This window comes from Saimiri boliviensis, chromosome 14 (genome assembly GCF_048565385.1).
Source record: "Saimiri boliviensis isolate mSaiBol1 chromosome 14, mSaiBol1.pri, whole genome shotgun sequence".
Taxonomy (NCBI): Eukaryota; Metazoa; Chordata; class Mammalia; order Primates; family Cebidae; genus Saimiri; species Saimiri boliviensis.
The window spans coordinates 64,936,885-65,225,242 of NC_133462.1; the positions used below are offsets into that span (position 1 = coordinate 64,936,885).

At 38.8% G+C, this 288,358-nt stretch overlaps 2 protein-coding genes, 1 non-coding gene and 1 pseudogene across 11 annotated transcripts; 3 read left to right on the forward strand and 1 right to left on the reverse strand.

Moving 5' to 3' along the window:
- The first annotated feature begins 3,994 nt into the window (after nt 1-3,994).
- LOC101041119 (small ribosomal subunit protein eS17-like) lies at nt 3,995-7,660 on the forward strand (annotated as a pseudogene).
- A 7,562-nt stretch (nt 7,661-15,222) lies between these two features.
- Nucleotides 15,223-201,449, forward strand: RPS6KC1 (ribosomal protein S6 kinase C1). 8 transcript variants are annotated; one of them, XM_074385177.1, is made up of 16 exons: nt 28,256-28,673; nt 30,293-30,409; nt 33,679-33,753; nt 34,437-34,557; nt 54,832-54,947; nt 63,494-63,584; nt 75,564-75,923; nt 107,459-107,574; nt 116,474-116,566; nt 158,016-158,063; nt 159,611-159,743; nt 168,488-170,083; nt 170,355-170,444; nt 189,169-189,251; nt 190,314-190,409; nt 200,497-201,449. In XM_074385177.1, exons 7-16 carry the CDS (start codon nt 75,635-75,637, stop codon nt 200,605-200,607), a joined length of 2,655 nt encoding a protein of 884 aa, XP_074241278.1. In that variant the 5' UTR covers nt 28,256-28,673; nt 30,293-30,409; nt 33,679-33,753; nt 34,437-34,557; nt 54,832-54,947; nt 63,494-63,584; nt 75,564-75,634; the 3' UTR covers nt 200,608-201,449. The 8 variants fall into 8 exon arrangements, with proteins under 8 accessions (XP_074241276.1, XP_074241275.1, XP_010339254.1 ...); XM_003930359.4 differs by lacking the exons at nt 28,256-28,673; nt 30,293-30,409; nt 33,679-33,753 and adding exons at nt 15,237-15,584; nt 28,179-28,214; XM_074385176.1 differs by lacking the exon at nt 33,679-33,753.
- On the reverse strand, nt 42,277-44,336 carry LOC101052248 (uncharacterized). Of its 2 annotated transcripts, XM_010340950.3 has the most exons (2): nt 44,175-44,257; nt 42,277-44,040 (listed from the first exon to the last, which is right to left on the reverse strand). In XM_010340950.3, exons 1-2 carry the CDS (start codon nt 44,240-44,242, stop codon nt 43,560-43,562), a joined length of 549 nt encoding a protein of 182 aa, XP_010339252.2. In that variant the 5' UTR covers nt 44,243-44,257; the 3' UTR covers nt 42,277-43,559. The 2 variants fall into 2 exon arrangements, with proteins under 2 accessions (XP_010339252.2, XP_003930410.2); XM_003930361.4 differs by having other exon boundaries at nt 42,277-44,336.
- On the forward strand, nt 120,683-120,785 carry LOC120361608 (U6 spliceosomal RNA). The gene has a single exon (XR_005577777.1). It is a non-coding gene; the product is annotated as a U6 spliceosomal RNA (small nuclear RNA).
- Nucleotides 201,450-288,358: the final 86,909 nt, after the last annotated feature.

Here is a 288,358-nt window from a genome sequence, read left to right on the forward strand (position 1 = left end):
TGGCGTCCTCTCGTTCTTTGTGCTTTCACTGGGAGCTACAATCCCGAGCTGCTAGTGATCAGCCATCTTGGATCTCTCTCCCTAAAAAAATTTTTAAATTAATTATTTATTGTTAGAGACAGGGCTTCACTCAAGCCTGAAATGCAATGGTACGATCTTGGGTCACTGCAACCTCCACCTCCCGGGCTCAAGCGATTTTCTTGCCTCACCCTCCCAAGTAGCTGGGACTACAGGCACACATCCCCACAACAGGCTAATTGTGTTTTTTGGAGAGATGAGGCTTCACTATGTTGCCCAGGCTGGTCTCAAACTTCTGAGCTCAAGCCATCTGCCTGCCTTGGTCTCCCAAAGTGGTGGGATTTGTGAGTCACTGTGCCTGGCCATGGGAATCAAATTTCAGCATGAGTTTTGAAGGGGACAAAGTCAAACCATAGTGTCTCTTATAAAGCAGAATTTGGCAAAATATAGATTGCAAGGAAAAGCTAAAAAAATAAGGATGAAAAGCCCATTCAGAATGTCTCTCAACTCCCACACATGTTCTTGTACTTCACTCTCAGCCTCCAAATTCTGGAAAATGTTTCTGTATAACCTACCAACCCTCTCAATAAAAATATCCCAGGTTGTCATGGCGACATAATTTTTCCCCTGCAGAACCTTACAGTCTGGTATGATAGTTGCCTAATTTTTTATGGTTGTGGAATCTTTTCTTTCTTTTTGGTACTGTTTCTCACTTTTCCAGCTGAATATTATATCTGGGCTTGCTGAAGTGGTAGCAAATTATTTATTTAATTTGATTTAACAAATGGTCAGATTTAACTAATGGTCTTACAGTCATCAGTCAGTCAGTCTCTAATGCCGATAGAGTCCTCCATGAGTATATGTTCTGCAGTGGTCCTTGGTGAAAACATCAACGCACTCAGCCCTTGCTAGAATTTCTAATTTCTTTCTCTAACCTGTGTAGACTAAGAACTTCTGATGTCCAAACTTTTAAAACAGAAGAACAATAATAGGAATTTGGATGGTCAGGATATAAAATTTAAGTTAGCCCTTCTCTTTCCTCCATCCCTAAACCCTTTTTTTTTTTTTTTTCCTGAGACGGAATCTCACTCTGTCACCTAGGCTGGAGTGTAGTGGCACGGGTCTCGGCTCACTGCAACCTCCACTTCCCAGGTTCAGGCAATTTTCCTGCCTCAGCCTCCTGAAAAGTTGAGACTACAGGTGTGTGCCACCATGCCCAGCTAATTTTTGTATTTTTAGTAGAGACGGGATTTCACCATGTTAGCCAGGCTGGTCTCAAACTCCTGACGTTGAGTGTTCGGCCTGCCTCAGCCTCCCAAAATGTTAGGATTACAGGCATGAGCCACCGCTCCCGGCCAACCCTTTCTTATTTCTACCTCTCAGCCCTAGAATAGGGCTTTGCAGATTTGTGAGAACTTATGCTACAGAGACTCATGGATGTTATGTAATTGAGCTCATCTCTAGAAGATGATCTTGGTGCCTGGCCTGATTTGTTTTAGGGCTCCTAGAATTGTTTTTCTAGGAAGGTATTAAGGAGCAGGAGCCAACCTAAGGGGCTCCTTAGACCTAGGAAAGAATGAAGAGGCTGAGAAATGGAAAGTCAGAGGAGAAATGAGAAAGCTGCATGTAAGAAAGAGCAAAAGTGAAGTTGGGGCACTGTGGCTCACACCTGTAATCCCAGCACTTTGGGAGGCTGAGGCAGGCAGATCACCTGAGGTCAGGAGTTCAAGACCAGCCCAATCAACATGGAGAAACCCCATCTCTATTAAAAATACAACATTAGCCTGGCATGGTGGCACATGCCTGTAATCATAACTATTTGGGAGGCTGAGGCAGGAGATTTGCTTGAACCCAGGAGGTGGAGGTTGTGGCGAGCTGAGATTGTGCTATTGCACTCCAGCGTGGGCAACAAGAGCAAAACTTTGCCTCAAAAAAAAAAAAAAAAAAAAAAGAGAAAAGAAAAGAAAGAGCAAAAAGTGTTTTCTGTGATTGTCTGATACCCATTTGAGGAGATAAACCATGTGTATTGTTTGTTAAATAATGAATAAATAAATGGCTATTTGGTGATCACATATTCTGCCTTTGCTCATGCCAAAACTGACATTTATCTGGAAGTAGTATGTGTTCTTGAGGATGACTAACATCAGGAGTAAGGTATGTATCCTTTTGTTTCCTTTAATGAATGTTTCATTCATTGATATCTAAACCTTGAGTGTCTGGAATACAGGAGGTAAAAAAAAAAATAATTTAAGCTACTCTTTGAGTTATTGTAATATTAAAAAGAAATCTAATAGAAATCGAAGAAAAATTCATGGCAAGAAAGCAAAAGTTCACCAAAACCTCAAGTGTGTTTGTTTCTGATTGATAATGCATAAACTTAATGTGGTAAGATTTTTTATTCTGGTCAGAAGCTCAGATCTGTCAATGACTTCAATTGACAAAAAAGACCAAAAAAAAAAAAAGATGATATTATTATTGTTGTTATATTAATATTTATTATTTAATTTAGTTATACATTATTTGCCTTTTGTGATTTATGAATGTGGACACCCTCCATTCTAAAAAACAGAATTAGAACTCCCATTGGCCAATAACAGAAAAATGGATTTTGTAAGATGGAAACAAGGAAACAGAACAATAGAAAGAAAAAAAAACCTGGCTGGGCAGGGTGGCTCACGCCTGTAATCCCAGCAGTTTGGGAAGCCAAGGTGGGTGGATCATCTGAGGTCAAGAGTTCAAGACCAGCCTGACCAACATGATGAAATGCCATCTCTACTAAACATGCAAAAATTAGCCTGGCATGGTGGTACATACTTGTAATCCCAACTACTTGGGAGGCTGAGGCAGGCCAATCGCTTGAACCCAGGAGGCAGAGGTTGCAGTAAGCCGAGATCGCGTCATTGTACTCCAGCCTGGGAAACGAGCAAAACTCCGTCTTGGAACAAAAATAAAAACTAATTGCTTAACATCAGGTCACTTCTTTGTAAGGGATAAAGCAGCAGAGACTTCCTAATTATGATGACTCAGTTAGACTAGAATCTCGTTTTCAGAAAAGAAACTGGTGTTTGGGACCTATCTGCTTCCTTAAAGTATCAGTTAGTTTAGGTGGTATTTAGGATGAGTGACTTCGTTTTGATTTGGTTTGTTGGGGCCCATTGCAGGAGCTCAGTCCAAACAATGACCTTTCAGAATCTTGTTCAACAATTCTTTCCTTTTTGGTCAGGCTCTCTTGTAGGTGGGAGTAAGGCCAAAACTTAGGGTGTCAGTGCTGCTTTCAGTTACCATCACTCTGGGTTTCTAGTCTCAATACACCATTCATGGGTTACAATATCCTCATGATCATACATTTCTTTGTTCCAGCCCAAGAGAGATTATCTTGACATCTGATGGATGACTACATTCAAACATTTAAAACTTTTGAGAAAATACAGCTTACCAGAGAGTCGTCTATTATGACTACCAGAAGAGTAATCCAAAAGTTTGGAGTATGCTCTTGAGCCAGGGTCCCCATGAACCAAATCAACTAAAATTGATTAGATCACAGAGTGAGCCAGATGAGGAGTCTACTTGTTTTATTTTATTTATTTATTTATTTATTTTTGAGACGGAGTTTCGCTCTTGTTACCCAGGCTGGAGTGCAATGGCTCGATCTCGGCTCACCGCAACCTCCGCCTCCTGGATTCAAGCAATTCTCCTGCCTCAGCCTCCTGAGTAGCCGGGACTACAGGTATGTGCCACCACACCCAGCTAATTTTTGTATTTTTAGTAGAGATGGGTTTTACCATGTTGACCAAGATGGTCTCGATCTCTTGACCTTGTGATCCACCTGCCTTGGCCTCCCAAAGTGCCGGCATCATAGGCGTGAGCCACTGCACCCAGCCAAGGAGTCTACTTATTTTAACCAAGTAGCCTGTTTGTTAATTTTTGCAAATGAGACTTTACAGTGTCTGATATATGTATCCATGTGCAACTAGAAATGTCGGCAACTGCACTGACTCATTCTATTCGGTTAGCAGGTAATCTAGCATCCCATGATGGGGTTAAATTAAAACAGGGAATGGGAACAAGTGGATCTAGAAGTTTAACTCTATAAAAGGGACCACGAGTACAATTTGAAAAAACAGTGGCATTAGGGATATTGCTAAAGTTAGCCAGTGGGTGAGCTAAAGGACCTCTAAAGCCGTGTAAAGATTCAGGTTTGACATGATGGATCAAACACTTCAAGTTGCCTGCAGAAACTACCAAGTGTGAAATTCTAATTACAGCATTATCCTGCTGAGTGAAAGAAGTAGGCATAAGCAAAGAAAACTTGAGAGAGGGAAGAGTCTCATTAGGATGGGGAGTCTCGTTGTGATGTCTTGGGAAAAGCTGTCCAAAGCATAAAGTCATCAACTTCCCATCACCTTCTATAATTTTCATTTAACAATAAACTGTCTTGTATCAGCATTCACCATTTCATAATTTCTAGAAATATGTTTCCTCCATTTTCCATGTTAATTACAGATCCAACGATATTTAGCTTCTTTATACTGTATAAAAACAACAAAAACAAGATACCAACGTATGTTTTTAAATGAAGTTCAACAATTAATGTTTAAGTATTTTTACTTACTTAGAGATGACTTGGACATTTCATGAATATCTATCTCTCATGTAATATAGCTAAAATTTCAACTTATAAAAAAGAATTCTGAAACTGTAATGTTAATTTATAAATATTTATGCTACTTACATTCACCTAATTTACTCACTTTTATTTTATTTTTATTTATTTATTTAATTTTAAAATTTTATTTAATCACTTTTTTTTTTGAGACAGAGACTTGCTCTGTCACCCAAGCTAGAGTGCAGTGGCACAATCTTGGTTCACTGCAATTCTCCTGCCTCAGCCTCTCAACTAGTTGGACTACAGGCATGCGCCTCCATGCCCAGCTAATTTTTTTTTTTTGTATTTTTAGTAGAGATGGGGTTTCACAGTGTTAGCCAGGATGGTTTCAATCTCCTGACCTCGTGATCCGACCATCTTGGCCTCCCAAAGTGCTAGGATTACAAGCATGAGCCATTGTACTTGGCCAACTCATTCTTAGCAATTATGTTTGAATTGCTCATGCCAAACAAGGCTTGTCATCATCTCAAGTTACTTTTTATCAAGTCAGGCAAGTATCAAAAATATCATAGAAGCAAAGAAATGAAAAAGTTAAATATGATTTTTCCCTCTATTTTTACTTTCATTAATGACATTCATTAACCCAAATTATTTTCATTATGCATTCAGCTCCTAGGTTGGATTTATGGTTTTACAACCTTAACCATCTAGGATTTTTTTTTTTTTTGGTATTTTTAATAGAGATGGGGTTTCACCAGGCTGGCCGGGCTAGTCTTGAACTCCTGACCTTATGATCTGCCAGCCTCATCCTCCCAAAGTGCTGGAATTACAGGTATGAGCCACTGCACCTTGCTTTGGAGATAAACTCATTTGACTAGTAAGTCTATGTTTTAAAACTGCATGCTTTAGCCAGGTGTGGTGGCTCATACCTGTAATCCTAGCACTTCGGGAGGCTGAGGAGGGCAGATCACAAGGTCAGGAGTTCGAGACCTGCTTGACCAACATGGTGAAACCCCATCTCTACTAAAAATACAAAAATTAGCCAAGCCTGCTGTACGTGGTGGCTCATGCCTATAATCCCAGCACTTTGGGAGGCAGAGGTAGGTGAATCACCTGAGGTCAGGAGATCGAGACCATCCTGAGCAACATGGTGAAACTCCATCTCTTAAAAAAAAAATTTAGCCGGGTCTGGTGGCAGGCGCCTGAATCCCAGCTGCTCAGGAGACTGAGGCAGGAGAACCACTTGAACCCAGGAGGTGGGGGTTGCAGTTAACTGAGATCATACCACTGTACTCCAGCCTGGGCAACAGAGCAATACTTCATCTCAAAAAAAAAAAAAAAAAAAAAAAAAGAGCTTAGAGCATGTTGCCTATTAATGGAGGTCAATATCATAGATGCTGTGGAATAACTTTTAGGTCCAAGTATCTGCAAAGCTCCTCTGGGTAACAAAGCAACCATTTCTGCTAAATTTGGATTTGGTGTATTTTCCCTTTAATTTGGTCTTGAGGTTCTCTCTGGAGAGTGGCTATGAATTCTAGCCCTGTCCTGGTGGAAAGCCAAGAGATTTGGTCATGGATATTTACAGTATGCCTTTCACGGGATACTTCTTTATCCTGGAAGGCAGCCTAATACCTTAATGCCTGATCTGCAGTGTGTCCCACTGAAATGACACTTGTTTGTACTGCAGATGCCCTTGTGGCTCCATAATTGAACTGTGTCAGTTTATTCCTAGCATGAGAGCCACTTTCTAGGAGAGCCCTGACCAGAACAAGAGTTAGGTTCAGCTGCGTCAGTCAGGTGAGACACAAAGGAGGATTCAAAATGAACTCTGAAGCAACATAAAAATCATAAGAACTCACTACACGGTTTTACAAGAAAATACACAGATGAGCCTAGGAGAAAATTCAGAAGTCTGTTCAAAATAACTGGCTGAATGCCAGGAAGGTGTATTTTGAAGACCAATTTAGTTAGATCGGTGGTTTTCAATTTAGCTTCTATTTCTTTTTCTTTTCTTTTTTTGTGACTGAGTCTTGCTCTGTTGCCCAGGCTGAGTGCGGTGGCACAATCTCGGCTCATAGCAACCTCCACCTCCTGAGTTCAAGCCATTCTCCTGCCTCAGCCTCCCTAGTAGCTGGGATTACAGGCACATGCCACCACGCCTGGCTAGTTTTTGTATTTCTAGTAGAGATAGGGTTTCACCATATTGGCTAGGCTGGTCTTGAACTCCTGAGCTCAAGTGATCCACACACCTCAACCTCCAAAAGTGCTAGGATTACAGGCATGAGCCACTGTGCACAGCCAGCTTCTGTTTCTTAACTGGATCACTGAGATGAGGGCAGAGCCCATTAATGAAAAGGCAGGGCATTTTCTATGCTAGGGATCAGCATAATAGCTCCAAAAAAAGAAGCAAACTTGACTGACCGAGGACCTAACTTTATAAACACTTTATCTACCTTTCTTCTCACCTTTGAGGTGGGATAGCAGCTAAGCAAAACAGGTTGGTAGATTCTTCTGATCAATTAGTTGTGTTTTTCATTTGTGTTTTAAAGAGGAAAACTTTTTGAAATCTTTTTAGAAGCTTCTGTACATCAATCAAAATAGACATCCCTCTTCTTTTACCAAGGACCTGTCAAGATTGGCGGTGTTCACACGAAAACTGTGAAGAAAGCAATCTGGTCATCATAGAGAAGTACTACACATGCTTGGGCAATGACTGCCACGTGCACAAGCGTGTGTGTGAGGAGATCACCATTATTCCCAGCAAGAAGCTCTGTGACAAGACAGCGGGTTACGTCATGCGTCTGATGAAGCGGATTCAAGAGGCCTGGTAAGAGGTATCTCCATCAAGTTGCAGGAGGAGAAGAGAGAAAGGAAAGATAATTATGTTCCTGAGGTCTCAGCCCTGGGTCAGGAGATCATTGAAGAAGATCATGACACTTAGGAAATGCTGGCTTGGACTTTGGCGGTCCGTCCAACCTACAGGGCACTCAGCCTGCAGCTGGGATGAATTGTAAAATGCCACGTGGAGTTGTTTGAATCTTTCCGCAATGGTGTAAAATGGTCCATAAATCTGAGACAACAACAGCAACAAATGGACATCCCTCGGTGGGCCTAACTTGGGAGTTCTTATTTTTAAATACATTTCTTATATGAGCAGTGTCATTCATCTGAGAACATTACATATAACTGGCCAGTGTAATTCTAAATTAGTACGGTTTTGTCACTTTTGTAAGTATTTGCAGCTTCTGGGGCCTAATGGTTACATATGTAAAGGAAGATGAAGCCAATTCTTTAGAAATTAAGGATTCCCCACCCCACCCCCCTTTTTTTTGAGATAGAATTTCACTCTTAACTGCCCAGGCTGGAGTGCAATGGCACAATGTCAGCTCACTGCAACCTCTGCCTCCCAGGTTCAAGTGATTCTCTCTCCTGCCTCAGCCTCCCAAGCAGCTAGGATTATAGGCACCCACCACCACACCCAGATATTTTTTGTATTTTTGGTAGAGACAGGGTTTCTCCATGTTAGTCAGGCTGGTCTCGAACTCCTGACCTTAGATGATCCACCTGCCTTGGCCTCCCAAAGTGCTGGGATTACAGTTGTGAGCCACCACACCCAGTCCCAAGGATCCCACTTTTTACGTTGAATCATAGGTCTCTTAGAGCTAAGATAAAAGCTGAGGAAAGAAATAGCATGAGGTTGGATCATATAATGCTTTCACAGTGTTCCTTCACGCATAGATGTTTTCTTCAGGCTGGTAGGTAACCTGGCGTCAACTACCCCACTCCATGGCTAGCTAATTCTCTTATAGTAGTTTTATTTTTTGGTGACAAGTGCTCCACTCCAACAGCTCTTACGTACCTAATCCATGCCCACCAGCCAAGTTATGGTATTAGCCCTGAGATCCCCTTGATCAACTTAGTCAATAACATTCCCCTACCTAAATGCACAAGAAAAAGAATCAAGGGGGAGAGAAATCCTGAACCCCTGTGAATCTCTGAAAGCTGGAGTTCACTCCTCCTGCAGTAATAACCATTTCCTGCAATTGCTGTCAGTTACTTGCTGGTGACTGCCAGCCACCACAAACCCCTAAATGTTATATGCTCTTTCGCAACCCAAACAAACCTGAATTTCAAAACCCAGAAAGATTGAGGGGCTCAATGTAAAAAAGAACGGAGTCCAATCTGAGAGAAACAACTCCCAGATTCTGTGGAGAAGACAGGGGACCTTCAGCATTCCTCAAGGGGTCTTGGGAGTCACCAACAGTATTCTCTGGTCCCTTTGTCAGTCATTGGAACAGTCACAGGCAAAATTACAATACATTTAGTTACAGATCTAATTGGCTTTTGTCATTCACAAATTGGGGCAACCTTTATTATACAAAACAGACTTAGAACTTCCACTGAGGAATAGCAGAACAGTGGGTATTGGATGGTGAGAACGAGGAAACAGAAAACTTGGAAAAAAACCCTGATTGGTTAACATCAGTTTACTTTTATTGTAAGGGCTAAAGCAGAGGAGACTTCTTTATTATAGTAACTCAGGTAGACTGGACTCACTTGTTCTGAAAAAGCTAATCTGTTTTGAAATCTATCTGCTTCTTTAAAGTTTCGGTTTTGTTATGTGGCATTTAGCATGTGTGACTTCATTTTGGTTTGATCTGGTTTGTTAGGGCAAAGTGCAAGAGTTCAGTTCAAAGCAATGGCCTTCCATAATTTCATTTAACACATATTAACTTAATATTATTACATTTGTTATTTTATTCTGGTCAGGGTCTCAGATTAGTGGTTACATGTTAATGACTTTGGCAATAAGGAAAAATGAATAATGATAATATATTTTATTAATTTGACAGAAAATCATCTTTAGAGCCTTGAAGTTCATGCATTCAGCAAATATTAACACCTCTTATCTTCCAGCCATTGGAGGAACAGCTTCTGCATTTAAAGAGCTCACAGTTTAGTGCCAGGCTTTAATTAGCCAATGCAACATACCATTACCCTATAATTGGGGCTGTAGTAGAGATGTAGGCTAGAGATGTGGTGGCTGAGAGGAAGGAGCATCTAGTTGCTTTTGAAGGTGAGGATTAGGACTGTAAAAGAGGCCTTTCAGGAGATAGTAGTCCTTGAATGAGCTGCTTCCTGAAGGCTGGGTGTGGGTAGATGAAGCAAGTGACAGAGCAGGAACATCGGCATCTTGGATAAACACCACCATTTTAAGTTCTTCTTGATTAAAAACTGCCTAAATCCAGCCCCAGAACATCAGCCTAATGGCTAATGTTAGCATAACCAGAAACGTTCCAACCCTAAGATAAATCCTCTTCTGACCAGAAACATGCCAACCCCAAGATAAGCTCCCCGCTAACTAGAGACATTTCAGTCTTGCAATAAACTTTCCCTCACATAGAAATATTCTGAACCTGTGAGAAGCTCCCACTTCCTAAACCTTTAAATACCCTTAGTCTGTAAGAGAGAATGCTCCTGACCAAAAAAAAAAAAAAAATTGTCCACAAGCCCCTTTCAAGTTTATTCCCTATAATAAACCTGTCTTTGACTGTTGATCCACTTTTCATGTTTCTTTCTTCTTTCTTCAACTCTTTTAGTAGGGAAACAAAAAGAAACAGAAATGCTCTTCTAGGTGGTGTGAACAGCTGGAGGGGTGAAATTACGAGTTTGCTTGAAGCCCAGATAAATGATACTGACTGGTGAGCAAGGACCAGACATGATAGGTCTGAAAAGCTGTGACAGAGAGACATCATGGCAATAGGACCAATTGAAGATTTTTACAGAGGATTTACATAATTGGATGTGCTTTTAAAATGGATAATTTTAATGGAAATACGGAGGATAGATTGGAGGGAGCTAGGAAGACCAGGGTAGTTTTTATTTCCTATCTCAGGAACACAGTTTTAAAATGACTAATACTAACTGAGGTAAAACAAACACACAGGAAAGTGCATACATCTTAAATGTTCAGCTTGATAAATATTTTCATATGTATACACTTTTATAACTACAAATCAGACTATGAATTTTCCAGCATCTCAGATGATTCCCTCATGTTCTTCCCAGGCAATACTCATTTCACCCTCCACTTCCTACCCTCGGGATAGCTACTGTTCTGATTTCTTTACCATAGATTAGGTTTTTGTTTGGTTTGTTTTGTATAGAGACGGGGTCTCACTGTGTTGCTCAGGCTGGTCAGGAACCCCTGGGCACAAGTGATCTGCCTGCCTTAGCCTCCCAAAGTACAGGGATAGCAAGTGTGAAGCAACACACCCAGCCCATCATAGATTAATTTTAAGTTTTTGAATTTCATGTAAGTGGAATAATAGAATATGTTCTCTTATGTCTGGCTTCTTTTGTTCAAAATTCTAAGATTCATCCTTGATGCATATAACATCATTAACTGTTGAATAAAATTCCATTGTATGATTTTTTTTTTTTTTTTTGAGACAGAGTCTCACTCTGTTGCCTAGGCTGGAGTGCAATGGCGAGATCTGCGCTCACTGCAACCTCCGCCTCCTGGGTTCAAGCAATTCTCCTGCCTCATCCTCCCAAGTAGCTGGGAATACCGGTGCATGCCACTATGCCCCACTATTTTTTTTTTTTTTTGTATTTTTAGTAGAGATGGAGTTTCACTATGCTGGCCAAGCTGGTCTTGAATTCCTGACCTTGTGATCCATCTGCCTTGGGCTCCCAAAGTCATGGGGTTACAGGTGTGAGCCATCATGCCCAGGCATTGTATGATTTTATACCACATTTAAGTTACACATTTTACCACTGATAAACATTTAGGTTGTGTCAAATATTTGGACATTATGACTAATGGTGCTATGAACTTTCTCATGCATATGTTTTGATTTTTATTGATTTGTTTATTTTGAGTCAGGGTCTCACTCAGTCACTCAGACTGGAGTGCAGTGGTTCAATCTCGGGTCACCACAACTGGCCTCCCAGGCTCAAGCGAATCTTCTGCCTCAGCCTCTTGAGTAGCTGGGATTACAGGTGCGCGTCACTGCTGCCCGGCTAATTTTTGTATTTTTAGTTGAGATGGGATTTCACCATGTTGGCCAGGCTGGTCTCAAACTCCTGACCTCAAATTATCCGCCCACCTAGGCCTCCCAAAGTGCTGGAATTACAAGTGTGAACCACCACGCCCAGGCAATGTCTTTTTAAACGGATATACTCAGTCACTTTTCTTGACTACAGATCCAGAGAGAAAACTGCTAATATTATTAGTGTTTTTACCATTAGTCATTCTGCTACCACAGTCTGTTAGGTGGACGTTTGGGGGCCATTATGAATACACCCACTATAAATCAATATTCACATATAGGTCTTTACAGGGACCTTTTTTTTTTTTTTTGAGACGGAGTTTCGCTCTTGTTACCCAGGCTGGAGTGCAATGGCACGATCTCGGCTCACCGCAACCTCCGCCTCCTGGGTTCAGGCAATTCTCCTGCCTCAGCCTCCTGAGTAGCTGGGATTACAGGCACGCGCCACCATGCCCAGCTAATTTTTTGTATTTTTAGTAGAGACGGGGTTTCACCATGTTGACCAGGATGGTCTCGATCTCTCGACCTCATGATCCACCCGCCTCGGCCTCCCAAAGTGCTGGGATTACAGGCTTGAGCCACCGCGCCCGGCCAGGGACATATGTTTTTACTTCTCCTGGGAAAAGGTTGGCAGTTTCTTATCCAGTTAAATACACCATATATCAAGGAAAATCGTCTGGTAATAAGGAAAAATGAGATTGCTGGGATATATGATGTATTCAACTTTATAAGAAACTACCAAACTTTCCTAAAGTGGCTGTATCATTTTGAATTTCTACTGGCAATCAACACCGGGTATTTTAAGTTTAAAAAATTTTAGCCACTGTTGTAGCTGTAAGATGGCATCTCATTGTAGCTTTTTAAAAATTGAGATAAAATTAATATAATATATTACAAGAAAAAAACAAACCCATTCAAAAGTGGGTGAAGGATATGAACAGACACTTTACAAAAGAAGACATACATGAGGCCAACAAACATATGAAAAAATGCTCATCATCACTGGTCATCAGAGAAATACAAATCAAAAGCACATCGAGATACCATCTCATGCCAGTTAGAATGGCGATCATTAAAAAATCTGGAGACAACAGATGCTGGAGAGGATGTGGAGAAATAGGAACACTTTTACACTGTTGGTGGGAGCGTAAATTAGTTCAACCATTGTGAAAGACAGTGTAGCGATTCCTCAAGGACCTAGAAATAGAAATACCATTTGACCCAGCAATTCTATTACTGGGTATATACCCAAAGAATTATAAATTGTCCTATTATAAAGATACATGCATACATATGTTCATTGCAGCACTGTTTACAATAGCAAAGATCTGGAACCAACCCAAATTTCCATCATTGATAGACTGGATAAAGAAAATGTGGCACATATACACCATGGAATACTATGCAGCCATAAAAAACGATGAGTTTGTGTCCTTCATAGGAACATGGATGAATCTGGAAACCATCATTCCCAGCAAACTGACACATGAACAGAAAACCAAACACCACGTTATCACTCATAGGTGGGTGTTGAACAATTAGAACACGTGGACACAGGGAGGGGAGCATCACATACTGCGGTCAGTTGGGGGGACCTAGGGGAAGAACAGCTGGGTGGGGAGGGATAATGAGGGGAGAAATACCAGATATAGGTGATGGGGGGATGAAGGCAGCAAACCACCTTGCCACGTATGTACCTATGCAACAATCCTGTATGATCTGCACGTGTACAGGTGAAGGCAAGCTTTTTGAGTTGGTCTTCTGGGAGCCGTCAGACAAATACGACCAAATATTTCTTTCTTTATAGTAATAATTACTATTCTATAAAAATGAGGTCTCTTCTACTGGTTCTAAGAATGTTGGCTGTTATTTCCAAGGATATCCCTGAGCTGAGGAGCAGGGGATGGGCCTAGGGTAAGTTAAAATGCCAGAATGTTTGCTGTTCTTAGAGATTCAGCCTATTTTTCTTAAGTGTTACCAGGTTGCTCTAAACTTTTGGTTAGTTTCCAGAGTTCTGAAAGAGCTAATACTGAGAGTTTTTGTTAGTTTTTTCATAGTCAATATGGAGTAGTGAACTTTTGGAGTTTCTTACTCCACTATTTTCCTGTGTGGTTTTAGTAGATTATTTTTATTTTTTGGGCAGTGGTGTTTCTCAGCAATCTTCGCCTCTGGGGTTCAAGTGATTCTACTGCCTCAGCCTCCTGAGTGTCTGGGATTACCGGTGCCTGCCACCAGACCCTGCTAATTTTTGTATTTTTGGTATAGACGGGGTTTCACCAAGTTGGCCAGGCTGGTCTTGAACTTTTGACCTCAGTTGATCTGCTCACCTTTGCCTCCCAAAGTGCTGGGATGACAGGCATGAGCCATGGCGCCTGACCTTAGTAGTTATATTCTTAAAGACAAATATATAATATCTGTGTGCTTATTTACCTTCTGCATTTCGTTGTTAGTGAAATGAACATTAGTTCTTTTTCATTTTCCAAAAAATTGGGTTTGTGATACTTTTCTGAACAATTGAATTGTAGACTATCTTTGTAACTGCAATGCCAAATCAGCATCATGTCTGACACATAGTAGGTGATGAATTCAGTTTAATGAATGACAGATAGACAGACTGAGGTATATGTAGGTTGAAAAGAATGGGCCAGTGGTGAGAAAGAGATTAAACATACAGAAAGGAGATTTGGAATGTCATTGAAACAGTGTCTTAAGGTCTGCCAAAGAGGATGGGATTCAGCTCACGTGAGGAGTCAGTTGTAAAAATGAGGAAGTGATATGTGTACATTTCAGGTTGGCATGGAAATGTGAGAAGATGAAGGAATCGGTACTAAGGGCCATAGCTGCTTCTTCCTCTTCTTTCTTCCCTGCAAAGAAGGGTGCTGTTGCAGAATGTAGGGAGGCAAAAAGAAAAGGAACAGAGTCTTTAGGATAATGGCAAAGACTTGTAATGATTATTTTGGGGAATGAGAAAGAACCCTGATCACAACAAGATAAAGGAATTCCCAAGCGTGGCTAACGACTGGTTGAAATTGAAAACTGTAGTGAGTGGCCTGGAGCGATCGAGTGAGTTTTTTTTCTTCTTTCTTCCAGCCAGAGGCGGACTCCAGATTTTCGAATCTGAGGGGATTTAAAAAAGGTTGATATTGGCTTGGGAGCTTTTTGAGTTGGGGGCTTGCTGTACAGATGTGTTACAGAAAGGCGCACAATGAAAGGAAATTCATCTTAGAAAGAAGGGATCTGTCCCAGAGAGGGCGATGTTGCTGCGGGTATTTAAAACGATAGCCCGTGAATAGGTAAGCAAAGAAGGTGCTAAGCTAGGGTATCTCTCCATCCCTTTACCACTCCACGGAAGTTTGTACGACTGCGAGGCGGAGGCAGGGAGGACCAAGCTCTCACCGGCGTGGCGTGGCTATACCAGCTCTTACAAAATCTAGAAGGTGACGGAGCTAGCCTACAACGAGTCGTCTCTAGTGGAGAGGCCTGAGGTCTCCGCAGTGACGGGGGTGGCAGTGCGACCCCTTAATTTTCAACTACAGGCCAGTCTCAGGTGGCCCAAAGGCGCTGAATCTACGGTGAAGTCTGCCCCTCCGCTGGAAGCAGGAGACGGCCTGACCCGGAAGTTTTTTTGCCAACCCGGAAGCAGAGCTGAGCAGCGGAGGCGCCGCCGTGGAGCCGCCTTAGAGCCACCGCCCCCTCGCCGCTTTGCCGCTGCGTTGGGAAACCTGGACCGCGGCGGCGCCCGGTTGCCCTCATGATCCCGGGCGGGCGGCGGCGGCGGCGGCGGCAGAGGCGGCGGGAGGATGACCTCGTACAGGGAGCGGAGTGGCGACCTGGCTCGTTTCTACACTGTCACTGAGCCCCAGCGACACCCGAGGGGCTACACAGTATATAAGGTCACCGCCCGGGTGAGTGCCGGTGTCGGGCTGGGATAGGAGCTTGGATTGGGACCTGAGGGTTTGGGGTGGGGACCCTGGTGTGAGGGTACCTGACTGGCCCAGAGCCGAGGGTGGGACTGGGTGCTGCGCCTAGTGGCGGGACTTGCGTGTCGGAGGTAGGGATTTCTAGGTTAGTGGTTGAGTGTGGTATGCCCGGGCTTCACTGTAGCAGGTCGAGGTAGAGTCCTCTTTCTGGGGGTGGGGCAGTCAGTGGTCGATGGTTTTAAATTGATGACTCAGTTCCCATCCCGTTTGGACTTTACTGAGTTGGCAGTTTGCAGAAGTGGTTTCGCTTGCTCCAGGAGGATAATGCACATTTAGAAAATGTTAATTTATGTATTGTTTGGCTTATGTAATAGAAGTTATTTTTTCTCTTGACCTTTATTTAGTGTCAGATTTGCTTTGAGGAAGGCAGACTCTTGGGAAAGTGTTAGGCCATCAACCTAGGAGCTGTGGATCTGGGCTTTGTCAAACCCTTGAGTTTTTCGTGGTTTTCAGTAGGAGACGTGAGAAAAATCTGTGGGTGGCTTGTGGGAGCTACCGTGAGGGCATATTTTAAAGTTGAGAGGCTCCTTTGCATCAACTAACTGGTCCAACTTTTGGTACCACTTTATGTTTCATTGCTTTTGTCTTGAGTTTTAGAGAGTCTGCATCTTCAATTACATAAGTATGTATGTATGTGATGTATGTGTGCATGAATATGTGTGTAAAGTAGGCATTTCGCACATATCACCGGATTTAATTCTCATTTTAATGATGAGGAAACAGATTAAAGGAAGTTTAGTAACTTGCCCAACTTTACGTTGCAAGGCAGTATTAGATCTGCCTGGGATCTGAAACCAGTTTTGCCTAACTCCAGGTTATATTAAATCTGAAGAATTAACTTTATCATTATTAATTTTTAAAGAAGATAGGTACAGATTAAGTAAGAGTAGTTCAGTATACATTTGGAGAATGTAGTAGTCGTGTCAAGTAGGCCTTGAGAAGAATCTTAAAGGTTAAGTAGATTTAGATCAGGTTGGGGCATGGGAGTGGCACGTGGTGTATGGAAATGGTGCACAATTCAGATAAATGTGAGGAGGGATGGATGAACATGTCTGCTTAAAGATAATGAGAAGACCCAGCCTGCTATTGGCGAATGCTGTACTGAGAATAGAGGAAAGTTTGTTGCTCGCTGTTTGCACGTAAGGTTGTTATATGAGTGGAGTGTTCATTTCAGGTTGTGTAAGAAATTTTGTGAGATTAAGGGGCCCTTATTATACCACTCTTGAAACTTTTCTAGTCATTGGGCCCTTCAAAAATCTAGACTTAGTTTCCTAACATGTAGGGTATGGAATCAGAACGGTTTTCAGCATACATAATATTTCATTCACAGCATCCTACTTATCCCTTAATTTAACAAGATAACTGTCTTGAATTAATGTAGTTGCATGTCTATGCCCCTTAGTGGATTCAGAGCAGTTCTCTATCATGGGCATTTGTTTCTGCTTATGTTAACTAATAGATATAAGAACAGGCACACAGTGCCTGCAAACCATTGTTGAATGTTTTCCTCTTCATTGTACTCAGCACACCCAATAAATGTTTAGATCCAGATACTAAATAATCTGAGGGACATAAGCCTGAATAAAGCATGGATCTTCTTTTCAAGGATACTCATAGTAGAAGAGAGTTTACCATACTTAAACAAGTGTAATATAACACAAGAAGTTCCTCCAAATATTACAGAAAAGAGCTGTGGGAAGACAGATTGCTTCTGGACCAAGAAATCAGGGAATATGTTCCAATCAAGATAGGTGAAAGAGGAAGAATCCAGAAAAGGAGAGGGTATAAAAGGGTAGACAGTTGAAGGAGTAGAGTCCATAAAGACCTGGAGGTATGAATGTGTGTGGAACTTGAATAGGAAGCACTGAGTATAATTATTTGTACTGTTACTTTACAAAAGGAAAGGTTAACCAAATTCAGGTCTTTTTTTTTTTTTTTGAGACAGTCTTGCTGTGTCGCTAGGCTGGAGTGCAGTGGTATGATCTCAGCTCACTGCAACCTCTGCCTCCCAAGTTCAAGTGGTTCTCCTGCCTCAGCCTCCTGAGTAGCTGGGACTATGAGCGTGTACCACCATGCCCAGCTAATTTTTGTGTTTTTGATACAGACAGGGTTGGCCAGGATGGTCTCAATCTGTTGACTTTGTGATCTGCCCGCCTCAGCCTCCTGAAGTGCTGGGATTACAGGCATGAGCCACTGCGCCCGGCCAGATCTCCCACCTTCCCCAAGATGTAGTCTCGCTCTGTGGCCCAGGCTGGAGTGCAGTGGTGTGATATTGGCTCACTGCAACCTTGCCTCCCAGGTTCAAGCAATTCTCATGTCTCACCCTCTCAAATAGCTGGGATTACAGGTGCCTGCCACTACGCCTGGATAATTTATCTATTTTTAGTAGAGAGGAGGTTTTGCCATGTTGGCTAGTCTGATCTCGAGCTCCTGACCTCAGGAGATCCACCTGCCTTCACCTCCCAAAGTGCTGGGATTACAGGTGTGAGCCATCGCTCCTGGCCAAATTCAGATCTTAAATATCTGAAGCTGTGACTTATTTACTGAACTAAGTTTTGACAATATAAACTAGATGATAAAGTCACACATTGCCTAGAACTAACCAAATTTACATATATGCATGTTACATAGTGCTGTGGTTATTTGAACTTGAAAATTGCATACACTGCCTTTTTTCTCCCTGTAAATGTTTGTCTTCATTTATTGCTTATGTTACAGATGTTGTTTTTAAAATATAAGGTCTGAGTCAACATGGAGATGTACTTTTAAAATAACAGTGTTTAGTATTATAAAATATTTTTTGGAAGTTAAGGAGAAAAACACCTTTTCTCAGGATAATTAACCAGGTAAATAGTGTTCTCCTGAGAGAACTTTAGGAGATAAAAATTAGGAATGTCTTCTGTGTGTTTTCTGCTACTGACTTACTTCTAGCTTCAAGGAACAATTTTCTATATTTTTGATCCTTGCAGGGTTATTACTGTAGCAGTAGAGTTTTAATCATTGGAAGTACCAGTGTTAACTTTTGGATAGCAAAAGGGCTTTTTCATCTTCTGAAATCTCCTTTGTGTTTTTTTGCATTTCTCTGAAACCTGGTAAGCTTAGATGATTTTGAGGTCAGTTACAAGCATGTTAACAGATTCCATAGTTAAACTCTGTGTTGTTTCTTAATTTCTATCTAGAATAAGTACCTGTATTCAGACTTGGAAAATTCTTTCATACATTCTCTGTGATTCTTTAGTCGAAGGAGACACAAGTATAAAAGAACTGTCAGCGTGTTTTCAGTTGTGTCATCATGCTAAGTTTACAAAATTCTCATACTGTAATACAGATTTCTCAGCAACAGTAGGTGAATGGCAGTTCTTGCCCATATTCTTTCCATCAGTATATAAAGTATGTTTTTATTTTCAAAAGACAGTGCTGCCTTATAACTTATTTTGTTTATATTTAGTCATAATTTACATACAGTAAGATTCACCCATTTTAAGTGTCTAATTTGATGAGTTTTGACAAATGTATACGGTTGTGTAACTACACCATGTTCATCCCTGCACAAGTTCCCACATGCTCCTTTATAGTCAGTCACTCCTCCTCACCCCCTATCCCTGGGCAACCACTGCTTTGCTTTGTGTCATTATGCATTGGGTTGCATTTTGTAGAATTTTGTATACAAAGAATCATATAGTATGCACTTTTTTTTTGGTCTGGCTTCTTCCATTACGTATGATTATGTGAGATTTATCCATGTTTTCATGTGTTTCATTCCCTTTTATTGCTGACTCATATTCCATCGTATGATTATACTACATTTTATCTCTTTACCTGTTGATGGACATTTGGGTTGTTTCCAGTTTTGGGGTATTATGAATATAGCTATTATGAACACTCACATACAAATCTTTGTATGGACATATGGTTTTATTTCTTTTGATACCACACTGCTTTGTTTACTGTAGCTTTAATGTTCTTTCTCAAAATTATTTTAGCTATTCTAGATTGTTTGCATTTGCATATAAAATTTAGAATCAGCTTGTCTGGTTTCTACAAAAATGCCTGCCCAGATTTAGATTGGGATTATATTGAGAATGTAGATTAATTTCAGAAGAATTGATGTCTTAAAAATATTGTCTTCTGATCCATGAACATACATATCTCCCCATTTATTTAGCTCTTCAGTTTGAGCAGTGCTTTGTAATTCTCAGAGTATAGTCTTGCACGTATTTATTTTTATTTATTGATCTTTTTTAGAGATGAGGGTTTCACTGTATCATCCAGGCTGGAGTGCAGTGGCACAATCATAGCTTACTGCAGGTTGAACTCTTGGGCTCAAGTGTTACTTCCTCCTCAGCCTTTTGCCTAGCTGGGATTATAAGCACAAGCTACCCTATTGACTCTGCACATATTTAAAGTTGTTTGGGTTTATTTTCAAACTATGACAATGTATAAATCCTCATTTTTATACGTAGCTAATGTTTGTTGAGTAATAACAGCAAACACTTACATGGTGCTTACATATGAGTCAAGAACTTTATATTAAATTAACACATTTAGGCCGGGCACAGTGGTTTATGCCTGTGATCCCAGCAGTTTGGGAGGCCGAGGCAGGGGATTACAAGGTCAAGAGTTCGAGACCAACCTGGCCAATGTGGTGAAACCCCATCTCTACTAAAAATACCAAAATTATCCGGGTATGGTGGCAGGTGCCTGTAGTCCCAGCTACTCAGGATGCTGAGGCAGGAGAATTGCTTGAACCTGAGAGGTGGAGGTTGCAGTGAGCCGAGATCATGCCACTGTACTCTAGCCTGGGCGACAGAGCTAGACTCTGTCTCAAAAAAAAAAAAAAAAAAAAAAAAAGAAAACCAAAAACACATTTGTCACAGCAGCTCAGTGAGTAGGTACCATTATTATTTTCACATTTTCCATGAGGAAATTGAAGCACAGACATGTTTAATAACTTGTCCAGGGTGATATAGGCAGCAAGTGGTAGAGTCTACATTTGAACCCAGGTAGACTGGTCCCAATCACAGTGCTTTTAATCCCAGTGCTGTGCTGCTGGATACCTGTATTATAAAACACTTTTTGTTAGTTGCTGTGAGTGTACATATGGGGACACCTGTGTGTTCTCATAATGGCATTACTGTATTTTGGCAAAAGGGATGGATACATGAATAATAAGTGACTGTGATAATGTGAACAAAGGTGAGTAAGGGAATTAATGGAAAGTACTGAGCTTGACTTAAGTTTGAAAATCACCATTTCCAAAGCTTCAAATCAAAACACTATATTGTTTGGAGGGAACCTGTCCTCAATTCCTGACCATATTCTTGATTAGCCTGCTTGTGCCTATGAAAGGAATTATTTGTAGTTTCCAAATTAGGCTAGAACATTACATTCTTTCGTATCTCTCATTTAGTTGCTATTTCGTCTGTCTGGAATACTGTTTTTTGTCTTGGCAATCCCTACTCGTCTCAAGTGTCAGCTATGCCCTGTGTTCTCCAGGAAGGTTTTTTTTTTTTTTTTTTTTAAAGACATTGCTTTCTATGTGTCTTGTATCTACTCCATTAAAGCCTTTATTATAATGTACTTGTCAGACTCTTCTTCTGATGGCAGACTGTATTATTTTTTGAGAGAGTCTCATTCTGTTGCCCAGGATGGAGTGTTGTGGCATGATCATGGGTCACTGCAGCCTTGACTTTGCAGGCTCAAGCAATCCTCCCACCTCAGCCTCCTAGTAGCTGGAACTGCAGGCACATGCCACCCTGCCTGCCTAATTTTTGTGTTTTTTTAAGATACGGGGTTTCATTATGTTGCCCAGGCTGATCTTGAACTCCTGAGCTCAAGTGATCCACTGGCCTCGGCCTCCCAAAGTGTAGGGATTACAGGCGTGAGCCACTGTAGGGATTACAGGCGTGAGCCACTGTACCTGGCCAGACTGTCTTTAACTGTATTCTTGGCCTTATTCTTAGCACAGAGCCTGGAAAATAGTAGGCTAGAAGGAGGCAGCACTTTGCTTCTCAAGTGTTGATTTTAAATTAACACACAATGAAATTGACTTATTCTGTTGTATAATTCTTTGAATCTTAGCGTGAGTATAAATTTATTTATCTACCACGATAATCAAGAAAAAAGTTTCATCATCCCCAAAACTCCTCCATGCTATCTCTTTTTCACACCCTTCCTCCCACCCCTTATACTCTGGCAAGCAATAATCTATCTCCACTATTATGCTGTTGTCTTTTGGAGAGTGTCATATAGATAGAATCATATAGTATTTAGCCTTTTGAAACTGATGTTTGCTTAATTTTTTTCTTTGAGTTGTTTTCTTGTTCTTAAGTTTTGAGAGTTCTTTATGTTCTGGGTATCATTTTTTTTTGGGGGTCAGATATGACATTTCCAAATATTTTCTCTGATGTAGAGCATATCTTTTCATTCTGCTAAGTATCTTTTTTTTTTTTTTCTTTGAGACAAGGTCTCCCTCTGTTGTCCAGGCTAGAGTGCAGTGGCACCATCGTAGCTCACTGTAGCCTTAACCTCTTAAGCTCAAGCAATCCTCTCACCTCTCAGTCTCCTGAGAGGCTGGGACTACATGCGTGTGCCACCATGCCTGGCTAATTTTTGTATTTTTAAAATAGAGACCCAATTTCCTCATGTTGCCCAGGCTGGTCCCAAAGTCCTGGTCTCAAGCAATCTGCCTGAATTGACCTTCCAAAGTGCTGGGATTACGGACGTGAACCATTACACCTGGTCCTTTTTTTTTCAGAGTTGGGTCCTTGCTATGTTGCCAAGGCTGGAATGCAGTGGTTATTCATAGGTGTGATCATAGTGTGCTACAGCTTTGATCTCCTATGCTCAGGCGATACCCGCCTCAGCCTTCCAAGTAGCTGGGACTACAGCTATGGCACTGCACCCAAACAGTGTCTTTTGCAAAGCAAAATTTGTAATTTTGGTGAAGCCCAGTTGATCATTTCTTTCTTTTATGAACCGTACTTTTAATGTCATACCTAAAAACTCTGCCCAACCTCAGGTTACAGATATTTTTCCTGATGTTTTCTTCTAGATATCTTACTGTTTCGCATTTTATATTTTGCTCTATGATCCATTTTGAGGGTTTTTTTGTGTGTGTAAGATGTAAGGTTTGAGTAAACGTTCTGTGTTTGCCTTTGGATGTCCAATTGCAACAAAACACCATTTGTTCGAGAGACTAACCTTTCTTCATTTAATTGCTTTTACTCCTTCACCAAAAATCAATTGACCATATATGTGTGGATCTGTTTCTGGATTCTCTTATTTTGTTCCGTACCATACTATCTTGATTATTGTAGTGTTATACTAAATCTTAGAATTAGGCAATATTATTCCTCCAATTTTATTCTTTTTCAAAAATATTTTGACTCCTCTAGTTCCTTTGCTTTTTCATATATATTTTATAATAAGTTTATCTATAGCTACAAAAAACCTGTTGATATTTTGATTGGGAGTGCATTAAATCTGTAGATCATTTTGGGGAAAAATGGACATCTTTACTATGTTGAATCTTCAAATCTATGAACACAATATGTCTTGCCATTTATTTGTGTTCTTTGATCTCTTCCATCAGCATTTTGTAGTTTTGAGCAAATAGATTCTTTGTATGTTTTGTTAGATTTATTCCTCACTGTTTCATATTTTCATAGCTATTGTCAATAGTGTTTTAAAAAATTTTGGTTTTCAGCTTTTCTTTGCTGATATGTAGAAATTAGATTCATTTTTGTGTTGCCCTTATTACGTCACCTTTCAAACTGTCTTATTAGTCTAAGACTTTTTAGAAGAATACTTGTTTTTTTTCTTGCATAGGCAATCCATGTTGTCTGCCAAAAGGCATAGTTTTATTTATTCTTTCCAATCTGTATGACTTTTATTTCTTTTTCTTGCTTTATTGCTTGGCTAGGACTTGTAGTCTACAGTCTTGATTAGGAGTGTTGAGAGTAGGCTTCCTTGCCTTGTTCCTGATATTAGGAGGAAAATGTTCAGTCTTTTATCCTCTAGTATAATTTTAATGGTAGAGTTTTCGTATATAAGAGGCTGCATGTTTTATTTATTTTTATTTATTTTCTTGAGACAGAGTCTCGCTCTGTCACCCAGGCTGGAGTGCAGTGGTACAATCCCAGCTCACTGCAACTTCCGTCTCCTGGGTTCAAGCGATTCTCCCGTCTCAGCTTCCTGAGTAGCTGGGACCACAGGTGTGTGCCACTACGCCCAGTGAATTTTTTTGTATTTTTAGTGGAGATGGAGTTTTGCCATGTTGGCCAGGCTGGTCTTGAACTGGCCTCAGGTGATCTGTGCTCTTCAGCCTACCAAAGTGGTGGGATTACAGGTGTGAGCCACTGCGCCCGGCCTGCATGTTTTAATTTTTAGTTTTGTTAGCTTTTTTGTTTGAAAGTAATGTATAGTCACACACATTTCAAGCAATCATTTAAGTCAATTTAAAGGAAAAAAGAGAACCTACTAAATTTTAAATACTTAACCTGTTAGATTTTTACAAATGTCTGGTATTAAAGCAGTGGGAGTTGTTAGATTTCAGTTGTTAAATCAGTAGCTCCTTGAAGATTTCTTGAATAAATACTTAGTATTAGCTTAATCTGGAGACATTTTCAACAAACAAAATAATCGTAGAGATAGGGAGGGCAATTGGTTTGTTGCAAAATATATTTATGCTTGAAATTTTTGAAAAATGGCTCTCAAGGTGTTCTGTGTTTTCTAGACTCTAGTTTATTCTACTGTTCCTTTGTTTTTGACTTGTAATATTGTTTAGTAGAAAACCAATATGCCAAAAAATTCAGTAAATTTATTATGAAAACACTGAAAATCTTACATCACTAAACCATGACTGGTTGACTGCTTTCACTTTGCTGTGAACAGTGAGGATTCAGTACCATGGGAAGGATCTAGGATGAAATGTTTACCAATCTGTTGCTTAGCACACTACTGTTATCCGAGTTACGGAAATATGTTAGAGAAATACACCCTCCTCCACTCTGCACTCCCCTCCCACCCCACCATTGTGCACCGCTGGACTGTGAGCTCCAGGAAGAAAGGGAGTTTATTTTGCTTACCATTGTAATCCAGCACATAGAAGTATGTAGACCACTAAGAGGATGGCTGATAAATAGTAATCAAATCGGTTATTTCTGATAAGATAGTTTTAATATTGTGGATATTGTTAGGGGATGGCTAATGTATTTTTGTTTATGAAGTACACATGTATTTGATTTCCATGAGTACATGTGATACTTCTAATATGTACATTAAGAAATAAGTTCTTCTAGGCTGGGCACAGTGGCTCTTGCCTGTAATCCCAGCACTTTGGGAGCCTGAGACAGGCAGATCATGAGGTCAGGAGTTCAAGACCAGCCAGAGCAACATGGTAAAACCCTGTCTCTATTAAAAATACAAAAATTAGCTGGGCGTGGTGGCGCATGCTTATAAACCCAGCTACTCAGGAGGCTGAGGAAGGAGAATCACTGGAGCCCAGGAGGCGGGGGTTGCAGTGAGCTGAGATCATGCCACTGCATTCCAGCCTGGGTGACAGAAAAAAGAAATAAGTTCTTCTTTCTTAAAAAGAACATTTGCAGGCCGGACGCGGTGGCTTATGCCTGTAATCCCAGCACTTTGGGAGGCCGAGGTGGGTGGATCACGAGGTCAAGAGATCAAGACCATCCTGGTCAACATGGTGAAACCCCGTCTCTACTAAAATAGAAAAAATCAGCTGGGCATGGTGGCGCGTGCCTGTAATCCCAGCTGCTCAGGAGGCTGAGGCAGGAAGGAGAATTGACTGAACCTAGGAGGCGGAGGTTGCGGTGAGTGGAGATCGAGCCATTGCACTCCAGCCTGGGTAACAAGAGGGAAACTCAGTCTCAAAAAAAAAAAAAAAAAAAAGACCTTGTTGTGAGTGATCATGTGTTATTTTTGGTGGGTGGATTATTAGTGGATTGGTTATCTATTACTATTCTTCTCAATACATTTCATAAAAATGTAAGAAATAAAATCAGTCATTAAACTTCGTGAAATATTATACTTTTGGAAAGGTGTGTGTGAGGGGACATCTGATACTTGAAAGTAATAGCTAAAATCAAATATTTGAATAATGTATGGTTGTTAGTTACCTGTTACAGCCTCTTTGATACTAAATCTGTGTTGTCTGATTTGGTGGTCATTAACCACTGTAGCTATTTTGATTTAAATTTAAATTAAGGCCTGCAGTGGCTCACACTTATAATCCTAGCACTGTGGGAGGCTGAGGCAGGAGGATTGCTTGAGCCCAGGAGTTTGAGACCAGCCTGAGCAACATAGGGAGACCCTATCTCTACCAAAAAAAAAAAAAAAAAATATATATATATATATATATATATATATATATATATATATGTATGTAACTATATATATGCTGACTGTGGTATTGTGTGCCTGTTGTAGAGACCCAAATATATATAAAATATATAAATGTATATTGAAATATATATATAACTATATATATATGCCAACTGTGGTGTTGTGTGCCTGTAGTCCCAGCTACACAAGAGGCCAAGGTGGGCGGATCAGTTGAGCCCAGGAGTTTGAGGCTGCAGTGAGCTGTGGTCCATGTCATGGCACTCCAGCCTGGGTAACAGAGTAAGACCCTGTCTTGAAAAAAATTTTTTTTTAAATTAATTTAAATGAAGTGAAATTAATGTAGTTTCCCAAAGTAGCCATATTTCAGTGGTTTAATAGCCACACACATGTGGCTAGCGGTGACTGTGTTGAACATTGCACGTAGAGAGCATTTTTTCCGTCATCACAGAAAGTTCTATTGCTTAGCAGTGTTGTATAAATTAATGAAAATTGCTACAGGATTTCACCAAGTTTATGTATTGTGAAAGTTGGAGTATAGAGTGCAAGATATTTGTTCTCTGAAATTCTTAGGTGGGAGCTTTTACAATGGTTAACCTGTCTGGTAGGGGAAGAGGAAGCTTTTAAATTATAGCATTCTTGCTATGTTATTTTTTTTTCACAACAGCCAGGCAAGGCAGTTAGTATTATCTCCATTTTATAGATGAGATCAAACCTGTAAATTGAACTGTGGCTTGAACCAAAATTTGTCAGACTTTAAAATCCTCTATTTTTTATTCTGTTTTCAGACTTTAGGAGTGGTGCTGAATGGATTATAATTCCTAGTGTGTTTGATTTATCTTTTTTTTTTTTTTAAAGTGAAAGCAAGTTTATTAAGAAAGTAAAGGAATAAAGAATGGCTATTCCATAGACAGAACAGCCTGATTTTTCTTTTTGTTTGTTTGTGCAAAATACAGCGTTGTAGCTTCAAATCTGTTAATTTGACATTTACGTGGGTGGTACTGTATTATATAATCTAATGTGAGACTTTCCTAGTTTATGGTGTGTTTGATGGTTTAAGCACCTACCCTTTTCAAAGGTTTTGTGAAAAAAATATTTTTACCTGGTGTTAGACTTTTTGGCCTTTGTAATCAGAGAAGCCTGAAAGAATCTCCATTTTCCTCTTTCCTTAGCGAGTATTGCTAGAAGGCTTATTTGTCCCTGAATGTTTGTATATAATTTATATTACTTTTGTTTTCTTCATTATTATGCAGCCAGTGATTACTTCTCATGCTTCTCACATGGTGTGTCTGAGCATTGTGGCTGCTTTTTTTAATTGACATTTTTATTGGGCTAATTGTAGATTCATATACAGTGGTAAGAAATAATGTAGAGAGATCGCTTGTACACGTTGCCCAAGCACAGCTGCTTTTTATGCTTCTAATTTATAGGTAGGCTTGCTGGGAAGGGGAGATGTAGACAAGCTTGTTACAATTATGTTAAGAGTAAGGGCTGGAAGCTTTTTCTTATGAATGTAATGAATATATGAACATTAGCATGTGGACTTTTAGCTGCTTTTTTGCTTAATTTTTAGTATCATTAAATGAAAATTTTTAGCCAAATTAAATTTAACAGAGTTTAATTGAGCGAAGAATGATTCACGAATTGGTCAGCCTCTTCAGCCAGTGTAGGTCCAGAGAGACTTCAGCACAGGCATGTGGTAGAAGATTTATGGACAGAAAAAGGAAAGTGATATACAGAAAAGGAACTGTTCAAACAGCTGTATTAGTTCCAGCTGAGCATTTGCCTTAGTTGAACATCATTTAAACAGTTGGCCCCTTTTGGTCAAAACTTGGCGACTGGCACCAGAGTAGGGTACAGTCTGTTTATACATCTATTTATACATCTGTTTCTCTGTCTATTATGTACAGAGAAATTCTTAGGCCAAACTTAAAATATGTAGCCTAAAGGAGGTAACTTTAGGTTAAATTTGATGTAACAGTATCTGTTTCAGGTAGTGAAGTTATTATATAACTGAGTTTTGGATAAATGATATAGTGTTTATTTTCTTTTAAGCAAATTGAATTTTTCATACAAATACTAATGAAAGTGAATTATACAAATAGGAAATCTTAAATTTGATAATGATTAGAGATTTCTATGTATGTTTTGTTTTAGGTTGTTTCACGAAGAAATCCAGAGGATGTCCAGGAGGTAATATCCATATGAAGATTTTATTTTATGTATTTGATAAAAATTTAATTAAATACTTTTTTGAGGAAATCGCCTGAATCATTTGTACATCAATTTTTTTTTTTTGAGATGGAGTTTCACTCTTGTAGCTCATGTTGGAGTACAATGGCTTGATCTCAGCTTACTGCAACCTCTGCCTCCTGAGTTCAAGTGATTCTCCTGGTCAGCCTCCCGAGTAGCAGGGATTACAGGCATCCACCACCACACCCAGCTAATTTTTGTATTTTTATTAGACACGGGGTTTCACCATGTTGGCTAGGCTGGTCTCGAACTCCTGACCTCAAGTGATCCACCTGTCTTGGCCTCCCAAAGTGCTGGGATTATAGGCGTGAGCCACTGTGCAAGTCTTTATATGTTTGCGTGAAGATTGTCTTCGGTTCACAAAAGAGTAGCTGAAGTGTCGTATTCGAGACCTGCTATGTAAGTGTTAATTTTAGTAGGTGTCAAGTTATAGAAATAAGAATTTAATGAATTATAGTGTGGTTTACTAAATGATAATTGATCTGGTAACCAGTGTTTATAAGATTTCAACATCAGTTAAGGTCCCCCTGTTTACCCATTTCAAGATCACAGTGTCTATGTAATAAAAAGTATTTGGTAACTAGTATTTATTTTAAAGATTCTAACAATACATAATGGGTCTTCACCTACTTTCACTTTTATATTGAATTGACATGTTGACATCTTGGAAAACTGTTTGAGATACAGATGTTTCTTTTTTAACTTTTTAAGTTAGTAGGTTCTTTTGCAGATTCTTCTGTGCATTTTTTCCTTCTTTCTAAAATGATACCAGCCTGTTATGTTTTGCTTAAAATTGCAAAATTCTCTATTTGTATTTACTTTGTGCTTATTGTATATCTTTAGGAATCCTTACTGAGGAGCTTGCTGCCTTTAATGTTTCTTGATTTACTTTCATTTTAGTCCTTGCTCATTTTCACTAAGACTAGAAAGACATATATTGGGATTGTTTTTTCCTCCCTTACCAATGTGTGTTTAAAACAGATACTTTAAGTTTACAGTTCTGATTCTGCTGCAACAGTGTTTGTTTCCCACCGCCCCACACAATTAAATATGAATGTTTTTGGGTGGTAGGTTCTTCTATTTAGCCGCAGGCCCCACCACTCTACAGAACGTACCTGGCTTGATTCACACATTTAAGCTGACTGTTTGGTACTGCTTGGTTTGAGTGTATCGTCCCAGGTTTAGATAGTATTTAAATTTTATACATTATCATTTCTGGCTATGTCTGATCTCATAGTTGTTTTTGTCCTATGATTTAAAAAAGATATATTTTATATAAAGATTAGCCAGGCGTGGTGGCAGGCATCTGTAATCCCAGCTACTTAGGAGGCTGAGGCAGGAGAATTGCTTGAACCTGGGAGGTGGAGGTTGCAGTGAGCCTGGATTGCACCATGACACTCTAGCCTGGGAGACAGAGTGAGACTCTGTCTCAAAAAAAAACAAAAACAAAACAAAAACAAAAACATACATTTTAAAAAGATTTAATACTATTTTCCTGACGGGTTTTAAGACAATCTCTCCCCCCATCAGTAGTCAGGAAGAATATCTAATATTGTTATTTTGAAAGATATATCTTTATATATATATAATATATTAAATATATATAATATATTATATATAATATATAAATATAATATATATAATATATATAATATATATAATATATAATATATATAAATATGTAAATATATATATAAAGATATGTTATATCTTTCAAAATAACAATATATATATAACATTACTTTCACTGGTGTGGGGGGTGTGTGTGTGTGTGTGTGTGTGTATATATATATATATGTATGTATATATATATACCATACATTTATATATATCCCAGTGAAAGTAATTTGCACCATGATTAAAGTACTTTTCTATATTTACTTGTGTCAATTGATGAGTATGAACTATTATTTAGATTTCTAGTTTACGACTCTTAAAATTGAAATGGGTATATTTCCTTTGAATGCATTGTCTGATTGCTGTGCTGTAGTTTGTAGCCTGATGTTCCCATTTTCCAGGAAGAATCCTGAACCAACCTATCCATGAACATACTCTCTGCCATTTTCTTAATCCTTTTTTCCGGAAAACTCTTTTATAATAACAACTGTTGGTGAACCATTCATCAGAAAACTCTTGTAAGTGTCTTTTAGTTAGACAATTGCATGGTCCTTTGTTAGAAGTGGTATAAATTTTTAAAAAGTATTCTATTTAGTTGGTTTCTTAAAATATAAAATAACCTTGAAATTATCACAGTACTTTTTTAAGTTTTCCATTTAGTTTATGTAAACATTGGAATTCTAATTTGGGAGAGGAATTTACCACTTAGAGTTTGTTTTTCACTTCTTTTCACTTTCTTTCTCCATTAATTTATTCATTTGTTACTGCTTTAGACTATAGTAAGGCTTCACAAGGGCTCTTTAAAACTAGATGTACTGATAGTTCAACCAAATGTAGGGCTAGTAATATGCTAGCCTTATACACAATGGGAGAAATTTTGTTGTTTTTCTTTTATATATACTTTAGCACATGCCACCAGGTATCAGTGTTTTCTTCCTAAGAATGTGGAAAAAAAAATCTGTGGCCTCTTATTCAGTAGATCATGTAGAACATGAGTAGACTGCAGATAAGTGAAGAAAGAGATGGTTTTGCTTTCCCTCACCCTTTTTTAAACAAATTAACCTATACCTGTTTCTCTCTACAGGTAGGATATTTCACTGGTGAAATTTGGGAAGGGAAGAGAACTGAAATAGGACTTTCTATGTATTATATCAGAAATCTCTGTTAAATCCTTTCTTTAAAAGATAATTTTATTTATTATTATTTTTATTTATTTTTCGAGATGGAGTCTCGCTCTATCACCCAGGCTGGATTGCCATGGTGCTATCTCGGCTCACTGCAACCTCTGCCTCCCGGGCTCAAGCAATTCTTTTGCCTCATCCTCCCGAATAGCTGGGATTATAGGCACAAACCACCATGCCCAGCTAATTTTTGTATTTTTAATAGAGACAGGGTTTTACCATCTTGGCCAGGATGGTATTGAACTCCTGACTTCAGGTGATCTGCCCAGCTTGGCCTCCCAAAGTGCTGTGATTACAGTCATGGAAAAAATAGTTTTAGAAAATGGGTACATACGTACTCAGAAATATATCAAGGGAAAGGAAAAGAGAACAGGGAAAACAAAATCCATAAGCAAATAGTATGGTAGTGATGATGGTTGTAAGAAGAGATAATCCAGCAAATTGTAAATATTAATGTTATATGAGAGTGAAAAGACAAAGTTAATTCAATTGGTGATTCTGTAAAATACAGGAATCTAAAAAGTTTTCAGTGTTATTAAGTGTAATTATCTAAAAGGAAACATTTATGTAAAAAATATTTGAGGGAATGTTTTTAATGAAAATAAAACTTTTATTGAATTTGTATTTTTTATATGGTTGTCATTGAATTATATTTCCTTGATACATTTTCTTCAGAGTGACTTTAATAAATAAGAAATGTATGCAAATTTGGTTCAGTAAAGAAATAGGTGTTTTAGGCCAATTTTTTCCTAAATGGGAAAGTATCTAACATTAATTAGAGGAAATAATTTCTGTAGGTGTCTTTGAGGACTTTGTGTAGTCCAGATATGAACCTCAGTACTTATTGTTGTAGTGGAAATATATCTTTGTTCACTTTGGTATTTTGAAGATTTCTGGAAACCTCAAAACTTAGAAGGAGTAAGAAGAAAAGGAGGCAGTGGATGTGACATTCTGCAATGAGGGTATTTTGGTTCTACAGCCCTAGGGTTGAGAAGAAGGAATATGAGAATGAATAAATTAGGGCATGGTGAAGAAACACAGATTCTCACCTTGAGGGTTCTAATTCTTGCTTTGACAGACTGTCTGCTGGTTTATATACCATGGTATTTTAATAATTATTATAATTAAATTGTTAAATTTTGCTCCTTTTCTCTTACATTATTTAAAAATGACCTTAACTAGAATAAAAACTTTATTTGTAAATCTAAGTATTTCCATGAACTACAGTCTTTTGAATAACTTTCACATCCAAGTCATAATGGCCTTAACCTTATGTAAGGTCCAGTTTATAATGACATTTACCTTTTATAAGGTACTCTTTTCATAAGCCCATCACCCATTTCTCCCTTAATTCCTTGGCAATGTAATATGATTGTAATTTGATATATTTTTAAAATATAAAAATAACAATTTTTTGTTCACATCATTCTGTTGTTAGAATCCTTACATCTCATTACACATGCTGAGAAACCTTTTTCCTGAATGATTACTGCCTATCTGCTACTGATCTCTTAATCTACAGGTTAATAGATCCTGCTTAGTTCTTGCTCTTAAAGCTGTCTATCTCATTAAACAGCTCCAAGTAGCTCCCTCATGAGCTCCTAAATAAATATGTTGAAAACCAAAAATCTGTAGCAAAACTTGCTACACAGCTGTTTCTTCTTCATTGTTACTCAGTTTATTTATCATTTTAGGCAAATACTGAGTATGTACTTTTGTTTAAAAATTGCCTAAATTAATTATTTTGTCTTCATTTAGTTATATATACTTGGCAATTCACTCTCCTTTTAAAAATGTCATTCTCAATTCCCTCCACTTTTATTTTATTTTTGTGGGTCTACTGACCACTTCCCTTCAGGATTCTCTAAGGTAGTACTTTTTGTGAAGCCTTCTCAGATATACAAGGCTGATTTAGATACTGCTTCTATAGCACTCTTGGGCTGCCCCTTTGAACATTTTTCAAGCTGTCTCATGATGTTGTTGTCTTATAATGTGTTGGCTTATTCTTTCTAATTAGAATGTGAACTCTTTGAAGGCAGGGCCTGTTTTTCCCTTCTCTTCATACTTTGTGACAGTATGATGCTTAGTGCAAAGTAGGTCCATAAAAATATTTGTTTCGGTGACTCTTTTTGTTGTTGAGTCAATAAATACAAGGGAAGCGTCACGAGGAAGCAGATTTTTAAAAATTAATTCATGTTATAGTCTGTCTCGCCTCCTAAGATTATAACTGTTAACAATAAATTTATTAATTAAGGTAGAATTTTAGACAGTATGAAAAAGTTTGCTGAAGAATTTTATACATGCAGAGAGTAGGTTTTTTGGCAAGAGTCTCTTAAATCACACCTGGTTAACTGCTTGACCTGGTATTTGCTCATTAGCGTTACACCCTGTTGTTTATGAAAAACTTTTAGAAAAGTTTGTTAGAACTGAGATGATTAAGCTTTTCCGAAGTCAAGACCCCAGTATCTGAAGTAATGGGATTTAAAACTCAGCTTTACCCTGCTTTGTGGAGATTGAGGGGCTGAATCTGATATCAAGGCCATGCTTCAAATCCTTTTTCTTTACAATCTTTACAAAGTGGTTTTTTGTTTTTTTTTTTTTTTTAGATTTGATCTGAGTAATGTTAAACAATAATTCAGACTAATGAAAGAAAACACACTTTTGCCTGTTGTCTCATCTAGGTGATTGTTATTTTGTTTTTTAAAATTATACTAATTTTAATGATGTTCTGGTCAGGATTCAGCTTGCCTACAGAAATCTTATTACTGGTATAAATTACGGTTTATGAAAAAAGATTTATGACGTGAAAGTCCATGTTAATTGCTTGCTGCACAGCTACTTTTTGTTCAGTCTTTATCCTTTTAGGCAAAGACTGAGAATGTACTTTTGTTTAAAAATTGCCTAAATTAATTATTTTGTCTTTATACATGTATTATTTTGAGAAAGAATATATGTTTTGACATCTAACTCATTTGCAGGCTGATTGTAATTGGTTTTCTAAGAGGTGAAGTGACATTTTACGTAGTGTAAATCTTCTGGATTGAGTATTTTTCCATTATGAATAAAACCATACTTGTTTAAAATGAAAATTTGAAACCAAAGCAGAATAGTTGGAAGGATTATTGCTTTATATGTAATATATTTTTACTTTATTTTTTGCTATGCTCCTGGGCAGCAGGAATCTGCTTTATATTTTTAAAGTAAATATTATTAGTTAATTTCAGTCAGTTAATCATATTGGTTAGGATATGCATTTGCCTTTGCATGACAATTTTGAACACTTTAATGAAAAGATTATTTGTTGTTCAGATATCTGAACCTAAATGGTTTATGAGATACATGTCTAATTTTATTCTTCTTTTAGATAATTGTATGGAAGAGATACAGTGATTTTAAGAAACTACACAAAGAACTATGGCAAATTCACAAAAACTTATTCCGACATTCAGAATTATTTCCTCCATTTGCTAAAGGAATAGTGTTTGGTAAGTGATTTTTTTGAAATTATAATTTTAAAAAGTGATCATTAATTTTGTGTATATACTGAACTTTAACATAACTACACTATGAAGTCAGAAGCCTCTTTACTTATCGAGTTAATTCATATTGTTCAGTAAGCACTGGAAATTGTCTCTTCTTGTTCTTGGTATGGTTTTGTATACCCAGAATATATTTAGTTTTTTCATCAATGAAACAAAACAACTTCAGTTCCAACCAACCAAATAAAAACCCTGTAGGAACATAAGAAAAGGTGATACTCAATTATTCTTATAGTTCTAAAATTCTTTTTTTTTTTTTAAATTAAGTCTCATTTTGTATATTTCCCCGATACTGTGCTTATAGCATGAATGGTGTGGTTTCCTAGTATTTGCTTCTTGCAACTTCTTTTTGATACCTTAGTATTTTTTTTTTTAACCTCATTAGTTTTCAAATACCTAAGTAACAGTTTTTTATATTAAATTTTCTGTGTCAGAATAATTGGTGTGGTTTCTGTCCCCTGTCTGGATTTTGCCCGGGAGTGTAGAATATTATTCATGTTTTTGTTTTTCTATAACTCTAACATAAGTGTTCTTATATGCACAGGACTTTATTTTTTTTGAAATGGAGTCTTGCTGTGTCATGTAGGCTAGAGTACAGTGGCACAATCTTGGCTCACTGCAACCTCCACCTCCTAGGTTCAAGTGATTCTCCTGCCTCAGCCTCCTGAGTAGTTGAGATTACAGGTGCCTGCTATGACCCCCAGCTAGTTTTTGTATATTTAGTAGAGATGAGGTTTCATCATGTTGGCCAGGCTGATATCGAACTCCTGACCTCAAGTGATCCACCTGCCTCGGCCTCCCAAAGTGCTGGGATTATAGGCATGAGCCACTGTGCCCAGCCAGAACATTTTTATCCTATTATTCTTTGCAACCAATTTCTGCATATGGAATTGCAGAGTCAATGTATATGCACATTTATTTTTCAAACTAGACAATTTTTTTCAGATTATGAAAGTAGTATATGCAAATAACTCAGATGCTACAGAAAAATACTTAAAAAGTAAATAGAAATTCAACGGTAATACCATCTCCTAGATAGTATAATATTTTGGCATATTATTCTAGACTCTTTATGAGTGTGTCTGTGGTGTATTTTTGTGCTTATGAATATGTGTATGCCTTTTTACCCATCTCTATATAGAAACCTTAAAAATGGAATCTTGCTATATATGGGTTTTGTAACCTGGTTTTATATAACCGTATATATATATTTTTTTTCTTTATTTTTTATATAGCAGCATATTAGGATTGTCTTTTCATGTCAATAAAAAGATCTACATTACTAATTTTAATATGTACATAATATTCCAGTTTTTATATGAACTGATTTAGTAACCAGTTTTTTACTGGTATATTACTTTTGGCCTCTGGCTGTTATAAATAACACCATAGTTAATATCATTATTCAGACATTGCTGAGAGGAGAATTAGTTAAGGGGTCTGCATATTTTTGTGACTTTTTAAATTTTTATTTTTTGCCTAAGAAGTCCCTGCTGTAATTTTTGTGACTCTTGATGCATGTTATCTCATGTTTTAAATAATTGTAACATTGTTGTCCTTTATACATTGGAATAACTTTTAAATTATTATTATTATTTTTTGAGACAGAGTATCGCTCTGTCACCCAGGCTGGAGTATAGTGGCATGATTTTACTCACTGTAGCCTTGACTCCCTGGGCTCAGGTGATTCTCCTACTTTGGCTTCCCAAGTAGCTGGGACTATAGGAGCACACTACCACGCCTGGCTAATTTTTCTATTTTTTGTAGAAATGGAGTTTCACCACATTTCCTAGGCTGGTTTTGAACTCCTGGGGTTAAGCAATCTGCCTACCTCAGCCTCCCAAAGTGCTGGGATTATGGGTGTGAGCCACTGTGCCTGGCAGAAAACTTTTAAAGTTTTACAGTTCTAAAATTCTTTTTTAAAGAGGCCTGGCAAAGTAAAATAAAAACAAAACACAAAACAAAGGTAGTATCGAAGAATGTACAATAAAAACAAGTTTCCTGCTCCTTCCCACCACCCAGTTTTGCTTCTAGATATAACTATGTTTTGTTTTTCGGGTATTTATTTCTGTATGTGTAATAAATTTATACCATTTTTTCTTTCGAGACAGAGTTTTCTGTTGTTGCCCAGGCTGGATTGCAATGGTGTGGTCTTGGCTCACTGCAGCCTCCACCTCCTGGGTTCAAGTGATTCTCCTGCCTCAGCCTCCCAAGTAGCTGGTATTACAGGCGCCCACCACCACACCCAGCTAATTTTTTGTATTTTTAGTAGATGTGGGGTTATGCCATGTTGAGCAGGCTGGTCTCAAACTCCTGACCTCAAGTGATCCACCCACTTTTTCCTCCCAAAGTGCAGGGATTACAGGCATTAGTAATGCCTGACCCATTATTTCTTGATTTCACAACTTTTACATACCTATTGACTCACTGCTCTGGTGAGTAAGGATTTAGCTTGTTTACCCTGTTTCTGTGTATTATTACATAATACTTTTAGTTCTTCTGTTGACTCTATTTCTTGTTCTGTAACTATGGACAATATCATTTGTTTTTGTAAAATGATTCTAAGAGCATTTTTTATCTTCCTCCTACCTCTTCAGCTCTTTTCACCACTTAACATTTGAAATCTGTACTTATATTTTAACATTTGTCAAAGGTGATAATATTTATGTTCTCTTCAGTAGTCATAATTAAGCTCCCATATATAATGTATAGAATAATTCTCAAAGCTGGAATTTAATAAGCATCACTTATAACATTATTATTTTTTGAGACAGAGTCTCACTCTGCCACCCAGGGTGGAGTGCAGTGGTGTGATCACACAGCCTCGATCACCTGGGCTCAAGCAATTCTCCCTCCTCAGCCCCCCTAGGAGCTGGGACTACAGGTGTGTGCCACCATGCCTGTCTAATTTTTATAATTTTTATAGTGACAGGTTTTCACCATATTGCCCAGGCTGGTCTTGAATTCCTGAGCTCGGGCAATCCTCTTGCCTCAGCTTTCTCAGTGCTGGGATTATAAGCATGAACCATTGCGTCTGGCCTTATAACATTATTATGACAGAGCAAATATCGTTCAGTATAAAGTTAGGTCGTGTACCACAATCACATTTTGTTCTGTGAGGTTCAATTGTTACAATTACTGTGCCAACATAAGAAAAATGTTTAAGTGAAGTCTCCGTTTTCCTTATACTACATTAGGGAATTGAAATCATGCTACGTTTTAGTTTGCTAAATATTTGGACCATACCTTTTGTAATAGCCAGCCTCCAAGATGGCCTCCTATGATTCTTGTCTCCTGGTATTCACACTTTTGTGTCTTCCCTTCTGTCTTAGTCTGTGTAGTGTTGCTACAAAGGAATACCTGGGGCTGGGTGACTTATAAAAAAAAGAGGTTTATTTTGTTTGTGGCTCTACAGGAGGTAAAAGATGCATGGGGCCACCATCTGCATCTAGGAAGGGCTTCAGATTGCTTCCACTCATGGCAGAAGGGGAATGGGAGGCTACTATATGGTGAGAGAACAAAGCAAGAGAGAGAGGAGGAGGTGCCGGGCTTCTTCCAACAACCAGTTCTCTCTAAGAGTGAGAACAAACAAGCCACTCATGGGACATCCGTTCCCATGATCCAAACACCTCACACCAGGCCTCACCTTGAGTACTGGGATCGAATTTCAACATCAGACTTGGTGGGGCCAAACAAACCATATCCAAACCATAATACCCTCCCAGATTGTACTAGAGTTGGTCTCTGTGACCAATAGCAAAAATGATGGTACGTGTCATTCCTGAGATTTTCTTATGAAAGACTGTGGCATCTCTCTTAAGGTGTCTCCGCCCCCCCCCCGCCCCCCGCCTTTCTCTTTCTCTCATAACTTACTCTGAGAGATATCAGCTTTTCCTATGATAAGAACATTCTGGTAACCTATGGAGAGGCCCACATGGTAAGGAACAGGGGCATCCAGCCAAAACCTAGTAAGCACGAAACTTGCCACAGCCATGTGAATAAACTTAGGAGCAGATTCTGCAGTCCCAGCTGAACTTTGAGATGACTGCAGTGTTGACTGACAATTAACAGCAGTCTCATGAGAGGCCTGAACTAGAGCCACCCAGCCAAGCCACTTTTGAATTCCTGACCTTCAGAGACTGAGTGAGATAGTAAATGTTTGTTGTAGGCCACCATGTTTTGGGATAATTTGTTACACAGCAATAACTACTTAATAGACTTCATAACAAAAGTGAAAATATGGAGAGTAGTTTTGAAATGAGCTGTGAGCTTTGAGGAGAGTGTTGGTGAGTGCCTGAGTGCCTTTAAGATGTGATTAATTGGAGCCTTGTGGTATTTGGTAAGAAATATTTGGTGAGGATTTGCAAGGAAGTTAGGTAAGTGTTACTGGAAACTGGAGGGAAGATTTCTCTTATGTAGTTGCAGAAAGTTTAGCAACACTGTTACCTACAGTTATGTGGAAAGTTGATAATGTATCAAATGAACTGGGTAAGCTAGCTGAAGAGATTTCTACCCAGAGTGTTTATAGTATGGTGCTTCTTCCTGTTCATAGTAAAATGTGAAAGGAGAGAGAGAAACTAAAGGAAGGATTGTTAAACAAAAAGGACCTAGGTCTTGTTTTGAAAATGCTGTCTTTCTCGATAGCAGAGAGTACTAAAATTAAGAAATGACTTCTGATCAAATGTGGCCTGAAGATGAAGCTCAGTGTGAACTGAAATCTTTCCTAAGACCTCAGAAAGATTGAGTCAAACAAAAGCTCTCCAGAGATTAAGGTTGTGCCTTACCTATCCTCTCGAATAGTAGGGCTTTGTGGGAGTGTAAGCCTCGGCCAACTCAGCAGAAGCCAAAGCTGCAGAAGGGTTTAACTTGAGATTTGTGGCTATCACTTTTGTCTAATTGAGTAGACCCCAGTAAGAGTCACAGGTGACTCCCCCAAGAAAAGTTAAAAGTAATTATATACGCAGAAACATTATTAGCTTGGACTGACAAGCACAAAAACAGTACAAAGTGAAAACAGACTTTTGTCTCCCCCAAATTTTACTGGCAGGAAGGCTAAAAACAGCTATGAAGTCACAAACCTTGCGATTTTTCATCGAAAAGGAGGTATGACTCAGAGGGTGGAACCAGTAGCTCAGAGGGCAGAGCCAGAGCCTTGGAGAAATTTATTCCCAGCCTGTGGGCCTTAATCAGAAACTTCCAACATTTGCCTCCTGGATTTCAGAATTACCATGGACCCATTAACTTCTTTGGGTCTCCCATTTACCCCCACTTTTTTACAGGAATGTCTATAGCAGTTATCCCATGCCTATCCCACTATTGTATATTGAGTGGGTAGAGGGGAGGTAACTTGTCGATAGTTTCACAAGTTAGGAAGATTGTACTTAAGGAGCTACACTTAAGGAATGACACCTGAAAACCCCAGTCACACATGGATCTGACTTACATGATGAGGTTCTGGACCTTGAGTTGCTGCCATAATAGGATGAGACTTTTGGGGACTTTGGGAGGAGGGTGAGTAGATCTTCTATGTGGGTGAGGTGTGAATCTTTGAGGGCCAAAGAGTGGTCTGTGGTGGCCAGTTTCCAAGATGGCCCCCAGTGGTTCCTGTCTCCTGGTATTTATGTCCTTGTCAAATCCCCTCCCACATTGAACCAGGATTAGTCTGTATGACTAGTAACATATGCAGAAGGGATGGTATGTCACTTCCAGGATCAAGTTATAAAAGAGAATGTAGCTTCCATCTTGTGTGCTCATGCTCCCACCTCCCCTCCATGTGTCTTTACATGTTTTGGGTAAACTGGTTGCTGTATGGTGCAAACACTCAGGCAGCCTGTGGAGATGAGGGATGTTTCAAACTTACAGAAAATTGCAAGAAGAAGAATAGTGCAAGAACACCTGTATGCTTTTCAACCAGATTCACGTATTGTTAAGCTTTTATCCCGTTTCCTTGTCATTTGCTGGTGTCTGTCTTCTTTCTCCTTCCCTCTGTCTCTCTTTTCCCCTGTATCCTGCTCTCTCCCTCTGCCTCTCTCTCCCCCAGTGCACACATATAAAATATATGCACATAATTTTACATTATTTTAAGTTTTTAACTTTCCTTTCTTTGAGACAGGGTCTCACTTTGTTATCCAGGATGGAGTACAGTATCACAGTCATGGTTTACTGCAGCCTCGAACTCCAGGGCTCAAGTGATCCTCCCACTTCAGTCTCCCTAAGTGCTGGGATTATAGGTGTCAGCTACCACACTTGGCCATAATTTTTAAATGAGCTATTCCAAATTATATTCCAAATTTCGTGTCCCTTTACTCCTCAGCACTTCAGTTCTTCACTAAGAATAGGGATATTCTATTACATCAGTGGACTTCAGTTATCAATTTGAGTAAATTTAATATTGATACAATACTTTGATATAATCTACCATCTGTATTCCAATTTTGTCAGTTGACCTTTCAATGTCATTTTTCTTCTCTCTGGTATAGGATCCATTCTAGGTTTGGTATTTTATTTAGTCACTGTCTTAGTCTCCTTTGATCTGGAATTTAATATAGCTATTTTTTTTGTTTTTCATTATACTGGCATTTTTGAAGAATACCATCTCCCCTCTCTATGCAAGCCCCCTGACGTCTTTTTAAAGAGAACGATCCTCGTTTTAGGTTCCTTGATGTTTTGTCATGTTTAGTTCTAGGTTATGAATTCTTCCTGGCTGGATACTACATAGGTGTCCTCAGAGTATCTCATCTGAAGACATGGAATGTCTGTCTGCCCCTTTCTGCCCCTCATTAGTGATATGAATTTGTGTCACTTGGTCAAGGTATTATCTAGCTTTTTCACTGTGCTAGTTTCCTGTGGCTGCTATAACAGATTACCATATACTTGGTAGTGTAAAACAATAGAAATTTATTTTATCACAGTTATGAAGGCCAGAAGTCCGAAATCGGTATCACTGTGCTGAGATCAAGCTGTTGGCAGGGATATGCTCTTTTCAGAAGAGCGACACTGTTCCTTGGCTCTTTCAGCATTTGGTAGCTGTCCACGTTCCTTGGCTTGTGGCAGCATTACTTCAGTCTACAGGACCCTCAACTTCAAACCCCACTCTGCTCCATCGTCATATTTCCCTCTTTGTGAAATTTCCCTCTGACTCTCTCATTAGGACACTTGTGAGACATTTAGTGTCCATCCAGATAATCCAGGAGAATGTCCCCCTCTCAGGATCCTTCATCATATCTGCAAAGACTCTTTTTCGAAATCAGGCAACGTTTACAGGTTCCAGGGATTAGCTTTGGGGGACCATTTTTCAGAGTACTGCAAAATGTATATTCATTTTTCTTTCTTTCTCAAAGCTTGGGGAGACATTTGTGAGGTTATGAAAACATCTTGCTTTTCTACAAAATTGTCCCTTGGATTTAACATCCATTAATGATTCTTGCCTGACCCAGTGTGTATATATGATAGTTACAAAATAATGATTTTCAGTTCTTGTATCCCTCCACCTTTGCTATTACCCTTCCTTCTCTCTTTATCTGTGTCTCTGTGTTTATGCATTTATGTTTCTCTGTGTATCTATCTGTGCAGCTGGGTATCTGTATCTATATATTTATGTATTGTATCCATGAATCTGTCCATCTATCCCTAATTGATCTGGACTCATCAGAATTCATTAATGCATTTAATTATCTTTTTTTTTGAGAGTTGGAGGGACTGGTTCTTTATTTCAAAAAGACACTTGTCAATATTCAGTATCAAAACAGTTACACTATTGATTTCTCTTTCTCCCAATCGGCCCAAAGAGACCACATAAAAGGAGAGTACGTTTTAAGCCAATAAGCTGCAGGATGTATACCTAGCAGACCTCCTAGAAACCTTACCAGAAAATGGGGACCGGGTAGGGAAACTTTAAAAGATCAGCAAACTGCCAGCCCACGGACTGCAGAGGCTATCACAGCCAGATGGGGTGGCCAGGGTGCCACAAATCCAAAGAAGCAGTTTCAAAATAATACAAAATTTTAAAAGTTTTGTACATAAGCTATTCAAGATTTCTTCAGCACTGACTGATACAAAGCACAATGAGATGGCACTTTTAGAGACAGCAGCTTCAAACCCAGAGAAGGGTAATGAGATGAGTTTCATATGGCTAAATCAGTGGCAAAAACATAATCTTCTTTCTTTCTTTCAAGGAGGCAGGAAAGCAATTAAGTGGTCATCTCAACATAAAGGGGCACATGATCCATTCTGTAAGCAGTTGGGAGGGAGTAGAGATGGGACAAAAATTTGGTCTCAGATCTTACCATCTTAATTTGGTCACTTGTAATGAAAAAAATAGAAATAATGTTGTCCAAAGAGATCTTAAAAGCTGAAAACTTGAACAGCACATTTTTTGTTGTTGTTGTTGTTTGGCTAACTCCTCCTGGAATCACCTTTCTGGTTTAGCTGGTACTTTGTACAGAGCAATGAGGTTTCCCACAGTGGAGTCTTTCCCTGGGCTCTGTTTGGCTCTTAGTAAGGCAGGACTATACCTTTTCCTCTTCTCTATGGAGAGGCAATATGCATTAAGCTGAAAAGTCACCTTCCAAAAGTGAGAAAGGGATTAGCTTGCTGCTTCAGGGCGTGGAATTATTTGGAATGTTTTACAAATGGTTGCTACAAAACAACAAAAAAGGTAATTACAAAATGTGTTTATCACGACATGCTTTTAAAGACATTATGCATTGTGCTCACATTCCCTTAAATGTTGTTTCCAAAGGTGCTCAGCCTCTAGCCCAGCTGGAATCTCCAGGAAGAGACAGAGACAGTTTGGCGAATAAGACACAGGGGAGGACGGGGCAGTGAAAGGAGAAAGCAGCCTTCCAGCTAAAGATCAGCCCTCAGTTAAAAGTCAGCTTCGGGCAGGCTGGCCTCAGGCGGAGTCAGGATCAGAGGGAGAAGCAGCAGCAGGGTGGGACTGGGGCGTTCTACATCTCATTCAGGTCAAGCAGAGTCTGGTCCAGCATCCTTTGTGTACAGAGGTGCTCCTCTTTAGTGCATATCAGTTTATCTTCCAAGTCATCAATTGTCTTTTCCAGCTTGGCTACCGATCTCTCTGCAAACTCAGCACGGGTCTCTGCCTCCTTGAGTTTATCAGTAAGAATCTTGATCTCTTCCTCATATTTGTCTTCTTTTTGAGAGTACTTTTCTTCAGCAGCACTCAGACACTTCAGGTTCCGGTCCATCAGTCTGATCTGCTCATCCATCTCTCGGCAACGGGACTCTGCCAGCTCAGCTCGTTCCTCTGTGCGTTCCAAGTCTCCTTCAATGATCACCAACTTACGAGCCACCTCTTCATATTTCCTATCTGCCTCTTCTGCAATGTGCTTAGCTTCTTTGAGTTGGATTTCCTGGAGTTCCATCTTCTCTTCATCTTTTAAGGCCCGGTTTTCAATAACCCTCATACCTCTCTCGCTCTCATCAGCAGCTTTTTCAGCTTCTTCCAGCTTTTGCAGGGCAGTGGCCAGGCGCTCCTGAGCACGGTCCAGCTCCTCTTCAACCAGCTGGATCCTACGGTTCAAGGAGGCCACCTCAGCCTCGGCCTGTTCCCGGGCCCGCCTTTCTCCCTCAACTTCTCGCTGGAGGCGCTCAGCTCGCTCCTCTGCGTCATCTGCCTGCTGCTGCAGAACCTGGATCTTGCGCTTCACCGCCTCGATGGTGGTGATCCCAGCCATGGTGCCCACCCAGCTACTGCTCGCGCTCCGGCTCCTCGCATTTAATTATCTTAATGCACAAATTGTCCCAGCTTTGATCAGTAGGAGCCCTTTTAAGCTGGATTCTGTATCTTTGTAATTTCACTCCATCCTATTTTCTTTTTTTATTTTAGCACTTCTTATTTTAAGGCATAACAAAATGTTCAGTGCTCATCTTGAATTTATTCTGCTCCTGCCCTGAAATCTTCCATTTCCTGAAAGAGCCCTGGTTGCATTTTGTGGATAATCGTGTTGAAAACTGTGTCACTTACCAGTTTATGATATTTTAGCTCCAAATCTACCCTTCACTGCCTTTTCAGACCTCCTTTTCCAGCTGTCATGGATGAGCTTAGTCAGTAGAGCGTGTTGGAAGGACACTGTAGGAAGCAGTGTTTTCGTGGTGCTTCCGTTCCTGTTTGCTCTGCGTTGCCAGTGGCGTATGTGGGATGCCTAGTGGTACTTATCCCCTAGGAAATTTTGTTGTCAGTTATTGCCTGCGGCTCCTTGCCTTCCAGCCTGGATCTAGTCGCACCACAGCAGACTTTCCTGCTTGCCACTCTCGGCCTGTAGTTCCTTGCCCATGAAGCTTGACCCTCCTATTATTAGAACAGCTATGTCTAGGGCAACCAGTGGGTCACAGCCACATTGTCTCCAGTGAGATCTGAATTCCAGCCTTGGAGAGGAGGCACCTGCTTCAGGTATTTCCTTTGGTTCTCCTCCTCAACCTAGGCATTCCTAAGAGTTGTCTTTTATTTCCTCTTAGTAATTAATGCTTTGTAAATAGTTAATAATTCTTTATAAGACTCCCTATTCAAATCACTGTGTGGATTTCATTTTCTGTCTGGACCCTGGCTGCTATAGAAATCACTACCTGAATAGTAGGTATGCTCCTTGCAACTTGCTTCTAAACTTTTTTACCAGCCAGAGTTAGGAAATATAATACATTTATCTATATGCATAGGTGTAATGCACACATTTACACATAACTCTAATCATTTGCAAACCTGCATATATATATGTGCATACATATTATATAAACATATATATATTTTAGAATTGCTTATAATAGCTTTAGTGAATCAGAGTTTTATATGTTCAGTTATATGTTTCGTCCTTTGTACTTTCCTCCCACCCCCTGGTTTTAGGTTTCTGGTCTTGACTAGAAATGTCTCCTAATGTCTACATGTTTTTCAAGATGATTATTATAGTAATAGGTTAAAAAAAGTTTAAAAAATAATTATTGAGGAATTTATTTGAACAGGATGTCGGATGATGTTTTACTTGTTTTTACAGATGAAATGAACTTATAAGATCACTTGTTAGATAACCCACCTTTTTCTCAATGAAGTTGAACTATTATCTATGTTATGTACAGACTTCATATGAGTTTTCATTAATTAAAGATTTTCTCTTTTGTGGCATTTATTTGTCTATTTTTATATAAATACCTATTTTTATAACACATTGATTTTTGTGCAGTGGCTTTACAGAGTATGTTCTGATAGCCAGTACCAGCTGTATTTCTCATCAACATTGGGGAAATTGTTGCCTTTCAAGATCAGTCTGGGGTTCCTGGGGCTCTTACACTGATAATTATTTTATTTTATTTTATTTTATTTTACACTGATAATTCTTGGTTCTAAGAGGCTATGCCAGTTATCCCTTTATTGCTTCTTAGTTTGAAATCTCTTTCACCATTTCCTATTTGGTTAATGGGTAGGACTCTTTCAGTGTTTTTTTCTTTATGGTGAGTACACTGTTAAGCTTAGTAATGGAGGGCTCTTGTTGCAGGAGTGTAAGGGCTTGTCTCCCTCCTTCCAGTGTCCTGTGGATTTTGTTTTGTCTTGCTCTTTTTGCATTGCTGCCAGAGCCATTCTGCTTTGGCCATATAATCTCTTGTTAAGCTTGCAGGCTCAGCCAGTTTGGTGATCATCTAGGTAAGGACACCAAGGTGCCACAGGCCTCTTGGAGACTGGGCTTCTAACTCTCTGACTCCTTCTGTGTACCAGGAATTTGTCTGTGTATCTGCCCTTAGCTTTGGCCTGCTAGCACCCTGCAGAGTTATTTGCCATGTCCCATATTCCCTCTCCCTGCCAATACATTTTGGACTCTAGGCCTGGTTGCCCTTCTGGAGCATGGGCTCCTAATAACTCCCTCTCCTTCTGCATGCCTATCTGCTGTCTTTCCTGCTTTTACCCCAGAAACTTGTTTCCTATGGCCTTCCCGGTGCAGATACTACTAGGTATCCCACGCCTTGCTGGTGAGTTGGTTCCTCACACCGTGACTGTGTGCTCACCTGCCAGCCTTGGCATGCTTGAATTCTGGAGGAGTCTTTCCTGCTTTTCTAGCAACTGTGGTTCAACAGTGGCTCAGGGAACCTAGCAAACTTTTTTTCCATCCTGTGGCTGCAACTACACCTTCTCCACAGAGATCTGAATCCCAGCTTTGGGGAAGAGTTGCTCCTTCTAAGTTGTTCCTTCTTTGGATATTCTCCCTTATCCTAGGGCAGGCGTACCCAAACTACGGCCCGCGGGCTGCACTGAGGCCATTTATCCGGCCCCCCGCCGCACTTCAGGAAGGGGCACCTCTTTCATTGGTGGTCAGTGAGAGGAGCACAGTATGTGGTGGCCCTCCAACGGTCTGAGGGACAGTGAACTGGCCCCCTGTGTAAAAAGTTTGGGGACGCCTGTCCTAGGGTATTCTTCAGTGTTCTCCCTACCCTAGGATATTCTTCAGAGTTCTCTTTTTACCTTTATTGTTACTCCACTCTCATGGTTAATAATTATTATTTTTTGAGATGGAATCTTGCTCTGTTGCCCAGGCTGGAGTGCAGTAGTGTGATCTTGGCTTACTGTAACTTCCACCTTCAGGTTCAAGCGATTCTCCAACCTTAGCCTCCCGAGTAGCTGGGATTACAGGCTACCATGCCCGACTAATTTTCATATTTTTAGTAGAGATGGGATTTCACCGTGTTGCTCAGGCTGGTCTCAAACTGAGCTCAAAGTGATCCACCTGTCTCAGCCTCCCAAAGTGCTGTGCTGGTATTACAGGCATGAGCCACTGCACCTGGCCTCATGGCTAGTAATTTTTATATTAAACTTTTCCATGTTCAAATTACTGTGTGCTTTCTGTCTCTTGATTGAACCCTATATTGATACTCTGATTTAGGAAGAGTTCTGAATGATAGGAAGTGATTCTGAATGACCTATTTCCATTGACTTGTAGTCTACATGGAAGAAGGATTTTTCCAGGCTGATGACTGGACTGTAGTATTCACTGAACTTGACACTTGCTTTTTCAGAATGTTCTATGCTTTACACCTCCTTGAGATCTGGGGACAAGATGTAGAGAATCTCATGTAGTATAGCAACATCAGTGGCATTTGTGCCAGAATGAAGTGATCATCAAAAGCTTGTTGCTATGATTCTTTAATTTTAACAAATATTTAATAGTAACAATTTATGATTTTTAATATCTTGAGATATACATAATAGAAGTAACTTGGGCACATAATAAAAAGAAATACATTTGTATTTTCTTAGGTGAAAGCAATTCAGGTATGTGGGCAACAACAGGTCAATAGCAATAGAACGATTAGTTTCTGAAGGGGTCTTCAATCTGTTCTGTTCCCCTACCAAGCATTAGTGAGTTCATGAACTCTTACTGTTGTAGGCTGTTAGCATGTGACTGCCTGCTTTTGGCCTTGGATCTTTAGCCTGCTTTGGCCATGGTGCTTCACAGTCCTGTTGTTTTCTGTTCACAGTTATTATCCAAAATTAGTGGTTCCTCTGTTTTCTTGCTATCTTTCCTATTTAAAGATGTATGTGCTCTTTACCATTGCAGCTACTACCTCTTTTGACCACCATTTTGCTGTTCTTTTCTTTTGTTTGAGACGGAGTTTCATTTTTGTTGTCCATGCTGAAGTACAACGGCTCAATCTCGGCTCACTGCAACCTCTGCCTCCTGTTTTCAAGCGATCTCCTGCCTCAGCCTCCTGAGTAGCTGGGATTACAGGCATGTGCCACCATGCGTGGCTAATTTTTGTATTTTTAGTAGAGATGGGGTTTCACGATGTTGACCAGGCTGGTCTCAAACGCCTGACCTCAGGTGATCCACCCATCTTGGTCTCCCAAAGTGCTGGAATTCGCCCAGCCCCATTTTGCTAACATGCCAAAAATCTATTGCCAGTCATATTTTCTTTGACTAATTTTAGTCCAGCTATCAATTATGTAGAAATTTTATGGGCACATTTAATTCAAGAAACTTTCTAAAAACTGGCACTGAGGATATCATGATGGAAACAGCCCCTCTAAGAAACTTAAGAGTCTTATGGTTGAAGAAGTGAGCATTACGATCCAGAGTTCAGAAAGAGGACTGTTTTAGGATGTGGTATCCTCACTGTCAAGTTTTTAAGACTTGTGACACTGTACGTATGAAGATGAAGATAATTTTACAAAGTCGTCAATCTGAGGAGTTTTAAGAATCGTGCCTCTAAACCTATAACCAGTATTGTTTTCTTGTGTTCTGAAAGTAAGAACCCTCCCTTGCCCTTTAGTTATAATTTTCTCCCTTCTCTTTGATTCCTTGACAAGACCCTGAGCTGTGTGATCCAAAGACTGCTTTAGTCTTATGAATGTATCTTCAGCATGTGGGACTTAAAACTTCAGTCTTATGAATGTATCTTCAGCATGTGGGACTTAGAAACTTTTCTGTGTTTACCTATAATTTTTCTACTCTGTTCACAGGAAAATAAACATTGGTACTGTGAATGGAAATTCAAAGCTGCAGTAGGAGAAGCACCTGATTATGATTTCTCATGTTGTTACAGCCTTTCAAGTGAAAATTTGATTATTTTGAAGGATACACAAGTAGAGAATACTTCTAACGTTATCGTCTGCCATTAGGATGGCTACTGAATCTTGCTGCTACTTTTTTGAAAATGTTCAAATTAGGTTGTTTTTATTAAATATATTAGTTCTAGAAGTAATTTCATTAAAATTCGTCTGTGTTTTTTCATTTATGCTACCAGTACTTTTTTTTTCTTTATGGTGGACTTTATTTATGAAACATTTTATTATGAAAATTTTCAAGTATATAGACAAGTTGAAAGATGTGTACAAGTCACATTTTCCTATATTTTCTTTATCCTTTATCTCTCTGTAATCTGTCTTGTTTTTAGGCATTTCAGCATAAAGTGCAGATACCAGTATCCTTCACCCATAAATATTTTAGCATATTATCATTAATAAGAGTTCAGTATTTGTTTACAGCTTTTAGATAAGATTACATACAGTTAAATGGGCAAATCTTAAGTGTCCCATTGTATGTGTGACATATACTTATATAACCCAAACTCCTATCAAGATATAGAGCATTACTACCACCTAAAATTTATTCTTGCCCCTTCCCTGTCAATCCCTGCCCTCAAGCTCCCCAGAAGCAACTTTTCCTACTGTATGTTAGTTTTGTACACCCTGGATTTTCATATAAATGGAATCACACTGTACAAACTTTTTGTGTCTGGCTTCCCTCATGCAGCAGGTTTTTGGGATTCATCCATGCTATTGTGTTCATCAGGGGTTCATTCCTTTTTACTGCTGTTTAGTTTAAGTCTATCACAGTCTGTTTATCCACTGTCCTGTCAATGGGCACCTGGAATGTTTCCAGTTCAGCGTGACTGTAAGTAAATCTATTACTATAAACATCTTTATATGGACATATAGTTCTCTTGGGTAAATACCTAGGAATGTAATTTCTGGATGATAAGATAGGTATATGTTTACTTTCATAAGAAACTAAGAGACTCTTTCCAAAAGTGCTTGTATCATTTTATATTCCCATCGACAATGTATGAAATTTCTGGGTGCTTCGCAGTCTCACCAACATGAGGCATTATCAGTCTTTTTAATTTTAGCCTTTCTGGGGAGTGTATAATAGTATCTTACTGTGGTTTTGACTTTCAGTTCCTTGATGACTAATAGGCTGAACATTTTTTCATATGCTTATTAGACACTCATATATCGTTTTTTTTGAAGTATCTATTTCCATGTTTTACCTATTTTGTGGGGCTGGAGTTCTTTGTATATCTTAGATACTTTGATGTTTTGCAAATGTTTTCTTCCAGTCAGTGGTTTGTCTATTCATGTGTTAATGGTCTCCTAAAAATGTATTTTTAAAAATTGTATCCTTATCAGGAAATGGGAAAAATTATTTTATTTGAGATTCAGTGGGTACATGTGAAGATTTGTTACCTGGGTATATTGTGTGGTGTTGAGATCTGGGCTTCAAATGAACTTACCACCCAAATAGTGAATAAAGCATCCAATAGATAGTTTCTTAACAGTTGTCTCCCTCCTTCCATCCCTACTTTTGGAGATCCCAGTGTCTGTTGTGCCCATCTTTATGTCCATATGTACCCAATGTTTAGCTTCCACTGAAAGTGAGAACATGTGATATTTGGTTTTCTGTTCTTGTGTGAATTCACTTAGGATAATGGCCTCTACCTGCATCTATGTTGCTGCAAAGGACATTATTTCGTTCTTTTTTTATGGCTGTGTAGTATTCCATGTTCTATGTGTATGTACCATATTTTCTTTATCCAGTCCATTGTTGATGGGCACCTAGGTTGATTCCATGTCTTTACTATCATGAATAGTGCTACGATAAACATGAGAATGCAGGTGTCTTTTTGGTACAATGATTCATTTTCCTTTGGTTATATGCCCAGTAATGGGATTGCTGGGTCAAATGGTAATTTTATTTTTAGTTCTTTGAGAAATCTCCTTCCACAGGGGCTGAACTAATTTACATGCCTTCCACAGGGGCTGAACTAATTTACACTCCCACCAACTGTATATGAGCATTGCCTATTCTGTACAACCTCGCCAGCATCTGTTATTTTTTGCCTTTTTAATAACAGCCATTCTCACTGGCGTGAGTTGGTATCTCATTATGGTTTTGATTTGCATTTTTCTAATGAACAGTGATGTTGAGCATATTTTCCTGTTGGCTGCTTGTATGTCTTCTTTTGAGAAGTTTCTGTTTATGTCCTTTGCCCACTTAATACCATTCTTCTGTTGTTATTCTGACATATTTTAGGAACAAAGAAATGAGCATGTTCCTTTATCGTTTTTGCTCTGATAATAGGATTAAATGTGATTGAAACTTTTAATGCATAACCCTTTATTTTTGGTTGTGCACTATTCTGAAAAAATGTCTTAATTCATATCTGCTTGTCAAAGTTTAGTGGAATAGAAACAATAAATCAATAGAAGTACAACAAGATGTGCTTTTGGCATTTATTCCATTGCTTAAGCATTTTATTTTAGCTTAATGGGGAAGATTAAAGCCTCCAATTTTTTTGTATTTGTTTCAGATAGCAATAAGTTCTTTTTAGGGTACTATTAAATATTAAGACTTCCATTAAAATTCCTCAACAAGCAGTTAATGCATTCATTCAAAGATATTCTCTGGTAGTCTAGTGGGTTGAGACATAAAATAATGTGTGCATTTTCTGGGTTATTGTTCTAAGCTTATAGATGTTTACAGAATTACTAATATTAATTTATAGGCAATTGAATTTACATTTTTCTTTAAGGGATAAATATCTTGGACTATAATCATAAGCACTGATTCATACTTTCTTATTTATGCAAAGTAAGGAATAATGAACATTTAATCTAGTTGGCCAGTAGATTTTTTCCTAGGATTAAATCATTTAGATTGTTTTCAAGCCAGATAATTGGTTTTACCTATTGGGGTTCTTGCAAATTTGTTGCTAGATAATATTAGTGATACATAAGCGAGTAGTGTCATTTTAGGTTTGGTATTGTTATTGGGAGGGTTGAGTTTAATTGTTGCACTTGAACTGAGAACTAACAAAAACGTAGAATAATGGATTATGTTGGGTTTGGTTATTTGTGAGAAAACTTAAGATATAAGTCAATTTCTTCCTCATGGCAAAAGGTTTAGAGGTAGCCTCAAGTGTGGCAGCTGCACAGTGATCCAGAATCTAAGCTCCTGTCTTGTTGTTCTGTCATTTTTTTAACGAGATTTAGGCTCGCTGTGTTGCCTAGGCTGAGCCTTCTGGCCTCAGCCTCCTGAGAAGCTGGGATTATAGGTTTGTGCCACTGCACCCTGCTTCTGTCATTTTTAACCTTTCACTTCCTGATCCTTCTTGGAAGGGGGAAGGAACAAAGAAGAGAAAGAGAGAGAGGTTGTATATCATTTGTCTTTCAAAAAGATTTCTGGGAAGCTACAGTATAACTTGTTTATATGCTATTTGCCAGAACTTAGTTTATATCTATGCCTAAGTGCCAAGCAAGCTGGCAATTACAGTTTTTGTTTTTTTTTCCCCCTGGGCTGTCACATACCCATTTGAATAAAAATTAGGGAAGAAAGCAAGAACAAGTATTTGGATAGCAGTGGAAAGCCTATTCCATAGTAAGTAAAGCAGCATACAGAAAGTTAGGAATCCTCTAATTGACTACCACTTGCCTGCTGACCCTTATTTGGTCCTGGGCTCTTTCAGGAAACTGATAAAAGTTATAGACCCTATCCTAAGAAAAGTGCACCTGTGTGTACATATGCATGGGATTCTGTGGGATTGTTGTCTCTGGAGCCCATCCATGAACGATTGCCTAAGAGGTTGTGTATGGACCCACTATTAAGATTTCCTGTTATAGGCTGGGTACTGTGGCTCATGCCTGCAATCCCAGCACTTTGGGAGGCCTAGATGGGAGGATCACTTTCTTTTTTTTTTTTGAGACGGAGTTTCGCTCTTGTTACTCAGGCTGGAGTGCAATGGCGCAATCTCGGCTCACCGCAACCTCCGCCTCCTGGGTTCAGGCAATTCTCCTGCCTCAGCCTCCTGAGTAGCTGGGATTACAGGCACGTGCCACCATGCCCAGCTAATTTTTTGTATTTTTAGTAGAGACAGGGTTTCACCATGTTGACCAGGATAGTCTCGATCTCTTGACCTTGTGATCCACCCACCTCTGCCTCCCAAAGTGCTGGGATTACAGGCTTGAGCCACCGCGCCCAGCCGGGAGGATCACTTTCATCCAGGAATTCGACACTAGCCTGGGCAGCATAGTGAGACCCTCCCTCTACAAAAAAATTAGCTTGCTGTGATGGCATGTGCCTGTAGTTCCAGTTCCTTGGGAGACTGAAGTGGAAGGATTGCTTGAGCCTGGAAGATTGAGGCTGCAGTGAGCTTGTGATCACTCTGGGTGACAGAGTGAGACTATCTGGAAAAAAAAAAAAAAAAGATTACCTATGAAAATGTTTCACTGCAAGACAGTTATTTATGCATTTTTACATGGCTTTTAAAAGCTTTTGTTATTCATTCACACAGTCAACTGAAGTTTGCTCTGTATTTAGTCACTATTGTAGAACTTGAAGATTCAAAGAACCATAATATTCTATTAAGTGCTTACTGTGTGACTGGCATGGAATTGGAACCTTAAGTACATTATACATTTCTTGCATTTTACAAATGAGGAAATAATCTGCCTAAGATTTTACAGCTAGTGAATGCTAGAGCTAGTATTTGAACTCAGGTCCTTTTAGTTATCATGAAATAGACACTTAACCATAAGCATGAGACGTACTGGGCAGAGGATATTTTAGTGGTTCAGTTTCACTTGCCAGTCATTTAGGCACTTGCCTGTATAACTAGGAATCTCTTTGTGCCTCAGTTCTCTGTTAATACTCTGCAAAGGCACTTAAAATGTTTAAGTATGTGATGCTGCTGCTTTTCCGATTTTGTATTTTTTCTTTGCAATCAGTATGATACATGGCATATAATAGATGTCAACTGGTAGTCTAAGAGTAATGCAAAATGATCATATTTGAAAACATCTTATCAGCATTCAAACTGTGTATGTCATTTAAAAATGCTATGGAAACCACCTTTTGATCACCTTGTAAAGCAGAACTCACTGGTGCTGTGTTTGTGTTCTTTTTTCTCACAAGCATGCTGTTATGTATGCTGACAGCATCACACATGGAATTTAGCATAAAAGCTTTTTGCTTCAAGCTGAGGTTTTTGACCCCACTGATAATACAGATGTTCTCATAATTTCCTCTCTTCAGCCCCTTTATAAATCAAAAAAAGTAGAAAAGGGAAAATTACATGAGTAATTACAGTATTAGATTACTATAGAAAACCATTTCAGTTCTTTAAAATTCTCTTTTCAACTTTAGTTTCAAATCACTAGCTTCTTAAATGGCAACTTTCTTATATTGACAGGCTCTAAATTATGAATGTACCATTTATTTATCAGTTGACACCTCTGCCTCTTGTTTTATTAGAAACATTTTCTTTTCTAGTGAGAGTACTGCTGATTCTAATTGTAGAGATTAGATTTGACTTCAGAAGTTTGCATAATAAACAAAGCAACTAAGTGATAGCCCTGCTGCTGCTTTCTTATCTGTGTACATAAACTATCATATACCAGTGTTTGGTCATTCCTCCCTTAAAGTGTTGATGCTTATTTAATTGTAGGGCGATTTGATGAAACTGTTATTGAAGAGAGAAGACAGTGTGCTGAAGACCTGCTGCAGTTCTCTGCCAATATTCCTGCTCTTTACAATAGTAAACAGCTTGAAGATTTTTTCAAGGTTTGGTAGTCTTTCTGGAATATTTTATATCTTATTAAATACTTTTATAATTTGTAATAAAGTAATATAGAAAATGTCATTTACTTTTGAATTTTATTATTCACTTTAAAAGTAGAAATTAATAGCTCTATCATAATGTTTATGGCGTAGTTCCTATTTTTAATGTAGAAATGTATGCTTTTTTGTTTTTTGGAATTGGTTCTGCTATATTGCTTAGGCTGTTGTTCAGTGGTCATTGACAGGTGTGATCATGGCATGCTACAGCCTTGACTTCCTGGGCTCAAGCCTCCTTTTGTCTCAGACTCCTGAGTGTTTTTGACTCATAGAGCTTAAAAAATTGATGCAAAGAGCTTAGAGATAATTTAACTCTCTCTGTCATAATTGAAATACATTAAAAAAATTAATTATCCTGAAACTCCAGTTCTTGCCTTTACTTTTTGAGGTGTCTGTTTCAGTGGCAGCTTTCTCTTGGGATATAAGCCACTGTAAGTCTATATTAAATTTGTTATAACTATATTGACTTGTTTGTAAAGATATGTAACACTGCACAGTTTAAGAGAGCAGGCCAGTGCAAATTTTGTTACTGGAGATCATTGGATATTAGTGTTTTAAATTCGTAGACATGTAATGCTTTCATTTTAAGTTTTTTACCATTTTAAATAATAATTTTTCTAATTTATTTTGAACTGAATCTGTACATGTTGACAGTTATATCATTGTATTTAATTATCACATTTTTCCTATTGCATTGAATTAGCCTTCTTAAAAAAAAAAGAAGAAACCTAAGTGATTGTGCCATAATTGTTTTTACTACTTTAACTAAAATCTACTTACTTGTGTAAGTTAAATTTCTTTGACTGTATAACCAGGGATATATATGAATAGTGGGATATTTGATTTTTCTGATGCTAGTGGATCTACATGTAGTTATTTATTTCTTTGTTTAGTTTTTCTGCCAGTGCTTTGTCGTCCAGGAATTTATTTTTTTATGATCTGTTTTATCTACTGAAGAAAGTTCTTTTGAAATACATTGCAGATTTACAGTAATAGAAATAAAGGATAGTCATAGTAGAATTTGTAGTAACAATAACATTCCTGATGATTGACCATGTTGCTTAATTTTTCCCCATTCTGCAAATGAGACTGAGATAATAAATTTGGTTTCTGCATATGGCCCAATGCAGATCTTTAGGATAAAGGCCAAGTTAAATTGATAGAATATTTAGCTCTTTGCTGTGCTTTGTTATAATTGTTTCTGTGTGTCAAGGAGTCTGTTTTTTATGGAAAAAGACATTATTATTAAACAAGAATATTGCTTTATAGAAATTGTGAAAAGCTGTCATGCAAATTACCACATGCCATACAGCTAAAAAAAATTACGGATTATGGAAGTCAGATTAAAGACTAAACAGTTTAAGTAAAAGTTACTTGTTTATAATATTTCTTCCTGATTGTAACTGTTGCTGGAAGTCACTGGGAAACAAGACTGTCATTTTCAGGGTTTTTGAAAGATTGGACAGTTTAAGAGAAGTCAAGCTAATCTTGGAAAGTATCTTAGAACTATCTTCAATCCTGCAGGATACTGATTTGGTAATATCACAACAGTGGCCTTCAGTCATTTTAAATAAGAGAAACCAAGCAGGAAAAAAAAAAAGCTCATTACATTAGCTTGAACAACAACAACAAAAAAATAGGCTTATTTCTTATATGACAAGAAGGATGAGTGAGGACGGTAGTCCAGGGCTGGCATAGAGAGCTCAGTAATGTTGTCAGTGACATAGGTTCCTGGATTTGGGTGTGAAAGGCAAAAGGCCAAAAGAAATATGTTGGTTTTGGCCGGGCGCGGTGGCTGAAGCCTATAATCCCAGCACTTTGGGAGGCCGAGGCGGGTGGATCATAAGGTCAAGAGATCGAGACCATCCTGGTCAACATGGTGAAACCCTGTCTCTACTAAAAATACAAAACATTAGCTGGGCATGGTGGCGCGTGCCTGTAATCCCAGCTACTCAGGAGGCTGAGGCAGGAGAATTGCCTGAACCCAGGAGGCGGAGGTTGCGGTGAGCCGAGATCGCCCCATTGCACTCCAGCCTGGGTAACAAGAGCGAAACTCCGTCTCAAGAAAAAAAAAAAAAAAAAAAAAAAAAAAAAAGAAATATGTCAGTTTTTAAAAGCTTTCCTAGAAACATGATCTAGAGATAGTCCTTCTTACATCTCATTGGCCAGAACTGGGTCACATGCCCATCCTTAATTTGAAGGAGTCTGGGAAGGTGACTCTTAGCTTTCTAGTTCTGATCATGGATGAAGGTAGGGTGGGAAGATTTTGGGGTAGCTAATTCACAGGGTGTGCTATAGTATCATAGTTTATTTTTCTCTTTAGAAACATTGATGCTGCCACATGCAAATGACCATATAGCCACTTACTTACATTGACTTTAAAAAAACACATACCTAAGAGTAGAAGGAATAGTATTATGAACCTCTATGACCCATTGCTTGGTTTCAGAAATTATTGGTATATTGCCAAACTTGTTTTATCTACATCTTTCCATCTCATACTCTTTACTGGTTGGTTGGTTGTTCATTAGTACAGTTACTAATTAAGTGTACAATTAACTGATTTTCAGTAAATTTATAGAGTTTTGCACCTATCACCAACATCCAATTTTATTTTATTCTTTTTTTTTGAGATGGAGTTTTGCTCTGTTGCCCAGGCTGGAGTGCAGTGGTGTGATCTTGGCTCACTGCAACCTCTGCCCCTTGGGTTCAGTGATTCTCCTGCCTCTGCATCCTGAGTAGCTGGGAATACAGGTGTGCACCAGAATACCTAGCAACTTTTTGTAGTTTTAGTAGAGACAGGGTTTCTCAGTGTTGCCCAGGCTGGTCTTGAACTCCTGACCTGAGGTGATCCACCTGCCTCGGCCTCCCAAAATTCTGAGATTATAGGTGTGAGCCACTGTGCCCGGCCAACATCCAATTTTAGATTATTTCCATTACCTCACTGCTGTGTAAGCTCCCTATGGTGATCCCCTCTTCCATCCCTACCCTGGGGCAACTGCCTGGTTCTGTCTGTAGATTTGCCTTTCCTCCCCATTTCAAATACATGGAACTATATAATATATGTAGTGTTTTGTTCACAATATATGTATGTAGGTTTCTTTTACTTAGCATAATGTTTTTGAGCTTCAGTCATGTTATATTATATACCAGTATTTCATTCCTTTATATAGCTGAAATGTATTTCATTGTACAGATGATACCACATTTTTTTCATTAGTTGATAAATTGATGGACATATTTGGATGTTTCTGTTTTGGTGGTTATGACTAATGCTACTGTGACTATTTGCATATAAATCTTTGTGTGGATACATGTTTTCATTTCTCTTGATTGATTCCTGAGGAGAGGAATTGCTGGGTCTTATGGTAAGTTCACGTTTTTAAGAAATTGCTAAACTGTTTTTTAAATGGACTGTACCATTTCATATTCAGCCAGTAATGTCTGAACTTACCAGTTGTTTCACAAAATCACCAACACTTGGTATTGTCTGATTTTTTAACTGTAGGTCTTCTCGCAGGTATGCAGTGGTATTTCATTGTAGTATTAATTTCAGTTTCCTAATGGCTAATGATGTTGAACATGTTTTCCTGTGCTTTTTTTCATATATATCTTTGGTGGAACATCCATTAAAATCTACCAATTTTTTGGATTGGGTTGTCATTGAGTTGTAAGAGTTCTGAATATATTCTGGATAAACAATCTTATCAGATAAGTGATTTGTAAATATTTTCTCCCCAATCTGTAGCCTTTTAGTTTTCTTAATGGTGTCATTTGAAGTGCAAAAGCTTTTAGCTTTGATGATATATAATTTATAATATTTTTTTCTTTTTTGGGTTATACCTGTCATACCCAGGAACTTTTCGAGTAACCCAAGATCATGAAGGTTTTCTTCTGTGTTTATTTCTAGATTTCTAGAAGTTTTAATGTTACTGATAGGTCTATGATTCTTTTTTAGTTCATTTTATATAGGGTGTGAAGTAATAGTTTAAATTCATCTTCTGGTATGTGTATAGCTAATATTCTCAGCATCATTTGTTGAAAAGATTATCCTTATTGAATCACCTTGGCGTACTTGCTGAAAATAAATTGACTGCAAATGTGATGACTTATTTCTGGACTGTTGATATGTTTTATTAATTTATGTGCCTGTTCTTATGCTAGTACCATACTGTCTTGATTATTGTAGCTTTTTAAGTATTGGAATCAGCTAGTGTAAGTTTGCTTACTTTACTTTTTCAAAATTGTTATGGCAATTTTGAGTTCTTTCAACTTTTCAACTTCCATAAAAATTTTTAGCATCAGCTTATCTATGTGAACAAAAAATTATTTTTAAATCTTTTTTAAAATAAATAATTTTAAAATTATTTATTTAATTAATTAATTTAAGGAATTGGGGTCTCATTTTTGTCACCCAGGCTGGGATGCAGTAGCACAGTTATAGCTCACTTTAACCTCAAACTCTTGGGTTTAAGGGATTCTCCTGCCTCAGCCTCCCAAGTAGCTAGGACATGCACCACCATGCCCAGGTAATTTTTAAATTTTTGTAGAGACAGGGTCTCACTGTGTTTCTCAGGCTGGTCTTGAATGCCTGGCCTCAAATAATTCTCTTGCCTCAGTCTCCCAAAGTGCTGGGATTACAGGTGTGAGTCACCACACCTGGCCAAAGGTATTGGAAACACCTGCGAAAATTCTCCAGTTTGATTCTCTCCCAACTGAGCTATTTTGGCTTACTCCTCAGATTTCTGATTGGAATTGTATTGACTCTGTAGTTCAGTTTGGGGAAAATTGTCATTTTAACAATATTACCTTGCAATCCATGAAAATGAAATGACTACATTTATTCAGATATTCTCTAAATTCTTTAAGCAACGTTTTGTAGTTTTCAGGGTGTAAGTCTGGGGCTTCTTGCCTTAAATTTAGTTGTAAGCATTTTAATCTTATGCTATTTTGAATGAAAATGTGTTTTTTTTTCACATAGTAGTATGCTTTAAGGGTTTATTCATGTTGTGGCATGCATCAGTACTTTATTCCTTTTTGCGACTGTATAATATTCCTTTGTATGGGCTATGGATATACCACATTTTATTTATCTACAGTGTGTGTTGGTACAAACTTGGGTTGTTCTCCTTTTGGCTGTTGTGAATGGTGCTGTTATGAATATTGACATACACGTTTTTGTGCAGACATGTATTTTTGTTTCTCTTAGATACATATCTAGGAGTGGAATTTAGGTGGGAAGTTTTTTTAATTAGATTTAGAGGATGTGTATGTGTATACATATGTTTATGTTTTCAAGGTACATCCAGGTTGTAGCATGTATCAGTGGTTTATTCCTTATCGTGATTAAATAATATTTCATGGAATGGATATGAATATACCACATTTTGCTAGTCTGTTCATTGGTTGATAGTCATTCAAATTGTCGTTGCTTATGGCTGTTACGAAAAATGCTTCATTTGATCCTTTTTAAATAATTTAGATTTATTTATATATGCTATTTTATGAGTCTTAGTCCTTTTAATTCTTTAATCATGTTTTCCTTTGATAATTTGAGCATATTTATAATAGCTGCTTTGAAGTTTTTGCCAAGTCCGACATCTTTGTTCCCTCACAGATAGTTCTGATTGACTGGTTACCCCCATGTTTGGGTCACATACTTTTCTGTGTCTTTGCATGTCTCTTAATTTTTTTTATTGGTTGGAAATTGAACATTATGGATAATATACTGTAGAACTCTAGTTCTGATTTTTTTTTTCTCCCTGAGGGTTCTTGCCATTTTCTGTTAGTTTGTTTAGTAACTGGCATTTTCTGTTAGTGTAGTCTGTAGTCAATCTGTGGAGTCCATTTCCTGTTAAGTGTGTGGCTACTGGTATCCCTGCTCAATATTTAATTTTAATTTTATTTTTAAGCCAGGCTCTGTAGGGGTTAGCCCTGTGTCATAGCTTTGTGGTCAGCCAGTGTTCGGTCATTGCTTGTGCTTAAACACTTGTGCCATTATATGCTTTTCTTTTAATGCTGATGATTTTTAAATGTATTCTCAGAGTCTCAGCTGTTTTAAAATTTGCCCTGGCTTTTACTAATCCTCTGAAGTCTTGAATTTCCTCTATGCCTGTGCACTGTCTCATGGTTTGCAAGGTATTGTTGGATAGCTTGACCCCTCTCTGGTCTCATTACATGGATGGGTCATGAGCTTTATTTAGACTCCCTATGGCTGTATTATTTTCAGGATCTCCCTGCTGTCTGATCTTTTGATGACTGCAGCTTCAGGTGTGCTGAGCTATCACTTTTTCTTGCCATGTATTTGGCCTTGAGATTGCTACTATTATTGACAATAATATTTGGGGTGGATTTTTAAATTTTTTTCTGTGCTTCAATCCAAATCATGTTAGCCTCCTCAAAAGTGAACCTACTGGTTTTCAAGACTTGCCTTGCTCTTAGAGAATTACTGTGGCCACCCAGCTAGGTTGTGGGATGGAAAGAACAGAGGCAAGAACGTCACGGATTTTCATAGTTCTTATCTGTGGTTCTGTGGTTTCTCAGTAACCACTGTTTCATTTGCTTTATGCTTTTAGTCGATTTCCAGAGCCCTCATTGGTGGTTTTGACAGATTTCTAAAGATTTGTAATTGCTTTTTAGGGAAAGATTTGCTGATTTCCTCACCCCACTATACCAGAAGTCCTTCCCTGCTAGACTCTTCATTAACAAAAAACGTTGAGATATATTTCTATGAAATTTTTTTTACTGCATACAAGAAATACCCAAATGGTTATTTTTGAATTAGGAATTAAAAATTAGGATTGTGGCATTATTTTACTGCTACATCCCTCTAGTTCCTGTGTAACAGTTTTTGTTTCATTAAAGATTTGTTCTTTATCATTTATTTTTTATAGCAGTGTTTGTTAAACTAGATACAAATTTGGGATTATGAGGTAAAACATTTTACATTTTGAATTTTATCTTATAAGATCTTATGTTAACTAATAATACACATTTGTTGAGTGCTTTATTTATTGACTGTTCTGAATACTTTGCATGAAATATGTAAAATAAAATAATGTCTTAGAAGACATTTTATAGGTAGGTAACTTAAATCACAAACCTAGTGGTAGAAGAGGCAGTTAATAGTTGAGAGATACTTTCTTCTAAAATTAACTTTGTCTTTTAATATTTTCTATAGTACTTGAAAATCTTGATTTGATTTGGGTGTTGTTAAAGGATGGCTTAATCTAGGCTAGATATTCTTTTTGGAGAAAAATTTAAGTATAAGCTGTAATCTGAATATTGTAATAAAGTATAGAATAAAGTAATACAAATTCTTACTCCTAAAGATAATAATCATTTTTAAAGTTTTATTTTATGTAACACTCAGGGAAGTAAAATTTGGTAATTTGAGAGGGACCATTTCAAATTTCATTCCTTAAAAATAAATGGGCAGAGAGAGACTTCTGATTAGGTAAAGATAGTCATTGAGTTTTTTTTGTGCTGAAGTAGAGAGAAAATGTGGGTTTGTAATTCTTTTGAGCTTTATTATTCTGTTAGTAGTGTTTGGAGGCATAGAACTGTTGGTGGAAGGTAGAAGGGAAGATATTAAGGAGCAGAAGAGCTATTGTTTTAATTATTTAAGGATTATAAGCTCTTATCTGTGATTGGAGCATTCCTTTCACAAAGCCATAGCACAACCTCATACCACCACTACTTGTCTGATGATAACATTCTCTAGCTGCATGTAGAGTAAGATAACTTTTTGAGGCATGAATTTGCAAACCTCAATAGGAAATTAAAATAATGACCACATAGATAAATCAATTTTATATTTATTTTTTATATTTTAAAAAATACCTCTACTAAAAGTACGTTAAATATTTTTAGTTTTAACCTATATTGTATACAAGTGGTTCTCAAACTTTAAAAGGCTTCTCAAATCACCTGAGGTGCTGTGTGATATATTGTAGGGTATAATTTGATAAAATTCAATGAATTCCTGATGGGCCATCATTTATCACTAATTAAAATGACCAGTCCCTAAGGATACTGAACAATATTCTTTAGTTCATTATTTTTTTCTTCTGTATTTGCTTAATGGGTACTTGGGCAGAATTAAAATAATACACTTTTATAAGAAACCATATATTATTCTAAATGCTAAGATTCCTATTGAATTTTAAAACAACAGTCTATTTCTAGAGCAATTTAGTTTTATATAAAAATTGTGCAGAAAGTACAGTTTTCTCATATATGTCTTCTTCCCCCCAACCCTCAGTTTCTTTCATTAAATATCTTGGATTGGTACAGTACATTTGTTACAGCTGATGAACCAATACTGATATATCTATCAATTTTTTTGAAAACACTTGTCATCTAGTTATTTAATAGATTAAAATAGTTGTTTCTGTAAATCTTTATACATGCTTAGTTGGGACAACTATTTTTTATTTAGTATTGTTCATTCTCTTAATGCTAATGAAACACAATTGCTGTTATCTTTTTAGGGTGGAATAATTAATGATAGTTCTGAATTAATTGGTCCTGCTGAAGCTCACTCAGATTCCCTCATTGATACCTTTCCTGAGTGTACAGAAGGTAAGAGATTTTAATTTTTTTGCATTTCAATGTTTTTGATTGCAGAAGACTATAAATTATATCTGCATTGCAAAAAGATGGATGTATATAGGAATTTGAGGGTATTTCACTGATTCTAAGATACACTTTTTCTTCACATTTTGCTATCACTGATATTGGGTGCATGATATTAGGTCCATGACAGCTCACATTTAATTGACAGCTTTTCTTTTCTTAGTGGAATATAAAATAATGATTCATCCTCCCATTAGTGGCATCTTAGAGTTCATGAAATATGGTATAATGAGTAGTTTGGAGTTTGTATTGTCTAGTGTAAGGATGCCTTACTCGGCCGGACGCGGTGGCTCATGCCTGTAATCCCAGCACTTTGGGAGGCTGAGGTGGGTAGATACCTGAGGTTTGGAGTTTTGAGACCAGCCTGGCCAACAAGCCCGTAATCCCAGCTACTGGGGAGGCTGAGGCACAAGAATCACTTGAACCTGGGAGGCAGAGGTTGCAGTGAGCTGAGTTTGCTTCACTGCACTCCAGCTTGAGTGATGGAGTGAAACTTTGTCTCAAAAAAAAAAAGAATGCCTTACTCATTTCTTTAGCGCTTCTGACTTTTAGACAATTAATTTCAAGACTGGCTCTAGGGAGTTAGTCATTTTACCCAGAAAGAATAAACCCTAAGGTAGTTTTAGTGTTTTAGATACGTTTTTAAATAAAATAAGTCTAAATCAAGTTTTAATCACTTTAATTCAAAAATGCTTATTTTCTTGTTTTATTCCTGTTAAGCCACACTTGAATTTATAGGAAAATTTAAATATGTACATTTCAGCCTTTGGATTTCTGTAACTATTTTTTTTTTTTCAGAGATTACGGAATTAAAAAAAGATTTGGGGGCAGGGATAGGAAGGGCCTTTGAAAACAGATAATTAGATTTGTTTTAGGTGGCTTAGATTTGGTTTATTAAAGGTAAAATAATAGACTAAATAATATTTCTTGTCTTTTTCATGAGTAAGAGTTTATGGTGGAGGAGGCTGCTTTATGAGGAAGAGGTAGCCATCATCTCACTGTAATGCTGTTTTTGTGAGCGTGTATCCTGCTGTCATACAGCAACAGCCACACTGACATAAATCTATTGCAGTAAATTTCCATCTTGGTTTGGTAAGAGCAACATGTTCTTATCTATTATGTGGGCTGATACACTTAAATTTTTTTTTCTTTTGGTACTACCACATTGAGAAGTGGTTAGCTTTTATTCTTTTTCGTTGTGCTTCCCATTGACTTAAGGTCTATTAATTTAAACTTAGTGTTGTGTGTAATGCAGGGGGGCAACATGCCCAGGGATCTTCATTGGGTTCTCAGTACCTTTGACTCCGCCTTGATTCTGCAGGGTCATGGAAAAACATGGTTGACAGTAATTTAACTTTATAATCTGTTATTTTTTAGCAGGGGGAGGGAATGTCTGGTCTTGGTGACCTATTTTAATCAGAGATCCTTGCGAAGGTTTGGAAAATCTAGCCCCTGCTTGTGATCCCAATGTGATTCTAATTATAGAACTAGTTTCCTTGAAAGGTGAATTTTGTGAGATAACCTAAGCTGACTGTTGCTTCAGTTTCCTTACTCCTGAGAAAGAGGAGTACATGTTTTCCACCTGCAATATATACTGATTCTGTGACACCCAATAGAGAACTAGTAGGAGAGTTAGAAAGATTTGTGGGAGAGGCTGGGCATGGTGGCTCATGCTTGGAATCCTAACACTTTGGGAGGCCAAGGTAGGTGGATCAGTTGAGATCAGGAGTTTGAGACCAACTTGGCCAATGTGGTAAAACCCTATTTCTACTAAAAATACAAAAATTAGCCAGATGAGGTGACCAGCATCTGTAATCCCAGCTACTCGGGAGGCTGAGACATGAGAATTGCCTGAACTAGGGGGAGGAGATTGCAGTGAGCCGAGATTATGCCACTGCACTCCAGCCTGGGCAACAGAGTGAGACTCCGTATTGAAAAAAAAAAAAATTGTATGAGAGTATTCAATGAGGAGTACAATAGTCAGAAATGCAGAATGTTTCTTTTCCCTATTTTTTGGATACAAGAATCAAAGGTTGTGGGATCTGGGAGTAGTTATATTCTTCTGATATCTATCATAAGCTTCTATTACTAGGTGGGAGTCAGCCATGGTGAGAGAAGGGTATCTTAGGAGCCTACTTTAGTACAAGGCAATCAAGATCTGCAGAGATCTTTCTGTTCTTTGCTGTAGTCTAGGACAGAAGGGGAGGGGCATGATTATTAGGGATGAGTTTTCTTGGGATAGTATTCTGAAATATTAAAGATTGTTCAAGGTGAATGGATGGCTATATTAATGCTAAAGGAGATACAACCTAAAGCTGGGGTGAGCATGTAGTTTATTGTCCATAATGGAACACTTCTGAGAATTATAGACAGTGCTATTAATAATTATACCAAGACCACAAACATGACACAGGACAGCCTCAGGCAAACTGAGCTGTAAGGGTGCCCCTTCCAAAAGCAGTTGTTTCAGAGTTTACCTCTAAACTTTCCAAAAGATGTGTTTTCTTTGGAGGTATTTATCTTTTGGGAATGTGCTTTTATGAGAGAAATTGGGGCCAACATTTCTGTTAGAAACACAGAAAAGGACTATGACATCTAAAAGGAATATTGACATTTTATCCCGTCAGTGCAGTTTAGTTTTTCAATTATATTACCGTCTCTGAAACACTCTGTGATCCACAAAGAATGAAAAACGTGGAACTGGAAATGCTGTTAATGGTTATGTTGTTTTTCTCCCCTCCCTTTAAAGGTTGTATGCCTGGCAAATTAATCCTGCTGAAAGATAGTAGGTTGATAAATACAGATAGATCAAAGTGTCAGACATCTTGCAAATTCATTATTACTTGAGAGGGAAAATCGCTTTTAAATATCCTGAGATTGTTTGCAATAGTGGGAAAGTGGATGATTTACTTCATACCAAAAGGTCTGCAAACTCTGGAGACAACCAGGGAGAGGGACATCTAGTAGCAAAAGAGCAGGAAAGCCAGCAGCCAGTCAAGCCCCACAGGTATGCAGTGAAATGGAGGGTTGTTAGAGGGATCGTGGTGACACAGACTTGTGTTTTGGACTTAGAGCTAAAATGTGAGGAAGTGATTCACCCCATGAAAAATTCTCTAAGTGTGCTATTTTAAACCGTGTTTTAAAGGTAGATTGTAATTTTTCATATTTGTGAATTAGCTAGCTGGTGGAATGAGCCAGCGAGGGTAAATCCTAATATATGGTCTGCTGTTTCAGCGTTCTTAGTTACAGTTAGAATGACATGGCAAGTTGATCACTTCTCAGAGAACAGATGTAGAGGTGAAGTGATCATTATTTTTCTTAAGGCCTTAAAAATGCAGTGAACAGATCCTAATATGAAATGAAAGTTTTCTGAGGAAAATACGAAGATCTGAATTTCTTTGTGTTTTGCGATAGAGTCTCAGTCTGTTATCCAGACTGAGTGCAGTGGCACAATCACAGCTCACTGTAGCCTTGATGTCCTCGGCTTGAGTGATTCTCCTTCCTCAGCCTCCTAAGTAGCTGGGACTATAGACAGGCACAAGTGTGCCTGGCTAATTTTTCTTTTTACATTTTTTTGTAGAAATGGGATCTTACTTTGCTGTCTAGGCTGGTCTCAAACTCTTGGGTACAAGTGATTCTCCTGCCTCGGCCTCCCAACGTGCTGGCATTATAGGTGTGAGCCACTGTGCCTGGCCTGTTTTTTAAAACTACAGTTACTTTGTTGTAGCATGGGATAGAGAAACCCCTTTAAGGTTTTGTAAAAAATAATTTGGTGATGAACTGGTAAATATATTTTGTTTACTATGAAATTGAAAATTAGGAAATTAGTAGGTTTTTAGATGAAAAGTTAATATTGTTTTACATTTTAAAAATGAAATCCTGGTTACTCTTTATTTCCTTTATAGCTAAACTATATTTTTCAAAGATGAAAGAAGATGTAATTGGTTGCTAACATCTTATTCCCGTTATGTCTATTTCAACTTACATCTTTTCCTTGAATTAAATTTAGCTATGAAGTTACTAGGACATTTTTGGAAACCTGCCCAAATTTGTGCATATCTGTTGATCTCCTTGGCATATTTCTCTTACCTGTTGGCCTTTTTGATGGGTATAGATTGCTTTACTGCCATGCTGGCCTTGATATCAGAGATTTGGGTGTTGGTATAGTCTCATCTGGTAACCTGTGTCATTTCCTCTTCCTGATATATCACTTTTCAGTTTTTGGAGGGACTTTTTTTTTTGGTTTATACAGTAAATGAGAGAAAATAATTAGGTGATTGTAACCACAAAGACAAATTAAGTGATCAGCTTATTGTATGTATATATTAGATCTTAAGAATGAATATTCTTAAATGTCTCCTGGCAAAACAAAATCTACCGCCACCTTTTCTTGGCTGGAAATTATGCATTAAGAAATCCCCAACTGTTTATTGTAACAATTATAGAGACATGAAAGGGTCTATTAAACTGTCTTGAATTAGCCATTTTAAAGTAAATGAAATGTACATTTTGAGGAAAGCATGTATGAAAATGTATGAAAAGAACATCAGAATACCTCATATAGATTTTGAGGATAGCATGTTTGAGGATAGCATGTGTTGCTGTCTTTGTAGCAGATCCATGAAATGACATTAAGCTCAAGATTTGTATGTTTATTTGATGGCAGGGTAGTGATTCTTTCCCGTATACAGACTGACATGAAGATCGTGATTAAACTATGTTAAATTGAATAGTGTTGATGATATTTAAAGCACTGGTTGGTCTACTTGGAAAGATGTATAGTTATTTAAGTTTGAAAAAAATTTTCTGTATCAAAATATCATTTGTTTTATCTTATTTATGTTTTTTTCATTTAATAGATTTAAACTTGACACTTTGAGACAACAGCATTTTAAATAGGAATATTTTTTAGATGTTTGTCTACTTAATACCCTAAATCTGTTTCCAAGATAAAGTCTGTTTGCCACATAGTATACTGTAAGATGACAAAATATAGAAAGTATTAAATATTAATTTAAATTTAAATTTATAGAAAGTCCAAGTAATTTAAAGTAAAATTAAGTGCAAATGTCCACTAGGTGGCACCATGAGAACTCTAAATCTTGTTACCGGTATTTTTCTAGGCCCTTTGTTATTATGTATGTTAGAATATCTCTTGCATACTCAGCTCGAAGAGATTCTTTTTTCTGTTATGTGCTTATTTACTCAACTTAATTTTATTCTCTGCCCCTAATTGACTTTTCTTTGGTAGTGGAGTTTGACAAAAAAGAACAGGTCATTTTTTTCCCCCCAAGATAACCACAAATGAGAATGTACCAGTGTGTGTACGTGATACATATGACACTGATGATAAATAGTGACTCTTAAAAACTCTAGGGTTATTGAGGGTGATACTAGAAATTAGGAGTTTAGGGGTTGGGTGGGACAAATAACAGAAAATTCATGATATGCCATGGGAATCATTAGAAATGATATACTCAAATCTCTTATTTTACAATTACAGAGTTGGAATTTCAGAGAAGTTAAGCCATGTGCCTAGGGTACTCCAGGTATTTCATAGCACTCACAGAAATATATTTTGAAATAAGGAGATTTTATTTTATGGAGGGGAGGCAGGAAGAAGACATACTTGGTACAGAAAACTCAGCATGAGCTACTTGCATACTGGTAATGGGCTTGATATCCTGGAGCCTAGAGAAAGTTCTGGAGAGTAGCAGAGTAAGTTCATTTGTTAAAAAGTGAAAATAATGATTGGTCTTTATTATGATAAGATAGCAGTAATAGGGTTGTAATTGAGATATGCTGCATTGCTTTCTGGGCTTATTCTGTTGTTTTACCAAATCTGTACGAGGTATTCTGATGTTCTTTTCATACATTTTCAAGGGTGAAGCATAGACATGACCCAAGAATGTTATGAAAATGTGGAACATTAAAGGAAAGGTTCTTTTTTTTTTCCACAACAGCTATTACTAAGTGATGAATAGGGAATCACATCCAGGAATCTTAACTAGCATTAAGCTTTACATTTAGGTATTCACTTAAAAATCGTATTTGTAAGTACTTGTTTCTTAATGGAAACTGATATGTATGTCTTCTACCTTAGGGTAACCTTTGTTCTGCTGGCTAGGTAACTTGCTTTGTGCATGGAGCATGAGTCATTGCTACTAGGAAAAATAGAAATTCCTTTTTGTTGACTATGGCAATTTTTGAACCTCAGGGCTCAGTGAAAGCTATCAACTAATAATAATGAGGCCATGTATTTTATATATAGTCACCCATGAGAGACCACCTGTTGTTCTAAAGGAAACCGATCTCTTTTTACAGATGGTCTTCAAATACAGATTTCTGATAGTTTATAGTATAAAGATTTATTCTATGGCAACTCAACCTGTTCCCCTGGGGCCTGTCTTTCAGAGATGGTGTCCTAGACAGATTTCACTATACTGCCCTACTCTGAGCAGTTCAAAGCACAGAGGTAAGGGTAGGTAGGTGAACTGGGATGCTAAATAAACGCCTTATGTCTGTAGCTGCTTTTTAACAAGTCACCTGGGGCCCTCTAATAGCCCTGAGACTTGAATTTCTGTGATATGAACCTGGAGGCAGAACGCTTTCATAGAACCTTTGACTTTTTCCCCTTGTATCACTTCCAAAAAAAGCTTAGGTTTTTGCCTTGATGGTGTTGGTGAAGGATGCACCTTTTACTCTTGCGATGGCCCAGAGGGCCTCTTTAAGTATGGGTTGACTTCAGGTTGGTTTAACTTTTGACAAATAGTCTCTATATTATATCAAAAGTCAGTGGTTGCCCTGCCTTATCCACAACGTCCTTCCTTCCTAAACTGAGAACCTGTCACTTACTTGTTGCACTCTCTATCTTACTTGGTAACTTCCTTTCTGGGCTTTAGGGAGCTAGTTTCTGCTTTGTGTGATATTTATATATAGTTTTGTATAAAATATGTTCAATTGTGTGATTTCCGGGAGTTGAACAAGCACTGTATTAAGCAGATATGTTAAGGATATAATATAAATAAACTAGGCATTGAGTATTTAACATATAATATATTTATAAATAAGAGTCATTGTGGTGGTGAAGGGAGTTTCTAAATGTTATCTTCCTCGAGCTGGCTGGAGAATACTTCATTGAGAAGGAAATTTAGAAACTGCTTAAATATGGAAGAGAAAGATATCAGTGAGTACTAGAAGATGATTAGTTGCCTTATATGGTTGAGGAGATAGGGTAGGGTTAGGCTTTTCAGGCATGGCCAGGTGCAACTTCCAGAGGAGAATTAAAGGAATATGGTGGGCAAGGAAGAGATGTCAGGGGTTTGCCTGCTTTAAACAGATCTGTCTCTATACTCATATCTAATTCCTTTTTTGAGTTTGGAATTCTTGGCACTAGCTGCCGGTTGATCCATATAGGTTTATGTTTCACAAATGATGCCTGTATAACTTTCTTTTACTCAAATACATTCCCAGTATTGGCCCTTGATGCATCTCCTTTGATATCTTTCAGATACCGAGCTTAAGGGTTTACCATACACAAAGAATATTACTAAGTTTTGTGTTATAGAATATTACCTATAATCCTACCATACATAGAAAATCACTGTTAATAGTGCATCTTTCTAGCGTTTTTTCTGTGTTTGTTTTTAAGTAGAATTATAATATACATGCTCATTTGTAGTTGGTTGTTTTTGCATAATATATCATGACTTTAACATTAAATATTCTATAGAATGATTTTAATAGCTATATAATATTTTATCATAAGGAGGTATTATAATCTCCTATTAGGAATTTATTGCCACATTTTTACTGATTTTTGTGATGGACATTCTTGTATGTAGATCTTTTTTGTACACCTCTGATTGGTTTTGGTATAAATTGCTGAATTTCTGGGAGAAAGAAGCAGTTTTGTGCTTTTGATATGCATTGCCAAATTGTCTTCTTTTTAAAAAGGTTAAACTAGAAGTCTTTTTATTTCTCTTTTCTTTTTCTGGTTTGGCTAAATAAATTTCTCTTTTTTACCTGCTGGGGTGTATGTGTATGTGTGTGTGTGTTTGCTTGCTTTTAAAGATGCCTACTTAAGAAATTAGAATTTGAAAAGGAAACATTTTCTACAGAATGTTTATTTACTTAATTTTACTATCTTTGTCTCTAGGTATTTTAAATGGTCTTACTTTTTTGATCTAATCTCATTTAATTATGATTCTCATTGCTAATAAAATATGATGTGAAAGGGAAGAGGAAATAGGACTGTGGTACTAGTTTGTTGTAGTCAAAAGCCAAGAAACAGTCTATGTAACGTTGCCCTCTTGCCCTTTGGTGTTATTGTTATTGTTAAAAAGGAAAATGGGGCAAAAGATGAAAAAGAACAATGTGATAGATGATGTGAAGGTTATAGTGACAAGACACCAGAGAATAGACAAAAGAGATCTCTAATACAGCATTTCCTTTCTTTTGTGATTAGCTGTATAATCTAGAACTTTTTTCAACCGTATCTATTTGTTTATCAGTTTCAATGGGCTAGGTTATATACTGGCATCATTTAATGAAATGTTTGCATTGAAATACATAAATGTTTTAAAATTAAGAAAAATCATGCTCGCTTCAGCAGCACATATACTAAAATTAAGAAAAATCTCCTAAATTTTTAATTTAAGAAAAATCTCATAAAATCTATGCATATTTCATAGGATAGTAGATAAATACCTTTGTAGATTGTTATAAAAGATTCTTATTATGAAGTACTGTCTGTATGACTGATATGTCAGAGAATTGAAAAGATTTTCTGTAGGTTCTATGAATCTCATTTGAGATTGTCAGTTTAATGAAATCTTTTGCTTTTTGGGAATAGAATTTGTTCTTTTTGGACATTCTAAGGGCTTGAAAAAAGGTTGAAAATGAGGATATGTATTGACAGGGTGCCAAGGCAGCATCTAAAGCTGATTAGAAATTTGAGCTTAGTGGCCAGTAACATGTTTTTACCCTAACTAACTTTATTTGATATGAAGTAAGCAATTTGAATTTAAAATACGGGTTGGCAAAACTATGGTCCATGGGCTGAGTCTGGCCTGCCACCTGTTTTTGTATGGCCTGCAAACTAAGAATGGTTTTTACATTTTAAAATGATTAAAAAAATTAAAAGACTATGATTTTGTGATTTTTGTGATGGGAAAATTATAAGGAATTCACACTTCAATGTTCGTGAAGTTTTACTGGAGAACAGTCGTGCTTATTCATTTATATATTGTCTATGGCTGCTTGTGCGCCACAACAGTATTGTCGAGTAGTTGTGACAGAGACCACATATGGCCTGCAAAGCCTAAAATATTTACTTTTTGGCCTTTTATAGAAAAATCTTGCTGATCCCTGATCTAGAATTGTATAGTCTAATCCACTTTTCATTTTGATTTAGTATATAATATTGAGGAAATAATTTTCTTTTTAATTTTTCTGAGAAACTTGGTAGTTAATGTTCAGTGGTGATGCAGATCTCATGGTTATTTCCAAACTAGTTTTTAGATAACCCTGTTGTCAGTCTTATTTAATGATCTAGATCAGTGGCTTTCAAACTGTGACCTTCAGGTCTCTGGGTGTTGCTGAGATATTTTCAGGGGGTTCATAAAACAAAACTATTTTCGTAATAATACCGGGACATTCTTTGCCTTTTCACCATGTTGACATTTGTCCTGATGATACAAAAGCCATGGTAGGTGAAACTGCTGTGCTTGGGCATGAATCAAGACAGTGACACCAAACTGTAACAGAACTCATTACATATGCTTATAAAACCAATGCTAATTTTTCCTAAGTAGTAGAAACTGTTAATTTTGTTAAATCTTAACCCTTGTTACTTGTCTTTTTAATATGCTGCGTGAAAAGATGAGAATTAACGCATAAAGCACTCTGCATACTGCACTGCCATAGTTGTCTTGAGGAAAAGTACTTGTTCAGTTGTTTGAGCCTTTAGTTGAACTAGCTGCTTTTTTCATGGGACACCATTTTGCTTGAAAGAACAATTGCCAAACTGTCATTATTCACACTTGTGTGTTTGACACATTTTTTTTTTTTTTTGAAATGGAGTGAAGTAAGCTGACACTTCAAGGAAAACAACTGATATTATTTGTTGCCAATAACAAAATTGGAGTTTTCAATTCAAAATTGGGATTTTTAGATAACCTCTGTCTGCCACTTTGGGTTTGGCAGTTTCCCAATACTTAAAAATTTTCTGATGAGATTGGTGGATAATGAAATGTTGACATATGGTTTTTTTGGGGTAATGAAATATACTGTCAACATTTGAAAGATCTTTGTAACTAAAGGAACCCCTACTTTCAGGATGACCAATGTATGATGTTATAAATTCACGCACAGGTAAAAAAATTTATTCAGTGTGCAAGAGAGACCAATGGATTTTAATATAACAGAAACGGAAATTTCATTCATAGGATTTTATATTCCACAGTACAACCGAGCTTTAAAAAAACTATCAATTGTCGAGTTTTGGTGTAGTATCAAAGAACCATATTCATAATTATCTGAAAAGACTAATACTTGTTTCTTTTCCAATTACATTATCTATGTAACATTTCCTTTATATCTTTCATCCAAAACAACATATGACAATGGATTGTGAGCAGGATCAGATATGATTGTCTAGCTATCATCTGTTAAGCCAGACATTAACAAGATTTGCAAAAATGTAAAACAATGCCGCTTTTTTTGTTTTGAAAAATATAGTTATTTTTCATAAAAATTATGTTACTATATAACAGGGCTTTAATGCTTTATTTTATGCATTTCTAGACGTATTTTCTGAATATCAGTATTGTTATTTAATAAATATTCACAGATACAATTCACATAAACAAAAGCATTTTAGAATCCACAATCATTTTGAAAGGCAGTCCTGAGAGCAGAAAGTTTGGTATGTATTGTGGATTATGCTCATTTATCAGATGTCTGTTATATGACCTATGAGAAGGAATATTCACTGCTAAATAATTCGGTAGCACCTATTACTTTGTTTTTTGTCTGAAAACATAGGTGCAAATATACCTTTCCAAAAGCTTGTGGAAGAGGCTAAGACAAAAATGTCTAAAAATTCTGACTTTTACGAATGCTAAATAGCATACATTTTCCAGATATGGATAGTTACCAAAAAGCACACTTCTGATGACACATTGGATAATTGTTATATAGTTACAGGTTGAGTATCCCTAACCTAAAATCTGAAATCTGAAACACTTATGGTCCCTCATTTCAGATGAGGGATATTCAACCTGTATTATGTAATTGTTATAAAAGTTATAAAATAGTGGTAGTCTCTTATGCTTTATATGCATTAATTCTATTCCTCATTTAAAGTCTTACATAGTAAGTAATACTATGAAGTAACCTGCTGTTTGTCACACAGTAAGTTTTAAGAGCTGGAGCTGGGTATGGTGGCCCATGCTTATGGAGGCTGAAGTGAGAGGATTGTTTGAGCCCAGGAGTTGGAGTGCAACTGGGCAACATAGCAAGATGATGTCTTAAAAAAAAAAAAAAAAAGAGCTAAGATTCAAGTACTTTTTCCTTTATCAAAATGCTGTTACTTGTAGCAACTCTGTGTACAGGCAACAGTTTTCTGTAAATAGCTTACAGGATCTTGTGGTAAAGGCTCTTTTTGGCATCCAAACTAGATGAAGATTTGTTTTCAATTTTAGTTTGATGCTTAAGGCAAGGAAGTTGTCTTCCAGAGTTCTATAGAGAGAATAAAATGAATGGACTAAGCCGAAACAAATTGCTAGACACTGACTTCCATCAGTAAATTACAGCCTTCCAAATTGACTTGGATAATATGAAAAATGAATAATTAGCATGGTTTGTATTCATTTGGCTGATTCTCAATTTAATATCTGTTTACTATTGTGATCATATTTCTAGGCTTCTCCAGTGACAGTGATCTGATCTCTCTTACTGTTGATGTGGATTCTCTTGCTGAGTTAGATGATGGAATGGCTTCCAATCAAGATTCTCCCATTAGAACTTTTAGTCTCAATCTTTCTTTGGATTCTTCAGCACTAGGAGCTGTTGCTTCTGAGAGTGAACAGAACAAAACAGAAGAAAGGGAAAGTCGTAGCCTCTTTCCTGGCAGTTTAAAACCCAAGCTTGGCAAGAGAGATTATTTGGAGAAAGCAGGAGAATTAATAAAGCTGGCTTTAAAAAAGGAAGAAGAAGATGACTATGAAGCTGCTTCTGATTTTTATAGGAAGGGAGTTGATTTACTCCTAGAAGGTGTTCAAGGTATGGTTTTATGTATATTAATATGTTTTGGCATGGTCTTTTGTTGGTATATGGGAAAAGTACATATGTATATCTTCTGTATAGTCTTATGGAAATAATACTGAAAATGAGAAATTACTGAAGCTTTAAAGACCTATATATGGATATATACTTGACATTAGACATTATTGGAGGTACTTAACTTTCTACTTTTAATCAATTAATCCACAAAAACAGGATTAAAAAAGAAGTCAGCAAGTCTCCAAGTCTCTTGTATGAATAATGATCTTTCATTTCTGACTTGATAAGGCAGTGTTTTACCAGCCTTCATCTCTCTCAGGAGTAATTCACAGAAATTCTTGATGACCTGAAAAGACAAAATAAAATGGATTTTATACTGAGAGCATAAAAGGTTCTTGGGTTTGCCTACTGTTTTGTTCTTTGTAGCTGTTGTAAATTCTCATGTAATTAATGGAGGTGATGTGGGACGTGTAGAGCTGAATGTAACTGAATGTCTATATGTAGAGCTTACTCTTGTGAAGTATTAACTTTTGTTTTAGCCCTTTAATTTTTTTATATAGAAGTAGAATGAAGCATTCTGCATTTAGTTACATGATTTTTTGGATACAGTAATCAAAGATTGATATTGGCATTGTTCCAGTGGTTTTATTTACAAAAGATTGTTCTGTGGTCTTGGGTTTGTCAGTACCATTCAGATTACTGGTCTCCTGTATTACTAACACTTTTTACTATAGTACTTCTCACTGTGCCTAGTATCCTGCAGTCCAGAAGCCTTTTGTTATTTCTGAAGTATAAACTTTCAGTTTTATAATGTGGTGTACCTGCCTGTATATGGAGGATCCTAACTGCTTCTTAACCAGGATTTTGACCATTTCTCTTGTTTTCAGCTTTCATTCCCACTTCCTATTGCCACCAATTCTTGAATTTTTGGAGAGTTTTACCGTGCCATGTATATTTGGCAACTTTCTTGAGTTTCCTTTTAGTAACCTCTCATCCATCTACCTTTTTTTTTTAAAATTATATTCCCATGGCAGTGTATTGATGTTTACTTTTTATACCTTTTTATCTTCTAAACTTTTGTTGCTGTTACCTTCTTAGTTTCTTTGTCAGTGTGGGATTTTTGTCTTAAATAAATTTTTTGACTGCCATGTTAATAGAGTTTCAGTAGGGAAACTAGCTAAAAAAATGTGTTCAATTTGTCATCTTCAACTGGGAATTCAGATTTCACAATTGCTACCTATTTTAGTGGGCCTGAGGATCAAACAGCTATTAATGTTTTGTGTGTATAGCAACAAGAGGAGCTGGAGTCTTGTTTCCTTTTTGACTAGTTTTTGTCTTACTGAAGTGCTGATATAACCATTTGGAATCTGTTAACACAGTTTCAAATAATTGATTCTAAATTCATTTCTCATTAATTTTGTCCTCTTGATATTGTTATATAATATAGGCTATCACATTTAAGGCTTCTAATTGGTAGTCTAATTTCGAAGTTCCTTGTTTTCATGCTTTGATGGAAAGATCATTTTCATCCTAATTTTATTTTTCAAACGGTTTTATAATGTTAGGGTTTTTTTTCTTTTTCTTTTCTTTTTTTTTTTTTTTGAGACCCAATCTCACTCTGTTACCCAGGCTGGAGTGCAGTGGCGCAATGTCAACTCACTGCAACCTCTGCCTCTGGGATTTCAAGCAATTCTCCTGCCTCACCCTCCTTAGTTGCTGGAACTACAGGTGTGCGCCACCACACCTGGCTAATTTTTGTAGTTTTAGTAGAGACGGGGTTTCACCATGTTTGCCAGGCTGGTCTCAAACTCTTGACCTCAGGTGATCCACCTGCTTTGGCCTCCCAAAGTGCTGGGATTACAGGCGCGAGCCACTGCGCCCGACTATCTGTTGGGTTTTTTGTTTGCTGGTGGAGCGTTATGGTCTTAAAGATCTATTCATGTTTATTCTTTGCCTTAACTCTCACTTGAGTTGTGAGTTTAAAATGGGTATGAATTATTTAAAAAATCTGCTCTGATATTTTTCCGTTTCTTTTCAGAGAATTATGTGCTAAAACATCACTGGAGTTTAATTGACGTAAATAAAACACATCAGGGTGGTCAGTGTGACATTTTTCTAAGTTGTTCGCATTTAATCTTAGAACATTTCATAATGTTACCACTTGATGGCACCAGAAAAATAAAAATCTGTGCTTCAGAATGAGAATTATAGATACATGTCAGAAAATAACAAAGAATATGTCATTTGGTTAGTTACTTTGCTGATTATGGTGGTGAATTATTTCTCCACTAGAACTTGATACCAAACCCACTAGACTACTATCTTAAGGAATGTTACCATTTAAACATGTATCTTGTATTTAATGTATGTTTGTCCTTTTAAAACCACAATATCCATTCCTGCTCTGGATTGGTTTCCGTTGTTAATATGACATCAATTCCCGAAAGTTAGTAACTGATTAAACTGATTTTAGTCTTTTATTGTTTATTTGTAATGTGATCCATTTTTATTCATACTAACTACGGGAACCACAATCATAGAACTCTAATTTTTAACCAATATGTAAAAGAACCTTTGTTTCAGCCCTCCTAGTTAGACATTTGACCCTGTGTCAAATGTAAGGTCGGGACAGTACTTCCAGTCCATGCATTCTGTACTAGCATACTAGTCACCACCTAACAGACGTATGGATATTATCCTTCAATTTGTGGGGAAACTGGGGGCTCTAGTTGTGAGCTTGATTTGACTTTTTTGCTTAGAAGAGATGTTTCCTTGGACAAGGTTTGTTCCAGGTTGACAAAACTGTTAGTGAAAGATCTCTATAACAAGTAAAACCTATAAATCATTTAAATTGAACTCTTCATAACGTTTGTTCTTGTGACTTTTATTGGCATGGATTAGCATGTCTTATAATAAAATAAGTATTTCTGGATATCTGATAATTCAGAGAATATAATCTTTCAGAGCTAAGTAGTGCTTTATACAAAGATTCTTAGGGTTGGCAAATTTTGTTATTTTGTTACTAAACTATTCATCCTAAAGGAGTTTGTCTGGGTTGTTAGTAGGTCTGATAAAGATGGCTTGATGTTTTTCTTATTTAACTGGTATTTGCACAGCTGAGACCACATGCAAAACACAATAGCAACAGCTCTGTTTGCCTATCCAGCGGAGAATAAGTGTACCCTGGTAGTGGTAACTTTGAATTCTCTTTGAACCTGACACTTTACTTACTCCCTTTCAGAAATGGCTCTTGGAGTGAAAGTACTGTCTCTCTTCTAAATTCTCAGGTCTTTATGGATTTAAGAGAGAAAATCCAAAAGTCAGAGTGGAAGGAATCAACTTGAATTTTTGAAAAGAGTGTTGCAATATATGTCACCCTTTCCTGTCCATCTTGTTTATATATTACTGAAAGTGGCTGATATGATTAATCTCTGTGTGGGCTTATTGGAGTAGTTGTGATAATATAGAGTGGTATGTGGATTACATAGAGGTATTAATAAAATGTTTATGTAATAACAATTTATTACATGCCTGTCACTGTACAAGATATTTTTCTTATATTATTTTTAATCTTCATAACAACCCCATAAGTTGAACTGTGACTGGCCATACTGGACTTTGTCTAAGGACACCAAAATTTAGAGGGTGAAACATTTAATGTAATGATTCTAAAAGCTTGGCACCTAGTTAGCAAGAATAATTATTTAAAACAGGAAGCTACCAGATGGTGAGCATTGTTAGTAACACCCATCTGTGGGCTACATTATGAATTACAGAGTTGATTTGAGAGCTGGTTTTGGGTAGTTTGTTCCAGGTGCCAAAAGTGCTAGTTTGATGTCTTTGTAAGGTAGATATTGTGATCCCTGTTTCATAGGTGGAGGAAACTAAGTCTTATGTAAATTAAGCAATTTACTCAAGGACACAAGCCAGTAAGAGTTGAGCTAGGATTTTAACCTAGGTCTTTCTGAGCCTAAATAGTGTTCTCCTTCATATTGTGCTGTGCTACCTCTCACGTGTTCCCCCTAATTAGATTAGCATTTTAAAATGGAGAAGCAGGAATTCTTCTCCATTATTGAATATTTGAAAACTTTCTTATGTTGAGTATTTATCATTTTTCCTTCTACCCATTTGTTTGTTTTCAGTCAGCCATCTATTCATCTAGTTGATCCTTCAACAAGCATTTGCTACTTGTATGTACCAGGCCCTGTAATAGGGAATATAAAATGGTCATTTTCTAAATATATAAAATAAAATTGAGCAATGGCCCTTCAAGAGATTGTTTCTGTCAACTTAATAGCATGCTAATATGACCCATGATTTTGTAGTGTATATATATCTTGTTGAAAAAATCTGGTAGATTTGCTACTATAGTCATACCTGTCACTTTTCGCTTGATGTTGATGCCACACTTAAAAAATACTCCATTCTTTCCCCCTGCGCTTCTCATTCTTTTTCTTTCCTTTGTTTTTCCTTTTCTCCCTTCTCTCTTTCCCTTTTACCTTCTTTCTTCTTCTCTTGCATACATTATGAGTGAAATTTCATAATGTATTTCTGGATATTGTTGATATCCAATTTTTCTTTGAAGATTTTATTGATATTTTTGACCAAAGAGACTATTTTTAATGTTAATTCTTAGATAAGAGATGCAAACATTTTTATTCTGCCATTTTCAATCTGGTAAATGGTATAATAAGCAGTACCAAACCAATTTTTATAGTTTTTTCTTGGGTAGATGTGTGCTAGACTCTCAGGGATGTCCAGACATATTTCAAACACCATGGCCTTGCATGCAGTGTTGGACCATTGATTTAGTCCGTGAATAAGAGTTAGTCAACTATTTGGAAACTCAGAGGATAAATAAATCATTGATTTTCTTATATTGAACCATTCTTGAGTTCCTAGGATAAATATCACTTGCCATAGAGATTTTTATCTTAAGTTTGAACCCAGTTGTGCCTTTTGATATCACTTGTATATTTTGTTTATCATTGTAATAAAGTTGGAAAAGAGGGGCTGCTTATTGAAGTATGAGCCTTCTGTCCATCTCAGTCTGGAAGTTGACATCTTACTTTTCACAAAGGAGCAGTATTAAACAAATACAGAATATTTCTTATTTTTTTTTATTTTTTCCTTGAGGTGTGACCTGAGTGTCATGAACATCTTCACAGCCTTTTCTGTTTTAAAATAAAATGTGTACTTTTCACTCTAATTTAATAAATTGCCTTAGTTGAGAATTTTTCAGATCTTAATTGTTTTGAAACTGGCTAGAAGGAAGCATTTCAAAACAGTCTCAGATTTTAAAAAGGGATTTAAAATGATTTAAATATGCCACCTAGCCTTCTGTCTTCCCTCCTTATCAGCATTCTTTTTTTTCCTTTCTTTAGTTGATCCATGAAGTGCCTGCCAACAGGAGAAATCAGTTACTAATGCATTGAACTCAGAAGGAACTGTTTCTCATAGGTTTAAAGAGAAGACTTTAGATGTTCTATTCTTGATATTCACAAATGAAAAGAGAGTTGCTTTTTAAATTGTCCTATACTCAGGTAATTCTCTTTCAAGTTTTGTAGTAAGACTAGATTTTCAGCTCCAGGTAATAAAAAACTAACCAACTCAAAGAGGCTCATATAGAAAACATTGTTTTAGTCCATCTGAAAAAGAGTGTTTTATTCCACATAAATGGTTACATATAGCTCAATTCAGGTGTTCAAGAAATGCCAACAGGTCTATGTCTTTTTATTTTCCTGTCTCTGTTCACACCCTGTACTTGCTATCCCCTTTCTCTTATTTGATTTTATCTTCATGGCATGAAAGATAACCCCCCCCCCCCCCCCGCCAGCTCCAGCTTTATAAAGATTTTGTCCTCAGGATCCTAGATGAAGCAGATATTTCCCCCCGTAATTCCAATAAAAACCCCAGAGAGGATTGGCCTGGCATGAGTCACATAGCTTTCACTTCTGTCTTTGTAACCTGATTAGGCATAGGTTATTTGGTTATCCCTGGGAAGGTGGACAGAGCTATCCCTGATGAACCACATGAACTGAACAGCATAACCATGGAATGTGGAAGGAATGGATCCAAATGAGGAAGGGATGTTAGGCAGAAACAAACAAACAAAGCACATTGAAATGTTATTTCTGCTTATCTGTCATGGCCCAACAGGGCCATTTATTATCCTTTCTTCCCTAGCCTTAAAAAACAAAAATGATTGCTTTGGTTGTTCCTGTGTGTTCTCTTATATGTTTCTTAGATGATAATTCTTTAGAGAACCAGCATGGTATCTGTTTTTTAAACTTTTAATGGAAGTATATTATATACACAGAAAGGAAAATATCATAACCATACAGCTGTGAGTGTATTTTCACACATGGAACACTTCTGTGTGACTGGCATCCAGATCAAGGAGCCGAATTTGGCCAGCACCCTAGAAGCTTCCTCATCTCCCCTCTGCAAGGGTAATTATTATCCTGATCATTAATAGTGTTGAGTAGAGGAGGTCTGCTTTTTTCTTTTAAAAAATATTTTGGAGAAGGAGTTTCGTTGTGTTCCCCAGACCGTTTTGAACTCCTGGCCTCAAGCAGTCCTTCCGCCTCAGCTTCCTAAATAGCCAGGACTCTGGTGTGAGCCATGGCACCCGGTTCAGGTCTGCTTTTTCCTATTCCCATTCCTTACAAGGGCAGGGTTCCAGTTTTGAGAACCTGCTTTCTGTTGTTTCCACCCTCTTCTCTGCAATTTCCGTTATGGATGATGATGGGGAATGGGTTGGGCTCTTGTTTCTCTTATTTCTGTAGGATCCTGACCTTTCTCTCATTTTTCTTCTTTCTCTTTGGACTTTCACTGCCACATCTTGAAGAGGTATCACTCATTTTCTATATATCTGATTCTTCCCCAGTAGGAAGGCCTTACCAAGGCTCTCACTTTTCATTTTCCTTACTTTCAACCCTATAAAGCCTGTTTTAACTATCAAATGCCAACCTGTGTTTGGCATTTAGTTGGGCTTCCATTTTCTATTTGCTTGTTTTTTCCTGTGCTTTGGTTTAAGTCCAATTTGCTCCCACCCCAATATAGGTATATTTTTTTCTTCCCAAGGAATCTTTTTTTTTTTTTTTTTCCTGGAGACAGAATTTTGCTGTTCTTGCCCAGGCTGGAGTGCAATGGAATGATCTCGGCACACTGCAATCTCAGCCTCCTGGGTTCAAGTGATTCTCCTGCCTCAGCCTCCCGAGTAGCTGGGATTACAGGTATGTGCCACCAGCCTCAGCCTCCCAAAGTGCTGGGATTACAGGCATGAGCCAGCACACCCAGCCGGGAATCTCTTAAGCTTTGCTTCCTCTGGTCACCGCATCCATTAGTCTGTAATGGGGGGGCCCTGGGAGTGCTGTTGTAATTTGATTTGTTTTTCTATTTACAGATAATCCAAAGGTCATGATATCTTTGTTTCCTAGTGGTGCTGAAAATGTGAGTCATAAATGGATTTATTTGCTCTCTTGGTTTTTTGTTTGATTGGAAATTCGGTGGCCACCATTATCCTCTAGGCCCCTGAGTCACACAGATTGATCTCAGAATGTTCAACAACTTTTGTATGCCTAAAATAAATCTTACATGGTTGTGATATGCATTATCCTTTTTATATATCATTGGATTTAATTGCCAATACTCATTTATGTTCAGGCTTACCTTGTTTTGTTGTGCTTTATGGCTCTTTGCAGATAACTGTGTGTGTGTTTTTAAACCAAATAGAAGTTTTGTGGCAACACTGTGTTGAGCAAGTCTTTTAGGGCCATTTTCATTTTTTTCTTTACAATTTTCATTTTAGGTTTAAGGGGTACATGTGCAGGTTCATTACATGGGTAAATTGTGTGCTGCAGAGGTTGGTGTACAGATAATTTTGTCACCCAGGTAATTGGTATAATATTTGGTAGGTAGTTTTCCAGTGCTCACCTTCCTCCCACCCTCCACCTTCAAATAGGCCTCAGTGTCTATTGTTCCCTTCTGTGTCCATGTGTACTGAATGTTTAACTTCCACTTATAAGTGAGAACATGTGGTGGTTGGTTTTCTGTTCCTGTGTTGATTTGCCTAGAGGATGGGCGTCAGTTCCATCTTTATTGCTGCAAAGGCCACGATCTCATTTTTTTTTTTAAATAGATGCATAGTATTCTATAGCATATCTGTACCATATTTTCTTTATCTAGTTCACCATTGATGGGCATTTAGCTTGATTCTGTGTCTTTGTTATTGTAAATAGTGTTGTGATAAACATGTGTGCATGTATCTTTATGGTAGAATAATTTATATTTGTTTGGGTATATAACCAGTAATGGAATTGCTGGATTGAACGGTAGTTCTATTTTAGATTCTTAGAGAAATCTCCAGACTGCTTTCCATAGTGGCTGAACTAAATTACATTCCCACCAGCAGTGTATAAGCATCCCCTTTTTTCTGTCATGTCACCTGCATCTGTTATTTTTTGACTTTGTAATAACAACCTTTCTGACTGATAGGAGATGCTGTCTCATTGTGGTTTTGATTTGCATTTCCCTAATGATTACTTGTATTGAGCCTGTCTTTGTATATTTGTTGGCTGCTTTTGAGAAGTGTCTGTTCATGTCCTTGCCCATTTTTAAAAAGAATTTGAGATGGGGTCTTGTGCTGTTGCTTAGGCTAGAGGTCAGTGACCTGATCTTGGCTCACTGCAATCTCTGCCTCCCGTGTTCAAGTGATTCTTTTTCCTCAGCCTCCCGAGTAGCTGGGATTACAGGTTCCCACCACCACTTCTGGCTAATTTTTGTATTTTTAGTAGAGATGGGGTTTCACCATCTTGGCCAGGCTGGTCTTGAACTCCTGACTTTGTGATCCACCCACCTCAGCCTCCCAAAGTGCTGGAATTACAGGGGTGAGCCACCGCACCTGGCCTCATCCTTGCCCATTTTTAAATGGGGTTTGTTTTTTATTTGTTGACTTTGAGTTTCTTATAGGTTCTGTACATTAGACCTTTGTCAGATACATAGTGTGCAAATATTTTATCCTATTCTATGGGTTGTCTGTTTATTCTGTTGATAGTTTGTTTTGCTTTGTAGAACCTCTTTAGTTTAATTAGGCCCACTTGTTAATGTTTTTGTTGCAAATTGTTTTGGAGACTTTGTTACAAAGTATTTGCCTGGGCTGATATGCGGAATGGTATTTCCTAGGTTTTCTTCTAGGGTCTTTAGTGTTTTAGATATTACATTTAAGTCTTTAATTTATCTTTAGTTGATTTTTATATATGGTAAAAAGTAGGAGACAAGGCTAGATTTCCCAGCACCATTTTCTGAAGAGACAGTCCTTTCCCCATTGGCTTGCTATTGTTGGCTTTGTCCAGGATCAGAGAGTTATAGGTGTGTGAACATCAGATAGTTGTAGGTATGTGAATCAGATAATTTCATTGGTCTGTGTATCTGTCTTTGTAGCAATACCATGGTGTTTTTGTTACTGTAGCCTTGTAGTATATGAAGTTGGGTAGTGTGATGCCTCCAGATTTGTTCATTTTGCTTAGGATTGCTTTGGCTATTCAGGCTCTTTTATTATTCCAAATGAATTTTAGAATTTTTTTTTCTAATTGTGTGAAAAATATCATTAATAGTTTGATAAGAATAGCATTGAATCTGTAAATAGCTTTGGGCAGTATGGTAATTTTAATAATATTGACTCTTCTATCCATGAGCATGGAATGCTATTCTATTTGTTTGTGTCATATCTGATTTCTTTCAGCAGTGTTTTATAATTCTCATTGTAGAGATAATTTACCTCCCTGGTTAGCTGTATTCCTAGGCATTTTATTATTTTTGTGGCTGTTGTGAATGGGACTACCTTTTTGATTTGGCTCTCAGCTTAGACACGATTGGTGTATAGAAATGCTACTGATTTTTGTATTCTGAAACTTTGCTGAAGCTGTTCATAAAATCTAGGAGCCTTTGAGCAGAGACTATGGGGTTTTCCAGGTATAGTATCTTGTGAAGAAAGCTAATTTGACTTCTTCTCTTCCTATTTGGATGCTTTTTATTTCTTTCTCTTAGCTGATTGCTCTAGCTGGGACTTCCAGTACTATGTTGAATAGGAGGGGTGAGAGATGGCATCCTTGTCTTGGTCTGGTTCTCAAGCGGAATGCTTCCTGCATTTGTCCATTCGGTATATTGTTGGCTGTGAGTTTATCATGGATGACTCTTGTTATTTTGAGGTATGTACCTTCAATGAGTAGTTCATTGAACATTTTTAACACGAAGTCATATTGAATTTTATCGACAGCCTTTTCTTTGTCTATCGAGATGACCATGTGGTTTTTGTTTTTAGTTCTGTTTATGTGATGATCACATTTATTGATTTGCATATGTTGAACCGACCTTACAACCCAGAAATAAATCCTACTTGATCATGGTAGACTAGCTTTTTGATGTGCTCCTGGATTTTGTTTGCTAGTATTTTATTGAGGATTTCTGCAACTTGTATTCATCAAGGATAGTAGTCTGAAATTTTTTTCATTCTGTCTTTCCCAAGTTTTGGTATCAGAATGATGCAGGCCTCATAGAATGAGGAAGGAGTCCCTCTTTCTTGATTTTTTTTTTTTTTTTCATTTTTTGGAATAGTTTCAGTAGGTTAGATACCTTCTCTTTTTTATACATGTGATAGAATTTGGTTATGAATTCATTTGGTCCAGGGCCTTTTCTGATTGGTAGGTTTTTAATTACTGATTCAGTTTTGGAACTTATTATTGATCTGTTCAGATAATCAGTTTCTTCCTGGTTCAGTCCTGGGAGGTGGTATGTTTCCAGGAGCATATCCATTTCTTCTAGGTTTTCTAAGTTTGTGTGCATAGAGGTGTTAGTAATAGTCTCTGAAGGTTTTTTTATTTTTATTTTTTGCTTTTAGTCTAGCTAGAAGGCTATGAGTTTTATTTATTTTTTTCAAAGAACCAACTTAAAAAATCTTCCGTATGGTTTTTCTCATTTTCATTTCATTCAGTACTCCTCTGATTTTGGTTATTTCTTTTCTTTTGCTACCTTTGGGATTGGTTAACTCTTGTTTTTCAGGTTCCTCTAGGTATGACATGAGGTTGCTAATTTGATATCTGTTAATGTGGTTGTTTAGCACTATTAACTTTGTCACTTTTAACACTGCTTTATCTATGTCCCAGAAATCCTGGTATGTTGTATCTTTTTTTTTATTTTTATTTTTATTAGTTTTGTTGGGTTGAGTGTTCTGTAGATATCTGTCAGGTCCGTTTGGTCAAATGTCGAGTTTTGGTTCTGATTATTTTTGCTGATATTCTGCCTCAATTATCTGTCTAGTTCTGTCAGTGGGATGTTAAAGTGTCCCGGTAATATAGTGTGATTATCTAGATCTCTTTGGTCTCTAAGAACTTGTTTTGTGAATGTGGGTGCTCCAGTGTTGGGTGCATATATATTTAGGAGAGTTAAGTTTTCTTGTTGACTCGAACCCTTTGTCATTATGTAATGCCTTTCCTTGTCCTTCTTGATCATTGTTGATTTAAAGTCGGTTTTGTCTGGAATGAGAATGGCAACCTTTTGTTTTCCATTTGCTTGATAGATCTTTCTTCATCCCTTTACTTTGATCCTGTGGGTTTTACTGCATGTGACAAGGGTCTTGAAGATAGCATATCTTTAAGATCTATCTTAAGATAAGATCTTGCTCTTTATCCAACTTGCCACTCTGTGCCTTTTAATTGGGGCATTTAATCTGTTTATGTTTTTCTGGTTATGAACCACTGCTGGGGAGCTAGTGCAGGCCTTTGGATGTAAGGAGACACTCTGGCTCCTAGAGTTGCCAGAGTTCTTGCACTGGTTCTTTCTCATCTGTGCGGGCTGATCTTCCTTTAACTGTGGTATAATTTGAGTATAGTCAATTGGCTTTATATCTGGATGTGTTTGGAGGGATGAAACTTTGTACAGCGTCTTTGCTTGTGGCTAAATTCTTGGCATTGGTTTCACAGGGTTGCAAAGTATTTTTCATACTAAAGTTTGCATTGCCATCCAGGAGATGGCGCTTAAGCAACCACTACCCTGATCAGTTAGCAGCCATCAACATAAAGGCAGTACTCCCTCTACCAGCAAAAAGATTGCCACTTAATGAAGGCTCAGATGATCATTAGCATTTTTTAGCAATAAATTATTTTTAAATTCAGGTGTATGTATATTGTTTTTAAAGACGTAATGCTATTGTACATGTACACTACAGATGGTGTAAACACAATTACATGCACTGGGAAACAATATGTGACTTGCTTTATTATCATTTTTACTTTTTTGCAGCAGTCTGGATCAGAATCCACATTATCTCCAAAGATATACCTATATATGTATTTTTAATTTTCATAGATTATATATATTTGGCAAATTTAAAAGTAAATTAAAGCCATCATGGCCTTTACTACCCCTGTGTAGTTTATCTCTCTAGAATATAGAGCCATTCTTCTTCATATCCACAATATATTTATCATACTTAACATATTCTATGGGAAGAGTTTTAAAATAATAGGTTCAGTTTCTTTAGTAGATATCCAACTATTAAAGTTGTATATATTTCTTTTTTCGTGAACTTCAGCAAGTCTCATTTTTAAAGAAATTTGTCTATTTCACATAAAAGGTGAAATTTAATTGTAGAATTATCATATCGCCTAATCTCTTGGATGTCTGTTGAGTTTTTCTAAATTTTGGTTATTTGTTACATATATTTTTTCTTAATTACTCATGTTAGCATTTTATCAGTTTTTTAAAAAATGTTCAAAAGAATCAACTTTTAACTTTTATTTTGCTGTTCTATGTTTTCTGGTTTATAGATTTGCATTCCGTTCTCTCCTTCTACTTACTTGAAGTCTATTATTTTTATTTTTGAGTTAGAAGATTACATCTTTGAGTTTCGGCCTTTTTTTTCCCATATATATTTAGGATTATTAAGTTTTCCATTAAGTATTTGTTTAGCTATCTTCTATAAATTTGGTTATGTTAAATCTCAGTTATTATCAGTTCAAAATATTTTTTATTTTTTGTTTTGATTTTTAAATCTCATTTTATTAGTTTTCTATTGGTGCCATAACAATTTACCACAATCTTAACGAGTTTCAAAACAAATTTTTAATTTTATAGTTTTGTAAGTTAGAAATCTGACATGAATCACCCTGGGAAAAATGAAAGTGTGAGTAGCACCTTTTGGTTTTTTCCCCTGGAAACTGCACGTAAAAATATCTGTTTTCTTTTCTAGCTTCTAGAGGCCACCTACATGCCTTTGCTTATTTGTCCCTCTCAAAGCCAGCAGTTTTGCACTGCTCTGACCATTCTTTCTTAGTTACATTTCACAGTGATGCTCAGCCAGGAAAGGTTATCTGATTTTAAAAAGCTATACTATTGGGTTGGGCTAATGAAATAATCTAGGATAATTACCCTATATCAAGACCTTAACCTTAGTCACATTTGTAAAGTTTCTTTAGCCACATAAAATAACATAGTCACAGGTTCAGGGCTTAGAGCATGAACATTCTTAAGAGTCCACTCATTTTTTCTGCTTCCTGCACCTGCAAATTACTTAGAAGTATGTCATAAATAGCATAAACATATTGTTTAATTTTCTGGCAGTTGAAGTTCTTCAGTTTTTTTATCTTTATTTTTTATAGATAGGGTTTTGCCTTGTTGCTCAGGCTGGAGTGCAGTGGCATGATCACAGTTCACTGCAGCATCAAACTCCTGAACTCAAGAGATCCTCCCACCTCAGCCTTCAGAGTAGCTGGGATTATAGCTGTGAAAAAATTTATATGAGTGGCGCACTATGTTGCCTAGGCTGGTCTTGAACTCTAGCCCCAGCCTTCCAAAGTGTTGGTATTCCCGGCATGAGCTGCTGCACCTGGCCCTTTCTTGACCTTTCTAAGTCTACTTTGCCAGCTTCTTCTCCACTGGATCTTTAAGTGCTGAGATTCTTTTTGACTTGGTTTTCAACCTTCTTATGCTCTTTACCCTATTCTCCTTAGGTGATTTCAAGATTACATACTTTAATAACCATCTACAATAGCAGTGTACCATAGAAATATCACATCAGATACATATGTAATCTTGAATTTTCTAGTAGCCACGTTAAAAAAAAAAAAGATTTATGCTGCTGACCAAGATGGGTAACAGGGACTATGTTAACCTTCTTTACTGAAGCAAATAAAGATACCAGACAATATATTTAACAGTGATTTTCAGGACACTGGGCATTAGGTAATGAAAGAGGGGTGATTTCTGAGAGGAAACGAATGAAGTGAGGCTCATGATTGTCCCATATTGCTGTCTTGAATTTCTAGGTTGTGGTGCAGGCAGAAGGGAGCCATTTGGATCCTGGTAGAACCTCTGAGTTAAGAAGATGAAGTCGAGAGGCTAGGAAGAATGAAGTCAGAGTTTGTAGTTAGAGCTTGCAGGATACGATATTTACAATTGTTGCCTGATGTCCAGTGTCTTGTCTAGAGGGAAGAAAATGGTACAGAGATTGGCAGTGTCTCCTGGAATATATAGCAGAGTACTCATTAGTGTATGGATGTGGGGAAACTATTCAAGACCAAAAAGGGATATACCGAGAGGATTAGGAGACACAATTCTGGTTGCTCACACAGGGCTGGAAATAGTGTCTTCCCAAGAAGTAGTCTCAGAAACCTCAATCATGTGGCATTGGGTAGAATACTTAGAAGGAATAGTAATACTGTAGAATAATCATTAGGCTTACTCTCACAAGTCTTTTTAAAATATATATAATTTTTATTTTTTAAATTTTTTGATACATAATAGGCATATATATTTAAGGGATGCATGAGATGTTTTGATACAGGCATGTAATGTCATATAAGTACATCATGGAAAATGGGGTATCCATCCCACAAGCATTTATTCTTTCAGTTACAAACAATCCAATTACACTCTACATTTTAAAAAAAGTACAATTAAGTTATTATTGGCTATAGTCACCCTGTTGTGCTATCAAATAGTAGGTCTTATTAATTCATTCTGTTCTTCTTTTTTTTTGTACACATAACCATCCCCACCTCCCTGCAATCCCCCACTACCCTTTGCAGACTCTGGTAACCATTCTTCTACTCTCTGTGTTCATGAATTCAATTTTTTTTGATATTTAGATAATGAATAAGTGAGTTAAATAAATAAATAAATAAATAAGTTTCCACAAATAAGTGAGAACATGTAATGTTTGTCTTTCTGTGCTTGACATATTTCACTTAACAATGATTTGCAGTTGCATCCGTGGTGTTGCATATGACAAGATCTCATTCTTTTTTATGGCTCGATAGTACTCTGTTGTGTATATATATCATTTTTTCTTTATCTGTTCATCTGTCAGTGGACACTTAGGTTGCTTCCAAATCCTGGCTATTGGGAATAGTGCTGCAGTAAACATGGGAATGCAGATATTTCTTTGATTTCTTCCTTTGGAGTATATACGTAGCAATGGGATTGCAATTTTTAGTTTTTTTGAGGAACCTCCAAACTATTCAACTATGTACAACGTGGTGGTTATACTAATTTGCATTCCCACCCACAGTGTACCAGGGTTCCCTTTTCCTCACATAGTCACCCGCATTTGTTATTGACCATCTTTTGGATATAAACCATTTTAACTGGGCTGGGATAATATCTCATTGTAGTTTTGATTTGTGTTTCTCTGATCAGTGATTGTTGACCACCTTTTCCTTTGCCTGTTTGCCATGTGTATTTCTTCTTTTGAGAAACGTCTGTTCATATCTTATGCCCATTTAAAAAATCAGATTATTAGATTTTTCCCTATAGAGTTGTTTGAGCATCTTATATATTCTGGTTATTAATCCCTTGTAAGATGGATAGTTTGTAAATATTTCCTCCCTTTGTGTGGTTTGTCTCTTCACTCTTTTGTATCCTTTGCTGTGCAGAAGCTTTTTAATTTGATGTGATCCCATTTCTCCATTTTTGCATTGGTTGCTTGTGCTTGTGGAGTATAGCTCAAGAAATCTTTACCCAAACCAATATCCTGGAGACTTTCCCCAATATTTTTTGTAGTGGTTTTATAGTTTGAGTTCTTAGACTTTAAGTCTTTAATCCATTTAATTTGATTTTTGCATATGGCAAGAGATAGGGGTGTAATTTCATTCTTCTGCATATGGGTATTCGGTTTTCCCAGTACCATTTATTGAAGAAACTGTCTTTTCCTTAATGTATGTTCTTGGCACCTTTGTCGAAAATGAGTTCACTCTAGGTGTGTAGATTTGTTTCTACAGTTCACTGTAGGTGTGTGGATAGTTCATTATTCTGTTTCATTGGTCTGTGTGTCTGTTTGATGCTAGTACCATGCTGTTTTGGTTACAATGGTTCTGTAGCATAATTTGAAGTCAGGTTATGTGATTCCTCCAGTTTTCTTCTTTTTGCTTAGGATTGCTTTGGCTATTCTGGATCTTTTGTGGTTCCATATAAATTTTAAGAGAGTATGTGTGTGTGTGTGTGTGTGTGTGTGTAGAATGTCATTGGTATTTTGATCAAGATTCCGTAGGATCTGTAGATTGCTTTGGGTCATATGGACATTTTAATAATGTTGATTCTACCAATTCATGAAATGGAATATTTTTCCATATTTTGATTTCCTCTTCAGTTTTTTTCATCAGTGTTTTATAGTTTTCATTGCAGAGCTCTTTCACTTCTTTGGTTAAGTTAATTCCTAGGTATTGAATTTTATATGTGACTGTTACAAAAGGCATTACTTGTTAAATTTCTTTTTCAGATTGTTCATTGTTGGCATATAGAAATGCTACTAATTTTTGTACGTTGATTTTATATCCTGCAACTACTGAATTTGTTATCAGTTCTAATAATTTTCTTGTGGAGTCTGAGTTTTTCCAAATACACGGCTATATCATCTGCAAACAAGGATAGTTTGACTTCTTCCTTTCCAGTTTGGGTGCCCTTTATATCTTTCTCTTGTCTGACTGCTCTAGCTAAGACTTCTAGTACTGTGTTGAATAACAGTGGTGAAAGTGGGCATCTTTGTCATGTTTCTGATCTTAGAGGAAAGGCTTCAATTTTTCTGCATTCAGTATACTAGCTTTAGGTCTGTAATATATGGCTTTTATTAGGTTGAAGTGTGTTCCTTCTATACCCAGTGTTTTGAGGGGTTTTATCGTGAAGTGACATTGAATTTTATCAAATGCTTTTTCAGCATCAGTTGAAATAATTATATGGTTTTTATCATTCATTCTGTTGATATGATGTGTCACATTGATGATTTGCATATGTTGAGCCATCTTTGCATTTCAAGGGATAAATCCCTTGGTCATGATGTATGTACTATCTTTCTAATTATTGTTGAATTCAGTTTGTTAGTATTTTGTTGAGGATTTTTGCATCAATACATAGCAGATATTGGCCTATGATTTTCTTTTTTTTGATGTATCTTTGTCTGGTTTTCATATCAGGGTAATACTGGCCTCATAAAATGAGTTTGTAAGTATTCCCTCCTCCTCTATTTTTCAGAATAGTTTGAGTAGGGTTGGTATTGATTCTTCCTTAAATGTTTGATAGAATTCAGCAGTGAAGCCATCTGGTCCTGGGCTTTTCTTTACTGGGAAACTTTTTTACTATGGCTTCAATCTAATTTTCTGTTATTGGTCTGTCCAGGCTTTGTATTTTTTCCTGGTTCGATCTTGGTAGGTTGTATGTAAGTAGGAATTTGTTCATTTCTTCTACACTTTCCAGTTTATTGACATATAGTTGCACATAGTAGCTACTAATGATCCTTTGAATTTCTGCAGTAACAGTTATGATGTCTCCTTTTAGATTTCTGATTTTATTTGTATATTCTCTTTTTTCTTAGTTTGGCTAAAGGTCTGTCAGTTTTGCTTATGTTTTCAAAAAACCAACTTTTTGTTTCATTCATCTTTTGTATTATTTTTTTCATTTCAGTTCATTTATTGCTACTCTGATCTTTATTGTTATTATAATTATTATTATTTTGAGATGGAGTCTCACTCTGTCAACCAGGCTAGAGTGCAATGGCGTGATCTTGGCTCACTGCAACCTCCACAAGCAGTTCTCCTGCCTCAGCCTCCTGAGAAGCTGGGACTACAGATGCACGCCACCATGCCTGGCCAATTTTTTGTGTTTTAGTAAAGATGGTGTTTCACCATGTTGGCCAGGATAGTCTCAATCTCCTGACCTCGTGATCTGCTCGCCTTGGCCTCCCAAAGTGCTGGGATTATAGGTGTGAGCCACTGTGCCCGGCCTGATCTTTATTATCTTTTTCTACTCATTTTGGGTTTGGTTTGCTCTTCCTTTTCTAGTTCTTTAAGATGCATTGTTAGATTGTTAGATTGAAGTTTTTCCCTCTTTTTTGATGTAGGCCCTATCTTGCCGTGGCTGAGGTCATATCCAAGATGCAAGACAAAGCCCCCCCTCACACTTTTCTTTCCTCAAGTGGAAGAATGGGATCTCTTTTGCAGCTATGAGTGGTGCAGCCTGGGGTTAAGGGAGCGGTGAGGCCAGTCCTCCCTTGGCTGCCCCAGCTGGTGTCTCAGTATGTCATGTGCCCTGCCAGTTCACTGTCTCTGGGCCTAGTTCAGTACCAGGACTCGCCTACAAGTTGCATTGCTTAGGGCCTCAACTGCCTTTCAAATGTACTTGGAGGCACACAGTGCTGTAACCTTTGTTGGAGAGGCTTCTAGGGACTCAATTTCTGACCACTAGGATCGGCAATTCCCCTCTGGCTTAAATGCGCCCATCCTGGTGGGCATTAGTTGAGTTTGGTCCAGTTTTCCTTTCTGTTCTAACAGGACAACTGTTGCTGTTCAGTACCTCACCACTGCTATGTTCTCCCTCCCCCAGCATCCATAGATGCTCTCTATACCATGCTGCTGCTGCTGCTGGGGATGGCATCAGCAATTCAGGGCTCCTTTTTTGTGTCTTTTCAGTACCTCTTTCAGCGATATGAAGTTAAAACCAGGTACTATGAGTGCTCGCCTGATTTTTGGTTCTTATAAAACTATTTTTATCTGTGCAGATAGTGGTTAACTTGGTGTTCTTGTGGGCCTGCGGATGCTTGGTGGAGCTTTCTCTTCTGCTATCTTGTTCCACTGTCCCCACTCTCTCAAATCTTAAATGCAAGACCGAAAAGGATCAAATTATGTTCAAACTACTGTATCCTAGAACAAAGCTCAAAAATGTTGATAATGGTTAGAAAAACATCCACCACCCAATAGGATAAAATTCAAAATGGCTGGCATGAAATAAAATGTTACCATTCATGCATAGAAGCAGGAAAATTATCCCCTTCACTGAGGGAAAATGAATCAGTCTAATCCCACCTGGAATTGACAGAGATGTTAGAATTATCAGATAAGGACTTTAAGAGTTGTTACAACTTTATTTATTATCTTGAAAAAGTTAAGTAGAAACATGGAAGGATTACTAAAGACCAAACTGAACTTCTACAGATAGTAGCCACAGTATCAGAAATGAAAAATACAAGGGTTATGGTCTGAGGTAGATTAGATTTTGCATAAGGACAGATTAATGAATTTGAGGACATAGCAATAGAAACTGTCCAAAATAAAACGTAGAGAAAAGTATTTTTAAAAATTAAAAAAAAAAGTCTTCACTGAAATATAGAACAGTTTCTGTGTTTGGAACTGGGACATGTGAAAGTGGATGGGGGAAACAAAATATTTGAAGAAATAATGCCTGAAAGCTTTCCACATTTGATAAAAACAGTTCATAAGTCCAAGAAGTCTGATAAACCCCAAGCAAAGAAACATGAATACTAACCACACAAAGGCAGATGATAATCAGATTGCTCAAAACCAGTGATACGGGGAAAAACCTTAAAATTAACAGCAGGCAGAAGAAAAAAGACAATTGATGTATGAACAAAAATACGAATGTCATCAGATTTCCTGTTGAAAACAACGTAAGCAAGATGACAATTGATCAATATATTTGAGTAGAGAAAAAGGTGGAAAAAAACCTGTCGGTTGAGATTTCTATACCCAGTGAAAATATCTTTAAAATAAGGAATTGTTATTGGGAGTGATGAGTATGTTCTGTTTTCACTTTGATTTTTTTTTTTGGTCAGTCTACCTGAAGATTTGCCAATTTTGTTGCTCTTTTTGAATAACTTATTTTTTTATTTTTTATTTTTTATACAGCATTTTGCTCTTGTTGCCCAGGCTGGAGTGCAGTGGCGCCATTTCAGCTGACTGTAACCTTCGCCTCCCAGCTTCAAGTGATTCTCCTGCCTCAGCCTCCTGAGTAGCTGGGATTACAGGCATGTGCCACCATGCCTGGCTAATTTTTTGTATTTTTAGTAGAAACGGGGTTTCTCCATGTTGGTCAGCCTGGTCTCAAGGTCCTGACACTAATTTGTTTTAAAATTTTCTTTGTTTTCTCTGTATTTTTTTCTATTTTCTGTTTCATTTTTTTCTCCCTTCCCTGTTTTCTTTTATATGGTTTGCTTTTTATTTTTTAGAATTTATCTTAAGAAGTGAAAGCTTAGGTTATTGATTTGGTATCTTGTTCTCAGTGTAGGTGTTTAAAACTGTTAGTGTCCCTCTGAGCACTGCTTTCACCTCCCATGAATTTAGATATATTGCTTTGATTTTCATTCAGCTTGAAATAATTTCCAGTTATCTTTGTTTCTTCTTTGATTCATGTATTATTTAGATGAGCATTCTTTAGTTTTCAAATATATGTGAATTTTCCGTTTTTTTATTGTTGATGTCTAATTAATTGTTATGGTTGATGAATATAGTTTGCATGATTTTAATCATTTTACATTTATTGAGACTTGTTTTGAGACCTAGTACATGGTCTGTCCTGGAGAGTGTTCTTTGTGTGCTTATAAGGAGCACATATTCTGCTGTTTTTGTGTGGAATATTCTGTAAATTCAGAATTCCATTTGGTTTTTAATACTGCTCAGGTTATCTATAGTATTACTGATTTTCTGTCACTTGTTCTAGCAATTATTGAGACATCTCTGACAAATATTGTTGAATTGTCTATTTCTTTATTTCTGTCATTTTTTGCTTCATGTATTTTGGAGATCTGTTAGTAGATGCAGATATGTTTATACTTGTTATAGCTTCCTGGTTAATACAATTTTTTTTTTTTTTGAGACGGAGTTTCGCTCTTGTTACCCAGGCTGGAGTGCAATGGCGCGATCTTGGCTCACCGCAACCTCCGCCTCCTGGGTTCAGGCAATTCTCCTGCCTCAGCCTCCTGAGTAGCTGGGATTACAGGCATGCGCCACCATGCCCAGCTAATTTTTTTGTATTTTTAGTAGAGACAGGGTTTCACCATGTTGACCAGGATGGTCTCGATCTCTTGACTTCGTTATCCACCCGCCTCAGCCTCCCAGAGTGCTGGGATTACAGGCTTGAGCCACCGCGCCCGGCCCCTGGTTAATACAATGTTTTAACATTATAAAATGTTACTGTCTGTGGTAACATTTTTTTTTCTTAAAGTAGATTTTGTCAGATACTGGTATAGCTGTCCTCTCTTATGGTTACTTTTTGCATGGTATGTTTCCATTTTTTATTTGTTTCTTTGATTCAATGTGTATCTTTTATAGCCATGATATAGTTGAATTCTGTGTAATTTTTTTAAATCCAGTCTTAGAAATAATCTCTACTTTTTGATTAACATGTTTAATTTATGTACACTTGATATTTGACAATGTGTGGAATTCAACCATTTGAAATGGCATTAGTTAAATACATTTGTAGCTGTATAAGCCATGTAAGTCAGTACTGTAACTTGTTGGTAATCTCACCCTGTGTTTGATTAAAATTTGCCCTCCCGTTTTAAGGAAGAGAAGGAACCCAGAAAACTAGTATAGGCTTATGGTTCTTTTTAATCTTAGATTTAATTTCCTCTGGAAACATAGAACTTTAGAGATTACTTACCTGGGAACTTCAGGATGTTCATCTGGGAATGATTATTGGTATACACTATTACTTATTGAATATTAATGGTTATGATGGCCTCTCCTGTAGTGAGAACTCAAGAAGGCCAGAGTTCACATGTAAAACAGTATATTTTGGAAAGGATTTGGTTCTTAATTTGCCATTTCAAGATATATGTTTGGTGGATCTAGATGGAATGGATTTTATATGATTAAAACAACAATGAACCCTTAAACTTACGTTGATACTTAGGAAGCTTAGTGTAATATAGCCTGTTGGCATAAAGTGCTGAATTTCCCACAGGGTCACCACTGAAGGAAGAAAGTCTGGATGAGTAATTTCCTGGCATATGCCTCTTGAATTGTTGGCTATTTTGGTGTCAAATTTTATGTTGAGAGTTTCATGTTTTAATGGCGTTGTTTACTGGAAATTATAGCTTGGAAAAGAGAGCCACTTTCCTGCTTCAGTAGAAAGCTAGGTAAAGCATTGATGTAGGGTAAAGTAGCTGTGGAGTTTTATATTCAGATTGTATGAACAGTAAACAGAGCATCTAAAATAACCACTTGCACATTGCAACAAACACATCATCATTTGCTTAAAAAAGAGTTATAATTACAGTTGACGAAGCATGGACACCATAAAAAATGCATTAGTTTGGCTTGACACATTAATTACCTGTTTTTGCAGATGTTTTTATGTATTGTTGTATGAACAGTTTAGAAAATAATTACAGGAAAGTCATATGGAAAATAAACTAAGTGGGTGGTTTCTCATCTAAATATTTTCATTCATGTGGATCTGCGAGGCACAGCTGCTCTATAGCAAAAGCAGAGAGATAGATGAGGATTCTCGAAGTGTTTTTTATTTGCTGATCTCTGGCATCAGTATCACCACATTTTTATATCTTTAGCAATACAGTTTAAAAACATTTGAGAGGGCTGGTTTATTCTGTGATTACTGAAAAATCTTTGATTCTGATCAGAAGAAATGTAGGTATCTGTCATTGTTTTAGAGTAAACCAAATGAAACCAAAAAATCCAAAATGAAAATCTATTATTTTAGTACTGACAGGTTATTAAGCACCTTGAGAAAGGGTTAATCATTATTTTGTAATTACTTGAGTTATGCAGTTTTGTATTACTTACAGCTTGTTGTAGCTTTATAATTTGTCATGTGTAAATTGCACAGTTTAGCTTATTTGTTTTCTCTTATGAAGTATTAAAACTGTAAATCTGCTTTTTCTCAGAAGCATGCCGTGTTGGCATTAGTGTTCTGAAAATGCGTTTCATCTGAAAAATACCCAGGTCATTATATAGAGATACTTTACCTTCATAAAATATTAAGGAACACATCTTTCAAAATTATAACTGTCAAACAATAAAAAGATAGTTTTGTAGATATCGTTCTATCTACACAGTGGTTTATACTTACTTAGAATATTTGTGTATATTTTCCTCATGTTATGACAATCTTTTAAGTCCAAGCATGCTTCTTTTGGACTGTGTTCCCCTGTATTCCTTTTGTGTGCATTTCAGCTACGCAGATGATGAAGACCATAATTAAAAATACTTTCTCTGTTTCCCTGACATGCATTTTATGTAACTATTTCTTCTTTCTTTTTTTTTTTTTTTGTTTTTTTTTGAGGCAGGGTCTTGCTCTGTCGCCAGGTGCCAGGTTAGAATGCAGTGGCATGACATCGGCTCACTGCAACCCCCAACTCCTGGGTTCAAGCGATTCTCTTGCCTCAGCTTCCTCAGTAGCTAGTATTATAGGTGACTGCCACCACACCTGGCTAATTTTTGTATTTTCAGTAGAGACAGGATTTCACCCTGTTGTCCAGTCTGGTCTTGAACTACTGACCTCCAGTGATCTGCCTGCCTCAGCCTCCCAAAAGTGCTGGGATTACAGGCGTGATGTTTAACAAAATTTTATTGTAGGTCTTCTACGTGTAATGTTCTATGACAGTGCTGAGATGACTATAAACATTGAGATGACCATGTGCCTGGAACATAGTAGATAACTATTAGGCATCTCTTAAAGGGGATAGGAGGGGCAGGAGTAAATGATAGAGAACATTTAAACTCTGGTGGCTTATATAAAGAAAGTTAATTGCTGGGAGAGATTTTCTCTGTTACTCTGAAATAGTTTTCAGATGTGATATAGTCTGAGCCTATTACTTGAATCATTAAATTTTTTTTTTTTTTTTTTTTAAGACAGAGTCTTAACTGTATCACCAAGGGTGGAGTGCAGGGGCACCATCTTTGCTTACTGCAGCTTCTGTCTCCCAGTTCAAATGATTCTCCTGCCTCAGCCACCTGAGTAGCTGGGATTACAGGTGTGTGCCACTATGCCTGGCTAATTTTTATATTTTTAGTAAAGATGGGGTTTCACCATGTTGGCCAGGCTGGTCTTGAACTCCTGACCTCAAATGATCCACCCACCTTGGCCTCCCAAAGTGCTGAGATTACAGATGTGAACCACCACACCTGTCCTCATTCTTCGAATCATTTCAATATGGAGATATATCTGTTTGTGTTACAGCAGTCTGAAGAAAGTGGAGTCTGTTATAATTCTGATGTATTAATGTACTAAGTCAATTTAATTTTTAAGAAATGCATTAAAGGAGTCTGAACCTTCATGGGTTGAGAATAATACACTGATTGATATCAGTAATTCTCTTGATCACTTTGAATTATTTCAAAGGAAAAATAGGAATTAATATCATGGCATCAAGAAAACAACTATTGGACTCTAGATTCTTCCATAGATTTGCTACTTCTCTTAAGATGTATCTTATGGCTAGTGAAAGAATGACCAAAATCCTTTATTGAACTATGTTCCTCTGTATTCCTTTATGGGAGTCAGGAGACCTTCCATGCCTACCAGTATGGCAGATTAAAAATTCATAATTTATGTGGAGTTTCATTTCCAAATTTTCCCTGATTATATTTTATTCCTTCTCATAAGGAAAAATTTTAGTTTCTTAGTTGTACCTCTTTGTTTCTTTTTCCTTTGGTGTCTCTTATGAGCTCTTTGTTATGTTTTAATCTTAATTTTTTATAAGCCATTTGACTTTAGAACATAAGAGAACTGAGGGGACTGCTATTATTACTTGGATAAGAGTTTCTCATCATTAAGGACTGACCGTTTTTATTGCCTGGCCAGTGTCTCTGGCTGGAGTGCAGTGGTGCCATCTTAGCTCATTGCAGCTTTGAACTCCTGGACTCAAACAATCTTTGCATCTCAGCCTCCCCAGTAGCTGGGACTACAGGTGTGTACCACTAGGCCTGCCTAATTAAAAGAAAAAAATTTTTTTTTTTTTTTTTTAGAGATGGGGTCCCACTGTGTTGCACAGGCTGGTCTCAAACCTCTGGGCTCAAGCCAGCTTCCTGCCTCAGCCTTTCAAAGTGCTGAGATTACAGGTGTGAGTCATCATACCTGGTCAGGAGTGTTATTCTGAAGGGAGTAAATAAGTCTTTTGGATTCCCCGGTTTTAAAATTGCATAACAAGGAAAAATAGATTAGGGAGCAGGAAGAAATTGTTGAATCTAAGAGAATACTGTCTCTGTAGGTATTTAACACTCTTATGATATAATGATGTATAATATTAGTTTTCATTTAGTGTTACTGATAGTTGAAAAACTGCTAAACAGCATTGAAAACAATCATAATTGAGGCATTGCCTGGGCATCAATATTATTATGACTTTTGCTTTTTTTATTCTTTGGTAACTCTCTGAATTTCTAGGGGTCATGTAAAATTGGTTTTGAAAAAAGCATTAATGGGGGTTGACTAAATGCAAATGGAAAGCAGATTCCCTGACTGGTTCATGTTATACATGGAAAGGCTGATGGCTTCAGAGTTGTAGTAGGTGTGTAGAACCATAAATTACTGTTCTTCTCAAGGTTGCCTTTTGTTGTCAGAACACTTAGCATAAGGCAGAAATGGTAGGCTGTACCTGAAAAGAACAAAACACCATTAAACATAATAAATCAGCTCTTAAAAAAAACTAACTACCAAGGCCATCTCAAATGTGAGTTTTCTTTTATGTGACTAAAGTTGTAAAAAAAAAAAAAAAAGAAAAAGAAAAAAAAGCAGCAACAAGCAAAAACTCAGACCCAGTTTGATTGGGATGTTCTTTCTAATGTGATAAATCTGAATGAAATCAAGCATGCTTGACTAAACACAGTGGTATAGAGCCCACTGGGAGGATGTTTGTAGTGTAGAGAAATAAAGATAAGAATATAATAAAATGTGACTAACTAGAGTCTCATGTGGGGATTAAGTTCTGTGCTCGTGGCAAAAATCAAACAGAGTCAAAATACTCTTAATAACCCTTAAAATTTCCCATGAAACATAGATAGAGACATATTGTCTTTCAAGATGTTTAAATTGGCTTGTTCTTCCTCTAGCATGACTTTTCTTTCTTTGAACAAATGATGAGGCTGTTAGTTATGTTCTTTTTAGTGATAAAGGGTAGAATTGGAAGAACTATTTTTTATTCTAGGTTGCAAAACTGAATTTTATGAGTTCCATGAGTAAAAATGCCTCTTGATTTTAGTTTTTTATTATTATTATTTTTTTTAGATGGAATTTTGCTCTTATTGTATAGGCTGGAGTTTAATTCTCCTGCCTCAGCCTCTCGAGTGGCTGGGATTACAGGCACTATAATTATAGCCTGGCTAATTTTTTATTTTTAGTAGTTACGGGTTTCGTTAGGATGGCCAGGCTGGTCTCAAACTCCTGACCTCAGGTAATCCACCTGCCTTGACCTCCCAAAGTGCTGGGATTACAGGCGTGAGCCACTGTGCCCAGCCAGATTTTTTTTTTAATGGATATATGAGAAAAGACCATTGTTTTCCAAGTAAATCTTTGAGTAATAAGGATGTTCAAGAGACCAGTTTTTCTCAGAAAGGCCTATTCTCTTTTACATGGTGGGACATATGCCTCTTCGTGGCTCCAGTTTTTCTGTATTTTTGTCTGTTGTCTTTCCATTCTGATTCTCCTCTTCTTTGTTGCCTGGCAGGCACCTTTCTCAGATTCTTAGGTTTGTTTCTTTGTATCTTTGTTTCCATACTCACCTGTACTTCTCCTGCTCTCTGTGTTTTTCTTGTTCTACTCAGAAACAGTAGAATAATCAAATTTAAATTCAGTTATGATACTTTATGTTAAAAGGTAACTTAGGATAGTGGCAAGTACCCTGAAGTATAGTCTAAGACATGGTTTAGGTTTAGGCTCTTACAGTGACTGTGTAACTGAGAAAGACATTTCACATTCCTGAAACTTAATTTTCTTACTTATAAAAGGGAGGAAATAGATTTCTTTCTCTGTCTCTTTTTTTTTTTTGAGACCGAGTCTTGCTCTGTCTCCCATGCTAGAGTGCAGTGGCATGATCTTGGCTCCCTGCAACCTCTGCCTCCCTGCAACCTCTGCCTCCCAGATTCAAGCGATTCTTCTGCCTCAGCCTCCTGAGAAGCTGGGACTACAGGTGCACATCACCACACCGAGCTAATTTTTGTATTTTTTGGTAGAGACAGGGCTTCACCATGTTGGCTAGGATGGTCTTGATCTCTTGACCTCATGATCTACCGACATTGGCCTCCCAAAGTGCTGGGATTACAGATGGGAGCCACCATGCCTGGCCATGAAATATATTTCTTTTTTTTTTTTTTTTTTTTTGAGACGGAGTTTCGCTCTTGTTACCCAGGCTGGAGTGCGATGGCACGATCTCGGCTCACCGCAACCTCCGCCTCCTGGGTTCAGGCAATTCTCCTATCTCAGCCTCCTGAGTAGCTGGGATTACAGGCACGCACCACCATGCCCAGCTAATTTTTTGTATTTTTTTTTAGTAGAGACGGGGTTTCATCTTGCTGACGAGGATGGTCTCGATCTCTTGACCTCGTGATCCACCCGCCTCGGCCTCCCAAAGTGCTGGGATTACAGGCTTGAGCCACCGCGCCCGGCCTTTTTTTTTTTTTTTTTTTTGAGATGGAGTTTTGCTCTTGTTACCCAGGCTGGAGTGCAATGGCGCGATCTCGGCTCACCGCAACCTCCGTCTCCTGGGTTCAAGCAATTCTCCTGCCTCAGCCTCCCGAGTAGCTGGGACTACAGGCGTGTGCCACCATGCCCAGCTAATTTTTTTGTATTTTTAGTAGAGACAGGGTTTCACCATGTTGACCAGGATGGTCCCGATCTCTTGACCTCGTGATCCACCCATCTCAGCCTCCCAAAGTGCTGGGATTATAGGCGTGAGCCACCGCGCCCGGCATATATTTCTTATAAATAGAATATGATATAATGAAGGGTACCAAATGGTGATGGCTTCTTGGATAAGTTAGAATTTCTGGATTCCATTATCTGTATACCATGCCTTCTTATAAAACTTTTCTTAGTGACTGAAGTTGGAGATGTTACGCTGAGAAACACAGGATGGGTAGTTGAGTGTTTCTGTAAGTTTCATCAACAACTTTGGATTTTCTCCTTATATCTACTCAGATACTCCCTATCAGAGATCACACTAATCATCTTGTATCTTTCCTCCCTCCGGATCAGAAATTGAGAAGGTGAAGAAACACAGGTTGTCTCAGTCCGCATTAAGACATCTTTTATGGCACACTAGAACTTTTTAAATAAAGGTTATTAAATAATGGGAACAGTTTTTCTTTTCTTTTTTTCTTTAAAGATAGAGTCTTGCTCTGTTCCCCAGGCTGGGGCACAGTGGTTCATGCAGTGGCATTAACATGGCTCACTGCATGCATCATTTCCCCGGTTTAAATGATCTTCCCGCCTCAGCCTCCCGAGTAGCTGGAACCACAGGTGCATGGCAACACGCCTGGCTGATTTTTATATTTTCAGTAGAGACAAACATGGGATCTTCCTGTGTTGCCCAGGCTGGTGTTGAACTCTTGGGATCAAGCAGTTCTCTCACCTTGGCCTCCCAAAGTGGTGGGATTATAGGAGTAAGCCACTGTGCCAGTCTAGTTTTTCTTTTTTGAATGTCTAAGCCCAATGAAAATTCTTGCTCTAGGTGAATGATTAACAGATAATCATTGTGGACTGTCTGTGTGTGTTTTACAATGGAGAACAAGAAATCAAACAGGTTAGTTAATTAAACATTTTTAGTCTATTAAAACCTGTTTAAAGTCACATTTGTCAATAATTTGACTAGCTAGAAATACCCTGGAAATCTATAGAATCATCTTTTTTTTTTTTTTCCTTTCCCCTGGTACTGACAAACCTGAATAAGCATCCAGGAGCAGAAATCTTCAAGAGATAGTTTTTATTCTTGGATGCTGCTATTGATCAGCAGTAATTGTGACTTGCTTTGAAGGGACTGATATGGAAGGAACTGTAGTATTTATGTATAAGGTTACTGGTTTTTTTTTAGACAGAGTCTTGCTCTGTTGTCCAGGCTGGAGTGCAGTGGTACAATCTCAGCTTACTGCAACCTCTGCCTCCTGGGTTCAAATGATTCTCCTGCTTCAGCCTCGTGAGTAGCCAAGATTACACATGCCTGGCACCACACCTGACTAATTTTGTATTTTTAGGTGAGACGGGTTTTACCACATTGGCCAGCCTGGTCTCAAACTCCTGACCTCAGGTAATCGACTTGTCTCGGCCTTCCAAAGTGTTGGGATTACAGGCGTGAGCCACCACACTTGGCCTATATATAAGGTTACATTTAAAAAGCCTTTCATTATTTCCATCATTTCATTGTAGTTGCCTTGGAAGTGCAACCATCATATTCAGCAGGAGTCCATTTCAACTTCTGACTTCTGGTTCTTATTTCTCTGTTACTATGTAGACTGCCTAGAAAGTTGCAGAAAAACCAAAAGTCTAAAAAATAGTAATTAGATTATAAAATATGGCTTTAACTAGGTGTTCCATATCTTGACATTTTCGAATTCCAAATTATTTTGTGATATCATTTTCCTTAACAAAGCAAATTTGAAACTTTATCAAAGCTTAAACACACTGAATTAAAAGGGGATTTAAATTAGGGCTTGGAAGGCATAATCTGAAATTAGAAGAGCTAGTGAAAATGGAAATAGCAGACTCCAGACACAGTAAACTCTAAACCAAAGGAATAGTATTGGGTAGAAATAGTGAATAGCTGTTGTTTATGTGGCATGTTTTATTTTCAAGGTATGTTTAGTTATTTAAGTGATTTTCATAGAATATGCTCATTTTTCAAATGAGTAGAAACACCTTCTAAAACTTTGCATTTAGGAAGTAAATTGTAAGGGTAGAGGCAGAAGTACACTGACATTTTAATTGAGGGTTGAGCAGTTGGAGAGTTAATAAATGTACATGGTTCCACAGTTAAAAAGCAATAGAATTTTTTTCCCACACCAAGATGTTATATTTGTGAATTCCTCATGAAGTAGAGAAGAGATGGAATAGTAATATGAAAGCTGTGAAAGGAAAGTTATTTAGCAAAATTGCAGTCCCAACTTTGTTGCAGCTTTTCATTGAGGTCTGTATTTAGTCTGAATTCTTTGGTTTGCATGTGCCAAAATTCGAATTTGAACTATCCCGGAGAAAGAAGGGCAGGAATATAGCTTCACCTGAAATCAGGGATGCCATTTACACTAGAGGAATGTAGGTTCACCTGAAAACACGGATTTCTTCCTATTTTTTCTTTTAAGTCTCCCATATCTACTTTCTGAGTCAAGGTCATTCTTTCAGATTGACTTTTTTTTTTTTTTTTCCCATTGTCAGAAACCAGATGTTGGCAGTTTCTACTCCTCTTATTTACAGTTTATGTTGTGACAATTCCTCCCTTCTTCAACTGTGGCCAGGAGGATAGGGTTCTGTGATTGGCTCAGCTCGTGATTAGGGGGGCCCACCATTGGCTAAATGGACATTGGTGATTAGAGGGACTGACATCTGAAACAAGAAAGCAGCTTTCATTCAAACCACCTGGTTAGTGATGGGGAGAAGGGGTAGAAGGGTATGATGGGAAGAAGAAAGGGACATTTCCCAGAAGCAGAAGATGCTGTTCCAGGCAGAAATAAGAAGAGGGTTCCACTAGTGGTCTTTTGAGGGAAATTATCTGCTTTATTATAAGTCAGTTCACTTCAATTCAGCAAACCAGGAAACATTATTTTGTAGGACTTGGTTTTTTGAGAAAAACCAAGGTTGAAAACACACACACACACGCACACACACACGCGCACACACACACACACACACACACACAAACATAAACATGTGTTGCATTTGGTCCTATTTGTTGAGTTGCTTACCTGTATCATGTCTGGACTATGACTAGACTTTTTGTCTTCAGAGCTTTTTACAAATATACATTTCTTATACATTTTACTCCTACTAAAATACATCAAATTAGCAATACATATTTAAATAGGAGAATGTTAGAATTTGGATACATGAGATTAATGGGGTAATATTTAGACTTGGTTGATGTTAATAACTTGCATGTCTTTTTCAATTGTGAATATCTCTTCTTTTCAGTTAGAAATGTGAATAAGCCGTATATTGGGTAGAAGGAAGTTAATTTTCAGAATGTATTGAAGAAAGTGTATTTTTCACATGTCTAGACCTTTTTTTTTTTTTTTTTTTTTTTAAAGGAGAGTCAAGCCCTACTCGTCGAGAAGCTGTGAAGAGAAGAACAGCTGAGTATCTCATGCGGGCAGAAAGTATCTCTGGTCTTTATGGGAAACCTCAACTTGATGACGTATCACAGGTATGTCTTATATTTTGTTGTGTATTCAGTGATTTTTTGCTGTGTGGTCTCTCCACTTTATTTCTAATTAAAATGTTACATGATTTTATTTTTGGAATTTTATTAAGAATTTTCATAAAGGTTGGTGGTAAAAAGAAAAGCATTATAGCAAACCACCAAAAGTGGAATAAAATGGGACTTGCTTTCTCCTTTTCTTGGCCTTTCATTAGTTCCTCACTATACCCTTAATCCCCTCATCTATAGATTGACAGTAATTTATACTGTTATGATACCTATTTGTATTTGGACTTTTTAAAGTTAGATTGTGATTCTTGTACAATTCTTCTCCAGTTTTATTGATTCTTGTTAAAACTATTCATTTTAAGCATAAGTTCTACAAGTATATGCTGTTGGTCACCTGGAATTATAAAAGCGTAATCCTACCAAGGATAGTTAAGGTTATTTGGGACTTCCCCTAGACTTGTCTAAAATACAGATGGATGCTGAAAACATTAGAAACATTGAAGATTATTTCTGTTTTTATGCCTTATCAACCTGGATTTGACAAATTTCTAGAGGAAACTTCTCTTATTTTTTCTTTATATCAAACTAAGTTTTTCTAATGCAATATAAGAATTGTGTCTTCTGGAGATGGGAAAAAGTGTATATTTTCTTAATTGATCTAAGAGTCAGGCAGTCTTGTTTATATCCAACTCTGCCACTGGAGTCCTAGAAGATTGGACAAGATACTTAATCCTACTCTGAATGTCAGTTTCTGTATCTGAATAATGAGGATATAGTAATTTTTTGCTGGGTAGTTATTAGGATTAAATGAAGTTAAAAAAAAATCACTCAGGCTGGCTGCCGTGGCTCACGCCTATAATCCCAGAATTTTGGGAGGCTGAGGTGGGCGGATCACCTGAGGTCAGGAGTTCGAGACCAGCCTGACCAACGTGGAGAAACCCCGTCTCTACTAAAAATACAAAATTAGCTGTGTGTGGTGGTGCATGTCTGTAATCCCAGCTACTCGGGAGGCTGAGGCAGAAGAATTGCTTGAACCTGGGAAGCAGCAGTTGTGGTGAGTTGAGATCGCCCCATTGCACTCCAACCTGGGTAACAGGAGTGAAACTGTGTGTCAAAAAAAAAAAATCACTCATATGTAGATTATATATATATACACGTAAATCAAGTGCCTCTCTAGCACAAAGATCAGCCCATAAACCAAAGACTTAAGTTTTAGCCTCATTCTTCATTTCCCCTTTATATGCTGCTTTATATACTTTTTCCCGCATATTGTTATGGTTGGTATACTTTTTGAAAATGATAACCGTTATTAACACTGCACTAATCAGTGTAGGACATTCTGAGACATTCTAATGTTAAGTGTTTGACCATTTATTATAGAACAGAAAGATTGTATTTTGTCTTGCAGGTAATATATTATTCTAACATAATGATTATGTTTTAAATGACATTATTCTACTGATGCATTTTCAGATTGTGAATTACTGTGACTCTTCTGGTCTGTATTCTGTTTGGTAATCTTATTTTATTCTCTGTTATTTGTTCTTCTAATTATTAAATTTATTTCCTTTACCTTTTTGACATTGAATTTTATCTTTTTAAGTGGAATATTTATATAAATATTACTTTGATTCAATTCCCATTTTCCATGGGATTGGCAACCTTCCTCCTATGGAATACTAATGTGTTTATGCTCAATTTCATTTTGGGGGGGCATTGATAAAAGTAGTAACATAATTCCCTGTTAACTTATTTTACTAAATCCGTCTTGTATATATTCTAAAAGTTTTAGGGATTTAAAATTACCAATATCCTATTCATTCTCTTAACATTAAATTTGAATGCTCTACCTATATTTATTCATGTAATCCTCCTACTTTTGCATTTCTGTTAGTTTCCTATACGCATGTCTATGAAGCAGTAATTTCTTAGGTAAATGAATATGTTGAGCCTGCTGTATAGTTTTGACTAGAAGAATAGAACCATGAAGTATATCAGAATTTCTTCAAGCGTAACTTTTTTTTTTTTTTCGAGACAGAGTCTTACTCTGTCACCCAGGCTGGAGTGCAGTGGCGTGATCTTGGCTTACTGCAACTTCTGCCTCCCAGGTTCAAGCAATTCTCCTGCCTAGTCTCCTGAGTAGCTGGCATTATAGGTGCGCACCACCATGCCTGGCTAATTTTTGTATTTTTAGTACAGATGAGATTTCACCACATTGGTCAGCCTTGTCTCAAACTTCTGACCTTGTGATCCCCCTGCCTCAGCCTCCCAAAGTACTGGGATTACAGGTGTGAGCCACGATACCTGGCTCTTTTTTTTTTTTTTTTTTTTTTGAGATGAAGTCTTGCTCTGTCATCAGGCTGGAATACAGTGGAGTGATCTTGGCTCATTGCAGCCTCCACCTCCCAGGTTCAAGTGATTCTCCTGTCTCAGCCTCCCTAGTAGCTGGGACTACAGGCACATGCCACCAAAGCCCAGATAATTTTTGTATCTTTAGTAGAGACAGGGTTTCACCATGTTGGCCAGGATGGTCTCGATCTCTTGACCTTCTCATCCACCCACCTCGACCCAAGTGCTGGGATTACGGGTGTGAGCCACTGTGCCTGGCCCAAGCATAACTTCTAATGAAAATAAAACAGAAGAGATTTAATGTAGGAAAGCTGATTCCATTTGATGATACAGTAATTCATTAAGTATGTGTTGAGACTGTATGTAGAATCAAACTAGATACACTTTGGAGTTATACAAAAGATGATGGCACCGTTTCTGCTCTTGAAAATCCTGCAGCACAGTTGAGGACCCATATATGTACATAGCTGAGCAAACAAAGTTAGACTGGGAAGAGCCATGTAGAATAATGGGAAATTCTATCAGAAAGGATAAAAAGGGATGCCTTCTGAATCTCATTTGTTATGTAGAAATTTTTTCAGTTCTTAGGCAAGGAGGCTAGAGGAGAGTAAGCACAGTATTTTTCTTTTACGGTAAACATTTGTTTTTAAAATTTTCCTTTCGTATGTGATTTTGTTAAGCCTGGCCCTTTCTGGCCAAAGCATGCTTGATTATTTTCTTTTGTATAATTTAAGTTAAATGTCTTCCAGAGGGTTGTGATTAGGTTGGTGAATTCATTATTTCTCTTCTTTAACCATCACTGGACCTGAATTTCAACCAACATGATGAGAAGATTTGTATAAATGATTTCAAAGTCCCTTTTAGCTCAAATTCGGTGCAAAGCAGATATTATTTGTCTCTGGAATTAGTGTGCAAACATTTCTTTCTAGCTTGGTTGATGAAGACAATAAAGGAACCCTTTTTTGGTTTTGAAATTTTTGTTAATTATTGTTTTCTTCTTTGGCACAGTAAGCCATGACTCCATCCAGTCAGGTTTTCTTTTGATGTTTTAAGTGTTTGCTTTATTGAACTTTAGAGATTCTTATGTATATGTAGTAAATATAAAAGTCCTAAGTTTCCCAGTCATTCATGTTAATATCCTTTTCACAAAAGCACAGAAAGGAAAAAAAGCACTCTTTTACTCTTTTCTTCATTGCTTCATTATTAAAAGGCTCCAAGAAAATTTAGGAGCAGGTTTCAGATAAAAAGAAAATGAGTTTTTTTTTTTTTTTCTTAAGTAAAGGTGAAATCTTAACTGAAGGAGACAGATTTCTTTCTTTAAAAAAAATTGTAGAAAACATTGAATGATTTAAGAATTAATGTTCAAAGAGGATCTCCCTGGAAAATAGTTGTTTTTTTTTTTTTACTTTTTTTAGCTAGAGGAATTTTAAACTCAAGCTCAAATTTAGAAAAAGACAGTAAGATGTGAATGAAAATTGATACGTAGAATATATGACTTATCTGAATATTTGTAGATTTTGAATACAACTGATATAATAATATTGAAAGTATTTTGCTATTGTGCAGTTTGTTTGCTTGTATTATTAGTTGATATTTTTCCATTATTCCTTAGAAAATATTTTAAATTTATCCTCAGTGAGACGTGTGCTGAAGTCAGTAATAGGCCTGCAATTAAGTGTCAGGCTTGAAATGTGACCTAGTGCTGCTCAGAAGACTGGGTATTAAGTTTGGTAGATTGCTCATGAAAGTCTTTGCAAAGCCAAAAATTCATGGATGAAGCCAAATTCAGGAGCTCTGGCACAGTTAGACATCAGAGTTCAGTGTGATTTCTTGATACATTCATTGTGGTGCTTTCCTTTTGTCCTTGATTACTTATTTTCCTGCAATAATGATTACTCTCTCTCTCAGGTTATTTGAGGAAGAGTAAGTAACCCTATTCTAAATGTGGTTGGTGAACCAGTGGCCTCAGCATCACCTGAGAGCTTGGTGGAAATGCAGAATATCAGACCTACTCAATGAGAATTTTTTTAACGAGATCATCAGATGACACATACACATTAAAATTTAAAAGTGCTACACCAACAGATTGGGAAGAATAGAGAGAGCTCTCATTGAGAACAGGAAATAATATCAAGTGAAAAAAACTGTGGGCAGGCTGAACAGCAACTTTGAAAACAAATCCTCAAACAGAAACAAGGCTGTTTAAAGAATGTACAACTGGCCTGTAATCCCAGCACTTTGGAAGGCTGAGGCAGGCAGATCACTTGAGGTCAGGAGTTTAAGACCAGCCTGGCCAACATGGTAAAACTCCATCTCTAATAAAAATACAAAAGATGTGATGGCACATGCCTGTCATCCCGGCTACTCAGGAGGCTGAGACGTGAGGTTATCATTTGAACCTGGGAGGCTGAGGTTGAAGTGAGCTGAGATCATGTCACTGCACTCCAGCCTCAGCAACAGAGCGAGAACAGGAATAGTAAGTAGGTTTTGAGTAGTGTGCCAATTCTAATCCCAGAGTATTGGCTGCCAGGAGCATTGTGTTGAGAAGAGTTGTGAGGCTGTGGGATTAACAGAGATACCTGCTGTGGGCCAGTTGAGTGATATGTACTTGCCACCCCTGCTTTTGAAGATTGTTGGGCCATCATGCATTCTTGCCTCTCTTCCTTTGTCTTTAGTCCTGGTATAGACGAATACAACTACTCTTTTCCTCTCGAGGCATCTTCTGCTATAATAGCTAATAAATCTAAGTGAAAATGTTACTTTTCTGTCAAGGAACTCAGTTACCTAGAAATACACTGCTTCCCCCATTGCGCTTCATGGCACAATGGGCTGAGTTTCCCGTAACAACATGCTATTATTTTGTAAGTAAGATTTAATCCCCTCTTATCTATTACCTACTTTTGCTAACCTTGCTGTATCTGTTTTCTTACCTGAAAACAAAAATTGGACTTGATCTATAAGGTCTTTTTCTGCTCTTAAAATTCTGTGGATTTGTATGTCCTTTTGCCATCTGAAGAAAGGATTAGATCTGTAGCATTCTACCCAATTTAAGCACTACATATGAGAAATACAATTTTTTTATTGATGATTTTATTTCATGATCTTTCTTTGTTCATTTCTGTGATCTCAAACTTTTACAGATGGTTAAAGTAGAAAGAGAACTTTAATGATCTCTTTGCCTTTGGTCATTCCCCCTTCAATTTCTCCATTCCCATCTTTGCAAGGGTAACCTTACTAAATCACTGTGTTCATTGGGTATTTCTCATTTAAAAACTTGTTGTCTAGACTTTGGAGAACATATGTGGTCAAGACTTTTCTGCTTGGCATTCAAGGCCTGTGAAAACTGACCCTAAGTATGTATTTTCCTCTGTTCTCCAATTTGAATAACTTTTCCTCTCCAGGCTAATGCTTTCCAATTGTATACAGTATAGACTACCCTTTTCCTAACCTAATTTCCACTAGCATTTAAAATCACTTTTGGTCCCCATGTTTCTGAGACCACAGTTTTTTATACACTAATGGTGTATCTATGTAGTCCTGTATTTTTAAGATAATATTTTATTGTTGTTTAACTTTTCATTTATTGTTTTTTTTTTTTTTTTTTTTTGAGACGGAGTTTCGCTCTTGTTACCCAGGCTGGAGTGCAATGGCGCGATCTCGGCTCACCGCAACCTCCGCCTCCTGGGTTCAGGCAATTCTCCTGCCTCAGCCTCCTGAGTAGCTGGGATTATAGGCACGCACCACCATGCCCAGCTAATTTTTTTTGTATTTTTAGTAGAGACGGAGTTTCACCATGTTGACCAGGTTGGTCTCGATCTCTCGACCTCGTGATCCACCCGCCTCGGCCTCCCAAAGTGCTGGGATTACAGGCTTGAGCCACCGCGCCCGGCCCCATTTATTGTTCTTATCTCCTCAAATAAATGGTGAACCTCTTGAGGTTAGACTGAACCCTTTCAGTTATCATGCACATAGTAGGTGCACAGAAATTATTCCTTGAAAGATGTAGTAGAGATTTTGCAGCTTGCTTTCTTTGCTCTTCAGAATGCCAAGTGAACCAATAACTTTCTTTGGAAACTGAAAGATCCCGTGGCATCTGTGAATAAGAAGGTATAAATAGAAGATAGGGATGTTGGAGATACTTGGCCATATTTTCAAAGACAAATGTAATGGATTAAATATCATTTCAAGTATGATTTTTTCCCCCTTATCACTTTTCCTTAGCATTCCTTTTGACAAAATCACAAGCAGTTCTTACTCGTTCTTGTAGCAGGAAGCAGCAGCAGAAAAGGACTTTTTGATTATCAGAATGTGTTGGTTAGTAAAAGGACTGCAAGCTTTAGAGTAAGTAGTTTGAGTTCTTCCACTGTCTCTCTTCCTGACCACAGACAAACACTCTAGCATTCTGAGAATCCCTTTATTCATCTGTAAAGTAGGAATTATGAATTATGTAATACTAACTTCCTGTAAATATATCACTTGGTATGGGGTGAGGAATAGAGACGAAACAATATAAATGAAGATAGAAAAGACTGTTTCTACTGGCTGGGCACTGTGGCTGTAATCCTAGCACTTTGGGAGGCTGAGGCAGGTGGGTCACCTAAGGTCAGGAGTTTGAAACTAGCCTGACCAAGATGCTGAAACCACGTCTCTACTAAAAATAAAAAAATTAGCTGGGCCTGGTGGTAGGCACCTATAATCCCAGCTACTCAGGAGACTGAGGCAGGAGGATCGCTTGAACTTGGGAGGTAGAGGTTGCAGTAAGCCGAGATCATGCCACTGCACTCCAGCCTGGGTGACAAGTGAAACTCCATCTCAAGAAAAACACACACACACAAAAAAACCAAAAACAAGAAAAGATTATTTCTGTTATGTGTCTGTTTACATATTATAACACTAAAATACCTTGCCAAATGTTTTTATGGCCCTAAAAAGGTTTCCCTTAGTTTTTAAGCTCCTAGGGAGGCAGAAATATCTTTTTTTTTTTAATGGCGCCTAGTTCAACACTTCATGAATTGACATATTAAATCAATATTTTTGAAATGTAGCTAAGAGGTATAAATTAAATCAATTTAAAGGTTATCTAGTCTAATTGTCACTATCACCAACTTTCTCAAGTATCTTTAAGAAATAAGTCTCTTTTAAAACTTAAACCTCATTTCGAGTACATTTAAATTATTATTTGCTTGCTAAATTTAAAAACAAAACAAAAATTGAAAGCAGTTAGAATTGCTGCTTTTAGAAAATTTCGTTAAGTGGTAGTTTTCTCAGTTGTAAATGACACCTAATTTTCCAAGTAACCTGCCTCCCCACATTACCTCCTTTCTCCCTCCTCTCCTCATTTCTGATCTTCCTCACATTTTTCCAGCTAACTAAACACTAGCAATATGCTAGACACTGTGAATATAGAAATGAATAAGGCACATTTTCTGTTCTCAAGGAGATGTCTGTCTGGTGATGTTGGTCTGTACAGAGACTTAAAGTATCCAAAATGGTATTTCAGTAATTCTCTTACCATGATGTTTGATCAGGATATTTTGTCTTCCATTCATAGGGTGAGAATGTTTTCTCTGTATTCTAATAGATTTTTGATAGCAATAAGGTCTGCTTTAAGTATGCAATAAGGCTTTGTGTCTCCTGTTGTCCTTTGCAGCATCACCATTTTAATGTAAGTGTTCATGTAGCAATACTTTATAGTTGTAAATGCCATATGGAGATCCCCTTAGAATTTATCTAATCCAATGGCTTATTTTACTGATAGGGAAAAACTAAAACTAAAAGTGGTAGTTGGGATTATTTTAAAATTGTGTGCAGAATTTAAATGTTCCCTCCTGTGTTCACTGATCTTTTTTTGTAGCTAACAGATAGTTTTCCCCATCACAGATATTCAGATATTTGAAGAAAAATTTCTTTCTCTTGTAAATCATCCCTTAAGCAGGTTCAGTTTTAGTAGTATTGGTTATATGATGAAGCTTCTTAATTTTTCACCGTTATTGGTAATTTTTCTGGTTGAATTTGAATGGATCAGTCCCTCTGAAAACACATAATCTATAAAGTAACAATTACAAGACTGTAGCTTCATGATGAGAGGAAATGGCTTGTGCTTCTCCCTCTCCTTATGTGCTTATTATTATATTATTTTTTAGTTCCCCTACTTCCAAATTACTCTTGAGGTGTCTGGGCTAAATATAAGACTGTGATTGATTATTGGCCCAGTTATCCATTTGTTACAAAGTTTTATGATAGCTGTGTGGTCTGAATTACTGCTTTAGAAACTGTATCAGCTCATTAATTTTTCTTTTTAAAATTTTGTTTTCAATGTTATGATTTATTTACTTGCAACTTTTTTCTTGCTTTTTCTTTTTGATTTTCTTTATTTTTTATTTTTTAAAATCTTATATTACAGACAAACAGAAACTTCCTCCTTTCATCTTTCCATTCTCTGATTTATGATGAATTTAGTTTCCTTTGGCCTGGCATTTGCTTCAGCAGGCAGTCTTCCTTCAAGTACCTCCCTGATTGATGTATAATCTTTGATATCTTCCATTAGCCTCCAGGATCACTAAGTTCAAGGCCCCCTTGGAACCTAAGAAGCCCTGCCGAGGAGCTGAAGGCCTTCAGAGTCCTTGGGGTGATTGACAAGGTAATTCTTCAGTGTCTCTTCAAGAGTTCAGTTATAAATCGACTGCATGCTGACATTCTGTCTTTGAAGCTTTGGATCTTAAGAATATGAAACAAAAGGAGAAAATGACTCAAATGCATCTGTACTTTAAAATAACAAAAGCAGAAGAGAAAAAGCTTTTATCTAAGCAATTCATGTAAGGTCATGCAAAATATATTTGAGCTAAAGGAGAAGGTGCATATTTGTTGGCATTCAGTTGAGTAAGGGATTTGGTTTTATAAAAGTGTTGCAGCCGGGTAAAGATGTACTTAGTGTTAATTATGAGGCAGTAGTTGTTTAACATTAATTAATACAGTCATTTTAATGGTCCAAAATAAAAGTGGAATCTCCTTATAACTACCATTTACAGAGCACCTACTGTGTGTAAGACCCTATAGTAGGCATTTTATATAGAACAACTTAATCTTTCTTACAATTTTATTTGCATCTTGGTGGAAAAGTTTTGTTTAGAGCAGATTAAATAACTTGGCTCAAAGTCACCTAGCTAGTTTAGGGAGGTACTGGGATTTGAACATTAATTTTTGTGACTCAAAAGCTGTGCTTTTTCCAATACACTAATCCCTCACTTCACACACACGTACATTTTAATATTTGGGATAAAAATACTGACCTCACAGAGAATCTACCATTGTGTATATGCAAATTTGGTGACATATCAATATGCCAAATATTAACAGTACTGGTCCTATCAGGTGGTTTACAAGTGTAATTTAATAGCCACAGACAACAGACCATGTTTTAAATATAGTTGCTCAACTACCACATTACCATTCAAAGTAAAAGAAAATGCTTTATTTAATATTAAGAGACAAGTTAATTTAGATATTTTTTCACCATTAAGCATTTTTTATGCAGCACCTTAATGTTCATTTTTAACTTAATATTCATTGAGTTTTTATAAAGTTTATGTATGTGATTCCATGCTAAAATTTAACAACATGTAGTATTCTCTAGCAATTTAGACAGTAACTAATAGTTTGAAGTATTCCAAAGGGAAAATGAAGTTGGATGTTACATAAAGCTGTCGGTGTTTTAGTTCTGGCAAGGATCATTTTTTTCTCAAATAAATTCATATTACTGAATTTTGCACTTAAAAATTTTTAAGCAGTAGGATTTTTCTTTTTTTATGAGCCTAAAATATTTCCATAACCGTGTGTTCTGTGGCTTTTCCAGTTTTGAAAACATTCGATTTGAGAGTAGCTGAAGACAATATAGTAATTGAGTAGTTCCTACATTCTCAGATTTCTTTGCAGGCAGGTACACCTTCTTGTTGTACAGTGTCTGCCCTCTCCCTTAGATCTATTTCTTTGACAAAGTATGGCCTTTCATGGCTATGCTATAAGTAAGTTACCTTGAAGTCCTAGTAATAGCTATGAGTCTTACAGATTTGTTTAAATAAGGGCTGTTGCCAGATGTGGTAGTTTATACCTGAAATCCCAGCACTTTGGGAGACCAAGGCGGGCAAATCACTTGATCCCAGGAATTTGAGACTATTCTGGGCAACACGGTGAGAACCCGCCTCTACAAAAAATAGTGACACTTAAGCCGGGCGCGGTGGCTCACGCCTGTAATCCCAGCACTTTGGGAGGCCGAGGCGGGTGGATCACAAGGTCATGAGATCGAGACCATCCTGGTCAACATGGTGAAACCCCGTCTCTACTAAAAATACAAAAAAATTAGCTGGGCATGGTGGTGCGTGCCTGTAATCCCAGCTACTCAGGAGGCTGAGGCAGGAGAATTGCCTGAACCCAGGAGGCAGAGGTTGCGATGAGCCGAGATCGCGCCATTGCACTCCAGCCTGGGTAACAAGAGCGAAACTCCGTCTCAAAAAAAAAAAAAAAAAAAAAAAAATAGTGACACTTAAGTAGTGTCACTACTTAAAAAAATTTCACTACCCGGGTTCAAGTGATTCTCCTATGTCAACCTCCCATGTAGCTGAGACTTAAAGGCATGTACCACCACACTCGGCTTTTTTTTTTTTTTTTTTTTTTGGTATTTTTAGTAGAGACAGGGTTGTACCATGTTGGCCAGGCTGGTTTCGAATTCCTGACTTCAGGTGATCTGCCAGCCTCGGCCTCCCAAACCAAAGTGCCAGGATTACAGGTGTGAGCCATGGTGCTCGGCCTAACTTTTCTTAGTAGAGATAGGAAATATGTATTTTGGACATTAAGAAGCTTTAGGAATTAATAAGTCTTTTAAAATTTATAACATATTCCTGTAAAAACATAAGTAGGTATAGTGTGGGAGCTGTGGCTCTTGCCTGTAATCCCAGCACTTTGGGAGACTGAGGTGGGCAGATCACCTGAAGTCAGGAATTCGAAACCAGCCTGGCCAACATGATACGATCCTGTCTCTACTAAAAATACGAAAATTAGCCAGGTGTGGCAGCGGGCGCCTGTAATCCCAGCTACTCAGGAGGCGGGAGAATTGCTTGAACCTGGGAGGTGGAGGTTGCAATGAGCCTAGGCAACAGAGCCAGACTGTCTCAAAAAAACAAAAAGAAAGAAAGAAAGAAAAAAAAACATAAGTAGGTATATTTTTTGAAAGCTGAACAGTTTTTAAAGGTAAGTTACTTTCCATTGTACTGAGGACGAGCTACAATTTTGGTTTTAGAAACTTGAAGTATGAAATAGAAATGTTGAATAAATTTAAAAGGTTAGAAAATGCACAGGATATGTTGATCTAATCCTACAGAACACAGTTTCTTTGATTCTGTTTCGGTATAGTATTTGTTTTTTTATGAGTTATTTTGAGTATTATCTATTAACCTAGGAAAATACAGTTCTGAATTGAACTGCATTAGGATTAGGATTTCACAATTTTTTTTATGTAGAAAAAAAATAAAGCAGATTTTTTCACTAATATCTAGACTGTAAGCTCTATGAAAACAAGATTGTGTCTTTTTTTGTTCACCACTATGTTCTCGGTACCTAGAATCATGCTTGGCACATAATGGGTGCTCAATAAATAATTGTTGAATAAATGAATTGAAACATAAGTAATATTAAATATATACAGAGTGACACCTACTGGTATAATATGAGACTGCTACCTGGTGCCATTTTATGAGGTGACAACTTATAAAGTGTTTACCCAGAGGGTGCTGTATGTTGATCTAGTTTTCAAAGAGAAGTAAATGACTTTCTGTTTTTGAATTGGGATTATAAACTCCCTCATTAACATAGGTATGCAAAAATCATATATGAAGAACAACTAGAAAACAAGGAGATATTTAACTTGATTGAAAAAAAAAACCATGTGTGGTCCTTAAATAGTTAAGAGCTGTCCTAAATAGGGAATTGTATAATGTTTTTTCAAATCTTGAGGGTAAAAAGGGCTATTAATTGTGTCAGAACAAGTGCAAACTAAAATTATCTCAGATAAACCAGGATGTCTGGCTTCTCTGTGAAAAAGGTAGTTGGGGAGAGACTTGCATGTTAATATCATCATAGGATATAACTAGAAACACATTAGTACAAATTCAAGAGAAACAATTTTTTGCTCATGATAAGATATAATTTTTGAGAATTAGCATATTGACCAAAGGCGTAGTGGATTCCTTTAGATCTGATGAGTTTTTTGTCATTTGAGATATTCAAGTGAAGGCTGAAAGATTAATCAATGAGATGCTGTAGAGTGAACTGGGTGGAATTTTATTAGATAACTTTTAAATATTTCTTTGATCTCACAGGTTTTTTTACACAGTCTTTGCCTAGCAATAGGAGGGGAGAGTAGAAGTTAGTGGAAAAATTATGGGATGAGGAAGATGGATTACTATTATTTTCATATAAGTTTTTATAGACATGGATGCAATTCTTGTATGTGTGTGGTATGAATATATGGGATGTGCTTGTATTTGCATGTGTATGAATATTGTTTATATATGGTAATTTGTAATTGTGTTAGAAGTCTAGATTGCTAGTTTGACTGGTAGTAGAATGCCCAGTGCTGAGTGAATTTCTGAGAAATGTCACTGTTATATAACTTAACTATAAAAAGTATAAAGGAGCCCATAGTTTAGGATACTGTAATATACCAATGTTAGTTTCCTGGTTTTGATATCGAATTAGAACTATAGTGCTTGCTTTGGCAGCACATATATATTGGAATGATACAGAGAAGATTAGCATGGCCCCTGCGCAAGGATGACACGCAAATTCGTGAAGCATTCCATATTTTTGTCAATTCTAAGCAAAAAGAACAAAGCAGGAGGCATCACACTACCAGACTTCAAACTGTACTACAAGGCTACAGTAATCAAAACAGCATGGTACTGGTACCAAAACAGAGATATAGACCAATGGAACAGAACAGAGGCCTCAGAGGAAATACAACATGCCCACAACCATCTGATCTTCGACAAACCTGACAAAAACAAGCAATGGGGAAAGGATTCCCTGTTTAATAAATGGTGTTGGGAAAACTGGCTAGCCATGTGCAGAAAGCAGAAACAGGACCCCTTCCTGACACCTTACACCAAAATTAACTCCAGATGGATTAAAGACTTAAACATCAGACCTAACACCTTAAACACCCTAGAAGAAAATCTAGGCAAAACCATTCAGGACATAGGCGTAGGCAAGGACTTCATGACCAAAACGCCAAAAGCAATGGCAGCAAAAGCCAAAATAGACAAATGGGACCTAATCAAACTCCACAGCTTCTGCATGGCAAAAGAAACAGTCAGTAGAGTGAATCGGCAACCAACAGAATGGGAAAAAATTTTTGCAGTCTACCCATCTGACAAGGGGCTGATATCCAGAATCTACAAAGAACTAAAACAGATCTACAAGAAAAAAAAAGACAAGCCCATTCAAAAATGGGCGAAGGATATGAACAGATACTTTACAAAAGAAGACATACAGGAGGCCAACAAACATATGAAAAAATGCTGATCATCACTGGTCATTAGAGAAATGCAAATCAAAACCACATTGAGATACCATCTCACACCGGTTAGAATGGCGATCATTAAAAAATCTGGAAACAACAGATGCTGGAGAGGATGTGGAGAAATAGGAACACTTACACTGTTGGTGGGAATGTAAATTAATTCAACCATTGTGGAAGACAGTGTGGCAATTCCTCAAGGACCTAAAAATAGAAATCCCATTTGACCCAGCAATCCCATTACTGGGTATATATCCAAAGGATTATAAATCATTCTACTATAAGGACACATGCACACGAATGTTCATAGCAGCACTGTTTACAATAGCAAAGACCTGGAACCAACCCAAATGCCCAACAATGATAGACTGGATAGGGAAAATGTGGTACATATACACCATGGAATATTACGCAGCCATCAAAAACGATGAGTTCACGTCTTTTGTAGGGACATGGATGAACCTGGAAACCATCATTCTCAGCAAACTGACACAAGAGCAGAAAATCAAACACTGCATATTCTCACTCATAGGCGGGTGTTGAACAATGAGAACACATGGACACAGGGAGGGGAGCACAACACACTGGGGTCCATTGGGGGGAAATAGGGGAGGGACGGGAGGGTGGGGAGGTGGGAAGAGATAGCATGGGGAGAAATGACAGATACAGGCAAGGGGACGGAAGGCAGCAAACCACACTGCCATGTGTGTACCTATGCAACAATCTTGCATGTTCTTCACATGTACCCCAAAACCTAAAATGCAAAAAAAAAAAAAAAAAAAAAAAAAGAACTATATAAGGTGTCACCATTGGGGGAAGCTGAATGAAGGGTACATAAGACTTTTTGTACTGTTTTTGCAGCCTCCTGTGAGTTAAAAAAAAGAAAAGAGTAAGGGGAATATTGATGATTTGAAGCCCAGGGTAATAATACTAAGATTTGATTTCCTCATAGCCAGTTAACTCTTCTGGTTTGTGTGTAAACTGAATCATTCTGTGCGTACGTACATGTATGGTATTCACAAGGAAAATCAGTGAAGATCATATATCTGGATTGCCCAAATTTATTGTCACTGTGAGAAACAACTTAAATATGATGCTTTGCAAGTCATTGTGATAAGAGATACCACACACTTTGTTAAGTCCGTGACTATTTACTAGGTCAGATGCCTTGGCATTTTGTAATCAAGAAAGCTTCCCAACTTTATCTGATGCCTGCCAGGCAGAATTCTTAAGTTGACTTGCCATTGGAAAAATGTGGGCATTTCTATTTTGTAGCTAAAATATGACTGAGAAAACGTGGGGAAATTGCTCAAATTGAGTAGCTGTTGAAATATTGATACTTATTTTCTAAGATACCTAAATAATATCTTCTCTGATAATGCATGGAAAAACCGTCTATATTTGGAACACTGAAGCATCAATATTTGGGTATTTGCTCATTAAATCAAGAGGACATGACGCAACATTTTTTAAGTGCTAAAAGGAAAGAACTATCAACCCAGAATTCTATATCCTGTGAAAATATCTTTCAAGAATTAAGAGAAAATAAAGGTATTCTCAGATGAAAAAATACAAAAAGAATTTGTTACTGACAAGCCTACCCTAAAAGAATAAAGTGCATTCTCTAAACAAAATGGAAACAATAAATGCAAGAATCTTGTCACATTAGGAAGAAAGAAAGAACACTGGAAAGAGTTAAATATAAGTAAATACAATGGACTTTCTTTCCCTTTAGTTATGTAAATTATCTTTTATGATTGAAGCAAAAATTCTAATACAGCCTGATGTAGTTCTGAGTTCATGCAGAGAAAATATTTAAGGCAATCATAATGAGGGAGAGTAAAGGGATATAAAGGAAGATAAGGTTTTTATGCTTAGCTTGAAATGGTAAAATGACACCAGTAGACTGCAATTAAGTTATGTATATATAATATAACTAGAGCAACCACTAAAAAGCTTTTTATACACTCAAAAATACTATATAGGCCAAGTGCAGTGGCTCATGCCTGAAATTCCAGCACTTTGGGAGGCCAAGGTGGGCAGATCACCTGAGGTCAGGAGTTTGAGACCAGTCTGACCAACATGGTGAAACCCTGTCTGTATTAAAAATACAAAAATTAACCAGCATGGTGGTGCATGCTTGTAGTCCCAGCTACTTGGGAGGCAGAGGCATGAGAATCTCTTGAACCTGGGAGGCAGAGGTTATAGTGAGCCGAGATTGTGCCATTGCACTCCAGCTGAGGCAACAGAGTAAGACACCACCTCAAACGAACAAACAAAAAATACTATAGATAAACCAAAACGGAATTCTAAAAAATATTCAAATGACCCACAAAAAAACAGGAAAATAGAAACAGAGAACAAACAGAATGCAAAAAATAACATGCAAACTTAAGACCATACCAGTTAAAAAACACAGAGATTGATATTGGACTAAAGATATGACCCAACTTTATAGTATTTATAATAAACTTCAAACATAATATAATGATATATATGTATATATATAAAGTAAAAGGATGGAAATGACACATGCAAACGTTAATCAAAGAACACAGGGGTGACCATATTAATACAAGATAAAGTATGCTTCATACCAAAGAAAGTTAACGAGAGACAGAGAGGACATTAGATAATGACAAAAGGGCAATCTACCAAGAAGACATACCAATCCTACAAATGTATATACCAGACATCAGAGTTGTAAAATATATGAAGCAAAAGCTGATAGAAAGTGAAAGGAGAAATAGGCAGTTGCAGTTGGAGACTTCAACACTCTTTCTCAAAAACTGATATAACAGACAAAATCAGCAACAATAGAGAACTCCAGAATACTGTCAATCAACAAAATGTAACTGACTTTTATAGAACACTCTATCTAACAACAGCAGACTACATATTCTTTTTCAGTGCCCATGGAACTTGTACCAAGACAGACCATTTCCAGGGCTGAAAAACAAACCTCAACAAATTTGAAAGTATTGAAATCATACTGGGTGTGTTCTCTGACCATAGATGAATCAAATTATTAACCAGTAACAAAGATAATAGAAAACTCCAAATACCTAGAAACAAACAGTATACTACTAAGTAATTCATGGGTTAAAGAAGAAATCTCAAAGGATTTTTAAAAACTCATATAGTTGAATGACAACAAAAGCAGAAATATCAGAATTTATGAGACATAGCTAAGCAAGTGTTCAGAGACAAACTTATAGCACTAAACGATTATATCAGAAAACAAAAGTCAAGTGTAGGATCCTAACTCATAAAGAACTAGAAAAGGAACAAAATAAACCTAAAGCAAGCAGGAGGAAGAAATAAAATCTGCTATGCTACTCAGCCAACAAAGATGCCATATTGCTCAGGCTGGACTGCAGTGGTACAATCGTGGCTCATTTCAGCCTCTATTGCTTAGGATCAAGTGATTCTCCCATTTCAGCCTCCTCAATGCCTGGAACCAGAGGCTTGTACCACCATGCCTGGCTAATTTTTTGAATTATTTTGTAGAAATGGGGTCTTCCTATGTTTCCCAGGCTGGTTTTGAACTCCTGGGTTCAAGCAGTTCTCCTGCATTGGTTTCCCAAAGGGCCAGGATTATACCATACCCAGTCTCTGTTTGATTTTAAAAGATTGTTTCAATTTCTTTTTATAATTTCTTTCTCGTTCTTTTTTTTTTTTTCTTTGAGACAGGGTCTCACTCTGTCACCTAGGAGTGCAGTGGTGTGATCTTGGCTCACTGCAGCCCCACCTTTCAGGTTAAAAGTGATTCTCCTGCCTCAACCTCCCGAGTAGCTGGGACTACAGGTGTGTGCCACCATGCCTGGCTAATGTTTGGCATTTTAGTAGATACGGGGTTTCACCATATTGGCCTGGCTGGTCTTGAAGTCCTGGCCTCAAGTGATCCGCCTGCCTTGGCCTCCCAAAGTGTTGGGATTACAAGCATGAGCCACTGTGCCCAGCCTAATTATTTTTAAAATTTCTTTCATAAATTTTTGAGTTGTGTTATCTTGGAGATCACGGACTTTCCTTATAACTACTATTTTGAATTTGTGGTTAGAGAACTCACAAATTGCCTTCTTGTTAGAATCAGTTGCTGGATTTTTGTTTTGTCCTTTTGTGGATAAAACTATTTTAAAATTAATATGAAACCAACAAGGAGCCTAAATAGCTAAGGCAATCCAAAGCAAAAAGAACCAAGGTGTAGGCATCATGCTATATGACTTCAAACTATACTACAAGTTTGTAGTAACCAAAACAGCATGGTATTGGTACAAAAACAGGTACATAGACCAATGGAACAGAATAGAGAACTCAGAAATAAGATTGCATACCTACAACTATCTGATCTTTGACATACCTGACAAAAGCAATGGGGAAAGGATTCCCTATTCAATAAATGGTGCTACGATAACTGGCTAGCCACATGCAGAAGGTTGAAACTAGCTTCCTTTCTTACACCATTTTCAAAAATTAACTCAAGATGGATTCAAGACATAAATGTAAAATACAAAACTATAAAAACCCTGGAAGACAACCGAGGCAATACCAATAAGGACATAGGCACCGACAATGATTTTATGTCAAAGATGCCAAAAGCAATTGCAACAAAAGCAAAATTAACAAATGGGATCTATTTAAATTGAAGAGCTTCTGCACAGCAAAAGAAACTGTCAACAAACAGGCACCTACGGAATGGGAGAAAATTTTGGAAACTAGACATCCAACAAAGGTCTAATATCCAGCATCTATAAGGTACTTAAATTTACAAGAAAAAAACCCATTAAAAGTGGGCAGAGGACATGAACAGACACTTTTTAAAAGAAGACATACATGCAGCTAACAATCATATGATAAAAAGCTCAACATCACTGATTATTAGAGAAATGTAAATCAAAACCACAATGAGATAATCATCTCACACCAGTCAGAATAGCTATTATAAAATGTCAAAAAGGATCAGCAAGGTGTTCCACCAAGATGGCCGAAAGGGAGCTTCTCCAGAGTGCAGTTTCCAGCAAGTGAGACACAGAACTAGAGTGATATCCATGTCTCCGAACGAGATACCCAGGGTTTGTTTCAAAGGGACTGGTTTGAAAGAAACCAGTGGGATTAACCCAAAAAGGCGGCAAAAGCAGCCCAAAGAGGGTAAGCTGAGGCAAGGAGGGGCTCTGCCCCACCTGGGAAGTGCATCTAGCACGGAGGATGAGGGGGCTTCACCTTCTTGGTACTCCACTTCAGATACTGCGCTTTACTGTGACTTTGGCGGCCCACAGTCCAGGAAAACGCTGCCTGGCTGAGAACCGCCAGGACTTGCAGACCCAGGCGACAGCCCCTGCTGGGCAGCACCACAAACTGTCGGTGCAGACCAGGGTGTAGACTTTGACTAACACTAAGAAGGCTCGCAGGAAGGAACTGCCAGTCCCACAGAAGGAGGGAGAGTTGAAAGCGGGGAGTCGGATGATACAGCAAGACAGGTCCCACCCCCACAAGATCTAGTAAGCAGAAACTCTCTTGTGGGAGAGTTTCACAGTTAACACATCAGATTGAGCTCCCTCTGAGCCGAGTGGGCTTGGTAGAGGGAAAGATGCCGCCATTGGGAAGGCAGGGCTAATCTCACCTTATATCTGCAGAAACCAGGAGAAAAATAAACAGCAGCTTGGCTAGACTGAGGCAGCCCAGCAGCAGTGCCTCCACAGGCAGACAACAAACAGTCTTAAGCAGCACACTGACCCCTGTGTAAACAACAGCAACAAAAACAAAAGCCTCATGCAGGAGAAATAACCCCAGCTTTAACAAAGAGGACGTCTACTAGAGATTCCACCTGAAATCACCAACTTTAAAGATCAAAGATCAAAGATAGATAAATCCATGAAAATAGGAAGAAACCAGCGCAAAAAGGATGAAATCACCAAACTCTAGAATGCCTCTCCTCTGCGGAGAGATCACAACACCTCACCAGCAAGGGATCAAAACAGGTTGGAGAATGAACTGACAGAAGCAGGCTTCAGAAATAATAACAAACTTCTCTGAGCTAAAAGATCGTGTTCTAACTCAATGCAAATAAACTAAGAACCTTGAAAAAAGGTTAGACGAAATGCTAACTAGAATAACCAACCTCGAGAAGAACATAAACAACTTGATGAAGCTGAAAAACAGAGCACGAGAACGTCGTGAAGCATATACAAGTTTCAATAACCAAATAGATCAAGCAGAAGAGAGGATATCAGAGATTGAAGATTAACTCAATGAAATAAGAAGAGAAGGCAAGAAAAGAGAAAAAAGAGTGAAAAGAAATGAACAAAGCCTTCAAGAAATATGGGATTATGTGAAAAGACCTAATCTATGCTTGATTGGCCTACCTGAAGAGGATGGGGAGAATGAATAAAAGCTGGAAAACACTCTGGAGAACTTCCCTAACCTAGCAAAGCAGGCCAACATTCAAATACAGGACATACAAAGGACACCACAAAGATATTCCTCAAGAAGAGCAACCCCAAAGCACATAATCATCAGATTCACCAGGGTTGAAATGAAGGAAAAAATGCTAAGGACAGCCAGAGAGAAAGGTCGGGTCACCCACAAAGGGAAGCCCATCAGACTCCCAGCAGATCTCAGCAGAAATCCTACAAGCCAGAAGAGAGTGGAGGCCAATATTCAACATCTTTCAAGAGAACTTTCAACCCAGAATTTCATATCTGGCCAAACTAAGCTTCATAAGTGAAGGAGAAATAAAATCCTTTATAGACAAGCAATTACTGAGAGATTTCATCGCCACCAGACCTGCCTACAAAAGCTCCTGAAGAAGCACTAAACATGGAAAGGAACAACCAGTACCAGTCACTGCAAAAACGAACCAAATAGTAAAGACCAACAACGCAATGAGGAAACTGTGTCGACCAATGGGAAAAACAAACAAGCAGTAACAAAATAGCAGGATCAGATTCACACACAACAATGTTAACGATAAATGTAAACAGGCTGCATGCCCCAGTTGAATGACACAGACTGGCAAACTGTATAAAAAGTCAAGACCCATCAGTGTGCTGTATTCAGGAGACCCATCTCACATGCAAAGGCACACATAGACTCAAAATAAAGGGATGGAAGATCTACCAAGCAAATGGAGAGCAAAAATAAGCCGGGGTTGTGATCCTAGTCTCTGATAAAATGGACCTTAACAAAGATCAAAAGAGATAAAGAAGGGTATAATATAATGGTAAAAGGATCAATACAACAAGAAGAGCTAACTATTCTAAATATATATGCACCCAGTAGTGAACATCTGCCTCCTGAATGTCAACTGGATAAACAATGAAATGAAGGCATAAATAAAGATGTTCTAGGCTGGGCGTGGTGGCTCACGCCTATAATCCCAGCACTTTGGGAGGCTGAGGCAGATGGATCACGAGGTCAAGAGATTGAGACCATCCTGGTCAAAATGGTGAAACCCTGTCTCAACTAAAAATACAAGAAAATTTAGCTGGGCATGGTGGCGCGCGCCTGTAGTCCCAGCTACTCGGGAGGCTGAGGCAGGAGAATTGCTTGAACCCAGGAGACGGAGGTTGCGGTGAGCCGAGATTACGCCATTGCACTCCAGCCTGGGTAACAAGAGTGAAACTCCATCTCAAAATAAATAAATAAATAAATAAATAAATAAATAAATATGTTCTTTGAAACCAATGAAAATGAGGACACAATGTACCAGAATCTCTGGGACACATTCAAAGCAATGTCTAGAGGGAAATTTATAACAATAATGACCACATGAGAAGCAAGGAAAGATTGAAAATCAACACCCGATCATCAAAATTGAAAGAGCTAGAGGAGCAAGATCAAAAAAAACTCAAAAAGCTAGCAGAAGACAAGAAATAACTAAGATCAGAACAGAAATAAAGGCGATAGAGACACAAAAACCCTTCAAAAAATCAGTAAATTCAGGAGCTGGTTTTTTGAAAAGATCAACAAAATAGCCCACTAGCCAGATTAATAAAAAAGAAAAGAGAGAAGAATCAAATAGATGCAATAAAAAGCGATATCACCATCAATACCACAGAAATATAAACTGCCATCAGAGATTACTACAAACAAACAACTCTATGGACATAAGCCAGTAAATGTGGAAGAAATGGATAAATTCCTGGACACTTGCACCCTCCCAAGCCTAAACTAGGAAGAAGTTGAAACCCTCAATAAACCAATAAAAAGGGCTGAAGTTGAGGCAGAAATTAATAACCTACCAACCAAAAAAAGTCCAGGTCCAGATGGGTTCACAGCCAAATTCTACCAGAATTATGAAGAGAAACTGGTACACTCCTTCTGAAACTATTCCAAACAATACAAAAAGAGGGAATCCTCCCCAACTCATTCTATGAAACCAACGTCGTCCTGATACCAAAACCTGGCAGAGACTCAACAAAAAAAGAAAACTTCAGGCCAATATCCATGATGAACATAGATGCAAAAATCTTCATTAAATACTGGCAAACTGATTGCAACAAAACATCAAAAAGCTTATCCATCACGACCAAGTAGGCTTCATCCTGGGGATGCAAGGCTGGTTCAACATACACAAGTCTATAGATGTAATTCATCACATAAATAGAACCAAAGACAAAAACCACGATTATCTCAATAGATGCAGAGAAGGCCTTTGACAAAATTCAACAGCCCTTTATGCTAAAAACTCTCAACAAACTAGGTATTGATGGAGCATATCTCAAAATAATAAAAGCTACTTATGATATCATACTGAACGGGCAGAAGCTAGAAGCATTCCCTTTGAAATCTGGCACTAGACAAGGTTGCCCTCTCTCACCACTCGTATTCAATATAATATTGGAAGTTTTAGCCAGAGCAATCAGGCAAGAAAAAGAAATAAAAGGTATTCAATTAGGAAAGGAGGAAGTCAAATTGTCTCTATTTGCAGATGTCATGATTGTATTTTTAGAAGACCCCATTGTCTCAGCCCAAAATCTCTGTAAGTTGATAAGCAATTTCAGTGAAGTCTTAGGATACAAAATCAATGTGCAGAAATCACAAGCATTCCTATACACCAATAAAAGCCATACAGAGAGCCAAATCAAGAGCAAACTCCCATTCACAATTGCTACAAAGAGAATAAAATACCTAGGAATACAACTAACAAAGGATGTAAAGGACCTCTTCAAAGAGAACTACAAACCACTGCTCAAGGAAATAAGAGAAGACACAAACAGATGGAAAAACATTCCATGCTCATGGTTAGGAAGAATTAATATTGTGAAAATGGTCATACTGCCCAAAGTAATCTGTAGCTTCTACACTATCCCCTAAACTACCAATGACCTTCTTCACAGAACTGGAAAAAAAACACCTTAAACTTCATATGAAACCAAAAGAGAGCCCACATAGCCAAGACAATCCTAAGCAAAAAGAACAAAGTTGAAGGCATCACGCTGCTGGACTTCAAACTATACTACAAGGCAACAGTAATCAAAACAGCATGGTACTGGTACCAAAAACAGAGGCATAGACCAATGGAACAGAACAGAGGCCTCAGAAGCAACACCACACATCTACAACCATCTGATCTTCAGCAAACCTGACAAAAACAAGCAATGGGGAAAGGATTCCCTGTTTAATAAATGGTATTGGGAAGATTGGCTAGCAATGTGCAGAAAGCAGAAACTGGACCCCTTCCTGACATCTTACACTAAAATTAACTCCAGATGGATTAAAGATTTAAACATAAGACCTAACACTGTAAAAAACCTAGAAGAAAACCTAGGCAAAATGATTCAGGACATAGGCATAGGCAAGGACTTCATGACTAAAACACCAAAAGCAATGGCAACAAAAGCCAAAATAGACAAATGGGATCTAATTAAACTTCAGAGCTTCTGTACAGCAAAAGAAAAAATCATTAGAGTGAACTGGCAACCAACAGAATGGGAAAAAATTTTTGCAATCTAACTATCTGACAAAGGGCTAATATCCAGAATCTACAAAGAACTAAAACAGATTTACAAGAAAAAAACTAATAAAGCCATCTAAAAGTGGGTGAAGGATATGAACAGACACTTTTCAAATGAAGACATATATGAAGCCAATAAACATATGAAAAACTGCTCATCATCACTGGTCATTGGAGAAATGCAAATCAAAACTACACTGAAATACCATCTCACTCCAGTTAGAATGGTGGTCCTTAAAAAATCTGGAGGCAGCAGATGCTGGAGAGGATGTGGAGAAATAGAAACACTTTTACACTGTTGTTTGGAGTGTAAATTAGTTCACCCATTGTGGAAAACAGTGTGACAATTCCTCAAGGATCTAGAAATAGAAATACCATTTGACCCAGCAATCCCATTACTGGGTATATACCGAAAGGACTGTAAATTATTATAAAGACACATGCACATGTATGTTCATTGCGGCACTGTTTACAATAGCAAAGACATGGAACCAACCCAGATGCCCACCAATGATAGACTGGACAAGGAAAATGTGACACATATACACCATGGAATACTATGCGGCCATAAAAAATGATGAGTTTGTGTCCTTTGTAGGGACATGGATGAATCTGGAAACCATCATTCTCAGCAAACTGACACAAGAATAGAAAATCAAACCACATGTTCTCACTCATAGGTGGGTGTTGAACAATGAGTACACGTGGACACAGGGAGGGGAGCATCACACACGGGAGTCGGTTGTGGGAGGCTAGGAGAGGGACAGTGTTGGGGGGAGGGATAACGTGGGGAGAAATGCCAGGTGTAGGTGATGGGGGGATGGAGGCAGCAAACTACCTTGCCATGTATGTACCTATGCAACAATCCTGCATGATCTGCATATGTACCTCAGAACCTAAAGTACAATTTTTTTAAAAAAGTCAAAAAATAACATGCCAGTGAGGTTGTGGAGAAAAAGGGATACTTTTACACTTTGTTAGGAGTGTAAATTAATTCAGCCATTGTGGAAGACAGTGTAGTGATTCCTCAAAGACCTAAAGACAGAAATAGTATTTGACCCAACAATCCCATTACTGGATTGTTTGGGTGTATACCCAAAGAAATAGAAATCATTCTGTTATAAATACACATGCACAGGCCGGGTGTGGTGGCTCATGCCTGTAGTCACAACTCTTTGGGAGGCTGAGGTGGGCAGATTACAATGTCAAGAGTTTGAGACCAACCTGGCCAACATGGTGAAATCCTATCTCTACTAAAATACAAAAATTAGCCAGGCGTGGTGACAGATGCCTGTAGTCTCAGCTACTCAGGAGAGAGAGGCAGGAGAATCACCTGAACCTGGGAGGCAGAGGTTGCAGTGAGCCAAGATCATAGCAGTGCATTCCAGCCTGGGCAAAAGAGCAAGACTCCATCTCAAAGTGAGGGGGAAGGCACGTGTACCTGTATGTTCATTACTGCACTATTCACCATAGCAAAGACATGGAATCATCCTAAATGGCTGTCAGTGATAGACTGGATAAAGAAAACCTGGTACATATACACTATGGAATACCATGCAGCCATAAAAAATAATGACATCATGTCTTTTGCAGGGACATGGATGGAACTGGAGGCCACTATCCTTAGTAAAGTAATGGAGGAATCTAGATACTGCATGTTCTTACTCATAATTGGGAGCTAAATGATGAAAACACTCAGATACATAGAGTAGAATAACAGACACTGGGGCCTGTTGGAGGCTGGAGGGTGGGAGGAGGAAGAGACTCAGGAACAATAACTAATGGGTACTAGGCTTATTACCTGGATGATGAAATAATCTGTACAACAAATCCCCATGACACAAGTTTGCCTATGTAGCAAACCAGCCCATGTGCCCCTGAACTTAAAAGTTTAAAAAACCAAACTTATGTTCATACAATATCCTATACAAGGACATTTATAGCCACTTTATTCATAATTGCCAAAATGTGGAAACTACCAAGTTGCTCTTCAGTGGATGAACAGGTAAATCAATTGTGGTACATTTAGGCAATGGAATGTTATTCGGCAGTAAAAAAGAAATGAGCTATGAAGCCCTAAGACATGGAGAAACCTGAAGTGCACATTACTAATTGAAAGATGACAGCATGAAGAAGCTTTATATTACGTAATTCTAATTGTATGACATTATGGAAACGGCAAACCCATGGAGACAGTAAAGAGGTTAGTGGTTAACAGATACTGGGCAGGAGATAGGAATGAATGGTGGAGTACAGAGGACTTTAAGGGCAGTATAACTATTCTGTATACTAGAACGGTGGATTGTCCAAACCTATAGAATGTACTGCAACAAGATGGAACTCTAATAGAAACTGTGAACTTCAGGTAATAATGAGGCATTGGTGTAGGTTCATCAATTGCAACACATGTGCCACTCTGCTACAGAATGTTCCTAGTTGTGAAGGTTGTGTGTGTTTGAGGCCAAAGGAACTTTTTATTTTCTGCTCAACATTTGTATGAATCCAAAATTGTTCTAAAAAAAGAAGTCTCTTTAAAAGGAGAAAAATCATTATAGTCACTACCATGTTTGGTGAAAGGCATGTGGTATCTTCAATAGTGTGCCTTGATCCAATATTGTAATACTATAATTGATGCGAAAATTTTAAGAGATATAGGAGAAATTTTGAGCTGAGTGTCGCAGCCAGCCAGTTAGTTATTCCACATGTAGGACAAAACCACTGTAAGTTTCTAAGTGGTTTTTAGTTTTCTTGGGGTCAAAGTCTTAGGATTACATACTACCTGTACACCATACATGATTCTAAGCTCTCTACATAAATTATTTAATGCTCTCAGTTTGCAGATAAAGAACCAGAAGCCAGGCAGCTTAAGTGTTTTGTATACACACACACTAAGTTACAGATTAAGGAGTTGAACTCAGGTCTGTCTCTTTCCAAAACTTAATAGCTGTTTATCATTATTTAGAATTGAATTTCTGTGATGATTATAACATTTATATTTCTTCTCAACTTACTGTATTTCAGTATCATTATTCATTAAACTTCTTTAAAAAATCAGTTTGCCCTAATTAACAAATTTGCAATATGAATAATAGCATTTAAAAAACTATAGCAGCCGGGCATGGTGGCTCACGCCTGTAATCCCAGCACTTTGGGAGGCTGAGGTGGATGGATCACTTTAGGTCAGTAGTTCAAGACTGGCCTAGACAACATGGTAAAACCCTGTCTCTACTAAAAATACAAAAATTAGCCAGGTGTGATGGCAGGTGCCCATAATCTAGCTACTTGGGAGGCTGAGGCAGGAGAATCACTTGAACCCAGTAGACGGAGGTTGCAGTGAGTCGAGATCGTACCACTGCACTCCAGCCTGGGTGATAGAGCGAGACTCAGTCTCAAAATAAAAACAAAAACAAAAAAAACAGCAGTCAAAACCCCCTACAGTGACAAATAGGGTTAGTTTAATGGCTGAGTTAGGGTCACATTTTATCCTTACTAGATATCATCATTGCGTATTTTATAAATACCGTGATGCTTTCAAATCATTTTAACAGACAAAAATATTTTGATTGTATTTATTGATTAAAAATTACACATGGAAACATGTTAAAAACATGACTTCTAACATGAACCTCAGAAATTCTATGCTATTCTAAATATTCTCTTTAATGGTGTCATAGTGCTTTACCGTGTACTGCAGATTTATTTAATTTGTTCTCTAGGTTTTCCTTTTTTGTTTTTCTGCCTGTGACTAATATTCTTAGAGGTAAATCATCTTCTGTTATGTTTTCTTTATTATATTTTTTCAGAGTTGGAGATCATGGGTCAAACAGTATATATACATATTTTAACCTCTCCAGAAATAATATACTCTTTTAAACTCTTGATTGAGTTTTTTGAATCTGAAGCGCTTAGGACCAGAAGTGTTTCAGATTTTGAATTCTTTGGCAGACTTAGAGATATTTCTATTTATTATTATGTATAAATTTATTATATATAAATTTAATATATTATATATATCTACTGGTTGAGCATTTCAGATCCAAAAATTTGTAATTAGAAATGCTACAATGAGCATTGGGTGTAATGTCAGTGCTGAGAAAGTTTCCAATTTGGGAGCATTTTGGATTTTTGATTTTTTGGATTTGGGATGCTCAACCTTTATGTGAGAAGATTTGCTTCCTCATATACTTACTGACAACGTCTGCCATTTGCTGATGAAAATTTGGATTTCACTGTGATTTTAATGTGCAATTTTAATTGCTAATGAGGATGTAATTTTCTTTTCTTTTTTTTGAGACGGAATCTCGCTCTGTTGACCAGGCTGGAGTGCAGTGGCACAATCTTGGCTCACTGCAACCTCCACCAATTTCCCTGCCTCAGCCTCCTGAGTAGCTGGATTTACAGATGCGTGCCCATGCCCAGCAATTTTTAATATATTTTTAGTAGAGACAGGATTTCACCATGTTGGCCAGATTGGTCTCGAACTCCTGACCTCAGGCAATCCGCCTGCCTCAGCCTTCCAAAGTGCTGGGATTACAGGCGTAAGCCACTGTGCCTGGCCGAGGATGTAGTTTTCCAAATTTTTATTGACTGTGTTTCTTTTTTTATAAAATGCCTGTTTCAAGTCCTTTTCCTAATTTTTTTTTTAAAGGTTTATATTTTCTTTTTTTTCTTTTTTTTTGAGACGGAGTTTCGCTCTTGTTACCCAGGCTGGAGTGCAATGGTGCGATCTCGGCTCACTGCAACCTCCGCCTCCTGGGTTCAGGCAGTTCTCCTACCTCAGCCTCCTGAGTAGCTGGGATTACAGGCACGCGCCACCATGCCCAGCTAATTTTTTGTATTTTAGTAGAGACGGAGTTTCACCATGTTGACCTGGATGGTCTCGATCTCTTGACCTCGTGATCCACCCGCCTCGGCCTCCCAATGTGCTGGGATTGCAGGCTTGAGCCACCGCACCCGGCTAAAGGTTTATATTTTCTTACAGAATTTTCAGGAGCTCTCTCTTTATAAGAATATATAAACCATTGTCTTGAATATACAGGAGTTGTTTTTCCCATTTCCTTCAAGGCAGAAATTTTCTATTTCTTGCATGTTCATTGTAGAAAAATCAAACAATAAGCTAAAAAAAGGATATAATTCACCTATAACCCTGCTACCTACGGAGAATTATATTTTCATTTTGATGTATAATCCTACTGTCTTCTTTCTGTGCATCTATATGCTTTCAGCCTCCATTAGCCTATGTTTTCACATGAGGTCATGATGACATTAACATATAAATTATAAAGACTTGGAAGCTTTTTCCTGTTAATAGTGGAATCTCCTTTTCTACCTTTCCCACCCTGGAAGTATTTCTGAGCATATGGTCTCGAATAAGTTTGAGAATGAATGTGTGTCTGCTGGCAGCTCCTGTTCTGCTATTTTCCAGTCCTCCAGAAGTTTCCTGATGGTCCCATGTCTGAATTAGACACTCCTCTTCTTTGTTCCAGTTGCACCTGCAATTCTTCTGCATAGCATTTCTTAAAACTGTTTTAAATTGCGTCTCTTCCATGCTAAATTTTAAGCTCTTGCAAAGCACAGACTCTATCTGCTGTGTTCATGGCTTTTCTTTCTTTATATCTAATACTGTGTGTGTACATAACAGACATTCAGTAAATATGTGTTGAATTGACCTTTATTGAATTTTAATACCTGATTGGAGGGTTAGACACCTTCCCATCAATTTGCATGCTTTCTCATCATACATCCCAATATATATTATGTTAATTTTTTTCTTTTTTTATGTTTTTCCTTTATGATTTACCTTTGGTGCTATTAATTAATGTCTTTTTAACAGCCAGAAAGATAAATTTTTGTATCCTTTATTTATTTGCAGTATGATAAAGTTTGTTTTCCAGGTTGGTATTTCTGAAAAATCTCAGTATTGTTGGAGTGTACTGGAATAGATGATACAGATACCTCTAAACTCTCTCTTATAGCAGCCTAAATCTGCACATGTTGTAAAGAAGACATTTTTAAATAATTCACCATTAAACAACTTCTAATTTAATTGTCATTTTTTATTTTTATTTTTTGAGACAGGATCTCACTCTGTCACCCAGGCTGGAGTGCAGTGGCATGATTATGGCTTACTGCAGCCTCAATCTCTTGGGCTCAAGAAATCCTCCTACCTCAGCCTCCTGTGTAGCTAGGAGCACAGGTGCATGCCACCATGCCTGGCTAATTTTTTAATTTTTTTGTAGAGATGGCATCTCGCTTTGTTGTCCAGGGTAGTCTTCAGTCTCCTGGGCTCAAGGAGATTCTTCCACTTCGGCTTCCCAACGTTCTAGGATTACAGGCGTGAACCATCATACCTGACCTCACTTCTTATAATAGACTTATATAAATTTGGTTATTTTTAAAGTACCCTAACATTTAGCACATGAATACATCTCATTTTGATTAGTGCCTGAAGTAGTTTTGGGCATTGTGAGCATTTTACCAATCCTAGGCTGCTTATGGTATGTTACAGTATTGGATACCTCTTTTTGGATCCATGCTTTATGAAGAAATGTGTGGTATACCTTGCTTAATCCATTAAATTTTTACCTGTTTGAGGATCACATAAAGAAAGTTGTTGTCAGAATGTGCTTTCTACTTTTTAGTATACTCTACTGATTCATTACTACACAGCCATGATGAGACACTTGAGATGTTCTGCTGAAGACAGTTCTTACATATTGAGATTCTGGAAGGACAGCAAGTTAGACAGAGATAAGTCATGCTTTTAAGAGTCCTATGGGAACATCAGTCATTGTGATGTGAGGAAAGTGATAAGGTAATGCATGAAGCAGTTTGAATCACTGTGAGGTGGATGGTGGGAGGTAGCTCCCTTAATCAAAGCTTTAAGAATGACCAAGAACCTAAAAAATAGTTACTTATAGTACCAGATTATGCAGATAATGTTAATAATAACAAACTAACTTATGTGTATGTATGTATGTATATATATATTTCAAAAGAATGTACCATTCCCATAGGTTTTATATTTAGAATCAATGTAGTATTTGATTATAATTAATGATCATCTTAAGGACTACATCTAATATACTTATTTAGAAAATAAGATGCAGCCTATATTTTAGACATAAATTATAGTTATGTTTCTTCATATTTATTGCTTTGATGTTTTATCTGTATCTCTATCAGTTAAATGTACATACTATTAAAATCAAGAGTATACAAGTTGAATATCTCTTATTCGAAATGCTTGGGACCAAAAGTGTTTCAGATGTCTGTGTGTGTGTGTGTGTGTGTTTTCTTTTTTTCTTTTTTTGGAATATTTGCGTTATATTTACCAGTTAAGCATCCCAAATCCAAAATCTGAAATGCTCCAATGAACATTTCCTTTGAATATCATCTTGGTGCTCAAAACATTTTAGATTTTGGAACATTTCTTTTCTTTTTGGATTTTTAGATTTGAGATGCTCAACTTGTATATACAGTGCATTCTATACTTGCATTCGGATACTATATTTGGATTTGTGGGTATTTTTATTCCAAAAAGTCCAAATTCTCTTAGTATTTAAAGCATGGCTTCCTAACATTTTTTAGAGATAGCATTGTATGGACAATTTTATAACAGGACAAACTTTAAGTAATTTTGAAATAAAAGGACTAGTTTCCTTTTACCTCCTATGGCTTGGGTTTTATAATCTTAGGATTAGAAAGGGCTTTAAGGTTATCTGAACCAGTGCATTACGAATCTTGTGGTCTATCTACAGTGCCCCATTAAATGGCTCTTCAGCTCCAGGGTCTTTTATTTATCAATTTAACAAATACCTTTTGAATGCTGCCCTGGGGCAGGCACTGTGTTAGGTGCTGGACATATTACAATGTATCAGACCTGATTCTTCTTTTTAGTCTAGTTGGAAAGATATAAGTAAATACATAAATTGTAAAGCAACACAGCAGAGACCATAAAAAAGCATGAAAAAAGACAGAGCCACTTAATGTCACAAAGTCATTTCATTTTACACAGTTCAAAGCCTTAGAAAGTCCTTTTTTCTCTTGAGCCAAATACTGCTTCTTTAGGTCTAAATACTGCCCTTCTGCAGTGACCATCTTTCAGTTATTTCAAATAGTTCGGTTGTCATTCTGATTTGTATTGTTTGTATGCTAATTTCTTTAAAATTTTATTTTGCTTAAAATTGACCTAAATTACAGTTTGTTAAATATTTTTGGATCTTCTTTGTACAAAATTTTTATCTTGGGGTTAATATATTGCTTCTAGGGCTGGGTGTGGTGGCTCACACCTGTAATCCCAGGCATGATCATGAGGTCAGGAGTTTGAGACCAGCCTGGAGAGCATGGTGAAATGCCATCTCTACTAAAAATACAAAAATTAGCTGGGCATGGTGGTGCATGCCTGTAATCCCAGCTACTCGGGAGGCTGAGAAAGGAGAATCGCTTGACTTCAGGAGCTGGAGGTTGCAGTGAGCCGAGGTTGCAGTGAGCCGAGGTTGCAATGAGCCAAGATTGCACCGGTACGCTCCAGCCTGGGCAACAGAGCGAGACTCCGTCTCAAAACACACACACACACACACACACACACACACACACACACACACACACATTTTTTTTTCTGTGGAATGAATATGCCACCCCAAAATATACTAGCTTTGGCATATTTTGAGATGACTATTCAGAAAAGCTGCAGAAAGAGGAGTAGCACTGAAAAGCTGTCCATTTGTGGAGGAGATTTGTATCTATGGTAGAAATCCACACTAGGAAAGTAAACAGCAGATGGAAATGGACTTTGAGAATCCCTTATCTACCTTATTTGGATTTAGAAAAAAAAATAATTCTCAAGAAAAAGAGGCACTGTTAAAGGTGTGACAGAGAAACTTTTTCAGCAGGCTACCATCTGTTCTTTCTGAGGGCTGCTACCTGAGAGATATCATTTGCAATACAAAATAGCTTTTGTTCAGCATGCATTTCCTCCCCTCATTTTTCCACAACCTGTAAACTACCTTCCCCTACACTGGAGCTCGAAGCCCCTGACTCTTTTCTGTCTGACATAAAAACTTCAGTCGTTTGGCCCTTCTTAGAGTCTCCTATTTTGTGTGGCTCCCCTGCACATGTGCATGTTTATAAATTTGTATACCTTTTCTTTTTCTTTCCTTTTTTTTTTAGCTCACTGCAACTTCTGCCTGCTGAGTTCAAGTGATTCTCCTGTCTCAGCCTTCCAAGTAGCTGGGATTATAGGTGCTCACCACCATGCCCAGATAATTTTTTTTATTTTTAGTAGAGACAGTTTCACCATGTTGTCCAGGCTGGTCTTGAACTCCTTACCTCAAGTGATCCGCCCACCTCAGTCTCTCAAAGTGCTGGGATTACAGGTGTGAGCCACCGCACCAAGCTTTGTATGCCTTTTCTTCTGCTAATCTGTCTATTGTCAGTTTGTTTTATAGATTCAAATGATCAAACCTTCAGAAGGGAGGAAGAAAAATTCCCTTTGCTCCTATACCTTACTTTCCCCCTCATTTGTTGTATTTTTTGTATGTATCTGTCTCTATTCTCAAAACCTCTGATAGAACTTTAAAATATCTCTCAAATATAAACACCTTAAATAATCCATCATATATGTGATTTCCTCAGAGCCTCCTCTTCTGAATTATTTCATTATTCTGCTCAAGTCTGCATTAGTTTCTTCTGTTGGCTTACAACCTAGCTATCTTCTTTATATATCCACTTTTTGTTATTCTGGGAATCTCTTCACCAGTCTTCTGTATTACTTTTCAATTCCTGATTCTTGTATGTGGCTTGTTTTTCTCCTCCTCTGCCCTTCTCTTTGGAGGCCTATGGGATTTTCCTTTTGTCTTTCATGTTCTGTAATTTCAGTGATGTTGCAGTGTGGAACTCTTTTTCATATTTTGAGCTATGCGTTTCCTCACCTTTTTTTCCATCTGGGTAACAATCTAGATGTTTTGTTGGGAGATCAAACAAATGTCATTATCTGTATATTTTATCTCTTGGACCAATTGGTTTTCTTAGAGAACCACCTCATAGTCTACTTAAGGAGTTAGTATAAGACCAGCATCATTGTGGGAGCCCAGTGGTGGAAGCGGGAATGGTGTCCTCACCATTTGGTGTACAGGTTTTCACATAATGCCTCTGTTTTCAGTACCATTCCTCAGTCTTACCTTCAGCTGCTTGTCATACCTGTCTCGTTCCATGTCTTCAGAGGTTGAACCTTTCGTCTTCTGCCTGTGTGGAAAAGGGTGGCTATCTCGCTGGCTGTGCAGTGGCATAGGTATATATACTTTTTTCATGTCCTCCCGTTTTTAGGAGGTAATTTCAGGGTATACTTAAAATTTAAAACCTTTTCATAGTTTTTAGGGTAAAGTTCCAAGCTAAGCCTAAAGATCTTTCTGATCTAGTCCTTTCTTTCTCTATTGATTCTTAACTTGATTCTTCCCCTTCTGGATGAATTGAGACCACACCACAACATATTATCTTGGCTCTAGTCCTTTTGAACTTGGAGGGATACAAATGCATCACATTCCACATGTCATGTACCTCTCTACCTGGAGTACCTTCCTTTCCTTTTCTTCCTCAATTTCTTATTCTTAATTGTTGTCTTCTCTTAGAAGCCCCCCTTGCTTTCATCTACTGTCTGATATTTAAATATCTTCTGCCTGTATTCTTTTACCACCTCAAACTTACCTTTCATAGTGTAACCAGAAAAGGATCCTGATCCAAACCCCAACAGAGGGTTCTTGGATTTTGCATAAGAAAGAATTTGGGGTAAGTCCACAGAGTAAAATGAAAGCAAGTTTATTAAGGATGTAAAGAAGGCCGAGTGTGGTGGCTCATGCCTGTGATCCCAGCTCTTTGGGAGGCCAAGATGGCTGGATCGCCTGAGGAATGGAGTTTAAGACCAGCCGGGCCAACATGGTGAAACCGCATTTCTACTAAAAATACAAAATTAGCTGGGCATGGTGGCACACGCCTGTAATCCCAGCTACTTGGCAGGCTGAGGCAGGAGAATGGCTTGAACTTGGAAGGTGAAGTTGCATTGAACTGCGATCATGCCACTGTACTCCAGCCTGGGCAAATAAGAGTGAAACTCTGTCTTTAAAAAAAAAGCTTGTAAAGGAATAGAAGAATTCTACTCCATAGGCAGCGTAGGAGCATGGGCTTCTTGACTGAGGATACTTATGGTTATTTCTTGATTATAGAAGCTAAACAAAGGATAGACTATTCATGACTTTTTTGGGAAAGGGGTGGGAATTTCCCAGAACTGAAGGTTCCTACCCTTTTTAGACTATATAGGGCAACTTGCAGACATTGCCATAGCATTTGTAAACTGTCATGGTGCTGGTGGGAGTGTCTTTTAGCATTTGAATACATTATAATTAGTGTGTAATGAGCAGTGAGGACGAACAGAGGTCCTTTTGTCATCATAGTGTTTTTGGTGGGTTTTGGCTGGTTTCTTTACTGCATCCTGTTTTATCAGTAGGGACTCTGTGACTTGTATGTTGTACCAACCTCCTATCTCATCTGTGACTAAGAATGTCTCACCTCCTGAGAATGCCACCCAGTAGGTCTCAGGCTTATTCTGCCCAACCCCTGTTCAAGATGGAGTTGCTCTGGTTCGAACACCTCTGACAACAGCATTTATCTATATTATACGGTGGTTTTTGATGTTATTTCTGTGCCTTTTCCAATAAGCCTTTAGATTTCTTAATGACCAAGTATACTTGTTCAGTAAGTTTGAAGGTAATAAAAAGAGACAAAACATATGTCTTAAAAATTTCAAATAATCTGTTAATCTGTGCCTCAAAATATATTATACTTGCAGCATCAGAGCAAGAAGATATTATGAACTGAAAACTATCAAAACATTTCTACCTTTTTTTACAGAGGATACCTGTAGATTATTGTCAGAATACTTTGTTGCAGTCGATGAACTTGTCAATTTGAGAATGAATATTGTGCCTTTGTGTTTCATATGTGCCTTAAAACATTTTGGAACTTTTCAGAACATGAACACATTGTGTTCTTATCCTAAATACATGGTTATTTAAAAATACTGTTAAATTTTAATCAATACCAGAAGTTTGGCTCCATCTGCTACAAAAGTACAAACTCATTAAAAACATTAAAAAAATAATAGCATTTAAAGCTTTCTTGCCCTCCAGGCATTTCCTTCTGAATTGGAATCAGGCTACCTTTGACATTGGCAGCTTAGTTGAATATATATTGATTGACTTGAGAATGTTGCCTCTGTGTCTGTTATTAACTGTCTGACTACATACTGCCCTGATTCTATAAAAGAGAACTATGTGGATGTATTTGGTGCTTTTTAGGGACTTATTTTAAGTGTATTTATAGAGCATATCTAGCAGCAGACAGAAAATATTAAACCAGGGTATGAATGGACAGTTAAATAGTTATATCAGAGTATTGAATTTTTCTAGCAAATGCAAATAAGGAACTAAAGCTAAATACAATAGACCGTGCTTTTAATTGAATTAATTTTCATCTAAATTTAATAGTGTCAAGTTCTCATCCAAAGTGAACTTCAGAATTCAAACTAGAAAGATAGAATTAATGGATTCATTATGGGATTGAATGGCATGAGCTGAACTTGAGCCTATAAACCCAGAACTTTAGAGTTTTAACCTCTCTTTAGCATAATCCCTTTATGGCCTTGGGCAGATTCTTCACAAAAACAGAAAACAGACAATCAAAATGAGAATGCAAAGGTGTAGAGAGATCTAGCTTTTAAAGCATTTGGATCTGAGAAGAGCCTCCTAAGTGGTTGTTTTTCCTGTTTCTTTAGCAATTCTGTTTTAAACGCAGTTTCTCTGTCTTTTATATTCTGCCTTCTGCTATGTTTATATCCATTTTCCTTACAAAGATACACCTTGTCCTTTGGAAGCAGGTTTTATGAAGTAATAGATGTATAGGCCTAGAACTTGAAAAATTATACAAAGTGAAATTCTTTTTACATACATATAAAAGTTATTTCTTTGATAAGTTTATTGTTCACCAAATCATTAACTTCACACACTTCAGTATGAGACATCATTGAGGAATGGCTCACGTTCGTTGACTTTGGCTCATGTGAATATGAGAGATTTTAAATTTGTGTTTGTAGTTTATGTATTGGAGAATAACCTGGATTTTGCGTCGCTTTAGTACAGGACTCGATTTAGTTATTTGTCTACCGATGTGTAATCCAAGGATCTAGCCAAGTGATTCTTAGATGGGAAGTGGAGAAGCATTTTCGTTTTTAAGACTATTTATTGAGGGCAGTTTTAGGGTCACATCAAAATTGAGGGAAAGATACAGAGTTTTTCCATGTGCCCATTGACCTCACCCATGCATAGCCTCCCCTATTGCCAACAACACCCACCTGAGTGGTACACTGGTTACAACTGATGACCCATCATTGACATATCATAATCACTCACAGTTCGTAGTTTATATTAAGGTCGTTCTTGGTGTTGTACATTCTGTGGGTTTGGACAAATGTATAATGACGTGTATCTACCATTATAGTATCATATAGAGTATTTTCACCACCTTAAAAATCTCTGTCCTCTGCCTGTTCATTCTGTGCCAATATCTGGTAACCACTGGTCTTTTTTTTCTAGTTTTGGCACTTATGAATGAAGCTTCTGTAAACATCCATGTGCAGGGGTTTTGTGGATGTGCATTTTCAGCTCCTGAGTAGACACCAAGGAGTGTAATTGCTGGTTCATTTATGGTGAGAATATGTTTAGTTTTGTAAGAAACTGCTAAACTGTCTTCCAAAGTAGATGTGTTATTTTGCATTTTTACCAGCAATGAATGAAAGTTTCTGTTGCTCTGTATCTTTGCCAGCATTTGGAGGTGTCAGTGTTCTGGATTTTGGCATTTCTAGTAGGTATATAGTGGTATCTTGTTTTAATTTGCACTTTCCTGATGACATACAATGTTGAGTATCTTTTTATATGCTTGTTTGCCACCTGTGTCTTGTTTGGTGAAGTGTCTGTTAGTCTTTGGCCCATTTTTAAATTAGGCTTTAAAAATTACTGTTTTAAGAGTTCTTTGTATATTTTGGCTAGTAGTTCATTATCAGATGTATCTTTTATAAATATTTTCTCTCTGTTAGTGGCTTGTTTTCTCATTCTCTTGACGTTGTCTTTCATGGAGCCTAAGTTTTTAATTTTAATGAAGTCCATCTTATCAATTGTTTCTTTCATAAGTGGGTTCTGCCTTTGGCATTATATCTAAAAAGTCATCACCATATTCAAAGTTATCTAGGTTTTCTCCTGCGTTATCTTCTAGGGTTTTAATAATCTTATGTTTTACATTTAGGTCTGTGATCCATTTTGTTAATTTTTGTTAAGAGTGTAAGGTCTGTTCTAGATTCACATTTTTGCTTGTGGATGTCTAGCACCATTTTTGAAAGGGCTGTCTTTGATCCATTGTATTCCTTTTGCTCTTTCGTCAAAAGTGAGTTATTTATGTGGGTTTCCTTCTGGGCTCTCTGTTCTGTTCCATTGTCTGTTCTTTTTATTGTTGTTGTTGAGACAGAGTCTTGCTCTGTTGTCCAGGCTGGAGTGCAGTGGCACGATCTCAGCTCACTGCAACTTCTGCCTCCTTGGTTCAAGCAATTCTTCTGCCTCAGCCTTCTGAGTAGCTGGGATTACAAGCGCCTGCCATCACGCCTGGCTAATGTTTTGTGTTTAATGGAGACAAGGTTTCACTGTGTTAGCCAGGATGGTCTCAATCTCCTGATCTTGTGATCTGCCCACCTCAGCCCACCAAAGTGCTGCGATTATGGGCATGAGCCACTGTGCCCAGCGATTTGTCTGTTCTTTTGCCAGTACCACACTGTCTTGATTACTGTGACTTTATAGTAAGCCTTGGAGTCAGGTAATGTCAGTCCTCCAGCTTTGTTCTTCAGTATTGTGTTAGCTATTCTGGGTCTTTTGTATTTCTGTATAAATTTTAGAATCAGTTTGTTGATATCCACTAAAAAGCGTTTAAATTTTTTTTATCTTTAATGATCCTGATATTAATTTGTCAAAGAAAAACTTTGCAAAAAAAAAAGAGAGGAAAAAAAAAAAAAACTTTGCTAATTATATTTCACCGGACTTTGGAGGAATGAAACAATGTAGGATGACTAGCTTTTGAATTTTGTGAAATTTTATTTGTAAATCTGTTTTAGTACTATTAAAATATGCTTATTTTCTTTTTCTAATATTACTCATAATTTATTCATATTTTAGAAGATAAACTTATTCTGGTAGCATTTGCTCTGTTTTCAGCTATTATCACAGTAACAAACTATGATTTTTTAAAAACCATCATACTTATACAAATTACTAAATTACTAGGTATAAATTGAATTCACATGGAATATACACACACAATACAGTGTTGTATCATAGAAACTGTTGATATTGGCATTCAAAAGTTTATGGTTTTATTAATCAAACTTAAATATAGGGTAAGACAAATGTGCTTTATTGTAACAGTTTTTATGTTATGTAAATGTTTAATAATGCCCTATTTTAAAATTAATTTGTAATTAATTCTTGGTTGAAATATTGAAGAATCTTTAAAAATCTGGATTAAGATTAGAATTAATGCAAGTAAATGCATCTGTTGCCATTTTATTTTATTTTTTGAGTTGGAGTCTTGCTCTGTCACCCAGGGTGGAGTGCAGTGCTGTGATCTCACCTCACTGCAACCTCCACCTCCAAACTTCAAGTGATTCTTCTGCCTCAGCCTCCCAAGTAACTGGGGTTACTGGCATGTGCCACCTCACCCCACTAATTTTTGTATTTATTTATTTATTTGAGATGGAGTCTTGCTCTGTCACCAGGCTGGAGTGCAGTGGCACAATCTTGGCTCACTGCAACCTCCGCCTCCTGGGTTCAAGCGATTCTTCTGCCTCAGCCTCCCGAGTAGCTGGGACCACAGGCATGTGCCACCATGCCTGGCAATTTTTTGTATTTTTAGTAGAGATGGGGTTTCACCATGTTGGCCAGGATGGTCTCGATCTCTTGACCTCGTGATCCACCGTCCTTGGCCTCCCAAAGTGCTGGGATTACAGGTGTGAGCCACTGCGCCTGGCCTAATTTTTGTATTTTTATAGAGAGACATTTTCGCCATATTGGCCAGGTTGGTCTCACACTCCTGGCCTCAAGCGATCCGCCTGTCATGGCCTCCCAAAGTGCTGGGATTATAGATGTGAGTCACTGTGCCTGGCCTTCTGTTGCCACTTTAAAACCAAGAATTAAAAGATGCTTTTGTATAATTTTCTAGAAAATATCTTCCGTATTTATTTTCTTCTACATTTAAAATACATTTTAAAAAGCAGAAAGCAAAGATGAAGTCTAAGAAAATTTTCTACGAATACATTTCTTTTATGATGAATATGTGCCAGTTATTCAGTGTTATAATTGAATATAGTTAGGTTCTTGAGATTCTGTTTTTAAAAGACACCACAGTAGTTTGTTTTTATATGATGTATTATGGTAAACATGATCATTATTTTAAATATACGGCATCAGATTTTTAAAGTGGTATTTTGTGGATTTTGTTAAATCTGTCTCAATCTATTTTCTTATGTTATGTTTGAAGTAAGTGTATGATAGTAGCAGAAAAACCTTTCAAAACAAAATACTCTGTGACTCATCAGAAATACAATCTTTATTATTATCTATAGACTGAATAAAACACCTTAAAGTTTATATTTCATTTTATTGATTATAATACTTTTTTTTGAATAAAATTACAGCTGATTTTAAATATGACTAGACTTTTTTTTTAATAGAAAGATCATGTAATGACTTAAGTATATTCCATCAGGAGTAGCATTTCTCTTGTCTTTTTGTTCAGCCATTGGAGTCCCCTGTGACCTTGGGACTTTTTCCATAAGGTAACTGATGGTTCATGATATTCTGTATTTTCTGGTAGCTTGCCTGTTGCCTGCCTCTGGGTTCGTCATCCCCCTTATGCTGACTTAGGCAATATTTCTTCAGTCTCTTATCTTGGGGCTTTGATGCATATGTTCTGAAGGTGGCCACGGTGACTTTGGGTAGCAGCAGATGGTAAACCTTCAGGCTGCCACCGGCTATACTGGTGTTAAGTTGGAAAGTTAACGTTTGATGAAGAATCAGTAGTGCATATGAAAGAGCTTTCACTGCTGAAATATCTTTTAATTAAAAATTAGCATACTAAAACCTTTGCAAATGTCTGGGCATTTAAAGAAATCTACAATTAGTTGTGTTCTTATAAATGAAGCAGTTATTTACCAGTTTAGTCTTATGCTTCTTGCTCTTCCTAACCTGGTTCTTTTTCCTCTGTTCCTACCCCATTTCATTGGTAGTTGAGATAAATAAGATAACTATGTAAATTGAAATATGGGACATTTTTAGGAGTCCCAGGTGTTTGGATAAACAAGTATATTTTTATTTATGGCATTTTGGATTTTAATAACTAAGAAGAGATGTGGATTTTAACTACGGTCTTCATGTAATTCTGATAGATTTGGTCTGTTTTTTTTTCTACCTTCGAAGGTATTTCTGATCAAATAGAAGCCAGAAGAACTCAACCTGCTTCAAAGAGAGATTTCATTTTGTTCTAAATTAGTTGGTGATTCTTGACTGCTGTTCTTAACTTTATTAACTTTGCAGAAGTTGATGCAGCAACTTCTGACTAGCTAAAGCTGTAGGCGCAACATATTTTGCTTTGGAGTTACTGGGCAGTGGTTATAGGGAACATTACTAGCCTTTTTGGTTTATTTGTTCATTTCATGATGATCTGCTATGTTGGAAGTTCTAGCACAAATAAAACACTGGTAAGACTCCAAAGGATTTTGTTACTCATAAATCTTAGGGGTACCTTTTTATACTTTTCGCAGTTGAAAATGGATCCTTGAGCATAATAGGTGAAAATATCTTTTTGACTAGAGTTACAAGTATCCATGTCAAATTTTACTCTTTATGCTTAAATTCTCATCAGTGAAAACTTTTATGAAACCAAGGACAGATTGGGTTCATGGCATAACATGACAGAAGTGTCTCTGTGTAGTCTGTTCATGCTGATGCTCTTGATGGTGCAGCTTCTGATGAACTAAAGCTGTAGGCACAACATCTTTTGCTTTTGGAGTTGCTGGGCAATGGTACAGGGAACATTGTTGGCCTTCTGATGTCAAAGAAAGAGAAGTTAGACCCCAGTTGGGAAAATTCTTGATATTAAAGTTCACCTAGTACTATTCTTTGTTTTCTAGTAGTTGAATTTTTGTAAGGATGCCTCATGAGAATAAGGTATGGAATTAACAATTAAGAGTAGAAACACATTTTGAATATTTTATTTGTTTATTTATTTTTTAGACAGATATTCACTCTGTTGCCCAGGCTGTAGTGCAAGGGCACAGTCTCAGCTCACAGCAACCTCTGCCTCCCAGGTTTAAGCAATTGTACTGCCTCAGCCTCCTGAGTAGCTGGGATTACAGGCACCTGCCACCATGCCCAGCTAATTTGTATTTTTAGTAGAGATGGGGTTTTACCATATTGGCCAGGCTAGTCTCGAACTCCTGACCTCAAGTGATCCACCCTCCTCAGCCTCTCAAAGTGCTGGGATTACAGGCATGAGCCACCATGCCCAGTGAATATTTTCAGAATAAAAGATGAGATGCATTTTAGCAGAAAATATGAATAACATTTGAAAATTATGTATGGTGTTAGGGTAGGAAAGCAAAGTTTTAATACACTAGGTTTGTTGTTCAAAACCATTTCTACAGAAGGATAACATTACCAGCTCTTGTAAATTTCCCAATCTAGTTAAAAACTCAGATATAATACTAGTCAAGTATGGACTATTTTTGAAAGAGTATAGTAAGTGCAATCATGTTCATGTGAAAGTATGTTGAGAAAAACTGTCTTATTTGCAAAATTGGGCTTGTATATTTTCTCTAGCTTCTTTATTGTGTAGATGTCATTCTTTCTGGTATGATTATTTGTATGTGAATTACCAGTAGCATAACTTGCACAGTTGACATCTCATTCAGATTATATGCAGCAAACACAAATCAGATTATATGCGATACCATTAAGTGGTGCTCTGTATTTGTCCTTTACTCTTTTTGTTTCTTTTTTTCTTTAATTAGTTTTTAGGGTACCGGTGGTTTGGTTAAACAATGAGTTGTTTAGTGGTGATTTCTGAGATTTAAGTGCATCAATTACTGTAGCAATGTCCCCTGTGCCTGATATGCAGTCTTTTATCCCTCACCCACCTCCCAACCTGCCTTCGAGTCCCCAAAGTCCATTATATCACTCTTAGGCCTTTTGCATCCTCATAGCTTAGCTCCCACTTTTGAGAACATATGATATTTGGTTTTCCATTCCTGAGTTACTTCACTTAGAGTAATGGCTTCCACCTTCATCCAAGTTGCTGCAAAAGATATCATTTCATTCCTTTTTATGGCTAAATAGTATTCTATGGAGTATATGTACCGCATTTTCTTTATCCATTCAGTGGTCGCTGGGCACTTAGGTTGCTTCCATATCTTTGCAATTGCTAATTGTGCTGCTATAAACATGTATATGCATGTGTCTTTTTCATATAATGACTTCTTTTTCTTTGGGTAGCTACCCAGCAGTGGGATTGCTGGATCAAATGGTAGGTCTACTTTTAGTTCTTTAAGGAATCTCTGTAATGTTTTCCATAGTGGTTGTACTAATTTTCTGTAGACTTTTCTTAAGCATTATTTTAACTTCTATTAATTGTTCTGGAGTCCCATGAAGTAAATGTCACCAAAGTAGGAACAGACATTCCCTGAAATTATCCAAGTAATTTTTCTTTTAAAAGGAATTGGGGGCTGGGCGTGGTAGCTCACACCAGTGATCACAGCACTTTGGGAGGCCAAGGCGGGCGGATCACCTGAGGTCAGGAGTTCAAGAACAGCCTGACTAACATGGTGAAACCCTGTCTCTACTAAAAATAGAAAAAAATTAGCTGGCCATAGTGGTGGGTACCTGTAATACCAACTACTCAGGAGGCTGAGGCAGGAGAATTGCTTGAATCTGGGAGGTGGAGGTTGAAGTGAGCCGAGATCGCGCCATTGCACTCCAGTCTGGGTGACATATTTTCAGGGACTTCCAGATTTCCATTGTCAACATTTAAATTAAATATCGAAAAAGATTCATGAATGGGGAGACACTTAATCTTCACTGAAGGGAACTCTCCATACTTCTTCACCACAGTTGTAGTGTCTTCATAGTAGCATATCTCTTTTCTTTTCTCTATATCATTTTTCTTTATATGCTTAAAAATAATTATTTGATGCTTTTGGTGTACTCCTTCTCTGTTCTTTCTTTGCAAAGATGGTTACCTACTTAAATATTAGTTCTTTCTTAATTCTAGTTAACAAAAAGACTCAAACTTGTAATCAGTTGGAGCTTTTCCTATTACTATTATGAAAGAGAAGTGGGCAAGTTTCACTATGCTGGTGGAATTGAAGAACAGATGAGCCTAATCCTTAAGGAATAAGTTGTCTGCTTTTTTATTCCCCACCCAGTTAGGAACAGTTATTTCGTGTATTAGTATGGGCAAAGATGAAGTAATCACTTCTGTTAGACCATATGCTAATATAGGGCTGATAAGTAAGTGTGAAAAATCAAAGAGAGAGATACATTAATTGTATAAGGTGTGCTATCCAAGGTAATTATTTCATGACAGTTTTAGTTATAGTACTTGTTTTATCATGAAATAAAAGATGGTTTTAGGAGCCTTTTATTGGAAAGACAATTGTATCAAGCTAGTACAAATTAGATTTTTGTCTTTATAAAGGTGAGCAAACCCATGAGCAGTTTTTAAATTGATGTGTTCTAGTCTACAAATGAACAAATTCTGTTTGAGGGTTAAAGAAGCTATTATTTTGTCCTTTATGCTGACAGCTTCATTACAGATTGGCCTACTGTTAGCATTAAAAAAAATGTTTGGCTCCTTATGATCTTTGTGCATGCAACTATAATATTAATGCAGCACCATAGCACTGTTCATTAAGAAGTGACTTTAAATGAGGTTGAAGCATGTAAATTTGGAAAGATACAGATGTTAAATGCAGTCGTTTCTCTTTGTGTACAGCTGTATGGCTAATAATTTCCAAGTGGCTAAAGCTCTTGTTAGCAGGAGTGCTGGTGTGTTAAGAATAGCTCTATAAATAACTTTAAGAACTGAAGTTGAAGGTGCTTCTTTTAAAGACTATTGTTAACTAAACATTATTGCCAAACAGATGGAAAGCATTCACTAGCCTGATGTTTTTGGGTCTAATTATATTATCACCAGCCCTGTACGGCTCAGTTGAAGAGGTGTATCCAGAGGCCAATTTATAATCATTTAGCCAACACCTGTTTGGGAGAAATTGACAGTCAAAGGGCACATTTTAAAAAAATCACATATGTTCTTGTGTTTATTGCCTCAATGTGAACGTTGTCTAGTTGCACGAAAACTTCATAGGAGAAGAAAGTAAATAAAAACAAAGCAGCATTTCCCAGCCATGTTTATCCATCGTAATTTGGCTTTTTTTTTTGAGACAGAGTCTTACTCTGTTGCCCAGGCTGGAGTGCAGTGTTGTGATCTCGGCTCACTGCAATCTCCTCCTCCTGGGTTCAAGCAGTTCTCCTGTTTTCACCTCCCGACTAGCTGGGATTACAGGTGCCCGCCACCACGCCCAGCTAATTTTTGTATTTTTATTAGAGACGATGTTTCACCCTGTTGGCCAGACTGGTCTCGAACTCCTGATCTCAGGTGATCCAACCACCTCAGCCTCCCAAAATGCTGGGATTACAGGCGTGAGCCACCACGCCCAGCCAATTTGACCTTTTTATCTGATCTGCTTCATACTTCATGGCTAAGTGAGATCAGTAAAGAGATATCATTCCTGATTTATAAATTTTGTTGATTCAATTAAGAGGCTTTTAATAGGGAGAAGTTCTTTCCTTTGATTACACAGCTACCATCCCTTTTACCTAGTGAGATGTGTTCTAGTTCACATAGGTGTATCTTATTCAAATAGAATTGACTTTCTGGTAAGTAACTTAAAAGCCACACCTGATATAAAAACAAATGAGACTTGAGGAACACTAAATATCTTCACAGATTCAACAGATGTTCAACAGATGTTTATTGAGCTCTCCTTTGCAGAAAGAGGGCCGTGGTGCCTCCTTTTACATTCTTGATATGTTGATTTAATGCTTAAAGTTCACAAATGTGTTTTTATGTTTTGGTGGCTCAAGATTTGTGTTGATTATAACTCAAAGGGCAGTTATGGAGAGAGTAAGTCTATCCTATCTGAAAAATTAAAAACATCAAAACCTTTGTTTCAAGTGATGATCCCATTATTTCATTTTAGTGTTTTTCCTTCTTCTGACATACTATACTATTGAAAGACTTATATATGTCACCTGACCTCTATTTTCATATCACTTCTTTCTTGCTTGCTTCCGTGCTTTCTTGCTTTTTTTTTTTTTTTAATGGAGTCTTACTCTGTCACCAGGCTGGAGTGCAGTGGAATGATCTTGGCTCACTGCAACCTCCGTCTCCTGGGTTTAAGCCATTCTCCTGCCCCAGCCTCTGGAGTAGCTGGGCCTACAGGCATGCACCACCATGCCCAGCTAATTTTTGTATTTTGTATTATTATTCTATTTTTTCTAGTAGAGATGGGGTTGGCCAGGATTTCTCAATCTCTTGACCTTCTTATCCACCCGCCTTGGCCTCCCAAAGTGCTGGTAATACAGGTGTGAGGCACTGTGCCTGGCCATCACTCATTAACTCTGTGCAATCTGGCTTCTGTTCTCAGCAGTTCACTGCACAATGCTGTATTGAAGTTACACAGGACTTCCTCACTGCCCTAATCAGTGATAGTTTCTCAGTCCTCATTCTTCATGGCTTCTCTCTGTTGTTTGGCATAGATTACACTCATCTTAAACATTCTCTTTCTCTGACATTCGAACAGCTATGTTTTCTCTTTGTACTACACTTTTGGTTGTTGTCTTATTTACTCACAATATTCCAACTATGTATAATTTTCAAAATTCAGGAATAAATAGTATAGCTTAGCAGTTAAAGAGGGAGAAACCTGGAGCCAGACTACCCTCTACCACTTCTTAGCTTTGTAAGTATGGACAAAGTCCTGAGGTTAAAGAAGTTCCAGTGTTTCAGAGTGCACTCCAGAGAGGTACAACCCACTTTATGTTTGTTTCATCATCTGTAAACTTGATTTATAAAAGATACCTACCTCTTTGGAATGTGGAGAGAATTACATGATTTAATGCATTAAAGCCCAGCACAGTGCCTGATATAAAGGAAGTGTTCCACTGGGATTCATTCATGTGTCTTTAGTTTTTATCTTATGGAGAATGCTCAAATATAAATCTTTAGTACTGACTTATTTTCTAAGCTCCATTCCCATGTTATCATCTACCTTAAAAAATTTTAGGCTTAAACTCACTAACCATATGTTTTTGAACATTTGCTGTGTAAGAACAGTGTTTATGTGATAGAATAATTTTTTTTTTTTTTTGCTATTGGTTTTCTGTTACTGTCATAAATTACCATAAAGATGGCAGCCTATCATAACTAAATTATTAAAATTAGGTCAGAAGTCTGACACAGTTCCTGGGTTGAAGTCAAGGTGCTGGCAAGGCTGTATTCCTTACTGGAGGCTTGGGAGAGGAAGCTGCTTCCAAGCTCATTCAGGTTGTCGGCTGAATTCTGGTCTTTTCATAGAGTTGTAGGACTGAACGCTGTGTTCCTCTACTGGCTGTCAGCCAAGGACTGTTCTATACTCCTAGAAGTTGCCTAGGTTCCTTCTTAGGCTTGCTGTGAGATCCTAGAACTCTCTCTCCGGTTTTTGCATGTGGGCCTTTGCACCTGAGAGCCAGCAATCATGCATTCCTTTCACGTTTTGAGTATGATTTCCCCTTCATCCATATCATTTCTGTGCTTTGTATTTCTTCTAGTAAAAGGTAGTTCTCTGTTTTTAAAATGAATTCATGTGATATTTTGGAACCCACCCAGATAATCCAGTGTAATCGCTCTGTTTTAGGGTCTGTACCTTAATTACATCTGCAAAGGCCTTTTTGCCAGTAACATAACACATTCATAAATTCTGAGAATTCTTAGGGTATGAGCATCTTTGGCTCCCATTATCCTGCCTTGCTACATGCCCATAAAGAGCTTGAAGTCTTGTTGGGAGTTAGTCCCCCAAATTGAAGGGGTAGAGATGCTATAATAAAAGTTGGTGATGTGGAAAACAGCAGAAGAAAGGAAGAAAGTAGTCAGTGTTACTGAGAGAGAGAGTGACATTTGTGCTGAGTATGGAAAGATGTATACTTGTTTGATAAGTGGCTGGGGGAACGTTTCAGGGAAAAAGAATCAATGATAGTGATAGCGATAACAGTGACTGCCTGTCCTTCTATAAGATTATCTTACTGCAGTCCTCACAAGTGTTAGATACTGTTATTGACCTTTATAGCTTCTACATAATAAGAGTGTCTTATGTCTATGAGAAGATAGGTTTGTAATGTCTTCTAAAGTAGAATAGGAGTGGTAAAATTATTTCATTGGGCTAGGCATAGTGGCCTATCCTTGTAATCCCAGCACTTTGAGAGGCCAAGGCAGCAGGGTCGCTTGAGCCTAGGATTTCAAGACCAGCCTAGACAATATAGTGAGACCCCTGTCTATTTTGGGGGGAAAAATGGTGGCACATGCCTATAGTACCAGCTACTTGGGAGGCTGAAGTGGTTGGGTTGTTTGAACGTGGGAGGTTGAGGCTACAGTGAGCTAAAATCACAACACAGCATTCTAGCTTGGGCACCAGAGTGAGACCCAGTCAAAATGGAATAAAATAAAAATCATTGGCTTGCTGAGAGGATTAACATTGATTACACATGGGTAAAGTATATCACATAGGAAATGCTTAAAACATGCCAGTTAGAGGGTGGATAAGGGAAGTGCTTAGGATATAGAATTGATTTGGTCACTCGTTCTGAAAGTGGGAGACAGGAGAGAGTTCAGAGTAACTTAGGCCACTGTTTGGTTTTGGAGCATGCATGGAAGATGGTCTTATTCAGTACTATAGGAGGAGGAGCAGGTCGTTTGTTTGCTTGATGAAGGCAGGGCTTTGGGAAGAGGATATGAGGTACATGTGAGAATATTCTATTGAAATTAAATGGAAATTTAAATAGTGTAGGTCAAACACTCAGAAGAGAAGCCAAAGGTGAAGTTGTCACTATTTTTTTCAATTTTATTATCTAAAATGGAATTTTCCGTCTTCTCAAACCGGTTTCCCATCCCAACTTTCCTGTTTCTTCTTACCTTTTAAAATTTCTTTTATTTTTTCAAGCTTAACATCTTTTTCTCATCCTTAATTTCTGTCTTTCCTTACCCAGTGTAGGGCTGGTAACTGTTTGACAGTCAGCTCTCTGGTAGGGGGAAGAAGCCTCATTTACAGTGTTTGCTGATTTCTGTAGTACAAGTCTTCCTCCCATGGCCAATTTCAGTGTGTGGCTGCCTTTGTTCTACAATGATAGAGTTGAAAAGCTGCAATAGAGACTGCATAGGCCTGCAGAGCCTAAAATATTTACAGTTTGGCCCTTTAAAGAAAAAGTTTGCCAATCTTTGCTATAGTATTTCCAAAATAATAAAACTTTAATAGGGTAGGATAATTTCATACTTACTGTTAACTTATTTTATCCATCAAGATGAGGGGTAGGAATGAGTTGTTTAAGGGGGCCGTATGTGAGAGGTCATGAGGTCATTTTATGGGCTTAAGCTTTTTCTCTCAATGAGATAAGAAGAGTGCCATGTTCTGGCTTGTGTTTAAAAAAGAAGACCCTGGCTGCTGTTTAAAGGATAGATCACAGAGCAGGCAGCAAAGATGGAAGCAGGGAGATCAGTTGGGACACCATAGTTACGAGTTAGGTAAGAGTTGATCTTTTCTTGAATCAGAGTAATAACTGTGGAAGTGGTAAGGTGAGTTCAGATTCTGGATACGGTTTGAAAACAGAGCTGACAGGATTTACTGATGGTGGAAAGGGGTGTTAAGGGTCCTTGAGTCCCGTGTAAGTGGTACCAAAAGGGTGCCTTAGGCTAGAGCCTGAGTTACTGTGATCACATTATAGCAAGTTGCTACATGGGAGATTTTAGGAAGAAAATTGAGACTTGAATAATTTTTCTTGAATCACTTCCTTTAGGCCATATATGTTCCAAGAGGAAGAATTATTTGTTTAAAATAATATTTCCTTTACTTGTAAGAAATAACACTTTAAAATATTTTAGGAAACAGTAATGTTTTTTAAATAGGCATTTTTAGAAAAGGAAACCATAATAAAACCTAATTTGGATAAGATTATTTTGGTCCTGTAATTTGCTGACTTAAAAAAATTTATTCAGAAATGAACAATTTGGGGGAGGGGCTAAATTTCAGCTCCCCCCTTTTAAAGTTTAGTTTAAAGCTAAGAGTTAATGTTTCACTGTATTGTTAAGAAGTTATTACTCATGTCTTTTATCTAGGTTTTACTTGTAATGGACACAAGGACAGAACAGACCTTCATTTTAAAAGTAAGTAAAATTTGTGACCAGGCGTGGTGGCTTACGCCTATAATTCTAGTACTTTGGGAGGCTTAGGTGGGTGGATCACCTGAAGTCAGGAGTTCAAGACCAGCCTGGCCAACATGGTGAAACCCTGTCTCTACTAAAAATACAAAAATTAGCTGGATGTCGTAGTGGACACTTAAAATCCCAGCTACTCGGGGGGCTTACGCAGGAGGATCCCTTGAACCTGGGAGGTGGAGATTGCAGTGAGCCGAGATCGCACCATTGCACTCCAGCCTAGGCAACAAAGAGCCAAACCCTGTCTCAAAGAAGTAAGTAAAATTTGTATGCTTGATGAATTTAAAATTTTAATTTCAAATTATGCTTCTGAAAGAAAAGTTAATATTTTAGTTAATATTTAGTTAATATTAACTAAGTAGTTATATTTTTCCTCCCTGGGTTATAAATGTTCTTTTATGTTTGTGGTGATCTTTATTTACCTTTCTTTGTATTCTTTCATCACAGTTGATAGCATGCATTTAAAAAGATTTTTGATACAGAGTATGGAGGAAATAATTTGGACCAAATGAAGAACAATTTCATGTTGTTTGAATGTGTAGTGTGTAGTTTAAATACATCAGGACCATTTTGTATAATTGCAAAGACTACACATAATCTCACCTTCGATTATCACTACAGTTCTTAAGAGCTAAAATTTGGCCTTAAGGTCTTGTTACAGGTATTTTGGGAAAGTGTTATCTACATTCCTAGTCCTCTTTTTGATCTAAATTCAATTTTGGTTCTATACATAACACAATTTGTAACCAAATGAATAAGAGAAACCCTCAATTTTGTACTTTTGAAATTGTATTTGGAATGGACTGTGATAGTACATATTCTGAAAATATCCTAATTTAAGCATTTCCAAAGCATTCAGAAGGTGAATTGATTAATTTTATATTTCTTTTCCTGATGCTTTTTTATTTTGCTGATAAGGCATGGCAGTAGGTCACATTGACACATACTGAAACACATTTTGTTTTTGTAAATATACTTTATCATTGATATTTCCCCAGTTTTTACAAACAGAGTATGACACCAGTAAACAGACAAACTTTGTTCCTTGTCAGAAGACTTAATATTGTTTGTACTTTTTGGGGATAGGATTTTAAATTTGCCTGGTTAATCTAAGCATACCTTTTGTATCTCAGGAGTTTGTATTGATCTTACAATGTCTACTGCTTTAAAGATACAGATAAGTAAAATAAAACTTAAGAAAAGGTCACAGAGAAATAACTGTGTGTCATCCTGATGACTTAGTTTGAGAGCATCTCTAATAAAAACACTGACCCACGTAATTGATTTTAATGGCAGCTTTGTGGCATCTTCCTCCTCTGGATTCACGCCAGATGCCATCAGCAGAGCCTCCAGGGACTGGGGGGCATAGAGCAGCAGATGAGTGGTTTCTCTGAAGCCCAGAGTAACTCGGATAGATTAGTTTGGTTGATAAACACAGAGCACAGCAGGCTCCAAAGGCAACTGAGGATACAACTGACCTTTTTGTTCTCTGTCAGGGTCTAAGGAAAAGCAGTGAATACAGCAGGAACAGAAAGACCATCATCCCCCGCTGTGTGCCCAACATGGTGTGTCTGCATAAGTACATCATCTCTGAGGAGTCGGTATTTCTTGTGCTGCAGTATGCGGAAGGTTGGTTTGTAGTTTGGATTGTTTATGCAGTGAAGAATATCACCTACTTAGCTTTCCAGTGTCTCTCTGTCATTTCATGAGCAGTTAGAATATATGAAACACTTGGAAGAAACCATTTCCTATTCCTCTGCTCTATCTCCCTACTTTGTGTTGTGAGGGAAAATGAAAACCCAGGTGAACAGCAGATTTCATTTGAACTATGGTACCATTTGTAGGTTTACTTCACTGCTTACTTTTTCATAGAATTTACCTAATATAATGAGAACTTTAATGTGAATGTGTGTTAAGAGAACTAGATTTTATTTTAGGGATATTTTGTTCGCTTGTTCTCTGCTGAAAAGATACATTATGTTAGATGACTAAAATGAAAAGCATCCCCTGAAGAATTAATTAATTACCTCCTTCTTTTAGAAGGCAAGGGTGTTTCTTTAACATTTGACATTACCTAGTTATTCTGATCTGAGTTTTTATGAATATAGCCATTGGCATCACATATGGGTACAAAGCCTTTCTCTGCCTTCAAACTATTTATAAAATTTCAACTCTTTGTACAGGGAGCAGGTGGCAAAAAATATTATGTTTTGATTTGTGTTTGCCCTTTAATACCTAAATTTAAATAAATAGTCTTTTATTTAGGATGACTGAAAACAGCCTGTAAATATGAATTCACTTAATATATATTGCCATTTGGCTTTTAAGAGGTGTTCATAAAATAGTAAAAAAAAATTAATTGTTTTCTATATTTCATGAAGGCATTATGATTTTTATATAACTAATGCACTTTACTGATAGGCATAACATTTGTATTTAATACAGTTTTTTAGGAAAAGGAGTCATTGCTTTCTGGAATGAGGGCTTATATGATAAATGCAGGATTTTTGATGGGGGCAATAAACTATTAATATTGTTTATTGTGAAGTACAGCACAAGATAACTACAGATGGAGGGAAGACCTCCATATGCAGTATTTAATAGGAAATTCAGAAGGGGCTCTGTGGTCTCTCAGGTATTAAGAGAGTTAATTGTGTGTGTGAATTGGATAACTAATTCACCTTTGTTCAGACATTATAGACAGCTTTTATCTGAGGATACCAGTGCATTACAGACATTATTGAATTAGAGGTCATGTCATCTGATAGCGAAATACAGCCACCTCTGGTGTGGAACAAAATAACTTGCGTAGTAATAATCCATAATAATTTAGAACAAGGTCAGTAGGATGAATGTAATTATAGTCAATATTCTATTACCCCATGTGGATTATTCATGTTGGAGATTATCTATGGCAAAATTTTCAATCTTAGCTTACCTCTGTTATTTGTAGCTTTATCTTCCTCTTCTTCCTCTTCCTTCTCCAAATCATTTTTCAGTTTTTTTCTACTATCTTCTCACCTTCCCTTATACCTCTTGAAGCTGATGTTTCAATTGATTGTACTTCAATAGTGTAGAAAATTTTTATAATCTCTTGAAGTCATAGACTTAGTACTTTTAAACTCTTTCAGATTCTTCCTTTGCTATTGACCATACCTGACTTTGAATGGTCACATGACCATAAAAATTTGTCTCTTTTGATCATTCATTTTAGTTTAATTTTAAGACAGTTTTATAATATAAAAATAGTAAATTATAGTGCAAATAAGAACTCTGGATTAATTAAATATTCAGCAAATTTCTTGGGCCTGCACTATACTATAGGCTCCTTTTTACATGAACAAAACAAGGAAAGAGCCTCCCCTTTTAAAATTCAGATTCTTTATTTTTTTGTAGGGGTGGTGGTCAGGGTCTTCCTCTGTCTCCTAGGTTGGAGGGCTGTGGTACAATTATAGCTCACTGTAACTTTGAACTCTTGGACTCAAGTGATATCCCGCCTCAGCTGGGACTACATGTGTGCACCACTACATCTGGCTAAGTTTTAAATTTTTTATAGAGATTGGTTCTCTGTATGTTGCCCAGGTTGGTCTTAAACTCCTGGCCTCTAGTGGTCCTCCCACCTCAGCCTCCCACAATGTTGGGATTGCAGCTCTAAGCCACCATGCCAGGCCTGAAACGTTAATTCTTGTTGTGAAAAGTCAAACAGAAAAACAGAAAACAAGAGAACATTGGATAATAAAAGGAACTATACAGATCTTTAATACAGGGAGATCTAATGAATAACAACTGGGGACTGTGTTGAATTGGGTAGCCAAGGGAACCCTCTCTGAGAAGGTGGCATTTAGGAGGAGTTCTGAATGGCAAAAGAACCATTTGAATGTAAGATACAGGTACAGGGATGAGTGTAAAAACAAACTTCGAATGTTTCATAACCAAGAAAGGCATCATTTGGTTGGAATGAAGCAGAATGAGGGCAACGTGAGACACATGTTGGTACATGAGGCTATTGGAGAAGTAGGCAGGAGCCTTGTACAGCAGAGCAAGGACTTTGGCTTTTATTCAAGTGCATTGGGAAACCATTAGACATCTTAAGGAGTGACAGAATCTGATTTACATTTTAAAAAGGTCACTGACTCTTGTATGGGGAATGGGTTGTAGAAAGGCGAGAATAGACGCAGTTAAAAGGTGACTACGGGAAGCTAGTTAAAAGGTGCTGCTGGCTTGGCCTTCCAGGGCACCAGTGGAGATGTTTGAGGGTAAAGTCAATGGGACCTGTGATGGATTTGAGATTAGGAAGAGGAAAATCTACAGCAGTTTCTCAGATTTGGCTTGAGCAATGGAGTCAACTGGGTGATAAACAGTGTGTTGTCATTTATATATCAGTGGTACTTTCTGTGGCCCCTCCATAAATTAGGAAGTTGTCCTGTGTCATAGAAAAGTAACTTTTGTATGTGTGAATAGTTATTACTGAGAAAGCAAACCTTGAACAGTTGTTTTCTCCATAACATGAATGCTTTGAGTATGATTTGTGGCTTTAGTTTTCCACTGCTTACAGAACTATTCATGATTTATGTGCGTCTCTTTCCATTTGTAATTCATTTCATTAGAAATTTATTCAGTGCTTGCTGAGACACAGGCATAGTTCTAATTTAGCAACGAACAAAACAGAAGACTTTACCCACATGGAACTTACAATACATTACATTATAGAAGCAGAACAGACAATAAGCAAATAAGTAAATATATGACAGATGGAGATAAATATGCCATGAAGAAAAAGGAAAGGGAAGGGAATGCCAAAGGGGAGAGAGGGGTGGTTTGCTATTTTATATAGGGTGGCCACCTTATTGAGAAGGGACATTTGACCAGAGACCTTCTGGAAGCAAGAGAGGGAGCATTGTGGATATGTGAGAAAAAGATGTCTTGGCAAGAGAAAACAAATAGGTCCACAGGCCTAGAGGCAGGGGTGTGCTTGGTGTACAAGAAACAGCAGGATCAGTGTGGCTGGAGCCAAACAGAAAGAGCAATAGGAAGATTGCTTAGAGAAGTGAGGAGGCAGGCAGGCAGATCATGTATAGCATTGTAGGCCATGTTAAGAACTGGACTTTTATTTTGAATGAGATAAGACGTTATTGGGGCATGCTGAGCAAAGGAGTGATGCGATAGGGATCACTGGCCACTTCATGGAAAACAGAATGTAGGAGAGCAGAAGGAAAAGCAGGGAGACCAGTTTGGAAGTTGTTGTAGCACCCCAGTTGAAAATGCTGATGGCTTGGACAAGGCATGAGTGGTATAGGTCAGGGGTCCCCAGACCACAGAGAGGTAACAGGAGTTGAGTGGCGGACAAGTGAACATTACTGCCTGAGCTCCACCTCCTGTCAGATCAGGGTGGCGTTAGATTCTCATAGGAGCGTCAACCCTATTGTGAATTGCACATGCGAGGGATCTAGGTCACACGTTCCTTACAAGAATCTAATGCCTGATGATCTGAGGTGGAATAGTTTCACCCTAAAACCATTTCTACCCCATCCCTACCCCAACCCTGTCCATGGAAAAATTGCCTTCCATAAAACTGGTCCCTGGTGCCAACAAAGTTGGGGACTGCTGGCATAGGTGGCGAAGAATGGTTATTAGAATCTGAATATATTTTGAAGGTAGAACGGGCATGATTCTGTCTTGCATGATTTCAAAGTTTTTGGCTCAAATAATTGAAATAATGGAGTTTCTATTTACTAAGGTGTGGGAGAAGTAAATTTAGGAGGAAAATCAGGGATTCCGTTTTAAACATGTGAATTTGAGATGCTTATTAAATATTCAGGTGATGGTGAGTAGACAGTTGGGATATATCAGGCAGGATTTTAGGAGAGAGGTTTAAAATGTTTACTATTCCTTTTAATTAATCCCTTTCTTAAACTATTTGAGAAAGAAAGGTGGGGAAACAAAATGTATTCAGTCAAGGCCATGAGTATTTAAGTTTCTAAGATGAGGGACTATGTATTCATCTTATATATGATGAATTAACAGAATACTTGGTATTTAGAAGATGCTTAGTGTATAATTATTTAATACTGGGTCAATCAGAGAAAAGATGAAAGACCAACTTAAAAGACAGAAGTTGCAAAAGCCTCTGACTGTGGATATACAAACTACAAAGGAGGTGGAAAAGAATTTCTAAGTTACTTAAGGCCCCAAGGAATGAAATTATCCTCCTTTTATTAATTAGTTTTTAAAAATTGTAAAACTAATTTATAAAATAAATTCAAACAAAATAAAAATGTATCAAGTCAAAATAAAAATTATCCCTCCCTTTTCACTTTATTGCCCAGACCTAGTATCCCCAGAAACAGACACTCTTTTAACAGTTTATTATGTATCTTCCAGAAACTCTCTATGTTTATAAACATTCACCCCCTACCTGTCTGTTTTTTAAAAACTTAAATGGGTGTTATATGTTGCCTTGAGCTTGCATTTTTTCCCCATCTCGGCAGTGTACCTTGGATGCCTTTAGTCTATCCTTATCAGTATATTTAGGTCTATATTAAGAGAGGCAGTATGGTATAGTTATTAAAAATAAGGACTGTGGAGCAATGTTATGTGAATATAAATGCTGGCTCACCATTACTAGTGTGACTTTGAGCAAGTTATTTAGTCTTTCTGTGCCTCAGTTTCCTCATCTGTAAAACAGAGATAATATTAATCACCCACCTTATAGGGTTGATGTGAGGATTAAATAGTTGTACATGTAAAATGCTTAATAGTACCTGGTACGTGGTAAGCACTATGCATTTGCAAATAGCTATTACTGAGTTTAAATTGTTTCCAGTGCTCGACATATATATTTATACATACATGTTTTTGTTTGTTGTATTTTTTGAGAATTATATGTAGGACAGATTTTTTTTCAAGTTGAATTGCTTGGTCAAAAGATGATTTTGATTACTGAGATAGCAGTGTTTTTATCATACATAATAAATTTAAGTCCTAATTCTGACCAAGCAAATTAACAAACTTACTTTGCAATCTTATAGAAAACAAACAGATTTAAAATCTGAGGAGAGACAAAGAATTTTAATTAAACATTAATAATTGTTATTTTTATATCTTAAAATGGTTCAATATCTGTAATTTTATGTGCTTCAAAATGACTTAGAAAAGTAGCATTTACAGTCAGAGTATTAAAAGTTAGACAAATTTTAGGTACTTTATCTTTAGCAATACCAGGTTTTTTTGTTTTTAAGGTTAATATATGTCTTTGGAAGAACACATGACTCCAAAAATGACATTATTGGTACTTATAGATTATTTTCCTTGAAAGGTTTTCAAAAAATTTGTAAAGGTGTTATTTTTTTAAAGTTTTTTTTTAATAACTCAGTTTAATAAATATTTATTTAATACCTGTTTTACGTGCTGGATAGAATCCTCTGCCAGGAGCTATTAAGACTTTGTAGTCTGGTAAAGGGGATAATAACAGCATAAAAGTAATATTAATATGATGTTGTAAATGTCATAACAAGATGAAGGTGGTTGATAGAGGATTCAGAGACGATATGTATTGTGTCCAGTTAAGGAATACAAAGAAATTGGTAAAAGAGAACAGATTCTGAGAGACCTTCAAGAATAGGTAAGATTTTCACAAGCAGATACTGGGGAAACTAGTAGGAAAAAAACATTCTAAGATTAAGTATGGTATGAGGAAAAAGCCCAGCATGAATTCTGTGTTGAATAAGGAGAGAGGACCAAATCATGGGTGGATAGCTTTATTACTCAGGAGTTCAATCGCCTATGCGGAGTTGGTACATGATTCAGTAGATGGAGGGAATTTGACTTCTTGAATGCAGTGATGGCTTAAGATCTGTGCTAAAATAGAAGATTAATTAGGCAGCAATTAGTAGGATAGAGTGATACTGGAGGGACTTAAAGTAAGGTTCTAGTTGTAGCTATAGCATTATCCCCAAAAATGAAGACTTTAAGTACATTGAATTTTAGATTTTGGTAGCTTGCTCAGGTGGAATTGACCTAGGAATGAATAAAGCTTTTCTTATAACTTTCTTAGGTACTGTTTCTTGCTGATCAGTGGAACTTTACAGTTGTAGGTACTAAGCTTATATGGTACATCTCATCATCTGATTTAATATGCAGTGACTTTGATGTCCTGCACATTGTATAGGCAGTAGGCATACAAAGATGAAAAAGACTTGGCCCTTTCCTCAAAGTATTCATCATCTGGGAGAATTGAAAACCACTCAAGTCATTTTATTTGGATTGCATACCAGAATCTTAGTTTTAGGCATTATTGTTAGAGTGCTACAATATAAGTATTTGTGGTAAGAGGAATGTGAGTATTGTTGTCAACAGACTAAAGAATATAGACTTAACATAGCTCCTTTTAAGTTTCAGTTGAAATATGGGGAAATGTGAAACACTGAGTGTACTCTAAAGAGGACAGAAAATATTAGAAAAAAATGAGAGGAAAACGCTAAATGCCATAACATCCTGTACCACTAACTGTTATCAAAATGGAGAAGATGATACAAAAATTAGCCAGGTATGGTGGCACATGCCTGTGATTCCAGATACTTGGGTGGCTGAGGCAGGAGGATCAATTGAACCTAGGAGGTGGAGGCTGCAGTGAGCTGGGATCCCACCATTGCACTCCAGCCTGGGCTACAGAGTGACACACTGTCTCAAAAAAAAAAAAAAAAAAAAATTAAATAAATAAGTAAAATAGGGAAGATGGTTCACTAGATTGCTGCTACAAAGAGGTGTATGAGAATCCTAGGATTAAGGTTATGACAATTAGCCTTTGTTGAGCATTTATTCTATGCTAGGTACAATGTGAGGTGCTATATGAATTTATTGAATTTCTTAAAATGAAATGTGAAGTAGGAAGAGGTATTTTCAATGTTTCCATTGACTTTTTTACACATGCAATTGAGTGTCAATTGTTATTTTCCTTAAGGTTTAGGTGCCCTTGATATATAATGCTTAATGATTACACTAAAAATGTGCTGAAAAACTGCCTTCTTTATATGAATAGAGGGATTTATTTTTAACACATCTCTCTTAATTTTCAATTTTTTGCAACTACAATACTGTCTCCACAAAGTATACTTCTGCAGTTACTGCTTTTAAGATTTGTGGATCAAACTTAATGAATTATTCTTTCTTATAAAACTTTTTCTAGTCACTCCTATTATAGCAGAGTTTTGATACTCAGCTATAATTTTTTAATGTAAAAATTCTAATTGACAAAAGAGGTTGAGATGTTTTAATGGTTAAAACTGTGGTGAAAAAATAACTATATAACAAGTATTGCTGGTGAAATATTGGATTTTTTTTATTTCTCTGATTCATATAAAAGCGATTTTTGTGATTTTAGTTTCATAGATATATGTCAGAATACATGGTCAGAATTTCAGTAGCTTGGTTCATTAAGGGATGCCCAATTAATCTTCCTCAATAGCTTTACTTATGTAACATATTAACATGTATGGTGGGGCATAAAAGGAGAACTATACTATTAATATGTCATCAATAAAGGCATAATTATGTACCACATGCCAAATTCTTCCAATCCTGGACTGGACATTTTCAAAATAGAATAATATTGTTGATTTTTTCCCCTCATTGTAGTATACAATTTTAAACAGCACTTATTTATGTATTTCCACTTGACCAAGGGGCCATGCTTGAAAAAATTATATAAACAGAGTAGAACATAATCAGATGTGTCTAAAACTAATGATATTTAACTTTAGAGTAGAATTTTTTTTTTTTTTTGAGACGGAGTTTCACTCTTGTTATCCAGGCTGGAGTGCAATGGTGCGATCTCGGCTCACCGCAACCTCCGTCTCCTGGGTTCAAGCAATTCTCCTGCCTCAGCCTCCCAAGTAGCTGGGACTACAGGCGTGCACCACCATGCCCAGCTAATTTTTGTATTTTTAGTAGAGACGGGGTTTCACCATGTTGACCAGGATGGTCTCGATCTCTTGACCTCGTGATCCACCCGCCTCGGCCTCCCAAAGTGCTGGGATTACAGGCTTGAGCCACCGCGCCCGGCTAGAGTAGAATTTTAATTGTGAAATTTCATATTAGTATTTGTTATAACTAATTTCTCTTCAAAGGAAGAAATAGGGTGGCATTTTAAAAAATAATTGATTTCAGGAAATATGCTTGAAACCATACTCACCAAGTCAGAAATAACAAGCATTTTATTAAATATGCTTATCTTAAGACACACTTGATATTAATGGGTATTAGTGACTTGTTTTGATTGACTTTTAAAATGGTTTTTGTTTTTCTAATGGCTTAATAAATAACTATTAATTTGGAGCTCTTAATTCTTTTGTTTGTTTTGTTACACTTGTTCACAGGTGGCAAACTGTGGTCATATATCAGTAAATTTCTAAACAGAAGTCCTGAAGAAAGCTTTGACATCAAGGAAGTGAAAAAATCTACACTTGCAAAAGTTCACCTGCAACAGCCAGCTTCTAGTCCTCAGGACAGCAGTAGCTTTGAATCCAGAGGAAGTGATGGTGGAAGCATGCTTAAAGCTCTGCCTTTGAAGAGTAGTCTTACTCCGAGTTCTCAAGATGACAGCAACCAGGAAGATGATGGCCAAGATAGCTCTCCAAAATGGCCAGATTCTGGTTCAAGTTCAGAAGAAGAATGTACTACTAGTTATTTAACATTATGCAATGAATATGGGCAAGAAAAGATTGAACCAGGGTCTTTGAATGAGGAGCCCTTCATGAAGACCGAAGGGAATGGTGTTGATACTCAAGCTATTAAAAGCTTCCCAACATACCTTGCTGCTGACAGTGACAGCCCCAGCACACAGCTGAGAGCTGCCGAGCTGAAGCTCTTCCCCAACGATGACCCAGAAGCAGTTAGTTCTCCAAGAACATCAGATTCCCTCAGTAGATCAAAAAATACCCCCATGGAATTCTTTAGGATAGACAGTAAGGATAGTGCAAGTGAACTCCTGGGACTTGACTTTGGAGAAAAATTGTATAGTCTAAAATCAGAACCTTTGAAACCATTCTTTACTCTTCCAAATGGAGACAGTGCATCTAGGAGTTTTAATACTAGTGAAAGCAAGGTAGAGTTTAAAGCTCAGGACACCATTAGCAGGGGCTCAGATGACTCAGTGCCAGTTATTTCATTTAAAGATGCTGCTTTTGATGATGTTAGTGGTACTGATGAAGGAAGACCTGATCTTCTTGTAAATTTACCTGGTGAATTGGAGCCAACAAGAGAAGCTGCAGCAATGGGACCTACTAAGTTTACACAAACTAATACAGGGATAATAGAAAGTAAACTCTTGGAAACCCCTGATGTTTTATGCCTCAGGCTTAGTACTGAACAATGCCAAACACAGGAGGAGAAAGGCACGGAGGAACTGAGTGATCCCTCTGGGCCCAAATCCCACAGTATAACAGAGAAACACTATGCACAGGAGGATCCCAGGATGTTATTTGTAGCAGCCGTTGATCGTAGCAGTTCAGGAGATGTGTCTTTGTTACCCAGCTCAGATCCCAAGTTTCAAGGACTTGGAGTGGTGGAGTCAGTAGTAACTGCAAACAACACAGAAGAAAGCTTATTCCATATTTGCAGTCCACTCTTAGGTGCTAATGAATATATTGGAAGCACAGACACTTTAAAAACAGAGGAAGTATTGCTGTTTACAGATCAAACTGATGATTTGGCTAAAGAGGAACCAACTTCTTTATTCCAGAGAGGCTCTGAGACTAAGGGAGAAAGTGGTTTAGCGCTTGAAGGAGACAAGGAAATACATCAGATTTTTGAGGACCTTGATAAAAAATTAGCACTAACCTCCAGGTTTTACATCCCAGAGGGCTGCATTCAAAGATGGGCAGCTGAAATGGTGGTAGCCCTTGATGCTTTACATAGAGAGGGAATTGTGTGCCGCGATTTGAACCCAAACAACATCTTATTGAATGATAGAGGTCAGGAACTTTTGCAAATGCATTTCTTTTTATTCGCTGTTGCTTCCAATTAACTGAGTAGGCGTTTTATCTTGTAATTAGTATCTTCATTTCCTGTCTAGAGCTTCATTATCAGTGCAGCAAATTCACCCCCAGTAATAGCTTCTAGTACTTAATGATGCCATTATTCTTAATGATACTGTTTTTAGCTACAAAAGGAGTAATTACAGTTCACTTCTGCAGAAAATGGAAGAGAAAAATGTTTTGATTTCTCCTGTCGTTTTGTTTTTAGGACACATTCAGCTAACGTATTTTAGCAGGTGGAGTGAGGTTGAAGATTCCTGTGACAGCGATGCCATAGAGAGAATGTACTGTGCCCCAGGTTAGAGCAATCTCCTAAAATGTTTCCTTTGAAAAAGTGGTTCGGCAGCTCTCATTTCTTTATATAAGTTGTATTTTTCACTAGCAGTTTACGTATGTGTTGGATTTGGTTATCTGTTTAACCCTTCAAAAAACAAATTTTGGGCTAAGCCCATTCATAGGTATATATGTGTATATATGTATGTGTGTTTACATATTTATTGTTGTTGAATGAGTTTGTATCTCACTAAGAACTGCAGTGAATTCTTAGAAATGTCTTAACATCTTAGTGTTTACAAGGACCTGTAAATATCCTGACTCTTTTTAGATGCATGATTTTTTTCTTTTTGTTTTTGAGACAGGTCTCACTCTGTCACATGGGCTGGAGTGCAGTGCTGCTGTTATGGCTTACTACAGCCTCCAATTCCTAGGCTCAAGCAGTCCTCCCACCTCAGTTTCCAAGTAGCTGGGACTACAGGTGGACACCACCATGCCTGGTTAATTTTTTTTTAAAGCGTTTTTTTTTTTTTTTTGTAGAGATGAGGTCTTTCTGTGTTACCCAGGCTGGTCTAGAACTGCTAGGCTCAAGCAATTCTCCCATCTCAGCCTCATAAGTTGCTGGGATTACAGGTGCATGCCACTACTCCTGGCTAATTAATTTTTTTTTTTTTTGTAGATACGGGGCCTTGTGTGTTGCTCAGACTGATCCTGAATTCCTGGCCTCAAGCAAGCCTCCACCCCAGCCCCTGGAATAGCTGGGATTACAGGCGGAAGCCACAGTGCCTGGGAAAATGGAGATTTTTTAAAATGCAGTATGATTTTAGTGATGTGCCGACCTAGCATTTTAGAACAAATGTTTTTAGATACAACAGTTTTAACTTACCCTATTACATTGTTTTTATTTTTTAAAAATTAGAGATTTATTTTGTGAGTATTAGATCTTTTACTGACGATAGGTAGCATAAACATGTGAATTGCATTTGAGCTGGTTTTTCTCACTCATCAGTGCAGATGGGGCTGTTAAGTTTGTTCACCTTTTGCTTACCATTTAGCCTCTTTGGATGGCTAGAGTTACTTCACCTACCACCCCACTGGCCTTCAAAGGAGTTTGAAGCTGATTTTGTGGGCATAATCTGCTTAGTTGTTGATCAATATAGTATTTAATACTTACCAGCTTAACCAGTGTATTGATACTAACCTTGTTTCTCTGCATAATGTGAAGTAATGATCATAAGGATTAAAAGAGCTATATTGTTTCTAGTTACAACCTTCATTGTTAAGAATTATTTTCTTAGTAGAGAATAGCAGTTTTCCAACCTATAAAATAAATATCCTGAAACGTTCTTGAAAGCAACTATTAGAGTTTTCTTTTCTTTCCTCCTCCTTCCTTCAAATTAAGACTGTTTTTTGTTTCTTCTTAGAGACAATAGAGCACACCTACATTTTTTCTGTCAAGTAGATTATGTGATGCTATGTTTTGAAATAATATTAGTTAATAGGATAAAATATTTCATGTTGAATTCACTTTATTATAGTTACTTGATTGAAACAACAAATCCTCCCCACTTTCTAATTTGATAACAAATAACATTTTAGGTTCCAAGGTACTTAGAAATATAGTTGTTAATTATGATGAATTTGAAAGTTTTAGGATCAAATTTAATTTGGGAGGGTTTTGTTTTGTTTTGTTTTGTTTTGTTTTGTTTTGTTTTGAGTCAAGCTTGTTACATCCTCAAGTAAAGTAGGAACCATGTAACAAAACCAAACATTTATGGAATATTGTTTAATATTTGTAACTAGCTCCTTATTTCTTACTTTTGTTGTTACTTTCTATTTTGTCTTGGTTCCTAATAAGTATGCATATTGTTACTTACTGGAAACTCTCTAAGCTTGTACTTTGGCATTCTGGCAGATTATTTTTCTTTATTTTCAAGCAGTCACATTTACTTTAATATCCATAGCATGTTGGTATTCTGAGAGTTGTAATATATGTGGAACAGAACCATATTACATTCATCAGCAGACATATACTTTCAATTTCGTGTACCGAAATCCTGAATTTAATGCAGATCAGTGTCCAAGTTCTAATTTTTAAGCCTTGTCCCAGAAATTACAATTCTCTTAGTTTACCAGCAGGTGGCAGTCTACCATTAATGGATTTTTGCTGTCCTCTTCCAGGTTGTCCTTCACTAGCATTTGAGAAAAGCTGTAGTCTGAAGAGGGGCTTTGTTGTCATTATTTACATAAAAGAACTGTACTTTCAAGCTTTGTGAGTTTTGAAAGTGTTCTAGTGTTATGGCATGCTTTGAACAATGTGGAAAGGCTTTCCATTCCTTGGGCCTGTTAATTTTACCAACCAGGTAAAACAAAACCAGTAATGGCCTCAACAAAAAAGTAATACCGATGTTCAAATTAAGATGACCTTAAATCTAGAGAGTTATAGAACTTTGTTAAATCTATGTGCTCTCACCCCTCATTTATAACTTAAGGGGAATTGGAGCAAAAATTTGTGAGTTACTGTTTGCCCCAAAAGTTCATAGCAGTGCTACAGATAAATCAAAGCTACAAATAGGTTTTCCTCTCCTCAAAGGGTGAAAGCAATGATAATATGTTAATATTTCAATGCTTAAAAATAGAAATCAGTAACTGCATGGGACATAGAGTGTTTAGCCATCTTCAGATTTACCCCTAGGAACACTAAAGGATTGAAGTAATTCCTTCTCACATGATCCCCTCCCTCTTACTTCCCAAGTCTAAGCAGCTGATGTTTGGTTAGAAAGTATAGTTGTCACAAGATTATGATGAGAGCGACTCACTTCTGTTTAAACAGTATGCACCCTCTACCCCTGCCACTTCACCTCCTGGGAATCCTTATCACATATTTGTCCTGAAAACATTATCCACCTGCCCTGTACTTTATAATAGCAGCAGTGTATCCTTTTATCTTGTGGATGATGTGCCTTTATATTTTGAGAAAAATTTCCAGTAACAGATTTGATTTGCATGGACAGAAACTTGAGCAAATGCCAAACTAGCAGGGGGGCCATTATTCTGCTCTATAAATAAGTTTAAAAAAGAAAAAACACACACAGAAACCTGTGAATCAACATGTTTTGGTTTAATTGAGGGGAAAAGCAAGATAGATAAATTTTGAAATGCAAATGATCACCTTCTGTTATTTAAGTATAGTTTCTGCCAACTTTGTGATCTTAGATTTTAAAAAGTCGTAATTATTTCAACAATGTAAACTGTTGTCCAAGGATGTCCAAGATTTGCAAGTTTCTATAACAAAATGGAGAACTTTTTAAAAAGTTGCCACTTTTTTTATATTAAAGAAAACAAATCCAACAACAAAAAGACAAAAACCATGGAGCTTTCTCTGTCTACATCTGTGAAAAAGCCAGCGCATAAATGACTGCAGCTGCAGACCCATCAAGAGGGTCTTGAGAATACGAATTCACTGATCAAACCCAGCCCTGTTTTCAAAGTAGAAGCCATTCCTTTTAGGTTCACTTTGTATCCTTAGATTATCTAGGATGATTCTCTAGAAAGGTTTTATTTTAAATAAACATCATTCATGGTACATGGGTTCCTTTCATACCACAGAAACATAGAATGGAGTTCAGGAAGAGAAAAAGCAAAAGAAATAGTCCACAAAGTAGGAACAGATTGTATAGCATGACAATATAAATATAACATTGTCTAGTTTCCACATTAGGAGACTTTTAGATACTTTCTTTTATGCAGGTTCTTCTATTTTTGTTGTTGTTGTTGTTGTTGTTATTGTTGTGAGAGATTAGAGAATAAAAACTGGAGTAAATTGGTTATTTTTCTCCAGATGACTTTCTTGTGGTTACTCTGATTTTATATTGTTTTACACATATGCACAAAAGTTTTAGCCAAAGGATTTTATGTACTTTATCATTTAATCTATTAATATATGAAAATAAAGAATAAACTTTTGTTTATAGTGTTTTAAGTATAAAGGATAAATAAAATTTCAAGAAAGTATTTTTTCTTACCACTTTTTTCCTTTGATTTTATTATTCAAAAACAGCTAGAAAATAGAACATGTACTTACACTAAGCATGTAAAATACAAACAACAACAACAAAAACACCTGAGTCTGAGGTGAGAGGATTGCTTGAGGCTAGTTTGAAACTGCAGTGTAAATGATCATGCCTGTGAATAGCTACTGCACTCCAACCTGGGCAACATAGCAAGACCTTGTCTCTTAAAATACAAGAAAACGATACTTGAAAGTTTAATATATGATCTGAGACAAGTGCGTAAAATTATTTGTGTTAGTTAACCTAATCTAATCATTTAAGTTTCTCATTCTAGTCTTAAGTTGTTATGGTATCCTATCGATGTGAGTTCTTCACTTTTATTCTCTGCCCCATTATGAGTCTTTAATTTTAAATGCTTGATATTTACATTGATATTTGTCATTGAATACTTTTCAGACTTGAAAATGTCTGAAAAGTGAATATGTGTGTAAATTGAAGAAGTCCAAAATGGCTTTTCACTGCTGCCCAGTCTCCACGCTCCCAGATGTCAAATGACAGCTTTGCTTCCTCTCTTCGTCGATTTCACACTTGGAAACAGCTCACAGCTGACAGTGAAAAGTGAAACAGAAAAATCATGCTGAAAACGATCTGTAAAAATTCAGTTTTAGAGCATGCCATTTATTGACTACCTTTCTTTACTCTTCTTGCCTGACTTTATCAAATAATCCATGAATATGTTTTGGGGAGTAGTTTCTCCTGCCTTTCTTCATAAACATGCTTCCCATGGCGTTTGTTTCTTTTTAGGCGTGGAGCTCTGTGTAATAGTTGTGTATCTGATCATTAAAACTAGGACGCAGACTGTGGATGGTTTAAAATATCTTGAGGCTATCAGAAGTTTTTAAGATTTAGAACATTTAGATGGAATTGAGAACTACCAAACCTGCATATTTGTCCCAGATCGGGGGACAATCATTGCTAGACCTCGGGAAATTTATTTAAGACTTTCTAGGCCTCAATTTAAGAGTAGTAAAATAGATCAGTTGGATATAAATAAAATCACATGTCAAATCATCAGACATCCTCCTTAAACAAAATGTAGTCAAAATTGAAGTTTGTCTTATTAAGACAGGATTTTCCCCTCAAGGGTAAATACTGATTTCTTATCTAATGTAGTAGAGTTAAAAAATCATTTGGAGGACCTTCTGAGTATATATTTTTTTACTCATTTATGGAGTTTGTGCATGAAGTATATCATGTGGAAATAAGGCATTTATGGAAAATACTTTCATTTAGTGGAAGGAAGCCAAAACAACTTTTGTTTGGGGTGAAAGTTGAATGTCAAGATTCTCTCTCTCTCTCTCTTTTTTTTTTTAAACTTAGTATCACTGTGGAAGAATGTAAAGATTCTCAACAAACAAAATTGTTTAAAGAAGAAAGAATTATTTAGATACGAGAATTTATAGGACCTGGATAACTTCAGCAAACATAAGAAATCTAATTTTAAGAATATGAGATTGATAGAGAAAGCAAATAAATATCGATGTGTATTTCAACATAATGACGTAACCAGGAGATAGGACTTTTTTCCCTAAAACAGAAAGAAGGTGGTAGCAAGAGGGAACTTCAGAAATAATTTTGAGCAAAATATTTATGGTTAATATTTCAGTATTATGTTTCAGACAGTAATTGATTTACTCTTAAGCAAAACTTCAGCAGTAACTAACCCTCTTGTACATAGTATTTTAATGTTTCCCTTGGATTAGCAAGTAGTTTAGTCCTCTGCCCTCAGTTCTTATTGTCATAAAAATCAAATCTATTTCTTCTTCAGGAGAACCAGAAAATTATTCAGTTTGCCCTAGAGTAGTGAGACTTTTCCACTGAAAAAAATTTCTTGATACACCTCACGTCTGTATATCCGTGAAGCTTGTGACATGAGTATTGAGTATAAGCAAAAAAGGCTTCAAGTTAACAAGCCTTGCCTTGTCTAGGTAAGGCCCTTATGATGCAAAGAAGATTAAAGGATCACTTTAGGAGAACTTGAGGGTCTGGAACCCTGGAATCCATGGGCCAGTCACCGTCACATCTTGGTTAAGGTTGCTCCATTAACCATTCTGAAATCACGATTCTCTTATCAGACCAGAATGTGATTTATCTCTAGTGGTGAGAATGAGGCAAAGTAAGAGCAAAGAGTTCAGTCCCTGTTATTTGGCATCTTAGTGAATGACACATTAACACATCCCAAGAGAAGTTCAATAAATTGATAATGTTTTGATACAGAAAAGGTGAAAAACAATATCTCTGTACATTTCATAATACCACCTGATATTTGGAGTGGAGGGTTTATGTCAAGCTGTAGATTAGATTATTAAAATTAAGTTAATTTTAACCTTTTATTTACACCAAACCTTTTCTTGATGATCTTGGGCATATTTCTTTTTCAGAAGAGGGACATAAGACTAGATAGAATTTTAAGTATTAGCTACAGTGTAATGCTTTTTATTTTTCATATGTCAGTTGACTTTTGTCAACTATTCAGTAATTGGTCTCACTGTTGCATTATTATAAAGAAGAAAATGAACTGTCTTTTGCCTCTGATATTTAACAAAGATGTAATGCTGAGTCTTTTTTTTGAGACGGAGTTTCGCTCTTGTTACCCAGGCTGGAGTGCAATGGCACGATCTCAGCTCATCGCAACCTCCGCCTCCTGGGTTCAGGCAATTCTCCTGCCTCAGCCTCCTGAGTAGCTGGGATTACAGGCATGCGCCACCATGCCCAGTGAATTTTTTGTATTTTTAGTAGAGACGGGGTTTCACCATGTTGACCAGGATGGTCTCAATCTCTTGACCTCGTGATCCACCCACCTCGGCCTCCCAAAGTGCTGGGATTACAGGCATGAGCCACCGCGCCCGGCCAATTCTGAGTCTTAAACATTATATACCAGAGCGATTGGCTAACTACTTTTATCAAACCATCAGTTTCTGTATCCCGTCAAACTTTGTAAATTTTAATTTCCTTTAGGTTACCAGGACTTACTCCTTCTAAGCAATTCTTTACAAATTCTTCCTTCAAATAAATGTTTAAAAATGCTAAGGTTTTTAAAAATGAATGAGGATTAGGTAAGTAGGACTTCTGAAGCTTCTTTAGTAGCAGCACATGTAGCTCTCTGCCTAACACAGCAGCAGAGCAGCAGAGAGAGAGAGTGCGCGCGAGAGAGCGAGCTATGCCTGTCATTCTCACGATTTTCAGTTAGCCTTTTTCTCATCAACCTACTGTGATGGCTTTGGTTAGGTAACACTGTGACACCCGATGGCTATTCAGAATGGAGTTGTGATATGATCAATGGAAAATGGAGTATGTTGTTGGTTTTTTTCCTACTAGGAATACGGGGTGAGAGAGTAAGCAAGATTGTATAGAGCTCAGAATTATCATTATAATCTGTCAACCAGAAGTCCTGTGGTAGTTACCCGTTTCTTATTTTATCTCACAAGAAAACCATATAGTAATGATACCTATAAACTAGGTTTTGAACAAGTAATTCTTTTGAACAAGTAATTCTTGGCTCTGGAATGCTGAATCAAGTGAAATTAAAGAGTTTTGACTCAAGTTGTACAGATAATTGCAGGAAAGCTCAGAACATGGTTGCCAGGTCACCACGACAACAAGAAATTAGAGCTAGGTAGTGGGAGAAAAGCGGAATTAGATATTTAGCCAATCCTAGCCTGAAGTAGCTGAGCGTGGTCTGCACTCACGTCCCATTCCCCATGATACAGCAGGCCCAGGGGTTCAGGTAATTGAATTACCTAAAAACCAACTGAATAAATAATGTGGTGGCAGGAAGCGAGGCTAGAGACTGAGATGTGCCAAAAAAGCGAACGTGTATATAGGGTGGAGCAGCACCGCATCTCCCTGTCACCTTGCAGCACTGGGGGAGAGCAGGGCCCCAGCTGCTACAGACTTCTCTCTCTGGAAAGTACCAGTCTCTGTCATTGGTCTTCTCTGGATAATAGGCTACTTAGAGTAATGTGATTGCAGGAACTTTCAAACAGTTCATATACCCTGCTCAACAAATACAGCATTTGAATACGCAATTGAGTACAATGTTGGAGGACTTTATGGAATATAGAATAGATAATTAGGCAGTCAGTGTTTTCTGAAATAGTATAAAATAAGAAAAAAGGAGCAAAATGCCCATTTGAAAGGATGGGCTAGCAAATGAAAATTGCAGGCTCTAGTTAGTCTATCACCTAAGAATGCATATCTGCCTCAGATGTTGTGAGACTGTAGGGAAGTTTCTTCTGTCAATGTGACTCATTTCAAATACAAGGCAAAGGTGAACAGCTTTGCACCTTTGAGCTTGTATACTTTAAGCTATTGAACTTCGATATTTTAGTTTATAACTATTAAGAGGACCATTCCAAACCTGGAATTAAAATGAAATTTTATCCTTATAGTTGCTCTGGCTTTTAGTTTTGCTTTTGTTGTAACATTTTCTGTTGTCATACACAAAAACTTAAAAAAAATTGTCTCTATAGCTAAAATAATACCCCAGCTAGGTAGCATAGTTGTCCTACAATGTACTTAAATGAGTTTGTTTTTGATAACCTTTAAAAAATATTTCTAATTGGTACAAATGATCTCACCAGCCCACCAGCAAGGTATTATAGCCAGCTTACAAATTTGTGGCACATTTTATGGAATTAGGTGCCTAAATTCCTTTAATTGAACAGGGACGGAAAAAAACCTTGAGTTATCTCCCAGTCCTGTCTTCTTTATTCCCCCAGGGTTTTTCAGCCTTCTCTTCTCCTCTCCCCTCTTCTCTTCTCCTCTGCTCCTCTCTTCTCTCTTCTCGCTTCTCCTTTTCTCCTCTTCTTTCTTCTCCCTTCTCCCCACTGCTCCCTTCTCTACCCTTCTCCCTTCTCCCTTTTCCCCTCCCCGCCCCTCCTTTCCTCTCCCCTCCTCTCCTCACTCCTCCCCTCCCCTCCCCTCTTTTTCTTTTTTCACAGTCTTGCTCTGTCACCCAGGCTGGATGGGGTGATCTCCGCTCACTGCCACCTCCACCTCCACCTCCTGGGTTCAAGCAGTTCTCCTGCCTCAGTCTCACAAGTAGCTGGGGTTATAGGCACCCACCACCATGCCCAGCTAATTTTTTAGTTTTTAGTAGAGACAGAGTTTCGCTATGTTGGCCAGGCTGGTCTTGAACTCCTGACCTCAAGTGATCTACCCGCCTGGGTCTCCCAAAGTGCTGGGATTACAGGCATGAGCCACTGCGCCCGGCCCAGCTTTCTTTTCTTGATGTAGCACACGCCACCTATGCTAGAGCAAACTGTACCATCCAGAGGCAGTCATTGTGCTCTGCCTGGGGAGCATTGGAAGATGTCCATTCTACCACCTGAGTTTAAGCTGCCTTCATCACTTGCTTGGAGGAGTGTAGTCAGCTGACTGGCCTCCACTCCACTCTTAACCCTCTAATCATTGTTTCTTCCTGCAGCTGAGTATGCTTTAGATAATGTTTTAAACTTTTTAGCCCACAAGTTGTAGGATTGCAAAAGGACTTGATGTAGATCTGCGTGCTGAATGGAACTTAAAACGAATGTGATGAAGGCTTTGAAGGTGCTTTGAATACTTTGAATGGACATTGCTACAAAATACAAGATTGATATATTTATTCAACAAACATTTATTAAATGCCCCTGTATCCCAGGCAATGTGCCTAGGACCCAGAAATAAAAGACATAATTGGTATAATATTGACGGTTCTTCTGAAGATTTACATGAAAAGGAGTCTACCCAAACAGAAGAAATATACAATTGGTTAACTAGGATGTTAACAGACCTTTATAGGTGAATAGTTGTGTTTATGGAATGGTAATTTTCTGAGCTAACAAAAGACATGATTAGCTGTCCCCCATCCCACAGTTTAGTTCCATATATTGTTGGATACAAAAAATGCTTTCTTCTGTATTTCTTTCTCTTTGCTCTTTAGTTATCAGCTGCAGTGGAAGACTAATGCTCAACCCCTGCATAGAAAATCTTTATACACAGCAAGAGCTGGTGAGAGGAATTGACTAGGATTTTGTAATTCTAGTCCCTTTCAATTAGCAACAGATGCTGCGGGGAAAGATTGTCTGTGCAGGAACACAGTACTAGTGTTTCTGTGCCCTAGCTGACATGGAATGCTCATTGCAAAAGAAAGATGTCCTTTTCCTTGGTCGAAGTTGTCACTAATGACAGATTAGATTTTTGTTTAACCTTTCTGTACTCCTAAGTCCATTAATGAAGTCTGACTCCCTTGGAAGAAAGTTAAATTCTTGACCAGTTGTAGCAGCATTTCTACTTAATAATCTTATTGAACACTCAAAGAATTTATAGAAAGTTTATACATTCCAGCTTTCTGATACATAAAGGTATACATTGTGCTTAATGTTAAGGTTTATAAGAATTTGCCTTATGGCATAATCATTGAAAAAGAAAAACAAAAGAATATGCCTTTGTTATGTTCTCTAATTTACCAGGGATCTTTCTTTGATCCTAGAGGTTAATATATTTTTGTTACTTATGTTCCCCGCCCCCCAAAGAGAGCTTTGGAATCCTTAAGGTCAAATATTCAAAGTGAAAACTTTTTATTATTTTGAGAAAAAAATCCTGTGGCATTAAAAAACTATTTATCTTCCTCCTTCCCTAGTATATTTACTACTGATTATCGTTTTAATGTATTGTATGCGTCTGTGGCTTTAAAATTGGCCTGTCATTCTGATATTTGGATAAAGTGTTACGTTATTTATGTGACAAATTCTTCCAGCATCTAACTGTTGGTTTAATTTGAGTATTGCATAAACACTTTATTTACAATGATTGCTGCTTTTTAATTAAATTTTATATGACTTCTTAATAACAGTTCCACAGTTGCTATAACTTTGAGAGTGAAAAGAGTTGAGGCTGTTAAGATTCTGTTCATTGAAAAAAACCTAGTTAAGAAAAATAGTGTAGGAGTTCTAAATTACAATAGAATTTCTTTATAAGTGAAATTCTCTTTTAAGAAGATTTTGAACATACTATATTTCCTGCTATATCGGGGAAGGGAAGATAGCAACAACAAACATGTTGCCAGAGGGAGGTTATGGACTTGTCTCTGGGAATTTTTGGAATGGGGATGAGTAACTATATTGTTAGTAAAGGTAAGGTGAAGAATGAGATGACCTGTATGGACTCTCCTTTAGTGGAAAAGCCAGTGAAGTGAATCAAATGGCCTCACCAGTCTGAAGGTGTGTCTCAACACTTATCTTTAAATATGGAACATCAGATTACCCTAGTAAGCATTTTAACAGTGTGATGCCTTTTAAAGAAAAGTAAATTCTGAATTTGGGTTGTTGAAGGCCCCACAATTACTTAAAATGCAAGATGATTCATCTGTATGAAACTTTATAGAAACGTTTTCATTTAAAGCTTGAGTTTCACTTGCGGTTTCTAGTTTTCTTGATTTTCTATACAATTTCCAACATGATGTTAGATCTGTCTTTGGTTATTTTTGCATATGTCTTTGACAAATCCATGCAGTTTAAATTGCATAGTCTTAAAAGGCAGGGACTACATGCTTAGGTAAGCATGTGTCATAAAGCATACATCATGATTTTAGCATGTTGGAATCACATAGTCTCTCCAGTGTCTTTCAGACTTCCTCAAGTCTGCTTACTGTTCTTCTTTCCTTTCCCTTCCCATACATATATCCTATGGTTGTCTTGAGTGTAAGCTTTCTGCTTTTTTGCTGCTTTACTTTTCAGGAGCTAAGCTTATTATAGTTGCAGTTCTGGATTTAGGGTAAACATTATTATTTTGGCTGCAAGAGGGAGACTTGGAAGACTCTGAATATCATAAGGACTGTAAAACTTGGTTATTCTCTTTTTTTGCAAGCTCTTTGGCAATATGGGCTACCAAGACAGCATTATTTTTCTGAAAAATATCTATCTTATTGAAGAGTGTTCTGTGAGTTAAACATGAGTAAAGCAAAGGTAGGCAAAGCACATTTTATGTTGTGATATCTTTGCTTTATTTAATCTTGTTTATTCACTTGTGAAATATGATAGTTTGAATCATTAGTATGAATCATTAAGATTCTATGTTGTAGTTAGAATATCAGAATTGATAGTACCTAAGAGAAAGTTCTAGAATTTTACTAAACAGTTTGCACATGTTTGATGTCCTTAAAAATTTATGGATGAGTTGAAATCTAATCAGGAGCTGATTCTGTCTCTCCATTACATTAAAAGATGATAATGATTAGATTTAGTGACCCTGATTCATTTCACTTACCAACAGGTAATTAGTCTTTTAGGGAAAGAGAGGAGTGGCTATGTAGAAAAAGGGGAAAAGGAAGATTGAGGAATGCTTGCTCATCTTAGCATAATCCACTCTTTGGGCATCTTAGGTTAATGAAGGGAGAAGAAGTTGTGAGAAAGGCTCATGAGTGCTTTTGAAAACACTTTCAGGATCATAAAATTACAGATTATAAAAGGTTGAAAGAATGTTAGCAGTCTTGCTGTTCTCATTTTCAGAGACCCATAGTGATATGCTCAGCCAAGCTCAAACAGCAGCATAATAGAGCCCTGGCAATACAGCTGTTTGACTTAAGGACAAAAATCCAGGATTCTTTAATATCACCATTTCTTTTTAAGTTTTTGTGGGGATAAACTAAGAAATTGTTTTCTGAGGGAGTAGTTTTTATTTTTCTCTGATCACGTTTCTTAATGCCCGTAGTGTGCCACTGTACTTGTGGACAATAAGGGTACTGTTTTACCAAGCCTAGAAATTGCAATTATAGAATGTTGTGGTAGGGAATAGGGCATGTCCAGAAACTTAACACCTTGTGTTTTATAGGAAAAATGTTTTGAAAATTGGCAAAAAAAAAAACCATGGTAGAATTTATCCTTTAAAATATTTTTCTAGACCAGACATGGTAGCTCATGTCTGTAATCCCAGCACTTTGGGAGTCCAAGGTGGGAGAATTACTTGAGCCCAGGAGTTTGAGACCAGCCTGAACAACATGGTGAAATCCTCTGTCTTCAAAAAATAAAACTAAAAGTTAGCCAGCTATGGTTGTGCATGCCTGTGGTCCCAGCTACTTGGGAGGCTGAAGTGGGAGGATTGCTTGAGCCCAGGAGGTCAAGGCTGCAGTGAGACATCATCCTGCCACTGCACTCCAGCCTATGTGACAGAATGAGAACCTGTCTTAAAAAAAACAAAAAACAAAAACCAGAAAAGAAAAAACAAAATGTTTTTCTGCTTGTGTTCAGAGATTTTTAAAATTCGAGGTAGGAGTTAAAGGGGATTTCTCAACTTCACTGTGTTATTCTTTTAAAGTAGCCTCAGAGACTTATTTGGTATTTCTTTTCATTCTCTATTTTTGACTTTAGGCACATACACCTGATGTTTGTAGTAACTATCATGTCACTTTATATATAAATCATTGTCCTTGGTTTATACTTAGACTTTTTATGTAGATTTCACAAGTAAAGTAGTTTTAGAGTAGTGGCTTTTGACAGCCACAACAATGTCAGGCTTCTTTTTGGCAATACAGTTTCAGTGTATATCTTAAGATTTTTAATCTAAGAATTAGTGATATTTAAGGATGTTAAAAGGGCAACCAAATAAAGACCTTTGTTCTGATAATCGAAAAAAAGTTTTTTTTCTGTTTTAACACCTATAAAGAAGAAATTCTACAAGTACTTACCGTCACCTGTTCTAATAGTTAAGCTTCCTAGCTGTTAAGAAGTTCTTCTTCATATTTTACCTAAATACAGAACTCTTTATTGTAGCTTAGAGTCATGTGTGAAAATCAAGGACAGTTGGTCATGATATCAATTTCACATTAATTAATGAATCCCTGCTTGGTATGAAGTCATTTTAACAGTTTCCAGCTGCATTTTTAAGGGGATGGACTTAAAAACTGTTCAGTGTCTTCTTTCCTCGTTTCCATGAAAAACCGATTTACCTTTTTACAGTTCTTATCCTTCTCTACTACTACAATCAAATTAAAGATTACATTCAGCCTAGCTGTGCCTTCATGATTTCAGAAGCAGTTTGTCTTAGATGGGACCAGCAGTCTCCTTAGGCCTAAGTGCTGTTAGAAAGCTGAATTAGGCCGGGCGTGGTGGCTCACGCCTGTAATCCCAGCACTTTGGGAGGCCGAGGCGGGTGGATCACGAGGTCAAGAGATCGAGACCATCCTGGTCAACATGGTGAAACCCCGTCTCTACTAAAAATACAAAAATTAGCTGGGCATGGTGGCGCGTGCCTGTAATCCCAGCTACTCAGGAGGCTGAGGCAGGAGAATTGCCTGAACCCAGGAGGCGGAGGTTGCGGTGAGCCGAGATCGCGCCATTGCACTCCAGCCTGGGTAACAAGAGCGAAACTCTGTCTCAAAAAAAAAAAGAAAGCTGAATTAATCATATCCAAGAGGAGGAAAGAAGCTCAATGAGGAGGAAATGAAGCAGGCTGTTTGTGGAAGAGAGAAGAGATGAAGATCCAGGAAATGGAAAAAGAAATGGGGAGTGAAAGAGGTAGACTGTGGCTGACAGCACTAAAGTGTCTCCAGTAGTTATCTCAGGTGCCACTTGGTGTCCTGGACTAGCTAGCAAGCCCACCGAAGAGTGGGAACGTAAGTAAGCTTTGCAGAGGTGTCCAATCTTTTGGCTTCCCTGGGCCACATTGGAAGAATTGTCTTGGGCCACATAAAATACACTAACACTAATGATAGCTGATGAGCTTAGAAAAAAAAAGTCTCCAAAAAATCTCATAATGTTTTAAGAAAGTTTACGAATTTGCATTGGGTGGCATTCAGAGCCCTCTTGGGCTGCACGCAGCCCACAGGCTGTGGGTTGCATAGGCTTCCTTTGGGGGATTTTTAGATCTCTTGCTTCTGTCTCTGTTAACTCCCATTCAGATTGGGGTTCATTGGACACTGTGACAATCCACATTTGAAGCAGTACGTTGGTCCTTATTTACTAGAGATTTCAAAGCAGCATAAAGCCAGTAAACCTAGTTCTTAGACTCCTCAGTTGAGCAAGTTTACAGAAACCAATAAAGTAATCCACGTTGTCTGTCTCATAAAGAGCCTCTCACATTTTTCTGCTTATGTACTTGACTGTAGAGTTGATGTGAAATGAGTATCCCAGGGGACAAGTGAAATATGATTCTGAGGTTTCTCTGAAGTCTTTTTATCTTGCAAATCCATACAAATTTTACATTGTGTTCCATAATAGGTCTGTTTCTTTTAAAAAATAGGAATAGTAAAACAATACTCCATCCCCTCCCCGCATACCAAAGTCTTTGAGGCTCAGGAATATGGACTGTGCTTATCTTGTGGCTTCAAGAACCCACTCCCTCTATGCCTCTCCACTAACATATTTCATCTGGGGTGGACATTCCCCCCAGTAGTGTGGAAAACAAACATAGCATGTGGCTTTTGAGGATCTAGGCTACATTGTTGATGGCTCTTTGGCCCTTTTGCTGAATTTAAAAGGCACCTTTATAAATATGTTAGCCATTGATTAGGTAGACCCATCTCAGCAGTCCTCTGCTCAGTTTTAACAGGGAACCTCACGAGCAGAGATTTAGAATGTGGCTTCAGTCTAGAGGTCCTGAACACATGTTGTTAGACCCTGTAAACCATCTCATTAACTTTTACATTTCTCCAAGCTAACTGGATCAGATGTCCTGCTTCTTCCTGGACACACAAATACAATATTCTCTCCCAAAGTCACCGTGCCCAAATTAATTATTCCATAAGGTTGCTTAGAAATTGCAAATAATTCTTGTAAAGTGTTACATGATTTCTTACGTGTAGTGAGCAGTCAGGAAATGGTAGCTGCTATTTTATTATTGCTACAATCATTATTGCAGTGTGTATCTACTGTGAACGAAGCAACATTCTAAATGGAAAGTAAAGCTGGTTGGTGGCACATTCAGAATTGATGGTTGACCGATAACTTTGGATCTGGAATTGTAAATGCATAATTTTTTTTTTTTTTTTTTTTATTGAGACAGAGTCTCACTCTGTCGCCCAGGCTGGAGTGCAGTGGTACAATCTCAGCTCACTGCAACCCTTGCTTTCCGGTTCAAGCAGTTCTCCTTTCTAAGCCTCTAAAAGTAGCTGGGACTACAGGCGCACACCATCACACCCAGCTAATTTTTGTATTTTTAGTCGAGATGGGGTTTCACCATGTTGGCCAGGCTGGTCTCGAACTCCTGACCTTAGGTGATCCTTATAATACTAAGAAATATACACTGCTTGTGATATGATTAAAGAAAATGGATTAAATGAAATTCTTGAACAAAAGAGTACTTAAGAAATAAAATCACTAACTACATTAGTGCGAAAACTGATTTTTGCTTCACATTATTTAACAGTATGGCCAACGCATAGAATTCTGTGGAGCAATAGTGTCTAGTACAGTGCCTAGTTTGTGCTGCTTCATGTATGTTGGTTGAATGAATTCAATAGGTTGAGGCCTTATTATGGAGGCCGAATTGTATATTCATACCTAATTAAGCAAGAAGTTTATTTACAATGATTGCTGCTTGTCAACTACTTGGGAGGCTGAGGCAGGAGAATCACTGGAGCCCCAGAGGTGAAGGTTGCAGGAAGCCGAGATTGTGCCACTGCACTCCAGCTTGGGCTACAGAATGAGACTCTGACTCAAACAAAAACAAAAACAAAAGCAAAACTCACTATCCCAGAGGCAAATCAGTAAAACATGTTATTATATTTTCTTACCAGTCTTTTTAGTAAATTTGTACTTTTAAAATTAGAATTGTATTTTATAGCTTTTTAAGAAACATTTTATATACAAACATTCACTTAAGTATATGTAGGTGTTATTTTATTTTATTTATTTATTTATTTTGAGATTACAGGCTTGAGCCACCGTGCCCAGCCTTATTTTATTTTTTGAGATGGAGTTTTGCTCTTGTTGCCCAGGCTGGAGTGCAATGGCGTGATCTCAGCTCACTCCAACCTCTTGACTCCCAGATTCCAGTGATTCTCCTGCCTCAGGCTCCCAAGTAGCTGGGGTTACAGGCGCCGACCACCATGCCCACCTGATTTTTGTATTTTTAGTAGAGATGGGGCTTTGCCACATTGGCCAGTCTGGTTTTGAACTCCTGGCCTCAGCCTCCCAAAGTCTGGGATTACAGGCATAAGCCACCCTTTTTAAAATGGTTCTGTAATAGTAATCCATCATACAGATGTGCCACAACATATATGATTAAATCTTTATTGTTAGGTAGTTATCAGTTTTTCAAACAAGCAATTATTTTATAAATACAAATAGTTCTAAGAAAATTAGGAGACTTTGAGTCATTCATATACTAGTTTGAATTAGTTAATATCTGGTTTCTTTTTATTACCTAGTTGAGAGGTGGTTGGATAGCTAGTTGGGGAATGGAAACTGATTTGGCATGAAGCACTTCAGGAAGAGGGTGGGCTAGGGAAGGGCTGTGAAGGGGTAGAGTTCTATATAGTTCTATATAGGCTGTTTGAACCTCAGAAAAAGGGATGTAGAAAAAGTTTGCTGAATGGAGTAATTTCAGTGTTTTGTATAGTAATGGCTCTTTTCTTTTTCTGGTATATTTAACCTTTGCTTTAAAACTATTGCTCAAGCTATTTTATGAGTTTGGGGATTCTCCCACACAAGTAGATTGACCAAGCATTGGTTAAAAGGCTGGACACGTGAGTACCCCTTACGTGTTTTACTTTCCAAGTTCCAACCTGACTACTTACAAACTTCTGAAAATAGTTATGAATTATGGGTTACCTATAGTCGAATTGTAGGTTGTTTTTTTTTTTTTTTTTTCAGTCAAACGGAAATGAAAGGGCAGATATTGGCAAGGCTTAGGGACTAATTTAATGCTGTTAGGAAAGCACAAGATAACTTAAGGGCTAAAAGCCTAAAGAAAAAAAAAAAAAAAAACCTGATGAAATGAGGAGTTGGTGCTGATTTGTGCAGGAACCTGAAAGACGACACCTAAAAACTCAAATTACATTTCAGGAACTTGTGCTGGCGAGAGATAGGGATAACACAGATTAAAGTGTAATTTGTAGATATTCTGAAATCTCTTATCTTACCCAATAGTTTCAGTTGTGGCTTAAAACAATGTATCTATCTGTACTTTAGCAAAATGGGTGGATTTGCATTTCACATGCTCCTCCTTTGGTTGAAAACAATTGATTATGTAGGAGAGGGAGGATGATACTTGAAGTCTTGGTTCTGCCACAATATGACATTGGACAAGGTATTTCATTTCTCTGGTTTCTAACCTGCAAGTAAAAGGATAATTAATATTGGTTTTAATTTTTAAAGTTCCTTCAGAGCCTGAAGAGTCTATTTCTAAAACAAAAAAATCACTCATGAAGTAGAATTGGCTGTACTTTCTCAAATTTAAAAAATTAAGCAAAATGCTGATCTAGTAGGTTCACGTAACTTTTAAGTAAAACATCTTGAAGGTGTCCCTCCATCAACTGAAGAACAAATGTCTCAGTTTAATATATGACTGCATTAAAAAAAAAAATGCAACCACAGTAGGTGACCAAAGGGATAAGTAACTTTCAGGAATTTTGAAAGCCCAGTAGTATTTCGTATATGCTCTCTCAGCATTAAAAAGGTCACCTTGCTAATACATGTTAATTTTGAAAGTTTAATTGACCTTTGGAATTTTAATATCAACCTTTTTTGGTGTGTTTAGAGGTTGGAGCAATCACTGAAGAAACTGAAGCCTGTGATTGGTGGAGTTTGGGTGCTGTCCTCTTTGAACTTCTCACTGGCAAGGTGAGCAGTGACCTGGACGTTTAATACATGTACCCAGATGCTACCTTGATTTCTAATTGAGAACATTAGCCTTCACCCTTAGTTTTTAATCAGGGACCAAGCAACAAAAACTTTGATATAAAAAGCAAGCAGAGAAATGCAAGTTTGTCAAGATTCCAGATATTTTTAAAAGTTGGATTTCATTACATTGAATAAATTGATGGTAAATTGCTTTATGTCACAGTGTTTCATAGTGAAATATGATTAAACCTTTTTTCTCTTAATTTTCCATGATTCAGCTTTAACAGGGTTAAATCTGTAAGGTTTATGTAAGGATGTATTAAAATTCACTGGGTGTTTTAAACGTCTTGTCTGAAACCAGGAGAGAATTCTTATTTAAGAAAATTAACATAGATGTTAAAAATAACATTATCTTTTTCTCAGTCCCATAAATTTTTCCTATTCTAGCTTAAAGACAGAAATTATACTCTCAGATCAATTACTTTTGATTATGATGTTTGAGTTAGTACATTTTAATAAAGTATTGTGTAGATTGTCTTTTGGGAAGAAAACAGAGGAAATGAACAGTTACACTTTTGTAAATAGTCATCTAGCTACATTTGTAGATAATACTGTCCTAAGATTGTTGTGGAGTTTACAAATCACCTTTACATACATTTAAACTGTAAAGCGCTATACATATGTAAAGTGTTACAAATAACAAATTCTAAACTTTGAAGGATTTTAAAAACATTAAAACATTTTAAAGATATCAAATTCCTTTTCAGTTTTGCATATAATTTAAGGTTTTCTATAATATTCCGAGCTATTAATTTTATAACTAAGGCCAATGGGACAGTAGCATAAGCTTATGATGTGATGATAGTGATTGTCTTCATTTTAGTTAAAAGTTCTATAGGCTCATACTCCTCACCCTAAACTGCTTAGGCAGCACTGTATTGATTACTACACCTCCAATTAAAATATTTGTTGAGCTCTCTGTACTTGCTGTCCATAAATCCTTTGATAGAACAAAATATGATGTTATTTGGGATAAGACGTTTACCTGATTGATTGTTTCAGACTCTGGTTGAATGCCATCCAGCAGGAATAAATACTCACACTACTTTGAATATGCCAGAATGTATCTCTGAAGAGGCTCGCTCACTCATTCAACAGGTAATTTAATTGACCTATTGGCCAGGTTTATCAACCATTCAGATTAGCAGAGCCCATACCTCCAAAACCTTAAAAAAGAGATTAGTTTGAGGCAAGAAAAACCCATTTAACCTAAAACAAAGATGCATTCAGAATTAATATTGTGTATTTTCAGGCTTTTGCTATCATCAAACCATTGATGGGGTCAGAAAGTATAGTTAAAACTTCTTGGAGTTAATTTTCCCCCCAAAATTCAGGGCTCACATTTAGTCGGTTCTGTATATTTGTGTAAATGTGTGATTTGGATATTGCTTTTAGCTTGTCTGGGGCTTCTCTAATTTTGCAGTCACATTTTGTAGCCTTATTTGAATGGCTATTTTCAATTTTTAATTCTTATTTATAAACAGTAATGGACACTCAGGTTGCTTAGGAGAGAGATATTTGAAGATCTTGTCAAGTTAGATACTTCATCATTGGTAGAACTTGGGCATTGGTGTCAGTGATTACGTTTCTGGTGGCTTTGAAGAAAGAGACCATTGATAAAATTCAGTGTCCCAGAGACAGATTTGGAACCCCAGTGAGCTTCTTAGATTGATTCCCCATAATTAAATTACTCCTCTAGTTTCGTGTAGTGAATTTTTGCTGAGGATATTGAGGGTCGTTAGTACTGTGGTGTGACAGGCCCCTTGCTGGGCTATCAGCAGGGAAAAGCAGGCCTGGGATCCTTAAACTTTTATGAAAAATAGAATGGATAAAGTTCTTTGAAAAAGATCAAGAACTAAAACTATATGATGAAACATGCATTTTTTTTTTTTTAAATCAGGGAAAACAAAAAAAGGCAAGGGAGAATATATTAAGAAGATAACTAGTATTCTCTTGAAGAGTGATTTTGCTTTTATTCAACAAATGTTGTATACAAGGCACAGTGCTATAAGCTACATAGGTAAGACATGTAAATAACCATACCACATGGAAATTGATAAAGGCTGTCAAAGAGTTTTAAAAAATACTGTGGCAAGTCAAAAGAAGGAGACGGATGTAATCAATACAGTGGTAGTATTAGGGAAAGTTTTTGTGGAATGGATGTTACTTTTGCTGGGCCTTAGAATTTCAGCATGGCAAGGTAGGATGTGGGAAGAATAGTCTTGGTATCATGAATGGCTTGAACAAAGGCAAGGAAGGAGTCTTAAAGACGCAGTTTAGAAAACCAAAGTTTGATTTATCTGGAATAGAGAGATAAATAGAGGAAGGGGTAGTAGGTGAGTATAAAAAGTAAGTTGGACTTTGGGAGGCCGAGGTGGGCGGATCACGAGGTCAAGAGATGGAGACTATCCTGGCCAACATGGTGAAACCCTGTCTCTACTAAAAATGCAAAAAAATTAGCTGGGCATGGTGTCGCACGCCTGTAGTCCCAGCTACTCGGCAGGCTGAGGCAGGAGAATTGCTTGAACCTGGGAGATGGGGGTTGCAGTGAGCCGAGGTCGTGCCACTGCACTCCAGCCTGGCACCTGGTGATGGAGTGAGACTCTGTCTCAAAAAAAAAAAAAAAAGTAAGTTGGGGTTCTCTTATGGGCTTTATCATCACAAATACAAGAGTAGAGTGATAATATTTAATTCATTAAAATTTGAGATTTGGAATTTGTGGAGAAGAATAAAACGTTCAGAGTTATACTTCAGAAAGATTAATTTGCCCAGAGTATGTAAACTATAAAGAAACAATCAGGTTGGAAATGCTGACATGAGAATACCTAGATCACTTTAGATTAAGAGATAATGAAGCAACACATAAAACATTTCATTCTAATGGGAAAAAAAGAGCACCTATTCATTTGATTTCATTTTATTTGTTGTGGCATGAGATAAATTCAAATTATTTTTAGTAAGTAATTTAGGAAAAACTAGCAACTGCTATTTTTTGTTTCTCTTTATTTTTAGTAGTCATTATTATATAATATTAAAAATAGAATTCCCCATAGTAAGTTATCAAGTTCTGCTTTTGTCTTTATTAGAAGTTACACTGTGAAGGAGTCTAGGCTTAAGGTACGCTAAGCCCCCAAACTCAGATATGTATAGCTTGTGTAGTCAATCAGCATTATGTCATTGGTCTGCCTAAGGAAACTACCACTCATGTTGAGGAAATATCATCAGGAAAGGGAAAAGGGGTCTCTTGGCATGATTAGCAATTTGTCATTTTGACTTTCCTTTTCCACTACCTCACAGGTCATAGAGGTCACTTAAAAAAAAATCACAAAATGATTTATATGGAAATAATTATTCTACTTGGGGGAAATTTTCTACTCTTTGGTCTTTTAGCTCCTTGCTTTGTTCTTAGATTTCATAATCTCCTGTACCCCTGGTTCAGTCATCTGTCTGAATTAAGTGAATGGTGCTAAAGTAAACATAATTACATTTTAAATGCAATCTTAAAAAAATCCCTCAGAGCATGTATGTTTGTGCTTTAGCATGTACATTTAGTTAATTATGACACAGTTGCTTCGTCAGTTTTAAGAAATTATGTGAGGAAAAGACCAAAACAAATTTTTGTGCCGTCATTGCTCGGCTCTGTTGCCTCTTCTTCAGGAGAAAGGAGGTTGGCAGCTACTGTCTTGGATTCATTATCTTGGATGCGCCACTGGCTGACATTTTCTTAAGCAGCAGAATCTTTGTGTAACTGCTCTTGAGGCGTGTTCCAGCCTTTAAAATGGCAGAATAAGCAAGATAGTCATGGGTAAAACAATTATACTTTTGCCTATAGATTTATATTTGCAAATATATAGAGGAGTTCATGAACTAATTGACTTTAGTAAAAGTCAAAATATGAACCTTTGGAGTTTCACATTTAAATGAATGTTTTAGAAAGAAGCCATTTGTTTATAATGAAAAAGAACTTACATGTTTATATGTTTCCTGAAATACTAAAATATAATGCTGTCATTGCAGTTAATTCTTACAAATATTTGAAATATTAGATTTATATTAAAATGTTTGATGCCATCCACATTTCAGTCAGTAGACATAAATTGTCTGATCGTAAAAGTGGATTGGATACATGTAGGATATTCCTATGAAGTTTGTTTTATAACAATAGCATTTCCTAACAAATCGTTACAACTGCTAATATAAAAACTCTTTGAGCAATTAGCTTTAATAAAAGTAGTATGGTTCAATTTGAGTGCTAGACATAGTTTCAAGTAAAAGACTGTTAGTATAGTCTTTTGAAATGTATGCTTATCCAGGTGAAATAATAGATTCTTAGCATTTGCAGATCTCACTTTCATGAGGCAATATAATGTTGTTCTTTTTTTTTTTTTTTCTTTTTGAGACGGAGTTTCGCTCTTGTTGCCCAGGCTGGAGTGTAATGGCACATTCTCGGCTCACCGCAACCTCTGCCTCCTGGGTTCAAGCAATTCTCCTGTCTCAGCCTCCCAAGTAGCTGGGATTACAGGCATGTGCCACCATGTCCGGCTAATTTTTTGCATTTTTAGTAGAGACGGGGTTTCACCATGTTGGCCAAGATGGTCTCGATCTCTTGACCTCCTGATCCACCCGCCTCGGCCTCCCAAAGTGCTGGGATTACAGGCGTGAGCCACCGCGTCCGGCCCTATAATGTTCTTAAGGAACGGATTCCAGAGTCAGAGTTCTTGAATTTAAATCTTGTTTTTGCTACTTGCTACCTGTATGATCTTAAACACGTTACTTAATTTCCCTGAGCTTCTATTTTCTCATCTATAAAGTGGAGATAACAGTAGCTATTCATAGAGTTGTGAGTTAAATGAGTTAACCTATCGTAAGCACTTAGAATAATGCCTGGCATGCGATATCATGTATAGTTATGTTGTTATTGTTGATAGTCAGTGATGAACATTTATGACACAGTAATTAGCAATTTGATGCAGCATGTATTGGAATTATAAGACTACTGATGAAGAATGAGGCTACTGCTGTTGACACAGGTGAAAAATTCTAAAAAAAGTAGTGGACTGGCAAATATTAGACAATCAATTGATATTTATCATACAAAGAATTGAATTAATAAGTCGTGATTGAAAGAAAAGTTAGAAATAATGAAAAAAGAAAGTGAAGAAATAGAAGTTTTGGTTAAAGTCCAAGAGTGGAATTTCCTACATATTGGGCAACAAATGTTGTAAATAAATAATTTAATATTTCAGTTGCACTTGACTACATTCTATGGAAAAAAATATTTACTGTGAGTATTCTCAGATTTGAGTGGCTGTGGCTTCATGAGTTAGTTGGCAGAGTTTCTTTCCCCCAAAAAGTATGAAGTTAGATTTGTTGAAAAACCAGTCATTTCAGTGCTTTGGAGATGGATCAAAGGATACAACAATCTGAAAGGTGTTTATGTTTAAAAAAACAGCTGAACTGGCCAGGCACAGTGGCACATGCCTGTAATCCTAGCACTTTGGGAAGCCAAGGTGGGTGGATCATCTGAGGTCAGGAGTTCAAGAGCAGCCTGACCAATATGGTGAAACCCTGTCTCCACTAAAATACAAAAATTAGCTGGGTGTTGTGATGGGTGCCTGCAGTTCCAGCTACTCAGGAGGCTGAGACAGGAGAATTGCTTGAACCTGGGAGGTAGAGGTTGCGGTGAGCCAAAATCATGCCACTCACTGCACTCCAGCCTTGGGGACAGAGCGAGACTTCATCTGAAAAAACAAAACAACCAAAAAAAAAAAAAAAAACAGCTGAACTCTGGGAAAGAACAGTGGTACTTTCTGGCATTCTTGACCAGGGCTGCTGTCAGTGTCCCCTCTTTGCTTGATCAGGTGCAAAGGTTCTGCCAGGGTGGGATAAACCATGAGGACTGATCCTGAGGCTGCATAAATGTGCACAGGAACAGGAAATGGGCCCAGCAGAAAGTAAAAGCCAGGGCAGACATGGTTTTGTGGCCTAAACTTTGAATGTATTCTCCTATGCATTGGCAGAGGACAGAAGCTTGAAGGGCTGAGATATTTGAATACAACCTCTGTTCAGTCATTGGTTGACCACTAAGCTATGCAGACACAGGGGTGACCCCCAGAAAGCTAACTTTAAAAAGAAAAACATATGTGCAAAGTTGTCAGCAGCTGCACATTACAGTGCAGTCGGAAGGGGACTTAGCAGCGTTACAGATTGAACTGAAACAAGTTACCAAAGAATAAACAATTCAACAGCAGTGATAAACTTCATGGGGAAAAATCAGACTCTAGAGTTGATAAAATATACTAAAATGTCTGGTTTTCAGTGAAGTGTAATGTAAGTCATACACAAAAACAAAAAAGTATTCCCATATTCAGGGAAAAAAAAAGCCATCAGTAGAAATTGTTTGTGAGTGTAGCCAGACACTGGATTTACAAAGACTTTAAAGCAACTATTGTAAATATTTCCAAAGAACTAAATGAAACTGTGTTTAAAGAATTAAAGGAAAATATGACAACAATCAATAAAAAGTTCTGTAATAAGGAGATAGAAAGTATATGTTCAAAAAACAGAACTCAGTAGAAGTCACAAGTTGAAAAATGCAATAACTGACATGAAAAATTTACTGGAAAAAAATGACTAAAGCAGCTAACAGCAAATTTGACATAGAAGAAGACAGAATAAATGAACTTAAATTGAAAAAAATGAATGGAACTATGGAAACCTGTAAGACAATAGCAAATGTACCAATATACATATAGTGGTAGTCCCAGAAAGAGAGAAGAAAGGGAAAGGGACAGCAAAAAGAAATAATGGCTAAAAATTTTCCAAATTTGATGAAAAACATTAACTTATGTTTCCAAGAAACTCAGCAGACCTTTTGTAGGAAAATACAAAGAGGTCTACACTTAGAGATATTTAGACAGATTGTTGAAAGATGAAAAAAGGAAAATTTTGGAAGCAGTAAAAGGAAAATAACTTACATAGAAGGAAGCATTAATGTCTAACTGATTTTCAAAAACATTGGAGGACAGAAGATAGTGGAATGACGCAGTCACAGTGCTGAAATCAAGAAGTAGCAGTAAACTAAGAATTCAGCAAAATTATCCTTCAGAAATGAAGGTGCAGACAGACATTCCCCAATACAGAAAGACTGGAAGGATTTATTGCAAGCAGAACTGCCTTATAAGAAATGCCACAGTAATTTCTTCAGGCTGGAAAGAAATGATACCAGGTAGTAATTTAAGTCCAAGGAAGAAATGAGGAACACTGAAAATTGTAGCTGTGAGTTCATAGAAATGACCAAATATATTTTTTCTTATTTAAAAGATAAAAGATTGCATGTAGCAACAATTATAAAACCATGCTATTGAGTTTAACATATATAGAAGCAAAATCTAAATATGTATGACAATAATAGACAAAGGAAGGGGAATGTGGTGGCGCAAAGTTTCTACTTTTTGCTAAATTACTATTATTTTGAAGTAGATAAATGATGTTATAAGTGATATATTAAGTGATAAGATGCATATTGTAAGGATAAAGCAACTACTTAAAAAAAAAAAAAACCCCTAAAAACGAAATACTACATGAAAATTAGTAGAGAAACCAAAATGGTATAGCAAAAATCATTTAGCACAAAAGAAGGCAGTAAAGGAAGATAAAATAAGACTAGGAAACAAGTAGCAAATAGTAAATATAAATCTACCATGTCAATAAACTGAGTATCTAAACATGCCAAACAAAAGGCAGATTCTTTTGAGCTGGATTTCCAGCTATCTTCTGTTTATGAGAGATGCACCTTAAATTAAAAAAACACAAACAGATTGAAAGACAAAGGATGGAAAAGGATAAACCATACCACAGTAACGACAAAAGAGCTAGAGTGACAATATTAAATATCAGACAAAATGGATGTTAAGATAGGTTTGTTAGAGACTGACAAATGTTTCATAATGATTGTCAGCACATGGGTAGCTGAAACAATTACAAATGTATGTACACTAGTAATGGCCTCAAAATATAGGAAAAAAAACTGAACTGAATTGAAAGGAAAAATAGACAATAATAATAAGTGGACGTTCAATACCCCATTCTCCATAGTTTGTAGCAAACCAGTAAGGACATTGAAGACTCAAACAGGCGTAACTGACATGTTTAGAACACTTCACCCAGTGACCGCAGAATACACGTTCTTATCAAGTACACACAAAACAATTCCAAGGTATATCACATGCTAGGCCATAAGACAGGTTTCAGCATTTAAAGGGGTTGAATTCATACAGTGTATTCTGAACTACATTGTACACTGATTACAGTACCCATAACAATTAAAGTAGAAATAACAAGAGGAGATCTACTAAATCTACAAATATTTGAAGATTAAACAGTATACTTCTAAGTTATGTATAGGTCAAAGAAGAAATATCAAGAAAAGCTAAAAAAGATTTTTAAATGGAACAGAAAGGAAAATACAGTATATCAAAATGTGTAGGATGCAGCTAAATTAATTATTGAGGGAAATTTATGGCTTTAAATGCCTATATTAGAAAAAAAAAAAAAAAGGAAGGTTTCAAATCAAAGTCTTAGCTGGCACCTTATGAAACTATGAAACAAAGCCAGATGTGGTTATGTGTCTCTCTAGTCTCAGCTACTTGTGAGGCTGAGGCATGAGGATCACTGAGTCCAGGAGGTCAAGACCAGCCCTGGCAACATAGTGTCTCTAAATTTAAAAAAGAAAGAAATTATGAAAAGAAACTGTAAAAGTAAATCCAAAGCAAGCAGAAGAAAGCAAGCAGATGAGATAGAAAACAGAAGAATAAGAGTAAAATTAAACACACACACACACACACACACACACACACACACACACACACACACACAGTAGTTCTTTGCAAAGATCAATAAAGTTGAGAAACCTTTAGCTGATTCCAAACTGTGCATAAAAAGGCAAAGGACGTATAATGTCCAAAACAATTTTCAAGATAACAAACTTGGAGAATTTATACTACCTGATTTCCACACTAGTTGTAAAGCCACGATAGTTGTAAGAGCATGGTGTTTTTCTAACAAATGGCACTGGGAAGCTGAATATGCAAATGCTAAAAACAAAATGAACTTAGACCCTTCATACTACATGCAAAGCTTAAGTCAAAATAGCTCATATACTTGTATATAAGAGTTAAAGCCGTAAAACCTTTAGAAGAAAACAAAGGAGAAAATCTTTGATGTTGGATCAGGCAAAGAAGTATTAGATGTGATACCAAAAGTATGGTCCTTAAAAGGAAAAATTAATAAACTAGGCTTCCTTAAAATTAAAAACTTGTGCATTCAAAAGTCACCATTAAGAAAATGAAGACAATAGGCTGGGTGTGGGTAGCTCATGCCTGTAATCCCAGCACTTTGGGAGGCTACAGCAGGAGGATCTCTTGAGTGCAGGAGTTTGAGACTAGCCTTGTCAGCGCAGCGAGACCCTGCCTCTATGAATAAATAATAAAAATATAAAAATTTTAAAGAAGGAAAATGGAGACAAGCCACAGACTGGTAGAAAATATTTGCAAATCATGTATCTGATTAAGGACTTACATTCAGAACTTATATAAAGAACTCTTGTAATTCAGTAAGATAGACAATTCAGTTTTTAAATGGGCAGAAAGTTAGATATTTCACCAAGAAAGCTATTTGAATGGCTAAAGAGCACATGAAAAGATGCTCAACATTATTAGTTGTTAGGGGATGTAAATTAAAACCTTAATAAGATACTAGTAATACTGAGAGAAGGGCTGTTATCAAAATGACAGACAGTACCAAGAGCTGAGGATGTAGAGAAACCAAAACCCTCATCCATAAATGTTTGTGGGAATGTAAAATGGCACAACTACTTTGGAAAAGTTAGGCAGTTTTATAAAAAGTTAAGCATAAACTCATTATTGGACTCTGCAATTCTACTTCTAGGAACATAAGAAAAATGAAAATATATGTCTATACAAAGACATATACATGAACGTTAATAGCAGCATTATTAATTATAGCCCCAAACTGGAGAAAGTCCAAGTGTCTAAAAACTAGTGAGTGGATTAATGAAGTATGGTACAGCCAAACAATGGAATACTAAGAAATAGGAATGGACCGTTGATACCTGATACAACGTGGATGACTCTCAGTAACAATGTGATGAGTGAAAGAAGGCCGCAGCAAAAGACTACATAGTTTATGATTGGTCTTATATGAAATGTTCAGAAAGGGCAACTTTATAGAGACAAAAGGCAGGTTAGTGGTTGCCTAGGACTGGGGATGGGAGTGGGGATTAACTTCAGATGGCATGAGGAAACTATTTAGGGTAATCAAAATGTTCTAAAACTGGATGGTTGCACAACACTTTAAATTTACCAAAAGTCATCAAATTGTACACTTATAATGGGTGAATTGTATGCTATGTAAATTATCTCTCAGTAAAGCTGTTAACACAAAAATTTGAGGGTGCCTGAATGTCACAAGGCATATTCTTCCAGCATGCCTTGGGTTCCTGTATAATTGTATATGACTACTGCTGTTTTCCCACCTTTTCAATAACTCTGTTACATGCAACATTATTAAGCCACAAAAAATTTTCACTTATTTTACACATTATTCCGATTTCTGAAGAAACCAAAACTTGTTTCATTCATTAGATTAAATTATTTCATTTGTGTCAACTATGCCAAAGACTAGTGATTTTGGAATACTAATCAGCTTATTCACACTTTAGGTAAAGTTTAGTCTCAATACGTACATAGTTCATTAGGGGTCTAAAGACTTACTGTGCTTCCCAAATTTCCTAATCATGAAGGAAGTAACTGGCTTCTCAGAATCTAGTGCAGTATCTAATTAATGTCATGATGTACTTTTGGAGTAGGAAACTGATAGGTGTAACTATCCTATTATACTACCTGAGGATGAGGGAAACAAAGTGAGTTACTCAAGGCCATGTTTCCCATCAGCTGAAAAGCCGTAAACTCAGTTCAGGTGTCTCTCACACCCCACAGCTAGAGTGGTATTAGACATAGTTCCCTTTCAAGAAAACATGATCACTTGGCTATTAATCAAGACTATTTGTTATCAGGGTTGAATTTAGAAGTTGTTTCCTTTCAAATATTGGTTTTCTTTTGATTTGCTGGTTAGATTCCTGTTACTCACTAAGTCTGTCTTTTAGCTCTTGCAGTTCAATCCTCTGGAGCGACTTGGTGCTGGAGTTGCTGGTGTTGAAGATATCAAATCTCATCCATTTTTTGCCCCTGTGGATTGGACAGAACTGATGAGATGAACGTAATGCAGGGTTATCTTCACACGTGCTGATCTTCTCTGTGACAGGCGTCTCCAGCACTGAGGCACCTCTGCCTCGCAGTCACTTACGGAGCACCAAAGCATTTGGATAAGGACCATTGGAGGAAATGGGGGGAAATGGCTAAAAGAGAACAATTTGTTTACAATTACTAGATATTAGTTAATTTTGCAAGAGGCGGTGATATACATATCTTAAACCAAGGTGTGATCTGAATTTAATCCACATTTGGTATTGCAGATGAGTTGTAAAGCCAACTGAAAGAGTTCTTCAGGAAGTTCCTCCGATAGGAAGCTGTGAGTGTAGAATGAAGTTTTACTTGAAAGAAGGACCTTTACATGGCAGCTAACAGTGCTTTTTGCTGACCAGGATTGGTTTATATGATCAAATAAATATTTGCCTAATAATACACTAAAAGTATTTCATGAATAATGTTATCAATGCAACTTAAAAGTGAGGGAAAAAAAGAGAATATGCACGTAATTTCTGATGGAAAACCTGTACCCTGATGCTGTGTAGTTAATGTATGTTGAATGTGGTCCCGGATTGTTTCTGTGAGAAGACACTCCATGTTGTCAGCTTTGTCCTCTTGGTTGATACTACTTATTTAGAGAATGGTTCATATAGACACTCACTCTGTGTCTTCAACAGCATCTTTCTTTCGCCATCTTTCCATTTTCTGCACCCTCTGCTTGTTCCTTCATATTCCATTCTTCCTACTCCTGCTAACACACATGCAACAAAAAAGGGAAGGAAGTTCTTATTTTTCCGAATTGTGTGAGTACTAAGAAATCATGATGTCAAATAAACATGGTGAAACATTAGGTCTCTTCTTCTTTTAATATCCCACCCTCTTTTTTTTTTTTTTTTTTTAAGAAATACCTCTGTTCCTTTCCTTGTGAAATATTATCCATTTCTACCATTGCTTCTTATGCTTGACTTTGTTTTACTTTTTGGCTTGGAATACTGAGAAGCAAAGGATTTCATCTAAATGGAATTGAATGGCAATCCTAGTTGTTACTTATGGTGATAAGATTCTCAGATTTGGACTAACCTATTTGACATGATGTAGAAAGAATGTAAGTATTCACACATCTCCAAACATTTGTATTTGTTACTTCTTTTTGTTGCTAAGGTATCTCCTGTAGTTATGCGTTGTTGCAAAAATGTACAATTGCTTTAAAAGTGTTAACATCTGTTTTTTTTTTTTTAACTGTAGACAAAGAAGAAGTCACTATTTCCAAGTTAGAAACCACCAGAAATAATAGACATTTTTGAAGTGTTTTAATTTTCTTTGTGTTTTTGAGATCTGGGTGGGAGCCCACCCCCACTCCAGGAGCATCTGTACAACTACCATCTGCCATCAACCAGGTCCTCCCATCTAATTAAATGGAACAGAAAATGCTCTAGTGAAACAAAGGAAATGTGCAAGCATTTTCCCTTTTTCTTTTTGTTTTTTCTGTTATTCTACTTCCCTTTTTCCTTTTTGGCCCCCTTATAACCCAAACCCCAGCTGAAAGGCTGCAACAACACCAGGTTGGGGAACAGGTCACCAGGATCATAGTTCAGTCAAGATGACATCACTCCCTGGAACTAGATTTCAACTCACTAGTTCCCTGGCCTCATAACAGGAACTTACGCAGGTGAGACACAAGAATGACTTCCTGTGTAGGACTAGTAGGAAATCTGCAAGTACTTAGAGCTGGCCATGACAGAACTTCCTTCCAGAAGTGCCCTGTGACATGAAAGTAGGACTTCACAACTAAGGTGAAGATCCTGTCCTACCACATGATTTGAGGCTCTTGGATTCAAAGGACATTAATGTCAGCAGGTGGTTGCTATGTCAGTCTGTTGACACAATGCATTGCTTCCGTTTCTCCCCATTTCTCTCTATATGTTTGATTGGAGCTTGTGCTTAATGTAAATACATCACTCATAATTATAATGGTCATGAATTATTTTAGTAATAAACACAGGATAACTGGCTTTGGAGTGATGAACCAAAGTTTATTTTATTTTATTTTATGATGTGTACGTATTTTAAGCCGTAATTCTGTGAATGATTCTGATTTTTCTGGTTGGTTTTTAATATTTTATTTGTTTAAGCAGAGGAGTAGAATATGGGGTCAAAATCATAAAAGAAGTTGCCATGAGTGTTTCTCATTTGATTTTTTTATTGTGCTAAAATATATATAACATAAAATTCACCATTTTAACCATTTTAAAATATATACTTTGGTAGTGGCATTAAGTACATTCACATTTTCATGCGGCATCACCACTGTCCATCTCCAGGAATACTTCATCATCTCAAATGGAAACTCTGTACCCAGTAAACAATAACTCCTCCCCATTCCACACTCCAGCTCCTAGCAACCACTATTCTATTTTCTGTCTCTATGAATTTGAATTTGGTTATTCTAGGTACTTCATCTAAGCAGAATCATACAATATTTGCTTTTTTGTCCTGGCTTATTTCACTTAGCAAAATGTTTTCAAGGTTCACCCATGCTGTAGCATTTATCAGAGTTTCCTCCCTTTTAAGGCGGAATAATATTCCATTGTATGTATTACCACATTTTGTTTAGCCATTCATCTGTCAGTAGGCATTTGGATTGTTTCTACCTTTTGGCTGTTGCGAATAATGCCATTATGAATATTGATGTACAGATATGTGTTTGAGTCTCTGCTTTCTCTCGTTCAATTTTGTGTTTTATTTTTATATGAAATTACCAATATCATTGACCATTATTCTACCATGCTTTTTATAGAAAGGTTTTTCCAGATAGATTGCAAATATCACTATGGTGCAATGCCGCTTATCCTAGGATATGATATAAAAATGTTTCTGTATCAAAGATGGATAAATTAACCTTCTCAAGCGTAAAAAGAATGTCATTGTTTTAGCAATTTATGACATTAAATAATACTATTTGATACATGGACCTTTTCAACTTGCTTTAATAACAATTTTTTTTGTTTTATTTTTAATTGACATGCTAATTATGTATATTTATGGTATACAGTGGGATGTTTCCATATATGTATACATTGTAGAATGATCAAATCAGGCTAATTAACTCATCCATCACCTCAAATACTTATAATTTCTTTGTGTTGACGGTATTTAAAGTCCACTGTTTTAGCTGTTTTGAAAAAGACAATACATTGTTAACTGCAGTCACCATGCTATGCAATAGATTGCCAGAACCTGTTCTTCCTGTCTAATTGAAACTTTTACCGTTTGACCAGCATCTCCCCTTCCCTCATTCTCCCCCGGCCCCCAGCCTCTGGTAACCACCATTTTACTTTCTACTTCTATTAATTAACTGAATTGTTGATAATATATTGAAACCTGTCTTTTAAACAGCTATGATACCTATGGTGTTTTGACCTTCACGCTTTTCCCATCCTCACTTATTTCAAGGTCAGTGTGAACCATGATTGACCTTTGCTTTCATTTGGTGCATGTACTGACGAGCATAAAATGTATAGATAGTTAATACTCATGCTATAACTAGTAACAATATATTAGAGCTCCACACCTAGTATGCCTTGATTGAATTTACTTGCCCAAAAGTTTGGAATCCAAATAGAAAGAGGTCTGTAGCTCCAAAAATCTCTGCCTCCCAAGGTCTCCTCAGAACATATTTATTGGATTCACTTACGGATATCTTTCTGGTAAAGGCCAAAGCATAAAGCTGATCATCTTTTTTTCTTTAGAGGAGTTAATTTAAACTCTGGTATATCTAAATGCTCTGTGTAATGGTGCCTGGTATTTCACTCTTTCTTTGAGAATTCTGCCATAATGGAAAGTCTTAGAATGGTGTCTGGTCATGTCTCTGTGACTAATTAGCCATATAACTTTAATCAAATAACACTATTCTGGACCTGTTCCCTCACCTGTAGAATGAAAGGGTAGGTGAGTTCTAAGCTCTGCAAGTATATGATGGATTTTCTGTTTTTCAGAGTGAGCTAATTTGATAAAACAATATTACAGGGAAGGCAAGGGTTCTTAACTGTTTTCTTATTGTTTTCTAGTAATCCCAGATGCTTGGGTTGCTGCCGTACACCCACTCAGTGGCATAGCCCTTGGTGGTTATATGGTTATAAAAATTATAAATAAAATTAGATATTAAAAGGTTATTTCTCATTTAGTTCTACGCTGGAAAAGGAGAGTTGAAGGTGCAGATAGCAGTGCACAGAGGTGAAAGGAGGTTAGGGCACACCTGCGTTTGCCTATTTCCTAGACCTTTCTCAGTAACTATGGAGGTATTCCTACCCCTGTTGCCCTCATGTATCATACTTTGTGTGTTTATTTGACTCTGACAGGCATAATCAAAGTAAAAAATTGATACTTTTTGTTCCTATTTAATGCAGAGCATTAACCTCTACCAGTCTAGGTAATTTAGATTTTTGAGTATTTTATGTCTACTAGGCTAATTTAAGGATTTCGTATTAAGCCCTCATACTGAAGGGTTACTGAATGGCAAAAGCTGTGAAGTCAGCTATTTCTAAATAAAGTTGTAAACAGAATAGCAGTAGGGAAATGGAAAGCAAAGTACCACAGGTTTTTGTGACTCAGCATCACTTACTCTCTCAAGGACAGTACATAGGAAACCAAAGAGCATGCTTCCTTTTTGGTAAGATTTATGATCCTGGTTGTGTTACGTAGTCAGATGGTATGGCCTTGTATTTTTGGTCCCTATCACATGATTTTCCCACTTGATCTAGCTGTCTCATCTCATGGAGAAATGGAGGCAGAGAGAATTTGTGGCGGTGTGAAAAAGTGACCTGAGCCAGTGAGGTGGGTTAGGGAGAGGCCGCAGAGCACATGGCAGGTATGTTGGCCCAGGTACTTGGAATAATAGAGAGCCGCCTTTGTTGATCTGGACTTAAAGTATAATTCCTTGTTCTTCCCCAAGGTAGAGTGAGGCAAAAACTGAAACGATTTCTACTATCCCAGGAAAAGAGATGGCCCACCTGCCTTTTTAGGAAAGGATTAAGTGACATGCTTATCCTGAGTCAGTTCTATTTCCATCTCCTTGCTAAAGACAGCTGATATGGCTGGTAGTTTAGGCAGAGGCCGTGAGTGTTTGTAAAGGGCTGCTGTGATTTCTTTTGGGCAGGAATGCCTCTTGCTGAATGTGGTAGGAAAGAATGACAAATGAGCCAGCTTTGGGGCACATTTAGAATTGCTGGCATCTTGCTTTTGTAAATCTCAAAAAGTTTCATACCGAAAATTTCATATCAACTCTGTTGATCAAATTCTTCTAAAGCTGGGCACGGTGGGAACGCTTGTAATCCCAGCACTTTGAGAGGCTGAGGTGGGCGAATTGATTGAGTCCAGGAGTTCGAGGCCAGTCTGGGCAAATGTTGAAACCCTGTCTCTACAAATAATGCAAAAATTAGTTTGGGCACGGTGGCGCAAGCTGTAGTCTCAGCTACTTGGGAGGCTGAGTGGGAGAATCGCTTGAGCCCAGGAGGTCAAGGCTGCAGTTAACCTTGATCACATCACTGTACTCCAGCCTGGGCAACAGAGTGAGATCCAGACTTAAAGAAAAAAATCTTCCTAAAATTTGGGTATTTGGTTAGGAATCACAAGACAGGTATTTGATTAACCCCAGCAAGAGGCAGATATCAAAGGGGACTGTAGAAGAATTTGAGCCTGTTTCAGTGCCAATATAATGACTGAAATGTGTTGTTGCCCTTATCATGTGGATATACATATAAAATTGACCCAATAGAAAACAAGAAGAAAAGGAGATGTCATGTTTGCAAGACATTTAAGATAATTTGTAGAACGGTTGAGTCTCTCAGGATTGTTATAAGAAGAAAATGTGTTAGCTATTTGAAGGGTTTGTCTTTAGCAAAAAGATTCTAAATGACTAAGAAAACTTCTTTAAAATTGAACTCTTCCCCTGACCGTGTGCTTCTACTGCCCTCTCATTTCTTCTTGCTCTCTTCATCCCCTCTTCATCTACCCCTCCCTCCCATTATGGGCCTCTCTGGTCTCTGAACAAAAGATACAGCCCCTGCCTTCAAGGATCTTATAAAACTCAGGGGAAAGAAAGAAGCATAAATAATAAGTAGGGCAGAATGTGGCAAGTGTTATAAAGTACAACTAGAGTATGGTGAGCATACAAAGGAGAGATCTGAGGAGCTGCAGGAAGCCTTCCTGTGTAGGAGCAGGACCTTGAAGTGTAGATAGGATTTTTAAACATAAGAATTTTTTTTTCCTTTTTTTATATTTTGTTTGGAGAGAAGGAAAGTTCTCAGGGGGACAAAAAGACTGTTGTGTATAAAGGCATGGAGATGGGAAAATGGAAAGCTGTGCGTATTCTGTTTAGGCTGATTCGTAGATAACGTGAATTTAAAAGGTAGGTTGGGGCCAGGTGAAATGCCATGCTGAGACATTTGGACTTCATTCTCTAGGTTGCAGGGAACTAGTGAAGGTTCTTGGAGAGCTGGCATTATTGCAGCCTACAGTTAAAAAGATAATTTTAGGGTTAGAATGGATAATAAATTGGAGAAAGAGAGATTAGAGGCAGGGAAAGCAGTTTGGAGTGATTGCAGAAATTCAGGCAAGAGATAAAGTCTGGAGTTAAGGTGGTAGAATATAAATGAGGGGCTTCTTAATCATCCTCGTCTGTTTCTCTCAAGTGTATAGAGGTACAGTGTTCCTATCAAATAATTGCTTTCCCTTTTTCTTGGAGTCAGTTTATACTAGGAGATTATGGACTGTTGTTTATAAAATCACCCCCAAGGAATCACCAGAGAGAGACAAACCAGGAAAGCTTATACACTTTTCCCCCATTGGTTGATAATGATATTCACTATTCAGAGCTTAAACCCCTGGGTCCCAACTCACTCTTTGATCATTTTGTGGCACTTTTTCCCACATTTTGCTTTAAATAGTTGGTTTGCTTTCTATTTGGATAGTGTTCTGATCTTTGCTCTTAGAAGACATTACATCCTGCCAGGTGACTTCTCTCTTTGTACCAGACCTCTGACATACATTTAACTTAGCTCAGTGGTTCTCAAAAACTGGTCCCCAATCTGGGTCAAGGGAATATGGATAATTTTTCCTCTTGTTGCAACTTTTCTTTAAATTTGAAATTGTTTCCAAATAAAAGCTTTAGGAAAATGATCCTAAAAAGTGATCCCCAGACAGGCAACATGAGGATTACCTGGGAATTAGCTAGAAGTGCAAATTCTTTCCTCATCCCAAACCCATTGAATTGGAACTCTGGGGGCTGGCACAGCAGTCTGTGTTTTAACAAGCCCTTTCAGATGATTCTGATGCTTGCTCAAGTTTGGAAACTACTGGCTTTGTTTCAATTCAGGTTATCGCCTCTGCCTTGCCTGATTGTGGACATCCTATCCTGCAGTATGTTTTGAGTCTGAAGACATTTTCAGTGTTTATCATATTTCCTAGGAGCCTAGGCCAGGAGTCCTTGGATCAATGGGAAAGAGTGATAGGAAAAGGCAAGGGGATGGGGGCAAAGTGACGAATGTGTGGCGGGCAGTGGTTTAGTTCCCCCAAAGAGATTGAGACACAAATAACTCACCCTTTATAGACAGCTTCTGTTATCCATTTTAGAAATAGATGGCATAAACATCAAATTATAGTTATAATTCCTTTGATTACTTGTATGCATTTGGGTTTTTTGCTCCTTCTTAAGCAAAACCACAGTGGAAATTCAGTATTTGGTCCCTGCATTGTTCAAAATCTGAATGCAAAGACTCAAAACCAAGTTTGGGAAAGATACCAGAATGTTCTCATTGGATTCTGACCTTGTAGTGGAGCTGTTCTGTGTTCTCTTTAAAACTGGGGAACTCAGCGGGGGATGGTTTTGGATAGGCTTGGTTTTACCTTTTAAAAATGGCATCAGTCTTCTTAGTAGTAAAGTGAAATTAGATGTCAGATGTTTGCTGAAAGTTAAGTGTGTATGTGTGGGGCGAGGGGAACGTGTGTGATTATCTTTCACTTTAAATTATGGATCTTTTGTTTATAAAGGGCCAAGATTATTAGATGAGATTTTTAATAAAGTGTATTTTGACCTCTCAATGGGACCTGCAAAATGTTTAGATAATGTTGTATCTTTAATAGGTGGGATTTCAGGATCAGCAGTTGCTTCATCTGCTGTATCTGGACTCAGTCTTAATAATAATGTGCTGTTCTTTTTTTAAAGTGACACTGTTGCCAAAATCACCATTTGACAGAACAGGCTTTGCACTGCTTTTTTCCAGTGGTGGGCAGGGATTGCCGCTAAATGTCCTTCCCCTCCCCTCCCGACCCACACACTGATTATGACCAGAGGCACACTCAAGTGTTTCTGGTTAGGAAATGTAGTATCTGGTGAACAGAGAGAAGCCAGTTTGACCTAGGAGACGCTACCCTCCAGCTGGTAAATGACCTTAGGGGCTATTATCCCAGTCTTCTGACAGCAGAGGCTGGAGTGCCTTTCACCATGTAGTCTGTTTCTCGTTCTCCCTTGTGCATATACCTTTCTTTCAAATATAAGACTTAATTCTTCATAAACGTGATGTGGGAGAAAGGGGACACTGGATAGAATTTGCTATTTTGAGAAAGAACTGCTGCATGCTTTTTATTGTCATCTCTTCTTTCAAACCTTAAACTGGGGTTCAGCCCACCCGTTTTGGGCCATGCCTCCACCTAATATGATTAGAGCAGGGCCTGAAGCCTCTGTCAGGCTGGTACTTCCTTAGCAGCAGAAGTCACAGCAAGGTACAGGGCTGCCTTTTGCCTGCACGCCATTCCTGTGATCAGAACACCCTGATCATACCTTTCCTGATTATAGATGGTGATCTGCATCTCGCTTTTGCCGTTTAGTTGGCCTTGCTGGCACTGGTAAAATCTTGGCACCCAGAGAGCAGGGAGCGACAGCCATCCTGATGTTGCCACTCTCCGTCCCTCTGCTGCAGATTTAAGCTATATCCCGTAGCTTATCTCCACTGTGGGCTATCATGGTTGGAGGGGAAGGAGGGGAGAGCAGTTGCTGCCTGCTGCAGCTGTCTCCTTTTGAATCAACCACCCCCACTCCCCAGGTGCCAAAACAACTCGCTGGGTTTAGAATGCTCCCGTCTCTACCTCTCCCGCCCATTGCAGCATTGGTAGCAGCTTTCCAACGAGTCTTTTGTTGTGGAAGCTCTAAATCCATGGTAGGGAAATTACCAAGAGACTCTTCCACAGCCTGCCCTCCCTCCCCTTGCTCCATCTCTTTCTTTCCTTCCTTTGTCTCCTTCCGTAGCTAGGGTCAGAATCCCTAGCCAGACTGAGAACATGGTTGCTATTCCAGGACCCAGATGCCAATATGTGGCAGCATCTGGCTTATTGGCAAGCATTGCCGGCAGTTGTGCTGGCTGCTCCTAGGCCTGTCATGTGGCTGAGCCTGCTGATGGGGGCCCTGCCACAAAACGGAGTTTCTTTGAGAATATGGTTTCAACCAAGGAGCCCACCAGAAAACAGTGAGCTGCACGGAGAGGACATAAATTATTGGGCAGGGTGACTGCGAACTGTAGCTTTGATGCCGATCCTGGACCTGTTTTGCAAAAATTTCCGTTTCATGTTGTGGAGACAGCTCCTTGTGTAACCTTACCTTCTTGTGCTGTTAGTGTTTCAGGTGCCTTAAGGCATGGAACTCCTTGAAAGAGAAACACAAATCACTAAAAATGTTGAGATAAAATCCTGCTCCTCAGAGGCGCCTGCTTGGCACAGGGAGCGCATGATAACAGCTTGCTTTAGAAAGGTGACATTTCTGCTGAAGGCTGAATAATAAAAAAATGCATTTTAAAAACTCAGCTCTTCCGTGTCTTCTGGTGGTTGACTTTTGGAGTGAAGGCCATTTCTTCCATGCGAAGGGTCTTTTTGAGGCTAGCCTCTCTAGCCCTCAAGCATGACCATATTAACTCTTGTCATCATTGATGAGGCTCTGGAGCTTTTAAAATTAATTAGCACATAATAAGGCTTTAAATACTTTTTTCAAGGTGCAAACACTGAGTGCTCTGAAATGTGTCAAACACTGTCCAAGGCATGGAGGGGTAGAGACAGATGAAGAACACAGGGTTTCTGCCTTCAAGGATGCAGGTTACTGGGGACCAGATTTCATATGCTGTCATTATTTCATTTCTATGCAACCTGTACAATCAGACGGGGCAAGTGATATGCTCTGTGTTTTACAAATGGAGAAACTAAGGTCCTAGGAGGTTGACTTGTTCCAGTTGGCGTGGCCAGCTAATAAGAGCTGTGACTGGAAACTAGATGGTTGTAGTTCTGCTTCACGAAGTGGATGGATGTTGGATTCTTGGTTATAAATTCCTAAGGGCAGGAACTGTGTCTAACTTTCTGCAACTCTACTCACAGTTAGCAACTTCTGCTCGCTCCCTGCGTCTCCCTTCCCAACACACACACGCTGTAATGCAGGGACTCAGTGAAACTGAGGCCTGGGGCAGGCTGAGGGAAGGAACCAAGAAGCAGCAAACATTAGCTCGAATTAAACGATGTACTGCTGCTGCTGGAAAGATAGTGAAGATGGCAGTAGCATACGGCCCACGTAATCCCCCATAAAAGCATACAGAGAAACTGGATACAAAAATAAATTCATTGACAACATTTCCAACAAAACTAGGTGACAAACCGTGAATCTCAAAGTACAAGCAGTTTGGGACAAAGTACCTGTAGCTACAAGACTTGCATGATATGTGGGAGAGAAAAGGAAGCAATAGTGTAGCTTCTAGCTTGACCTGAGAACAGGGGAACCCCAAACAGCCAACTGGTATTCACTGGGAAGCTCAGTGGGCCAATTTGAGAACAGCAGCTGAAAGCGGAAGGTGTTTTCCCCACTCTTAACGCCTGGTAAGTGCTAAGAGCTCGAGATAGGGGGAATTAGAGGACTGGCCTTTGAACTCTCAAAATTGACCTGCCAGCACTGCCGTCTAATACCAGGTCCTACACTTAGGAGAGATTGCTGGGAGTGGAATTAAAAGTGAACAGTCTAGCGACAAGAGAAGGGTCCAGAGCAAAGGAAGGGAAGAGCAGTCGGGAAATTTCCGAAAGCAAAATGTCATGCTTTAAAAAAAACACCACCAAAACAACATGAGAGGGAGCTTGGTGAAGTTAGAAACTTTTTTTTACTTTACCCACTTTATTCTTAGAGTTTAGGAAAACTAATTTCACGTAAAAATGCACAACAGAAAAGAATCAGCATCAATTGCCACTCAAAGATAAAAGAGAATTAGGAACAGAATAATATCTTTACAAACAATGGGAGCATTCCAGAAAGATGTGTTTACAAAACAGAGTAAAACAATTTCAAAATGAGCTGAAAGACATTTAAAAAATTATAGAAGACATGAACCAGCAAAAATATAGAAAGCTCAGATATGAGTTGACAACTCAGGAAATAATTAGAAATTAAAGAAAACTATTATTTCGGAAGTGGAGACTAAATTAGAAGCCAAGAGAGTGAATAGGCTGGAAACAGTGGCTCACACCTGTAATACCAACACTTCGGGAGCCTGAAGCCAGTGGATCACTTGGGTCAAAAGTTTGAGACCAGCATGGCCAACATGGCAAAACCCTGTGTTTACTGAAGTACAAAAAAATAGCTGAGCGTGGTGGCACACACCTGTAAACTCAGTTAACTCAGAAGACTGAGGCATGAAAATAACGAGCCAAGAAGCTGGAAGTTGCAGTGAACCAAGATCTCGCCACTGCACTCCAGCCTGGGTGACAGAGCCAGACTTGCGTCTCCAAAAAAAAAAAAAAAAAAAAGTAAACACAACAGAAATATGAATAAGCACAACAGAAATAAACCTTAACAAATATAAATTAAAAAGGAATTTGAATTTTTTTTTTTTTTTTTTTTTTTTTTTTTTGAGACAGAGGCTTGCTCTGTCACCGAGGCTGGAGAGCAGTGACGCAATCTTGGCTCACTGCAATCTCTGCCTCCTGGGTTAAAGCAATTCTTCCGCCTCAGCCTTCTGAGTAGCTGGGACCATGGGTACGTGCCACCACGCCTGGCTAATTTTTGTATTTTTAGTAGAGTCGGGGTTTCACCATGTTGGCCAGGATGGTCTCGATCTCTTGACCTCGTGATCCACCCGCTTCAGCCTCCCAAAGTGCTGGGTGAAAAAAGTTTTTAAGTAAAAAGAATTCAAGAGAAAGTGCCAGATGTTGTAGTAGGCAAAGAACACGGAACTTGGAGATCACAAAGAAAACCAAAGCAAGGGATCTGAACTAATAAAAACTAACTCAAGAACACTTTTCTGAAATTTAAAAAAGGTGCCGTGTGAAAAAGCACACTTCATACATGAGAGTGTTTACAGCATGACTAATACTAAGAAAAGGAAAAAGTACTTTGAGCTTCTAGAAGAAAAAAAGAACGTGATTTACAAGGGAAAAAGTTTATAGCTAAACTTCTCAACAGCAGCATTTTATAGAAGGGAAAAAGTAAAAGAACATTTAAAATACGTAATGAAAGAGAGAGCCAACAATTTTATATCCAGCAATTATATCCAACTGACTTAAGTATAAAGGGCACATGTGGTTATCAACATGCAAAAACTCAGAAAGTATTTTTCCCTGTCTTAGTTTGGACTATGTAGGATTTCAACATGTATTTTGGGAGAACACAGACATTCAGACTCCAGCCTGGGTGACAGAGCTAGACTCTGTATCAACAACAACAACAAAAAAGCAAAGAAATGAGAACTGTAACAGGATAACTGGTACTTTGGGGGAAGGAAGGTTATGATTGGTTGAGGCACATAAAGGAACTTCTGGCATGCCTATGCAGTGTGTGTGTGTGTGTGTGTGTGTGTGTGTGTGTGTGTGTGTGTGTGTGTGTATTAAGTGGAAAAAATAAAAGCATCAGATGCTGAGCTATTTTGTGCGTTTACCAGACATCATTTCTACAGGGCTAGTGCTAGCCTTTAGTGGTATAACAAGTTGCCATAGACTGGATGACTTATAAACAACAAAAATTTCTTTCTCACAGTTGCACAGGCTGCCAGTCAGATAAGGGTGCCAACCTTGTTGGGTTCTGGGGCCCTCTTCTGGGTTGTAAACTGCCGACTTGCTGTGTCCTCACGTAGAGGAGAGCAGAGAGAGAAAGCAAGCTCTCTGTGACTCTTACAAGGACACTAATCCCATTCATGGGGGCTCTACCCTTAGGACCTCATCTAGCCTAATTACCTCTTAAAGGCCCCATCTCCTAATACTGTCATACTGAGGGGTAGGATTTCAACATGAATTTTGGGAAAACATCGACTTTCAGTCTACTGCAGTTCCCGTGAGTTCTTCCTAAGAAACCTAGTAGAGAATGTATTATAGACAACTGAAACGAGAAAGACATCAACATAAAAACTTAAGAATAGTTACCTGTAGAACTATGAGTAAAGGAGGACTAAGAAGAGTCTTAGTATAGTGGGTAATGGCTGTATGTTCTGACCATGTAATAGAACTGCTTTTCTTAGTGGAGAAAGTAGCAAGAGTATAATGCAAACAATTTGGAATGTTTTTGGTAATCTTGGTGGCGGTGGTATTGTCACTCTGAGACTTACTATGTCATGTGGTGCTAGGATCTGAAACTTGGTGTCCTCACAAAATTCCTATGTTGGAACCTAATACGCAATGCAGTAGTATTAAGATGTGGGGCTTTGGGAGAAGCGATTAGGTGATAAATGGGACTAGTGCTCTAATAAAGGAGATTGAGGAAAGCTGCCTTGCCCCTTCCGCCATGTGAGGATGCAGCAAAGAGCACCATCTCTGAAGCAGAGAGTACGCCCTCACCAGACCCTGAATCTGCTGGTACCTTCATTCTGGGCTTCCCATCCTCCAGAACTGTAAGCAAAAGAATTAAGTTGTTTATAAATTACCCAGCCCTTGGCAGAATAGTCTGACATCTGGGACAAAACAGCTAAGTAATATTGGAAGGTTATAATTCTGCCATTTCTTCTGCTTTTAAGAACCAGAATGAAAGAAAGAGTCTCATGTTGTTGAGAAGTAGTTATGTAAAAACTAAGTACTGAATTTGAATAGAAAGTCTCAATATAAATGTATGAGATATTTTTATCTTTGACTCAATAATATTTTCTACTTTATCCTACTGAAAGCCCTTAGAAACAATGTCCAACTTAGCAGAGAGTGTCTAGAACCCAGAGTGTGGTTTTGACATAACTGTTTTATTCTAAAAGAAATTAGGGCTTCTTGGAGCCATAAGTGTGATGCAGGAATTTTACAAAATGAAGCTGAAACATTTTGTAACAGATAATACGGAAACTATCAAAGACTTTTGGGGTCATGGCAAAAAGACTCAGAGCCTCCTACTGGCCACAGATGGGACAATTTGACCTTCAAAAACAAGAATGGATACATCCTATATATTTAAATGCACAACTTAATAATGATATTAAAAAGAACTGATCACCTCTGGAGAATTACATGGAACCAATTCATTATCTTGAAATCTGGGAAATAAAGGGACTCAAGCATTTATCCTGATTTTTATGTGAACTATACCACTGAGTATCCAAATAATGAGAGACAGAGTATCTTTATAAAACTTTCAGCTACAGAATGAAAAAGAAGTGATAGAAGATTACTATTTTTGCAGTCTTCAATGGATGGGTACAGGCATTAAGCATCAATGGTTCATAAGATAACAAAAAGACAGTCAGACAGGAGCCTCCTACAGTATTGCCAGACACCACCCAGGTCTTGCTAAAGGGATTCAATCTGGGTTTGAAACTGAGGTGGATTGAGCTGTCACCTTGTAGGAAATACAGAAGGCACAGAAACATGTTGACTGCCACCATGTATATGCAGTTAGCAACAGACACTGTGAGCAACTTTAGGACAAATAGTCTGGGTTCTTCAACAGATAATTTGTAAAGAAATGAAAAGTATGTAAAAGAACCTAATAGATTAAAAATGAATTAAAAGATATAAAAATGTTTAAGAAGTGAAAGACTATAATGTCTAGACGTGCATATTTGGGTGATAAAATGGTTTTTAAATGCAAAAAAAATGGTTGGGTGTGTTGGCTGATGCTTGTCATCCCAGCACTTTGGGAGGCCGAGGTGGGTGGATCACGAGGTTAGGAGTTCGAGACTGGCCTGGCCAACAGTGAAACCCCATCTCTACTAAAAATACAAAAATTAGCTGGGCGTGGTGGCAGGCTCTTGTAATCCAAGCTACTCAGAAGCTTGAGACAGGAGAATCTCTTGAACCAGGTGGGTGGAGGTTGCAGTGAGCCGAGATCACATCACTGTACTCCAGCTTGGGTGACAGAGCTAGACTCTGTCTCAAAAAAAAAAAAAAGCGCAAAGAAATGAGAATTGGGCCGGGTGCGGTGGCTCAAGCCTGTAATCCCAGCACTTTGGGAGGCTGAGGTGGGTGGATCACGAGGTCAAGAGATCGAGACCATCCTGGTCAACATGGTGAAACCCTGTCTCTACTAAAAATACAAAACATTAGCTGGGCATGGTGGCGTGTGCCTGTAATCCCAGCTACTCAGGAGGCTGAGGCAGGAGAATTGCCTGAACCCAGGAGGCGGAGGTTGCGGTGAGCCGAGATTGCCCCATTGCACTCCAGCCTGGGTAACAAGAGCGAAACTCCGTCTCAAAAAAAAAAAAGAAATGAGAACTGTAACAGGGTAATTGGTACTTTGGGTGAAGGGAGGTTATGATTGATTGGGGCACATGAAGGAACTTCTAGGGTGCCTATACAATGTGTGTGTGTGTGTGTGTGTGTGTGTGTGTGTGTGTGTGTGTGTGTCTATTAGTACCTTGGTGCAATTTAGAAATGGCCACCATTCCTCAAGGCATTTACTGCTATTGGCCAGTAAAAATAAATCTACAATGCCTAGAATGTAATAAGTGCCTCTTTGATGGTGTCCTTATGCAGTGTATAACATGTACAACTTTATAAAATGGACTTGGGTCTCTGGTTCAAGCTCATCTCTGTTCAATGTTATCAAGGAAAGGAAGTTTTTTTTTTTTTTCCCAAGCACCATTTTGTTCTTTGAAGAATTTTATGGCAATGCAATTTTGCGATCCAGTGGGATACAGAAAGTGCTCTTCTAGCTAATATTTCTCTTGCTCATTTTAGCATGCAGTATCCCTGAGGTAGAATTAATTCCTGAGATGTTATGTAGTATTAAAAATGTTTAAGAAGCCTGGCTGGGTGATAAGGCAGGAAGTTCCATGGCTTACCCCTGCTATGGGTAGCACCAGTGGGGCTCTAGACCTCACCTTGGCTAAGTCCAGAACTTGATTCACCATAATTAAGCGGATTCAGTGAGATTGACCCACATTAACAAAAGTTCAAAAGATGTGCTATAAATAAGAATATCTGTTTATTAATCTTTCATAATAAGAGTAACTGCTAAGTGAACTAGAGTGCTCATGTTAGCCCTATTCTCTCTGTACTAGACAGGTACCTTTGAAGCCAGGAGGTTGTGTGATTTGCAAAGGAAGGTGGATGATCCTAATGGTTGGTGACATTCTCATCATATTCTGATCCACCCATCTCCACTCCAGGGAGATACCTGCCAGCTGGACCAAAACACTTGTGTCAACCGTGTCACATTGTGCAATACACACACTTACACATTCTTACTTGCTAGCTTATCTTCCCAGACTTCACCCTGGGGGAGGAAGGGAATACCATCCCAGTCAGCCTGAGCATCTGGGTCAACCCTAGTGATTAGTGGCATGACAATTGAAGCAACCAGCTCACCTTGCATACAAAGAATCAGGCAAATGAATCTAACGCACACAGAGCACTTTCCGTAGACTAGACATAAGGAGGAACCGGCAGTGTTTTCTGATCTTAAGTAGCTTACATTCTAGAAGGGACAGATTCGAACATTCCTTTCCCATTTCCATTAGGTTCCTGCTCTGAACTTATAACCTAGTAGGGCCAGATTTAAACATTCCTTGCTTGCTTCCACTAGTTGATATCCGTAGATACATGGTGTGATTGAATCAGAGAAAGCCTTAAAGTAAACTTCCGCTTGGCTTGTGTCTGGACTATCACAAAATTCATATTACTGCATGTCTGTCTAAGTAAAGTTTCACTGAGTTTCTTCCCTTGGGTGGTTGTAGAACAGGACTGAACTATACCTGAACTCAATCCCTAAGGTTTATCAGATTGGACTGGATCTATTGGATCCTGCCGCATGCAGCCTTATCGGGTAGAGGCCTGCTGTTCAGCTCTGTATTTAGAGAAACAGCAGAAACTTCCTGTAAGAGTGGCAAAGTACTGAGAGACCGGACGTCATCTCCGCCCTTCCTTTGATGCTGCAGGTCTGTGTGATGAGGATTGGCTGGTTGGTTGGTTGGTTGTCTGTTTTTTTAATCTGGCACAGAACATGAACTCTTAGTGCTGCTGCTTCAGGTTTTCAAAGCGCACCCTGCTCTGAACTTGGGCAATGCTGGTGTGTGAGGCCCCTACTGTGGGCCACTGTGTTACCTTCTCACATGCCTGGCACCAAGTCTGGAAACATAGTACCTAAAATTAAAGAGTTCTTTCCGTCCTGGAATTTTGAACCTTTAGAAGTCAAATGAGGACTGGGTGATGACAGCAAAAGAATTAATCTGGGGAGTTGGATGCTCAAAAAAAAAAAAAAAAAAGGGACTTAAAGATCCCATCCCTTAACTATATTGGACCTGGAATGGAGATGATTTATGTATATTTTGGATTTAAAAGAGTTTTGTAAAGAAAATTTTTTTTCCACGACTTTTTGGTTTAATTGCCTGGCAGGATGGGAAATCCCAACACAACAGCGTGGAACTGGGGCATGAAAAGCAGCAAGTGAAACGGATTTATGAAGCCCATAAATAAAAATGAAACTCATTTCATTGTCCAAATTGAGTGGAAAGGCACAATCTATCCCAATTCAGATAAATGGCAGAATGGGACACGCAGAGGGGAAAGTTCTTTCCATTTTAATAAGGCAAGATAATGGGTGTAGCATAACTGAAGAATTTCAGAGAAAGGGATGTTTCATTTTGCCAGATTTGACCAAGGAGACATGTTACTTCTATCTACTCTATGGGAAAAATGTGCTTTTCCAAAAAGAATTACAATGGACTGCATATTTAAATCATACCTCAGGCCAGGTGCAGTGGCTCACGCTTGTAATTCCAGCACTTAGGGAGGCTGAGGCAGATGGATCACTTGAGGTCAGGAGTTTGAGACCAGCCTGGCCAACTTGGTGAAACCCAATCTCTACTAAAAGTACAAAAATTAGCCAGGCATGGTGGCGTTTGCCTGTAAATCCCAGCTACTCAGGAGGCAGGAGGCAGGAGGTTGAGGCCGGAAAATCGCTTGAACCCAGTGGGCGGAGGTTGCAGTGAGCTGAGATTGCGCCATTGCACTCCAGCCTGGGTGACAAGAGTCAAACCCGGTCTCAAAAAAATCAATCAATCAATCAATCAATCAATCATGCCTCAATGGCCATTTTCCTGTAAAGGCAATAGCAGTGAAAGGGATGAGAGGTAAAGGCCAAGGTGAGCCATGCTAGGCAGTAGATCTTCATTTCATGCTTCTGGAATGTGGAAGTTGCCAACCTTTTACTGTTCTCTCCTGAGATGCACACTGGTACTTAACTGTTCTTTGGAGGCTATTTCTGTACAAATGGATAGGTAAGACTGAGGTGAAGGCCAGCAGCGAACAGCTATATATATATGTGTATATATATATATATATATGTGTATATATATATATATATATGTATATATATATATATATATGTGTATATATATATATGTGTATATATATATATATGTGTATATATATATATATGTGTATATATATATATATATGTGTATATATATATATATATATATAGAGAGAGAGAGAGAGAGAGAGAGAGAGAGAGAGACGGAGTTTCGTTCTTGTTACCCAGGCTGGAGTGCAATGGCGCGATCTTGGCTCACCGCAACCTCTGCCTCCTGGGTTCAAGCCATTCTCCCACCTCAGCCCACTTCAGCTGGGACTATAGGCTGCGCCACCATGCCCAGCTAATTTTTTGTATTTTTAGTAGAGACGGGGTTTCACCATGTTGACCAGGATGGTCTCGATCTCTTGACCTCGCGATCCACTTGCCTCGGCCTCCCAAAGTGCCAGGATTACAGGCTTGAAGCACCGCCCCGGCCGAACAGCTGCATTTTTAAAAGGCGGGGAGGAAGGAATGCTACGGAGTGCCTGCACCTGGGGTGGTAGCAGGATGTTTGTGTTTTGTGGCTCCTCAGAGATGTGGAAGCCTCTGCTTCTGACTCCAGCCCTTCCTTCTCTGGTATGTCAATTCAGCCTGTTCTCTTTCCAGACTAAATTCCCAGGGCTTTGTTGTTGTTGTTGTTGTTTAGTTTTTGTTTTTTAGATTTTTGTTTGTGGGTTTTTGCTGGTCCACTTTCAGTCTTTTCCCAGGTCTAGTTGTGACAAGGGCAGACATGCAAGCTGCTTGCTCCAGAGTAAGAGCCTGGTCACTAGTCAAGAAACAGAGGAAAGCCATGGGGTGCGTGAGGGACCCAAATGCAGGCATGAACTTATTGGTGGGACACGAAATCCTACTTGTCATTCACTTAAACATTTGACCACCTGTCTTGTACCACTCATCGGGTTAGGCAGCGCAGATGATTCAAAGATAAATTAAACCTGTGCCCCACACCCTTCTGTAATCTGACCGCAATGGCGGTGTTTACCTCCTTTACTTTCTACCAGCACTCCAGGCCACTCTAAGAAACACTTAACCTAAGTAAAAATGGGATGCTTTTCTTGCAAATGTGGCTTCGAGGCAAATTCTCTAAGCCCTTTCCAACTAGACTGCTCCCTAAGCCTGACTTAAATAGCAACTCTGAAGCTACCACAGCGTTCCCAGTATACGTTGAAATGTACGCTGGCAACTAAAAGACCACATAATCAAACCATCTCTTCATCCATCTCTCTGGTCATGCATGATGCAGGGTTTCAATTCAGGCTGAGAAGAAGGGTAGATTCCCTCCAACTTCTTTGTGTGAGGTTCGAGAAGCATCCTACCACCTTTTTGTACTTTAAGGAGAAACCGCCCCTCTCTGCGAGGATGAAATCTCTTCACCTGCTGCCTCTCACACTTTATCTTCAAGAATTGACCTTACAGCAACTTAGCTAACTTGATTCTTTGAAACATTTCTGATGCAGACTCCTGGAATTGATCTTTCTTGTCTGCTGTTCTATCCTTGGATCCTTAAAGACTGTGACTGCACAGGGTTCCGTGCGTGGTGAGAAGCTGACTAATTAAATGACCCCAACGCGGGATGCTGTACTGGTAAGTAAAGAAAAATATATGTTAGCGAAATGAGGAGGAATCTGCACTGAAAACTGGAGCCCAGAGAGACCAAAGCCAGTGTGTTTGCAGCACTGCACATGGAAGAGAGGCTTCATGTGCAGGAGTCACAATGACTTGCTAACAACAAAGAAGCTCCCTCTTCGGTGGTGGAGATATTCCTTGGGGCAGAATCCTCCCACACCATTCTGCTTCCCTCTTCTGATTTTGTGTTCACCAAGGAGACATCTGATTAATAACCCAGCTTCCTTTCTTAAACATGTTGTCATTGGGAAGATCACTTTGATAGGGAGCCTGGGAACTCCACGCTCTAGCAAGGGAATATCTGAACCCCTCCATTATAAATTAGTAAATTAATATGCTGATTTATTGTTTAATCATATGTGAATTTGGTTAGAAAAAGGTCATCACTAAGAAAATCTGGTGTCTGATTAGTAAGGTTGAGCATCTGGGCCCCGTTGCTTCGAGGGGCTGGGGAAACCCTTTCCTGCGATACTCCACCTGGCGCCTTCACAGACGCCTCCTCAAAGTCCAGCAGTTTCCCATTACCTTTCACGCCAGGAGGAGACCGTGCGTCAGACCGTGTGCTGGTTAGGTTGAGGGTGTTAAAGATTTTATATTTTTTCCCTCCTTACCGCTTATGATAGACAGTGATTTTCTAACAGGAAGTGGAATAGAAGTGGTAGGATTATGCAAATTCGTGTAATTATTAAGAAACAAAGGAAGAACTGCAACCCGTCTTAAACCGGGATCCAATAATTGTTCTGATTTGTTGGTGTAGACTCGAATAACACCTCTCTGACCAATGAGGGCTCCCCCACAATGTTTTCTACAACAGGGGGAAAAGAAAGAAAGTCACCGTTAAATCAGGCAAACCTTTCGGAGTCACTCTGATATGGATGAGGGAAAAACCCAGAAGGAAAAATATGTGAAAAGTTTACTTCAGGTTTAGAATTTCTAATTCCACCACTTTTGTGTGTGTGTGTGTGTGTGTGTGTGTGTGTGTGTGTGTGTGTGTGTTGTTGTTTGATAGACATGACAGCATCTCCTCATTATTATGGAAAATATAGGGTTGGTGGTAATTACTATCTGAATATGAATGGGAGCAGAAGTGGGCATAGCCTACACTGGCCTTTCTTTGACAAGGTATAACTTTCTTCTGAATTTCTGTGTTAATTAATGCTTATTTAAAAACCACTTTAATTGGTAGTAAACACCTCAACTTTTTGTACTCATTAAAATGCAGCCATTGATGTGTGATGGATTTTTTTTTTAAAGCTTAATTAACTTTCCTTCTGTATATATAACCTATAATAATGACAAACATATTGGGAAAAAATTACCCCTGCTTTTCCCCCTTTCTCTCTACCCCCATTATAAAGACGTTTTTTAGCTGTGGGTGCCTCACTTTGTTAGGATCAGATGCCATTAATTTGGCATTTTTGAGAAGAGTAGGTGGCAGGGAATCAAAGCTTTTTGAGACATTGGTCATTTCTAAATCGAATACCACGTATCTGCTGGGGAAATAGACTATTTTTCTTTTTCTCTTTTTTTAAGTAAAGCAAAAATTTCCTGCTTGAGCCCAGGAGTTCGAGGCTGCAGTAAGCTATGATTGTACCACTGCATTCCAGCCTGGGTGACAGGAGGAGACACTGTCTCTAAAAGAAAAGAAAATAAAGTTTACAGAAACTGTACCCAAGGTGACTCAAGACCTCTCTTGAGTATCTTCTTGGAAAATATCAAATTTTAAAGATATTCTTGGAAATCTTTTCTTGGAGTTGGCTATAATTATGTAGGAACTGAGTAACGTATCCTACTCCTTTTTCAGTAGGAGATTCAATTACTATTAAGATACTATAACTACCTTACAGAAAATTTGGAAAATGAGAAACAATTCTTAATCTAACTACCATAACATGGTGACAGTTTTAACTTTTCATAATCCCCTTGCATTCTTTGTCCGTGTTCGGCATGAAATTGCTAACCAGTGAAACCACAGCTGGTGTGGAAGGACAGCAACCTGAGCACCACTAAACAGCAGAGCTCTTTATTCAGAACGCCAAAGCATCAGAAGAGCTTGAGGGAGTACTCTGCCTTGGGGAAGAAGGGCAAAGTTTTATAGACCTTTAGCAAGAAACGTCAGCCGAGGCTCACTAATTTTGGTAATAGGTGATCAAAGATGGCTCTGACAAGATGAAGGATTGTTCTTGTAGTTTACCATCCATTGGATGAGAAATCTGGGTTTTGCCGAGGAGGGTGAGAGAAACAGCTGCAAGGGGTCACTGGAATGTCGCCAGTCATTTAGGGCTTCTTATCTCTTGGTCAATAGTCTCATAATTTGATCAGCTTTTGGTCTGTTCACTCCTCCAAATACATAACTGATGTCAGTTGCAGTCTCAGGCTCATTGGCAATGACTCCTATTGGATGCGCTTGTGATTTTTGCCTTCATGCTTGAATTTCAGTCATTTTTGAGTGAGTAGCTGACCAGAGCATTTACGACTCTGGAGAGAGCACAGTGAGTGACTGTGGGACAACACCTGTTGAAAGAGTTACCAGAAGGCCTCAGATAATGCCCACAGTCAAAATCCTGCTCTACCTAGGATCAGCCAGAGCAGTTCCGTACCCAACCCAAAGAGAAGAGAAGTTCGATTTCGGTAAATTCACCTACCACTTTGTTCATCTTCTTGACTTAACAAGGTTTAGTATCTGATATCCAGGATTGCATAATAATAGGCAGGAATTTTAAGAATCTCATTTGTTAAAATAAGGTTCTTCTTTTTTCAAAAACGATTCTTCTCCCTTTTTTCAAAACTATCTTTTTGAAGGCATTGGCATAATGCTAAACCAATGGAGAAGGGAAAAGATCGTTTTGAAAAGGAGAAGAAAGAGACAATTAAGGGTATGGTACTCAGCGGCTCCCTGTGACTGGGGGGTCTGAGCAAAAGCATTCCATGTCTAGCTGTCTCCTACTTGGTTTGAAATTCCTTGGGAAGCTGTTTCCTTTGTGATGCTATTTGTTTCAGAATTCTGAAATCAGTCTTAGATATCCTGTCAGTATGGAAGTTCAGGATGAGGGTGTATGATATCTTGGGAAACAGGAATCCAATGGGATGATTTCTTGGAATTTCACTGCAGTGCTTGTATTTTATGCTGCTTGATAATGTTTCCTCCAAGAGGTACCCCTCAGGTATAAGACCGTGACCAACAGGAAGTAGGTAAGGCAACTGTGATATTGTCATGTAAAGATCAGAATAACCCTGGAATGTAAGGTAGTTAATGATCTCTAAGAATGAGACGGCTTCTTTCTTTCCCAGTTTATAAGACTGGATTTTTGGTGTGAAGGATCTCGGGGAGAGCTGCCAAGATACCTTGTCTGACGTTTATGTTCTTTTTATATCCATCATGGTCAAGTTTTGATTCATATATTAGATATAGTTTTCGAGATGAAATTATTTGCTAGAGACTAAGGAGCTCAGAATATGTGTTTCAAGGACAATTCTTAATTCTTAAGTGCATTTTTGTTTTTCCTTACTAGGGGTTGGGAAGTCCTTAACTAGATCATGCACATCTGATCTTGACCAAGAATGAAAGTTACCAAGTCATTGACTTTGAAGGTGATCTTTGTGCCTACTGACATTAGGCAAACATTGTGAGGATATATTGTCCAGTGAGTGGAGCGTGTTGAGGAAGGGGCAATGGAGGAGAGGAAGGAGGATCTGGAGAAGGAGGAACAGCACGAGGGAAGAGGAAGTCGAGGTTTGGGGGACTGGAGGGAGGCCAGTGTGCAGTTGATTGTGTTTGGAGAGGGGGAAGATAGTTCTAAGTTTGGATTTTAGATCATCCAGGTTTTTATTAGCCTTTCTTGAGGAGGCCTTAAAGGAAGCAATTTTAGAATATTTCTGTCTTTCAAAGGCTTTTATATGCCAGTAAAAAAAAAAAAAAAGCCAATCATTGAATATTTGGAATCTTTGAATGATTTGTTAAGTGCCATGCAAGTGGATTATCTTACTCATATCCCAAACTGATCAGAGTGGCCACTGAAGCTCTCAATTGTTCTTGGTAAAATTCCATCAAAGCTTCAAATATTTGGTGCTATTGGCATCATGTTTGTGCATGTAAGAAGCCAAAGACTTGGCAGTTTCATTGAATGGCTCACAATGGCCCTCAGAATCTTGACAATACACACCCATATTATTGTTGAGAGCCCAGAGTTAAAAAACAAATGGAATGAATGTCTTTCACCAAGGCGAATTCAGAGGGAGAACAGAGGCCTAGGTGGGGCTTCAATGCAAAGAGAGCCAAGTACTAGGTGGGGACAGGACTTGACTGTCCCGTCCCTGGGACCTTCCAGAAGAGACTTGGGGGTCTCTTGCATTCTCTGTCCTCATCAAAGTGGCTAAGCTGTTCAGCAGTGGGTCCAGGCAGTGATTAGTGTCTTGGCATCAGAAACTGTAGAAGATAATCGGCCAGAGCATGATTAGCATAAACCTTTGTTCTGAATGCTACAGCATGAGAAGACTTTAAAGGATGTTCTGTCTTGCGGAGGAAGGGTAGTATTTCCATAGCGTCAGAGGAAGAAGAGCCAGCTGAAACTCAGCTGGTTTGGGGGCTAATTGGTCAGAGATGGTCTCAGAAGCAGGAGGGATCATTCTTGTGGTTTAGCAGCCATTGGTTGGGCAGTTCAGTTTTATCAAAAGGGATCCATCGGGAAAACCGTTATGGACTAAGGTCAAGTGAGGGTCAGAGTGAACATTTTTAGTTCTTCAGAGTTGTTTATTTTTATTTTTTTTTATTTAAAAAACTAAGTTGCTTACTACTGTGACAAAAGAAGTCACTAGTGTGATAAGTAAGGAGAAAGCGGGGGAAGAATCTTCCAGGCGGCCCTCTGCTCAGAGGCTGCTTTCTTTCCAAAAGCAGAGGAAGTTGTGGATCGCCCTTTCTTCCCGATGCACTAGCCCCATCTCTACCCTGCTCATCTCACACACCAACCAGAGCAGCAGGGAGAAAGGCAGTCGTATCTAAGCAGCAACAGATGACAACAGCGTGCAAAGCATTAAAGAGGGCATTGGGCAGGACCACGCCTCCCAGCTTCCAGAATGCCACAGTAATGAACCAGAAGAGCCCACGCCCTTGCAGACAGAGGACTGAACTCACACAGACTGATCATGGAGCTGCGCTTAAATGATGCCTGAGAACGAGTCTGCATTGTTTGGCTGTACTACTAGGGCCACGTGAGCATTTGCTCATGGAATGTGAGAAACACAAACAGGAACGGGCCTTGTTCACATACCTGTGTGTGAACCGTGGCCTGGTACTCAGAGTAAGTGAATCTGAACACAAACGTCTACAGCGACTCCCCAGTCCAGGGACCTCTGCTTACAGGGTCTGGCAACAGTCTCTTCACCTTTCTTAGGATAAATTCAAAGCAAAGGATTAGCTGAGAGTGCTTGAGTCCACATTATGGAAGGAGCTGCATGCCATTTAATGAATAAGTAATTTAAGCGTAAGTATATATACCTAGAAAAACTATATGTGGTTTGGGTTTTTATTTTAATGTGTATTTTTTTTTTTTTTTTTTTTTTTAGAGACAGGATCTCACTCTGTCATTCAGCCTGGAATGCAGTGGTAACCAAGCTCCTGGGCTTAAGTGATCCTCCCTCCTCAGCCTCCCAAGTAGCTAGGATTACAGGCTCGTACCACCACACCCAGCTAATTTACAAAAAATAAAATTTTTTTATGGTAGGGACAGAGTCTCACTATGTTGCCCAGGGTAGTCTAGTCTCAAACTCCTGGCCTCAAATAATCTTTGCACTTCCCAAAGGACTGGGATTACAGGTGTGAGCCACCGTACAGGGCCTAAGGTTTGGTTTTGATGTTAATTTCCTATTCTTCTTCATTAACTCCCTAGCTAAGAAACTGCTTCTTTCATAGGCTTTGCATTACTGATCTCCATGGAGCACTGCTGGCCCTGCTCCAAGCTGAGTGCCCCCGGACCGGCAGCCACAGGGTGAGGTTCAACCTGGGGCATCTTCAGCGTGGCTGTTGGAGCCCAGTCACTGTTCTGAGACTTTGCTTCGACATCATGCTGGGAATTCTTGAATTTTGGCATCCCATGCCTTCATAGTCTACGTTCTAGTAACTTCTTCTTTTTTTTTTTTTTTTTTTTCCAGAGACAGGGTTACACTAGGCTGATCTTGAACTCCTGACCTTAGGTGATCCGCCCGTCTCTGCCTCCCAAAGTGCTGGGATTACAGACGTGAGCCACCACGCCTGATCTCTAGTAAATTCTTGAATAAGGGTGCATAGGAGATACATTCGTGTGTGTGTGTATTTGCCGAACTGTGTATATTTCCTTCAATTTAATAGTTTGGCTAGGTATAGCATGTAAATTATAACTGTTTTACTCCGAATTTTAAAGACAATTGTCTTGGATTCTATTTCTATTTCTGACCCTTTGGCCAACCCTTAGTTTCCTCTGTGAAAGCTTCTAGTATTTGTTCTCAGTACTCATTATTCTAAATTTCCCAATCCTGAGCCCTTGGCAGGCCCTTTCAACCTGAACTCTCATGTTCTTCAGCCTAGAGACTGTCGGTCGAGTTACTTGTGTTTGCTGTTCTTTTGAGAATTTCTGTTAGCTAAGTTCGGGCCTTTTTGAGTAATCTTTAAGTTTTCTTTTTTTCTGTTTTTTTTTTTTTTTTTTTTTTTTTTTTAATCTTTTTGTTGTTCCTTGGAAATTTCTTCAACTTCATCTTCCAGTTTTTCTGTAAAGTTTTCTTTCAGCAATTATGTTTTTAATTTCAATAATTCTTTTTCTTTGAATATACTAATTTTATAGCACCTTATTCTTGTTTTACTAATGTAATCTCTTTATCTTCTTAAGGAGAGAGAACCCACAGTTTCAGTTTTTATTTTTTCCATTTCCAGCATGATTCCTCCTATTGTGGTTATCAAGTGCTGTGTAACAAATTTCTCCCCTCCTCTCCCAAACTTCGTGATGTACAATAGCATTTATTTTGCTCGTGAACTTTCAACCAGAGCAGGGCTCAGCAGGTTCAGGTCATCTTTGATCTATTCAGTGTCCCCTAGGGCTGGAATCACCTGAAGGCCTCTTCACTCACGTCTGGTGTTTGGGTTGGACAAATTCAAACAGCTGGGGCATCTGTCTCTCGTAACATGTGGTCTCTCAAGCATGGAAGCTTCATGGGAATCAGACTTCTAATTTGATGATCCAGGGCTCCAAAGATGTGTATCCCAGGAGAGCAAGAGTCGAGTGAAAGCCGCCTTCTTTGTGTGACCTAGCTGCAGAAGTCACATACTGCCATTTCCCTTTTTCTGTATTGCAGTGCTGTCCAATTAAAATATATTGTGGCTGGGAGCAGTGGCTCATACCTGCAATCCCAGTACTTTGCGAGGCAGAGGCGGGTGGATCACCTGAGGTCAGGAGTTTGAGACCAGGCTGGCCAACGTGGTGAAACCCTGTCTCTACTAAAAAGATAAAAATTAGCTGGGCGTGGTGGCATGGCACCTGTGGTCCAAGCTACTTGGGAGGCTGAGGCAGGAGAATCGCTTGAACCTGGGAGGCAGAGGTTGCAGTGAGCTGAGATGGCATCACTGCACTCCAGCCTGGCAACAGAGCAAGACTCCATCTCAAAAAAATAAAAATAAAAATATATATATTGCGAGCCACATGTGCAATTTCAAGCTTTCTAGTGGCCACATTAAAAATATAAAAAGAAATAGGTAAAGTTAATTTGAATAATATATCTTATTTAACTTAATATCACTTAAATATGTAATCAATAGAAAATGGTTAATGAGATAGTTTACATTCTTTTCTCATACTATCTTTAAAGTCCAGTGTAATTTTCATACTTGCAACACAGCTCAAATCAGATGGTAAATTCTTTTTTTCCAATGCTGAATTTCCAAAAGTTAATGTGAAATATAGTCCTGCCAAAATAATAAAGCTAGAAGAAAAACACTTCAATTATCTCAATTTTTAAATTTAAATTATTTAGAATTGAATAAAATTGGTGGGACGTGGTGGCTCATGCCTGTAACCCCAGCACTTGGGGAGTTGGGGAGGCTGAGGCTAGAGGATCATGAAGTCAGGAGATCAATACCATCCTGGCCAATGTGGTGAAACCTTATCTCTACTAAAAATACAAAAAATTAGCCAGGTGTGATGGCGTGCACCTATAGTCCCAACTACTTGAGAGGCTGAGGCAGGGGAATTACTTGAACCCAGGTGGCAGAGGTTGCAGTGAACCAAGATTGTGCCACTGCACTCCAGCTTGGCGACAGAGCAAGACTATGTAAAAAAAAAAAAAAAAAAGAATTGAATAAAATTATTTCAGATCTTCAGTTGTAATAGCTACTTTCCACTAACTCAACAGCCACACTTGCCTAATGGCTACTGGCATCCATATTGGGCGGTGTGACTCTGTTAGTTGAAGTCCCACCTAGATTCAAGCGGAGAGAAGATAAGCTCTAGCTTTTAACGGGAGAAGGGACAATGTTTTAAAGAGAATATGGAACCAGAAGCACTGTGGCTGTTTTTGGAAAATGCAATCTGCCACACCCTCTGAGTTTCCTTTTGCCCTGGTTTATTTACTTTAGTCTCTATATTTCAGGGCAGAGACTTTCTTCTAATGTGTTCACGTTAAGACTGAAGCTCTTCGAGGTTGATTGGAGGCTCTGTGTGCAGGGGAAGTCTGTCTTTGGAAAGCTTCACTGAAGGGTGATTGACAGGGGCCAGGTCATCTTGCTGGGAACTCACCTCAGGTTACCATCTGCTGGTTGTTTCTCTTAGGTCAGATTCTTCTGAGAAGGCTCAGCCAGTCTCCTCAGGATATGGAAAGCTGGCTGGCTGTTCTGGAGGCAGTGGGGGAGGCAGAGGTAGTTTAAATGTTCACCAAATGTCATCATTTCAGTAGAACAACTTTCTGGTGTCTCCACCAGAGACTCTCTCATTTAATTATGCAAAGAATCGACCTCCCAGGGCTTGCTGGGTTGGAAGAAGTGGTCTCCGGACTGCCACAGGTAGGGTGGGGAATCAGCTGATCCTCTTCACTCTCCACCCTCATCCTGTCTCCTGAGAAGGGTCCCTGAGCCTTTCTGGGGCTCTCTACTGTGATACAATCCCATGTCAGGGATGTCCTCTCCACAGGCTCTTAGGTTTCAGGTGTCCTCTACTCTGCTAAGCCTAACTCATATATACACTTTCCATCCCCAGATATTTGGAGGCATCTGTTGTCTGTTGCCCTCCCCTTTCCTGTTTTCTTTGTCCTTTGTATATGTCTTTGCTTATTATTTTAGTGGGATTCTAGGAGAAAGCAGAGATAGCCTAATATAACAATGCCCACCAGAAGGAATATCAAGGCCATTTGGTGCCCTTAGGAATTCTAACTGTTTAGGTCAACAATTGTGCTGCTTTTAAGATAAAAACTTAATGTGAAATTTCACTATACATTACACATTACTCATTACAGGCAATGGATAACCGTCAGCCAGTCGATAAATATTTAGTGAGCAACTAGTATATGCCAAGCATTGTCAAGGTTCTGGGGATACAGTGGTAAACAAGGCAGAAAAGACTTATAGTCTAGTGCTTCTCATGTCATCTGGAGATTTGTTAAAAATGCAAATTCTGTAGGTGGTTATGGTGGCACATGCCTGTAGTCCCAGCTACTCAGGCGGCTGAGGTGAGAGGATTGCTTGAGCCCAGAAGTTCGAGGCTGCAGTGAGCTATGATTGCACCACTGTACTCCAGCCTGGGTGACAGACAAGACCCATTTACTTATTAATTTTATTTATTTATTTTTGAGACAGAGTCTTGCTCCGTCATCCAGGCTACTACAGTGCAGTGGCACAATTTCGGCTCACTGCAACCTCCACCTCCCAAGTTCAAGCAATTCTCATGCCTCAGCCTCCCGAATAGCTGAGATTACAGGCGTGCACCACCATGCCCTGCTAACTTTTGTATGTTTAGTAGAGATGGGGTTTCACCATGTCAGCCAGGCAAGTCTCCAACTCCTGGGCTCAAGTGATCTGCCTGCCTTGGCCTCTCTAAGTGCTGGGATTACAGGCATGAAGCACTGTGCCCGGCCGAGACCCCATTTATAAAAATTAAAATAGAAGAATATGTAATTCTGCTTCAGTAAATCTGGGATGGGGCCTGAGATTCTACCTAGAGAGAAGCCTTTCCCCTTTCCCCCCCCCCCCCCGAGTTAACCCAATCTCTGAGTGCTTCACTCTCAATGTGAACAGGGAAAAATGAATTTTATTGCAACCCTTACTAATATGCCCTGCCTGTCTACGCTTTTGAAATGTTTTTACTTGGCCAGAAGTTGGCTAATAGTCTTTTGTAGGTTTCTGCACCTATTGTGTTCATTTGTTCCTAGAACCTCAGGAATGAAAGAGACCTAAGAAGTTACCTAGTCTAGACCAGGTGTGGCGACTCACACCCATAATCACGACACTTTGCAAGGCCAAGGTGGGAGGATCCTTTGAGCCCAGGAGTTTGCGACCAGCCTGGGCAACATAGTGAGACTGTTTCTCCAAGTAATAACAATAATAATAATAATAATAAAGTTATGTAGTCCAAAGTACCATTTGTAATACTGACATTCCTGTGGGTTAAGCATCACTTCCTAAGCTTACTGGACCATTTTCTTCATGTGGAGATCCCAAAGGTGGGGTTGGTGTGTAGTGGAAGATTACTGTGTCCATCGGTCTAACTGTGGCTCATCCGCATGTGGGCACGGATTTAACCCTAGGCCACCCCTATCTGTCCTAGTGGCTTCAGTGTCCTTATGGACACGTGTCACTAAGATCAGGACTGGGAGAAACTCAGGGACGGACTCCATGTAACATGCTTCTCGGTGCTTGGCACACTGTACGTGTTCAGGAGCTTATTTTTGTATTTTTTGTATTTATTATTCTATATATTTTGTGTATATTCATCCACCGGACCTTCGATATGTAAAACATTGCCCATGTACCAGAAACATCAACATCATCTGGCAGCTTGCGAGAATCTCAGTTCCTACCCCAGGTCTGCAGAAAGAGAATCTGCATTTTTAACAGGATCCTTGGGTAGTGTACGTGCACACTGAAGATGTGAGTAGCACTGAACTGTATGCCTTTCTGCTTTGTTACCACAGAACTTTGTCAGTGCTGTACAGCGCCTGGTGTATGCTGGCTGCTCGGTATTTGTGGACTGGCTGACTGCTGGTTATCGTCTTAGGTCTTCGACCAGCCAGGCTGCAGCAGGAAGAAAGCGATCTCCAGGGCAGTTTCAGGATGGGCGGGGAGAGGAGAGGATAAAGACATCTTTGCTTGTGCCTGGGATCTGTAGCTTACTTGGAAACTGAGATAGTGAAACCTAGTATTCCCTCCAATAGTCGTCTTAGGATTTTTCCATCTGAAACTGGCCTTTGCGATCTCTCCTTTCCTTTCGCGATCCTGGAAACTTGACACCATCAGACTCCTCCCAGCTCTGAGGTGACTTGGACATGAGAGCAGATGTTACGGCTGTGTGGATACCTGGACTCCAGGGTTTTCTCCGCTGGTCTGTTCTCTCTGGTGGTGCAGGAGCTGTTTCTGGGGACTGGAACATGGGACCTGGCTCTTCCCCAAGCACAGTCCACACCCTGGCTGTTTCTCCTGACACAGGCGCGAGTATAGGATGCACCAGAACCCCAGGGAGTCCGGCACCTTTCTCCCAGCCCTGCTGAATTATTTTAAGAATCCCCATGTTTTTTTTCTCCTCAGGATTTAGAATGAGCCAACTTGAGGATAACTTTATATTACGAAAAGCTTTTATAAATAATTGAACAACGAGGCTCTGAATAGTGTTATAATCATATTTTATTTTATTAATAATATATCAACTGAGAAATATAAAAATAAAATATCCTCTCAATAGAGCCATTGTACTGAACGTTAATGACCATTGCCTGAATTGTGTGTAGAAGGTATAGATGCTTGAGCCAAAGGCTTCCTTAACCCAGGACATACTCTGAGATAATTAAAATCACTGAAGCCTCAATACAAATGTATTTTCCTTAGAATAAAAACGCTTTCTTTAATTTAAAATAATACTTATTAATTAAAAAGAATTTGAGCCGATTGCGGAAGCTCACGGCTGTAATCCCAGCACTTTGGGAGGCCGAGGTGGGCGGATCACGAGGTCAAGAGATCGAGAGCATCCTGGCCAACATGGTGAAACCCCGTCTTTACTAAAAATACAAAAAATAGCCGGGCATGGTGGCACGTGCCTGTGGTCCCAGCTACTCAGTAGGCTGAGGTAGAAGAATCGCTTGAACCCAGGAGGCAGAGGTTGCGGTGAGCCGAGATTGCGCCACTGCACTCCAGCCTGGCAACAGAGCAAGACTCCATCTCAAAAAAAAAAAAAAAGAATTTGAAAAATATAGCAACTTTTAAAGAAGAAGCAAAAATCACCATAACTGACCACTCAAAGATAAGTGTTGGTAACACTTTCAATCTATTTTCTTTTGGTTTTTTAATGTATGGTGCTTATTATTATATAAACTTGAAATTATTCTGTATAGAAAATTTTGCATCTTTTTATTCACCTAACATTATGACGAACATTTCCCTGTGCCACTAACATTCTTTGAAAGTATCACTTTGCTTTGCTGTAATGTTCTACGACACGGATGTCCTCTGTTTCTGTTGTTTTGTAATGACTCCTCTTTAGCTCATCACTGAGATCATTTTCAATTTTTGCTTTTACAAGTAATGCTGCAATCACCTTTCCCAGAAACTGTCTCTGGGAAACAGTCTGAGATTCATGCAAAATCTTTCTTTGTGTGTGAGAGTCTTGCTCTGTTGCCTAGGCTGGAGTGCAGTGGTGCAATCTCGGCTGGTTGCAACCTCTACCTCTCAGGTTCCAGTGATTCTTCTGCCTCAGCCTCCTGAGTGGCTGGGATTACAGGTGCTCAACACCACACCCAGCTAAATTATTATTTTAGAGATGGGGTTTCACCATGTTGGGCAGGCTGGTCTTGAACTCCTGACTTCAGGTGATCCACCCGCCTCAGCCTCCTAAAGTGCTGGGATTACAGGCATGAGCCACTGCTCCTGGCCACATGCAAAATCTTTATTACTGAATCAAGTAGGGATTTAAACTTAAGACTCTTGCTGTATATTTGCCCAACCAGTATCTGAAATAAGTTTCCAGTTTGCTCTGGCTTTATGGGACCAGTTCTTTGAAAAGTACAGTGTCAAAAATCCCAACTCCGTTTAGCTGAGTGTTCTGCCTAGCTCATTTCACTCAGTGGAAGGGAGATGGTGCCCATGGCTAGGCAGGAGGGAGGTAGGAGAACAGAGTAGAGGAGTGGGGAAGAGCTAGGAGTAAAAGCTAGGGATTCAATTAGATGGCAACAGTTTCTAGTGTCTAAAATAACCACGAATCCCACTGGCCAGGCATACTACTATGAACTTCCCAGGAATGGGTTTCTCTGTCCGTAGTTTCTGGTTCTTGCCAGCTCCTCTCTCCCATGTGCTGTGCATTTCCTCCTCTGTTTTGTACCAGTCGATTTGCTGCTTCATCAACTGTCTTGACCTTGTGACTTCTGAGAATCTAGTCACCACTCCTAAATTACTCTTGGCTGAGGTCAGGAGACAGGTACTCCATTACAACTGACAGACCTCATTCACTACTGTATTGATTAGTCAGGATGAGCTAGGTCATGCTATGGTAACAAATAACACTCAAATTTTAGTACCTTTACATAATCAAGTTTATTTCTCATTCAGGGAGCTCTCCTTGGGTGGAGAGTGGCTTGGCGATCCAGTCTGCTTGGGTTTCATGGCACCTTGACCTTAAGATGTGATTTGGGGATTACCATAGCAGGTGATGAGAGTACAGAAAATGAACGTTCTCTTAAGTGCTTCACCTTGGAAGTGATGCAGTCTTGTCAAAACTAAGCATATGGCCTCACTTAATTGCCAGGGATCAGGAAATTTGGATCCTCTGTATGTCCAGGAAGGAAAGAGAGCTGGACATGTTGGTAAGCATGTCTACCTGAATTATCAAAAAACCCTTCAAATATATTCTAAACACAGTAATCAGAGAAAAACATTATTAAATATATGCAAGCAGCATTAATAAATAGGGAATTATGAGAGCACCCATTATATAGGGTTTATGTTTCCAACAGAATTTGTTTACAAATATGTGACGCTGTAGGCCTCTCAGTGAAACAACTGCATCAAATTAACCTGGATGTCATAATGGAGCTCAAGGTAACCCAGGCATTAACTTACCTTTTGAGATACAAATCGCAGCACTTAAAGGGAGAATGTTATGATTTAGCTAATTGGGAAAGAAGAGCAAGTAGGTTTCGATTTGCATACCACCTCTGCTTGATTGGTTGTAGACTGCTTGGAACTCAACTGCTGTGTTGAGAAGGACTCTACAGCAGCATCTAGGCTCAGCGGGGAAGAGCGCAGTGGTCCATTCATTCAAAGATATTTACAAAGCACTTACTAAATAGCAGGCACTATACCAAATGCTGATATTTTCAGGCCACATGGAACTTACAGTGTCAATATCACTTAGCAGGGTCTGTCATGGGACGTGTGCGTGTGTGTGTGTGTGTGTGTGTGTGTGTGTGTGTGGTGGGTTAGGGAAGTAGAGGCACATTATTTACACATATTTCCATCCCTGAGCTAATCTGACTGTGCAGTGGCCAGTTGGTGCCAGATCTAAGTAAGAGAAGTAATTGCTAATCTGCTGTCTTTCACACGTGGTCCCATAAGAAGGATGCAAGTTTTGAAGGATTTTCCCCTTGTCAGGATGAGTCCCATAGAACTAACCATATGCTCCTTCCCTGTGACATATGTTCTCCAGAAAACTGAAGGCGGAAGGGAGTACCATCTCCCTTTATGTTTCTCTCTGCTTAGCTCATTTTCTATGTAGAACTTTGTGTATTCTCATTTTTAAAATCTCTTATCCCATTTCCTCACATGGAATTTTCTCTTTTCTTGAAAACTTCAGCTAGCAAATGAAAATGGTATCAGCATGATTCTTTAACCCATCCCAGGACAGGAGCAGGAGAAATGCCACCTTTTCTTTGCAGTTCCTTCAGCAGAAGTGATATAAAGACCGGTGGGTTCTCCCAAGGGGCATCTTCTCAGCCTGGGCCCTGGAGTGGCTTCTTCATAGGATCTGTACATTGAAACTCAAGTGGAATGGTACACTGCCCAGAGAGGGCCTCACCAGGACTGACACTGTCAACTCCCGGGTCTCCTGTCTTTCTTTGCTCTCATCAGCTTACCTTTCTTGGCTCCCCCATCTCCCTCATTCCAGAGAGCACAGTACTTGCTTGGGACCTTCTCATGGTCTGCAGTGGGCAGCAAGTCATGGTCTGTGACCATGTAATAAATATGACAAGTCCAGGAACAGGTTATACAAAATGTTTTCTCCATTGAGACCCAGTGAATATTTAGCATTTGTAATTACAATAATGTATACAATCATATTTGGCTCTGGATGTTAAAACATCAATATCTATCTTCTAAAAGCCATTTCAGGCCAATTATGGGAAACTTCCTGAGGCTGACTGTTTCATCGGCTTAAGGATCCTTTTATTCTGTAAGTATTCATTATCTGAGTCCCCACTTGCACATGGAAGGAAAAGTCATTCTAAGAAGTGACCACTTATAAAGTCAGCCCTCCTGGAGCATCTCTCCCTGCTTCACGCTGAGTTTTAACCCTGCCCGTTGGGTCAATATCTGTTACGTCTTTGGCTCTCAGATAATTTCAGGGTGTGGGAACATTTGACAACAAATAAAATGTAAATGGATGAAAACGTAAAATTGCAAATCTTGCAGAAGACCCAAGCTTTCATAAAGTCGTAGGTGGTGATTAGAGAACTGCTCCAGGCGTGGGCAAAGCCTTTGGCGGCTGGAGATCTGGCACAGCTGGATGAGTTAAAAACTGAAGGGAAATGGGAATGGGTCAGGACAGTACAGATGTTTTCCAAGAGAAATATCCGAGCCCTAACAACACTGATGTAATACCCAAGTATTTTTTTAAAAAAATCTACTGTGTTATCTTACTCCATGGCAAAAATGTGAGAAGTGTCAGAGTTCCCAGAAACTTTAGAAATCGTTAGTCTGGTGATCTCACTTTGGAGATGAAGAAGACTCAGAGAGGTTGAAGATGTTGCACAAGATCACAAGCTAGTGATGGGCCAGACTGGAGCTTGGCAAGTCAGTCTGCTTTGCTAATTTTCTGGTAATTCCAGCCAAAGTTGTGCTTGATTCCCTTCTTATTTATTTTTTTTCTTGAGACCGAGTCTTACTTTTGTTGCCCAGGCTGGAGTGCGATGGTGCGATCTCAGCTCACTGCAACCTCCGCCTCCTGGGTTCAAGTAATTGTCCTGCCTCAGCCTCCTCAGTAACTAGGATTATAGGTGCCCACCACCACGCTTGGCTTATTTTTGTGTTTTTAGTAGAGATAGGGTTCTTTCACAGGTACCTAAGCTATTTAAAAGAGCACCCTACCCTATCATCCTTTTCTACTTAATTTTTCTTCATAACAAAAAGAATCAATACCTGACATGATATCTATTTATGTTTGTTACCTGCCTTCCCATTTCAGAGTCTGCGTTCTGCATTCATTGTGTGTTTTCAACGTATTCATCAGGCATTCTTTCTTTTTTGTTTAAATGCATTGTTTGAACACCAACATCGTCAATGCTAAATAAGTAATTCTTGAAAAAAACAAAGAAATAAATAGCATTAATATGGAAATGAATAAATTTTGTTATGTATATTGAGGTTTCATGTAAGAATTTGTCTTAAAGTCAGACTGTTTTGCCCAGTGGGGTGGTGGCACGTGTTTCTGGCCCTCCTCCACACCAGCACTGCATCCATCCCTCTTGCGCTCCGCTCCTGTCCCCTCTGTTAGGGTGAAGCCTCACACGGGGAACCAGAAGGCCATTTGGGTCCCTGCTTCGTAACCTCTGTGTGACTCAGTGGGGCAAAGCCATTTGTTCAGAGCCTCAGGAGCTCAGGGTTAGGAGCGTGCTGGGAGTGTCACTTACCAAGGGCCATTGGGGCTGAGAAGAAATGCCTTACATGGGAGAAGGACTAGTTTTTGTTTGTTTGCATTCTAGATTTAGAATTTAGGCAGTGCTCTTTTTATCAGGGCTTACATATATCTGATTTCTGGTCTTTTGGTCCCTCTCGTCATACTTCTGTATTGTGGCCAGAAGGGAGGATAGAAATTCGTTCTAAGTCATCAGACCTGCAGTGGGAAAAGAGGGAAACTCCCGGACAAAGTCCGCCTTCTTGGGATTTTTTGGTGTGTACATGTTGGGGTAGAAGACAGGGGTGAACATTTGGAGGTATAATGGAGAGCTGTGCAGAAACCATGTAAAGGGGCTGTGCTGTTTGGGGATATTAGTTTTGAAAGTCTGAAAAACATTTAAAAGTCTTTAAATGATTTTAAACATTATTATCAATTAGCACTACAGAAAGGAGATTTTGGGGTTCTGTGAGGTGGGGAGAAGGGGAACTCAGCCCACAGTAAGAGCAGTTCTTAACGATGAAGGAAGTTAGGCCAAGCCTTGGGAGGAGCTTCTATTTCTTGAGCTGGGGTCTTGCTCTGTCACTCGGGCTGGAGTAGCGGAGTACAGTGGTGGGATCCCAGGCCACTGCAACCTCCGCCTCCCGCGTTCAAGTGATTCTCCTGCTTGAGCCTCCCAAGTAGCTGGGACTACAGGCGTGTACCACCTTGCCAGGCTAATTTTTTTTTATTTTTGGTAGAGATGGGGTTTCACCATGTTGGCCAGGCTGGTCTCAAACTCCTGACCTCAAGCCATTTACCTGCATTGGCCTCCCAAAGTGCTGGGATTACAGGCATGAGCCACTGTGCCCGGCCCTCAGGAGGAGTCTCTGATTCTGCACACTGAGAGAGACTTAGGGCACCGCCCAGCACGGGGAAGCCACTGTACCCTATGGGCAGGCTGAGTAGCTCTCTTCCCAGGGGCATTTAGGTGTCTGGGAGCAGAAAACAACTTGAGGTGACCTGTTCAACTTTTATAATTCTTTGATTTTGGGTTATTTCCTTAATTTCAGAGTCAGCAGGACAACTCCGTTTAGTGGCAATTGATTTGAGAAATTGGCAGCCAGAAGGGGATTTTCAGGGCAGGTGGCTCTATTCTAGCTCTGGTCCCCTCCTCCACAGCAGAACCGACTTGGAGAGTTTGAAGAGTCGGGCTGCAACTCCATCTCCTGCCCTGGGCTCAGTCCTGTAAACACTTGCCTGTAATATTGTGCAGTGTGGCATTTCTCTTGCACTATGGAGTGAAAGCGAGCCTGGCCCTTTCCTGAAACCTCAGTCCTGATTGAAAGACGAGTGAGCCTACTCACTGTCATCTCCGGCAGCTTCCCGAGCTCCACAATATAGAGGACAGGGTAATGATGTCCAATTTTGCACACTTCAGATCCATTAGTAGCAATTACCTTTCTCGAGGTGTTTTGAGTTAGTTTTAACGTAGCATTCTTACAGTTGGTGGATAATGACCGTAATAATGTACACAACATTTTCAAGTCGCTGTTTTTAGCTGCGATAACACCATTAGTCGGTTCTATGTAACAGATGCATTTCATGCTAAAAGTTAGGGTTCTCATGACTCCTTTCCCTTCCCCCACATAAACCCCTAACTGGTTTCATTCAGTGAAGATTTTTACTCCAAAGTTTCAGAGATATTTTTCTTTCTCTGGGTCTTTCTATTGAAACAGGATGGTTGTGTCGCTGGGTCAATCTAGAATCATTCATTGTTTTGTTGTCCTTATGTATCTGTTCTTTTCATGACCTGCAAGGTGACCCAGAAATCCAAAGCTCACAAAAATGAAAAATACACGTATTTCCTAAAACTCATGCAAGAGTCTGTGAGAGATCACCAGGTTCTACATGACGGCTTCAGGCTTCAAGGCAGACAGGTGGTCCCCGATCTGCCCAGGGAAGGCAGCTCTCAGAAGGGAGGTGTCAGTCTCTTCTAGTTACTCAGTTGAGGTGTGTGGGTTTTTTTTTTTAACTCCCCCTAATGATACAGAAGAATTGTGTATTCACTTCTCCCCACCTCCCCTACTTGTCCTTGAAGCCATCTCTAAGGACCCCAGGGACCAGGGACTTCTCTCAAGCCCTGTGTTTTCATTGTTGACCTCCCTTTCTCCACACGTCCCTGTACGCCACCTCCTTCCATTCCCGTCTTTTCTACACAGCTGTTTGGTTTTGTTGTGTCTGTTTTGCAGTCAGTCATTCATAGGGCTTAGTCGTTTATGTGAGTCTGAAAATGCTGCTGTGACAAAGTATCACAAACTGGGTGGTTTAGCATAACACAAACTTATTCTCTCTCAGTTCTGAAGGCTGGAAGTTTACAGTCAAGGTGTTGGCAGGACCCCTGCTTCCTCTGAGACTCTGGCAGGGAAGGTCCTTCCTTGCCTCTTCCAGCTTCTGGGGGTGGTCACTGGTCCTTGGCCCTCCTTGGCTTGTGGCCACACTCTCCCGTCTCTGCCTCTGCTGTCACGTGGGATCTGCTGGTGTCTCTGTCTTCTTATGGTATTTACCTTTTCTTATAAAGTATACCACTCATATCGGATTACGTCCCATTCTAATGACCTCATCTTAACTTGATTACATCTGTAAGAGCCCTTTTTCCAAATCAAATCACATTCATAGGTTAGGACTTCAATATATGTTTTTGAGGGACCCAATTCCATTATACCCCATCCACCCTGCCAGTAAATTGGAATCTTCTTGGAGCCTGGAGTGTTTGGTGAACCCCTGTAGGTAACATTTCCTAACACCTTGACTATGGAACAGTAGAAATGGAATCCTGAGGTTCTTTTTAAAAAAGAGTGTCTGATTGTCAAATGTATTAGAGAAACACTGTTCCCATGCCCTGACCTGGGGACTTGAGATGTCCACCAGTCTATTAGAGGCTCTGGGAAATCCTGCTATGAAGACACTTAAGTCAAGCTGATCTTCACTAGCTTTTTGGACCACAGGGCTTTTTTATTTTTTCCTTCTGAGTTTTCGCCATTAATAGCAATGAAAATACTTTGGGGGAAATAGGCCCACTGAATGCTGTTTCTGCCACATGAATTGCCCAAAATGAGGTAAAACAGGATAACATGACATTTAGTTGAGTATTTTTTTTTATAGCATAAATGGATGCTAAAGAATAGGAGGGACTTCTTTAAAGACTTAATTCTGAGAGATACTCCAATTCAGCCACGAGGTGGATAGAACGGCTGTGAGTTCCCCACATGCAGCTTCCTCTCCTGACCCTGTATGGTGTGATTTCCTGCTTGAAAGTGGAGACAAGCGTAGGTCTTAAAAATGGGCAGCACATCATTATCATTCGAGCTCTGTCATTCAACTAGGAAAATCAGTGAAGTCAGTGAGTCCTTGTGCTGTTCTGTGCTTTCAATCATGATGATTTTAAATGATGTGATAGAATAAATAGCAAGCTGCCTGGGGAAAACTTGATTTTCTGCTTACATTAAAAGGAACGTCACACTGATAATTTTCCAACAACAACAACAAAATATTCTTTTTGACCCTTTCAACGCCAGGTGATTTCTTCGTGTGTGTGTGTGTGTGTGTGTGTGTGTGTGTGTGTGTGTGTTTTGACAAAAGTTGAATCCCAGGTGGACTTCTCAGCAAACCTGTGAGGTTGTTTCTCTTCCTTCTCTGTGCATTGCTATGATTTGGGGGGACAAATTCATTTTGGCACTAGCCTGAGCAAAATCTAATTAGGAAGGTCAATCTCCTGACAAAAATGCCACAGATTATATCATAAAGCCAAATAAAAATGTTTTCTGGAATCATGGATGTTTCCTAGTTTAACATAAAACTGATTTATTTGTCACACATAGATATTAGGGGCTATTTCACAAAATGCATGATTTGTTTTTAAAAACATACACCTTGGTGCAAGTTCCCCTTAAATAGCAAATACTCCTGGCATATTGCAGTTAAACTTTAATATTTGATATTAGCACCGATTTTCAGATCTATATTAGTATATGGGAGAGAGTGGTTATGGGTTTTTAAGTTAGGCAGACCTGAGTTCAAATCCTGACTGGCTTCACTCCTTGCTGTCCCCCATGGGCTTGTACAGATGACTTGCTCTATGAGCCTCAGTTTTCTTATCTGTAAAATGGGGATCATGATACCTTCCTCAAATGGTTATTGTGAGAGCTAATGCGATAATGTATTTAAAACTCTGTTCCTGTTATGTAAAGATTTTAGCTTAATGCCCAGCATATATATTATTTGCCACTGTTATTATCTGCTACCTCATACTCGTTCACATTTTTAATTCATTTAAGAAATACTTATTTTTTATGACAAAAGTGGCATTACTTCTTTATTCAGGAAGTGATATCATCAGGCTCTGTGTAGCCACACAAATCTCATCTGGAATTGTAATCCACAGCATCCTCACATGTTGAGGGAGAGACCTGGTGGGAGGTGATTGGATCTTTGGGGGTTTCACCCATGCTGCTCTTATGGTAGTGACTGAGTTGTCATGATATCTGATGGTTTATAAGTGGAGGTTTCCCCTGCTTTCCTCTCTTGCCTGCCACCATGTAAGATGTGCCTGCTTCCCCTTCTGCCATGATTGTATGTTTCCTGAGGCCTCCCCTACCATGCTGAATGGAGTTGATTAAACCTCTTTTCTTTGTAAATTACTCAGTCTCAGGTGGTTCTTTATAGCAATGTGGAAATGGACTAATACAGTAAGTTTCCACTCAAGTAGGGTGTTTAGTCTGAGGAAGAGAATAATTGCCAAGGGAGGTTAAGCCATGCCTAGATTATAACTGTATTACCTAATTGGGACGATTTTTAAAAGATGTTTTCTGGTGAATCTGATGATTTTAAGAAATTGTTATTGAGTGTCTATGATGTGCTAGACACTACTGGAATTGCTAGAGTTATAAGCGAGAACAAGTAAGCTCCTGGCCTTGTAAAGCTTTCATTTTAGGGAGAGGCAGATGATGAACAAATTGATGAACAAACAGTGTGTCAGGTTCTGAGGATGGCTACAGAGAAAAATAAAGCAGGGCAAGGAAGACAGGGCATGCAGTGTGTGTGTGTGTGTGTGTGTGTGTGTGTGTGTGTGTGTGTGTGTGTATGTGTATGTGTGTGTGTGTGTGTGTGTGTGTGTTGGAGAGGAGGTCTGTGGGTTATTTTACACAGAATGATTGTGGGAGGGGGGGCTCACTAATAATGTGACACGGGAGTAGAGAGAGAAAGGAAATGAGGAAATAAATTCCAGGCACAGGGAGCAGGGAATGCAAGGGTCCTGTGGTAGGTGTGTGCTTGGTGTTATCTGAGAAGCTACAGAAAGCCAGCATGGCTGGGGCAGAGTGAGCCAAGGGGAGATTATGGAGGGGTTGAGGTCAGAAAAGGGGCCTGCCAGGTGAGGGGGTCTTGCAGGAGCCAGAGTAGATTTGGGCTTTTATTCTGAGGGAAAGGGAGCCATTGGTGAATTTCCAGCAGAGAAGCGATAAAATGGACTTATATTTCAGAAAGATCAATCTGGCTACTGTATTGAGAATATAAGATACTAACATACAAATGTAATTTGGGGTCCATGTAAATTGAGATAATGGGCTCTCAGACCAAACTTTCTGAAGATGGCGTTCTCTAATTCATTGCTTGCCCTTTTCTCCTTTCCCTAGCCCTAATCTTCAGTTACCTGTTGTATATTCTCCACCTGTAGCTGCCCGTTTCCCAGGGCCACTCAGCATCACTGATGCTGAGAACAGTGTCCTGGTCAGCTCAGGCTGCCATAAGAAAACACCACAGACTGGGACCCTTAAATCACAGATGTTTAGTTCTCACATTTTGGATATTAGAAGTCCAATATCAAGATGCCGGCAAGGTAGATCCACTCTGAAGCTTCTTTTGGTTTAGTGGTGGCTGCCTTTTTACTTTGTCCTCACATGGCAGAGAGAGAAGGCACAACCTCTCTCATGTCTTAAGGACACGAATCCTATCAGGGATCCTATCTGGGCTCAGGGGTTCACCCTGATGACCCTCCTTAACATTCATTACTTCCATAAAGACCCCATCTCCAAATATAGTTACATTGGGGGTTGGGCTTCGACGTATGAATTTGGGGAGGGAGACAAAAACATTCAGTCTACAGCAGGTAGGAAGTGCCACATTAAATAATTTCAGTTCTTTTTCCCACAATGAAGAGTGTGGTCATTGAGCTAAAATGAAATCTATCACCTTTCTCTTAGGAGAAGCCCAGCAGTCACCATCGCTGGTCATACTGAGGCATAACCTAGTAGTAGAGTTGTGCCAGAGGTGGTAGCACCTACCAGGGGATTGAGAGCTGGGGGCCAGAAGCACATCCCATGGGTCTCCACGAGATGATTGACCAGATTTCACTTCAACATGAAGGGCTTTAGGAGGAAACGGCCACCTGCATCCCCTGAGCAGGGCTGTCCCAGGCAGCTGTGCATGACACACAGGCACCTGCCTCACAGGGCAAGCAGGGTAGAAAATCCAGCCTGAGCACCTCTTGCCCAGCTTCGTGCCTACCTGCGGGGCAGGGGCTATGTTCGTCTGGAGAATGATGTGCTTTTCTGATTCACAAAAGTGCCTGTGGACCAGCAGCTGTTTCCTTACTGCAAATGTGTAGTTGAACATCAAATAATGTCTTCTCTGTCCTCAGAAGAATTTTCTCTCCAGTGTGAGTATCAGACATCATTTTGTTTCCTTTGGACCCCTGGATTGTTTTGTCTTATGGATATTTACAGCTGTACCTTCCTCTTCCTATGGACTGTTAGCTTAGAACTAAATTAGAGCCGCCAGGCGCGGTGGCTCAAGCCTGTAATCCCAGCACTTTGGGAGGCCAAGGCGGGTGGATCACGAGGTCGAGAGATTGAGACCATCCTGGTCAACATGGTGAAACCCCGTCTCTACTAAAAATACAAAAAAACTAGCTGGGCATGGTGGCACGTGCCTGTAATCCCAGCTACTCAGGAGGCTGAGGCAGGAGAATTGCCTGAACCCAGGAGGCGGAGGTTGCGGTGAGCCGAGATCGCGCCATTGCACTCCAACCTGGGTAACAAGAGCGAAAACTCCGCCTCAAAAAAAAAATAATAAAATAAAAAGAACTAAATTAGAGCCTCCCTCTAGTAAGTAGATGGGAGTTCATGGTAGGCATTTTCTGGGCTAAAGGCCCTTGTCCTGCAGGATTCCTGGCCTCTTAAAGTGCTATAGGTGGTCTGGGATACCTTGTAAATTTATTAATTTGATGTGCTGCTTGGACTGCATCATAAATTGAGTTTTGGTCTCCTTATTTTGGGGAATTATTATAAATTTGTATTCATTTCACAAATATGTGTTGCATTTCCTACTCTGTGTCTGTAGTAGTCTGCTTTCATGCTGCTAATAAAGACATACCCAAGATGGGAAGAAAAAGAGGGTTAATGGACTTACAGTTCCATATGGCTGGGGAGCAAGTGGAAGGCAAGGAGGAGAAAGTCATGTCTTACATGGATGGCAGCAGGCAAAGAGAGAGCTTGTGCAGGGAAACTCCCCCTTATAGAGCTACCAGATCTCATGAGACTTATTTCACTATCATGAGAACAGCAGGGAAAAGACCTGCCACCATGATTCAATTACCTCCTACTGGGTCCCTCTCACAACATGTGGCAATTCAAGATGAGTTTTGGGTGGGGACACAGCTAAACCATATCAGTGCCCATAGTAGGGATGAAGATGACAGGCTAGGGCTCTCTCCTCAGGAGTCTGCATGCTAATTAGGGAGGCTTAGGCATTTCTCAGGTGAACAGCTAGCAGGATAGTTATAAGTTAGGACAAGTGTCATACAAGAAGTAAGCAAAGTGGTTGGATGTGGTGGCTCACGCCTGTAAGCCCAACACTAGGCTGAGGTGAGCGGATCACCTGAGGTCAGGAGTTCAAGACCAGCCTGGCCAACATGGTAAAACCCTGTCTCTACTAAAAATACAAAAATTAGCTGGGCATGGTGGGCACCTGTAATCCAAGCTACATAGCTTGAAGCTTGAATCCAGGAGGCGGAGGCTGCAGTGAGCCACGATTGCGCCACCTCACTCCAGCTTGGGTGACAGAGCAAGACTGTCTCAAAAAAAAAAAAAAAAGAAAAAAGAAAAGAAAAAAAAATTAGCAAGCAAGATGCTATAATGGAGAGTAACTGGATATGTGTTGGAGGAAAGGAGGCTCTTTAGACAGAGTAGGCAAGGAAGACAGCCAAGAAGAGAATTACTTTACATAATGTAAATGAAGTCCTTAGTTTGATCTCTGATATGTGGTCAGCTTTCAATTCATAATAGTTACTATTGTTATTATTGCTATTGTCACCTTTCCCTTATTATATACTGCACAATGTGTGAAGGCAAGAAGAACACATTGCCAGAATTTTGAAGAAATGATGAAGACTTTGCAGATGTACCAGCACTGCATGGTTGGGAATTTCAGTTCGTAATCACTCAGTTTAACTCTTTCCATCTTGAAAGACAGACTTGCTTGTTGGGTGGAACTCTGGAACTTTGCTCTGCCTCTCACACTGGAGCTCTGCATCTCCTGACTGGAGCCCTCTCTCCAAACCATCATCTTCAATCATTAATCTGCTGCACCTGCCCAGTATCTTTAAATCTGGATTTTCCTGATTGTTATTGTAATGCAAGTTTCAATTCATGTTCATTCAGAACCTAATGTGATTAAATCCAGAATTAATTTGGGGGCAATGTATAGCCAAAGGCCCTGCTTTGCAGAGATTATATTCCATGTACAGTAGAGTCATTAAATAGAAATATAGCCCCTCTAACTTAATGTTCTGAGCACTCTCTAAGCTTGTGGCACAGTCAGCCTATGTGATAGATGAAGAGGGAAGGATAAGGGCATGAGGCTGGGTGTTTTGATGAGTATAACAAGTTCACTGTATTTTTAAGAACACTGAAAAGTACTGGAGCTAACCTGGTTGAAGAACTTGGAAAAGCAGAAGGCCTCCATCTTGCCCACAACTCAAAGCCTTCCCTTGGTTACCTAAGGGAATGCACTTACGACTCTATTACCCAGCAAATTAGGAGAGTGATTCAGTCAGGTATATTTATCACGAAGAGAACTGAAGATAATTAATACACTGCATTGAATGCAAATTGCACCCACAGCACTTATCTCATTTTCAATTAGCACAAATGTTACAGCACTGTGGGCTTGTTATGGTTTTACCATGGGCTGGGTAATTAATTTCTGTGAGCCACATATCAGGCACCTGGTAATGCCGTTTATTAATAAATGTCACCCCAGGTATTGGTTTGTTAGAAGAGGTAAATAAATGGAATGTGCAGTTGTCTGCCCTGTGCAAATCTATTTTTACACCTCACTGAATCTTTTCACTTGTTTGTTTATCGACTAGAGCAACTACTGAGATTACAATTGCAAACAAAGGAAAATCCCCATCCTTAATGTGGCTTCTAAGGGGATTCCTTTTCTTCTCCCTCTGGGATGATCAGGCCAGTGAGCGGTGTTGCTTTAGAAAGCATTTTCTAGATGAGACCCATGAGTGCAGAGTTAGGAATGGGGAGCTAACCCCATCTGACCTCAGCCTCACTCAGTTTGGCAGTGTTAGGCACATTTCTCCATCTGTGAATCTTTGGGGAGCAAGAGATTGTACAGGCTCCTTTAGAGCAGCCTGTCCTGTTCTTCATTTCGGCTCCCTTTCCCCTGCTCTGTTTCTCATTACAGTTTTAGCTGCCCAGTCTGTGCCATTTGGGCCCCTGACGGTGTGGGTAGGACCTGGGGACTTTGGACAGGGGTGGGGTGTTGAGCAGAAGGCCCATGTTTTGTGAGGTTTTCTACGTTTCTCAACTTGTGTCCTCTTTCTCCGTATTGGCAGGTGACATTAGAATTTCTTGTAAAAAATAACCCTAATTAGAAAATTTTGACTACACATCAATGATGGACCAGGCAGTTTTCAGAGCCTTTCAGAGGGCGATGGGCTCAAACTCTGTTTTATCAAAGCCCCTGTAATGGTATCAGTTTTTCTGGGTAGATAGTTTCTTCCTTTTGCCCTGAATCATCTGAGACCTTAATCAGAAATCAGCAATTCCCTCCCCCCACCGTATTTTGAACTTTGTTGCTCCTTGAGGTGTTCCCTTGAGGATCCCATGAGAAGAACGACTGTGATATTAACTGAGTGAATCCATGTAAAGCATTTACCACGATGCCTGGCTCTTAGCACCCAGCAACTTCTCCGTGATTGGTGTGATTGTGGTTCTTATCAGTATTGGTTCTCTCATTTCATGGGACCTAGGAGCAATATTAGTATTGCTCCTGTAGGGAAAGGCTGGCAGAGAGTGATCCTTTATTAATTATAGCAGATATTTATTGAGCACCTACTATGGGCCAGGCACTGATTTGATGCTGCTGATAAAATAGACAAAAATCCCAGTCTTAATGAAGTATGCATTCTATTGAAGACACGAAATAAATAAGTAGGGAGTAAAATATGTAGTATGTCAGTTTGAGTGCCATAGAGACATCAGGTAGGGAGGAAAGACAGGAAGTGGAAGGGGTTTCTGTTTGCAATGGGACATTTAAGGAAAGCCTTACTGAGAAGATGCCATTTGAGCAAAGACATGAAGGAGCTGAGGAAGCTAGCTGTGTGCTGTCTGGAGAAAGAGCTTTCTAGGCAGAGGCAAGTGCAAAGGCCCTGAGACAGAAGGATGCCGAGGGCTTCAGGGAGGCCAAGAGAGCCAGAGCGGAATGAGTGAGAGTGGGTGGTGGGAGAGAAAGCCTCAGAAGTTATGAGGGCTGGCCAGGCACAGTGGCTCATGCCTGCAATTCCAGCCCTTTGGGAGGCTGAGGTGGGAGGATCACTTGAGGTCAGGAGTTTGAGACCAGCCTGGCCAATATGGTGAAATCCCATCTCTACTAAAAATACAAAAATTAGCCAGGTGTGGTGGTGCACGCCTGTAATTCCAGCTACTTAGGAGGCTGAGGAGGGAGAATTGCTTGAACCTAGTAGGTGGAAGTTGCAGTGATCCAAGATGGTGCCACTGCATTCCAGCTTGGGAGACAGAGCGAGACTCCGTCTCAAAAAAGGAAAAAAGTTACAAAGGCTAGGTCAGGTAGGCCCTAGTGGGAGATTTTAAGAATCTTTGTAGTTTACGCTAAGATAGGGTGCCATAGGAAGACTTTGGGAAGAGCAGGTAGTAATGTGACTTAGGTTTTTAAAGGATCACTCTGGTTTTTGTTGTAGATAGACCACAGAAGACAAGGGCAGAGCTTGCCTTATAAGACAAGATCAGTAAGGAGGGTGTATTAGCTTCTAATTGCCACTATTTACTAATTACCCCAAATATAGCAGCTTAAAACAGCACTCATTTATTATTTTACTGTTCTCAAGATCAAAGTCCTAAGATGAAGGTGTCGGCAAGTTTGTGTTCCTTAGGAAGGCTCTAGAGAAGGTCCGTTTTCCCAACTTTTCCACCTTCCCAAGACTGCCAGAATTCCTCAGCTTCTGGTTTCTTCTTCCATTCTCTTTCTTCCTTCCCCTTTCCTTTTCCCTTTTCCCTTCCCTTCCTTATTTCCTTCCTCCCTCTCTCTTTCTTCTTTCCTTTCCTTTTATTTTTCCTTTTTTTTTTTTTTCTTTTTTTGAGACAGAGTTTTGTTCTTGTTGCCCAGGATGGAGTGCAATGGTGCCATCTCGGCTCACTGCAACCTCTACCTCCTGGCTTCAAGTGACTTTCCTGCCTCAGCCTCCCAAGTAACTGGGATTTCAGGTGCCTAGCACCATGCCTGGCTAAATTTTTTTGTATTTTTTTTAGTAGTAGTAGTAGTAGTAGTAGTAGTAGTAGTGGTAGTAGTAGTGGTAGTAGTAGTAGTAGAGATGGAGTTTCACCATGTTGGCCAGGCTGTTCTTGAACTCCCGACCTCAGGTGATCCACCCGCCTCAACTCCCCCAAGTGCTGGAATGATAGGCATGAGCCACTGTGCTGGGGCTCCTTCCTCTATTTTCAAAGGCAGCAAAATAGCGTCTTCAAATCTCTTTCTCTGACTTCTGCTTCTGTCATTCCATTGCCTTTTCTGACTCTGAACCTCCTCTTTCCCATGTAGAGACATTTGTGATTATACCAGACCCACCCACATAATCTAGGATCATTCCCCTATTTTAAGAGCCTTAATCACATCTGCAAAGTCCCTTTTGCTGCATAGGGTAACATATTGACAAGTTTTGGGGAATTGGTGGGGAACATCTATGTGAGGCCATCATTCAGACTAGCACAGAGGCAGAAGCACGAATGCAGGTGAAGGAGGAAGATGGCAGGGGCAAAGATGGTGAGAAACCGCTGGATCCTGGTGATGTATCCAGCTGCCACACATCTTGGGCCAGTTTCAGCATGGAGTCTTCCGTATTAGCTGGGCCTGTGGCAAAGGCATCCCCCTTTCCATGATCGTTTTAACGGATTTAGTGCCTGTTCCTCATCCCAATAGTTCATGCACAAGCTAAGGAACTTTAGATAGGTGGAGTGGGAAGGGACCATGGAAGCTATCAAGCCCCTATTACCCCTTTATAAATTCCTAGTTTTTTTCCTGGGCCCATTGAAAACTTGTTGGGAGTTTTTCTTTTTTCAAGATTTTATTTTTTTAGAGCAGTTTTAGGTTCACACAGCAAACGAGAGGCGGGTACAGAAATATTTTCATTTACTCCATGACCCTACCCATGCATATTCTCTATTATCAATATCCCCCACCAGAGTGTTACGTTTTTTACAATCAATGAACCTACATCAACACATTAAAATCATCGCCATCATTGGGGTTCACTCTTGGTGTCGTACATTCTATGGGTTTGGACAAATGTTTATTGACATGTACCTACCATTATAGTATCATACAGAATATTTCCATCACGCTAAAAATCCTCTGTGGGGAAATTTTTACTAACTTTATCAGTTTATTCTTTTATTCATTCATTTAGCATTTACTGGGCATTGGCTGAGTTCACTGCTCTGTGCTATAAAAGCAGAAATAAAAGAGTCATGTTCTTTATCTCCAGGAGCTTGCAATGTATTTGGAGTCAGAGCACAATTATAGAGCTAAATATAAGTGAGTAAAAAAAAATCAAATGTTAAGATTTATGTATCAGTACTAAGGGAGTGAGGAATGTGGAGAGGCTTTTTGGAGGAAATAACAGGTCGTGGATTTTTATTTTTTAACTGGGGCCAGTCAGAAGATTGTCAGCTTTTAATTTAGCTAAGAATGGGCATTAATAAGAATAATTCTTACCATATCTTATTGCCTTTATTTCATTTTAGGTAGGGCATTTAAACATCCAAGATAGGAAAAGGACATGATCTCAGAATGGAAAGTCCTTGATATTGGACTCTAAGCTTCCAGACTGTGAGAAAAAAAATGTAGGTCTATTGGAAAATACTGCTCTGTGATATTTTGTTACGGCAGCCCTAGCATACTAATACAGACACTATTCAACCCAGTGTAATGCTTGGTACACTTTTTTTAAAAAGGGCTTAAATTACCCAACAAATGATGGAGGAATTCCAAGATGGATTTCAAGACGTCTGTGTTATACCTATACCTTTTGTTACCATTTGCTTTATATCTATTCCTACTAATCTTGCCATGCTTGGTGCGGAGGGGGCTGGGGGATAGTGAGTGCTTTCACACAGGAAGCTGTGAGATGGCGGCACCCAGCTAGACATTCTGCTTAGGTGAATTATGGGTTTACCACATTGAGAGTTCTCTTGAGTCTCAGGTTCAGAGGACATGTGTACAAATGGGCGGGGGGCAGATATATGAGGGGAGGGCTGCCGTGGGGTGGGGGCTCCAACAGTACCGTTTTCCCTGCTCCCAGCCTCATTATCGCTCTTCAAGGACCTCAATCTCACCCAGGCCAGCCCTGCCCCCTTCCTGCACCCAGTAAACAGTGCCGGCCTGCCCTCATGAATATGGATTTCCATCATCCCTCACTGTAGGGATAGATGTTGGGGGCAGAGCTGTTGATTACATTTCCAGCCAATCATTGCCCATTAGCAGGGAAGAGCGGTGGGCATTATGCCTCTTCAGCGAGGAGCCATTTGCATTTGGTTGGGCCCCCGCTTTCTTTCTGAGCATCTACGGACCCTCAGCGCACTCAATTACTCCGGCATCCGGCCCTTCCTCTTTTGCTTTCTAAGTGTGTTGATTGGATTGTCCAAATAGCTTGGTGCTAACTACAGCTGTTTAGCATATCCCTGGGTGGAGGGTGACAAGGACGGCAGGGCTTGGGTTGGCTGTAACCTGCAGAAACAAATACCTTTCCCTTTCTGCCCACACGGCTTTCCACCCTCCTACTGAAAGAATCCGCGGTGGGTTTTGCAGGGAATAGCCCCAGCAGGCTGTAGGGTACACGGGCCATGCACTTTGCATCTTTTGGGGAGGTCCTTCCTTCCAGAGTTCTCTCTCTAGCGCCCTTGACCCTGGAGATGTTGGATTCTCGACTGCTCTGGGAAGCCTGTGGGGTCTGGCGCAGGTAGATGGTAAGTCTCCCCTACCACTTCCGCTTCTGGGAAAGAGGAAGGAAGTGGCTCTAAGAAGAGTCCGCTGGGAAAGCAGGCCCCCTCCTTACTGGAAGTTCCGTCAGCGCTGTTGGGCCCTGTGGGAGAACTGGAGGTCTGACCTGGGAGACACACACATTCCTGTCCTGCTCGCAGACCGTGGTCATCAGTAAGGTGTGGAGATAACTGGGAATGACAGAGGGCCTCTTTCTTTCACAGGATCATGTTATCTTCCACCCCCTTCTGCTGCCGTGTTCCTCTGGAAAGCTCTTCTCCAGAGTCAGAAACATTTGTTTGCTCTTGTTAAGACTGGAGCATTTCCCCTCCCTCCTCAGGGCTTCTCCCACCCCTCAGCTCCCTCATCTTCAGTGTTACTAGGGATGCTGTTTTGTTTTCTTTTCCTCTTCTGTTTTGCCCATTCAAGAAAATAAAAGTGAGCACCTGAGAAAGAGAGCGGGAGGCAGAGGGGGAAGACAGACTGTGAGCACCAAATGATCAGAGCGTGATAGAGGAAGGTTACCTGTGTGTTTGTCAACAAGACGAAATAAATAAGAGAAAAAAAAAAAGAGAAAAAAGAAAAAAAAAGACAGCAGTCAAAGGCAATCAAATATGTATTTAATTAAAGCAAACATAAAAATAAAAGTTACATGTTGAATCAATAAACAGCACTTTTTTCTACATGCATTTTGAACAAGACAGATCAGAATCTTGCATGATGAAGACATAATGTGTCATAATAATTAGGAACACAGACAAAAGAACAGCTAATCAGCATGCAAATGTATGCAGTTCTGGTGATTCAGATGAGGCAGATTTCTACCTCTTTTTTGCTTGATTCATCTTCATTGCTAATCATCTGAAGGCTGCCAAATGTTCACTGACACTAATGTATTATAGGTCAAGAGAGGCAGGTCTTCACCTATTACCCCCCCAAACAATATGCTTCCCTTCCCTGTTTCCTCTTCAGGATTTTCAGCAATCACTGCCAGATGCAATCAGACTCCTTGAATAGGAGCAACTGAGGCTTGTTTGTGGCTCGGATTCATTAGAATCAGGAGGCTGAAGAAAGGAATAAATTACTTAATTGCACAAAAAAGTTGCAGCCAAAGTGATGGTGAGAGAAACTGATTGTGTAGATACGCATTAGGCCACTCTTGGAATGGGGTGTCTTAGAATAGCTGGTAGTTTGGCCTCACAGATTCAGACAGATTTGGGTGTCCTCCAAAACAGATGGCTCCACATACCATCTATTCTTCTCTTTGTCAGGTTTTACCATTTATTTGATCTTGGTCCCTCTCTGATGCTGGTTGTATTAGTTGTAACACAAATATGCATTCAGATCATATCCATTTAGTCTGGCCTCTCCCAACTTTTGTTCTTCCTCTTTTATCTTTTTCTTTTTTTAAAAATTTTCTTTTTGAGAAGATGGTCAAGTTGAATTAAACCCTTGTTGTCCAAGTCTTGAATGCTCCTTCACATGAAATGCAGGAAATGGGAAGATTGCACAGGCCTGCGGTGCGGGGGTGTGAGCCCTAGATTGGAGGGAGGAGGAGGGAGGAGCTGCTCAAATGGGGAAGGAAAGAAAGAAAGAAAGAAAGAAGCCCTATTTTCCAACCACAGGGATACCTTCCTTGCCTCAAACTAACTCTTAATCCATTAAAAACAAAGCACAGCATTAACCAGTGTTGTTCATACACAACCAAGGAAGAAGAAACAAAAGCACGCAAGAGCCGTCTCACAAACGCTTCCTTCTCTTTTCTCTGGCACTGTGGCACGTCCCTCCAGCCACGGGGCCTCTGACTCACACATTCCACTCAGGTCTTTGGTCATGTGCCCGACTTGTGGGTGGTCTTAAGGTCTTGAAGATGGAACTTCATTTTCTCTGTGAAGTTGCTGCATTGCTACTAGCTACTAGCTGTGTGTGTCTGTGGGTGTGCGTGTGTGTGTGTCTGTGTGTTTTGGGGGTGGGGTGGGAAGAGGGAGGGGAAGGTTCAGTACAAGACAAGAGGCACTGACAGGGAAGAAATTGGGAGATAAATTATTATGATTGATTTCTATTTGGGAAGAAAATGCATTCCGAGAGGTAACTTTTCTAATACTGAAACTGAAAAGTAATTGGCTAAGCAGATTCACCCAGGTTTGTTCTGACATTTCTCCATCTCACCTCCCTTTGCTGTTCCCTCTGCCGGCCAGTCGCTTCCCCAGATCTTTCCAAGTCTTGACCGTCTCATCAGTCGTGTCTCCTCATCAGTCCCGTGTCCTCAAGGGGCCAGCTCTGTCCTCCAAAGGTCAGCTGATGGTCACCTGTTCACCCCACCTGATTCTTGCTACTACATTTTTATTTTAACTCTTCCTATTAACTGAAATTTATTTTTATAGCATTATTTATTTTTTTAGATTTACATGTGTGGTAGCTGTTGTCCATGTTAGAAGGTAGGTTTCCTGAGAGCAGAGAAAGATTGCCTGAATATTTCAACTCCATATCCCCATCTACATCTCTATCTGGCTTTCAATAGGGATGCGGTACATTTTTCTTTAAACAAGTCATTTCTGAACTCTAATGCTGCCTAAGTGTCCTGCCACATTAACGGTAGACTCTGAAAGGTTACCCAGTTGCTTTGCGATGCTGAGATGCTATAACAACATTTGCTGGAGGTCAAAACATAGGCCGTTGTTATCCTTAAATTACGAAGACATTTTGCCCAATTCGCTTTTCTAAGTTTGTTGCCCATTGGTTGGGTCTGTGTGGTACTGACTTCATAGAAAGGAAAGATACTTCTTTTCTTGGATTAATCGTCTGTGTTCTGTCAACCTAGTGGGAGCCGAGAGTCAGCTATTACATTACACACGCACACACACACACACACACACACACACACATACATATATAAAGTCAGCTTTATATTTCTGTATAGTCCTTTAGGTATAGGTAGGAACCACTGGGAGGTCTCAGCAGTGTGAGCAAATTGGGAAGAGAGAAGGAGAGAAGGGGAGGCTAATAAAAGGTGAGAGGAGAAAGGAAAGACGTTCTAGACAGTGGGGGTTAGATGGGCCCTCTGTGACCTGACACACTGTCCTATGTCATTTGCTGCCTTATTGTGAGACTAGAAGACACTAAATGGACCCCACAATGGCTTAAATATGGAGTGAAATGCTAGGGTGATCCCTATTAAGTGCATGGACATGGGTTAACTGGTTTTTCTAGGAGCTGAATAAACAGAGGGTCGCACAGGTTTCATCATGCCCTTTGAAAGTGCATATTATATAGATCAAGATGCCAACTGCTAAGAGTTTCCTCTCCAGCCCCAAGCCCCTAACCAGGACATGGTTTTAGGGGTACCTTTCTTCAGAGAAGTGAAGACGTTCTTTTCTGCTGGTTAGCATATCACCTTGATTTTATTTTATAACAAAATAAATCAAAAATTTTTTTGGAACTTGCCGTAACTGAAATAAAAGGAAATTAAATCATCTTGGGGCTTATTATTTTTCTCAGTCTTACCATCGGAACAACTCTTTTCTCCCAGGAAATTCAGTGAGGCATCTCCCGATGGCCTTGATCCTATTTCCAACTTCAGGGGACCCATAGAGTCACAGATTTATTGGGAGTGGAAAGTGGAGTGGGGCACAGGTTCTGGGTGAGCAGCTAGGCTCTGGGCATTTTAATTCCATGTGGAGCTGGCAGGGAGAAGGCCAGAGCAGGCCCCAGACCATCTAATCCCTTATCATGAGGGCCCTAGCTCCATGCCAAGAACTCGACTTTTGGAGAATGGCAGTTGTCTTGGGGGAGGCTCTCATCTCTGCAGGAAGCCAGCAGACAGAATGGACAGCACCAGATAGAGCCTTCTGTAGCCCGTCCAGAGGCATCTGATTATTCAGTTGATTTTTTTTTTTTTTCTGGTCCAAATAAGCCTCATATCCCTTCATCAGAACAAAGCTGAACTTTCCCGGCTGGCAGAGATTGCTGTCTTAGGCTCCTTGGAAAAAGCTCCATGGTTACCTTTCTTTCCCATTTCCTTAGATCTTTTTGTTTGTTTATTTGTTTTCTTTCTCGTAAAGTAAGAAAGACATTCTTCTGTGCCTTGGCAGACAGCTGTCCGGGGTCCTTCTTCTATTGGGGTCTCACCGTTGGGCCCCCCAGCCCCTCCCAGTCACACAGACAAAGCTCCTCCTACCCTGCCTTTCACATAGGAAGGAGCTGCTCTCTGAGCCGGCAAGTGAAACATTGGCACCCTCTCAAAGAAACCTGAAGTGAGAAGGGTTCAAGAGGGAGGTCGCTTTGTGTGGAAAAGCTCCTGCCACAGACCTCTCCACCAGCCTGGCTGAGGGCCTCCCGCAGGGGCACCGGAGAGATGGAAGCCCATTCACACTGGGCATTGTGTCCACCCTGGCTCCTTAGCCATTACTTTAAACAGCCCAAAGAAAAAGATTCCCATGGGATACAGGAGAAACCTATTCCCATCTCCCCTCCCATTCATCTGTGATACAGACTCAAGATTTTAGTACCAAAACGGTTTATTTTCCCTCATTTCCATGTTGGGTTACTGACCTTCTCTCTGGAAATGCCATAACCGACTGGCTTCTCCATTTGTGTCTCAGGTTGGTATTTCTTTAGCACCAACAAACATTTATTGCTGGGTACTGGGATATCAGAGAATTCACCCAGTGTTCTGTTGGAGTCTAGTAGGGAAGAAAGAGATGTAAACAATGAGCTTTCAGTGCCGGAGACAGGTGGCTGGATGTCTGTGGCTTACACCAGCAGCTCCCTGAGTGAATCTCCCCTCTGTACAGCCACTAGTCCAGACCCGTGTGCAATCAGCATTGTCAAAGGCTCATTGATCTTGGTGACTGATGGTGAGCAATGCCCCCACCTCTTCCTGGGCTCAAGAGTAGGGAAGTTGGTGTTGAAACTGAGTATGATCATTGGAACAATAGAGAACCACCCTGAGCTCCTTCTATTATACTTGTACAAAGTGACAACCACCTTGGAGACCTGAGAAGGAAATTTCCACACTCATGGGAGCAGGTGCTGTCCACTTTGCTCCCCAAGATCACTCCTTTTCTTGAGAAGGTAAAGGATAAGGACTCCATTGTTTGAGTGACCAGCTCTTGGGTTTAAATGTCTTCATTTTCTCCTAGAAGGAGAACTTTTCTTGGCACTGGGGGCTACTCTGAGAAGGTGATCACTAAAGTAAGAGGAGATCAGATTTCTGCTGAGCCATTCACAACTCAGGAAATCTACTGGAAAAGCAGAAAGAGAAGGTTCCGTTTTAGCCTAGTGCATGAAAGAAGGAAGAGCAAAGAGGTTATGATGGTTGGCTTTTGTTAAAAAAATAAATAAAGAGAGAAATAAGCATTTAGCCATTGCATTGTACATGGCTGGAGGTGAGCCAGTGCCCCTTTCTGACTGCCAATGTCCTGGCGCAGGAGACTTGTGAGCTAAAACTTTTCCATCTATTGATTTCATGATGTATGGGGGATTCATATTCAAGAAGAAGGTGGGACTTGTTGAATTCTAGGTCCCTAGCTGAGTCTTAAAGTTCTGCTGGTCTATGAGTTAATCAACAACATTGGGCGCCCACTCTGTGTGAGAGGGGTCTCCTCGTGCTGGCCCTCTCAGCTGTGGGTGAGTACTTTTCATCTTTGGAACTGAAAACCTAGATCAAGAAATGAAAGTGGTGTGGTAAGAGTATTGGGTGATGGAATCAAAGCCATTTTAGTTCTGATGGGTCAATGGTGAATTGAGCCACTAGTATGAAAGGGCCTGGCCAGTGCCGGTGCAGAGATACAGGGATGGAGGAGATGAATGGGGGCATGTCAGGAGGCCAGGCCGAGGTAGAGCCAGGCCTCGCACCTGCATCCCGTGTGCTACTTGTCTGTCACTCCACGTCTGCTGATGTTTGGGGGCTGGTCGTCCCAGACAGGCAGGGAAAGCTGCCCGCACAAGGAAGTCGGTAGCATGGCTATTATTAAGTTTTGAAGGAGGCCATGACTTTATGTGTAAAACAGAGGTGAAGAGGCCAGGGTCCTTTTGTGTGGGCCAGGGCCTGCGTCACCCTGCAATTCTCTGAAGACTCCTGAGGAACTCGTGCCTGCAGCTGAGCTGGTGGCCTCTCTGCTGGCCTCCTCCCTCTGCCTGCCCAGGCTGCGTTTGTTTTGACATCTTTTTACTCTCCTCTCCACGTTTCCTGTTTTTGTGGATCTTCCCCTTCTGCTGTATTTTTCCTGTGTCTGTTTGGGGTCCCAGATGTGTGGCCACTGGTTATTTTGGTAACTATCTGGGCATCACAAGATCTTTTAAAAAAAAATAAAGGCAATGGAAAAATCCTATATTGGAAAAAAAATTTCCATACATGTGTCACAGGTTGGATAATGGACAGTCCCAATGTTTCAGACGCATAGCTTGGGTTTTGTCACAAGGACAGAGCCAACCACCTGAAATGTAGTCAATTCAGTGAAAGCATGCACAATTTGTCATTTGTGCCACCTTCCCAGGACCCATCACGGCACACTGTACATTGCTGGCACCACCAAACTTTGGTTGAATTCAGTGTATTATGTGTTCTACCATCCCCAAAGATGTATTTTTAGGTAAGAGGGTTCACAGTCCTTTTAAAATACCCTTTCTCTGCTAGCTGTTGTTTTGAAAAAGCCATGGTACAGCGATCCAATCAAATGGCAGTGGAGGGCATGCTTGTCTGTATGTGCAAAATAAAAGAAATGCCACAGAAGACATATGCTGCTCGGATGGGGACTCTAATCCATCTCTGGCAGCAGGGCGGCCAGCAGTGCCCAGGAATTTGGCCTGAGAGAGGCCTATAGGAAGAGTCTCATTAGTTAATTCTGCATGGGCCAGATCCCGCAGGTAGGTAAACTGTTTGCTTCAACACCATTTAGTCAGCTCCTCGGCTGGCAGCTGTGGCAGAGGCACAGCTGGGTCGTGGGTTCCTTCTAGAGTGGAGGGGGTGTCTTCGCTGCCCTGACCACAGATCACACTTCTGCCCAGAAAGCGCACCTCAGACGGTGCTGGCAGGACTGCTTCCTTATCTGCCACCTTTTCACACCCACCGCAGGACAGATCCAGGCGTAACTACTGGCTCATGACGATTGACAAAAATGATACAAGCCCCTCAGAGGCTTTTCTGACTACTGCGTGGTTAGGAGGAGGAAACATGACTTGGTTGGAAAGAAACTCAGGATTCCTAGGGGCCAAGTGGCACAGCTGGCAGAGCAGTGGGCTAGACGTCAGGGCACCGGGCTTCTCACCAGGTCTCTTCTTGCTTGTGAACACCCGACTCCACATCCAATCAATGAGAAAATCTTATTGTTTCTACCTTCTAAACTATTTCTCAAATGCGTTTCTTTTCTTTCTATTCTATCCATAGGCGAGTCTTGGGCTAACAGTTACATATTTAAGGAGAAATAGCTGTTCTGGCATTTCTCTTGTGAACGGGTGTAAACCATCAATTCTCTGCAACAGGAAGGAGCCAGCCAGCCGCTCTTGTACATTCCTTGTCATTTTTATGACCACAGTTCCTGGTGTTTCTTTTGCTACATGGAGATCTATAGTTTTTAAAAATGAAAAGCTGGATGTGGTGGAGTGGAATGTGTGTCGTGAGTTAAGGGAGAACCCTGCTGTATCACTATGTTAAGCATATAAGATGTACCCATGTGGTGATTGTTTCATGTTTAGTGGAAACACTCATGTTCTTTCCTAGAGACTTAAATGGATCTACAGAACAATCAAGCCCAGTGATTTCTCCAGCTGTGTCGAATTGTCTTGTGAGGTGCTCAGGGCAAGGTTGTGGTGCTTCAGGTATGCTGGAGCTGGGGGACGGTTCCTAAGCTCTTTCCTGGGTACCTGTGGTGTTGCATGTTGCAGTTCAGGGACATTTCGATAACAAGAAGCACTGGCTTTTATTTTATATTTTATTTTATTTGAGACGGAGTCTTGCTCTGTCACCCAGGCTGGAGTAAAGTGGCACCATCTCGTCTCACTGCAACCTCTGCCTCCCAGATTCAAGCAATTCTCCTGCCTTGGCCTCCCAAAGAGCTGGCTGGAATTACAGGCACCCACCACTACACCTGGCTAATTTTTGTATTTTTAGTAGAGAAGCAGTTTTACTATGTTGGCCAGGCTGGTCTCTCAAACTCCTGACCGCAGGTGATCTGCCCTTCTCAGCCTCCCAAAGTGCTGGGAATACAGGGGTGAGCCACCACACCTGACCAGGACTGGCTTTTAAATAGTACTTAGAAGAGCCACTCAGTGGAGAACTTCGAGAACAGGATTGAAACTTCTTGGGCTCCAAGGCGGCAGCGGCTAGAAAACTCTCCTAGTTTCAGGATGATAATAACAATGGTAGCATTTACTGAGGTCAGGCCCATGTTGATAATGCTTCACATAAATGAACACATTTAGTCTTCACAACAGCACTGTAAAGTACAGTCTATAATCATGCTATGGATGAGGAAACTGAGGCACAGAAAGGTTGGTTAGTTTCCTCCAGGACATACAGGTGCTTCCAAATTTTGTCAAATTTGGGAACAACTTCATTACATTTTTCTCATATTATTCTTAATTACTCCATACATTGATATTAGGAGAACTCCTGGCAGCCATTTCAACACGAGGACCCCCAGTCGTAAGTACTCACAGGATCGTGGACCATACAAATATACCCTGCAAAATCCAAACAAAATGTATCACCAACTCAGCTTTTCCTTAGCTGAATCCCCAAGACACCTGCAGCCATTCCTGTACCATGGAAGTGGAAGTAGGAATGGAAGTCAGAGTGGAACGAGAGAGAGGTCTTAACCAACTCAGTCTAAAATTGCTTGCTTTTGCACATTTTATAAACATATATGCTCATGTGAACACATCATAAGGGCTCCTCCCATGGCCTTCGCAAGGGTCTGCATGAGGGTGGGACTCTGAAGCTTCTGTTAATTAACTGTACAATAAATTTGCTCCCAGCCCTAAGGTATATATGGGAGATATAGATCTTTCTCTCTCTTTCTCTCCTTTATTCATCATAAGTATAGACATCTTTATTTATCTATCCATTTCCTATATCTAGCTAGAGATGGATATATCTACATATCTATCTATACATCGACCTCTCTCTCTCTCTGTATATGGTAACAGGATGCACACTGGAGCTGTTGGATGGATGTCTGCCAGTCCTGTTGAGTATTGCTGTGACAGAGATAAAACCTCACTTGGAGATAATGTGAAACCCTTTGTGATGTTAAGGCTTAAATCGAATGACTTCTTCGTGCTACCCCTCCCTATAACAATCCTGTTAGACTGGAATTATTCTTCCCATTTTGCACTCATGGGAGCTAAGGCTTAGAGAAGCATCCAGGGGGAAGAGCCAGCTCTGAGAGTCATTTTTCACTCATGTGAACTAATGATGGTTTGTAGAAAGAGCACAAATAAGGATCACATTTCATGGCCTCAAGAGGATAGGATGGCAGAAAGCTTATAGCTCCTTAGGGAAGTTAAGTACATAATGATAGGTTGTTGTATTAGTTAGGATTAGTTGGGGCTGTGAGTGGCAGAAGTCCCTGAGTAACAGTGGTTTAAGTCATATGGATACTGATTTCTCACTAATGTGAATGTCCAGGTAGCTGGTCCACTGTCATCAGGAGTCAATGTCTATGTTATTGCTCTGTCATCCTCAACACGTACTTCTAACTCATGGTCCAAAGTGGCTGCTAGAGCTCCAACCGTGAGGTCTATATTCTAACCAGCAGAAAGGAGAGAAGGGCAAAAGAAGACAAATTTCTTCTCTTTAACTGCACTTACTGAGAACTGTGTGTGTGTGTGCATTCACAGACATATATGCACACACCTGCCACTCCTATCTACAACCCCATTGGCCAGAACTCGGTCATGTGGTGACACCAAGATACAAGGAGATTGGGAAATACAGGTTTTATTCAAGGCAACCATATGCACAGATAACACTGTGAAAAAAGAAGAGAGCTAGCACAATTGCTATGTGCTGTATCTCATCATATTTTGCTTATTGTCTTCTCAAGAATATTGCATTCTCTTTGAAGGTTGGGATTCTATTCTGTATTCATCCACCGAATTAGAGAATTAGAGAATGTGAAAAGGCCAAAGAAGTGATTCAGCTTAGTGATTTTTAAACTTCTTTTTATCAGTATATTTCATTTTTTAAAGAAAAATTTTTAGGAGACTCATGAAAGCAATATATTATTAAAAGCAATTTCATGAGTTCAAAGTCACAGCGTTTTCTTCTTTTAAAATCAACATGGAGTCAAGTTAAAGGGTCTAATGTGCTAATATTTGTTACACAATACATTTGAGTGTGTGTGTTTGCACCGATTTATAAATAGCTTAAAGTTCACTTCTAATAATGAAATGCAATACAATAGCTTCAGAGCCCCTTCAAACTTGAGCTTGAAAACAGCCAGTCTCGCTCAGACTTCTCATTGTGCAGCAAGTATTGTGAGGCCCAAAGTGGTAAGGTGATTTGGTCAACATCACAGAGCTAGGCGGCAGTGGAATGAGGCTGAAATCCAGTTTAGGAGTCACCGACACTGCACAGGTGCCAAACACTTATTAAATCCCTCTATGTTGCCGAGAAGACTGCTGGGTGCAGACAGGCTGCTCACTACATATTTGTTGATAAGAGAAAGGCTTTTTCTTGGTGATAGGGTATGTCTACTGAAGGGGCCCTAGGGGTCACAGAGTCATTATTTGGTATGGACGGAATAACAATACCTAACATTTGTTTGGCTCTTCATATATTCATAAAGTGTGATCACATACCTTTTCCAATTTAATCCTTACAAAACCTATTAAATACTTAGAGCAGATATTATTCTTATTCCCATTTTACAGGTGAGACACTGAAGCTCAGGGAATTCAGTGACTTGCCCGAGAATACAAGGCAACGGAGCAGCGGGGCCTGAAGCTCAATCTGTGTTTTCTGGTTCCAAATCCAGATCTCTGTTCTTTGTTGTCACCCGGCTCATTGAGTTTTCATACACCTATTTAGGCTCCTCCTGTGTTACACAACTCTGGGGGGTATGGGTACTATTCCCACTGTAAAGTAGGGAGTTACGTTTTGGTCCATTGACATAGGCCACAGTGGTATCTTTGGCATTGTGCAAAGGGGTGACAGTATCTCTCTCGACATTGGGAGTTCTTTGCGTGAAGACATTGTGATCTATTTATCTCTGTATCCCAGGAACCTGGCCAGGGATATCAGTTACTGTTGTTGAGTGATTTGCACTGCATGACTACAGAGTACAGTCGGTGTTCCAATAACTTGTTTTCCTTTTGTATCCTTAATCAGACCATAGGCCTGGAAAGGACAAGGGGTCTAACCTTGCCCTCTCCCCTGCATCCTAAGTCCTGCCCTCCTCATTCTTCCAGGCTTAATACAGGCTAAGGCTCAGAGTTCTCACTCAGCCAGCCTGTGTTATTTCAGCAGCATCTGCAGTGGTGGGTTTAGGTCTGAACTCTGGCCAGAAGACCTGTATTTCAGTTTCTGTTTCATCGTTAGCAAGATACATGGTCTTGGGGATCGTTCTCTCCTCTCAATTCTCTCCTCTGTAAATGAAGGAGGTGCTCTACTACTGCGTATGGTTATCTTACTAGATTGTGTGTGTCCAGTTCTGTGCCTCTAGACAACATTGATTACATGCTATATGAACCCCGCTCTGTTGGCTTCTGGAGGACACAGGTGGTAGGAGCAGCAGATGGGTGAGGTTGATTGATTTGCCCCATGTTAATGCACTCAGGGAGTGATCATTAAATTCCATGGCATTTCTTCCAGTATCTCATGGTCACTGTGGTTATTGATGTTGGTGCTGTTCTTGGTGATGACTGGACCCAGATGGTTGGTTCTTGGTATATTGTATATATCCATTTACTCATTTATTCATTCAACAGATATTTATTGTCTGCTGCATACCAGGTATATTCAAAGGGTTAGAGATGATACAGCTCCACACAAAATGGGCTAAGTCATTGACTTCTAGGGGAAAGAAGGAGAGACATGCAAGAAATGAAGAAACACAAAAGTAGGTAAGATAGTCATATAGGGTAGTGACAATTTCTCTGAAGACAGTGAAGCAGAGCTAGTGAGGGGTGAGGCTGTGTGGATGTGTAGGAGGCATGTATGTCTGCATGTGCATGTGTGTGTGTACGTGTGAGAGTGTATGTAGGACCATTGGGAAGGCCTCCTTCAGAGGTGACCCGAACCAAGAGGAGTGAACTCTGCGGTTATTGGGGAAAAAGCTGAATTCCTAGGTTCTTGGGAAATGTTTGCTTAACGTTAAACAGATAATTATTTATGAATCTTGAGCCTACTCTATCCAAATCCCACTTTGCTTTCACATTGATCCTCACAACAAGTCTGAACACCTCCAGGGTCCTTTTGCATGAACTTCACTCTCCGCTTCATGGGATTATCTTGCCTCACTGTGGGGCCTGGATGCTGATTCCCTCCTGCCCTTGGCCTTTCCAGTCCCGTCTGCTTTGTGCTCCACTCATCTCATTTTCCGGAGCATTCCTGTTGTACTTAGGGCCTGCACTTCATAGTTTGCACATTCTTTCCTTCTTTTTCATTCATGTTTCTCGGATTTGCCTCTTCAACTGAGACTTGGTAGTTTTGAAGTGAGCTATGTATTCAAGTTCTGTTGGATCTTCTACGGGACCTACACAAAGCTAGGTACATAGCGGGTACTTAGTAAACCCTTGGATATTGACTAATCGAAGAATTATTTTCTTCTCCAAAAAAATAGATTGGAGGTAAACCTGATGTGGTACATTGGGAACAATGGCACAGACTTCTACCATCAAGATCTGACATCTATTTTCCCAGTCCTTGAATCTGGACTGGCTTTGTGACATGTTTTGACTAATAGAATGTGTGGTAGAAGTGACATGCAAGTTCTGGTGTAGAAGTCTTGTTGCTTTTTTCTTTCCTTCTTCTTCTTTTTTATTTTTTTTCCTGAGAGACAGGGGCTTACTATGTTGCCCAGCCTTGCTTTGAACTTCAGGGCACAGCTCAAGGGATCCTCCTGTGTCAGCAAGTAGCTTAGAGTACAGATGTGTGCTCCCATGTCTGGCTCCATGTACCTTTTGAAGTTGGGCTGGAAATGCTTCCCACCCTGAACATACCAAGTCTAGCCTGGTAGAAGATGAGAGACCAGGGCCAGGCACGGTGGCTCATGCTTGTAATCTCAGCACTTTGGAAAGCCGAGGTGGGTGGATCATCTGCAGTCAGGAGTTCTGTCCCACATGGTAAAACCCCATTTCTACTAAAAATACAAAACTTATCTGGGTATGGTGGCACACGCCTGTAATCCCAGCTACTAAGGCAGCTGAGACAGGAGAATCGCTTGAACCAGGGAGGTAGAGGTTGCAGTGAGTTGAGACCACACCATTGCACTCCAGCCTGGATGACAAGAGCAAAACTCTGTCTCAAAAAGTAATAAAATAAATAAATAAATAAAATAAAAAAGAAGATGAGAGACCACGTGGAGACAAATCTTGGCCATCACAGCTGTGGCCCCGGACATGTGAGTGGCACTATTCAAGAACAGTTGACCCTGGTTCAGACCAGAAAGATAACCCAGCTAAGCCTCATCCAAATTGTCCATCCACACAGTTTTGAGCTAAATAGAATATTGTTGTTTTAAGAAACTCGCTTGGGGTGGTTTTCTCTGCAGCATGGAATAAGCAATCACCCAGTGAGACCATTCTGGTAGCATGGCAAAGTTGTTCCAGAAATAATCTCTTGAATTCTGATTGCATGTGTGATATACTTCAGATCTCTTTCATGTTCATCACCTCATTTAATTCTTGCAGGATTTTTTGAGAAGACAAGCAATCATTAGCATGCCTATTTTACAGGTTAGGAAATTAAGGCCCACAGAGGCTGCCTTGGATGTACTACTTGGAAGAGGATGTAGGGTTCAACCTACTGTGAGGTGGAGGTCCTAGGACTCATGGTGGCTTTTCTTGTTGAGGGCAGGTTAGCCCTGACGGTCTGAGCCCTGAGGGTTAGAGCTGAAGATCTCATTCTCAGGTGGCCTGTTTTTTTTTTTTTTTTTTTTTTTTTTTCTCGAGATAGAGTCTTGCTCTGTCGCCCAGGCTAGAGTGTAATGGCACAATCTTGGCTCACTGCAACCTCCACCTCCTGGGTTCAAGCGATTCTCCTGCCTCAGCCTCATGAGTAGCTGGGATTACAGGTGCCCGCCACCATGCCCAGCTAATTTTTTATATTTTTAGTAGAGAAGAGGTTTTGCCGTGTTGGCCAGGTTGGTCTCAAACTCCTGACCACAGGTGATCTACCCACCTCAGCCTCACAAAGTGCTGGGACTACAGGCATGAGCCACTGTGCCCGGCTGAAGCTGCCTGTTTTCATGAGCTCTGCGACCCTGGGCTTCTCTCACCTCCATGTAGGAAGGTTGCATAATGAGAAACTCATAATGAGGCTTAGCAAGTCCTTGTTTTTTTCCAGAGCAGCTCTGAGCCTGTGCTTTGCTGCTGGATTGGGTTGCTTGTGAAGGTTTCTAATTCGGGGTCTTAATTTTTGTAAAGCGTGAATTACAAGAAGTCAGAAGAATGATGCAAAGAGCATTTAATAATGCACATTCACAAAAGAAGTGGTGTAACTACATTAATTAGGCAAGTCTTGCGTAAAGATGCAATGTAATTATATATTTGAGACAGTTAATTAGGGAGCTACTTGGAAATTTCAGTGAATATTAAGGTAATTATACATAAATACTATAACCATTAAGACTGCACCCATAATGAAAGCAATAACTAATTACATAAATAACAGCATACTTATGTTTTTACATTACCAACACCTAACAATGCTTCCTCTCCCCCGCCTCCCTTCACCATGCAAATGGCAAGTCTTTCATTTTTAACTCAGATATTCTTGCAAATGGTTGGGAACAATGACCTTTCCTCTTCTTTCCTCTATGTTGACAATGCTGGGCCTGCTGTGGAAACTTCCCGTGAATGGACAGAAGCGTGAGATGTGAGGGCCGGCGGGGCCTGCCTGATTCCACCTGTGTGATTGGGGGCAGGAATACAGCAGGGCCAAGTCGTGCAGTGGCTGGAGAGGGGCAAGGTGGGGCCACGGTCAGAGTCAAGCCGACTCCAGTGCTGCCCTGCCCTTTATTAGGTAGTTGAACCACCTCAGAGGAGTCACTTAGCATTGCTGAGCCTCAGTTTCCTCATTGTATCAAATGGGGATAATAGCAATCCTCGCATGCCAGGGCTTTTATGGACAGCAGATATAAAACCATCAAATGCCTTCCTGTGTAACTGGCCACAGTTTGTCTTTGAAGCTCCTGCTCATAGACCTCTGTGCCTTTTGCTCCTCTCAGCATGCCCCTTTTATCTTCAGGGCTCTCAGATACCCACCAAGCTGCCTTTACCATCTTCTCAATTAAGAACAGCTTTTATAAAATGATCTGGAGCTCATTCACACTCAAGTGTGACTGACTGATGACTCCAAGGATTGGGAGCAGGTGGATGACTGAGTATAGGAAGCGAAGTCTTCAGCTACTGCCCTGCCTATAAAAGTCCCAGGTAACTGGTAGTTAATGAAATGTTTGGGCTCCAGGAGCACTCCTGGGCACTCATGGTATCTCACCATGTAGGACTTTGTTCTTTCACATGAAAGAAGCCACAGAGAGTGGTGGGTATAGGAGTGGTGGGAATAGGAGTCCCAGGCAGCTGGGGTTAAGCTCTTGGCCAGGCGTCCCCAAACTTTTTACACAGGGGTCCAGTTCACTGTCCCTCAGACCATTGGAGGGCCGCCACATACTGTGCTCCTCTCACTGACCACCAATGAAAGAGGTGCCCCTTCTTGAAGTGTGGCGGGGGGCCAGATAAATGGCCTCAGGGGGCTGCAGACTGGGGACACCTGCTCTTGGCTCTGGCACTGACAGGCTACTTAGCCCTTCTGATAAGAATAAAAATGCTAGCATGTATTGATCAATTACTATGTTGTAGGCACTGGTTTAAGGACCTTACCTATATTAAATAATTTAATCTTCATGACAATTCTGCAAGGTACATGCTGTTATTGTCTTTGTCTTATGGATAAGAAAATTTAAGCACAGGGATGTTAAGTAACTTGTCCATCCCAGGTCGCATAGTAGTAAGAGGAGGAGCTTGGATTTGAATGTCGATGCTTGGCTCTACAGCCTGAGTTTTCTGCCATCTTCAAATGAAGATGGTGGCAATCATCATAGTACTCCATGGGGCTGTGGTATTATGTGAGATAGCTTGGGTAGAGTGCTTAGCTCATTGCTAGCACATCGTAAGTACTCTATTCTATCAAACTTTGCCTCTTGTCCCAAGTGTCAGTGCATGTTCATTTCTCTGTTTGATTCTTCTCTTGGCCAGGCAGTGTCTCCTATGCTCCTCATTGCCCATGACCTTCCATGGTTTATAGCTTGGCCAATTTATCACCAAGTTGTGTTTCCTGCTTATGTGGGATGTAGACATGAGGAGTGAGTCAGATTCCACCCGATCTACCAGACCAATGGTGCCCTTTCAAAGACGTTGAAAAGGGAAGCCACCTGCTTGGTCTGACAATGCTGCCATTGCCCAGTCTGACTGACATGTCCCCTCCTGTCACATTTTGTTGATTCATTGGAATTCACACATTACTTTCTACTGGAGAAGTCTCATCATCTCATGTATTGAGTAGATTTATATATGAATTGCTTTTAACTCTTTTGAGAAAATAAAATGGACCTTTTCCAGCATGGTAGACAACAACAGTATTTGGTAAATAGAAACTTGTTCTCTTAAAACGTGGGGATGGTCTGTCTGGAATAGGAAAAGGTTCTTAGTGTGGCTCTTGGTGACTCAGAGTGAAGACTTTCTTAATTTGGCATGGGTTGAGGACCAGCCTGTTTGCATGTTCCCATCCACGTACCCTAACTATAGCCATTAACCAGCCTTTCCATTCGGCCACTGTTTGCGACCTTTTTTTTTTTTTTTTTTTTTTAACGATATCAGAAGAAAGTTGTCTCATTCACTTATATTTGACTTTTAACACGAAAGTCTATGTGATTTCATCATTTATAAATGAATAATGAGACACCAGACAATCCCTATATATTTGGGAAAAATCATAAAGCGCAAAAGAGAAGAATCAACAAATAGAGATGATCCCAGAGAACACAGAGATAGTTTAGAGAACAGAAGAGGACTTAAAAATTTTTTTGGCTTGGCGCAGTGGCTGACATCTGTAATCCCAGCATTTTGGGAGGCTGAGGTGAGCAGACTTCTTAAGCTCAGGGGTTTGAGACCAGCCTGGGCAACATAGTGAAACCCTGTCTCTACAGAAAAATAACAAAAATTAGTCAAGCATGGTGGTGTACACCTGTGGTCTCAGGTACTCAGGAGGTAGAGGTGTGAGGATGGCTTGAGTCCAGGAGGTCATGACTGCAATGAGCTGTGATTGCACCACTGAACTCCAGCCTAGGCAACAGAATGAGAGCTTGTCTTGAATAGATGTATGTATTTGAGACCTGCAGGATTGTTGCATAGGTACCTACATGGAAATATGGTTTGCTGCCTCCATCCTCCCATCACCTATATCTGGCATTTCTCCCCATGTTATCCCTCCCCAACATCCCCACCCACTGCTGTCCCTCTCCTATTCCCCCTCAACAGACCCCAGTGTGTGATGTTCCCCTCCCTGTGTCCATGCATTCTCATTGTTCAACACCCACCTGTGAGTGAGAACATGTGGTGTTTGATTTTCTGCTCTTGTATCAGTTTGCTGAGAATGATGGCTTCCAGATTCATCCATGTCCTTACAAAGAACACAAACTCATCATTTTTTATGGCTGCATAGTATTCCATGGCATATATGTGCCACATTTTCCCTGTCCAGTCTATCACTGATGGGCATTTGGGTTGGTTCCAGGTCTTTGCTATCGTAAACAGTGCCGCAATGAACATACATGTGCATGTGTCTTTATAACAGAATGATTTATAATCCTTTGGATATATACCCAGTAACGGGATTGCTGGGTCAAATGGAATTTCTATTTCTAGATCCTCGAGGAATTGCCACACTGTCTTCCACAATGGTTGAACTAATTTACACTCTCACCAACAGTGTAAAATTGTTCCTATTTCTCCACATCTTCTCCAGCATCTGTTGTCTCCAGATTTTTTAATGATCACCATTCTAACTGGCATGAGATGGTATCTCAATGTAGTTTTGATTTGTATTTCTCTAATGACCAGTGATGATGAGCATTTTTTCATATGTTTGTTGGCCTCATAAATGTGTTCTTTTCAAAAGTGTCTGTTCATATCCTTTGCCCACCTTTGAATGGGTTTGTTTGTTTTTTTCTTGTGAATCATTTTGCCTAGGTTTTCTTCTAGGTTTTTTTACAGTGTTAGGTCTTATGTTTAAGTCTTTAATCCATCTGGAGCTAATTTTAGTGTAAGGTGTCAGGAAAGGATCCAGTTTCTGCTTTCTGCACATGGCTAGCCAATTTTCCCAACACCATTTAGTAAACAGGAAATCCTTTCCCCATTGCTTGTTTTTGTCAGGTTTGTCAAAGATCAGATGGTTGTAGATGTGTGGCGGTGCCTCCAAGACCTCTGTTCTGTCCCATTGGTCTGTATCTCTGTTTTAGTACCAGTACCATGCTGTTTTGATTACCGTAGCCTTGTAGTATAGTTTGAAGTCAGGTAGCGTGATGCCTCCAGTGTTGTTCTTTTTGATTAGGATTGTCTTGGCTATGAGGGCTCTCTTTTGGTTTCATATGAAGTTTAAGGTGGTTTTTTCCAGTTCTGTGAAGAGGGTCATAGGTAGCGTGATGGGGATAGCACTGAATCTGTAAATTACTTTGGGCACTATGGCCATTTTCATGATATTGATTCTTCCTAACCATGAGCATGAAATGTTTCTTCATCTGTTTGTGTCCTCTCTTATTTCCTTGAGCAGTGGTTTGTAATTCTCCTTGAAGAGGTCCTTTACATCCTTTGTTAGTTGTATTCCCAGGTATTTTATTCTCTTTATAGCAATTGTGAATGGGAGTTCGTTTTTGATTTGGCTCTCTGTTAGTCTGTTATTGGTGTACGGAATGCTTGTGATTTCTGCACATTGATTTTGTATCCTGAGACTTTGCTGAAGTTGCTTATCAGTTTCAGGAGATTTTGAGCTGAGATGATGGGGTCTTTTAAATATACAATCATGTTGTCTGCAAATAGAGACAATTTGACTTCCTCCTTTCCTAGTGGAATATCCTTTATTTCTTTTTCTTGCCTGATTGCCCTGGTTAGAACTTCCAATACTATATTGAATAGGAGTGGTGAGAGATGGCATCCTTGTCTAGTGCCAGATTTCAAAGGGAGCGTTTCTAGTTTTTGCCCATTCAGTATGATATTGGCTGTGGGTTTGTCATAAATAGCTTTTATTATTTTGAGATACGTTCCGTCGATACTGAGTTTATCGAGAGTTTTCAGCATAAAGGGCTGTTGAATTTTGTTGAAGGCCTTCTCTACATCTATTGAGATAATCATGTGGTTTTTGTCTTTGGTTCTGTTTATGTAGTGGATTACATTTACAGACTTGTGTATGTTGAATTGGCCTTGCATCTCCCGGATGAAGCCTACCTGGTCGTGATGGATAAGCTTTTTGATGTGCCTTTGCAATAGTTTGCCAGTATTTTATTGAAGATTTTTGCTTCTATGTTCATCATGGGTATTGGCTTGCAGTTTTCTTTTTTTGTTGAGTCTCTGCCGGATTTTGGTGTCAGGATGATGTTGGTCTCATAAAATGATTTGGGAAGGATTCCCTCTTTTTGGATTGATTGGAATAGTTTCAGAAGGAGTGGTACCAGCTCCTCTTTGTATGTCTGGTAGAATTTGGCTGTGAACCCATCTGGACCTGGGCTTTTTTTGGGTGGTAGGCTATTAAATTGCTGCTTCAACTTCAGCCCTTGTTATTGGTCTATTCAAGGTTTTGACTTCTTCCTGGTTTAGGCTTGGGAGGGTGCAAGTGTTCAGGAATTTATTCATTTCTTCTAGGTTTACTGGTTTATATACATAGAGTTGTTTGTATTGATCTCTGATGGTAGTTTGTATTTCTGTGGGGTCGGTGGTGATATCCCCTTTATCATTTTTTTTTATTGCAGCTATTTGATTCTTCTCTCTTTTCTTTTTTATTAATCTGGCTAGCAGTCTGTCTATTTTGTTGATCTTTTCAAAAAACCAGCTCCTGGATTTATTGATTTTTTGAAGGGCTTTTTGTGTCTCTATCTCCTTCAGTTTTCTGATCTTAGTTATTTTTAGTTGAAATACAAGACAATGCTATATTGCAAAGTAACTAGTGCTTAAAAAAAAAAAGGAGAAACCAAAGAACAAGAAATATTTTTTGGAATTGAAAAAAATATGAATACTAAAATAAACATTTCAATAGGATATCTGGAAGATAAAGTTGAAAAAAACTCCCTATTTGCAGAACAAAAGGAAAAACATGTAAGACACAGTGAAAAGTTAAGAGGTAGGGATGATGAAACCAAGAAATGTAACCTCCACTCATTAAAAATTCCAGAAAGAAACAACAGAGAAAGCAAGAAAAAAAAATAATGAAGGCTAAAGAGAAGAAGTTAAACATTTTTTTTTCAATGTGGGATATATATACCATGGAGTACTACTCAACCATAAAAAGGAACAAAATAATGGCATTCACATCCACCTGGATGGAATTGGGGACCATTATCTTAAGTGAAAGGAATGAGAAACTAAACATCGTATGTTCTCACTCATAAGTGGGAGCTGAGCTATGAGGATGCAAAGGCATAAAAATGATACGATGGACGTTGGGGTCTCGAGGGAAAGGGTGAGATGGGGTGAGGTGTAAAAGACTACACGTTGGGTACAGTGTACACTGCTTGAGTGATAGGTGAACCCAAATCTCAGAAATCACCACTAAAGAACTTATTCAAGTAGCCAAACACCACCTGTTCCCCAAAAACCAACTGAAATAAATACAAAATAAAAACAATAAAAAGAGAACAGATTTTTTGTTTGTTTGTTTGTTTGAGAGGGAAAGTATTGTTAATGAAGGAAAAAGAATCACATTGCTATCTCCTTCTCACAACACGAATTGCTGGATGAAAATGGCGTGATACCTTTCTACTTCTAAGGGAAAATAATTTTGAACCAAGGTTTCTATACCTAGACAAACTATCATTCAAGTGTGAGTTCTAAATAAAAACAATTTTCAAAGATGGAAGGATTTAGAAATTTATTTCCCACATAGCTTTTTTAAACAAAATAAAACAAACAAAACCTTCAGCACGTGATCCATAAACTTAAGTAAAAAATTGAAGAAGGAGGAAGATACAAAACCCAATTCATAGAGCGCATCAGGCAGAAATCCCAGTTTGCCAGCTGTGCAACATGCCAAAAAAAAGCAATCAGTTCAAGTTAGAAAAAGGAAGTCACATAGCTCCAAGAAGAATGCTTTTCAGAAAAAAGTGAATTTTATTCACTAACTAGTATGATTGTAAACCTGTAATACCCTATGGATATGAGTTTTAAAATGTGCATTTCTTCTCAGAAGGTAAAAGAATTTAGAAATATCAAGAAACATAAAAAGCTGTCTTAAAAATCGTGGCCCAAATATGTTATCGGCTAAAAGATGGCATCATTTTGAATTATTCTAGGTACAACTTTTTGTCATGGTACTTAGTATCTTTTAACATTCTTTATATGTTATTTACTTACTATGCTTGTTTTTTGTTTTTGTTTTTGGTTTTTTAGAGACAGAGCCTCATTCTGTCACCCAGGCTAGAGTGCAGTGGCGTGATCTCTGGCTCACTGGAACCTCTGCCTCCCAGGTACAAACGATTCTCATCCTCAGCCTCCTGAGTTGCTGAGACTACAGGTATGCAACACTACGCCTGGCTGATTTTTATATTTTTAGTAGATATAGGGTTTTGCCATGTTGGCCAGGCTGGTTTTGAACTCCTGACCTCAGTAATCCACCCACCTTGGCCTCCCAGAGTGCTAGGATTACAGGCATGAGCTACTGCACTGGCCTATGCTTGTTTTTTATACCCCAACTAGAAAGTATGCTCCGTAAGGGCAGAGATTTTAGCCTATCGCATTCATTGTTGTATTTTCTGCACCTGGAAGGGTGCTTAGCAGATGGTAGCCACTCCAATATTTGTTGAATAAATGAGTGTATTAAGAAAATGCAAATTCTTTTGTCCTGACTTTAAGTATATTTTTCTTCAAGTTGTACACATTTAATGACAGAGGGTCATCTATCTTCCTTAGGAGTTTAATTATACTATTTGGTTCTGCAGTGAATAATATTTGTCTCAACTTATTATTGTAAATACCATTTATTTATTCAAGAATAAATTATTTTATTGAAATATAATCTACATTCATAAATCATAAGGATGCAGTTTGATGAATATTAACACCCAGATGAAGAAACAAAACACTACTGGCATCGTAAAAATGTCCCAATTACCTTCTCAGTGTAATGCAGTGATTCATCTTTTCTTTTACTTTCTCAAAGTAATCATAGTTATTTCAAAGTTCCTTTCGGATTACTCCAGTATTTCCACTTCCTTTGAGTCTGTCTTTATCGTTTGCTTTTTCTTGTAGCTTTAGTTATTTGAGCTTACGTGTTGTTATATCAAGTAATTTTTTTATTGAATCCTGGATGTTGCAAATGAAAAATTGTACAGATCATCTGCGGCTCTGTGGTTTCTTCCTCCAGAGATGGTAGGCAGTTCACCTGAATACAGGCTGGAATGAAGTTTGTTAGAAGCTGGGCTTCGGTGTTGGTAAAGGCAAGTCTATTTTGGTTTGCCTTAACTTCTAAGGAATTGTCTTTCAGATGTCTTGAATGACTGGGATGTTTTCCAGGGCTCCTCCGTTTTGATGGGCCCTGAACTCCAATTTTATTCTTCTAGCCATGTGAGGTGCTTAAAACTCTGCTTAGATTCTCAGACTTAGGGCCGACACTTTCTGTTCCTCTCCTTTGACACTCTGCTCCTTGGCCTCTTACCTGCAGCTTTAAGAATTGGCAGATACTTTGAGGCTAAAAGTGGTCTGGCCTTTCTTCTGCACTTCTTTTCTTTTTGAGATCTTGGCTTCTCACAGCCTCCTGTCTTAGCAGCTGTCTAGCGCCTTGGATTTTTTAAAGAAACGTTTTATTGTGTAGTAATTTTAGCTTTACAATAAAGTTGCAGAAATAAGATAGAGAGCTCCCATATACATCTCACTCACCCTAATGGTAACACTATCATGGGCACATTTATCAAGACTAAGAAATCAACATTGGTATGCTACTACATTACTATTAATAAAATTTCAGACTTTTTCTGATTTCCTCAATTTTTACATTGCTTTTAACAAATGTATTTTTTCCTAAAGTCCAGCTTTTTGGTTACTTTTGGCAAGAGGGCTGATGTATTATAAGCTAATATACCATAGCTAGAAATGGAACTACTATTTATTTGTTTTAAAATTATAAATCATTAACCCATCGATAAGGCAAAGAAGACTTAAAATTGGTCATTCAACATTCTAAAGGTAACTGGTAGAATAATAAAAAACAATATCACCAATGAAACTCCAGAAATAAATGTGAGGTAGGAAGTAGTATTAGGGAGTTAATTTCTTCCATTTTTTCATAGAGGAGAGTCAATTGATACTGTCAAGTTTATAAATCAACATAAGACATATAGGAATTATGATGAAAATGATCATAAAAACAAAGAATTGAAAGTGGTTATCTCTGAGTAATGGGATAGAAGATGGTGAGGTACAAAAATTCTGCTTTTCTTATATTTAGGCTGGTTTGTTAGGTTTTTTTTTTTAACCACATGAAGTAGAGTCTGTGTGTACTAACATAGTATAATCCCTTTAATACATTTTAAATGACAAATATGATACTATTTACATAAAAACTGTATGTGCACATATAAATATGCAGTGCGATTTTACAAACGTGTCTGCACCCGTATGCTTCTTTCTTATGAAAACAGTGCACCCTCGTCCTTGAAGTTTAGCCTGGTTGTCTCAGGAAGAGGATGAGAGGCACACGGAGCAGAGCCTGCCTTCCTTTCAGGAAATTCAGGCTGAATCGGAATTGCCTAGGCTCTCTCTTACCACTAGTGGAAGTTAAGAATAATTTTAGCAATGACAAGTTTCTCATCACTAACAATAAATACCAGAAAACAAAGGAATAATATATCTTCAAAGGGCTGACTGACAATAGGCATTAATCCAGTTTCCATAGCCAAAACCCCCTGATATTTGAGATTTGAAGTGACATATAGACCTTTTCATAGGTACAAAAACTAGGAGAATTAGCCCTCCAAGACCTTTACAGAATAAATTAATAAATATATTTCAAAGGAAAAAGAGTGATCCTAGCAAGGAGTTGGATACAAAACAGGTGGTGAAAATGAAATTAATATTGATCGATAATAAGATTAATTATTATAAGAACTTTTTTTCTTTACAAAAGAGCTGAAAAAATTTTGTTACTGGTTTGCAGGAGATAAACAGTTCTTGCTTTATCTTGGAGGAGATTAGAGACATTACACAACTTCAGAATTAGGAAAACATAGTCATGTGTGTCTATTAAAATGTATGGATTGGCTGGGCACAGTGGCTTATGCCTGTAATCCCAGCACTTTGAGATGCTGAGACAGGAGGATCACTTGAAACCAGGAGTTTGAGACCAGCTTGGTCAACATAGTGAACCCTGTCATTACAAACATTTAAAAAAATTAGCCAGGTGTGGGGGCATGCACCTGTAGTCCTGGCTGCTTGGGAGGCTGAGGCAAGAGGATCAGTTGAGCCCAGGAGTTCAAGGTTACAGTGAGCTACGATCACAGCACTGTGCTCCATCCTGGGCGACAGAGTGCGACCGTGTCCTTAAAACATAAACAAATAAAATGTATGGGTAATTAGAATAATAGTATAAATAAAAGTCTAGCTTTCAAATCAACAGAAAAAAATGAAAGAGTAAAGAAAACTTGCAGAAGGTGGGAAATGAGAAAGAGAAGGCAGACATGACTTACCCCCATCTGCAAAGTCCGCTTTGCCATGCAGTAAACATGTTAGCAGTATGGCAGTAGGATATGGCCATCTTTGGGGGTTATTCAGCCTTCTCCAGGAACATCAGTGCAAAGACCCTGAGGTGAGAATGTGATTGACATATTCAAGGAGGTCTGTGTGGCTGGAATGAGAGAGGGAAATGGGAGCTGCTCATGAAGGGCCCGACAGACCCTACTAATGACCTCAGTCATCTCTTTACTAGGTCCGAGGGTGGGTTTTAAAATGTTCAAAGTCACTGAACATGAGAATCAACTCGGGAGCTTGTTGAAATGTACATTTGATTTAATGACTGTCAGGAAACGCCCCAGAGACGAGATGTTCTCTAAAGCATCCCAGATGATTGCGGTGAGATCAAGCTACAGCCCATGGCTACTTGCAGTAGATGAAAATGACACAGAGAACTGTGATAATAAACATAAGAAAACTGTCCAATTCTTCTTTATCTCTATGGCATTCCTCTTGCCGTTGACTCATTTTGGAGAAGGCAGGCGACCTAATTCTGGTCAATGGAACATAGAAGTCTTCAATGGTGCTTCTCTAAAACCGTTCTTGCTCAAGATGGTATCTTGGTGTCATCCTCAAGACGGTAGAATGACAGCCGCAATAACCCAGATAGTTTTAAAAGGAAAACTGTCTAGGTTATTGCAGCTCTCACTCTACCATCTTGAGGATGACACCAACACCAAGGAGCGTGGAGAGAATATGCAAAAAAAAAGTGGGGCTTGGCGTTATTAAGTGACTGAATCCACCCGTTCTGAATTCACATATCTTTGGATGTTCTGTCAAGAGAAATAATAAATTCCCATATTTTTAAAGGTAATTTGGGTTGGAATTTCTACAAGTTGCAGCTGAAACATTCCTAAATGAGGTGGCAAGAATGGGTTATAGCCTTCCCAAGGTGCTTCATGTTCTCCTTCTGGGTAAAATAGGAGAGCTATAGCCCCTCGCTTCTTCCCTCCTCTGTATACCAATCAACCCTATGGAGCAGGCTTATAAATGGATTCAATGAGATAATCTTTAAAGTGCTTAACACAGTGTCTGAACAGAGTGAGGGTTTAATGAGTACTCCTTGAATTGAATGAATGAGTGAATGGGTGATCGAATTTGTTGAAAGGCTGTAGGTAAACATGGAAGTAACATAACCACATACTGGTTTTCATTTCTAGATGTCTCTTTCTCAAATCAGGAGTGAAGATTACTTTGGCTTTCTTTGGAAACCATCCTGTTGCTAATCATTACTCTTTTAAAAATAAACTTCTATCAGCTTAGGAAAAAAGAAATATTTACTTATTTGTTTATACATTTTTATTAAACAAATGCAGGTCTCATGAATGTTTTTTTCCTTTTTAAGTAAAGAGAAGAATCAATTATTTTACCTTTATGAAAACTACGCAAACACACTTTGAACATAACCCAAAAATATTATTGACATTTCAAAGTAGTTTCCTTTCCCCTCTTGTTTTCCTAACCCTCTGCTCTTACCCTCTCTCACTGGTCACTGCCAGGGCTGTCCTGGGGGACAGTAACACATGACTGGTGGGGCAGTTCAGGGCAGTAAAGAGTAGTATGGATCAGGCTATATGATGTGATACTTGGGTGCATCTTCAAGATGCTTAGGGAGCATCCTTGCTTTCCACACCCTGGGTTTGCTTAGGTTACTGGACACTTTGCTGCTTACTGTAGTTGCAACAGGCAGAACTCAGACTGAAGTCAAATGCTAAAGGTCCTCAGACACTTAGAAGGATCATAGATGGGCAAATAGGTGTGGAAGAGCAGGAGGGTAATTCATAGTTACTTCTTGTTTGAACCCAGATTTGTCAGACCCGAAAACCGTCTCAAACACTAAAGCACAGACCACACGAGAAACAAGTCAATATTGTATTTCAGCATCTCAAAAATAAAATGGGAAAAGCAGGCCTCCTGTCCTTGGGAGTAAAGTTGCTTAGGATGTGCTGTGCTACTGGACCTGGAAGTGATGATCAAACTTGCCAGGGCCATGAGCATGCGCTGAAGAGTGGAATTATTAACATTTCTGTTCCCAGAGTCAGGGAATTTAATATGGCGAATATCAGCATTTATGCTGTGTGTCAGACTGTTTTCATATTGAAGGCTGTGACTCTATATCCTGCCTTTCCCCATATCCTGTCTCACCCAACTCACGGCCAACCACTGGGTGGTCTGAATACTCTTTTTAAGTCCCCAGGGGTTTGGGAACTAAGCAACTTGGGAGGCATGGATTTAAACTCCCCAGGAGAAGCCATAGGATGGTATGTTACTTCATTCTACCTGGCTAAAACCTTGATCCTGGATTCTGTTCCCTTGCAGAAGCGTGGGATGACATATGACTCACCCAGTTCCTGGTTCTCTTGCTCTCTCACTAATTAAAGCCCCACATCTCTGAGGTCACATGTGGATGGATAGCAAATAAGAGATGAATCTTGCAGCCTTGTAACGGGAACTCACCTGGTTCTTTTTGTTCATCACATGCATGTGCAGTGGGTGGTATTCTGATATTTTGAAAATCAGAGTGCTTTTGTGTAAATACAGAAGTCTCTTTTACCAGGAAAAGAGCTATCGAGGAGTCCTGGTAAATAGGACGAACACTTCTGCGGCAGATGTGGCAGTGTGTGTGTATCTGCGTGTGCATGAGAGGCGGGAGTGCGGGGCACTGCCTCTGAGAATGTTAGGATCAGATTTCCCAAAAGTGGACACCTGGAAAATCCTGTGCCATATTGGCTATTGCTTCTTAAGGATGACATAATGGAGCTGGAAAAGATCCAGGATAGGGCAGCTGAATTAATTAAAGAGTTGGAATGATTGTTAAAAACACTTTTTTTTTCAGATTATAAAAGTAATACGTATTCATTATAGAAAACTTGGAAAATATTCAAGGCGAACAATCAATGAAATTATATGTTATCCTACCCAGAGATAATTTAACATTTTATTGTATTGCCTTTTAGTCTTTTTTCTTAGAACACAAACATATGTGTTACAAAATTGGTATCATATATATGTATGTCTAGTGTATATATTCACATATATTTATTCACACACATATATAAAGTTTGGTATCCTATTTGGTACAGGTTTTGTATGTGATTGTGTATATATTTTCTTGTCATCAAATATTTTCTAAACATTTTAATGACTAATGTAGCAATTGATAGGTCTACAAAAGCATACTTGATGATTTTTATATTATTTAGATTTAGCTTATTTTTAGCTTATATTTAATTAAGTACATGTACATATTTACTTTCATAATTAACACTAAGATGGAATGTTTTCCACCAAAATCCTCATGTGTATTTCTGATTATTTCCCTAGGATCAATTATTAGAAGTCAAATTACAGGGCTAGGTTTGAACACTTTTAAAGTTGTGGCTGGATTTTAGTAGACACATGAAATGAATTTAGAAGCTGAAAATTTTTCAACATGAAAAGCTGCCTGCTGAACGGAAGCATAGATGAAGTCTGTAAAAGTGCGAAAGGCTTTAATTGGTCAAGTAGAGATTTGCTAACCAAATCCAGAAATATTGCAAATACACAGCAATTTTTGGAATTCCACGCGGGTAGCTTTGGAGCCGTGCAAAGAAGGTGTGATTTGCTGGGCAGAGAGATCTGTGTGCTACTTTCCCTTGAAAAGTGGCAACTGGCTAAAAATATAGACGGATTCTGTAAGATTTTAGATAATGGCTATGTGAATGGAGTTTAATCATTATGAAGTAGTATCATCAAGTGCCCAGAGCTGAATGTTATAATCATGACACATGGTGATGAATGTGTGTTCTGACTGTGTGGCATGGGGCTGAGAGCAGGGATCACAGGATCTCTGAAGCCTTGGTACCTGGAAACTGTGACAGAAGGGCTCTTCTAAAATTGCCAGAGGTGACTTCTGCAACCCTAGAGATGGAAGCAGAGATTGATATCTGGGAAAGATTCTTCTCTTTTATTTTGGGCGGGGGTATCACTTTTGTGAGTCTTCTTAGCCATGGACGTAAAGGGATTTAAGTATCTACCTGATTAGGGCTAACTGAACCGAATGTATATATGGGCATACTGAGTATTCTGTTTAATAATAACAAATACTATTCCAGGCTGGAGGTGGTGGCAGGACACTTCAGAATTTTTTTTTTTTTTTTTTTTTTTTTTTTTCTAATGAGGAGATTGGTGACTTTCCCTTAAGGGCTGGGAGATAAAGTTTTGGGGAAAAGGGCTGTGGAGAAAAGAAGCAAGGTAAAAATCAGCTCCAAATTTGTTGACGTTGTTTCAGTATTGAGTATCAGTGTCTCCATTTCTGCCTTCCTTTATTCCTTTATTTAATTTTTAACTGCAGGTGCAAGAAAAATTTTCAGTGTAGTAAACAATGTGTTGCTTTATTGATGAGTCAAACAGAGTGTGCGTGGAAGTGCTGTAAAAGGTGCAAAAGGAACTGAGGCTTTCTTCAATATTCTCTACCATAATTCTAAAATTTAGAAAAATCTGTTTTTAAAAATAAAATATTATAATAGCTGCATATCAAGTACTAAGTACAAATTATTAATTGAAACATGCAAATGATGAAAAATTAAATATATTTGCCTTAAAATTTATCCTCTAAATTTTCTACCTTGTTGGAGAGGGTGCTGGTGGTAAGACTGGGGCTCTGGGAATGGAGAGTTTCTCAGGAACCAAACTATTTTAGGAGACAAGGGAAGTGAAGGTCTTTTTTCCCAAAAAATTAGATGTAGTAATCATATCATACTATAAAGATAGGTTCTTGGAAGGTGCTCAGTTGGAAGGAGGCTTCTACAACTTCTGTCTGGGGTTGGGCAAGAACACAGATCCAAAAGGTGACTGTCAATCTGAGTTTAACCCAGTTGTGTTTGACTATGAGGTCTCCTTAAGATTAATCCATGATTAAAATTAATTCTTGGCTGGGTGCAGTGGCTCACACGTGTCATCTTAGCATTGGGAGGCCAAGGGAGGAGGATTGTTTGAGGCCAGGAGTTCGAGACCAGCTAGGCAAACATAGTGAGACCCATCTGTATCTATATCATCTGTATCTGTTTCTCTATATCCATGTCTATATCTGTATCTGTATCATCATCTATATCTATAGAGAAATTCTCTATTACTGAAAGCCTCACTAAGTTTACTCCTCATTCTCACCTCCACGCTTTGCTACCACTGCCAGAAACAGAAAGCCTATTTGGATGATTAAAGAGACACGGATGACAGCAACAAGAACAACAGCAAGAAGCTAACCCTGGGCAGATCCCAGCACTCAACCGGGTGTAGGCAAATGCAATTCTGGACCTATGGATGCTTCTACCTAAGATCAATACCCATGGCATCGACAAGGTATGCAAGAAGGTGTGCAAGGTATGTACTGTTAGGAACTTATGCTGTCTATTTAAAAATCAGTCAACCAACTTATATTTGCTGAGCACCCTTCAAGACCCCAGGTGAATGCATGGGGAAAAATCAGAGCAGTGTGAGAGGGGAGGACTGTCCTCAGGCATTTACAAGACAACATCATCGGGACTTTTAAAGTAACAAATATACTCACTCATACGGTGGGATTTACTAATGTATTGTGTGTATTGTCTGTCTCCACCACCTAGAATGTAAGTTCAGCAGGGTAAGGATCTTTGTCTTGTTTTCCTCCCAGGGTCTTGAGCAATACTTGGCCCAGAGTAGACGTTCAGTTTCCATTGAATATCTACTGAGTAAATGAATGCCTGGTTATGCTTCTCCAAGAAAGCCCATCCCTTTGTACTTATACGAATAAGTATACCTATATCTCACTTAAAAAGCACCGGGCACTGTTCCAGCCCTAAACATATCTTTTTTTTTTTTTTTTTTTTTTTGAGACGGAGTTTCGCTCTTGTTACCCAGGCTGGAGTGCAATGGCACGATCTCGGCTCACCACAACCTCCGCCTCCTGGGCTCAGGCAATTCTCCTGCCTCAGCCTCCTAAGTAGCTGGGATTACAGGCATGCACCACCACGCCCAGCTAGTTTTTTTGTATTTTTAGTAGAGACGGGGTTTCACCATGTTGACCAGGATGGTCTCGATCTCTTGACCTCGTGATCCACCCGCCTCGGCCTCCCAAAGTGCTGGGATTACAGGCTTGAGCCACCGCGTCCGGCCAGCCAGCCCTAAACATATCTTATTCATTTGCTCAATCCTCTGATGTAACTACTAGTATTATCATTCTAATTTTATAGATGAGGCAACTGAAGCAAAGAGGACTAAGTAATTTACCTGTGGTAACCCAGCCAGCAGGTGCTGAAAGAGAGAGTCTAAGCCAGGCAGCCTGGCTCTGGCATCCGTATCTTCACTATCACTTTGTTTTCCTTCTCTAGGACTTGGGTCCAAGGTGTCTGCTCAGCACAGAGGTGCATCCTGTGGCTGTGAAATAGCAAAGTGAACTGGCCTAGTCCTTTCTGGCTTTTTCTGCCCAGGAGGTTGCCTTTAATGTTTCTTTTAGCCTGACTGCATAATCGGCCTTTCTCAGGGCTGAGCTCTCATGATGAGTCAGGCATACATATTAGCTTTCCATCTTGTAGGGAAGATAAGACACAACTGGAAGCACTTTTTTGGTAATATGTAGAAAATGGAGTCACCATGAGAAAGGGACAGAAAGAGATATGTGGAAATTCAGAGGAAGGTCCTATTGCTTCCCCGCGTTGGGTTCAGAGACATGGGAAAATGACCTGGAAAGGCAGAGGGAATAGCCTGAAAGGTACAGAGGGCCTGCTAAAAGGGCCCCTTGTTAGCTGCTGCTCAGAGTCCCTCACAGCCAGAACCCTTTCTCCCATGGACTAACAGAAAGCCCATTAAGTGCTGGTGTATCTGCCCTTTTGGCAATCTGAGAGAGTGCCCAGCACATGAGTTCTGAGACCCCTACCTGTCGGCACCATTCCTGTCTGGGCCCCATTGTCAAACTACCCTGAGCCTCAGTTTCTTCATTTGTAAAACCAAAGCTAATAGGATCTACCCTAAGGGCTTGTTGGAAGAATCCAAGGTGGTCACATAGACGAAGGTCTTAGCGTCACCTGGCACAATGAATGCTCAATAATCGTGCTGCTCTTACCCACCCTAGTTGTCTGAGTGCTAATAGGTGCCGATGGTAATGATCCCCTGCACTTTTGTAGAGCTCGGATTAGAACCCTCTCATGTGTATGAACTCATTGGTACTTCACAACTGCCCACCTGCCCTGACCTGGGAAAATCATTTTGTCACTTCTTTCCCCAAGAGATATTTTTATTCTGATGAGTCAATTCAGGCTGAAATGAATAGTAAGGGGCATTTTCTGTTTCTTATAACAGAATAACTGAAACTAGGTAATAGATGAAGAAAATAAATTTATTTCTTATAGAGGCTGAGAGTCCAAGGTCAAGGGGCTGCATCTGGTGAGGGCCTTCCTGGTAGTGTAGTCCATCACATGGCAAGGGGGCTGAGTGTACTAGCTCTGGTCTCCCTTCCTTTTCTTATAAAGCCACCAGTCTCATTCCCGTGATAACCCATTAATTCATTAACTCATTAATCCACAGATGGATTAATCTATTCTATTAGGGTTTTGCCTTCATGACCCAATCACCTCTTAAAGGCTTCTCTTCTCAGTATTGCCACATTGGGGATTAAATTTCAACATAAATTTTGGAGGAGAAAAATACTGAAACCATAGCTAGCCCTTGGCAAGAGAAGGAAATCAGGCCAAGTGCAGTGGCTCACACCTGTAATCCCAGCACTTTAGGAGGTCAAGGAGGGTGGATCACCTGAGGTCAGGAGTTCGAGACCAGCCTGGCCAACATGGTAAAACCCTGTCTTTATTAAAAAATTAGAAAAATTAGTCGGGCATGGTGGTGAGCACCTGTCATCCCTGCTACTCAGGAGGCTGAGACAGTAGAATCGCTTGAACCCAGGAGGTGGAGGTTGCAGTGAGCCGAGATCGCACCACTGCACTCCAACCTGGGCAATAGAGTGAGACTCTATCTCAAAAAAATAAAAAAATAAAAATCTCAGGGTTGAATGGGCATGTAGGAGTCATTGAGCATCATAAATATCTGTTTCCATATTCCTGAGCGCTTTGGTACCCAGACAATACACCAATAACATGTTTGGATTTAGAGTTAGAGAAATCTTCTAGAATTTTCCTAGCCTCACAAAATTTCACAACACTTTACCTTTGCAAGTGCAGACCAGTATTAAGACAGTATGCATTGTGTAATCTCACATCAAACCTTTGTATTTATCATTAAAAATGTGGCAACATCATTGCAGTCATAAACAGAGTTACCAAGGAAACCAGTTTATCATAATTAGCTATTTATTCCCTCTTCTTTCTCTCTCCCCCTGCCCCCACCTGAGCTTTCTTTGGGCTGAAAGGTATGATAAGCTGTTATCAGCCTGGGCTCAGTGTCTAATTAGGTCCTAATATTGATCCATAGAATTACACTGCTCTTTTTCATAACTATGCTGTAGTGTGTTGTCTGTGCTTATTAAAAATAGGCACATGATAGAACAATTGGTTTATTATGTGTTTTAAATAGTCATAATAGCTGTTTCTCAGGGCAGTGGTGTATTAAAACCTGACAGACAGAAGATAAAAACTTTTGGCCTACAAAAGACTTGTGCCCTTTCTCTAGCGTTAGGAAGTAGTTGTGAAAGGAATTTTGCTTCCTGGATGGGGTTCCCAGTCCAACAGGCTTTTCCTCATTTTTTTGGTTGTCTATTTATAATAGAGAACATGAACTAAAACCCATATTCCACACCGATGTTCTAGAGCAGAAGTCTGCCAACTTTTTCTGTGAAGGGCCATATAGTAAGTAATTTAGGTTTGTAAGCCATATGCACTCTGCCCTGACTACTGGACTCTGCCTTTTATGGCTGGAAAATAACAATTGACAATACATAATGAATGGACGAAGTTGTGTCCCAGTAAAACTTTATGTAAACAAGTGTCAGGCCAGATTTGGCCCGTGGATTAAAGTTTGTGGACATCTATCTAGAGCCTTGGTCTCAAAGGGTAGAGAATTAACTCGTAATTGGGCCCCTTGAAGTGGGAGCAATACATGGAGAAGGCTGGATGAGCCACCATGAGCCCCCAGGGGCTCCTACTGGGCTATCTGTGGGTGTCTCTCCCTGCTTTTCAATCTCTCATTAAGAGGGGTGGTTTCTCACAGTGATCCCCTGCATAGAGGGGTGGACTAGGGACCAGGTAACCTGGAGTAGGTCCTGACTTGGATGTTTAACTGGATGACATTTTCTCATCTGTAATGCTCTCTACCACCTGCCCCAAAGAGCTGTGAGACACATGGAGATAATGCATGGGGAAGGACTCTGTGAACTGTAAACCACCAAGGCGTAGAACCGTAACAGCTGTGGCTACTAAGATGTTGCTTGATAAGTTGAGTATTTGCTTTCTGGGCCCCATAGCAGAGGAAGTCAAGGCATAGGTGGATCAGAATATGGCTGTTCAGTGCAGGGATTGGCAAATGTTTTCAATAAAGGGCCAGATAGTAAATATTTCAGGCTTTCTGGGCCATGCTGTCTCCCTCATCCCTGTTCAACTCTCATTGTAGCACAAAAGTAACCATAAACAACACATACATAAATGGGTGTGGCTGTGTTTCAATGAAACTTTATTTACAAAAACAGGCAGTAGGCTGGATTATAGAGCAACCACAGAGTTGCAGAATGGGAATGACCCCTTCAGGTGTTAGTCCACCTGGCATCTCAAGAGAGCCTACCCTTTACTACCCTTCTGGGAAACTGTCCACTTTGAGTTTTAATTCTTCCAGTGGTCAAGGTCATGATCTTCTTGGCTGATCCATCTTCATACAGTTTTGGTTGTCAGAAATTTCTTGCTGATTCTCAAGCAAAATCTGTCTTTCTGTATCTTTCCCCCATTTGTCTTAGTTCTATGCCTCAGCATTTTCCAGAACTATCAGATTAATCTCTTCTTCATATGACAGCTCTTTGAATATTTGAAGATAGAGGTCATAGTCTTCAAGTCTTCTCCTCACCAGGCTGAATATCAGCAGTTCCTTGAACTGTTTCTGTATGACATGATTTTGAACCTTTCACCATTCAGGTTGCTCTCCTCTGTACAAGTCTCAGTTTCTCAGCTTCCCTCCTAAATGACATATCCACTATTGGGCACAATATTCCATGCATATTCTGACTAATATAGAGTAGGAGAATAGCCTCCTTTGTTCTAGATTCAGTGCTTCTGTTAATGCAGCCTGAGGTCACATGTGCTCTTTGAATGAATACATCACAATGCTGGATTTTACTGAGTTGATGTTGACTGAGACTTTTAAGTCCTTTGCTTGCATACTACAAAGTCATGGCTACTCCATCCTGACTAGTTCAAGTAAGAATTACCTGGATTTCCAGTAAAAATCCTTTGGCTGCTTTGTATTCAAGGTCAAAATCCTTTTGAATTGGGATTACACTTCTTTTCAATCTTTGAGTAGTCTGTGACTTAATGAGAATGCTGACTGTGATGTAAAATCAACCACGTCTCCACATAGCCTACCATGAATTCTGCCGTGGTTGAAGATATAGCCTCTAAATCAGTGCTACTCAGTTTTTACTAGTCTACGAAAAGATAAGGCACTTACCCCAGA

Coding starts and splice junctions, on each gene's coding strand:
- RPS6KC1 (XM_003930359.4), top strand. CDS start 15,480: ATGACCTCGTACAGGGAGCGGAGTGGCGACCTGGCTCGTTTCTACACT. Junction 34,558..54,831: donor TGCTAAAGGAATAGTGTTTG/GTAAGTGATTTT, acceptor ATTTAATTGTAG/GGCGATTTGATGAAACTGTT. Junction 63,585..75,563: donor CTTTCCTGAGTGTACAGAAG/GTAAGAGATTTT, acceptor TCATATTTCTAG/GCTTCTCCAGTGACAGTGAT.
- LOC101052248 (XM_003930361.4), bottom strand. CDS start 44,306: ATGGCTGGGATCACCACCATCGAGGCGGTGAAGCGCAAGATCCAGGTT.